The sequence below is a fragment of the Podarcis vaucheri genome, assembly GCF_965113315.1.
Source record: "Podarcis vaucheri genome assembly, chromosome: 1".
In the NCBI taxonomy this organism is placed as follows: Eukaryota; Metazoa; Chordata; class Lepidosauria; order Squamata; family Lacertidae; genus Podarcis; species Podarcis vaucheri.
Genome location: NC_138759.1, coordinates 135,817,549 through 136,105,906, shown reverse-complemented (window position 1 = coordinate 136,105,906; position 288,358 = coordinate 135,817,549). Strand labels below are relative to the sequence as shown.

General features: G+C 43.5%; 6 protein-coding genes and 3 long non-coding RNA genes across 23 annotated transcripts; 4 read left to right on the top strand and 5 right to left on the bottom strand.

Annotated features, from left to right (window-relative positions):
• Positions 1-68,005: 68,005 nt before the first annotated feature.
• On the bottom strand, positions 68,006-85,788 carry ASB1 (ankyrin repeat and SOCS box containing 1). The gene is made up of 5 exons (XM_082202426.1): positions 85,460-85,788; positions 79,820-79,966; positions 78,579-78,881; positions 70,808-71,193; positions 68,006-68,844 (listed from the first exon to the last, which is right to left on the bottom strand). The coding sequence occupies exons 1-5, from the start codon at positions 85,729-85,731 to the stop codon at positions 68,714-68,716; spliced, it is 1,239 nt and encodes a 412-aa protein (XP_082058552.1). The 5' UTR covers positions 85,732-85,788; the 3' UTR covers positions 68,006-68,713.
• Positions 85,789-92,700: 6,912 nt separating this feature from the next.
• Positions 92,701-114,458, bottom strand: TRAF3IP1 (TRAF3 interacting protein 1). Of its 5 annotated transcripts, none has more exons than XM_082238951.1 (17): positions 114,283-114,458; positions 111,918-111,986; positions 111,619-111,780; positions 110,383-110,499; positions 109,791-110,273; positions 108,781-108,858; positions 106,541-106,616; positions 105,082-105,183; positions 104,303-104,377; positions 103,303-103,323; positions 102,825-102,918; positions 100,458-100,541; positions 99,622-99,739; positions 98,945-98,981; positions 98,378-98,451; positions 95,549-95,772; positions 92,701-92,980 (listed from the first exon to the last, which is right to left on the bottom strand). In XM_082238951.1, the coding sequence occupies exons 1-17, from the start codon at positions 114,403-114,405 to the stop codon at positions 92,821-92,823; spliced, it is 2,097 nt and encodes a 698-aa protein (XP_082095077.1). In that variant the 5' UTR covers positions 114,406-114,458; the 3' UTR covers positions 92,701-92,820. The 5 variants fall into 5 exon arrangements, with proteins under 5 accessions (XP_082095077.1, XP_082095081.1, XP_082095078.1 ...); XM_082238955.1 differs by lacking the exon at positions 114,283-114,458 and adding an exon at positions 113,887-114,044; XM_082238952.1 differs by lacking the exon at positions 103,303-103,323.
• A 3,164-nt stretch (positions 114,459-117,622) lies between these two features.
• LOC309525215 lies at positions 117,623-119,144 on the bottom strand. Its single transcript, XR_014216108.1, has 2 exons — positions 119,076-119,144; positions 117,623-117,913 (listed from the first exon to the last, which is right to left on the bottom strand). It is a non-coding gene; the product is annotated as an uncharacterized lncRNA (long non-coding RNA).
• On the top strand, positions 119,114-132,247 carry LOC309525504. The gene is made up of 3 exons (XR_014216359.1): positions 119,114-119,128; positions 121,828-122,118; positions 132,070-132,247. It is a non-coding gene; the product is annotated as an uncharacterized lncRNA (long non-coding RNA).
• A 5,698-nt stretch (positions 132,248-137,945) lies between these two features.
• USP40 (ubiquitin specific peptidase 40) lies at positions 137,946-182,874 on the bottom strand. Of its 5 annotated transcripts, none has more exons than XM_082225170.1 (32): positions 182,762-182,874; positions 180,281-180,496; positions 179,343-179,410; positions 176,989-177,102; positions 175,585-175,749; positions 174,750-174,896; positions 173,764-173,907; positions 172,694-172,822; positions 171,969-172,070; positions 171,324-171,431; positions 169,348-169,654; positions 168,818-168,899; positions 168,035-168,206; positions 167,668-167,752; positions 164,957-165,027; positions 163,275-163,594; positions 160,430-160,556; positions 159,228-159,285; positions 157,784-157,837; positions 155,690-155,778; positions 153,924-154,010; positions 151,719-151,755; positions 150,840-150,904; positions 149,032-149,106; positions 148,529-148,655; positions 148,035-148,129; positions 146,241-146,359; positions 145,658-145,723; positions 145,245-145,455; positions 142,688-142,783; positions 141,885-141,976; positions 137,946-140,640 (listed from the first exon to the last, which is right to left on the bottom strand). In XM_082225170.1, exons 2-32 carry the CDS (start codon positions 180,474-180,476, stop codon positions 140,532-140,534), a joined length of 3,717 nt encoding a protein of 1,238 aa, XP_082081296.1. In that variant the 5' UTR covers positions 180,477-180,496; positions 182,762-182,874; the 3' UTR covers positions 137,946-140,531. The 5 variants fall into 5 exon arrangements, with proteins under 5 accessions (XP_082081296.1, XP_082081298.1, XP_082081297.1 ...); XM_082225172.1 differs by having other exon boundaries at positions 137,946-140,637; XM_082225171.1 differs by having other exon boundaries at positions 171,969-172,067.
• Positions 182,875-189,855: 6,981 nt separating this feature from the next.
• LOC309524611 (UDP-glucuronosyltransferase 1A6-like) lies at positions 189,856-193,404 on the top strand. Of its 3 annotated transcripts, none has more exons than XM_082209360.1 (2): positions 189,856-191,641; positions 193,151-193,308. In XM_082209360.1, exons 1-2 carry the CDS (start codon positions 190,784-190,786, stop codon positions 193,166-193,168), a joined length of 876 nt encoding a protein of 291 aa, XP_082065486.1. In that variant the 5' UTR covers positions 189,856-190,783; the 3' UTR covers positions 193,169-193,308. The 3 variants fall into 3 exon arrangements, with proteins under 3 accessions (XP_082065486.1, XP_082065487.1, XP_082065485.1); XM_082209361.1 differs by having other exon boundaries at positions 189,857-191,641; positions 193,145-193,308; XM_082209359.1 differs by having other exon boundaries at positions 189,858-191,641; positions 193,169-193,404.
• Positions 193,405-195,806: 2,402 nt separating this feature from the next.
• Positions 195,807-232,164, top strand: LOC309515507 (UDP-glucuronosyltransferase 1A6-like). Of its 5 annotated transcripts, none has more exons than XM_082193448.1 (5): positions 195,807-196,679; positions 222,037-222,168; positions 226,163-226,250; positions 227,804-228,023; positions 229,560-232,164. In XM_082193448.1, exons 1-5 carry the CDS (start codon positions 195,822-195,824, stop codon positions 229,855-229,857), a joined length of 1,596 nt encoding a protein of 531 aa, XP_082049574.1. In that variant the 5' UTR covers positions 195,807-195,821; the 3' UTR covers positions 229,858-232,164. The 5 variants fall into 5 exon arrangements, with proteins under 5 accessions (XP_082049574.1, XP_082049571.1, XP_082049573.1 ...); XM_082193445.1 differs by lacking the exon at positions 195,807-196,679 and adding an exon at positions 202,190-203,096; XM_082193447.1 differs by lacking the exon at positions 195,807-196,679 and adding an exon at positions 212,262-213,153.
• A 3,999-nt stretch (positions 232,165-236,163) lies between these two features.
• Positions 236,164-240,087, top strand: LOC309525337. Its single transcript, XR_014216156.1, has 2 exons — positions 236,164-236,305; positions 237,355-240,087. It is a non-coding gene; the product is annotated as an uncharacterized lncRNA (long non-coding RNA).
• Positions 240,088-252,035: 11,948 nt separating this feature from the next.
• Positions 252,036-287,219, bottom strand: SH3BP4 (SH3 domain binding protein 4). Its single transcript, XM_082231010.1, has 5 exons — positions 286,975-287,219; positions 265,307-265,574; positions 258,595-260,948; positions 254,442-254,630; positions 252,036-252,997 (listed from the first exon to the last, which is right to left on the bottom strand). Exons 2-5 carry the CDS (start codon positions 265,422-265,424, stop codon positions 252,773-252,775), a joined length of 2,886 nt encoding a protein of 961 aa, XP_082087136.1. The 5' UTR covers positions 265,425-265,574; positions 286,975-287,219; the 3' UTR covers positions 252,036-252,772.
• Positions 287,220-288,358: the final 1,139 nt, after the last annotated feature.

Sequence of the window (288,358 nt, the reverse complement as noted above, 5' to 3'; positions counted from 1 at the left end):
TTTATTAAAAATGAGAAGTACAAGGTTTGGCAGATGTCCATGACATGAGCACTGCTGTTAACAAACTTCAGCCCCCATCCACTTCCCGGGAAAGTGAGTGCCAATGCTCACAATTACCTCAGCATTGGACAAAAGAACAGAGCAACTCTGTGGACAAGGGACTCAACATTAGCTTGGTCTTAACTGATGTATATTCAGAGTAATGAAGTAGTAGATCACACTCTGCACTGATTGCAATCTTTGCCCTGCAGCTCTTTGTGCATGTATCAAATGCAGAAAACAAAGAATTGGAAAGCTGGAAAACAGTGAAAACACACACACTTGGCAGCTCTGCTCTCCAGATGTTTGTTTCTTTGCCTTCTCCCCTTTTTCTGCCCCCAGCTGAAGAACAGCGGATTTGGGGTCTCATGGACCTCTTCAGAATCAATGCAACATCATGCCTGAAACTAAGCGAGAGGCGTCAGCATAAGGACGAAGAACATCTGGAGAAAGGGGAAATCTTGATTTTTACCAGGATCTTTAAAAACCTTCTTTTAAAATTCTTGCACTTCTCAGAGGTGTTCTTTCCCTCCCAGTTTCTTCTTTATCCTGAAGCCAGGGAATGCTGGTCAGCTGAAGCCTTGGGTATTACATTTACAGCATTCCTCCTGCACAGTTATGTTTATGATTTCTAAGAACAGAGTAGCAAAACATTTTCAAAATGACTTTTCAAGAAAAGAACAGGACAATATGAATATGATTTGCTCACTCTAAATGTTCAAGGTGTAAGGATTACAAGACTAGATCTTTTCCCCAGCATGTGTCTGTTTCAATTTCTAACATAAGAGACGGCTATTGGAAATCCTTCCAAAATACACTTTGCAATGAATGTTCAAAGCCGTAACATTTCCTGGCAACAGAAAAGCAAGACATTATGCATTAGTCAGCACTAGTAACTGCCTGTTTGTATAGACTAATCAATGTTTTCCTGAAAAATTCTGGAGAAATGTGAAAGCCATGCCAATAGGTTCTTCTGACATCCTCCATGCCATTTTCACTCCCAGATTAGCTTCTCCTAGGGTGAGATCTAGTGAAAGATAAGGGCATTATTCTGTATGCATAAGGGTGGCATGACACATGCAGCAGCACATCCCTTCTCTGCATTGTTATTGTTGGCATCCATCTGTCTTGAGAGACAACGGAGTGTGCCTCTGGAATTGAAGTCAAACCGCTGTGTTAGCAGTAGTGAGCTCCTTGGGTCGCAAGCCTGGGCAGTGTGTGTCCTGGGCTGCCTCACTAATGGGGTCCAAAAGAAAGCAGAGCAATAGGTTTGGCACCAACCTGGCTTCAGGACTTGCCGGAAAGAGGAGTACAAGGTGCCATGCAACTGTCTTAGGGACTCTGCTCCAGATTTGTGTAGTTTACTCCTTAGCCTTCTCTTCTCCCAAAGATATCCTGCGAGGCAGCAGAGATACAAGATCAGAGTTTTCCTTCCCCTGGGTGGGTTACCTTCCCAGGTTGACAAGCCCCATCTGCCCCTTATTTCCACCTACAGCATGAGCAGAAACCACCTTCTTGACCATTGGACACACTGTTGGTTTTGTCCACTTAATCTGCCAGAGCCTGTCTTCACATGCAGGGGAAGTCTCTAACTCACCAAGGCTTTGAAACCCGTCAGCTACCATCACCTGGTTTGGCCAGAGAGTTGAGGCCGTTCCCAGGGTGTGGCTACTGACAGCTTCTAGGAGCCACAGGTGAGAGCTGAGCACATGGTGGGGACTAAAGGTGGACAAAATATGGTACCCCAGAAGGAGCATGATGTGGCCTCCACCAGAGCTGCTCCCCCCCCCCAAACATCCCATATACTCCTTCTCTACATACAGCTAATCTAACCAAATATAGGTAGAAAAAGGAGAAAAAAGAACTACAATGTGGCAGTCAAGTGTTCATAGAAGCATAGGGTTATAGAGATGGAAGGGACCCAAGGGTCATCTAGTCCACCCCCTGCAATGCAGGAATCCATGACAAATGGCCATCCAACCTCTGCTTAGAAACCTCCAGTGAAGGAGAGTCCACCACCTTCCAAGGTGCCTGCCTGCAGCTCCACTCTCAGTTCTGTGGCTGCATTTCAGCTGATGCAGCTGTTAGGATTAATATTTCTAAAGTCACCTTACAGATTTGATTCTCATTTTTTCAAAAAACAAAAATCTATCACATTTATTTACATTGTACTGTACACACAATTGGCTGTGAACACTGAACATAAGATAAGATGCATAGTTTAGTGAATGCATTAAAAACTCTTTAACTTTGTGTTTATTTTAGAGGGTTAGAGGGGCCTTCTCTAGTTGTTGTTTAGTCGTTTAGTCATGTCCGACTCTTCGTGACCCCATATCCAGAGCACGCCAGGCACTTCTGTCTTCCACTGCCTCCTGCAGTTTGGTCAAACTCATGCTAGTAGCTTCAAGAACACCATCCAACCATCTCATTCTCTGTCTTCCCCTTCTCCTTGTGCCCTCCATCTTTCCCAACATCAGGGTCTTTTCCAGGGAGTCTTCTCTTCTCATGAGGTGGCCAAAGTATTGGAGCCTCAGCTTCAGGATCTGTCCTTCCAGTGAGCACTCAGGGCTGAGTTCCTTAAGAATGGATAGGTTTGATCTTCTTGTAGTCCATGGGACTCTCAAGAGTCTCCTCCAGCACCAGAATTCACTAGAGGGACCAGGAAAACAGCACTCAAGAGGAGAGGGTGAAATGGAGTACAGCTATCAACACTGGGAGCACTGCAGAACACCAGAGAGCTTTATGAACTGAACTGAGGGAAAAAGAAAAATTAAAACAATCTTGCTTTTCTCATACTGCTCAGTTCTATTAAGTGTTTGGATACAACCCAATGTCATTCTCTTGTTTTTACCTAAAACAGGCAAAACAACCCGTCTCCTCAGAAGTGTATCCCATTAACTTCACTGAAACTTACTCTTGGGTAAGTCTATGTGTAGAACTGCAGGCTAAAGAACTATAACAGACACCACTGTTATATGGTGCACTACAAAGCTCAGTTAATGGGAATGTGAGACAGGGCTTTTTCTGTGGTAGCCTCAGGTATGGAATTATTTCCCAAAGGACCAACCACATCCCTAATGGTCTTTAGGGAAGCAGTGAAAACATTTCTATTCTTCATAGCTTTTTATGGGTTTTTTTAAAAATTGATTTTTGATTTCAAGTAATGAAACATACCCATAGAAGGAAAACAGAGCTTAACAGAAAAGGAAGAAAAACAGCGGCTGGTGGTTGCCGTTTTAGATGTTCCAAGAAAGGCAATCAAATGAAAGTGTCTCTCCAGTTTGGTCTCTCCAGTTTCTAATGCAGAAAAAAAGCCTTCTGACACGTCACGAATAGGAACTTTGATTTATTTTAGCCTGTCATGATCATGGCCCACATTGCTGTGCATGTGTTCTGCACATGGCCATGGTTTGTAATGACATACATGGGTGGGCTGGATTGTTGCCACTTGGCTCGTGTGCACTCATGTGTGTTCCACAAAATCTCTGCTCTTTTCCACACAGTTGCCTGTGGGGGTTGAGGCTTCTGCCATTCTCCCCCCCCCCCCGACACACTTTCCATGCCAGGTAACTTGGTTCTGTGCCTTCCCTTTGGATGCATAATATGCTGCCCTGAAGACAACCAGCTACCATATCAAATCAATGGGATCGATTGAGACATAAAACATACATGCATAGATATATATGGGAATAAAATCATAATGTTAACATTTGTAAACTATCCACTGTTTCTATGAAAGTCAGTGTAAAGGTTTTGAATTTGCACAATGTTCCTTACTGAATCTATTCCGAAGACTACCAGTTCGCAAACTCGAAGCTGTGTCTCTGAAGGCTTCCTCATGGCAGTAAAAAAACATGAAATGTTGCCTGGAAAAAAGGAATGTAGAAAGATAATTTCTCCCTGCTTGTCGGTCTCTTTCAATAGCTTTCTCTCAGATCAGAGGAACAGAGTTTCCTGCTCTTGGGATAGCAGAGATTGTTCCAATTTTCTAAAAATACTCTACAGATACCACAACAATAGGAGAAAATGATGGGCCTACAAGGTTGAAAAACTAAGCGAAAGCACACTGCTTGCACTGCAGCAAAACACTTCCAGATGCCACTTCTGCGTTTATAAATAAATCAGTTCAAAAGCAATTGAAATTGGAAAATTTCCTTTATTTTGTAGGATGGTTATGGCTCTTCAGCAGCAGTTGGCTCACGCCTTAATCTCCACTTCTTAATGTCTTCTTTTGTTCTTTTCCATCTACTCTCTTTGTGGCCATCACTCCTGGTGCTTCCATGGCGCTCTTTGTTAAAAGCAAAATTGCTACTCTGTTTCTAACAGAAATCATTATTGTACTGTATTGCCTATAAGCATTTTGTGATTTAGCTAGTTTTGCCTAACTAAATGGAAAAATGTCTTCGTTTGATTCAGGAGGGTCCCTGCTGTCACAGTTGCTTCTCTACTGGGAGAAAAGTTGTGTGACCCTGGTTTCTCTCCCTATGCGCTCTTCCTTGCAGACGACAGCATCGCCTGGAGCCAGGCAGTCAGGTTGCGCATCTGTAGAAGTCACCAGAGGAGGAATGACCGCTGGGAGGAGCGCAGGAAGAAAGAAAAAACATGGCGTATCTGCATCAGCATAACCAGAAACTTCTTTGCAAGGTCCTGTTCCTCTTCACAAAAAAGAATACCTCTTTTGCCAGGAGTGAAAATGTTCAAGGCAAAAAACAAAAGCAGAATTTGGTACTCTTACCAGTGGTTAAAGACCTGCCAGTCTGTTTCAGAGCACAATGCAATGTGTTGGCCCTTACCTTTAAAGCCCTAAATGGCTCAGGATCCAGTTATCTAAAGAACCTCAACTAGTCTTTCCAAATGCTAAGATTGTCATCAGCGGTCCTCCTTCAAGCCTTCAGGGAAGCTCACCTGAAGCCAAATCTTATGTCCTTCTGATGCCAAGCTGAAGACCTTCTAGCAGCAAGTCATCTCTGCTGCTGTTGATTATTCCACCACCACATGTGCAAATGCAAACAATTTTTTAAAATGACGAAGGAAAAGGTTGGACCATCCATGCCCATAATCTATAATCCATTAAAAGCCAAAAACAATCAAAAGTCAATAGCTGGCTATAACTGAAAGGGTGTGTGTAGGAAAATCAAACTGTAAAAAAGATTTCTATTCACCAGATCTGTACTACAGAGGAAACAGAAGTGACTGTGTGTATCAGTCCAGTGCACAGTTCTTCATTTGCTAGGTATGTTCATGCCATATTGAGGGAGGAAACAGAAGTAGCAAAACAGTTTCAGTTATATTCTGCAGGAAGCAGGAGATAGGTGCATTCCTCTCTTCTCATACATTCATAGATAGTACAGTGGGCTTGGGAGTGATGCCACAGAGCAATAATAGCCTATGGGATACAATGGGAGGCAGACAAGGAAGACCCAGGCTAAGAGTTGCTGGATAAGAAGGGACTCGAGAGTACGAGAGAGTCAAAGGCAACCCCTGGATCAAAGGGTGCAAACACAGGTTTTCAAATAAAGCCTTTCCTACTCCCAGGAGGGAAGGGATTGTGAGCGGGAGACGATTCCTGCGTCATGCAGGGGGCGCTCTGCCCCCTGCTTCAACTCCAGGGCTGGCGCCACGCCCCTCCCCAGATGGGCACCCAACAGGGAAGCTCGGCGGGGGCGGGGCTTGCTGCTCAAACGCAGCCGCGCCAGCCTTCCCCACCATTGCACACACATTTTCTTCGAGTCACCCACCCTCCACTCCCTTTAGATTAGCTGTTCCTGAGACTTTGCTATGGACCTCTGGCTGGTCGCCCTGTTTAACCAGGGGGCCTGGTAGGAGTTTTTTCCAATTGGCTAAATTGGCCCGGCCTCTTGGTTTTTTTCGCCTACCTCGTAGCAACCGTCACAACTTTCGTGGTATTTGGTGGTTAGGCATTGGAATGTGTTGTTGGTGTTTCGGGGGGCAAGGTGTGGCCATCGCCTTCCCCGACAAAGGAATCCGGCGGTCGTGGATCCTGTCCGATGCCCGTGTGGCGGGGGGGCATGGCACGACCCTCGGTGACATCAGGAAGAGAGCCTACAGTTGGATTAGCATCAACAGGCTCCCCCTACTGGTGGTTAACCCCTCCTCAGACTCACCCCTCTACGAGTGGGTGGAGTCTAATGTTCCGTGGTCCAATGCCTAAGCCAATACCTTCTCACATGCAGTAATCAATAAAGTTGTGGCCTTTACCTTACCCATTAACCTTACATTCTGTGTCCACGTGTCTTTATTCCCCAAGTGGGGATCGGGTCCTCGAATCACAAATGGGTGATTATGTGAACAGCTAAGGAGGGGATTAGAACTGGAGGTGATAATAAGAAGCAGATGGAAGGGAGGCCATAAAGTGTAAGGCGTTTTTTAAAAAAGGAAGAGAAAGAAGTTGACAGAAAGTGCCTGGAGGAATTAAAAAGAAAGTGTAAAGAAGTGCTCCAAGCGGGAATTTCTTGAATTGTCCAGCTTGCTTGGGTTAACCTCATTCAGGACCCAGGAGTTTTGCCATTTCTCCCGTGGAGGCTGAGCTTCTTGGGTACTTACAGCTTATGCATATATAAAGACACAGCTAAATTTAGTGTTGGAGCTGCCAGCAAAATCCACAACTTTCTAGTGATGGTTGTGAAAAGAGGAGGTTGTGCAAAGATCTCCTCTTTGGCACAGCTTTGACATAGGTGGCAGGCAGAGAGCAGGTGGGAACATACCCTCCAACATTTCTCCAATGAAAATAGGGACAACCTGTTCAATAATAATAATATTTATACCCTGCCGATCTGACTTTGTTGCCCCAGCCACTATGGGCAGTTTCCAACATGTATAAAAACATAATAAAACATGAAACATTTTAAAACTTCCCTATACAGAGCTGCCTCCAGATGTCTTCTAAAGGTTGTGTAGTTGCTTATCTCTTTGGCTAGTGGGTCGCATAACTCCACACCCTCCAACATTTCTCCATGAAAATAGGGACATCCTAAGGGAAAGCAGGACATTATGGGATCAAATTAGAAACCAATTTGGCTTCTGTAAATCCGGGCTTGTCCCTGGAAAATAGGACACATGGAGATTCTGTGGGAAGTGGGCTGGTCTTCCATGGTGAACACCCACGCCAGACACGTAGGGCCACTTGGCCTTAGGAAACCTGGGCTTAACTCTGAATGGACTACAGCTGCCATTCCAAATTCGGCTTCAAGCTGACATGGAGTAAAAGCAGGGCCAGGACACACATGAGGTGAAGAGCCAGTGTGGTGTAGTCGTTAAGAGCGGTAGTCTCGTAATCTGGGGAACCGGGTTCGTGTCTCCGCTCCTCCACCTGCAGCTGCTGGGTGACCTTGGGCCAGTCACACTTTTCTGAAGTCTCTCAGCCCCACTCACCTCACAGAGTGTTTGTTGTGGGGGAGGAAGGGAAAGGAGAATGTTAGCCGCTTTGAGACTCCTGAAGGGGAGTGAAAGGCGGGATATCAAATCCAAACTCCTCTTCTTCTTCTTCCTCTGCCACCAGGGTTGCACGGCTGCAACTGCTTCCAAGGAGATCTTGGGAGAGTTAGGCACAATCTCACTGGAAGCTGCCACGTGACCCTGCTAAGTGAGACTGTGGCAGTGGGCAGCAGAACGGGCAGGCATGGGTAAAATGCATGAAAGTACAGGCTGCTTCTTGATTGCCAGTACATCATGTGAACACAGATTAAAAAAAAACAGTGGTGGGAGCACAGTTGAGCCAGAATAAAAAGTAACGTGTGTACAGCCTTCTGCAAAATGTTTGATGGTTTTGGAAACATAGCACAATTTTTTAAGCCGCTCTCTCTCTCCCCGCCCCCCACCCCCCGAGGACATGAATCTGTTAACAGCCACCACCCTAGAAATCTTGTCATTTAGCTTAAAGGATTGAACCCGGGATTTCTACATCCAGAGCTCCCATATTTATGTCTCAAATGACAAATCCTCTAAAAACTTGTAGCATGCTCACATCTGTTTTCCAGAAAAATAGCTTCACAAAAAGAACTGTAGCAGTTCTTGTAGGAAATTCAAATAAAGCCAACTCTTTAGCATTTCCTTTTGTCCATTAGACACCCATCAATCCATTAGTCAGGATTAGGGTCAGTCCCTGGCAGGGTTGGGCAAATGCGAATGCCTATGACCTTTAAGGAGCCCACCAAGGTGGATGTCAGGATTTTTTAAATTTGTTTTTGTTTCTTTATTTGTTTCTTTTTTGATCTTCATAGCAAAGGAATAAATAGTAGTTTTTAGCTGGGCAATAGCTTTTCAGAGGTGGGGTGTAAATATACTAAATATGTAAAGAAATTTGTGGGGTGATTCTGTGTATTTCACTTGGCACCAAAATTGTGAGCTGTGCTCCCTGGAGGAAAGTGGGCAGAGTATTGGGGAAGTTGGATGGGGGACAGGAAGAAGCTTCAGAGACAGAGGAGAAAAATCAGCAATTATTAGTAAACAGACTAAATATTTGTGTTAATATGTATTATTTTTTTTTACATTTCACTTCTGAGTGACATGCAACATTTTTTAGTTTGTGCATCTGAAAGAAACCCCTGATGCAATAAGCCATATGGGGGAAATACAAAGAGAAATGAAGGGACGGCTCATTCCAGGCAGCAGTGAAGTTAATGCTGGATTTTTCACTAATATGTTCCTTCCATATGGTTCCAGTTTGATTCACTGGTGGATCTGTCTGTTTTCTCATTTTGCAGCACCAGCTTTACAACAACCCCTGAAGGAAGGTCAAGCAAGTTATAAAATGGATGAAAGTAGACCTATCCTTGATTTGAATAAGATGGAAAATTCAGTTTGGAGATCTTGAAAGATTGTTGGAACAGGGAGCTCCCAGTTATATTGGATTTGTAGAGTCAATGAAATATACAGCACCTGATGGCTCATCACCCAATTAGCTTTTTTGCTTATTTATTTGAAGCATTCCCTGCCCCCTCTGCTCTTCAGCCAAACGGTCCCTCGAGCTTTGAATTGTGTGCAGCCCACTTGAAGCCTCAGGGATGCTCTGGGCCAGTTCAGGCAGGGGAAGGGCTGAATTCCCTCCACATGATTGTCCTTGAACCTGGCGTAAACTTGGCAATTCCGTGTAGGTATCTCCAGTCATTAGACTGCAAGTTTATCTGGTGCTTAGTGGATCTTCAGGTGCTGAATAAATAAGAAATATTACTGTTACTTCCAACTACGACTACCCCATATGGTCACAAGCACACATGAACAATCTTGTAGTGAGTACCTGTGGCTGCACGTGCAAACCAGCCTCACGTCCACATTTCTAAATATGAGTATTCAAATCATATTCTAAATATCTCTTTGTAAACAATTCACTTCAAAATTTCTTGGATGGGTTATTGATGAAACTAGTCCGCATGGACAACCATTTCCCTTGTAGGTTCTTGCCTGCTTGAGAAAGTTGAGCAAGATTCTGCACCTGCACCTCGTCAACAGGCATCCAAGACGATGGGTGGAAAAGGAGAACACAGCAGAAATAGAGGGGCCTGTTTCATGCATTCCTAATACAAATGGACAATAAGTGACTGCAGTTGCCAACTGGTCAGATCCTGAATTTATGCTCTAGTGTAGCATCTCAGTAAAGCTGTGATAATGCTGTGGCCGGTGATGATCCGATAAATATTAGACCAGTCTTTCCCAACCCAGTTTACTCCAGATGCTGTAGGACTCCAGCTTCAGTCCAGCCAATGTGGCTGGTGGTCAGGAATGATAGGAATTGTAGTCCAGCAACATCTCAAGGAAAACACATTTGGGAAGGCCATAGTAGTAAGAAGAAGAAGAAGAAGAGTTTGGATTTGATATCCCGCCTTTCACTCCCCTTCAGGAGTCTCAAAGCGGCTAACAATCTCCTTTCCCTTCCTCCCCCACAACAAACACTCTGTGAGGTGAGTGGGGCTGAGAGACTTCAAAGAAGTGTGACTGGCCCAAGGTCACCCAGCAGCTGCATGTGGAGGAGCGGAGACATGAACCCGGTTCCCCAGGTTACGTGACTACCACTCTTAACCACTACACCACACTGGCTCTCATATCCTACATATGTACATATCCTACTCCTTTATTCATCAGCACAGAATAAAAAAGGAAACCCTGTTGGCATAATTCATAGATGAAGATGTATTTGACGAAGAGCCTGGTACCCCATTCTGCAACTTGAATATATCCTTTGTCACCCAGTCAACTGTGTGTGGTACGTGCCACATTTCCGCTGGCAAAGGCAAGAAGCAACAAGGCTACATTTTTGGAGAGATCCCTGCAGGGACTGGAGCTCAGGCTTGTGGTTCTAGACATCATTATAGCAAGCAGACGCTAACAAGACAGGGAGGTACTTTCCACATCTAAAGTCCTGTCAAAAATGTTAATTAATCCAGTTGAAATTACCCAGGTGGTATCACAGAAATAAACCAAAGCATAAAAGTAAGAAATGTTCCGACTTCAAGAGTGACGGAAATGGAGTCTTACTGTGATGGGCTGCATTTAATTATTTCTTTCCTATAAACCACAGCTGAAAACGGTTTAAAGCATAAAGCATAACCACAGAGCACAGGAAGCATTTGGGGTAACTCCTTAGCTAGCGAGTGTCAAAATGACTGCAATGAAATAAATGTTGATTTACATCAACAAAAAACCATAGCCCTGTGTTTTTCAGACATGCCTTTTAAAGCATTTTCCTGTGTCCCCGCACAGTACAAAGAACGGCCCTTTTGAAATATTTCCCCCATGATCTCATTCACAAAAGCCCTGGGGCAGGAGAATGACATGTAAACGGTCTTATTCTCCTCTCCTTTTTTCCTTGAGTTCCTTATAAAAGAAGGATAGCAAGCTGACAGGGAATGTACTGTGGTCAAGGCGGCTGCCTGGCAGGTCAGGGGTGGAGCCTGATAGGGCAGGGGTGGAGCTTAGTGGATGTGATTAGGGCACAGGGGTTAACCCTTGTCTATTTGGAGTGTCAGAGTGCCTCAGGGCAGAGTAAATGGCAAATTTCTCATCAAACCTTTTCCTGGAGACAGGTTTCCATGTGTCCTACATCAAAGAAGACAGCCCTCTATATGAAGAGCTTTCAGAGGACAGTTCTCTATTTCAACAAGTACAGTGGTGCCTCGCAAGACGAAATTAATTCGTTCCGCAAGTTTTTTCTTCTTGCGAGTTTTTCGTCTTGCGACGCACGGTTTCCCATAGGAATGCATTGAAAATCAATTAATGCGTTCCTAGGGAAACCGCCTTCAGACCAGGTCCGGGGACAGTCTGTCCCCCGACCTCTTCTGAAGGCTGGGGGGGGGGGAAACAAGGGCTTTTCTTCCCACTGCCAGCCTTCAGAAGGCTGTTCTGAAGGCTGGCGGTGGGAAGAAAAGCCCTTCTTCCCACCTCCCGCCCCGCAAGCTCCGGGGACAGGAGGGCTTTGCTGCCGACCGCCAGCATTTTAAAAGCCCCTGCTGTCCCGGGGCGATGTTAAAATGCTGGCGGACTTTTGCCCCCCGCCGGCCTTCAGAAGAGGTCCAGGACCTCTTCTGAAGGCCGGCTGTGGGCGAAAGTCTTTGCTCCCGACCGCCAGCAATTTAAAACAGGTCCCCGGAGATTTCCCTATGGGCTTTCGTCTTGCGAAGCAAGTCCATAGGGAAATTCGTCTTGCGAAGCGCCTCCAAAACAGAAAACCCTTTCGTCTTGCGGGTTTTCCGTCTTGCGAGGCATTCGTCTTGCAGGGTACCACTGTATTTGCAGAAACCTCTGGTCCATATCTGGTGCTAAGATAAAGAACTGGAAGATGGGAGAGCAGCAGTGTGGTGTAGTGGTTAAGAGCGGTGGACTTGTCAAGAATGTATAACTTGCTGTTGAAATGGAATACTCAGGATGAAACAGTCAAATCTGCTATGATTAAATGGGCACAAGACGTTGGACATAACATTATGTTTGCTGACTGGGAACAGTTGTGTACCACAGGTATGAAATTTACGGCATGTAATGCCCTAAGAGAGAATATTATGAAAATGATATACAGGTGGCACATGACCCCAATCAAGCTTGCAAAAATCTATCATTTGCCCGACAATAAATGTTGGAAATGCAAAGAAACTGAAGGTACATTCTTTCACCTCTGGTGGACATGCCCAAGGATTAAGGCTTTCTGGGAAATGATATATAATGAAATGAAAAAGGTATTTAAGTATACCTTCTTGAAGAAACCAGAGGCCTTTCTCCTGGGCATAGTCGGCCAATTGATGCCAAAGAAGGATAGAACTTTTTTTATGTATGCTACAACAGCTGCAAGAATTATCATTGCAAAGTATTGGAAGACACAAGATCTACCCACTTTGGAAGAATGGCAGATGAAGGTGATAGACTATATGGAATTGGCTGAAATGACTGGCAGAATCCGGGACCAGGAAGAAGAGTCGGTGGAAGAAGATTGGAAGAAATTTAAAGATTACTTACAGAAATATTGTAAAATTAATGAATGTTAGAATGATGTTGGATAGAAATCAAGTGGTTTCTAGCTGTAATGCTTTAAGAGAATATGAAAAAAGGATTATAAATGGGTAAAAGCTTAATGGTAAGGATTTGCTGAACGAATAAATTTAAGTGGAATACAAAAAAGGGAGGTATGAGGAGGTCTGGGGAAATAAGCTTAAAGAAAATAAGAAACTGAAAATTAATGTGTTTTTAACTGTTTTTATTTTGCATTAATCTTTTTATTTTTCCATTTTTATTGTGATATGTTAAAAAATCTTAATAAATATATTATTTTTTAAAAAAAGAGCGGTGGACTCATAATCTGGTGAACCGGGTTTGATTCCCGGCTCCTCCACATGCAGCGGCTGGGTGACCTTGGGCCAGTCACACTTCTGTGAAGTCTCTCAGCCCCACTCACCTCATAGAGTGTTTGTTGTGGGGGAGGAAGGGAAATGAGATTGTTAGCCCCTTTGAGACTTCTTGGGATAATGATAAAGCGGGATATCAAATCCAAATCCAAGCCGGGATCTTGAAGTTGCCCAACAGCGACTAATTGGTAGCCACTGCAGTTTGACCAAGTGTAATATGCTCAAACTGTCTTGCTCTGGTGAGTAGCCTGGCCGCTGAATTCTGCACTATCAGAACTAGATGAAATAGTTCAGCCTGCTTTTCACAGCAGATCAACCTGATCCTGAATTTGTTTGTGGATTGGAATGTGTCATGCATGGAGAGTCCTCCCCTCCCTTTGGTAACTTCACAGATAAGAATTAACGAGCAGTTGATAGATTTATAGTCCTTCTCTTACAGCATCATGCTGCAAGCACAAATACACAGCTCTACGCAAGGAGGGCAGTTGGCTAGTCTAATCCTCCTTCAAGCTTCCGCAGCATTTTGGGCGCCAACAGGAAGAGATGTCTCAACTAGCTGCTCCCTCCTTTCTGGTTCTGTTGTCATTATCTTGAAACTGGGTAACTCCTCCCTAAGCTGTTCGGCTTCTCTCTCTCTCTCTCTCTCTCTCTCTCTCTCTCTCTCTCTCTCTCTCTCCTTCTGAAGACGCTGTGGACAAGGGGGGCGACTCTCCCCCCTCCAGCTCTCCATCGGAGAAAAGCTGGTCTGCCATAGAACGCATTCCCAGTCCTTGTCTTCAGACCAATCCCTGACAGAATGCAACTCCTAGTCAGCTTACACAGTTATCCAGATTTGGGAATTTGAGTTTCAGTGCACACAAAAATAGTATTGTACATAAGAATGCATACAAAACACCTATTTTACAGTTTTATTGGGTCAGTTACCATATGGTCTTCCTGTCTATTTTATGGGGAAATGCATTGAAAAACACTGGAAAAAATCCTATTTTACATGTAAAGTTTTTCTTTTGTGTAAAATGTGAGTACAAAATTACAATTTAAATGTAACCTTTTCCTGAGTTATTTCGAAACAATTTTTTTAAAAAACCCAAAACCAGGCAGAATGGACCTACGACTGAACACCTGAAATACTGGAATGGAATTAGGCTACTCACTCTGTCCCAACTGGCTGTCTTTACACATAGGTAAAGTGGACAGAGATGCGAAATAGTATGGGAGTCAATCGCAAAGGCAGAGCCAATCCCCTTGGTATTATGAGATTCCTGTGGGGCATCTGAAGTCTGGAGGAAGAAAATAAAATTGTGCTAACTCATGAGGAATGTTTGCAATAAAAAGGAACTGTGTGGCTGCATCATGTCCTAAGTAAGTCAGGCAGCAGATGTCTCTGATCATGGGGCCAGCCATATTCTTCTATTTCCCTCCCTCCCGCCCCTTCTCTTTCTTTATAGCAGTTGCACCTGACTGACTAAGAAAGGGCAGAGGGGAAATGGCTGAAAATCTCAAAGCCTTTGAAGTGTCAGCTCAGGAGAGGAATAGCAGTGCCATCAGGGGAGGCTTTCAAAAATAGTGTGCAATAGCTACAGAGAAGATTTTTCAAGATATATCAGTCACAGTCAACTCTCAAGTAGGGGATGACCTCTCCATATACTTTTACCCAGTCTGAAAGTCCCAGCTCTGTCAGTCACCATATCACTTGCACCTCATTTTAGTCACTTGGGGTAGGAGTGCCAGCTGTCAATATTCAAATGTAAGAGTTGAGACACTATTTTCAGGATCTTGGCCTAAATAATTATGGAGCATTTAAAAAGGGATGACATCTTGACTGTGTGACCTTTGAGTGTTATGTTCCCGTATTCCATTAACGAGGCAAGTGATAATGTCAGCCACTACCTGCTGGACTGTTGAATTCCATGGGCATGCCTTTCATTTCCTGTCACTTTATAAGATTGACAAAATACTTTCTTTTATATGGTGTTAAAATTCTTGTAACATTACAGCTGACCCCAGCAGCTCAGCCATTTCTTGAGAGATGACAGTGCCCAGATTTGTGAAAAGAGAACATTTATTGTCCAACGGGGACAAAAGGATTCAAATAGCCCAGCAGCTGTAGTTGTTGGAGATGGCTCTGTCTCCTCCACACAAAAACCAGCATGCCAAAGAAAAGCTTAGGCTAACCTTTCTCTCTGTGGCAACTAGATGAGGGCTTCTTTTTGGCGGGGTATGTGAAGAACGTTTTACCCTGCGCTGCCCCACCTGCCCTCTGAAGGCCTAAACCCTCAGCCTTCGGATCTTGCCCATTTCCTGTACTCTTTCCCTCAGGCCCACTACCACCTTCCTCTTGGTCCTTCCATGGTCCCAAGAACAGAACCCTTGTTTTGGTTAAGGTAAGGTTGCTACCTCGTAACAGTCATCACAACTTGGGTGGTGTAGGCATTGGGTAACCTTAGTTTTGGATGGAGAGGGGGTTGTACCCTCGCCTTTCCCTCCAGATATAGGGTATTCAGTTAAAGGGATCCTGGGAGGAGTTGCTTCTGTCCATATGCCCAGATGGGGGCTTGGGCCTCAGTGCTCCTCTAGGGGGCGATCCCTGCGGGGATCCCCCCATTTGATGTAAGTGCTAGGAATCCCTGCTGCTGGCTTGACCCTTGATGATATTTCTGGCAGGTGGGCCTATGCCAATCTGTACTCAATAAAGTTGTGGCCTGATTTGATCCCATTTGGATGGTGTGGTGTCTTTTATTGGTAACTCGTCTGAAGAGAGGAGAAGGGAGTGTGCAGCCCAGGTGTGCAAGCTCTCCCTCGAGGAGCAGGAGGAGGGTTTGATGTGGACCTTAATCCATTTGTGTGCCAAGACCCTGTGACCCCCACAGTTCCCTAGGGAAATAAATAACCACACAGGACAACAGCATTTTGGATTTGAGTTTGAATAAGGCCACAACTTTGTTGGTTACAGTAGAGAATGGGTTGGTGTAGGCATTGGGTCAAGCCATTGCTATTCCACTCCAGCCCCTCTGTGAAGGTCAACCACAACCATGGGGGATGCCCTGTGACTTACCATATTTTCCAAGGGGGAGGGGATGTTTCCTTGTTTAAGACAATGTTATTAGAAGGCAGGGGTTGCTACACCAGTGCCAGTGCTTTGAATATTTAATAAAATATCAAAGTTGTTCTGTTTGATGTTTAAAATATTGATTTCTTAATTTTTGGTTAAAAAAAATAGGGGTTGTCTTATACATTTGGGCATCATATACATGAAAAAACATGGTACATCAAATAAGGGTACCCCCGTGGGGTTCCTGTTGGAGGAGTGGTCTGGCCTTAGCTCCTGCCTGGGTGTCAGACAGAAGCCACTCCTCCCAGATCCTTCTAGCAGGATACCCTTTTCCCAAGGAGGGGCAGGCGGAGGCTACAACCTCCCCTCCAGCTAAGATCTAGGCTCACCCAATGCCTAACCACCTTACAGAGTTGTGCCAATTGCTACAAGGTAGGCAAAAACCAAATGGCTAGTGCCTATTTGCCAAATGGAAAAAATCCTGCCTGGTCCCGAATATGGTGGCCAGCTTGGTCTATAGCCAGGTCATAGCACAAGAAAGCAACAGGTAAAGGAAGGGAGGGCAGAAGATCTGGCCAAAAGCACGATGGAGCGCTGGCCAGGCTGCGATTTAGTGACCCCTGGGAGCAAGCCCAAGCATCCCGACTGGCTGGTTGGGCCCGCTCCAGGGGAATGCCCGACCCACGTCTGCTGGCAAAGGCCAGTTAGGCAGCAGCTGGTTGATCCAGCCTGCCACCTGCCAGATCACCCATGTGGCCTAGGGCCTGGCTGCAACAGTGCCCACTGAGGGAGGGGAGTGGACTTAGGCTGCAACAGGTTAAAAAGTTAACAACAAACATTTTAACTTCAGATGAGGGATGATCTTTCAATAGCTGTAACTCTACTGGATTTTAACTTTTAAGGGTCTCTCATTCAGAGAGTGTAGAAATAACAGAGTGCCTCTGGAACTTCTCTTTAATGGACCCAAAAGAAGTTTGATTGCCGATTTACATCAATTGCAATGAACAATTTTCGTTTTGTTCCGTTTGTAGTTCACTGTCTGTTTAAGGTGCTTCTGGAGGGTTGTATCTGTGGGGCCTGCATTTCTGAAACTCGGTGGATTAATGGGTAACCCATATTTTGGTCATATTTTGCTTTTCCTTTCAGAGACCGAGGAAAAGGAGATGAGGTAACTCTGTGCCCAAAGTGAGAATTTCCTGTCACCATCCCCACTGCTAGGTACATTAGGGACAAGAATGGTAATTACAGAATAAAGTTCCAACATTCCAGTCATGGCATCCTACCATGCTAGGGGCCAGATCCAGTAGTACCGCCCCCCCCAAAAAAAACCCAGCAGTAAAGTTGAATGTAGGTCACAAACTTATAAAAGATGACACAATAATAGTTGCCAAGAATTGTTTATGCTTTTAAAATGCAGAACAGTTACACAATTCAAAGTTAGGTTGTTAACTAAAAGCAGAGAATCTCCCGGCTTCCAAATAGCCACATGTGACGTGAGGAGCCTAGAGGCAATTTTCAACATCTTATGATGCATAGCATGATGAAAGTTGCCTCTAGGCTCTTTGTATCACACTCAGCTTTGTTTTCAGTTTCCATTATTTCCCTTGAGCCTCCTAGCTGAGGGAGCAGATGGTATTTAGATGATGCTTTTACCAGCTGAGCAGAAGTGGGTTGCCATCGTCTTCACCAACGAGAACGAGATCACTGCTGAAATCAATCCTTACTGCAATATTTGTAGCACAGAACCACCTATTCACCCGAATAACCTAGAGGCTGATTGATTTCTCTTCCAAAAGCATCCTCAATATGATCCACAAAGTCTGTGTTCTCTTTTAAGGGTATTCACCAAAACCATGAGCCAATGGAACCAAGGAGGGGAATTCATGATCATTTTCATTTTTACAGATGGGATGTGGTCAATGTAAGGTGCCTTTTTTGGCAGAGGGGTTCAAGGCAGGAGGAGAAGGGAGAGACTGGATTTAGTCCTCCTTTCCCTGCCAATTAGCCCTTTCAAAGCTAACTGCCTTTCTCCTGTTTGGCTGATCACCCATTTGGCTGGCATGCATAGAGATCCAGTCTCACATAGATCATTGTGAACGCAGACTTGGGTGCTGGGGGCAGGATCTTTTAGCCCATTTTGCATGCCTGTGACCAAACAAAACTTAGAATCTACAAACCCAGAGCAGCATATCACAAACTTAAAGCAATATGCATTTTGTAATCATCACACCAACACTGCAAGGTACATAGGCTAAAAGATGTTGAGTGGTCATCAAGATTTCCTCAGTGAAGTTCTGTTCAAGCAAAACACCTTATTTGGGCTCTTAACCGTGTGCTAGGTCCCTTCCAAGGCAGTACAGTAAGCTCCCAACTTAGATGTGGGTTATGTCCTGGAGATTGCGCCTAAAGCCAAAACCACATATAGTCAAAAAATACTGGGTGCAAGGACAGGTGGGATTGCCAAAGTCTTTTCCCCCAGATGACCACCCACTTTCTGTCCCCTTTTTATTTTTCATTTTTTGCCACGTGCATAAAGTTGAATGTGCACAAATTAAATGTGCTTAAGTTGTGGGCTTACTGAATAGAAGAATTCCTACCCAGTACAAATATTTAGTCAATAAAATGGGAGCCAGAAATAGGGACGATACCACAGTATGTGAAAAGTTGTGGGGAAAGACACACAGGTTCTATTTGAATATTATCACAAGCGAAAACTGTTTTAAAACAGTGACGAGGTAGTGTATAACACCAAAGGTAATCTATAAAATAAAAAGTATCTGTCAGGGGATGATTAGCTGCTTGTGCTTAAAATAGTGCCCCTTCAGAGTTTGTGCGGCCCCACAAACCTCTGTGTGTGACAGAGCTCCTCAGACATGTCTGCTCTAGTCACTAGTAGAGTCTGACAGTGGCTGCCTGCGGAAGCGCTTCCAGCAAAGAAGTTCCTTAACGGAAACGCGTCTCCTGGACTCACGACGTGGCAGCTTCCGGCGAAGTAAGGGTCTCCCTGCAGTTGCTTCTGACACCTCCCCGCTATTTTCGCTGGAAGTATCTCTCACCCCTTTCTCTCCCCTGCTGTTTCCTGCCTGTGCTGCTGCGTCTCTCTCAGCATTACTGAGATCCTCCTCCAGAGACCCCTCGCTCCCCCTCCTTGTCCCTGCTTTAGCTGCTGACTCTCTCCCAGTCTTTGGGAGCCCTACCACCTCCCTTTCCTCTGATGTCAGTTCCCTGACATCCACCTCCCCTCCAGGGCCCCCTTCTCCCCCGCCCCTACTCTCTCCTCTGGGCGGTGAGGAGCTGAAACCCCGAAAAGAATCCTCTTCATCTTCAGACGTCTCGAACATTTCCCTCCATCGGTCTTCGTTCCGACTCGCTGAATCCTCCTCCACCTCGGAATCAGAGAACCCCTCCAACTCTTCTTCTTCGTCGGTGGTGGCGAAGTATTCCCTCCGGAACCTCGCCACTGGCTGGGGTTTACGAGGGAATCTCTGATGAAAAGCTTCAATCAAAACCTCGTCATCTACATCCTCTGCCCTGACCCAGGTGTTTTCCGACTCCGGCTCCCCTTCCCACATTACCAAATACTCTACTTGCTCTCCCTTCCACCTGGAATCGAGAATCTCCGCTACATGGTAGCTGTGTTCTTTTTCCTCCATAGCTGGTCCCCTATTGACCCTCCCCTCTCTGTCCCCTATATACGGTGACAGCAACGACCTGTGGAACACTGGGTGCAACTTCATGTGGTTCGGTAACCGGAGTCTGAAAGCCACTGGGTTGACCTGTTGCGTGACTTCAAATGGGCCCAGTCTTTTGGGTCTTAACTTCTTACAACCTCCTTTAAATGGTAACCCTTGGGTGGACAGCCACACCTGGTCCCCCACCCTAATGCTTTCCCCTTCCCTTCTGGTTTTGTCTGCCTGCCTCTTATACTCCTCCTTCGCCCTGTTTAAATTAAGTTGGAGCTGGCGATGGATCGCTTCCATTTCTTCAACGAACTGTTCTGCGGCTGGAACGCTCCAGTTCTCCCCTTCCCCCCCTGGGAAGGCTCGGGGATGACACCCGTGATTAGCCAAAAAAGGGCTCATCCCCGTGGACACGTTCTCTGCATTGTTGTAGGCAAATTCTGCCAACGCCAGCTTCTCCACCCAATCATTCTCTCTGTCATTCACATAACACCTCAAATATTGCTGGAGGACACCATTAGCTCTTTCCGCCTGCCCGTTGGTTTCTGGATGACGGGCAGTAGAGAAATTCACCTCTACATGCAATAAGCTCATGAGCTTCCTCCAGAACCTGGAAGTAAATTGTTTCCCTCGGTCAGAAACCACCCTCAAGGGGGCGCCATGCAGCCTAAACACATTTTCCACAAACAATTTAGCGGTTTCTTCCGCTGTGACCGCATGTGAGCAGGCTATAAAGTGGGCCATCTTGGTTAACAGGTCTACCACAACCATGATGGCTGTTTTCCCTTTGGACCTGGGCAGATCAGTCATGAAATCTATTGCCACTGCCTCCCATGGCCTTTCCGGCGTGGGTAGTGGTTCTAATAAACCTGCCGGTGCCCGCCTCTCCCCCTTGGCTCGTTGGCATCGGTCACACCCTCTCACATATTCCCGCACATCTTCCCTGACCTTGGGCCACCAGAATTCCCTGGTAACCAGCCACATGGTTTTGTGTTGCCCAAAATGCCCTGCTGTGGGGCTATCGTGCAGTTGCTTGAGTACCTTTTCCCTCAATTCCCCTTCAGGTATGTATAACGCTCCCTTGTAGTACAACGCCCCATCTCTCTCCTCAAAACCCCCGGGTTTGTCTCCCTCCCTCCTGAGACCCCTGAGTTTGTCCTGGGCGTATTCATCCTGCACCGTTCCCTCTACCAGTTCCCTTTGCCCCACCAATGCCGCCCCACACACCCAGCGGTCCTCGGGAATGACATGGGTCTCTTCGGGTGCACCCTCTCCCTCCAAATATTCAGGTTTGCGTGAGAGAGCGTCCGCCCTAACGTTCTCCGGGCCTGGTACGTAACAAATCTCAAAGTTAAATTTGGAGAACTCCTGGGCCCATCTCAACTGCCGTTGGTTGAGCACTCGCGCAGTTCTCCAATACTCTAGATTCTTATGGTCCGTGCACACTTGCACCTTCTGTTGTGCACCAATTAGCAGGTGCCTCCATCTCCGGAAGGCCTCATGAATCGCAAGAAGTTCCCGGTCGTACACCGTGTAGTTCCTCTCAGATTTGTTCAGCTTTCGCGAAAAGAAGGCACACGGTCGCCACTCTGACCCCTCCTTCCCTGGCTGCAGAAGAAGCACCGCCCCTATGGCTCTGTCAGAAGCGTCTGTTTCGACCCTCAGCTTTTTTTGTAAATCCACATGTAGAAGTTGTTCATCCGAGGCGAAGGCCCTTTTCAGTTCCTCAAACGCTCGCTCCGCCTCCCCCGTCCAAACAAACTTCTTTTTACTGCTGAGACAGTCCGTGATGGGCGCCGTCAGGTGGGCGAAGTTTCGGATGAACTTACGATAAAAGTTTCCAAACCCTAGGAACCTCTGCACATCCTTCTTGGTCTTGGGTGTTTTCCATTCCAGCACCGCTTGAACCTTGCCGGGGTCCATGGCCAACCCCTTGTCTGACAAGCGGTACCCCAGGAATTCCACCTCCTTGGTATGAAACTGACACTTCTCCAGTTTCACCCACAGTCTGTTGGCTTGCAGCCTGCTCAACACTTCTCTGACGTCTCTCACATGTTGCTCCTCATTCTCCGAATACACCAACACGTCATCTAAGAAGGCCACGCAATTCTTGTAGAGCAAAGGCCCCAGTACGTGGTTCATGAAGGCTTGAAAACACGCGGAGCCTGTTTGTAATCCAAAAGGCATAACGAGGTATTCAAATGCCCCCAAAGGGGTGAACATGGTGGTCTTCCATTCATCCCCTTTCCTTATACGTATCAGGTTGTACGCCCCCCTTAGGTCCAGCTTTGTAAAAATCTTTCCTTTTCGCACCCTGATCAAAATATCATCAATCCTGGGCATAGGAAAAGCCGCCGGCTCTGTCACTGCATTTAGGCGCCGAAAGTCACATACCAGCCTCGGCTTGTCCGTGTTTTTTTTATCCACAAAAAACACTGGGCTACCCCCCGCTGCCTTGGACTCTCTGATGAAGCCTCTCTTCAGGTTCTTGTCAATGAACGCTCGCAACTCCTGCATTTCCCTGTCTGACATGGCATACAACTTGCCTACAGGAAGCTGTGCTCCAGGGAGTAAATTGATCTGGCAATCAAAGGGCCTATGCGGGGGTAGTTGGTCAGCTTCCTTCTCGCTGAACACGTCGCTGAGATCCGCATACTGTGGTGGCACCTTCCCCTTCTCCATTACTTCAGTCCCTGCTAGGGTGGCTTGGGCCCCTGCTGACCCCTTTTCCCCCCTGCAGTGTTCTAAGCAATGTGCTGAACCGAAGGAAACCACTCTTTGATGCCAGCCCACCAGCGGATCATGTAAGGCTAGCCAGCTCATTCCCAAAATAATGGGAGCGCCTCCCAAGGTGGCCACATTAAACGCTATCAGTTCTGTGTGCCTTGCCACCCTCATTATCATTGGGACGGTCTGCAAGCTGACTCCTCCTCCCAACAGTTCCCTGCCATCGATCGTGGTCACCTGCAGGGGGTTGCTTAAAGGGATAGTCTGTATCTGATGTTCAGCTGCAAACTCCTTGCTCATAAAATTGCAGGAGCTGCCTGAGTCCAACAGCGCCTTTATTTTTAGGGGGTGTCCATTTTGCAGCTCTAGCGACACTTCAATCACTAGAGCAGGTCGAGGAGCTTCTGGCACGGGCACTTTCACTGCTCTTTGGCCTGGCTGCAGTGCCCTGACTCTGGCAACCAGGCGTTGGCTTTTACCTGCTCCGTTTCTCCCTGCTCTTCCCCCTCAACTGCTCCCACCATCCCTTGCCATTCCTTCCTCTGGGGGCAGACTCTGGCAAAGTGCCCTGGCTGTTGGCAGAGATAGCATTTCCGGGCTCCCTTTCCCTCCTTCTTCGCCCCCTCACTGGGCTTTGAAACTGCGCGCGCGCGGGCTGTTCCGATTTCCATCGGCTCTGCCGGCGGGAAAGCTGGCTCAGGAATGTCTGGAATGCGTAACTCCTTCCAACGTTCCCCTCTCCCTTCCCGCCTCTCCAAGGCTCTTGCCTCCTGGCGCGCTCCAATGGTCAGCGCAGATTTGGTCAGCTGATCCATAGACACCGCCCTGGGGCTCCTGGCCAGCTCGTCCTTCACAGCTGAAGAAAGACCTTCTTCAAATAGCATCTGAATTGGTGCTGCCGCTAAATCCCACCCCAATCTGTGAATCAGCATGGTAAATTCAGTCCAGTACTCACGGACAGATCTGCTTCCCTGCTTGCAAGCCATTAGCTGTCTGCGCACCACCCCTTCCTCAATATCGCTGGAAAACATGATATCCATTGCACGAAAGAATTTCATAGTGTCCTTTAGGATATCGTTGTGCGTTGCCATCAGGGGTCGAACCCAGTCCCGCGCCCCCTTCTCAAGATGCCCAATTACGAAAGCAACTCGCGATTCCTCATCAGGGAACTCATCAAACTGCACATTCAGGGCATATTGCATCTCAGTCCTAAAGGCATGGTAATCCTTGGGGTCCCCCCCAAACTTCTGCACCAATCCTGGTACCTTTCTGGGGAACTGAGTGGTTCTCCCCTTTTTGTCAGCATCCTGAGCCCTTCTCTCCTCGAGCCTCGCCGTCTGCAGCGCAAGTTGGACCTCCAACGCTCGGTATCTTTCTTCCAAGCTTGGACCAGCTCCACCCCCTGCTCCTCCGGCTCCGTCTCCGGCTGGGTCGCTCATGATGCTTTCTCCTGCACAGGCAGCGTACAGAGACTGTCAGACTGCTGTCAGGGGATGATTAGCTGCTTGTGCTTAAAATAGTGCCCCTTCAGAGTTTGTGCGGCCCCACAAACCTCTGTGTGTGACAGAGCTCCTCAGACATGTCTGCTCTAGTCACTAGTAGAGTCTGACAGTGGCTGCCTGCGGAAGCGCTTCCAGCAAAGAAGTTCCTTAACGGAAACGCGTCTCCTGGACTCACGACGTGGCAGCTTCCGGCGAAGTAAGGGTCTCCCTGCAGTTGCTTCTGACACCTCCCCGCTATTTTCGCTGGAAGTATCTCTCACCCCTTTCTCTCCCCTGCTGTTTCCTGCCTGTGCTGCTGCGTCTCTCTCAGCATTACTGAGATCCTCCTCCAGAGACCCCTCGCTCCCCCTCCTTGTCCCTGCTTTAGCTGCTGACTCTCTCCCAGTCTTTGGGAGCCCTACCACCTCCCTTTCCTCTGATGTCAGTTCCCTGACAGTATCCAATTACAGGAATGAAAGGCCAAAAATTGCAAATAAATATTGGGGGCGGGAAGCAAAATTTCAATAGTAAAAATTGTGAGGGAATAGAATAAAATAAACTTCTTAATTAATTATTTAGACAGTTCAGTGAAAAAAGAGCATTTTTTTGGTATACATTGAAAGCAGCATGTATATTATATACAAGGAAATGGGGATTACAGGTAAATTAATGAACTGATAAAATCAGTCAATTTGAGTTAACAGCAAAAGTAACACATTATGCAAGGGAAAAAGGAAGGAAGACAATGGAAGGATGTTTTTTGGGGAGGAAAGAGGAGTCCATTTAACTGAATACTGTAAATAAAACTTTCAATAACTACAATTTAAAGTGTATTTTATACTGCAGCAAGTTAATTTATATAACAAGCAATGCAATGATATTTATATACTGGCTTCTCCCAATTTACACGGGGGTTACGTTCTGAGGCACCGTGTGCGCTAGTGGGCAACACCATCAAAGAAGCCTGTAAACACCCTCTAAACCTCAGGAAACCCTTGGGAAACCCTTTTAAAAGCCAGCAGCAATTTCCCAGGCAGGTATGAATGGTGGCAATGGTGGCTCTCAGTCTTCCTCATCGCTGGAGGATGATGTGGAAAGAATGACAAGGTGGGTAGACCAAGACCCTGATGTGCTTGGCTGTGGGTCAGATGCTCTTGCTGCTGGTGGTGGTGATTTGCGGAGGAACTTGGTGGTGGGCGGCTGGCGCATTTGCCTCTTCATCTGGTCAAACATCTCTCCGTCCAGCTGCACCCTGCCGGCAAGTGCACACTGGCTCTTCAGCCTGCCTTCCACGCAGGGGTCATGCTGGGAAATGATTTCCTTCTTGTGCTTCAGTGCGCCAAAAAGGTGGGTTGCTCATCCTGCTCACCATCCTCCTCCTCTTCCCCACTTTCAGAGCTGGAACCTGACCTCACTGGTGCTGCCAGTTCTTCTGGTCTGTTGCCCCTCAATCAATTCCTCATCCTCAATGAGGTTGTGATGGACAGCAGAGCCAGGCTAGGGACTCAGCTACATTAATAAAGAAACAGCCATTTGAGTGCGCTATAAACATGCAACACCAGATGGCGCCAGAGAGCAGGAAATTTTAAAATGTGGTTTTCCATAGGGATTTCTTTCTTTTGTTATAACAATCTAATTTCTGACTTAAAGTGGTGCCTCGCAAGACGAACGCCTCGCAAAATGAAAAACTCGCAAGACAAAAGAGTTTTCCGTTTTTGAGTCATACCGCAAGATGAATTTCCCTATGGGCTTGCTTCGCAAGAAGAAAGCCCATAGGGAAATCTCCGGGGACCTCTTTTAAAATGCTGGCGGTTGGGAGCAAAGACTTTCACCCACCGCCGGCCTTCAGAAGACGTCCTGGACCTCTTCTGAAGGCCGGCGGGGGGCAAAAGTCTTTGCTCCCCCCCCGCCTGCCTTCCCGGGACAGTGGAGACTTCTCCGCTGTCCCGGGCAATCTTAAAATGCTGGCGGGCGGCAGCGAAGCCTTTGCTGCCGCCCGCCAGCATTTTAAAATCACCCCGTGACAGCGGAGGCTTCGCTGCCGCCCGCCAGCATTTTAAAATCGCCCCGGGACAGCGGGGGCTTTTAAAATGCTGGCGGTCGGCAGCAAAGCGCTCCTGTCCCCGGAGCTTGCGGGGCGGGAGGTGGGGAGAAGGGCTTTTCTTCCCACCCCCAGCCTTCAGAACAGCCTTTCCCCGGACCTGTCCCCGGACCTGGTCTGAAGGCGGTTTCCATAGGAACGCATTGATTGATTTTCAATGCATTCCTATGGGAAACCGTGCTTCGCAAGACGAAAAACTCGCAAGAAGAAAAAACTTGCGGAACGAATTAATTTCGTCTTGCGAGGCACCACTGTATTTATAGCAGGTTTTCCCTGTTTTCCCTGGTGATGCAGTCCCTCAGAATCCCACCAGAGGGCTAGACCCTCTCTCTGATTGGCCACCAAGACAGCCAGCCAGAGGGGGCGGAGCCAGCATTTGGGGAGGGAGAATAAAAGGAGCCATTTCTGAGAGAGCAAGACAGTTTGAGGAGGAGAGGGAGGGAATTTGTTCTGATCTTTGTGTAACAGGCTGAGGAAAATATATATAGCTAGAGAAAGGAGTTGACTGGAGGACTGAATTTGAGCCAGGAGAAGTAGAAGCTGTGAGGGAAAAGTCTCATTGGGTCTCATTTCAGGCAGGGGAGGAGAGATCTGCTAGAAAAAGAAGACTTTCTAGAAACCAGGCAAAAGGGGTGCGTGGGGAACCCCTGAATCCGCTCTGCTGCTTGAAGCACCTCAAGAGTGTGATTGATAGAATGTTGGGAAACTGACAGAAAGCAGCACTGGGTTTAAGAAACAAAATATTAAGCTGCAACACCTATGCAATTAAGCTAAAGAAAGGAAGTGAAATAACTGGAAATACGAGGAGCATTTACCATCTTGCCTAGAAACTTGCAGCATCTAACTGAAGGATAATATCTGAATATAGGCAACTAAAGTTAAAAAGAAGCTGTATCTTCACAACTGTAGGGACCCACAGCTACCTTGTTTAGAAGCCTGTAGCATCCACTACATTTAGTATAATTATTCATAAGTTAACTGTTTCCTGGAAGAACTTTATCTCCTGACACATCTTTTGTTTTGCCAACTTGTTCTATACAATAAATCTTTCTTGTTTGTTCAACTTTTGCCTGAGTCTCTAAGTATCTAAGTCTACACAAAAACCAAAAGATAACCCGTGGCGGTTCTCAAGTATATGGTTCTCAAGTATATGGCTGCCGTGTCCTCTGGGGACAGTTCAGTCCCACATGGACTCTGAAGCTCCAGGATGTGATGGCTTATATACCATCAATGCACTTTGAGGATATGAATCCATATCTTATTGGATGTTTCAAAAATCAGAAATGAGTCAATTGAAATAAGGCAAGAGCAATGCTTCTGTCACTAAATAATAATTTTAAAAGCTCTGGTGGACTAGAATGCATGAGCCTAGATTGCATGTCATCTTTTGAAGAATACTGTTGAGCTACAAAGCTCCCCTTTTGGATTTGAGCAATGGAAAACAACTTCCTGTCAAGAAATGAACAAAAGCTTGGACAAATCTTCAAAGTGATGAGTTACACCGAAAATATGCTTCAGAGCACTTTGAATGTTCCTGTAAACTGAAAGGAAATGATTGTTCAGAGCATTTTGGCATCTAAAGAGTTTTTGTAAATAATCTGAGCAGGTCTGCGTATTTTTAGCTATGTTGAATGTACAACTGGGGGGAAAATGACTCCAATAAGAAAATGCCCTGGAAAATGAAACAGATTATACCAAATTTGCAATGTTCCCTCTTAAACATTTGAGCATCTAAGCAAAACGTGTTCTCCAAAGTATTCAGCAAATATAAACACAACCCCATTATTTACTGGAAATAAAATCCAAACAAATATGCACTAAAGTTATGTACATGCCTGCAGGCTAGGCCTTGTTTATATTTTAGCTGCAGGAAAGCACTTAGTATACAATCGGGGGCATATCAATATTTCTTATTTATTTTATTATTTGTTGCATTTATATCCCACCTTCTCCTCCAAGGAGCTCAAGGTGGCATACGTAGTTCTCCCCCTCCTCAATTAATCCCCACAACCACCCTGTGAGGCAGGTTGGGCTGAGAGCCCAAGGTCACCCAGCGAGCTTCGTGGCTGAGGGGGTTCAAACCTGGCCTCCCAGCTCCTAGTCCAACACTTCAACCCCTGGACCACATTGGCTCTCAGTCTGAGATGATTCTGCAAAGGGTTCCTGCTATGAAGTTTCTTGCTCCTTTCCCGTATGGCCACAACTGCAGCAGGGATAGGCAGGTACAGCCACTCCTCTCAGCTATATTCCATTGTGCTGATATATCAGACGTATTGTTCAAGAATTGACGTCACCAGGCTCTGCTGCTATTAAGATACCACCTCCACTTCGCTCTGGTGGCTTTGTGTGTGGTCTAATAATTAAGGCAGAGCAGAAGAAATCTAAAATGTTAGTGAGATAGTATGTGGCTGTGAAAAGCTTTAGGGAAATAAAACAAGTTGCCCAAATGAAGTGTGAAATCATTTAATATCTGGAGAGTGGATGATGAGAAAAGATAGCTTCAGTCCTGGGCAGTCCTGCTTTTGTAGGCAGAGGGAATAGATGACCAATGATTCTCTTTTAAATCCGGTGGCCCTGATCCAGCTACAATTGCCACTGTTTCCCACTGAAACCAATGGAGCAAGTTTGTCACAATCAACTTGTCCCATGTCTTAAATGTAACTAACATGACCAGGGTTGAGGCCTATGATGCCATCGTTGCTGGTGCTATAGTAAGCACAAAGGTCAGCATGACTTTATACCACCATTTTTGCAAAGGGGAAGAAAATATCCTTTGCATTGGTTTCAGAAAGCGAAAACACATGCAGGACATTTGGCTAGATGTGGTTCTTCTTATTTTAATGAGAAATTCCATAATTAGAGGGGAGATATAAAATAAAAATGAAGCTGCACTACAAATAAAACGCGCGCGCACACACACACACACACACCCCACTCAGTACATGAGAGACACATCAAAGACAGTGTTTCCACCCAATGCAGTTTTTGCCACGCTGCGATGTTCCTTAATCTTTTTACTTAGGATAATTTAAATATACTCACATAAAATGACAGCATTCTTACATATCCAGGCTTTGATTTAAATTGCAAAATGAGCCCTCCATCTGTATTTCATTTGTCAGCATCATTACAACATTAACAGCCAATGTAAATGTGGGAAATCCCTGCTTTGTACGCCTATAAAATATAGTACATCAGACTGGATTTTATGATGCACTGCCCAATCAGAAGGGGGAAAAACAATTCTATAAACTTTTACAATTCTCTGCATTCTTTTGATTATAGTAAAAAATTATTTGAAGTTCTTCTGAGAGATAAAATAGAGTTTTATTAAAAGCATACAAGCCCACTACTTTAAATGAAAAAGGAGAGCAAAGAAATATTTCATGAACTTTCCATTATTTGATTCTGTTTAGTCAAATAGTAATTATGGAATTTTCAGATGCAGATTTTTTGTATTTCCTAAGATAATAGTCATAATATCCTGTTTGGTTCTTACCACATCACTCAAAGAATATAAAAATGTATACAGGTGGCAACCATTGTAAGTGTGTCCAACTGATGCGCAATCTCTGACGTGTGGGTCCTTTTGGACCCAGAAGAGGGCAGAACAGGGGTGCAATGGGGAGGGGAGGGGGCGCTTATGCACATTCCACTGACAGGTGCAGGCACCAAAAAAGGAACTGCCACACAAAATGGCCACTGCCTGTATGCACAAGAAATGTATGTTATGTGCTTTATTCTCTATAAATGCACGGACTGAACTACTAAGAAAATTAATGTATTTGCAGATGAAGACATAAAAGTGTAATTACAGTACACGATGTAATTTGTTTTTAAAATTTTACGCTTTGGTTGTATAGTTTTTAACATTTTAATGTTGTAAACTGCTTTGATATGTTTTGTGATTTAGCAGTACAGTGGTACCTTGGTTTGCATACGTTTTGGATTACAAACACATCAAACCTGGAAGTGCATGTCCCAGTTTGCAACCTTTTTTTTGGATTACAACCCTTTTTTTGGGGGGGGGGGTTACGAACAAAAAAATTTTGGGAGGCCCCACTGGCGAAAGCGCGCCTTGGGTTACAACCTGTTTTGTTTTACAAATGGACCTCCGGAACGGATTGTGGTTGTAAACCAAGGTACCACTGTATATAAAAAACTTTTAAAATATGTAATTGGGTATGTATATTTATATTTCTATTACAAATAAAGGCAGGTTAGGCTAAGAGACAGTCCCTGGCCTAAGGTAACCCAGTGAGCGTCATAGTTGAGTAGGGATTTGGAGTTTAGTCTCCCAGGTCCAGCACCCTAACCCTAATGGTGTGTGCCAATCTGAACTTTTTATATGGTTTATTCCTGTAAATCATGACATGAGTCAAGATGGCATAAAAGGTAAAGGTACCCCTGCCCGTCAGGGCCAGTCGTGTCCGACTCTAGGGTTGCGCGCTCATCTCGCTCAAGAGGTCGGGAGCTGGCGCCGTCCGAAGACACTTCCGGGTCACATGGCCAGCGTGACGAAGCTGCAGCTGGCGAGCCAGCACCAGTGCAGCACACGGAAACGCTGTTTACCTTCCCGCTAGAAAGCGGTCCCTATTTATCTACTTGCACTTAAGGGTGCTTTCGAACTGCTAGGTGGGCAGGAGCTGGGACCGAACGACGGGAGCTCACCCCCGCCGCGGGGATTCGAACCGCCGACCTTACGATTAGCAAGTCCTAGGCACTGAGGTTTTACCCACAGTGCCACCCGCGTCCATAATTTGATATAAAATATAACTCTCAAAGAACTATGTTGATGCTGGTACTACCACTTATCTTAAAATGTGACCTGACATCCTAGTAATTAATGATCAGCACACTAATGTTGGGATGCCAGAAAACTTTAATTATCATCTCTGGTAGGAAAGAATGGAGTTTTCTACATACTATGGAATCTTCCTTCAAAGTAAGGTCATCATTCAGGAAATATACAAGATAACCAGTTAGTCATTTCTCACAAGGGTCATGTCCTTTCAACTACAAACTGGGCAAAGTAAACAAAATAGCAAATAGACAGTAACTTATAGGATATAAAAAATTGTGCAAAGGAATAAATACCTGTTTCCCAACATCTGGTCTCCAGCTGTTTTCAGACTACAATTCCCATCATCCATGGCCACTGGTCTTGCTACCTAGGCAGTGGCGTAGCGTGGGGGGGTGCAGGGGGGCCGGCCGCACCGGGCGCAACATCTGGGGGTTAGGGGGCGCAAATCTACGGGTTAGGGGGCGCAAATCCACGGGTTAGGGGGCGCAAATCCACGGGTTAGGGGGCGCAAATTACTTGCCTTGCCCCGGGTGCTGACAACCCACGCTATGCCACTGTACCTAGGGATGATGGGAGTTGTAGTCCAAAAACAGCTGGAGACCCAAGGTTGGGAAACACTGCCCTAAGGACACCTCAGTTGGTTAGATTGTGATGCTGATAATGGCCAGGTTGCAAGTTTGATCCCCGTATGGGACAGCTGGATATTTAAGTTGGACTAGATGATCCTCAGGGTCCCTTCCAACTCTATGATTCTGTGTTATAACACTCATTCATCCTAAAAACCCCTCCCTTTCTCCTAAGGATACTAGACTGCATACTTGAACTCTGAAGGGATGTGACCAAGGCCTTCTTTGGGTAAGCCGGCAGTTTGCATGGCCAGCCTAACTGTGCAAGAGCTTTGTGAGAAATGTTATGAATGCAAATGCAGTGTAAAGAATCGCCGAAGAATTTATGCTTTTGAATTATGGTGCTGGAGGAGACTCTTGAGAGTCCCATGGACTGCAAGAAGATCAAACCTCTCCACTGGAAGGACAGATTGTGAAGCTGAGACTCCAATACTTTGGCCACCTCATGAGAAGAGAAGACTCCCTGGAAAAGACCCTGATGCTGGGAAAGATGGAGGGCACAAGGAGAAGGGGACGACAGAGGATGAGATGGTTGGGACAGTGTTCTCGAAGCTACCAGCATGAGTTTGACCAAACTGCGGGAGGCAGTGGAAGACAGGAGGACCTGGCGTGCTCTGGTCCAGGTGGCCACGAAGAGTCGGACATGACTAAACGACTGAACAACAAAGAAGAGGGCCGCCTGGTAGTGTTTGTTTCACTCCCTCCTCCTTCCCGCCTTTTCATTCTTTCTTTCTGTTCCTTTTGCTTTTGTGTGTGTTGCATCTATGTGAGTGAGAGTATGATTGTAGCAATGCTTCACAACAAGATGCAAAATCAGAGAGGAACTGGCATGGATGTTTAAGAAAAATTAAGTCAGTGTTCAAGGGAAGGTTGGAGGATTAAACTGGTGATTAAAAGCATTCATATAATAGTGTTTGTTATGTACTGAGAACAATAGGATCCAAATTGCAGCAGTCTGATTAGTCCTAGAACAATAGGATTCAGAATGCAGCAGTCTGATTGGTCCTAGAACAATGCAGCAGTATGATTGGTTGGCAGGAACCACCCAATCCTGCTCCAGATTGAAGTGAATCCACAACCTGATTGGCTTACAGTAGAATTCCGGAATTAGCCAGTCATGTGCAGCCCATTGTGTAAATAATGTATATAAAGCAGATACTGTGAGGGGACTTTCATTCATTCCTCCTCACCACTATGAGCTGAATAAAGAGCATGAAATCACTTTGCGACTCTGAGTATATTTCAGTGTTTCAAGCAGCTTTTTATTGATTGACATGTTTGAATTAAGATTTTTAAAAAATATTGATAATAAAAAAATATTGATAATATAAAAATAAAATATTTAAAGAGCCAGCCTCCCCTGCCATTTGTCTGGCTTTCTAAAAAGAGACTCAAATTAGAACCCAAGCCTTCTACTCCTCAGCAAGCAGTGAGATGCGACTTTGTAATGTTTTGATAACAGCCATGTGGAAGAGTCGTTTCATTTTTTAAAAAACCCCTCCATATGTAGTTGTCTTCTGGTCGTAATTGCCAGGTATATCTTGTGATTCCACCCCATCCAGAAAGATAAATATAGGTGCCTGGAAACCTATTCTTTCATGTCACTGTTGGAGGAAATTAAACACCTGCACATTTTTTCTGTGACATACCGGATTCCCTCTTTCCTTCACCTCCCCCCCCCCCCCAAATTGAGCACTGGGGAATGTCGAAGCTTGCTCACTGTTTTGTGACTTTTTACACTGGTCCTGATAAAGGTATTGCCCGACTGTTACTTTTGGATCCCCCCCCCCATGAATTAAGGTGACTGCCTCAATCAGTCCCCATACAGAATCCACTGAAGTTGAAAAGTGTCCCCAGATTCATTCAAAAAAATCTGGTAACCTTATCCTGGGGACTCAGCCCCCTTCCAAAGAAATATCTGAGAGGGCGTTCCCCCTCCCAAGCTGATGGGCATTGCTATTCAAATGGTGTTCGTTTGCTGTTCTGTGTGATCAATTATGCCAATATTTTACCTTGCCAATATTTTATTCAAGTTTGCACCCCTGTTCAGCTGTGATTCAAAATATGCACATGCAAATGTTGACATTCACTAAATTTCCAGCATTCATTGTAACTAACAAACTGCCTTGTATTAGAAGTAGGTTATTACTAAGGATATTTTTAGAAAAGGGGCAGAGGGCAGGGGGGAGTTGGAAGCGACCTGTATATATTTGAGGGAATCTGCATTTTTGTAGTCAGTTTTTCTTGCAACTATCGCCAATGTATTTTCTTTGATTCAACAGCAATGTTGTTAATATTAAACAATTATTAATTACTGTGGCATTAGTACATTTGGAATAAACATTTGTTTTCCAGCCACATTTTTCAGATTATGAAATCATTCTAAGATTTTTTTTCTTGCTTCAGCCAAGAACTGTCCCAGATTTTTTAAGCACGCAAGTTTTCTTTTTTAGCAGGCACTTTTGAAGAATAAATGGATTGCCTCTTCGTAACACTGAATCTGAGAAAATAATACACGGAATGAGAGATGGTATCTTTAATGCAGAAAGCACCAACAGTCGGACGAATTGGAGGCCTGTTTTGGCTCTCATCATAGTCTCAGATGAAGCTAGATTCATACAGTGTAAACTATATTTGTAAAATGTAACTTACAAGGTTATTGCACACATTATATCCCATTTTTTTCTAGCCTCTCCCGCACAATTTTAGTGCCACACAATTAAAATATCCAGTTAAAATCACATTAAACCAACAAACCCCAGTAGTTTACCCATCCCCATTTACCAGGCCTCAGTCACCAAAGCTCAGGCCCAATTTTTTTTTAGACGGGAGCCCCTCTGGAAGATGCTCTACATCACTTTTGATGAATGTCCGAGAGATTAGCTCTCTAATACCTGGCCAAGCAAAATGACTCTGCCCCACAAGGTTAAAAAAATATCCAGAGCACTTTGGGTCTACATGGCAGATCAAAATGGGAAATAAAGAAGAAGGCAGTCTCTTGGTATGTTCCAAGTTTAAATATTGGGCTATACTGTTTTGAGATGTGTATGGCTGAAGCTGATTCAACATGTAACTGGTCAGTTGTGTTTACCCCGAAAATAACTCAAGTGTGTGCAGTAGAATCTGCACTGACTCCATAGAAGCAGCAGAGTCTTGTGGAACCTTAAAAACTAATAAACATATGCTGGCATGAGCTTTGCTGTGACGGGTACACCTTGCCTGTGGGCTTCAGAAGCCTATGAAAACTTATGCCACACAGTGAGGAACATCCAACTAAGTCATACTCAAAGCGGCCTCATTGGGTTAAGGGCCTTGACTACTGTAACAAATGTTTAGCATATCTTCTGAGGTCCTCCTTCATGCGCTTCCTCCTCGAGAGGTCCGGAGGGTGGCAACACGAGAATGGGTCTTTTCTGTAGTGGTTCCCTGTTTGTGGAACACTCTCCCCAGGGAAGTTTGCCTGGCGCCTTCATTATACACCTTTAGGCACCAGGCAAAAATGTTCCCTTTTAACCAAGTCTTTGGTTGTTCTTACTGACATCCAACACCCTTTTAGAATGTGGCTTTGGGTGGGTGGGTGGGTTGGGTTACTGCTTTCGGATTGATTTTATATGTTGTGATCTTGTTGTGAACCGCCCTGAGACCTCTGGGTGTATAAGTTGAATGAATGAATGAATAAATAAATAAATAAATAAATAATAACTTTAATAGATAAAAAACAAACAAACCAGCAGCTGCGCAATTCTGCAACAAAAATGATTTCAGATGCCTTCGGTTGGGAAAAGTTACTTTTAATATTTTTTATGCATTTTGGTATGTTTATAACCGGCTTTAAAAAACTGAATGGGGATCACAAGTTCCTCCTCTCCCAGTTTGCAAAATTCTCTAAATAATATACTTCTGGGGGGGGGGGGAAACCTATCTATCTAATAAAGTGGAACCTGACAATCTGAGTCCAACTGAGGTGGGTGGTTCTGTTAGCATTCCTGCTAAAATGCAGGAGGACCCCTGGCCCCTGGGCAAGAGAGCTACCCAATCTTTCCTGAAACAATTTGCTGGCACCATATAGTTGTTAAGACCATAATCAAAATGCAGATACGTGACAATATAACTGCAGGTCTTCAAATAAGAAACAGAAATTGACCCAGAAACTCTGGAGCAGCATTTCTTCCCCACCCTTAGCTAAAACACAAATATTGCTAATCCAGATTATGAGAGTCTGGCTATTTTCCAGATCAGAGTAATGAATCTGCGGAGCTGAACTCAGCTTGGTTCATAGCCAACATGTCGTTCTGGGAAGGTTGCTTAAAGCCTGGCTCAGAGTCAGCAGCAATAGAACAGTCTCTTACCAAGCCTTTGGTAAACCTGAGCCAAACTGGCCAAATTGAAGGAAAACACACACACCCCACCTCTCTTTGAGGTTTTATTATGCAAAGGTCACATTATTTTAGTAGGAACTTCTTGCCACTACAATGAGATCAATGCTCTTTTGTGAGTCACTGGGGAAACGCGTGTTTCTGTTGCTTGTTTGACCTCTCCATTACACTGTGCATTTTAAAAAATGTCTCTCTTTTGAAAAGAACAACACACCATTGCATCTATTTCGTTTTCTATAATGCACAGAATCAATCAATTTTACTGTTTCTCTTTTACTTCGTATGACCTGCTTGCTGCACTTTCTTTCTCCAGCAAAGCAGCGGACAGGACAGGGGGCAGCAACTATTGGCTGTGCAAGGAAAATCTTCTGAGATGATCCTCAACACCATGACCCATCACTGCCACAGATTTATGAAACTAAAATACCTGCTGAATGGTGAAAGGTTACAATAAAAGATTCTAGATCTAGATTCCCTGAACATCCTTGATTTCCCCCACTTTGATGTTGGGCCAGTTGCTTTGGGGTGATGGTGATTTGGGAATGGCATATGACTGCCTGACTGCCTACTTGGTTGCTACCTGCTCAACCCATATTGTTCTAAATAAACATTACCCCAAAAATGCCATCAGTTTCCATAGGCCCCCATCCCTGCCTGGGTGTATGGACTCCTGGGTCCCTTTAGCGGGATAACCTACCTCTGGAGAGGCAGGCAGGGACTGCAACCTCCTCTCCATCCAAGATGGTCCAAGATGGTCCTCTTAAATACCCTGGGAGCAGACCTGAGGGAAGTCTACCTGCTCCGTCATGCCCACCCCCAATCAGGGCCCAGCCTCCAAGCCTGCCTGCCATTGGTCGATCTTGCAGGCAGGCTTGGATCAATTTTCCCAGCCAGAGAGGAGAGCAAAAAGCCCCCTCACCAGCCAGGCAGACCCTGGCAACTGCAGTGGAAGGAGATGTTACCAGCCTGCAACGCCACTGTACCAAGAAGGGTAAGTGGACATATGGTAATAAGGTCTCAGTTCATGGGCTGCATAGACACCATACATTCAAAGCACATTCCCAGCCCTGAAGAATCCTGGGGACCACAGGTCCCCTTCACAGAGCTAAAATTTCCAGCACCCTTAACAAACTACTGTTCCAATAATTCTTTAGGAGGGAAACAAGGGTTAAAATGTATGCTTCTGCATGCAGCCACAATTTCAAGGTGCAGTGTGTATCATTATATATATATATATATATATATATATATATATATATATATATATACTGCTTGCATGTGATAAGTGGTTTACAAAAATAATAAAACATTAAAATTACCAATGACATACAATTAAAAACAGGTATTAGAAACATTCCAAATATAATTAAAAAGAGCAGTAAGCTAAAAAGACACGTGAACTACCTTCATCTTTAAATTGGTTTGCCTTACGAAAAGTTTTTAAGCTGGTGCCAAAAGGAGTAGAATGCAAATTTTTTTACAACTGCAGAACAACTAAAGTGCAAAAGTGCCAGTTCTACCCATTGAGTGCTTGATTCCTCAAATAAGCTGGTCCCAAGACATTAAGAACCATATGCCTCCCAGGATGATCCCTTGGCGGAGTCGCGTATAAAGCATCGGCACACATCCGTAAGACATGTGCACATCCGTATAAGACGTGTCAGCAGAATAAGCAAAAGCAAAATTGTGTAGGAATTGTGGCATCAAGCATTTTATTATTTACAGCAAAGAAAACAAAAGAAACACAGCATGCTGTGTGAGCGACTCCTCACACATCCTCTCTATGTGGAGAGAGAACAAAGAGCAGAAGTTTGTCAACCTGACCTCTGCGCGCACACACACAGTGATAAGAAATGGAATCATCCGATCACATGACCCTCCGCAATAGTGGCAGTGAAAATACTGACAGTGCCAATTGTAAGACCATGAATTTGGCCCTGCAGGAGATTGGCAGGCAGCGCAGATCTCTGAGCAGAGGCTCTACATGGTGACTGTGCAATCATCAGCCTCATAAAAGCAACGTGCTTAAGTCTAATTGATGCATGGAGGGGTTAATGACATAGAGTAAGCTGTCCTATGAAGCTTAGCTTGGTCACTTCCCCTCATTTGGGGAGGATGGTAATCAAGGCTTTTGCTGTACCAACCTGCAACGCCACTGTACCAAGAAGGGTAAGTGGACTTACGGTCTACCAGAGAAGCTCAGCTTGTCAAGAGGTGAGAGATGGCTGCTCCAAGCTCAGACCACAGGGCTCTAACAAGCCCACCCCCCATTTCAGTTTTCCAGTTTTCATTTTTTTATAAAGTTTTATTAAGACTTTTCACAATACAATAAAGAGCAAACTATTTCTAAACAGAAAATAATAAAAAAAGACAGAAAGAAGGGGAGAAAAGAAAAAGAGCTGGAAGAATAAAAGAATAAAAAAGAGGTTCTTCAATTATTATTAAATATAAAATTCAGCCTTGAACTTCCCCCAATCCAGCCTCACAACTTTCTCATGAATTTCTTTGCTGTGTTTATATAATAGGACAATATCCATTGTTAATTACACGTTATGTAGACACTCTATGCTTCCTGTTACCTTGACCTTCCATCCTTGTCAATTAGAAAGCTTAATCTTCCACTTTCTGAATTTGCATTCTCTTTTCAACGGTATTATGGGGGGGGGGCGTGGCCATTTCTTCTGAGATGATTTCAGATTGTACACAGAGTCCCCATTCCATTAATTCCATCTCCTTCCTCAACATCTTGGCTCTAAACATCCTGGCTCCATCATTACATTGATTGTCTCCCTCCAGCATTCCTGCTACTGCGGGAAGCTTAGTCGCTTTTTCTTCTAAAATAATTCCAGATTGAACTGCCAGTGGCACTGAGCCATCCTCTAGGCATGGCTGTGACTCTTCAGAGAACCCTGTGAGACCTTCTTCCTGGTCTAATAAATCATCTCCAATATTTGTTTGTCAGGGGCTGCTCTTCTTCACCAGCCTTCCCTTTATTCAGAGATTTGCTCATTATTATCTTCTGCATTTTATTTATGATTGTTTTCTCTGCCCATCAAGTACTTTTTGCAAATCTGCCACAGTTCACATGCTTGTAATTCTGGGTGCTATTAGATTAACTCACTCAAAGTCAACACATTCCCCACATTCAATCTGCCCCCAGCGAGTGCAGCCGCCATTAATTCTCTTTATCATCAACATAGTTGCCCTTGAGATGGAGGATCAAAAACAGCAAAACAGCAATGTAAGTACTTATCAGAAAATACTTATTCCTGCATTGCAGAGGTTGGACTAGATGACCCTTGGAGTCCCTTCCAACTCTACAGTTCTATGAGTCTATGAAAATATCAAATAATCCCTCCTTCCCTTTGGCTCTAACAAGACTCTCTTGAGTTCCTATCCAAATAATTTAGGAACTTTCACCATTGTAATTAAGCCAAGTTTTGCTGCCTACACAACTTTTTCTGAATGCTGTATGGAAAAGCACCTGAATCTGACATTGGGAGAGTTTGTAAATAAACCATATTTAATTTACCAAACATGTGGTCTTTTTCTACACCAGGGGAAGTGGGAAGCTTTGGAAGAAAATTGGAAGATTGTATTTTAAAGGTCTAACAGCCTATATTTCCATGCTTTGCTTTGCTACTTATTTTGTGATTTTAAACACTCCTAAAGACCACTCCAGCAGCTTCATATGGATACTAAATAACATTGAGGATTTTAAAAAGTGCCCTGTGTTACTGCCAGGGGGCTGAAAATCTCTCTCCCAGTGCTACTCAGTCCTGCAGGTGGGACTGGAACCACTGTAACACGGGGCCCCCACTGCCATTCCATGGGGCTGGTCCAAGAGGATTCTGTGGTCAAGTGGTATCAAAAGCTGCAGAAAGATTGAGAAGCAGGAGCAAGACTGCATCCCCCTGTCTGGCTCTCCAGAAAAGCCATCCATCAGGATGACCAAGGGTGACTCCGTCCCATGGTCAGGCATCAATATGGAGCAGACTTGAAAAAGTGAATCTTGTGAAACGTCCTGGATTGGACTTCTGAAACCACTATTTCCATTATGAGGGTCAAAGACCAAGAAACCGGGTACACTTTGATGTGGCTATACTGTAGAGTTCTGAATCCAATGAAACAAGTTATGTTAGCTGGACAATGTTATGGCATCTAAAAATATGTCCAATGATGCAACAAGACACTCGGCTAACACATAAAAATGGAAGAATTTTACATTTGTCAGCACTGATTCCATATTATAAAAGGAAAATTGGGGATCAAATCTGAATAACTTTAAGGACGCTGCCCTCCTGGTCTTGACTGCTGCCACCACACAAGAGCAGCATCAGCATCATCAGCAGCATCACCAACAATAACAACAACAACACTTTGCCCTGAGGCATCCCATGTTGCCTGTTCATCTCATTAGGGGAACTGGGCCATTGTGCAATTATCATAGGATTTTTTTAAAAAAGTCACAAAGACTTTGTGTAATGGTGGTAATAATTGTTTTATGATTCATTTAAATCTGTTTGCTAGATGGAAGCAAATGTTTGTGTTGCCATGCCATTGTAATTTACCAGAAAAGAAAGGAAACTAGGGAAACCAGGTTGCAGGCTCAAACTTTGGTGAGTTCAGATGGGTTGCATTCATGTTTGTACTCTGAGCCCATTTTAAATGAGTTCAACATGTCTTTTGTGTGCACAAAAAGAGGCTCAGTTAGGAACTCAGCGGCTGGTTTGGGGAGGCAGGAGAGAAGATTGAAAGTTGAAGTAAAGGCACTTTGACCTCATGTGCCGCCACTTACAGGGAACTGAAGAGGCGGCCAGGCAGCTCCTTGGGATACTTCTCTGAAACAGCTCACACCTTACAAAGTGCTCCTCTACAATGTCGTTGTGCGTATTTATTTCAGGGCCAAACTAAACATTTTCGCAATTAATGTGCATGATTTTTGTTTTGGAAACAGTAGGCATGAGAAAGATGGGAAATCTTTCTTTCTTTCTTTCTTTCTTTCTTTCTTTCTTTCTTTCTTTCTTTCTTTCTTTCTTTCTCTCTCTCTCTCTCTCTCTCTCTCTCTCTCTCTCTCTCTCTTTCTCTCTCTCTCTCTCTCTCTCTTCCACTGTGCCTAAAATAATCTCTCCACTTGCTCTCCCAAGGAAGCCACTATTGCTGCCAAGTGTGGCTTCCCTTTAAATGTGAACAGCAGCTTCAGGGAGCTGCAACTTTTTTGCCAGAGCATGGCAGAAAGAGAGAGAGTTATACTTCTCATCGCCACCCCAGCAGTCCAGACTCCCCACAGCTGTTATTTACACAACAAGTGTGTGTACAGTAAGGATATTCATGCAATTCTTGTCCATCTAGTTTGGCCCCTTCTTGTGGGCATCTGCCTGAACAGAAAATCACCGTAATGAAATGAAATAGACTCCAAGGTGAGCACGACTTTGCCCACCCCTCCGCTTTTGTCATGACATGGAAGCAAATGGCCTCAGATAGTTGACAGAAGAAAATTAGTACTAATAGGTATTGGCACGGTTTTTTTCAGGGGGAACTCACAAGAACTCTGTTCCTGTACCTCTCAGGTGGGTTCCGGCCCCGCTCAGGTGGGCGCCATTGCCATTCTAAGAGAATGAGGGAGGCCTTCATGGTGAGTTCCAGCACCTCTTTTCTAGAAAAATAGTCCTGGTTAGATAAGAAATCCTCAAGCCAGGGGGCAAGCCCCAGACTTACCTGTAGAGTGGGTGGGCTTGCCCAGTTTTGTGGGCCATAAGGGAAAGACTGGCAAGTGCAGTGGAGGTTTCCCACTCTTGCCATGGGGCTCATCCACACTTCCACTTGTCACATTGCTTTCTCCCAAATGGAAAACGACTTGGACCCATGCCAGGAAAGCAGTGGGCGAGTGGAAAACCTCTCAGACCCACAGTTTCTGGGCACAGGACAAGCGAAATTGTATGAGCTCACAGATGTTTTTGTCATCTCCAAATTATCATGTCCCTAACTACTGTATCTGTTTAATTGTATACAGATGGCATCCAAGACAAAAGTGGATTTGAGAACATTGCGCGGGGAATTTTGTAAAAATAAATAAATCACCTTATGGTGAATTATAGCCAGGTAATGCTATTCTCTAAATGATGCAAAATGATGTTTGGGTAAACAGCTCATTGGATAAGTAAGAGTTTTAAAATATTTGGGTATCACTTTTCAATAGTCTAAAAGAGTGGCTTTCAACCAGTCTGCCGTGGCACCTGGGGTGCCTTGAATGATAGTCAGGGGTGCCACGGGCAACACTGGCCTCTGCCCCTTTTCCCTTCCCTCCCTCCTCTGATGCCCTTTTGCGTTTCTGCCTCCCAAAGGCTTCTGTTTGCGTCTGTTTGTTGCAGCAGCCCTGGCTACAAGCTCCCCAGGCGAATGGTGCCTCTGGCGCTGGCCCGAGGGTGCTTGGAGTAAGCAAGCAAGCAGGTCAAGGAACCCAGCCAGCCAGCCTGCCAGCCCTCGCTGTTGGGAAGTGGGAGGCCAGGCAGGGGCCACACGGGCCTTTCTTGTGCTTGCTGTGTGCAGTGCCTGTGCCTGTGCAGAGTGTCTGGTGCCGAAGGGTGGCCTTTCCGCCAGGCTGTCCCGGGGGTGCCCGCTGCTGCCACTGCTGCTTTGCAAGGTGAGTAAGGTGCTGCCAAGGAGATAGGAGAGGAGGCTGAGGGAACGCTCCCCCAGGGAGGGTGTTTGTAAAGGGGTGAGGGGCTGCCAGCTGTGTTGGCAAGCTGGTAAAATGCGGTCTTGACTATGCTACCACTCAGTGGATTTGTAACTGGCTGACTGACCGAACCCAAAGGGTGCTCATCAATGGTTCCTCTTCATCCTGGAGAAGAGTGACTAGTGGGGTGCCACAGGGTTCTGTCTTGGGCCCGGTCTTATTCAACATCTTTATCAACGACTTGGATGATGGACTCAAGGGCATCCTGATCAAATTTGCAGATGACACCAAACTGGGAGGGGTGGCTAACACCCCAGAGGACAGGATCACACTTCAAAATGACCTTGACAGATTAGAGAACTGGGCAAAAACAAACAAGATGAATTTTAACAGGGAGAAATGTAAAGTATTGCACTTGGGCAAAAAAAATGAGAGGCACTAATACAAGATGGGTGACACCTGGCTTGAGAGCAGTACATGTGAAAAGGATCTAGGAGTCTTGGTTGACCACAAACTTGACATGAGCCAACAGTGTGATGCGGCAGCTAAAAAAGCCAATGCAATTCTGGGCTGCATCAATAGGAGTATAGCATCTAGATCAAGGGAAGTAATAGTGCCACTGTATTCTGCTCTGGTCAGACCTCACCTGGAGTACTGTGTCCAGTTCTGGGCACCACAATTCAAGAAGGACACTGACAAACTGGAACGTGTCCAGAGGAGGGCAACCAAAATGGTCAAAGGCCTGGAAACGATGCCTTATGAGGAACGGCTAAGGGAGCTGGGCATGTTTAGCCTGGAGAAGAGGAGGTTAAGGGGTGATATGATAGCCATGTTCAAATATATAAAAGGATGTCACATAGAGGAGGGAGAAAGGTTGTTTTCTGCTGCTCCAGAGAAGCGGACACGGAGCAATGGATCCAAACTACAAGAAAGAAGATTCCACCTAAACATTAGGAAGAACTTCCTGACAGTAAGAGCTGTTTGACAGTGGAATTTGCTGCCAAGGAGTGTGGTGGAGTCTCCTACTTTGGAGGTCTTTAAGCAGAGGCTTGACAACCATATGTCAGGAGTGCTCTGATGGTGTTTCCTGCTTGGCAGGGGGTTGGACTCGATGGCCCTTGTGGTCTCTTCCAACTCTAGGATTCTATGATTCTATGATTCTATGACATAACTGGGCTTCTGAGGCTCAGGGGAGCCGTGAAAGAATGTCGTTAGTCAAAAGGTTGACTCTGGTCTAGAACATGATCAGCTTAAAAAGAATACGTGCTAGAAAGAGTTGTGCAAATTATGAAACTCAAAGCATGTTTCTTCATAAATTTTATACCTGCTGTGTGTGAAAATGGCCTTAGCTTAATTGTTTTATGAAATTCAAAATTGGGCTGATGCCAATTTAAGCCCACTAAAGATTGTGCAATCTTAAATCCCTTAGACATTTTTTTCTCTGCACTAGAATGTGTTTCTAATGCTGCCTTATGATTCAGAGTCAGTCTCCCCTCCATTTTTACACATGTCTGGGTCAGGACATTTAACGGTTTGCCTCAATTCAATTTACAGTGGTGCCCCGCAAGACGAATGCCTCGCAAGACGGAAAACTCGCTAGACGAAAGAGTTTTCCGTTTTGGAGGTGCTTCGCAAAATGAATTTCCTATGCGCTTGCTTCGCAAGACGACAATGTCTTGCGAATTCCTGCGTTCCCCCCCTTTCCTCCCCCTTTTTCTAAGCCGCTAAGCCGCTTATCAGCTGATCCGATCAGCAGATAAGCCGCTAAAAGCCGCTAATAGTGCTAATAGCGCTAATCCGCTAATCTGTCAATGGGCTTGCTTCGCAAGACGAAAAAACCGCTAGATGAAGAGAATCGCAGAACGGATTCTTTTCGTCTTGCGAGGCACCACTGTAGTTCCTACTGGCTTGGTTGCCTTAGTTCTGCTTAATTTGTATGAAAACAGTTGGATGAAAGCCATTCGTTTAAGATTATGCTTTCTTGGCTTGTCACCACAGCAGTTACTATGTTTAGGCCTCAATAAAGCAAAAGTCCTGTGGAGGAAATACCTGTTTGATTTTGAACATCAGAACAATTTTCCTGTAAAACACCCCACAGTATTTCATAAGAAATGATAGTATGGGTACATGGATTGTGGTTCACATCATGTGCACATCACAAACTAGTAGTGGAAGCACACTGGGTGCTGAGTAAATGGAAGTGTACACACAGCCATTGCTTCTGATTATTATTATTTTGTTTCTCCTTTCCAATCAAGTTAAGCTGGTGGCAGCCAAGACCACAAAATGTCTAGCAGGGTACCACTGAGATAAAGGTGATGATCCTCTCTGAGTTTTACATAGCATGAATTTTAATTTGATTTGGTAATATTAATTACATTTGCACTTTGTCTACACAGTGTAAAGGCTGGTAGCTGATGCAAATAAATATATTTCTACCTTTGTTCAGAATTTACTTGGTCTGATTATTTCAGTGCAGCATCCAAGTTGGCTTCAAGAGATTAGCCTTGTTCCAGGTTCCATGAGACGTTTCTTTTTATGGCAACCTGTTACTCCATGAGACTTTTGTTCCCTACCAATATAACGAAGACAATGACATTTCCCCCATGTCTGAACATGCTTGAGTTCGAACTGTGGAACTGCAAAGTTGGAGCCAAAATGCAGTACTGCCAAACAAGGAACAAGAAGGCTAATAGACATTTGATGCCCAGACAGAGAATTCCCCTAATAGGCAGTTTACCTATGGATACTTCCATATAGTGGAGACAGCTGTTCAGGCCAATAATTCTGAAGAAGGCTATGTTATATTTGAAGGTATGGCTACTCTAAACACATTCTTCAGCCACACTGCAAACTCTCATGTCCCCCAAGAAACCTTAGGAACTGTAATTCTGTGAGGACTAATGATCTCTGAGATCCAGGCTACATGTTACACTCCCTGCGGAGCGTGGCAGGCTTGCCACCTAGGAACTCTACTTGTTAGACTCCTTAAGGCTCCCCTACCAAGAAGTAGAAGAAATTGGGTGGGAAAAATGAATCTGCCTCCCCTCTCTCCCTCTCATATAAACAGCCTTCATGTGATTTCTTCATCCACACTAATGGTACCACTACATATAATAGTGCAAGCATCTCAGCAACTGAACATAATATTAACAGGTAGTGCCAGGGTGGGTGGAAATCATGCATTTCGTTCTCAAAGAGCAGACAGATCCCCCTCCTTGATCTTTAAGTCTTTTTCTCCAATCTACTGATAATTCTAATCTATAGTAATACTAGCAGAGAGAGCCCAGCCCTGCCCTAGTATTTTTAGAAACCAAAAGCTATTGTGATTTTTAAATTTGTGAGTTTGGATCTAGGTGAAGTCAGTCCAAAGTGACATTTTGTTCCACCTTCTTGATTCAAAACGAAGTCCAGAATTCAAACGTCAATGAAAACTGCTGCTCCCACCTTGGGAACTCTTGTGCCAAGTTTGACAATGATATATTGAGAGTTGGCTAAATCTATGCCAAAAAATGGGCAAAGTCACGCCACAGTCATGGTTTGGTCTGCCATCTTGAATCAAAATGGCTCCCCACCCCAGGAATCATCATGTTGAGTTTTGCAACATACTGAGAAGTGGTTGGATCCATGCCAAAAGAGCAAGTGAAGTCATGCTGCCGATGTCAGGTTTTGGCCCACTGTCTTGATTCAAAGTGACACCTGGCACCCAAATGTCAACACAGACCCTCAACCCCAACTTGGGAACCCTCATACTGAGTTTGGCAATGATATCTCAAGAGGGGGACAATCCTTCGCCCAAAATCGACATAATTCCACCAAAGTGATGTTTCAGTCAACCCTCTTGTTTCAAACATCAACAAAGACCGCCTCTCTCAAAATGGGAACCCAAGTTTTGTGATGGAGATCTCTCAAGAGGTGACTAAACCTATAGAAAATAAACAGACAAACCATTTCCCCAAATAGGCAATAGACGCTAATTAAGCCATTCATCACGGTAGTGGTAAAAACCATAAACCGATGAAACAATGGGATGGTTGGCAGGTGGGCAGAGATAGCTGGGACAGGCTGGCAAGCTAGACTGAGGGATGTGGCAGGGCAGAGGTCCTCTGCTGCTTCCTCAAGCAGTGCCTGAGCAGTTGGGGTTAAAACGTATCCAAGTATATTCTGTGACTGATCTCCTTCCCAGATGGAACTGTCTTTCAGGACCAACATAAATAAATCTCATGATTAACTCAATAATTCTGTTGACATAAATGCTGGCAGCTTTTCCTAACAGTAAAATAAACTTAAGTAAGTTCTTCAAATAAACCAGTATAACCAGTACATATGAAGGGGACCCTCTCATAATTTGGTCCCCCCCCCCCTTACATAGATCTCATACCACTGTTGAAATGAAAGTGAAGACCAATTACTATTCAGGTTAAAAGGAAGGACATTTCCCTGCTCAGTGCACCTCAAAGATGGAGATGTTCAGGGCTGCCAACAGGCTTTTCTGGACAGTGTACCATCCACACTGTATGTGGATTGTGCCCCCCACCTACTCCACTCGCAAGAGAGGGCACATATTTGCATAGAATTTGCATAAGCATTGTACCAGTGCTTTTTTTCCTAAACGAATATTTAGTGGCACTCTCATTTTCCTACTCATATTGAAATACTGCCCCTCAGTGAGGCCAAACTTAGATTCACAAAATGTTTAAGGGTATGTGTACCCCTGCGCACCCCCAGGAAAAAAGCATTGCATTATACTGTACACATTTGTGGCCTCTATTGTAGGAGGCTAAAATAAATTCAGTGGCCACACATAAGTAATAAGTAATAATAAATAATAATAATTTTTTATTTATACCCCACCCTCCCCAGCTAGGGCTGGGCTCAGGGCAACTAACACCAAATATAAATTACAATAAAACATAATGGGGGGGACACACAGTTAATTTAAATACAGCTTAAAATGCAGCCTCATTTTAGTAGTAGCCCATAAATCAAGACCATAATGGGAGGAAACATCAGATATTCACCCAAGCCAGCTATCCATGCTGGTTCTACATGGGCCAGCAAAAAGGCCAAGGGAAAATTTATATACCAAATCCCATATAAGGGGTCAGAGTGAGTCCAAACCGAAGGCCAGGTGGAACAGGTCCGTCTTGCAGGCCCTGCGGAAAGATGTCAAATCCCGCTCACCCTCTTTTGGGGCGGCAGATGCTCCCCCAAGGCCCCAGGGAGGGAATGGCAGCATCGGCTTCCTATCTTGATATGGGGCATGAGCCCCCGCTGCCAACAGGAGCAGGATCCTAGCCTGCACCCAGGATTGACAAATGGGTTGCAGGCTCAGACATGGGCTGGGCGAGGAAGCCAAGTCAACAGAATGAGGAGGCTTCCATGGGGTCTTCTCCCAGGCCCTTTCAACAGCCCACACCTGGGGGCCACCTGCGTCTCCTTTGTGGGGTTCCCCACCCCCACCCTTGGTTCACGCTGCTGGTCGTGCCTTGGCTGGAGGGGAGGAAGCGCTGGGGTATCCTGTTAATGGGATCAGGGGGGAGTCACCATGTCCTCACACCCAGCTGGGGGCCAGGGCCAATGACACTCCCCCAGACGGCGGTCCCTGTGGGGGTCACCCTAGTTGATGTAAGTCTTAGGACCCCCTGCCCAGATTTACCTATGCATCACTTCCGGCAGTTGGGCTGGAAGTGTTTAATTGCCCCTGCCCAAGCCAAACCTCTTTCATCTGTATTCAATAAAGTTGTGGCCTGCTTTGATCCAAACCAATCTCAGTGGTCTTTTAATTCTCTGGGGTTGGGGACTGGGGAGCACGATGTCTGGACCTGCAAGTCTGAATGACAGAAAGCTTTCCCCATAAATGTATTTTCATATTAGAAAAGGCTTAACCTGTTGAATTTATGGCTCCTGCACAGCTGTAAAAGGCACGATTGCCAACCCTAAACCATGCAAAAAACCTCAAGTTTCATGAGTTGTAAACCAGTTAGGTTACTGTAGGCATTTTATCTATTGATCTGAGACTAGTAATACTACATTCAGTGCAAGATCAAGTGTGCTGTCAGATTAAAATAAAAATTCAAGATTTACAGCAGCCTTGCTCAGATGTTCATGTCAAAAAGCATGCAGTGTGTTTATTTATTGTAGATATTTATTAATTTTTCATCACAGGTCAAACCATCACCTTTTTTTGACATGAGAGAAGAAAAGCCTTCTCTGGCACAAGGAATAAATTTGTATACACACTTTGATCCCTTTCTGCATTCTTTTTTAAAAGTTTGTTTTAGCCACATCCTTTTCACTGAACCACTTGGCTAAAGATGCTTTAAATTATGGAGCGCTTGGTGTGCTCTGCCTTCCTCCCTTCCGCTCCCCTCTCACCTGCCTGCAAGGCCTCAAGCTAGTCAGATTGCTTTATTTTGAAAACAGAAGAATGGCACAAATGAAAAGATTTTTAATTTGATTTATTCAGATATACTGTAAAGCTTCTAACATGTCTTACAAAAAACAGCAAGATAAGCAAATGTATGTCACACAACATTTTAGAAGCAATACTCAGCATGTCTCACTGGTCAAATTTTCAAACAATGGGCCAATTTTCCAAAAATTTATAAAAAGTGACCATTTCTTCCCCAGGAGCTAAAAAAATTATGCTCCCCAAATGTATTTTGCAAATAAAAAATTGTAGTATTTGGAGCAAAGCTTCACTTTACACAAACATGGGACTTAATAGTGTTGCTTTCTGACATACTGAAATCTTGTTGTAATCCTTAAAAGCAGCCCTAAAAGGTAGGCCAGTATTCCTCTGTTGGGCAATCCCTAAGGAGAAAGGAGAATTTTAATATGTTCATAATAAAAACCCCAGAACAAAACAAGTACAGTGGTACCTCGGTTTACGAACTTAATCCATTCCTGAAGTCCGTTCTTAAATCAAATCCGTTCTTAAACCAAGGCGCGCTTTCCCTAATGAGGCCTCTCGCTGCCGGTGCCCTTCCACCGTTCGGCTTCCATTCATAGAGAGGTAAAGTTCGCAAACCAGAACACTACTTTTTTGTGTGTGTGTGGAGTTTGTAAACCGAATAGTTCGTTAACAGGGTCCGAGGTACCACTGTAATGCATATTCTGTCCAAGTGAAGGCAGTGATATCCATGCAGACAGGAGGGTGATTGTCATAGTAGATATTATATCTTGTTAAACCTTGTAGATCTTAATGCAATCAATATCTGGTCCTGTTTACTTTGCTCTCTTTGACATGATAAAATGAGACTCTGAATAGGTGTTATCTTTTCTGAACAGGAGATCCCAAAGGGCCACCATGGATTGCTGCCTGCCACTTGTGGCACAGTTTGTGACTGAGAGATTGGGGAGATGGGACAAAGAGGCCTTGCTCAAGTTTGGGTCCCGTCCCCCCTGCGCCCCAGCAGGTACCCTCTAGGTCATACTTTGAGAACTCTGGTTCCATGGAATCCAACTTGCAGCCCTGTTCTGTTTCTACATGCTTTCTAAAGTTATCATTTATGCAAAGAAGCAAAGATAGAGGACAGACCAGTGCCACGCAGCAGGACACGGTGTTGTTGTTGTTTTTTAGCAGACTAGGCAGCCGTTTCCAGCTTCCTTCTCTGGACTGCTTAGAGCTCCTTCTGGCTTCCAGATGTACAATACCAGCCCCCTCCCTTCTTTCTACTATTTTCAACACAGGCTTTGATCTTCCTCATCTGTGACAGTAGCTGTGGGGGGTGAGGCAACAAAATGCCTCCTAGGTGCTGTGAAGTAAAGTGGCTGGTTTTCAGCCATGCATAACCAGAGCCCAACTTCATCTGCAATGAATCCAGAAGCCCCAGCTTACAAAGGTTGTTGTTTTTTCTCACCTTTTCAATATTTGCAGCAGTTGCTAAGGACCTTCCAGACAATCACATCATAGTCATCGTCATCATTTGCATCATGATCCTATAATTGCGCAGATTTGTTACATGGAAATCAGATGTCTGCTTGTTAAACTATTCTTCCAATGTGAATTCATTGCATTTTGCCAGCATTCAACTTGCACTCCTTTTGGCTCCCGGAAATATGCACTGTTGTTTTTTTCAGCTAGTGGTTTGGTTCAACATAGACAGCATCTTAAAAAGCAGAGACATCACCTTGCCAATAAAGGTCCGTATAGTTAAAGCTATGGTTTTCCCAGTAGTGATGTATGGAAGTGAGAACTGGACCATAAAGAAGGCTGATTGCCAAAGAATTGATGCTTTTGAATTATGGTGCTGGAGGAGACTCTTGAGAGTCCCGTGGACTGCAAGAAGATCAAACCTATCCATTCTGAAGGAAATCAGCCCTGAGTGCTCACTGGAAGGACAGATCGTGAAGCTGAGGCTCCAATACTTTGACCACCTCATGAGAAGAAAAGATTCCTTGGAAAAGACCCTGATGTTGGGAAAGATGGAGGGCACAAGGAGAAGGGGACGACAGAGGACGAGATGGTTGGACAGTGTTCTTGAAGCTACAAACATGAGTCTGACCAAACTGCGGGAGGCAGTGGAAGACAGGAATGCCTGGCGTGCTCTGGTCCATGGGGTCACGAAGAGTTGGACACGACTAAACGACGAAACAACAACAACATAGTTAAATGGCCTATGGTTTGCTAGGAATGAGCTAGTGCACAGCACTGCTCACATTGCACTTGCCCCCTCCTCCCTGCACCAGGAGGAAACAAACCAGATGCTGGCTTAGCCTGAAGTGAGATTTCTCTTCAAACAAACCAGGAGGACAAGCCAAGCATAAAACAGGGTGTTTGTAGTATTTTATTTCTGAGCTCTGGTCAAGCAGAAAACTCACCCAGCCCTCTAACTATCCTCATCTCTACTGCCTGCTCTCTGTTGGGCACTTTCCTAGGCACAGGCACCAGCTCTATGGGGCCCTGGTCCCTTCGCCCCCTAATAAAATATTTAGGGAGGCCGGGGCTCCACAATATTTTCTGCAAGTTGTTACTGCCCTTCCTCCCTTGGGCAGCCAACACATGCCCCCCCTCCAGGAAGGGTGGGGTGGGGGATGGAAGGGGAGACCTGTGCCCAGTAGTGGGTAGTGGAGGAAGGCGCATACTGCAGAAGTGCGGGAAAGAGAGAGAGAATTGGTATTCAATATGACCTTAACAGAACTGGGCCCAAACTAACAAAATGTATTTCTATAGGGACAAATGTAAGGTTCTGCGCTTAGGCAGGAAGAAGCAGATGCACCGATATAGGATAGAGGATTGTGAAAAGGATCTGAGGGACCAGACTATTTTTTTTTTGGGGGGGGGAATGAACGAATTCCTATGCCCCACAAATAACCCAGAGATGCATTTTAAATAAAAGGGCACATTCTACTCATAGAAAAACACACTGATTCCCGGACCATCCGCGGGCTGGATTGAGAAGGTGATTGGGCCAGATCTGGCCCCCGGGCCTTAGTTTGCCTACCCATGATCTAGGGGTCTTAGTAGACCACAAGCTTAACATGAGACAACAGACTTCCAGTGCTTCCTGCCTTAATGGGTGCAGCTCCCACATTAGTGGAGATCGTTAGTGAAGATAAACAAGTATGATTTGAGGGTAGTTCTCTTTGCAAGTTCCCCCTAGGGCCCGGGGGAGTAAGCTTCATCCACAGATCATCTTGATACCTGGAATGCGCAAGGCAGGAAGACACTGGGTGCCAAAGCACTTTGCCTATCGGTAACCCCCCCCAACACAGCCATTAAGATGCAGAGGCTCTTCTGTTTATTAGGATGAAACTGGTTCTAATTTACAGACATGTGCAGGGTGGATGGGACAAGATTATAAACTGCCAAGTGAATCAGCTACTGAGTTGCAACGTTTCGACCTGGAAAGATGATTTCCTTCATAGAAAAATATGGTATGTGAGCAGGGAGGGGAACCTTTACCCTTTCTTTATATATCCCATGTTTGCTACTTAAATGATTCGGCAAACCTCCCCCTGAATGCCAACAAACTGCTAAAAAGCAAGAGGAGAAAAAGAGAACAAGATTATATTTATGAATTAATATGAAAATAGAACTGTGTGAGAACATTGAAATGATTTAAAGCACTGAACTTCCACTTATTGCAATTTGGACTATGGGATTAGAAGATTGGCCATAGCTCTGGCAGGACACTAGATCGTTAGTGATTTAAAGGTTGGAGGAGAAGGAGAAACTGGAGAATCGCCCGGAGCTATGGCGGGGAGACCAGATTACTTCTTATCTATACTCAAACAACCAAGATGGCGTGTGACACAGCTGAAATTAAATGGAAACAGAGGAAGAGAAAGAGTGAAAAAGCAGGAGTAGAGAAGCTGCATAGGACATGATCAGAACAGGAAAACTGAAGAAACAAATGGGGACAGGACTTCTCACACACAGGGAATTTACAGGATATAGAACTCCTTCTGTGGAAATAAAATTTATTAAATGTGTTAATACGAATGGAAGTCAAGAACTCTGCAGCTATTGATAAGAGACTAAGATCAGGACTGAATGTAATTGGATTAATCAAGATTTTGGAAGCAGAAAGAAATAAGAACTTTGTACCCCAAAACCCAGCACACGGGAAATCACACAAATTGTATAATTGGCTTTATAACTGATATATATTTGGGTATGAATTATAATTTGATACTAATAAAATATGGCTGTTACTGGATTTTAGCAATTGAAATTAATAAAATTTATTTAAAAATAAAAATAACATGAGACAACAGCAGCAGCAAAAAAAGCTAATGCTATTTTCAGCTGCATTGACAGAAGTATAGAGTCCCAATCAAGGAAAGTAATAGCACCGCTCTATTCTGCCTTGGTCAGACCACACCTGAAATACTGTGACCAATTCTGGGCACTACGATTTAAGAAGGTTGTTGACAAGCTGGAACATGTGCAGAGGAGGGCAACCGAGATGATCAAGTGTTTGGGAAACGGTTGAGGTATCTGGGTATGTTTGGCCTGGAAAAGAGGAGGCTGAGGGAAGATACAATAGCCATCTCCAAATAGATGGTAAGATGATGCAAGCTTATTTTTTCCTGCACAGGAGAAAAGGAACTGAACCAATGGATTCAAGTTAAAAGAAAGGAGATTCCAACTAAACTTCAGGAATAACGTGCTGACAGTAAGTGTTGTTTGACAGTGGAAAAGACTCCCTTAGGAAGTTGTGGACTCAGCTTCATTGGAAGTTTTTAAGCAAGGGTTGGATGGCCCTCTGTCTAGGACGCATCAGCTGAGATTCCTGCACTGCAGGGGGTTGGACTTGATGACTCTTGGAGTCCCTCCCAACTCTACAACTCTGTGTAGCAGTTTATGCGTATTCTTTTAGTTTTGAAGTGCACTTTGCTTGATCATGAAGATGGCTGTTGTCTTCAGATGCCTTGATATTGTTGTGGTTCAGGCTTCATGAGAGGGAGCTGTGTCGCGTAGAAACAATGGCCTGAGAATGAATGCATGAATATTAATAAAATTAATATGGGAAAGAAACACTGTGAGGACAAACTTGCAATAAAAACAAACTAACCCTGAGCCAATGTTTGCATTGTTCCACCTTCTCCCCTTGGGGGCAGGGAGGCTGTCCCCCCATGTGCTGCCAAGAAACAGAGCAGCCATAAAATTGCTGATATTCTTTTCAGTTCCCCTTTCAAATAGGCAGCGTTCGCCCCTGCTTCCCTCTCACAAAGCAGGAAATGTTTCAGGTTAAATTAGCGTGGAAGCCTGAAAGCCTGGAATAGGAATCATTCTCTTTGCTGGGCTGTGAAGGGAGAGAGGAGGGGGAATTCTTCAGGCAGGATTTGGGAAGGACATCCCTTGCCAGCCCTTTCCACAAAGACAGGCACATTTTCCCATCCCATATTCTGCTTTAGTGCTTATGAGATTTATCCACAGCCTTGCTATGCCAATTCAGGAGAAGCAAACTAACTGGTTTAGTTGTATGTGAGTACAACATGACGTTTTTCAGATGTCCCCCGTGATACTCCTGTGAGGAAGCTGGTAAAATGTGGGTTTGTCAAGGTTGACTGACTGAAACCAAATAGTACGCCCTAATGCCAAGTGTGGTGCTGCAATGGTCTTTCCTGGGCCCGTTGTTCTTCAACATTTTCATAAACAACTTAGATGAAGGAATTGAGGGGATGCTCATCAGGTTTGCAGAGGACACCAAACTGGGAGGGGTAGCTAATGCTGCAGAAGACAGAATTGGAATTCAAAATGACCTTAACAGATTGTAGAATTGGGTGCAAGCTAACAAAATGAATTTCAATTACAAATGTAACCTTACAAATGTAAGGTTCTACACTTAGGCAGGAAGAACCAGATACACAAATATAGGATGGGGGACAATGGCACCTGGCTTACTAGCAGTACATGTGAAAAGGATCTAGGGAGTCTTAGTGGTCAACAGCGTGATGCAGCAGCAAAATAAGCTAAGGTAATACTATTCTAGGGACACAGGTGGTGGTGTGGGTTAAACCAGTGTGCCACTTGGGCTTGCCGATCAAAAGGTTGGCGGTTTGAATTCCCATGACGGGGTGAGCTCCCATTGTACGGTCCCTGCTCCTGCCAACCTAGCAGTTCGAAAGCACACAATGCAAGATAAACAGGTACCTCTCTGGCAGGAAGGTAAATGGCGTTTCTGTACACTGCTCTGATTTCGCCAGAAGCGGCTTAGTCATGCTGGCCACATGACCCTGAAAAACTGTCTGTGGAAGTGGACAAACGCCGGCTCCCTCAGCCTGTAAAGCGAGATGAGCGCTGCAACCCCAGAGACATTTGTGACTGGACTTAATTGTCAGGGGTCCCTTTACCTTTTAATACTATTCTAGGCTGCATGAACAGAAATATAGTGTTCAGATTAGGGGAAGTAATAGTCCCACTCTATTCTGCCTTGGTCAGACCACATCTAGAATACTGTACCCAATTCTGGGCACCGCAATTTAAGAAGAATGTTGACAAGCTGAAACGTGTGCAGAGGAAGGTTACCAAAGTGATCAAGGGTCTGGAAACCAAGCTTTATGAGGAATGGTTTTCTTTACACAGAGGAGTTGCCATATTGGGCAAAATTTCATTTTGCTTAAAGGAGTAGAGCAAAGGGGGAGGTGTGTGGATTGAGGGAAGGGCCAGGAGATCAACTGATGGTCTTTGCCCAAGGACCCCCAGAAAGCTGGAGCAAGCCCTATGTGGGATAATAGCAGCCGGGGTAGTGGTGGTTAAGACTGGGGAAGTGGTGTGGAGATGAAAGAGTTAAGCCACCCTTTTCTCAGCATTGCTCCCCTGCTCTGATTTCAGGGTCCCACAGCTGCTTTTATGTTAAATCTAAAACAACAGGAGGTTTGTTGAGTGGCCTCCTGCGTCTTCTTGCTTCCTTTGGCCATCAGAGCCATATAGTATTTAGAAAACAAATCTAAAGTCTATTCTACCCTGTCAACATTTTGTCCACGTGCTGCATTTAAATGTTCCATTCAGCAACCAAGCTGAGCACCAAACCTGTTTAGTTTTTTTGTTCTTTTAGCTGAGATGACTGGACAGGTGGGTAAGTACACACTCTCTTAAGCAAAGGGCAGCTGGGGAACAGTTACCGCAACCTGGGATAAGCAAATGCATTATAAAACACCCAATTCTCTAGTTAGTATAAAGGCCTATAAAACTCCAGCCCTGCTGCTGCACATGATATGGAGAGAGACCAGTGCTATTAAAAAAGGAAAACACCTCTCCTCTCAGGCGGTTCAATTTGGCCCCCTTATCAGCACCATTTGAACTTTCCAAGACCTAACACCTCTATAAAAGAACAATTACAGTTGCATTAAACAGATTAATTCTTTGAAAAGGAAAGAACAGAGCTTTCCAAATTTTTCGTGTTGGGACACACTTTTTAGATGTGCATTCTTTCATGATACAGTAATTCAGTTTTACTAGCAAACCGGCAGAGGACGAGATGGTGGGGCAGTGTTCTTGAAGCTACCAGCATGAGTTTGACCAAACTGCTGGAGGCAGTGGAAGACAGGAGTGCCTGGTGTGCTCTGGTCCAGGGGGTCACGAAGAGTCAGACACGACTAAACGACTAAACAACAACAAAGCAAACCGGAGGTTAAACTAACTCCTTTCAAGCCCTGAGAGGAGTGTTTCTGTGACACACCTGCACACTGCAGCCGACACAACATACATAGCTCTGGGAAATAACAGAATCCAAAAGATCTGCACCCAAAAGAAGGGGAAGCTGTAGTGTCTTGGCATGGGCCAGGGAAGGCAAGAGGAGAGAGAGGGCACCAGGGCAGAAGCAGCTAGAGACATGTACGTTCTGGTAAGATATTAATTTTAACAATTACCTTTTTATAGGGAGTTTTTTTAAATAGCAAATTTCCCAACTGCCCAAATTCTCCATCAGACACTCCACACTAAGAAGCAAACCAAATGAACACAAAGCATGCTTTGCTCCAGTGTGGTGTAGTGGTTAAGAGCGGTAGTCATGTAATCTGGGGAACCGGGTTCGTGTCTCCGCTCCCCCACATGCAGCTGCTGGGTGACCTTGGGCCAGTCACACTTCTGTGAGGTCTCTCAGCCCCACTCACCTCACAGAGTGTTTGTTGTGGGGGAGGAAGGGAAAGGAGAATGTTAGCCGCTTTGAGACTCCTGAAGGGGGGTGAAAGGCGGGATATCAAATCCAAACTCTTCTCTTCTTCTATTGTCCTGTATCAGTGGCCGTTTTCTCCACAGGGGCCAGTTGTTCTCATCTATTATACAAAAACTGGCAGGACACTCCCATGGCCCTCGCACCAGTGTAAATGTCAATTCAGTAACACTTGCACCAGTGTGAGGACCCCAATGCATCTGAAAGTTTTTTTCCTCTTCCTGCTGCCTCATCCAACTTATGCTGCCTAACCTGGTACCTCTCAAATCAGGGGGCTTCTACAGTTTTCGCCAAGATGAGATGGGCTTCCAAGCACAGCTCCGCTAGCCTTTCACTGCACGCCACAATCCACAGGGTCTGCAGTCCAGACTTCCAATGCTGACTGGTGTTAGCCGACAGAGGAAGCAGAACAACTCAGGACACCAGGTGGTACTTTTATTTAGGTGTTTGTGGGCTCAGGGGTGAGAGGCATACATATGGCAAAAAAATGAAAGAAAGCAGGATAACCCCTCCCCAACCCCTGTTCCTGACTCAAAGCATCCTTGCACAGTGTCAGACGCAGACCTTGACTTGTGCTTCTTCTAACCAGCAAGGAACTCAAAAAACAAAAACAAACTATATCTAGCAGCTAAAACAGTTCTCATCTGCCCTTGTCTTCCTTGGTCAGCCCTTCAGCAGAATTTAGCCTTGGTTGGCTCAGCTGAGTAATTCAGTGCTAGCAAGGCTGAATTATCTCTCTCGTGTAAAATTTATTTAAACAAATAAATAAACTGGGTGTATTTCTGTTTTCCTCAGGGTGGGGAGCTTCACTGCAAGGTGGAAGCCAGGCCCCTTTTCGCCTTGCCTTCAGGAGCTGCCTAAAAGGCCAGGTCCTATGGCAGGAAGACCAACCCAGACACAGAGGACTAAGCAGGGCAAGGAGTCTCTTCCACTAGCAGAGGGAGATCCTATGGTTGTTCCAAACAGTTCAGAAGCCTTTCTTGTCCCATTTTATCCAAATCTGCATTGGGGCTGCTGTACACAGGTGGTGACAAGAAAGGGCCTTGGCAAAGGTGGCCCCATGTCAGCACGGAGTCCCATCAGCACATCTACTTCCAACATGCATGATAACATCCTGTCTCTGACAGGAGGCACTTCAGCATTATAGATCTCTCTTAGCTGTTGATGGTGAAAACTGTCTCCATAAGGTGGATTCAGGAGAGGAGATGATGTGGAAACGGCCAAAACTGATGAAGAAAAAATAGAAAACAGAGTTTTAGTAATGCATAAAGAGGAGTGTAGTATTGAAGCAAATGGACAGAATAGAGAGCAAGCCCTGCTTCAAATGACATTTGAAATGATAGAATCTTGCATATTATGCATATACAAATAATGAGGCAAAATTCACTTTCAGAAATTAAAACATTTTTTAAAATCATTGCACGTAATTGCTGGAAACAAGTGAAATCAAAAGCCTTAACAGTGCAATTAAATTTACTCTCTCACTGAAAAATCAGTGAGAAATTAAAAGATGTGAAACTTTCAGGAGATAAATTGAACTAACAGAAGTAAAACCTCAATAATAGCAGTACATGTGAAAAGGATCTAGGAGTCTTGGTTGACCACAAACTTGACATGAGCCAACAGTGTGACGCGGCAGCTAAAAAAGCCAATGCAATTCTGGGCTGCATCAATAGGAGTATAGCATCTAGATCAAGGGAAATAATAATGCCACTGTATTCTGCTCTGGTCAGACCTCACCTGGAGTACTGTGTCCAGTTCTGGGCACCACAGTTCAAGAAGGACACTGACAAACTGGAATGTGTCCAGAGGAGGGCAACCAAAATGGTCCAAGGCCTGGAAACAATGCCTTATGAGGAACGGCTAAGGGAGCTGGAGAAGAGGAGGTTAAGGGGTGATATGATAGCCATGTTCAAATGTATAAAAGGATGTCATATAGAGGAGGGAGAAAGGTTGTTTTCTGCTGCTCCAGAGAAGTGGACACAGAGCAATGGATCCAAACTACAAGAAAGAAGATTCCACCTAAACATTAGGAAGAACTTCCTGACAGTAAGAGCTGTTTGACAGTGGAATTTGCTGCCAAGGAGTGTGGTGGAGTCTCCTACTTTGGAGGTCTTTAAGCAGAGGCTTGACAACCATATGTCTGGAGTGCTCTGATGGTGTTTCCTGCTTGGCAGGGGGTTGGACTCAATGGCCCTTGTGGTCTCTTCCAACTCTATGATTCTATTCTATGATTCTAACTGTGAAACCTTTGAAGACTTTGCCTCCTTGTCTTCCTCACTGTCCAGTCATGTGCATGAAACATCACATGAACGATGGACGGACCGAAAGAGAGGCTTCATGAAGCTATCTGGATTTCCAGGTAGAATGAGGCTGAGTTCTCCAAACACCAGTGGAAGTTGCTAGAAGGGTTGAGAACCCCAAGCGCTTCTCATGCTCCTCTTATATCTCAGTCTTCTGAGATATCCCCACTACCAGAAGCCTGTGCTGTGACTCAAGCTAAAATGAGGAGGGGTCAGCTGGATCCCTCAGACCACTAGTACTGGAGGCAGAGGGAGAAGCCTCAGGATTGGACCATGCCTGACCCACAAATTGAGCCCATCAGATCAGGATCTCTTGAGACAGAACCTCCTGATTTGGGACTTCCGGCATCTGTACTCTCAAAGCCTCATTATCCTGCTGAATAACTACAGTGGTGCCTCGCAAGACGAAAAGAATTCGTTCCGCGAGTCTTTTCGTCTTGCGATGTTTTTCGTCTTGCGAAGCATGGTCCGTCGCAACTGCGCCTCTTCAAGCGGCTTTAAAAAAAAAGCGCACGACGTTTTCATCTTGCGAAGCAAGCCCATAGGGAAATTCGTCTAGCGAAACACCTCCAAAACGGAAAACCCTTTCATCTAGCGAGTTTTTCGTCTTGCGAGGCATTCGTCTTGCAGGGCACCACTGTACTTCCCTCCGTGCCAGGCTGGGCTTTTTTTCAGTTGGAACCCACCAGAACTCAGTTTCAGCCCCTCTCAGGTGGGCACCCTTGCCATTCTAAGAGAATGAGTTCCTGCACCCCTGGCACACCACCCCAACTGGCCCACCAAGTTCTTGCTTCCAAGGAAGAGGTTGTGTCACAGTTAAAAACATCTTGTATACTAATAAGTATTGGCACCTGGGCCAATTTGTGTTCGGCAGTCTAGTAAGTTAATGTTTGCTGGTGGCATTTATGCTTATGGTATATTCATACAGTGGGATTATTATTATTATTATTATTATTATTATTATTATTATTATTAAGTTTATTTTATTTATACTCCTGGTTTCCCCAGCCATTCTGGGCAGCTCCCAACAGAATATTAAAAACACAATACAGCATTAAACATTAAAAACTTCCCTAAACAGGGCTGCCTTCAGATGTTTTCTAAAAGTCAGATAGTTGTTTATTCCCTTGACATTTGATGGGAGGGCGTTCCACAGGACAGGCGCCACTACTGAGAAGACCCTCTGCCTGCTTCCCTGTAACCTCACTTCTCGCAATGAGGGAACCGCCAGAAGGCCCTCGGAGCTGGACCTCAGTGTCCAGGCTGAACGATGGGGGTGAAGACGCTCCTTCGGGTATACTGGGCCTTTGAGGGCTTTAGAGGTCAGCACCAACACTTTGAAGTGTGCTTGGAAACTTACTAGGAGGTGGCGGGCTCTCCTTCCACGGAGGTTTTTAAGCAGAGGTTGGGTGGCCATCTGTCATGGCTGCTTGCGTTCAGATTCCTGCATTGCAGGGGGTGGACTAGATGACTCTTGGGGTCCCTTCCATCTCTACAGTTCTATGACTCCATGTTGCAAGCCGCCTTAAGCATGGTTTGAACTGTGGAAAGGCGGCTTACAAATAAAATGATGCATGTAAAAAGAGACTGAGATGTGGGTGGAGCATAGGTTGCGACGACACGCCCACTCTGGCAACTTTTGCTCAGGGTTCAGATTAACTTTTTCATGCACACAAATGTGAGTCAGTAACTGTATATTACAACGTAAAATAATTGTTTCTTTTTGGAATACTTGCAATTAGATATAGATTACTCATTCAATTTATTTGAGTTTTATTTTTATGTGGTGGTAATCTGGCAACAAATACCACAAAAAAAGATTGCCCGTTCTTTTCCCGTGAACTGGAAAAATGGCAACTTAGCTGACATTACCCAACTCATACAAGTAGGCTGTTGGTATGAGAAGGGTTCCCTCCCCGTCATTTATTTGAGCACATTGACCATCAGTGTTTTGTCAGAACTGATCCTCAGTGAGAAAATAATTTAGGAGTGCATTGAAGTTGTACTGAAATGGTTAGCTAGTTGTGGGAATGTGGCCATTGTTGCTTCAGGAAAATCTTTATTTGATGCGCATGAAATTGAGCATCAGTGCTAGGAGAGGCTTTCAGAAGGCTTCCAATTTACTCCATCTGATGAAGAAGAGCTGTCAGTAACGTCTCAGGGCAGCACTCACAAGACTTCCACTAATTGCCTTTGAAATGTAGCCTTACCTTTCACCTGGAATTCTAATTTATGGTCTGTATGGCCGTTAACAAAGAAAATAAAAGATTTCCACCCTGGAAAAGGTGACAATTGACTGTCTGCTTCTGGGGGCTTTTCTCCGCTAAAATAATTCCTCATTCTGTTGTAATGCAATAGTAACTTGCCAGACCTTCTAATGACTAGTGCTGTTTATTCCAAAAACAGTATGGCTTTTCCATTTATAATTCAAAAACCAGAGGGCACAACTTTCCTACAGTGCAATCACACTGCTTGATGTTGAGCCAGGTTCACAGGATGAAAATAAAAGCAACTGGGTCCCAAAGGAAACCAGTGGGGGGAGGGGGGAGGCTCTGCAAGCCGGCCAAAACCCATGAAAAGTTAAGTGGTGATGGTCAAGGAGCAATAAGCTCCACTGCTCCAAGAATCTCAAACTGAAATAAGTTTCTGGCCCTCATGGCTCCCAAGATCTCTGGTAAAATGCTGTGGCAAACAATTTTTGATGGTTGGAAACAAAAAGAGGCACATGCAGAAAATCCTAGGTCCAGCAAAAACAAGGCCTGGATTACATGCATAGTCAAAATGCTGAAGTAAGAATAGAGCTCAGCATTGAGACACCGCTTGATAATGAATAAAGGGCATGTTATAACCTTCCTATTCTTTCAACAACCCTTTAGAATAAGCCAGTATTGTGGGGGGGGGGTGCAAAGTTTATTATTATTATTTCATTTTATAATGTACAGAGATAACAATTTCATGAACAAGTTGCCTCCCCTCACCCATAACTTCCACCCAAGCAATACACAGGACAACATAGCTATTGGGTCAAATCAGGCCACAACTTTATTGATGACAGATGTAATGGTCTTTGGAAAGGCATTGGGTACAGCCACATGACCTCCAGCCTGCCTGTTAGAGGTCAACCTGAGGAGCACTATGGCCCCCGCTTGGGATTCTGGACAGAAGCAACTACTTCTGGATCCCCTTAGGACTGGAGAGGCAGAGGCTGCAGTCTCCCCTCCACCAAAGATCAACAGTGAGATCCCACAAGCAACCAAGGGAGGAGCTGGGCGCCAGCAGTGTTCCTGAGGTGGACTGGAGTGGGGGATGAGTGTCCAGTCCAAGCTGCCCCAGGGATGGAGCCAGCGGAGAGGCTTGCCTGCCATTGGCCAGTCAGCCAGCAGCCTTTGATCCACTTCCCAGACCAGCACAAAGCCCAGTTGGGCTGGGCCTGGGGGGAATCCCCATCCCTTGCCAGCTCAGGGTGGGGGGAGAGGCCCTGCCATGCAATGCTGCCTGACCAGGAAAGGTAAGCATAATGATAAAGACAAAAATGGAAACCAAAACTATAAAATAGGCATGCAGAATGAATGGTTGTACATGACTTAAAGTCCAAGTAAAGACTATCAGATCATCAAGTATAATTCCAGATTTGCCAGGCTTTTGAAAATGAAGGTTTTGCTGTATATGTCATAAAGTAATGCCAAATCATATTAAAACTGTCTGGAGGTTCTAGTCCTTGCTGAAATCTCAAATTATACATTATTTTCTCCATTACAGCTATATTCCAGAGTGAGTGGTACCAAGCGTTCAGTGTAAGATTTTGGGCTGTTTTGCATTGAGTTGCACTTCCAGTTTGTGCTGCCTATATCATATAGAAGACCAATTCTATTGGTATCATAAAAAATGTCCAGTAACATTAATTTTGGACAACAAACAATAGTTTCCTTAGTAGTATTTCACTCCCTTCAAGTGTCCCAGTTTTCTAGGGACAGTCCTGGAATTACAGAAGTCATCCCGGTTTCTGAATTGATCCTGGAATGTCCTGCTTTTCCCTTTTCCTCGCCTCCATGTCTCAGAGAACAATTAAAAGTGGGCGTAGTAGCTGCAAAAAACAGAGTCCTGTTTATACTGAAAATAAGATTGTTGCACGAAGTGAAGGAAAAGGTGAAGCTAGCAAGCAAAGCCCTTCCTATAATTTTGAAGGAAAAGTACACCAATCCACTTTAAATTCTTTAATTGCAATGCTTTCACAATCGCCATTTTTAGGAAACGCAGGGAGCCTTGATTTCTTTATTGTAAGTTGAGCCTTCCACTGTCTACTCACAAGTAAGTCCCGCTATATTCAATGGCGCTGAAACCCAGGTACCTGGGTCAAGACTGAGCAGCCTCACACTGCAATCCAAAGCGTGTCTACTCAGAACTAAGTCCCACTGAGTTCAATAGGATTTACTGTCTGGTGTGTTCCTGATCATTCTCATGGTTACTACTGTTACTACTACTACTACTATTACTACTAACAACAACAACAACCATTTCCCACCTTTTTCCCTGTCAGGGACTCAAGGCTGCTTACAGCTACAGGTTTATTTCACTGTTGTACACGATCCCTTTCCTCGCACATTTTTTCTTTGAAACGATTCTGCAAGGTAGGTTCAGTGAAGAGGCTGTAATTGGCTCCAAGTGACCCATGTAGATGTGTCTATGACGTCTATGTGTGCGGGAGATCAAACACGGGAGAAGCTTCCTGGTATAGAAAAAGATAGCCCTATTTTCATCAAAGAAATGTTGGTAGGTATGATATTTATCATCTTTGTCAAAATTAAATTCCAAAAATCTCGCACCAACTAACATTCCTACCATAAAAGATAATACGTACCAAGTTTATTGTAACCCCTCCAACAATTAGATGATATAGAATTTTTTTTTGACACGTGCAAAGGGGTGCGTTACCATCTCTGCAATAATTTCCCCATTTTTAAAAGGGGTTTCATAGATCCATAAGTTACATTGAGCAATATAGAGTACAATTTAGAATCTAATCCTTTTGCCCCTCTGCATTTAATAAATGTTCTAAATGTGTTAAGGGTTTCAGAGCTTGTGTTTTTACATGTTGTTTTAAAATAGATTCAGTTACTGTTAAGATTTGACAAAAGTATTTTTATTTGGTTAATAGATATAGGTTGATTATTGCTATACAAATCTCATTATGTATATAATCCTATGGATTCCCAATGCTCAAATTGCTTATCTCTCCCTTTGCTGGGTGGTGTGATATTGGGATTAATGAAATAATAGGTGTAAGTTTAGGTTGCCAGATTTTCTATACCCTAATAGTACAATTAGTAAATGGATTTGCTACAGTGTTCAATAGATTTGTTTTAAGATTCTTAAATGAATGAGCTCATAGAAAGTTTGGAAAGTTTGATTTCAATGCTGAATGGGAGTGAAAGGAGAGAGAAGAACCCTCCGCCACTGCAGTTTGGAGTTTTAATTATACCAGGTTTAATATTGTCAAGAATGATCCTGAATAATACATTATTACTATTATTATTATTATTATTATTATTATTATTATTATTAATGCCCCGCCCATCTGGCTGGGTTACCCTCTGGGTGGCTTCCAACAAAATATTAATATTAGCTCTGATGAGGCACAGACACGGAAGATAAAGACAATAGCCTGAAAACAGTTGGAGATTGTGAAGAATGGGATGTGTGGGTAAAATGTCCTGGGATTCCCTTATAGTGGTTTTTAGAAAGCACTGATTCACAACAGCAGCGCACTGAATCAGCAAACTCTGAAGCCCCAGGCAGACGGCCATCCAGTGTACAGGACTGCATTCATCAGCCCACATTCAAGACCTCATTTGCATAGGGGCCTATACCCAGTGCACAGCCCATGTAGGATTCTCACAGGCAACTTTGGCTCTGCAAGAAGGGAGGGTACAGGTCCTGCATAGAAAACCTATTTATGCAGCCCCTTCTGCAAGCATGATCCAAGTCCGGCCCACACATATTTATTTGTATGTACAATTTCTGTTTACACACTGGGTTTGCGATATCTCTGACTATATAAGCAAAACAATGATTTCTACCCTCCCTGTGAGCCTTCACTTTTCTCTTTGTGCAATGGCAGTGATCAATGCAGCTGATCAGACTCAAGTCCTGTTAACTGAGAAAAAGTCTGGTGGTAGATTGTAAACCTGTGGCCATGGACTATGGTTGCACCGGTGGAAGCGCCTTCTGTATGCACAACAAGACTCTCCCTTCCAGCCATCTTCAAATATCTCAAGGGCTATCACATGAAAGACAGAGCCAGCTTGTTTTCTCCTGCTCTGGAGGGCAGGACTCGAACCCATGGCTTCAAGTTACAAGAAAGAAGTCAGACTAAACATCAAGAACAACTTTCCAACGGAAAGAGCTGTTCAGCGGTGGAATAGACTCCCTCGGGCGGAACCGCCTTCCTTGGAGGTTTTTAAGCAAATGTTGGGTGGCATCTGTCACGGATGCTTTGGCTGAGATTCCTTCCAACTCTTCTATGATTCCTGCACCCTGTGCGTCCACTCTGTGCATCCTCAAAATCTGCTCCAAAGGCTTGGAGTCCTGCTGTAGGAGGAACTCTACTTGCACTACATTGGATACAACTAAGAATGGCAAATGCAACTAATAGACTATATGGAGATGGTGGAAATGACTGGCAGAATCCGAGACCAGGGAGAAGAGCTTGTGGAAGAAGATTGGAGGAAATTTAAAATTTATTTACAGAAACATTGTAAAATTTCTGAATGCTGATGACGTTGAAATGAACTGACGGGGTTCTAGCAACAAGGTAAAATGTAAGATGGGATCGATAATAGATAAGACAAATTGGATATGAATTTGCTGAACCAATTTTTAAAAGGGATACAAAAAAGGGAGGCGTGAGGAAGTCAGGAAAATAAGTTAACTAAAGATGAGAAATCAAAAAAAGAGGGAGTTTTGTTTTCATTTATATGTGTTTTTTCTTTTTCTTTTTTGTGTTTAATGTTTGTATCTTTGTATTTTGTATTTTTCTGTTTTTGTATTTTTCTGAACTTTTCTATTGATAAAACTTAATAAAATATTATTTTTTAAAAAATACATTGGATACAACCAATATTTTAAATATTTTTACAGCACATAGAAAAATGCAGGTGCTTTGTGAATAATAAATACGAATAGCATTAGGAGCCAAAGGTACATATTTTGGACATCAGAAAATGCTGCATTCGCCTTACCTTGAAGATTTTTATTTTTTTTATAATAATTTTTATTGCATTTTTTTCCCAAATTACAGATAAAACAGAAAAAAGAAAGAACATAGAAAGTAGAAAGAAAGAAAAAACAGAAAATCACAACCATTTCAACAACTTATTTCAGATTTCTATCGGACTTCCCCGCATCTCCCACATAATGCATTCTTGACAATAAAGTTATCAGCAAATTATGACCTTGTTTCATGTGTTTCTTTGTACTTTCAATTGCAGTTTAAGTTTAAATCTCTTGTTTTCCATTTACTCTAAAAATATAACATATTGTCATTTTTACCCATTTAAACTTTGATTTTTTCATAAATATTATCCAATTTCATATATAATCCACTTTCGTTGCTGGGGCTAACATTCCAAGTCATACGGCATCTTAAGATTCATATAACTTATAATACTTTTGCAAATAGTCCTTAAATTTTTTCCAATCCTCCTCCATTGCTTCTTCTCCCAAATCTCGGATCCTTGCAGTCATCTCGGCTAGTTCCATGTAGTTCATCAATTGCGTCTGCCAGTCCTCCAGTGTGGGCAAATCTTGAGTCTTCCAATGCTTAGCAATAAGAATTCTTGCTGCTGTAGTAGCATACATGAAAAAAGTTGTATCCTTCTTTAACACCTTCTGGCCGACAATGCCCAGAAGGAAGGCCTCCGGTTTCTTGGGGAAGGTGTACTTAAACACCTTTTTTAACTCGTTATAAATCATTTCCCAGAAGGCCTTCAATCTTGGACAAGTCCACCAAAGGTGAAAGAATGTCCCCTCAGCTTCCTTACACTTCCAACATTTATTATCGGACAAATGGTATATCTTAGCCAGCTTGACCGGGGTCATGTACCACCTGTATACCATTTTCATAATATTTTCTTTCAGAGCATTGCATGCAGTAAACTTCATACCGGTGGTCCATAACCTCTCCCAGTCTTCAGACATGATATTATAACCAATGTCCTGAGCCCATTTTATCATAGCTGATTTAACTGTCTCATCCTGAGTGTTCCATTTAAGCAGCAAGTTATACATTCTCGATAATAACTTGGTCTTTGGTTCTAACAACTCTGTCTCAAGTTTCGATTTTTCCACCTGGAATCCTGTTTTTTTGTCTAGCTTAAAGACCTCATTAATTTGGGCATAATGTAACCAATTTTGCACCTTACCTTTTAGTTTTTCAAAGCTCTGCAACCTCCAATTACCTCCAATGTTTTCTATTATTTCCCAATATTTCGGCCAGCAGGCCCTTACCTTGAAGATTTTTTGAAGCCAACATGATTTCTTAAGCACATACACACAAGATAAAATGCTTCAGAACTGTGGTTACCTCATGCTACTGATGGACAAGATTTTTAGTATACTTTACACTGTGCTGAAAAGAAACTGGAATAAATTCCACAACAGCTAACCATCAAGACAGCAACAATAATTTACTGGTGATTATTTGAATAGCATGAAAAAATCAGATGAGTGCATTTCAAAACATATATGTAATTTGTATTGGGAAGGCACGACTGGGAATATGTAGGTTGTTGGAGTTGGCAGTATGGCGAGGGATGAGGTAAGTCTTGGAACCAAAACCATGTAGATTGCGACCCTGAACTACTTTCTGCTGCCTATGACTGCAGAACTCATCCTGAGCCCTCAGAAGAGCAGCACTGCTCACCTGGCCTCCCTCTGGCTGAGATGCTGCCTCATCCCAGGATGGAGAAGGGTGAGGTGTCTGTGGCAGCCCGGAGGCACAGCCTTGCCACAATGGCTGCTAAATAAATACCTTGAAATAACAGCACATGCTTTAAATAAACACATCCACACCACTAAAGACAAATACTGTCTGCACTAAAGCTATAGGACCATGTCCTATCTTTTTCATGATACGTGAAGCACTGTAACACATCAGATCAAATTCACCAGGAAGCAGCTTTGCTAAAACCCAAATTATAGAGAATAATTAACAGAAATAATATCATGAAAATAATTTTATAGCATTAAACAAACACAAACAGCTCTTCCTGTTTTCAATTGCTCACTCTTAAAAAAGCAAAATCCTCATTAAAGGGGGGGAGGAGGAAAGAATGAAGGAAGGGAATTGTCCTCTAAAACATCCAAGGAGACCTTACTACTGTCTATGGAGTAAAAAATTTATGATTTGGTCTGGCACTGGAAGAGCATGGATCAGGTGCAGACGACGTTTCCCGAGTGTCCTTCGTACTGCCACCCGGCACAAAGACATCAGACTCCTAGGGCAGCCTGTAATGCAATACACGAGAGAGAGGCAAGGAGAGAAAAAGAAACAACTGAATACCACAGCAGACCCACAACTCCTAGTCCCACAAACACCTATGCCTAGTTAATACCTTCAGGCTGCATGCAGAAGTGAGAGGTGAAACCAGCTCTAAGCAGAACTTAGGGCTCATCGCTTTCACCCAGGGAAAACCCACTCTGCAGGGCTGAACTGGAGAGAATGTCAATCGGGCTTCCCGCAAATTGGTGTTTGCTCCGATTCAGCACTAAAGAGTGGGTTTTCCCGGAAAGTGGAGTAGCAAACGCTCAGTCCCCTGCTTTCTAGGCACGAGACAAGTGGAAGTGTGGAAAAGCCATAAGCAGGGAGAGTAAGAACTAAGCAGCGACTCTGCAGGAAGGAGTTGGTTGGATATCACTGCTGCTCACAAATCTGCACTAGCTGCCAATTTGTTACCAGGCCATATTCAAGGTGGTATTATTAGTATATAAAAAGTCCTCAGTAGCTTAGGCTCAAGTTTACTTGAAGGATTGCCTTACTTTGTATGTGCCTACACAACTGCTTTGATCTGAAGAACTGGCACTTTTACACATACTTCATAAGGTTTGTTCTTGACTTGCAAGGAATTGATCATTCAGTGGAGCAGTACCTACAGCTGGAACTCCCTACCCATTGATATTAGGCAGGTACCCTAAAGGAGCAGGTAGCGCTGTGGTCTAAACCACCGAGCCTCTTGGGCTTGCCGATCAGAAGGTTGGCAGTTTGATTCCACACAATGGGGTGAGCTCCTGTTGCTCTGTCCCAGCTCCTGCCAACCTAGCAGCTCAAAAGCACACCAGTGCAAGTAGATAAATAGGTATCGCTGTGGTGGGAAGGTAAACAGTGTTTCCGTGCGCTCTGGTCTCTGTCACGGTGTCCCATTGCACCAGAAGCGGTTTAGTCCTGCTGGCCACATGACACAGAAAGCTGTCTGTTCCCAGGCCCAACTCAAAGGGCTGGTTCTTACTTGTAAAGACTAAAACAGGTTTTATTGTAGTTGTATCTGTACTTCCTATCAAATTTAATATTATATGGTTTTATTGTTATGTGGTATTCTGCACTCTTCTACTTTTAGTAGAAGAGCAGGGTATAAATAGATGATTTATGATTATTATTTAATCCTTATTATCTCAGGGAACATTGCCTCCTGCATGACTTCCATGCGCAGAGCTTTTTTTCAGCTGGAACTCACCAGAGCTCAGTTCTGGCCCCTCTCAGCTGGGCGCCATGGCCATTCTAAGAGAGTGAGGGAGGTGTTCAGGGTGAGTTCCGGCACTTCTTTTAATAGAAAAATAGCACTGTCCCTGCCACACCCACCTCTGCAGCACTGATGAACTCCTCCTCTGAATTCCATCTTATGAGGAATTTGTGGATTTGTTTGTTTGTTTACAGTAAACAAACTTTATACACCAATTGACCATAGTAAAACCTCTAAAACCTTGTTTATAAGGAGTAGGGCTTCCTTGTAGGGACACCAGTACTGTGGGCCACAACAAGATTCCTACAGCTTCCCCCCTGCTAACTTACTGAAAATAGGCAAAAAGATTTCTGTCTGTTGGCCTTTGAAAAGGAATTCATTAATTGTTCTGGCTCTAATGTGGATTGTAGCTGTGTTTCTTTTTTGTTTTTACTGTTTTAGTTAAATTATTTTATTTTATGGGTGTTTTATTAGCTTTTTGTTTGTGTGCTGCTTTTGAAATTCATATGGAAAATTCTATATAAATTACTGTAATTATTTAAATGAAAATCATATTCAGATACTATTAAATTTCCATGTCATGTATTAAAAACATTTCCCCATTTTCATCAGTTAAAAAAATCCCCAATGAAAATTTAAACCAGCTGACAACCCTAATAGAGGTACTTTCAGTTCACTACACACTCCTTTTGCAGGGATAGAATATGAATGCCAAAATAACTTTTCCCACTCACTCCTGGCTTCTTTGAACACCTGCAAGGCTTCTGGGTTCACTTTGATCCTTCCTGGAGCTCCTTCTCCCAGAGTCTCCCATTTCACCAGATTCAAGTTGGCACCGAAGTCAATCAAGAGGTTGACAAAAGCCACGTCACACCCATGTCTCAAGACCGCATCCATGACACACACCGCCGAGCCCCTGGAGAAGCCCTGGATGTTGACGGGGCCACAGGAGTTGAAATCTGGGTTGGCTCCCGCTTGCAGAATCAGCCGGAAGCAGGGCAGGTTGTGATAGGCTGCGCTAATGTACAACGGGCAGACCACCAGGGAGGTGAGCGGCCGGGAAGATGGGCTGGGGGTCCCCGAGATCCAATGGTGATTGACATCCACATCAGCGCCATACCTGAGGAAAGAAAATGAAATGCATTGGGAAAGACTATGGCAACCCTGCCTTCATCAAGCTCTTTTGTGGCAGCGAGATGGTGGCTAGGCAAGCTGCAAAATCCTGCCCTGTTGGACTTTATGTGCCTTGGACCAAGCGGGATAGGAATAAAACCTTGTGAAGTTGAGCAGGAGATGGTCGTCCTCCACCAGATTATGTACCTCTAGCATTAGGTGAGAGCCAGTGGGGTGCAGTGATTTCAATGTCAGCCTTGGTCCTGGGGAGTCAAGGTTCAAATCCCAAAAAAAGAAAAGCAGGAGGCACTAAAGGAACTGGTGTGGCTGCATAAGGAGCTTGGAGAAGAAATGGAAGAAAGGGGAAATCACAAAGGAGGAGTATTATACACAAGTAGCGCAGTTGCCCAGGGAAGGTCAGGTGGGTCAAAGCTCAAAACGAGCTCAGGCTTGCAAGAGAGGTTAAAAATAATAATAAAAGTTTCTTTGGCTATGTCCGAAGTAGGAGATGAGAGTCAAGCAAGTAGTAAGTCCTCTGCATGGAGAAGATGGAGAAATGCTACTGGGTGGCAGAGTGAAGGCCTACTTTGCCTCTGTCTTCACCCAAAGGAAAGCGATGCACAGCCTGGTGATAACAGAACAAATGATGTAAGGAGGGAGCTGCAGCCCAGGATAGGAAAAGAGGTAGTAAGAGAACACCCAGCTACTTTAAATCAACTTAAATCTCCAGGGCCTGAGGAGCTTCACTGAAGGGTACTAAAGAAGTTTGAGGATGTAATCTCAGAGCTTCTGTCTATAATCTTTGAGAATTCTTGGAGAACAGGTGAGGTCCCTGCAGACTGCAGGTGGGCACATGCTGTCCCCATCTTCTAAAGGGAGGGGAAGAGAAGATCCAGGTAGCTACCAACCAATGAGCTTGACATCAATACCTGGAAAGATCCTAGAAAATATAATTAAACATTTAGTATGTTAGCACTCAGAAATGCATGCTGTGGTTACAAAGACCCAGCGTGGGTTTCTCAAAAATAAGTTATGCCATACAAATCTTTTTTTAGAAGCTTGGTAGGTCAGGGGAATGCTGTGGACATAGTGCGTCTTGATTTCAGTAAGGCTTTTGACAAAGTTCTTCATGATATTCTTGCGAAGAAGCTGGTAAAATGTGGGTTGAATAAGGTAACTGTTAGGTGAATTTGTAACTGGTTGACTGACTGATCCCAAGGAGCGCTCCTTAAAGGTTCCTCAGGGTTCTGTCCTGGGCCTGTTGTTGTTCAACGTCTTTATAAACGACTTGGATGAAGGAATTGTGGGGGTGTTCATCAAATTTGCAGATCACACCAAACTGGGAGGGGTAGCTAATTCAGTAGAAGACAGAATCAGAATTCAAAGTGACCTTAACAGATTGGATAACTGGACCCAAGCTTAAAAAATGAATTTCAATAGGGGCAAACAACAAGTTCTACGCTTAGAACCAGCTGTACCAATATACGATGGGGGACGCCCAGTCAGTAGTACATGTGAAAAGGAGGTCTTAGCAGAACACAAGCTTAATATGAGTTAGTGTGATGCAGCAACAACAACAACAACAAAAAGAAAAAGCTAATGTTATTTTAGGTTACATCAACAATAGCATAGATACTGATCAAGGGAAGTAATAGTCTTATTTTACTCTGCCTTGGTCAGAACACACAGAATCATAGAATCATAGAATCCTAGAATCATAGAGTTGGAAGAGACCACATGGGCCATCGAGTCCAACCCCCTGCCAAGCAGGAAACACCATCAGAGCACTCCTGACATATGGTTGTCAAGCCTCTGCTTAAAGACCTCCAAAGTAGGAGACTCCACCACACTCCTTGGCAGCAAATTCCACTGTCAAACAGCTCTTACTGTCAGGAAGTTCTTCCTAATGTTTAGGTGGAATCTTCTTTCTTGTAGTTTGGATCCATTGCTCCGTGTCCGCTTCTCTGGAGCAGCAGAAAACAACCTTTCTCCCTCCTCTATGTGACATCCTTTTATATATTTATATATTTTTTATATATTCCACACCTGGAATACTATATCCAGTTCTGGTTACCCCAATTTAAGGAGAATATTGACCAGCTGGAACATGTGCAGAGGAGGGTGACCAAGGTGATCAAGGCTCTGCCAACCAAATCTGATGAGGAACTGTTGAAGGAGCTGGGTATGTCTGGCCTGCAAAAAAGGAGACTGAGGAGATATGCTAGCCGTCTTCAAATATCTCAAGGTCTGTCACATGGAGGATGAGCAAGCTTATTTTCTTCTGCACAGGAGAGTAGGAACTGAACCAGTGGATTGAAGTTACTGAAACATCAGGAAGAACTTTCAGACAGTAAGAGCTCTTTGGCAATGGAATGCACTGCCACGAGAGGTGGTGGACTCTCCTTCCTTGGAGATCTCCTTCCTTCCTCTCCTTCCTTGGAGCTTTTTAAGCAGAGGTTGGATGGCCATCTGTCAGGGATGCTTTAGCTGAGAATCCTGCACTGCGGGGAGTGGACTAGAGGACCCTTGGAGTCCCTTCCTACTCTACAGTTCTACCATTCTCTGACTATAACTGCATCATCAAATGTTGCTCTCGGTTGCTATACTGGCTCCCTGTTCAGGCTGGGTTTTTCTTTAGCCGTCTGGCCACCTTGCCCTCTTTGCCTCTCACTGCACTGACGATTCCTGTCTCTCCCTCTTCAGTTTCAGAAGCTACAAATTCACATGAGCATCAGGGTGAGGCAAAGAGGCTTTGTTAAATCCCTCTCTAAAGGTAGTGCCAATTAAATCTGCTTTTCACCGCATGTGGTTACAGACAAGAATATATATCTGCCAAGTGGCCAGCTTGCTAGTTGCTAGGATAGCTTTCACATGGCAAGATGGAAACAGAGAGTGTTTAGCAATATTCAGAATGTAAACTATGAAAGCCAAGACTCCAGAGATGTGCTGGTGCGAAAGAATTGTGCCGCCCTCTGTGGGTAAACTGGGGGAAAGCCCGGATTGAGCTCGCCCCGACTAAAATGAAAAATCACATATGCTATCCTGACTGTTTTGGGAAGCAAAGGTTGTCTAAAATGTGGCCCAATAGAGGAGAGGGATGAGGGGACACAGATTCCTTAAAAGAGCCAGTCCTGTTGGACTGCAGAAGCACAGAACCAGAAGTTACTACAGGTATTCCAGCCGATCTCCTGCCTCAGTTAAGTACAGTTCTCCCCATGAATGGATCACCCCCCTCAGTGCAGGCCACAGTATGCCATATCCATAACTTAAGGGAGATTTCGGAAGAATTTAGGTTAAGTGTTGACAAAATCCTCCAGCATTTATTACTGATAAGATCATGAGGTTTGTGATTCTGCCCTGTAATGTACAGTGGTACCTCACGTTAAGAACTTAATTCGTTCCAGAGGTCCATTCTTAACCTGAAACTGTTCTTAACCTGAAGCACCACTTTAGCTAATGGGGCCTCCCGCTGCCGCTGCGCCGCCGCTGCATGATTTCTGTTCTCATCCTGAAGCAAAGTTCTTAACCCAGGGTACTATTTCTGGGTTAGCGGTGTCTGTAACCTGAAGTGTCTGTAACCTGAGGTACCACTGTATTTTGAATCCTTCCTGGGCAACCCAGTCAGATGGGCAGGATATAAATTATAAAATCATTATTATTATTCCTCCCCACTCCCCAAAATAGGTGGGCCAGGGGCCAACCTAAAACAAATTCACAGTCATGCAGTGTCTCAGTATTCAAGAAAGAGGCTGTGTTAAAAGCCATATTACACCTTTCCTGGCCTTGTTGGAAATGAGTGCAGTGGTCAAGCTGATGCTGTTTTGAAATGGAAAACTGGTGGCTGCAATGTAGACACTAACTTTACCTTCTGATATGTGAATATTGACCACAACCATAGAATTCCCACAAGGGAGTCATTGCTAAGTCAATAAAAAGGCAAAGCACATGAGCAGCTCAGCTTTCAGCAGCGGGAGCTGCAATAGGCCTTGGCTAGATTCTCTGGGCTGGACTCACACGTCTTCCCTAACTAGAAGTAAGCAATGGCTAAGAGACTGGGCTGTGAGACGACTGGTGCAATTCTTACTACAGCCATGAACTCACAAGACGGTTTTAGGTAAGCCTCTGCCTTTTGCCTTCAGTCCCCCTACCTGCTATATGCAAATAATAATAACAACACTAGAGGACTGTTTTAGATCATGCATATTAAGTACTTTGAATATTAGAAGTACTCTATTAATATGAAGTAGTAGTATTACTGTGCTGATCTTCCTCCTCTATCCCATATCAACTCAAGGGGGAGAGAGGGGGGGAATTGGGGGTGCCACTGGGGTAGCTCCACTTTTGGTTGCTTCCCACTTGTCCTGCCTCTTTGGCCCTTTAATGTGACTGTTCCAGTGCTGTCAGCTCACACAAACACCAACAGCATTTCCGAACTTGTTGCCTTCTAGAGATCTCCTCCTATGACTTTCACTATTGACAGACACAAAGATGCACACACTTTCAGGAAACCAACCTTTTGTGATAATAACGGCTGGCAGAGTAGAAAAGCATGGACAGCAGCAGCAAACAGGGAAGGCGGGAAATGGCAGCTCGTCAAATAAATGGCCACGTATTCGTTTTCTGTTTATTGCCAGATAGATCTCAAAGAGTTGAGCAGGATTTCAAAGCTATCACTGAGAGCAACATGTTTGTTTGAAATGTAAATCCTGCAGACTAGTTGCGCTTGCCAAGGCAAAAGTCACCAGAAGCAGAGCGGTTGTGTTTGGCTCTGCTGTAACCAGGAAGGGGATTCCACTCTAAGCAGAGTCTCCAAATGTCCCTACGGAGTAATTATATGACTTTGGAATAACTTTCCCTTCCCATCCAAACAGTCTAAGAATGAGGTTCTGCTTTCCTAATTATATATTTTCATTCTACCTCCACTCCCTGGTTAATAAGGAAAGGGTGATATTATTCTGTGCCAGGTTTGTGGGGGAAAGTCCTGGCTATGTCTGTATGTAGAACTTACTAGTCATTGCGAAGCTGGAAAATACCACTTTGAAGAACGCAGACAATTCCCTGTGAAGTCAGTCAGCACTATCTGCAAGCTCAGAGACTAGTCAGGCTACATAAAATCATGGGGTGGCACATGGTCTGAATACAGTTTTTGTTTTCTGATTTGGCCTTTCAGGAGAGGGAATTCTCTAGAACCCTTTCACATGATGAGGAAAGTGCCTCCTACTCATGAAAAGGCTGCTCTACCTGATAGAATCCTAGAACCGTGGAGTTGGAAGGGACCCCAGTCATCAAGTCCAAACCCATGCAATGCTGGAATCTTAGCTAAAGCATCCATGGCCTCTCATGCCAGAGTGTTGCCCATGAAAAGGCTGACAAGTGAAACTAAATCTGTAAGATGTTTTCTGATCCTGTAAGAGTGTTTGAAAGGATAAGAACTGCTGTAGAGCTTATCAGTTTGAGCAACACTTGCCCAAGTAATTGCAAAACAGTGGCAGTGGCTATTAGCTTTCTGCTCATCCTGGTTTTTCAGCTCCAACTGTTTTTGTTTTGCAATTTAATTTTGAAAATATCTAAGAATGGCCTACTGAATCTTGCTGTGAACCTTATTTCTCAGCACCCCAAATAAAAAAATGGTGTCCCTGCTTCTGAATGGCTGTCAGGAGACGAATCTGACATGCACCTGGAAAGTTGTATTGCAATCCGCACAGACACATGAAAAGCCATCTCAGATAAACCACATACTCTGTGAATTGGAAATGGGGACACAGGTGTGCTTTCAGTGTAGCTGCATGCATTGCTAAACTAGGGCATGTGTCAGATGGATGATTTATCACGTAACCAGGTCAAAAATGTATTTGAGAGATGTTCTAACATAGGACAGTCCCTTCCCCCCCCAAAAAAAGTATATTTGCTTAGGTCATAATTCTTAGGGTCAAGCTAGACTGGATGTGGAATTTTGTTTGCTTGCTTTAGCAGCTGGGCATATGTATGTATCTGAATTTTACTGGACGAGTGCATTTTCTGTAGTATGAGTGGCATAACTGATATTTTAAGCTTTCCACAAAGCAATTTAAACTGATTAATAGCTGTATTTCAACTTGACAATCTGGTATTAGCATAGTCATCATGATAGAGAAATTATTTAATGAGAAGATATTGGCCAGGGTCAGTTAATTTTAAACTTGAAAACTTTCCAAAGTCTACATTTAATATTGCTGGCCAAGAGTCCTTGCAGCAGAAGTATAAATCTGCACACCATCACCTTACACCAAAGGGGCTGTTGATCCATAGATTATGGAGATGCAAGAAACCTTGGATGTGGTTCTGACATGTGGGTCTGCCACCATCACATGTGGTTTGGCTCACAGAACTGAAAGGCTCAGCTGCCTCCACTGCAACATGACACTTCAAACACCAGCTTTTCAGGTCTGTATACAGAAAATTTTATGTGTACACCTAACTAAGTAAAGTGGTCTTTAATTAATGGGTGTTTAAGAATGTGTATCTATCTTATCTATTGTAGGCATTTATCTCCCACCCTTCAACAAGTTTATTGGAAAGCACACCTATTAGAGGCTTGGGAGTGGTGGTGTGAGTGGCTCTTGAGTACACACTAGGTGGCAATCCCAGGGGTTATTTGTTTGTTTGTTTGGCTCTGGACGTATTTGCCCTAGAATGCCAACTCTTTATCTGCCTTCAGACCCCAGGTTAAGGCAATGTGTTATTGGTGAAGGCTGTAATCTGTCTGGTTCTCATACCAGGGATTGTTTCTGGCTTTGTTGCTTCTCTCTTTGAATTCTGCTGGCTACAATTTCACTGTAGTGGTGAGACATATTTTTAACCATTTTTTATGTTTTTATGACTTGTTCATTACCAGCTGCCTTGAGGGTGGAGAGGTGGGGTCAAAATGGGACTTTAAATGTTTAACTTTGGCAAGACAGAAGATGGAAAGCCAGACCTTCGAGAGGGGACATGAAGGTCTTTGACCTGCAATCCCTGTTCCACATGCCAGCCATCAGCATGGGATGTTGCAGCTGCTGTGTGAATAACTCATATATGTTCTTATTCTCAGAATGGTCAGGAAGGGAAGAATAAAAGTGTGCCGTCTTGAGCACGTTTTTGTCAGAATGGTAACACATTAAATTTTGCAGAGAAGAAAAAGAAGAAGTGTAGATATTTGAAAGAATTCTGAATTTCTCCAACCCTAAAAATGGAATTCCCAAGTCTTTCCATTTTCTGAGGACTCTCCCCCAACTCTGCCTATCTTCTCTCACTGACAACTGCTGCCTGTTGGAATTGGACAACTGAGAATCCTTTCCGTAGCAAACGTACCCTCTTTGGCTGACCGGCAATTGGCTCCTGGGCAAAGATGAAGCAAAATCACTCTGTACTTACCTGATCAGCTCTCTCAGGATGTCAGTGCTGCCTACCCGGGCAGCATGATACACGGGGGTGCTGCGGTGGTGACGGCTCCCATTGGGGTCAGCTCCGGCTTGCAGAAGGATCTGTGCGCATTCCAGATGCCCATTCACAACAGCTACGTACAGGGCAGTTTGCCCTTTCACGTCCACAAGATCAATCTCTGCCCCTTTCTGAATCAGGAAATCCACACAGTTTCCATGTCCTGCCGTGGCAGCAATCCGCAGCGGCGTACAAGGCAGCCAACCACAACACCACACGGATTTCTCATTGATGCGGCTGAAGAAAGCAAAAGCAGCACAACTAAGTAATCCATGAGCGTGCCTGGATCTTGCCTTGCTTCCCCCTGTGAGCATGCCCTGTTCTCAGCAAGTGTGGGGCAAAAATTAAGAACAAACACCAACTTTTATCTCTCTGGATTCTTTCCCTGGATGTCCTATGTTATCCATAACGACAATTTTCTGACAGCGTGGGAATAAAATCACGTCTAAATAGATATATAAGGCACAATCACATGCAGCCTTTGCTAGCTAACCTGCCACTCTCTTCAGTTGTTTTGGACAACGATTCCAATCAGCCCCATCCAGTATCCATTTGATGCAAACAGTCTGTCACTGACTGCACACATGCACACCCAAACCTACCGTATTTTTTGCTCTATAAGACTCACTTTTTCCCTCCTAAAAAGTATGGGGAAATGTGTGTGCGTCTTATGGAGCGAATGCAGGCCGCACAGCTATCCCAGAAGCCAGAACAGCAAGAGGGATCGCTGCTTTCGCTGCGCAGCGATCCCTCTTGTTGTTCTGGCTTCTGAGATTCAGAATATTTCTTTTCTTGTTTTCCTCCTCCAAAAACTAGGTGCGTCTTATGGTCTGGTGCATCTTATAGAGCAAAAATACGGTATATGCAACCCCAGCTTACATACATACACCCAGAATTACGTACGCCTGAATAATTCATAAGGAAGGCTACCCATAATCTGAACTCTACAAAAATGGACAGTACAGATCTGATAGATGGAATAAATGTGCAGATGGAACCTGGAACATACAGAGCCCAGGAGGAGGATCAGCAGGAGATCCCTATCTTCATACATCCCTTTGAACCCTCAGTGCTCCTCAGTGACAATTTGCATGAGGCTAAAATGTACTCAGGGCTAAAGTGTTTGATTTATCACCTGAGAATCCATGCTCCATTTCAGTAAAATTGAGAGCTACCTTTGGAAGCTCTCTTCCTCCAACAGGTTTTTAATGGTTTGCAAGTCTCCCACATAAGCGGCATCATGCAGTCGTGTGTCCTCACAGTGCTCGATGGGGTGGTCACAGAATTGTTCCTTCAGCCACTCCTTCAGATTGCGACCTGTGCTGGAGAGATTGTTGCTGCTTTAGGTCATAAAACTCAGCAGGAGCTCAGCCCTGACCAGGAGGTTCTGCTATGGTCACTGAGTAACCCACTGCGGATGAGAAAGAAGCAGGGCCACAAGAGAGGCCTTAACCACATTTACCTTCTGCTCAGGTCTGTGCTTTAAAGCTCCATATCCAACAGCTCTTTCTTTTGCCCCAAAACATTCTCTGTAAAAACCCACTCTTTAAAGCTGAAGCGCAACCAATGGCAATTCAGGTTTTCTGTGAATTGCTGTTTGCTCTGATTCAGCAGTAAAGACACAGAGCTTTAAAGCACAGACCATGCCTGGAAAGCACAGAGGAGAGGTAAGTGTGGAGAAGCCTTGCATCAGAGAGGGTCAGGTGGGGCCTGAGATATTTTCAACCTCTTTGAGACCCTGTACAGACTGATTGTTGCTTTTTCCAGATAATTGAAGGTCATGTGGCAGGACTATTTTGCCCTCAAGTATAAGATGTTCTTTCATAGGTTTTATAGGTTGGGAAGAAAATAGCTAAAACGTCAGCAAAACCTATTTGACAAGAGACCATTGTGGGACATAGCACTATCCTACTGTCTCCAAACATCCAAATAATTATTGTTTACAATCATCCAATATGTCCTGAAAACAAATGCCTTTGCATGCAGCGAACAGGTGTTCGAGCCACTTACCATCACATTTAAAAATATCAAAGATTTCGGAGAAAGCTTTTGACAACATTTCTTGGAGTTTTATGAAGAAGAATCTACATGGGATGGGGGTAGGCCAAGGCTTCGAGAATGGTATAGGTGCAATATACTCTGAGCAAAAGGCTAAGCTAATTGTAAATAATGTGGTTACGGAAGAATTTAAAATAGAAAAAGGGACACGACAGGGGTGTCCAATCTCCCCATTGCTTTTTATATCGGTCCTGGAGGTTTTGCTGAGCATGATTAGAAGGGACCAGCTGGTTAAAGGTGTACAGGTCAGAGTAAAACAGTACAAATTGAGAGCATTTGCAGATGATTTGGTACTTACATTACAAGAGCCAGACTCTAGTACTAAAAGAGTTTTAGAATTAATTCAAGAGTTTGGTCAAGTCGCAGGATTTAAATTGAATAAACTAAAAACGAAGGTATTAGAGAAAAATTTAACAGCTATTGAAAGGGAGAGGTTCCAGAATGAAACACGTTTAACTGTGGTCAAGAAAGTGAAATACTTGGGGATTAACATGACAGCTAAAAATGTGAGTTTATTTAAAGATAATTATGAGAAATGCTGGGCAGAAGTAAAAAAAGACTTAGAAATATGGTCAAACTTGAAACTTTCATTGTTAGGCCGTATTGCTGTGATTAAAATGAATGTATTGCCTAGAATGTTGTTTTTATTTCAAACATTGCAAATTGTGGACAAGATGTTTTGTTTCAAGAAGTGGCAGAGAGACATTTCTAGATTTGTCTGGCAGGGCAAGAAACCTAGAATAAAATTTAAGATATTAACTGATGCAAAGGAAAGAGGTGGATTTGCCCTGCCAGACTTAAAACTTTACTATGAATCAGCAGCTTTCTGCTGGTTGAAAGAGTGGCTACTTCTTGAAAATACAGACATTTTGGATTTAAAAGGTTTTAACAATGTATTTGGATGGCATGCATATTTATGGTATGATAAGGTCAGAGCACATAAAGCATTTAAAAACCATATTGTAAGGAAAGCATTGTTTAATGTTTGGATAAAATATATTTATTGGAAAATAAAACCCCAAGGTGGTTATCACCGATGGAAGCGAAAGCTTTGAAAAGGCTCAATATGGAGGCCAAATGGCCGAAATATTGGGAAATTCTGGAACAAGAAGGAGACAAATTGAAATTGCAGAGTTTCGAAAAATTGAAAGACAAAGTGAGAGACTGGCTTCATTATTATCAGATAATGGAGGTTTATAAATTGGACAGGAAAATTGGCTTCCAGGTGGACAAGTCAAAATTAGAAACAGAGTTGTTGGAATCCAAAACTAAGAATTTGTCAAAGATGTACAACTTGCTGTTGAAATGGAATACGCAGGGTGAAATAGTCAAATCAGCTATGATTAAGTGGGCGCAAGATATTGGTCATAACATTATGTTTGCTGACTGGGAACAGTTGTGGACCACCGGTATGAAATTTACGGCATGTAATGCCTTAAAAGAAAATATTATGAAAATGATTTATAGGTGGTACATGACCCCAGTCAAGCTTGCAAAAATCTACCACTTGCCTGATAACAAATGTTGGAAATGTAAAGAGATTGAAGGTACCTTCTTTCACCTTTGGTGGACGTGCTCAAAGATTAAGGCTTTCTGGGAAATGATATACCGTATTTTTCGCCCTATAGGACGCACCGTCCCATAAGACGCACCTAGTTTTTTGGGGGGGAAATAAAGGGGAAAAAATTATCCGCGAAGCCTGGACACGCTGAGATCAGCGCGCGCAGGCTTCGGGATGCCAGCAACTCTCCCCAAGCAGCGGGAACGTTCCCGCTGCTTGCGGAGAGGTCCGCGAAGCCTGGACGCGCTGAGATCAGCGTGCGCAGGCTTCGGGATGCCGGCAACTCTCCCCAAGCAGCGGGAACGTTCCCGCTGCTTGAGGAGAGGTCCGCGAAGCCTGGAGAGCGAGATGGGTCGGTGCGCACCTACCGCTCTCGCTCTCCAGGCTTCAGCGAAAGCCTGCATTCGCCCCATAAGACGCACCCACATTTCCCCTTCATTTTTGGAGGGGAAAAAGTGTGTCTTATAGGGCGAAAAATACGGTATAATGAATTGAAAAAGGTATTTAAATATACCTTTCTTAAGAAACCAGGGGCCTTTCTCCTGGGCATGGCCGGCCAATTGGTGTCAAAGAAAGACAGAACATTTTTTATGTATGCTACAACAGCAGCAAGGATACTCATCGCGAAGTATTGGAAGACACAAGATCTACCCACCTTGGAAGAATGGCAGATGAAGGTGATAGACTATATGGGACTGGCTGAAATGACTGGCAGAATCCAAGACCAGGGAAAAGAGACGGCGGAAGAAGATTGGAAGAAATTTAAGAACTATCTTAAGAAATATTGCAAAATTAATGAATGTTAGAATGATGCTGGTTTAGAAATTAAGTGGATTACAGCTGTAAGGATTAAGTTAAAAGAAAAGAAAGGTTAAAAATTAGATAAATTTAAGGGTGAGGATTTGCTGAATTAAAATTGAAATTGGAATGCAGAAAGGGGAGGTATGAGGAGGTTGGAGAAGTAAGTTATAAGAAAATAAGGGTTTGAAATTATACTTGTTCTTTTTGTGTGTGTGTTTGTTTGTTTGTATTGTTGTGTTTGTCTGTATAATTTGCGAAACTTCAATAAATATCTTATAAAAAATATATATCAAAGATTTGTAAAGTTGCCTAACATGTTTCATAATATGGCTCCTCCATTATACCCAGCCAAATAGGCATGAAGCAAAATGTCCCTAGATATATTCTGAGCAGTCTCCTTTGCTCAAGGACTCCTTGAGATGTGACCTAGCACAATGCAGACAAAAGACACTTGTAACATACAAAGTGCTTTGTGATGTTTAGAGTTGTTACCTAGCTTGGAGCTTCAGAACAAAAGTAAATGAACACAATCATCTGGCACTCCTTCCCTACAGAATCAAGATACAAATAAACAGGTTCAACAAAACCAATTTTCAGTTGAATTATATTAGCAACTACCTAGAGAAAACAGGGAAACTAACATAATTAGACATCAGCAATCGAGTCCTAATTCTCTCACTGAGATTGTAAACCTATGTTTGGAGTGTTTTCCTCCAGGTTGGGGCTTCAAACTCATACAGACTGCAATACAAAGACTTATCTATCACCACATCATCTAGAAAACAACATGAAAAATTAGTTTAGTAGCTATGTATAAGAAGCTGTGATGAAATCTGTTATTAACATTTTCTGGGAATCCCAGGAAGTAAAGCAAACATGAATTAAGAATAATTGCTTGCTGCATTAAAAGCCACAAACTTCAAACCCATTTGCTAGAATGACTGAGAACAACTGTGCGGCCTGGGAATCCATTAGCAGACAATTACATTTCTTCCCCAAACAAGTCACTGTGATCTGATTAGGTGAAATTAAATTATAATTGCATGTGTAAGATTCAGAGATATTTGCCTGTTAAATATTCTGAAGGTATTCTGTAACATGTCCTACTAATAATACAATGTGTGTTCTTCTCTCTCTCTCTCTCTCTCTCTCTCTCTCTCGTGTGTGTGTGTGTGTGTGTGTGTGTGTGCTGGTGTTATAGAGAGTGGCTGATGCCTTTTTCAAAAAAGGAAAATATCTGTAGATGTTCAAGACAGTAAAGTGCTTTAAATTTGCTCATGAAAGTTCATCTCAGCAAAGCCCCAGATATACACAGAAAAGCCTGCTTGAAGCATTTCCACACACAAACGCTCATCAGACATTCCTTGCTTCCTGTATTTGGGTGACTGCGTGAGGAAGCAGATTCTGTACCCACACTACTATGTCTCCCAATTTACCCTTTGAATATTAGAGTAAAGAACTGTGCTTAGTTAATTTATTAAATTTGTATCTTTTCTTTCCACCACACAATTGCAATGAGAGTAAAACCCAAGAAGGAGTGGCAAGGGCTTCTGTATTGCTGGTATATGCATTCAGCACTCAGTGTTTGTAGAAAATCAAAGCACCACCAATGGGCGTAGCCAGGATTCTTGTTAGCGGGGAACAGAACCTTGGATTTATATTGATTTTTATTCATTTTGATTGATTGGGGCGGGGAGTCTGCCCTCCTGGCTACGCCCATGGCACCACCATTATCCCTATTTTACCGAAACAAATAGCAGGGGACACGGAGCAACATCCCCCCCCCATTCATCTGGCAGCTGAGCTAAGAATACTTGATGTCCAAGCCCCCAAAACTGACCACAGTCCCCAGCAGAGTGCTTCAAAAAACAAAAAAGCACTGGCTTTTGCATACAACCTGCTTACTTTTATCAAACGCAGTCCAGTAGATCATGGTGAGGATAAAAAAGCTAACTAGTTATATTAGAGAGGCTATTTTCCACGATCAGTGAATAACTGCGAAAAACCACGCGCAAACAATCCCTCCCTCGCTGAGCCTCAAAAGAGAAGCGCGAGGGATCAGAAGCAACAGGTTGTAAATGGGAGCAAGATGCGCACTGGGCGCGTCTCGAAGGCGCAGGGAGCCGCTTAAGTGCCTTGAGGATCCTGGTCAATTTAAGCAGAAACCTGTTTGGTTTAGTTTGTTCAGCCTTTTCCAAGTCCAGGTGCCTGAGAGATACTCGGGTGGAAAATTCAATGTTGGAATAAATATGCACCACTTACTGGAAAGAATCCTGAATGTCAGCAGCTGACACGAATGAACACATTCACACATTCACACAGACACGCGTTTGATTCTTTTTCGCGTGTCAGGTCCCCCTGAAAGGAAGACGGGTCCCCGGCGCCCGCACGTTACCTGCCTGGCCCCGCGCGGCCCCCGGAGGAGCCCCTGGGGCTTCGGGGCTTCCCTCGGCCTCGCCCGCCGGCCTCGCCTCGGCCATCAGCCCCGCAGGGAGCGCGGCCTGGCCGGCCTCTCCGGCTGCCTCTCCCGGCGCCGCCTTCGCCCGCGCCCCATTGGCGGAGAGGCCGCCACGCCAGGGCTTCCCGCTGCGGCTTAAGGTGGTTCGCGGGAGTTAAGGTGGTTCGCGGAAGTCTTTCCCCTCTGGGTTTCGCCTGGGGCCGGAGCATGAAAGGCAAAGGCTAAAGCGTTTGGGGGCTCGATAGGTTTCCGTTTTCAAAAGATGCCCGAGAGGAGACAGATAGAGGCCGGTCAAGTTGCAAGAACTCTGCCTTTTGGCGGGGCTGCGCCTGCCCTGCGGAACTCCCTGCCTCGTGACACCAGGCAGATGTCCTCGCTGCGCTCTTTCCAGAGGCGCCTGCTTAAAAACACATTCCTGTTTAGACAGGCTTGCCCAGATGATTAGAAAGCTGGTGTGAATGTCAATCTATTTTAGCTCCTGTGTTTGCTTGTAAATTTCTGACAATTTTATTGTTTTACCTTTGGGGGGGGGACCGCTTTGAATTTTTCTTTTGTTTTACAATCAAGCAGTGTATAACTTACAATGAAGCAGTGTATAACTTTTATGAAACAAACATTAATAACGTGAATACAGAATCGTTTCTCTATCAGAACACTAGAAAGCCAGTGAGATTGATGGGCAGTAGATTCAGGACAGAGGTGCCAGCTGCCAGGAACCCTGGGGCCCCAAGCACCCACAAATTTGCCCATGAAGGGGCTGGGCACCCACAGATTTTGGTGCCAGGGCCACTCACGTGTCATGGCACCCACAGTCACAGGGCAAAGTTGGCACTCCTGATTCAGGACAGGTAAAAAGAAACTACTTCTTCCACACAGTCCATATGCATGGAGTTCGCTCGCGCCTGATGTGGTGATGACTACACAGTTAAATGGTTCTAAAGGGGATTTGACAAATTTGTGAAGGTGAAGCCGATTGAAGGCAATTGGTTGCAGTAGCTAAATGGAACATTCATGTTCAGAAGCAGCACACCTCTGGCAGAAGGCCAGTTGCGCTCTGTGTGTGTGTGTGTGTGTGTCTGTCTGTCTCTGTTAAACAACAGGGTTAACAAACCTGACAGCCCTTTAAGGTACCGTATTTTTTGCTCTAGAAGACTCACCTTTCCCCTCCTAAAAAGTAAGGGGAAATGTGTGTGCGTCTTATGGAGCGAATGCAGGCTGCGCAGCTATCACGGAAGCCAGAACAGCAAGAGGGATTGCTGCTTTCACTGCGTAGCGATCCCTCTTGCTGTTCTGGCTTCTGAGATTCAGAATTTTTTTTTCTTGTTTTCCTCCTCCAAAAACTAGGTGCGTCTTGTGGTCTGGTGCGTCTTATAGAGCGAAAATACAGTATTTGAAGGTGGCGGATCCCAGACTCTGGAACTCCTACCCTGGAGAAGTAAGACTGGCTGCCCCCCTCTTTGCTGTCCTTCTGCCAGCAGATGAATATATTGTTTTTACTGTATTGTATTTTTATTATCAGACACTGCTGTGTAATCTGATGGAAGAAAAGGAGTCTATAATTTTTAAGAAAAAAAGTGGGAACTTTGGTTATACTTTCCTGCACTTTCAAAATATAATAAATGTGTTGTAAGTTGTTTGGAGAGCTCTGTGTAATAAATAATAAATTATGATAAACTTCCAACAACTAAAATGCTGTGTTAAAAAATAAACCAGACAAATGGAAGATAAATCTGCATGTTTTTGTAGCACTGCAACATTTATATTAGATTTTTTAAAAAAATAGACTAACAATTCTATAAGCGTGTCTTAAGTTTTTGTTACCTGTTGTTTTGTACAAAATACACAGAACTTTAGAGAAAGTAAACACAGCATTATCCACAGCTTCTTGTCAATGTTTGCTTTCACTGTGGTTGCTGGTCCATTCCACAAGCCCATCAACAACATCTGGAAAATCTAGAGGGCTGTTTTAGACAGGGAACAGGCATTGTTCAGGTGTGGCAGACGGCCTGCTTGCTTTTTTCTGTCTCTGTGTGTTTGTGTAGGAGAATGCTTGCTTTGCTTTTACTTTTCTCTTCTCTTCAGAACAGCTGTTCAGCTTTTGTGTGAAAGAAAAGTTGGGCATAAAAAGTGGTGGGATGATTCCATTTCAAATTTAGACCAGGCTCAGTTATGCCCCCTGAAAAACCAACCAGTTTGAACAAAAAGAAAGAGCAGAGATGGATTCAACATAGAAGCTCACACCAAAAGGCTAACACAACAGAGTGTTTCCCAAACTTCCTTCTCACTAGATACAAAGCTTGTTTTAAACTGCCACTTTCCTCCTCTCAACGTCACCTCATTCATTCTAGCGGTCAAACTGCTTCTGGTTTAAAATGGTAATTCCCCCTTCAGTTGTTTAAAACCTGCTGCGTCGATTGTGATGCGACATTACAGATCCTCCAGTGAGGGCTGTGCGATGACCACCTCAAGTTTTTCCATAAACAGGAATAAATATATCCCAGCTTTCTTCCAAGGAGCTCAAAGTGGCACATATGGTTCTCCTCTTTCTGTTTTCTCCTGCAAGGTATATGGTAGGTTGAGAGACAGTGACTGCCCCAGGTCACGTAATGAACTTCATGGCTCAGCGGGGATTTGAACCCGGGTCTATCAGGTCTCAGGCCAACATTCTGACCACTACACCACACTTGCCATGTGCGCTTGGTTGCAGCACATGAGGTGCTCATGAGTTTATTTGGCTTGTAAATGTGTCATTGGCCCAAATAGCTTGGTAATGCCTGGTTGTGTAGCACCCTGCTTGTGGTTAACGCTTAGCTGGAATGAAATATTCAACACAGCAATAGAGAAATTAATAATTTATTTGTCAGACAAATAAATGAGAGGCACAGTGGTATATGGTTACCAAAGCTCTGCCCTTCCAGCCCTGATGGCCAGCACTTATATTCCCTCAACCCAGGCCCCTTGCTCCTCCTTTGGCTGCCTCTGACCAATCAGCCTGGTTGAAATTCCTATTGGCTGTTTGCTAGAACCAATCATAAAAGATACACCCATTTCCTATTACCTTTTATGGGAGACAAAGAGCTATATTTCCTTCTATCTATAAATGGCAGACAAGTAGCCATGTATCTTACATTTGTCTCGACCAGGCACCTTAATTACCAGATAACCTTTGGCCCCTGCTGCCCTATTACCCTATTCACTCCAAAACAGATGGCTAAAACAGATGGTGCATGGTTTTTAATTTTTATCTTAAACAGAGATCTTGGGTTCACCTTCTCACACACCATCAATGAAATAAGAATCTAACATAAGAATTTAACATTTCTTACTTTCTAAATCCTTTGCATAATTACATTTAAGCCAATATATTTCATACATAACATAGATTTTTAGAAGGAAAGGCCTTTTCAAAGAGAAGTCTCTTCAGTTTCCCCAGCCAGCCGCTGTTCCAATTTGCCCTTTAACCTTATGAAAATATGACTCGAGTCTTCTGTTAAACAATAAAACTTACTATTTACCAACTCTTAATTTGGGTTTTTGCAGCTTGATTGTATTCTGTAATTTGTATGGTCAGTGTGACCTTTTGCTCCCAGCCTGTAATTTCCTTTTACAACCCTGAGGCGCTCGTCTCCTGCTTATAGATCAGTGGGGCCCTGTTTAGGAAGATAAACATCTGCCAAAGCACCCAGATGGTTTCTGCCTGGCATGAGAGATACAAAACATTTACAAATATATTTTTTAAGCTCATTTTAAAATGCAGGTCTTGATCAGGTGCCTCAGTTGGAGGTGTGAGCGATGTTGAGAAGACCTCACACCATTCACACAGAGAGTGAGAGAGGGTAGGATTATGCCCCCTGGACACCCCCCCCCCCAAAAAAAACCCGCCGCATGTGTGTGGTGTCATTGAAGCCCACATTTCTAAATGCAGGAAGCTGACTGGCCAGCATTCGGTTTAGATGGAGGAGTGCCCCCAGGAGCTGGAGTCTGGGCCTTGCCCTCCAGGCCAGGTGGAAAAGACCTTGCAGCAGGGAGCAAGTGCCCCAGCAGTCACCATGGACTGTTTATATAACATGCAACAAAACGACACCACCACAAACTGGCTTATAAGTATAAAACCAAATTTACTAGAATAACCAGAATAGAGATAGACTTGTAACCATTCAAGGGTTGCACGCTTCATCAGTCCGAAAAGCCAGTCATACAAAACTGGCTCAGGATAAAGAAAGTATTCACAGCGTGTAGCGAAACCTGTAATATATCCTGAGAACAGGTCTCCTTTTGCCCACTTGCTTTGTGTTTCCAACTCAAGACCTATTGAAGAACATCTCATCCAGTTCAATCTTTGAAAAACTTTTTCATATTCTCCAGTGTGCTACTCTTGCCATTGTGGCAGCACGGGGTTGGACTTATGCTACTTGTTGAACAGTTCATTTATCCAGTCTGTACAGTGGTACCTCGGGTTACATATGCTTCAGGTTACATACGCTTCAGGTTACAGACTCCACTAACCCAGAAATAGCACCTTGGGTTAAGAACTTTGCTTCAGGATGAGAACAGAAATCGTGCTCTGGCGGCGCGGCAGCAGCAGGAGGCCCCATTAGCTAAAGTGGTGCTTCAGGTTAAGAACAGTTTCAGGTTAAGAACAGACCTCCAGAACAAATTAAGTTCTTAACCCGAGGTACCACTGTATAACATTTATTGCACATGTAACTTGTTACGATACAGTTGTACATTTATCCACTCCATGTTTACAGTATCTCCAGGCTTTTTTTGCACATGGCAAAAGAAGTATGTTTGTTGCTTGAACGGTTACTAGTCTATCTCTATTCTAGTTATTATTCTAGTAAATTTGGTTTTATACTTATAAGCCAGTTCGTGGTGTTGTTGTTTTGTTGCATTATTAATATTGTCACCACATTTGATACTTTGTGTATATACTTTGTTTCTATAAACAGTCTTCTTTCTCATTTTATTGGCTTTCAAAAATAACTACAATCCAAACACCACTATTCATAGAAAAAATATGTCATTTAATTATTATATATAAAAAGAAAATAAATTTATAATACAAATTATATTTTAGGCTGTACATTTTTACTCACATACAGAAAATGCTGGATTCTTCTAACACAAACAGTTTTAACCATATATACAGATCCACACTTAAATGTGATGGGATTTTTTCAATGCTGAATTCAGTCCTATATACAATTACATGCATTTTGAAAAGACTGCAGCTGAAAACAGTTCAGCACTTCTGCTGATGCTTTTTAAGACATTTCCCCCAAATTAACTTCTAATATCCCTTTCCAAATATGACAATCATACCATATACTAAGGCTCTGTAGTTACTTTGAAATATATGCAAAAACATTTGTTGTAGTAATTTTGGGATGGCTTCTTTATAAAGGCAGCGGGAACCATTCAGTCAAAAACTCTACTAGACAGCAAACAAATCATATACACTCCTCTGTAAGGGCTTAGACTGTTATCCTAAGCTGTGTTATTTATTAGAAGTAAATGTCATTACTTCCAAATGTTTTGATCAGGGTGTCAGACTGATAAAGTGCACACAATTTATTAAATAGCTTGCTAAACTATTGCAACACAGCATTTTTCTCCAAGCCTTAAACATTTCTGAGACTTCTCAGTCAATAAGCGCAAGGTTTCAAACCATATCCCACATTACCTTTCACCTGTGCAACATCCAGTAAGCCATACTTAACCCATAAGAAATATAATTTTATGAGAAAATGGAGAGATGGTAGATATGCAAACGAAGAGACCATGAGATTTCTCAAATCCAATCCACCGGGGGTGGGGGGGTGGGGAATGGAAACTTGAATCACATTCACTTAAATAATGGTGTAGCTTCAAAAGATTCAGATTATATGTAGTCTGTGTTTATATGACACAGGGACATCAATAAGCAAGTCCACAAGCACACACAGCATGCTGTGTCCTTACCCGCTTTTGCCAAGCATGACAAGTCTCAGGTGTCCTTCCAAGCTTGAAGTAAAGTGGGATGGGAAATTCATGCAGTTGTGCTGTTTCTAAGGCACTCTAAGCACTCTGCAAGTGCAATGCAACGTGAACAAGTCCCAACCCTTGAAGCTGGGAAATCATTACCATGAAGGAGCTGGGCTACACTTCAGAAAGACTCAAATGTTCCAGAAGATCTGCACAAACACACTATCCCTTTCCTGAACTAAGAAATCAGGAGGAGGGATAGGCTTATATGTATTGTGTTTGCTTCCAAGGTGCTTGGCACACCCCAGAAGCAGAGCACAGCAGCAGGGATTCTTTTGTCCCAAGTGTTGGGAGAAGAGCTGGGATTTGTTGCTTCAATATGCCTTGAAGGAGTTCCTAGCACCCTGGAAATGAAATGCAATAGTTAAATTTCAGGCCTATTCCAGAGCTGCATTCTTTTTGACTTTGCAATGAGAGGCACTTAAGAACATCTCCACAACTCAGTATGACATCAGGCAGTACTCCGTTAGGCAAGGCGAGAAGCCACAAATATGGCTGATTACCAAGACCATCCAAGATTTATGGGGTCTCCAAGTGCAAGTATTGCAGGTACTCTTAAAAAAAAAATTGGAACCCCCCCCCAAATAAACCCTCCATGCAAAAATGCATACACCCCCTGCTCAAATTCTCTCAGAATGATTTAAAGTAAAAACATACATGACTGGCCATTTAGTTGGAGGAAAAGTACTTAACTACATAAATAAAGGCAAGTATAATTAACATGTTCAGATAAACTTATTTTGTTATCTTTCTTATTTGTATGACTTAAGGAAAGACAGATAAACCCAATTTTGCTTCTTGATCTGCATGAATTTTTAAATAATTATTCTTAAAGGGTTTGCCAACAAAAGGTCATATTTCAAGCTACTCCAACAGTAAATTCAAGCTACACCCAAAATTTCATACAATATATTTATATATTGGTCAAAATGCCACACATATACCAGACATGAAGGGTACAAAACCTGATCAGAGTATATTGTTATTAAATAATCCAGGAAAGTGAGCTCTGCTGACAATAGAAAACCTATCACAATATAGGTTAAATATAGCGAATGTTTTGCATTGACTGTTTTTTAAAGCTTTTTACAAACATTGAATAAATGGCAAATTTCACCTACACAATATAAATCTCCTGAGGCCATACACCATCACGTGAATAAGTTTATTTGAAACTGTATTTGCTGCTGTATGCAACAGATTTCTTTCAACACAAAGATTTATTTCTTCTATTTAGAAGAAAATCCATTCCAGCTTGCGTGTTCCATTGTTCACCTCCTTGAGTTGATGTTATGAACCATCTTCTGAATTTTTTCATCATTCTTTAAAACATTGGCCATTTTAGCACAAATCTTATCTTGTTCGTCTTTGATCAACTGATCCAGCTCTGCAAGTTCTACTTTCAATGGTTCCACAACACTGTCTGTAATACTGTTGAGACAAAACACGGAACTTACACAAAAATTCTTGTGAAATCCATTACGGTTAGACAAACACATCTGAAGCAAAGAGAGCAAATGTAAGGGGAGAAACTAAAAGTACATACTACAAACAAACAAACACTCTAATGTTTGCCTATACAGTGGTACCTCGGGTTACATACACTTCAGGTTACAGACTCCGCTAACCCAGAAATAGCGCTTCAGGTTAAGAACTTTGCTTCAGGGCGAGAACAGAAATTGTGCTCCGGCGGCGCTGCAGCAGCAGGAGGCCCCATTAGCTAAAGTGGTGCTTCAGGTTAAGAACAGTTTCAGGTTAAGAACGGACCTCTGGAACGAATTAAGTACTTAACCCGAGGTACCACTGTAGTGGGTAGGGGAAGAGGAAGTCAAGCAGGAGGTTGGAATGAGCTCTGAGAGTTCTACACTCAAATCCCAGTTCAGAGGGGGGAAACCCTCAATTGCTTTTAGGCAAGCATCTTACTCTGTTTACTATTCGGTAAAACAAGAACAGTTGGGATCTGCCTGACAAAGTTGATATGAGTAGGAATGATAGCTATCTTAAGCCTTATCTTACACCTCATCATAGGCAGATACTAATCATAAGGATAGTGTTTTTATATAACTTAGCAGGGGTGAGAAACAGCCACATAACTTTCTTTGTACTATCCACTGTCATTAATACCAGTGGGAAGAGTCAGTGTTGCATTGCGAAAAGGGTGGGGGGGGGAGAGTAGTACTGGAGGCTTTAATACTCTTGCTATGAATAGCATTTAGTTAAGTCACAATCTCTAATTAAAGGACTGTCCTGCAGATAAAACAAGATCATCCACATATGCTAACACCCTGAATTCCTTTGAAGGGCTGGGTATTCCCATGGAATGCAGAGTCAAGGACCCCCATCTTGGAGATATTCAGATCACCTCAGAATCTAAGACTGCCTTAGATATCAAACAGTCCAAGGTGATAACTGTCTCTGAGGCTTTGGAACTGTTTTGTAGCCTCAGGAGGGCTTCCAAAGTTTGTTGGTCAGAGTTTTGTTAAGAATGTAATAAAGGGAACATGCTAGGCAGAGAGGAGGCGGGAGGCAGAGAAAGAGAAGTACAGTTTGGTGACTGACAGAGCTACCTTTCCTCTGTTCTATTTGGGTAGTTCTCTAGCTACAAATGCTAGATTAGGAAGATTGGTAAGCATTTTCAGTCTTAGCCCCCCAAATCCTGACAGGTTTCTGCTCACCCACCTATGCCTAGGGCTAACTCACTTTATGGCCCACCTACTGGAATTTATTTATATATAAAGTTTCCAGTCCATCTTTCAGCAGTAATGTTCCATTTGGACAACTGCAATGTACTGTTCATAGGGTTGCCAACAACAACAGCTTAGAAACTCTAGCTAGTGGAGAATGTGGTGATAAGATTGCTAACTGGGACAAGTGTTTTGAGTGTATTACATCCTTTCCTTCTTCCAGTGACTTCCAATTTATTTCCATGACCAATTCAAAGTGCTGGCTTTACCTTCTAAACCTCCACACCACTTGGGTCCCCAGCATCTAATGGAACACCTTTTCCCATGTGAACCTACCCAAGCTCCAATAGGATCTATAGAGGCTCTCCTATGAATGTCATCTCATACTAAAGCAGGGAAGGTGGCAAAGAGAGGGCCTTCTTGGTGGTGGCCCCTTCCCTGTATTTGGAAACCTCTCATTAAAGAGATGTGCCTAACATCTGTTTTAATGTCTTTTCAGCACCAGGCAGTGGCCTTCTTATGCTCCCAGGCCTGTTAACAATTTAATGTTATTTCAGCATCTCCAATTTTAGTTTCTAATCTGCTGGAAATAAGTTTTAGGGGTTTTCATTTTTATATGATTGTGCCAGAGCAGATAACTTGTCCTTTATTGTTGATTGAGTGCAATCACCCAATTCTGAATTTGTTTGCATTTTGTATGTTCCAATGTTTATATTGTATGTTACTTAGAGGATCACTGCGTGAGATGACTTGGCAAATATATATAATCAAACAAATGTCCTCTTCGTGCACAGGACAGGTGGAAGGAACTTCCTCACAATTCCCAGTGGAGGCAGCAGCTAGGAAGCTCCTTGGCTCACAACTTTCAGGGGAGGTTGGTTTGAGCAGAGGGCAGGCAGTGCTGCTGTACTCCTTAAACCTCCCTGCCCAACCTCCTTGGAGCTAGAGCTTGGCTGACTGCTCAGCTGGGTGCCAGTCAACACGTAAGTGGTGGGAAGCCTTGTGTTAGGCTGCTGAGTTGCTCACTTTAGCTTAATACAGTGACATGACCCCAGAGGCAACAGCACCTGCGCATTTGCTTCTACTACCATGACAATAGACTTAGCTCACATCGTTTAAGTTTGTGGGATTGTTCTAACTCCGCCCATTATATTTTACTGCAGTAGAAGCCTTCACTGCTGGGATACACCTTTCTTGCCCCACCTTCTCCCTCAGCTTGGCCCTCCCAGACCTGATTAGCATCACAAAACTCTATGCATGTTGTTTTGGATTAACCAACTGCGCTGCAACCGTGCAATTTCTCAAATAATCTCACCTTTGTTCTTTCTGTAGGGCCTCTTCAAGTTGTTTATTTTCATTCTGCCACATCTGGAGTTCATTCTTCATGGCATCCACATCTTCCTGAATATAGTCCATGATTTTCCCAAGGGGGAGAGCGCTCCGACAAAGGGCCTGAATGGATCCACGGAACTTCTCTATTTCCTTTGCTACTAGATCTTTCTCTTTTCTCCTTGCTGCTTCTGACAAAAGTGGTTTTTCCTAATTGTTAAAAACACACACACAAAAATAGACAAATAGTGAAGGAACGGGATTGTTGTTTAAGGGGTGAATTAAATATATGGGATAGATTTGAAAACCAAAACATAAAAATAGAAAATAGGTGTGTTCTGAGGCACATCAATGAAACCAATACTAATTAATAATTAAAGATCACTCACCTTAGCCCAATTCTGCCATTGGAAAATAGTGCAATGGTCAAGAATGATCTCAAAGATAGCACACTTTCTGTTAAAGCAGAGAGATGCAAAAGGACACACAGCCAAAACCACATTATTTGCATTACTCTATGCCCATTAACATTCAAGGCCAATTTAAGATTCTGCTTCTGACTTGTTTGGCTTAGGATGTTCACTGCCTCTCTTAGTATATGACTAAACACCTTACATGCGATCTCCACCAACTAAGTTCTCCAAGCAGAGAACTTCCTGCTCTGGACATGACAAAACTGTAAGAGGGGTGCAACAGGTTTTTCCTCAGTAGCACTAGCTACTACTACCATTACAGGAAATCATTATGATCTGCCAGGACCATATTAACACCGGTCTCAAAGGATCTACACTGGCTCCCAGTAAGTTTCTGAGTGCAATTAAAAGTGTTGGTGCTGACCTTTCAAGCCCTAAACGGCCTCGGCCCAGTATACCTGAAGGAGCGTCTCCACTCCCATCATTCAGCCCAGACACTGAGGTCCAGCTCAGAGGGCCTTCTGGCGGTTCCCCCACTGTGAGAAGCGAAGCTACAGGGAAACAGGTAGAGGGCCTTCTCAGCAGTGGTGCCCGTCCTGTGAAATGCCCTCCCATCAGCTGTTAAGAAAATTAAAATCTATCTGACTTTTAGAAGATATCTGAAGGCAGCCCTGTACAGGGAAGCTTTTAAGGATTGAGGTTTTTTGTGTTTGACTATTTTGTTGGAAGCTACACAGTGGCTGTGGCAACCCAGTCAGATGGATGGCATATACATATAATAATAATAATAATAATAATAATAATAATAATAATAGATTCTTATGCCATTCTTTCTTCAAGGAGGTAGCCGTGTTGGTCTGCCATAGTCAAAATAAAAAAATTCCTTCCAGTAGCACCTTAAAGACCAACTAAGTTAGTTCTTGGTATGAGCTTTCGTGTGCATGCACACTTCTTCAGATACCTGAAGGTATTTCTTCAAGGAGTTAAGGACGGCATAAACTACTCCTCTCATCCATCCATCCATCCAGGTCAAAATCCTGGGGAAAATCTATCCAAAATCTATCCACACCAGCACACAAGGAGATTCAGTGATGCAACAATGAAGTACAGTCGTACCTTGGTTGTCGAACGGAATCCGTTCCGGAGGTCCGTTCAACTTCCAAAAACGTTCGACAACCAAGGCGCGGCTTCTGATTGGCTGCAGGAGCTCCCTGCACGCAATCGGAAGCCGCAGAAGCTGCGTCGGACCTTTGGCTTCCAAAGAACGTTAGCAAACCAGAACACTCACTTCCGGGTGTGCGGCATTCGGGAGCCAAAACGTTCAGGTCGCAAGGCGTTTGGGATCCAAGGTACGACTGTGCTTATGTACACATTTCAACAAATAATAAAGATATAATGAATGTGGGTAAAAAGTAACAGATTGTGGGCCATAAGTACGATGCAGCCTGCAACAGAAGGTATATGTCTGCAGACAGGATGCGTATGGAGTGAAGATGGAGCTGTGCTTTTGAGGCTAGTTCTCTTGGACCTGCCTGAGGAAAGGATTGTGTCCAAAAGAACCATGATTGGTTCTCTCCCAGTATGACTTGCTGTGTTTGGGACCTGCCTTGTGGGTTAGGATGGATTCATTTGGGTCAATATGAAAGTTTGTAACTTGAGGCCACAGAATGTTCGACAGCAGAGTTATGAATAACCAAAACTCAACCAAGAATATTGAAGTCACTTTGTCACTTGATGACAGCAATGGTTGTTTGGCTATCAAACAGTAGCAACCAACAGGAGCTGCTGATCAGGCTTCTCAACGCTGTACACTGATGCCAGTTACCGGGAGGGAGGGACAAGGCAGTAGGGAGCTTAGCAGTGGCACAGAAACAGAGCCAATCTGACACCCCTGCTGCTGTGCCGAGTTCTCTGCGGCCTCGTCTCTCCCCTTCTCTGCAACACAGCAGCAACATGCGATGCTGGGAAAAGAGATCAGCAGTGGAGCCCAGCCCACACTGCCATTAACCCAACACCACTGATGGGGTTTCTTATGATCTTCTTATCGCAGGATCAACAAGTCTGTTGTTAGGAAGCACAGGATAACGGGCAGATTCTTCCAAGAGCATCGCAGATGCACACATGACTTGTGCTAGAGGTTTGCTGGAGTGATGAGGGAAGTAAAGTGCTCCTGGTTTTATTGAACCAGACAGCCTTTAACATACGTGCTTCATAAAACGTGACGGTGTCTGCTAGGTGTTTTTATTTTATAAGAGGTTACTAAAAATGTTCCTTCTTTGGAAACATTAGTTTAACTTTGTAGGATACAGAGCAATGCAACGTTGAAAAAGAGGTTGGAATGAAAACACTGACGAATAAGCAACTAAGAACACTCAATTCTTTGAGGTTTATTGCATGATTACCTTCTCAGCAGATTTTGGCAACTGGGACAATTCATAATCTTTCTTTGTTTCCAATATTCTTTTGACAAGCCCACCTGTTGAAGATAAAAATTATAGTTCTTAACTGCAAAAGACCTCTCTAAAAAGGCCCCCCCAAAAAAGTGCTTATAGTGGCTCAGTTTTGGTTCATACACCCAACTAGTTTCTTCTGTATAGAACATTGAAATGAAACATTCTTTCTGAAACTCCTATAATGTACATACAGCCACTAAGGTATAATAAAAGTCAGCAAGAGAAGGCATCATATTTTTAATTGGATTACAAACATTGGATCTATGAAAGACCTGACAAGTGTCAAAATCATTGTACTTGTGCCAAATTTCATTAAGAACAAGGAACAAAAAGGATGGAAAGGGATTTTGAAGTTATCTCAAGTCAAAGCAAGTAGTTGACAAGAAAGCATGAATTGGACCGCATACGTATTGAATCTTGAAAGGAAGACCAAGGATATAGGAAGTGACAAGTTATGAGGGACTTAATCACAAACAAGCAAGTAAAGAAAAACCTTAAGAAAATAAAAAGACTTGCCATGCTTCTCATCTTCTTCCAACTCTACTGTTGCCTCCTGAACAATAGAAATCAAAGGGAAGTTAATAAATTAAAACTAGACAAGTAAGGAGACAATAATACTTGAGAGCTGACCGTTCATTTTCTCTCTGTTCTAAGAATAGCGACTGCCTCCCCGCCACCTTACCACCAAAAAACACCCACTGATCTGCCAACTTGAGAACTGCATTTTACAATTCTATCATCCGTCCCTGTAAAATAAAAAGGGAGCTCAATTGTACAACTTGGAGCATGGACCAATCAAGATGACATGTGGTTTGACTATCAATGGGATTTGCGCCAGATCCTCGTAGTATAAAATACAGAGGGGGAGGGGTTCCACAGCAGCCATTCTAAGGTAATCAGGGGCACCTCATACTCTGGCAAAATTATGAAATGGAAGCAAGGGCTTTAGGCTTCTAGGCTGCCTGTAACTGTTAATTCACTGTTCCTCTCCTTAATCATACACTATGACAACACAAACTTCCTAATGGGGTTGGAGGGTGCTTCCAGCTTAGACTCACTTCCATTCATCGTGCTTCAATATCAAGCATAAAGCATACCACTGGAACTCTATTCAGAAAGAGACAAAAGGAAGCAGCAGACAACACAAAGTTAATGCTTGGTTCACATCTGTATGAGAAAATGTATTAACCGACCGTTGCCATTTCTGCCATTTCAGGCAGATGCAGTGCTGACTCCACAACAAACTGATCGTCATCTTCTTCCTCCTCTTTGTCTATAATGACATTTGTCACTATTTTGGCACTGCCATTTCTAAAAGAAAGGAAGAACAGGACTATACTTCAGGCATGGTGTTACAAGTGATCATTCAAGATAGAAAATACTGTAGAATCCTTTCTTTAAAAGAAAAAGGTGTATTCTAAAGGTGTCTAAAGATAAAAAGGTTTTGGGAATTTTCAAGCTATTTACCCCCATAAAGATGGCAAGTTGGGTTTAGTATTACAATTTTTAAAGTTCCACTGATTTATGAGCAGAGCAGTTGTGTGTGGTTGTAAAATAATCTGTGGCACAAGAACTGCAAAACCCAAAGCCCTGCTCATCTGATGCTAGTCAGCGCAGAAAGCTGGGGAAGGTGGGAGACAGACAGAGAAAAGTCTACATTATCTTATGGCCACTTCCCAAAAAATGTGGAAAAATATGAAAATGAAAACTATTGACAATATTGTAAACAAAATAAAGGTTTTCTTCTCTGAGCTTAGAAACACTTATGTTTCTCAACATTCTAATGCAGAAACAGGAGAGACTCAAGAGTATGCCATCATCATGGATGCTGTAGGACTGCAGTCTAATTTGCTGTAACTATCACATTTCTGCATTTATGAATATACCACATCAATAGGAAAAATTGTGTCGAGGACAATTTTCTAGTCTTCTAAAGGCCTAGAAAGTTTAACACACACTTGACTTCACATTTGATAATAAAACAAACTATAGAACAATACTTCAGCAGAAATATAAAATATTTCCTGACCTCTCTGGTGCTAAAACCTCTGCACTTTCTTGGCGTTTTATCCGGGGCGGAGCTGGCCTTGCACTGCTGGGTCGTGGAAGTCTTCTGTAAAGGGAGGTAACGAGCATTTCCTTTCTTAACACAAATTAGTGTGTGAAACCACTTATTTTGAGCAATTTGCAAAAATCTTATCAAGCACTGGCGTGCCTTCATTAATAAAGAATATACAATGCAATTAAAGAATTGTTCAATTCTTAATTCATTGTATTCTAATCAGAACACAAGGAGATTCCAAGCCAGACCCCCCCCTTCCCCCAAAAATCCAGCCAAAGTACAGTACAGTACCCTGATTTCAATGCCAAACAGTAAAACACATATTTCACTTCTACTGAAATCAACGGAATTGAAATATATTTCATTTTGATTGAACAATGCTGATTGGCTGTACAATGCTGTACATAGATGACTGAAGGGATATAACAAATTAACCTGAGGCTGATCTTTTCCTGCTGAATGCAACTTGCATAATTTAATAAGCTTAATATTAATAATGCAAATCAACATTTTCCCCAAGTAGTAGTGATGGCCATGAAATTGGATGGCTTCTAAAGAGGATGAAACAGACTTAGGGAGGATAAAGCAATCAATGGAGAAATCAATGGCTACAAGGTCCAATGGGTATGTTCTAGGCCCAAATGCAGAGAAGGAAGAGTAAGTCTCTGAAGGACAGTTGCCCTTGTGCCCTGATTTGGACGCAGGCTCTCCCGTTCACTACAACAAAGGACGCCATGCCAGAAGGTACTGTTATATTGGGGAAGACGACCTTTTAAATTGGATTACATCTAAAGAGGTAAGAGCTCAAATGTTTCTAATCTGAAATTTATGTACAGTGGCGCCTCGCAAGACAAAAAGAATCCGTTCCGCGAGTCTCTTCGTCTTGCGGTTTTTTCGTCTTGCGAAGCAAGCCCATTAGCGGCTTAGCGCTATTAGCGGCTTAGCGGATCAGCTGATAAGCGGCTTAGCGGATCAGCTGATAAGTGGCTTAGCGGATCAGCTGTTAAGCGGCTTAGCGGCTTAGGATCAGCTGATAAGCGGCTTAGCGGCTTGGGAAAAAGGGGGGGAGGAAAAAACCCCCGCAGGAACTCACAAGATATTTTCGTCTTGCGAAGCAAGCCCATAGGAAATTCGTTTTGCGAAGCACCTCCAAAACAGAAAACCCTTTCGTCTAGCGGGTTTTCCGTCTTGCGAGGCATTCGTCTTGCGGGGCACCACTGCATTACAGTTAATTTTACTCTTTGTTGTTTCTATTCAGGCATAATAATGCATATTAGAATACGTGCCACAAACTTTAAAGATGAAACAGTAGAAAGCAACACTTAGGAGTAAGTCGTATTTCAGCAACATTGTGGTCCTGTGCAGGTGTTACATTGATTCCTTGAAAACCATTGTTTGTAAATTAGGAGTTTTGGAGACATACATTCCCACTCCAGAGCAAATTTCCATTGTTGTGTGCTATTGGTCCTATTGACACTTTATAAACATATACACATGACACTAACCACAGTTTACTCCTAAATTGGTTTTCTTGTAACTACAATCTAAAATTCGGAAGAATTCAAACCATGGGTTCAAATTGTGGTTTATGATTAACAACAACCAAGGTTAGCAACGCTAAAGGGCTCTTGGGATCCCTTCCAACTCTACAGTTCTATTATTCTCAGGCTAGCATTTGTGCACTTGCAATTCTAAACCATGTTTAGTGCCAACAAGGGCAGGGGGGAAATTATTCTGGGGGAAGGGGGGAAAGGAAGCCGGGAACTCTTAGCTACCTCTTAATTAGCAAACCACAGTTTACTGAGTAATACAGTCATACCTCGAGTTGAATGTGCTTCGGGTTGAGCGCGTTCGAGTTGTGCTCCACGGCAACCCGGAAGTAACGGAGCGCGTTACTTCCGAGTTTCGCTGCTCACGCATGCGCTCAAAATGACATCACGCACATGCACAGAAGCGGTGAAATACGACCCGCTCGTGCGCAGATGCGCCTTGCGTTCCATTCGGGATGCAAACAGGACTACGGAACGGATCCCATTCGCATCCCGAGGTACCACTGTATTACAGTTTGATCAGAGCTTTTACAATTTCATAGGCTTTGATGAATTTCCTGATTACGGTCAATTTACTATCTAATGTGTCATCAAGCCATTGTCAGTTTAAATTCATGGGGTTACAATCCAAACCATAAGCAAGTTTACACACCACTGACTTAAATTAATGAATTAATAATGTTCAAATCTTTCTAACTGAAATAAGTAGCATTTAAGTGCATAACTTAAACTGGATTGTACCCCAAATTTTTAGTCTTTAATAAAAGGGAAGATACAGACATACCTTTGGGTGACTTGAGGAGGAAGCTCATTAGTAATTTCACTATTTTCAGAAACAACAATTTTTTCAGGGGCAGCAGTGTTCAAAACATCTCCTTCTATGAAACAAAACAGTCAGTCATTTTGAAAACTGTATAAATACCAAATGCTGGTAACATATATAAATTTAATAAATAATAATTTCTTTTCTAATACTGAAATAAGCAGAACTTCCCCTCCCAGCACACACAGATGCCATGATTATGCTGCAGAGATAAATTCAGTATTGCATATGAAACAAAGGCCAATTGGCAATCTATTTCTCCTTTACTGCTTATGTGGCATTTATTGTATTCCAATGTAAAAACAAATTAACATTAGATTAATAGCCATATACCAATATGAAAAAGCTGTCTCTTTCCAAGCTCTACTTCACCATAGTTAAAATTCTCTTAATTTTTTTAAAAAAATGATTATGTGTTAAAATTCAGCATAATTTTTACCTGCATCACTGGATGAGTCACCTGCAACATAAATACATACTAATTATTCCTCATGCTTGCTGCCTCAACGCCTAGGGCTTGCCGATCGAAAGGTCGGCGGTTCGAATCCCCGCGGCGGGGTGCGCTCCCGCTGCTCGGTCCCAGCGCCTGCCCACCTAGCAGTTCGAAAGCACCCCCGGGGGCAAGTAGATAAATAGGTACCGCTTACCAGCGGGAAGGTAAACGGCGTTCCGTGTGCGGCTCTGGCTCGCCAGAGCAGCGATGTCACGCTGGCCACGTGACCCGGAAGTGTCCCCGGACAGCGCTGGCCCCCGGCCAATAGATGTGAGATGGGCGCACAAACCCCACAGTCTGTCAAGACTGGCCCGTTCGGGCAGGGGTACCTTTACCTTACCTTATTCCTCATGCTTAGGAACAATTAAAAATTGGATCAGACACTCCACTGTTTGTATGCAGGACAGCAACACAAAACACTCTTCTTGATTACTGGATTGTTGCCGTACATGTACTAGAAAGGTAAGCTCACATTCTGTGAGGTCAGGGTGTGCGATTCAGGGAGTGGAGCAGGAAAATGCAAACACACATCAAACACAACATGTTTCCCTCAGTTTGTCCTGGGATGCCATATTTTCACCCTAGGGGAAAAACAGCAAAATTGCTCCAGGCAGCAAGCTATTAATTAGTAATAGCTGCTTTCGACCTTATCAGTCTCTATTTCTTCTTCAGAGAAAAAAACTATGTTGAAAAGAGTCTATTCTTTACAACAAATATGGCAGGGGAATAAAAAATTCCAAATCTATTGTGATAATTATGTCTGGTAAGCTAATACTTTAACTATCAGTCTCTTCAAGTTACACCCTGGAAGGCGTTGACATGGAAGAATTTTTTTTAAAAAAAGAGGTTAAAACAAAACATGAAGCTCTACGGTGCAAAGAAGCAATGGCTCTGAAAAGATAACCTTCCAAAGAGAGCACAGAAAAGTGCCTACTGTTTTGCTTACCTCTCTGTTTTACTGCAATTTCTGGCTCAGCTTTTCCATGTAAAACAGTTGCCGGTTTTTCCTCTGCAAGTGTAGCTGCAATGATATTAGTTCCCATTAATATTCCTAGCATAAAAGTTTGTGGTAGGAAGCCATGAGACAATACAGGTTTTCACCCTCCATCCTCTAAAAACTCTCCTAAACACATTTGCCAAAAGTTCTGGAAACCCAAAATTACAGTTCCAGTTTCTAGGCTGATAGTTCGGGACAGAATACCCTTCCCAATTCCCTCTCATCAGAGGCAGGAGAAGAAAATTTACTGGGATATTCAGGAAAGGAGCTGGCAAATTTTCCATTTAGCAATCATGTCTCTGCTACGGAAGGCAGTAGCATTTGGGGAGTCCCCAGTGATTTGCCACTTACAAGGTTGGCGAACTCCTGCCCTAAACGTATTAGCAATTCTTGCCATTAAAGATTGGTAATAATACTTATCATGTAGCACTTTCCAACATTGCAGGGCACGTCAGTAATATCATCCTATACTGAAGATAAGTGACTGAATCTGAATGAGACTCACCCAGTGAGATCTAAATAGACACATGGTTTGCAATAGGGACTTTTTGATTTGTAGCAGTGTCTTAGTGACTAAAGTACATCAGCTCTCTTGGATGCAAAAGCACTTCTTCAACACACTGTATGTTGATACGTGGTAAAACAAAAGCTGTAATTATAGCACTTATAAAAAACTGACATCTAGTTAGTGCTCAAAGACGAAGCAAGAGAGCTTTGCCTTTTCTTACCTGGCTCTTGTGCTGTAATAACTGGCTCAATTTTCTGTTTTAACATGTTAGCTGCTCTTTCAATTGCACCACTAGATACACTTTTACTAGTTTCCTTTCGCCCTGACATGAGAGAATTCACAGAGAAATGTGTGCTATATGCTATTAGGATCATTTAGACATGTTTAGATTTGGCAGAGTTATGCAGACACTTCATCAAGATCTTCACCACAATGTTACCCAGCCGATTTATCAAATGGCTGTGCTACTACTTCTTCAAACTATCAAACCTGTACACTGACAGATATCTCCTGCTACAACATCAGCAGCTCGTACTATAACCTTAGAAACACTAAAATATGCAGAGACCTGATAAAGACACGGGGGGAAACCATAGTTTCCTGCTATGTGAATGAGTCGGCTCCCTACTCCCCTACCCTTCTCTTTCACATACCAGAAAAAAGATTGCAAATTTCCACTTCTTACTTTAAAGTACATGTCCCTGTGATGCATGTCCCTTCTGTTCATGTAGATTTCCCTTGCAATTAAGAACCTTGATCTTCCAGGGTCATAAATCACATGGCAAGCCTCCCATGTAGCAGTTCCTTGCTGTGGAGGTTACAGCTGAACTCAAAGAACAGCTGTCAAGAGCAGCTGGGATGGGGCTAAGAGAAAGGGCTTGCATCTCCTTTGCACTCATGTTGTCCATGCAACATGTGAAAATGAAATTGTACGCAGGCTGCTTAAGTAGTGTGGGCCATGGCTGCAAGTTCTGTGAAGTTTATTGTTGCTGTGGATCATTAACTCCTCGTAATTATTAGACTGTTATGTTTATGCAATTGTTCTAATTACGTTATATACATGTTAACTGAACAGTTTTGTGTTTTAAAATATCTCACACCCCTTTCTTATATGTTTAAGTACTTTACCTCACGGGGTCCTACTGACCCCAAATGACTTCTCTGTAATGTAAAGGTACTTTACTTTTATAGCTTTTTATTTTATAGTACTTTATAATTCCAGCTTTCTTAGGGTACACTTGATCCCAAAACCAGACTGATACAGTTACAGTCGTACCTTGGAATTCGAACAGCTTAGTTGCCAAACGTTTTGGTTCCCAAATGATCAAAAACCGGAAGTGATTGTTCCAGTTTTCAAACGTTCTTTTGGAAGCTGAACTTCCTGCAGCCAATAGGAAGCCATGCCTTGGAAGTTGAACATTTTGGAAGTCAAACAGACTTCCGGAACAGGATTCTGTTCAACTTCCAAGGTACATCTGTATTCATGTTACGAAGAATTGTAGTTAGTTAAAAACTAAAAGCGGAAGCTTCCAGCTCCTCTGGCACACAAAAGAGAAGCACTTGTTCATGTAGTGAGAACAAGTGGCTTCCTTTGTGCCTTATGTGGACCGTAGATTATGAAGTGCTACAAATTCAAGAATTCTCAGGAAAGAATTAAACAAAAGACTTGTTTTGGCTACCTTCACCAACAGGTTTGGCTCGTTGTCTTGGTCCCTTTGTTGAATGTTGCCTTGATAATCTTGCTGCGTTTTCACTCTTGAAAAGATATACAAAGCACGCAATTTAAAAAGGCACAACTCACAATTTTTCAGTCTACTGAAGTTTTCCACACTTTCAGAGTAAGCAAGATTCACCCCTAGTGCTGAAGGAGCCTGGTGCCTTTATCTTTTGTGGCAATCCATTTTGCTACTATTTTTGGGAGGAAGTGGGGTTGGGGTGTGTGGATTCCATAAATTTCCCATCCCCATTAATTTGAGCACTGGTGTAAACACTGTGGTCAGAGCAGCTGCTCCTCCCTATTGGTAAGGAAGGAGGTGATGATAAAGAGATGGCATATTTTATATTTATACACACACACTTTTCTTAAAGAAGAAGAAGATAAATAGGAGAAGCTCCCAGAAGGAGTGATATAGCGGGAAAGGAGCACAAGGCATCTGTATTTGTAACAGTTCTGTTTTGGCAGATACCGCTTGTTATTTGGCACTGAAATTTCCTCTCTTACGTAACTATTAAAACTTTTGTCTTTACTTCTGGTCACCTCAGTAAAAGTGTAAGTACAGTGGTGCCTCGCAAGACGAAATTAATTCATTCCGCAAGTCTCTTCGTCTTGCGGTTTTTTCGTCTTGCGATGCACGGTTTCCCATAGGAATGCATTGAAAATCAATTAATGCGTTCCTAGGGAAACCGCCTTCAGACCAGGTCCGGAAACAGTCTGTCCCCGGACTTCTTCTGAAGGCTGGGGGGGGGGGACAAGGGCTTTTCTTCCCACCCCCAGCATTTTAAAAAAACCCGGGACAGCGGAGGACTTCTCCGCTGTCCGGGCGATCTTAAAATGCTGGCGAGCGGCATTTTAAAATCACCCCGGACAGCGGAGGACTTCCCGCCCCCCCACCCCGCTTCGGAGCACCGTTCTGAAGCGGGGCGGTGGGGGAAGGTGTTCCCGCCCCGCTTCGGAGCACCGGGAGATCGCTTCTCCCCACCGCCCCTTGCTTCAAAAGTGGTCTGGGGGCAGCGGGAAGCGCTTCCCGCTGCCCCCGGACCTCTTTTGAAGCAAGGGGCGGTGGGGAGAAGCGATCTCCCTGCCGCCCCTTGCTTCAAAAGAGAAGACCCGCTGTCCCCGGGGCAGGCTTCGTTTTGCGAAGCAAGCCCATAGGGAAATTCGTCTTGCGAGGCAACTCGAAAATGAAAAAACCTTTCGTTTTGTGAGTTTTTCGTCTCGCGAGGCGTTCGTCTTGCGGGGTACCACTGTATGGGAATTTCTCTAGAACCCATTTCCTACCCATCTCTTCTACTATGCACCAAACAATGAACTGGAGTTGAATCCCTTGTGACATTTCATCTCCACTACAAATTTCATTCAAGCCCAGAAGCCCATAAACTTGAGGAGAAGATGCATCACACAATTTTGGAATATGAAAAAACATTGAGAGCATTTTTCAGAAGTAAAATGCTAACATTTAACAAAAAAATGGAACAGGCACCAGATTTACTTAACCAATAACGCAATTCTAAAAAGGTTACGTTGTGATTTCTTTGTAATGTGTTTTTCTCTGACCACAGCATGAATCATTAAAACCAGGAAGACTATTAGAAATAGGAATAGTTAAATAAGCAAGCTCCCTTTTCGCTTGAGTGGAGATCTCACCCCCATCAAGGGTCTCTGACTGTAAAGCATCTTCCTTTGGATTCATTCACATGCCAAACCATCAACTGTGTCACCCAGCAGTAGCCACTGCATCAGGCTGCAGCAGAGGGGAGAGGGCAAGCAGGACCCCTTCGTTCACTCTGGCCAGAGACCAGTTTCTCTTCACTCTCTCTCTCACTGAACAGGTCCCATCTCAGCTGAACGTTCTAAGAACTCTGTAAATAAGAACTGGTGCCCGAGTTTGGTTTTTCCCCTTCTTCTCCCTTTGGTACTGTGCCATTTAGTTGCAGGTCTCAGAGCAGGGATGGTCTTTTTTTACTGATCAGTAGTTTGCTTTGGGAGCCTTTTTGACAGAGGAGTGGGGTATAAATGCTGTATACAGATAAATCACCCAGAAGGTTTGTTCATGCAATGTCAAACCAAATATGTTAATAAAATAAGTAAGTTTTTAAATGGCTTTAATATTTTGAAATCACAAGCTGATTTTCACTTGTACTGAGTACAGAATGGAAACATTTTAACTGCTTTGCAAAATGCGTATACTTGATTACTTACTTCTTTCTCTGGCTCAGCTTTATCTTTTACAGATCGTTCCAACAGTTTTTTAGTTACATTCTCCTCTGATCCTGTAAGCTACAGAAAAATATTTATACTGAACTTTTGCAATGGTTAGTAGGAGCTGGTTTGCAAATTATGCTAAGCCAAATGAGAACATGAGGATTGTTAGGAGACTGGGTGTGCTACTCTCCTCCCTTGGTCCTCCTGCTGCTGCGAGCTAGACCATGGTTTGGCTTTAGAGGTGGGGAACCTTTCTTCAGTCTGAAGGCCACATTCTCCCATGAGCAACCTTTGGGGCTACATGCCACTGGTGGGTGGGGCCAGGTGCAAAAGTGGGTGGAGCTTCTAAGATGGGTTCAGGACTGTTTCACACATTACTTCACTGGACATAGGTATTAGGCTATTATTGTAAAAAGCATTTGGGAACACGGATTTCATTCCTCAGACACAGTTAACACACTATTCCCATATACATTTTACACACTTTTTCCACAATCAGGGTGGGCACCCTATTAACCAAGAGACTATATACTGTAATACTCCCTTAATCAGTTCAGCAACTGAAGCATGCCTCTAGATTTTCCTGTGGTTTATTTCTGAAAATCCATCTCTAGCTTTGCTAATATGAAGGCAACCACGCTTTTCCTGAGCTCTGTCTTACAAGGCAGCCACACGTTCTGATTAGTGCTACAGACAAACTTATATAAATAGCTTTCGCGTTTTCAAAGAGAAAGCAGCCACAGCTTATTTTTCTCTCAGTAGCCTTTTGGTTTAACTAGCCACCCTCAAACCAGGTTACATTTGTATTCCTTTGCTCTTCCCAGTGCAGGATTTTGATACCCACCCTGCCCCCAAGGGATTCATAACAAGCAGGCCTGATTCCACACAGAAGTCTCATGTGCAAAACCGAAAGAAAAACACAAAGAGATTCTTCAACAGATCTGCTAATTATAGTTCTCATCAACGGCTACTTTATGCCTTTTTTAAATAAAAAAAAATCCGTTTACCTTTTTATCTGCCTTGTCCTTTCCTTGTTCACGTGACTGCTCTGTCTCTTTCACTCGTTCCCTTCGTTTATCTTTTTCTCGATCTTTTCCCCTTTCTCTGATCTTCTCATGTTCCTTGTCCTTGGCCCTCTCTTTGTCTTTTTCTCTTAATCTGTCTTTTTCTCTTCCACCCTCGTGTTGTTTCCTTTCTCTGTCCCTTTCTTTATCGTGCTCCTCTTTTTCTTCTTCCCCATCGCCTTTTTCTTTGTCTCTGATTTTCTCTGATTCTCTTCCCTGTTTGCTTGACCTATTCTTATTTCTCTCTCTTTCATGTTTCTCACCTTCTTTAAAATTGTCTTTATCAAGATTTTTGTGCCGGTTCTCATAATCCTTATGTTTGTCACTTTCTCTTTCTTTTCGCCTGCTCCCTTCCTCTTTTATCTCTTCTTTGGGTTTTTGGTCTTGAATTGAGTTTCGGTCTTTTATTTCTGAGTCACCTCTTCCCTATATAATAAAATGTAAAATTATTAAATTGTAACACAGTCTTCTCTCTAGTTGCTCAGGCAACAAGAATTATTTATACTCCCCTTAACCCAAAAGTTGTTCACAGCACCTCTTTATGGGATCTTTGATCTTCTGTTCTGTTTTGGGTTTTAGAAGATGATATCCCTCCTTTCATATCAGCTTTCTCCCCTGCAAGGACTCTTTGAACAGCTTCATCACTGGATAGCTACAAAGAGATAACCTGTTAAACTGAGCATAATCTTGGCAATGGTCATTTCTATCCTATACACAATGCTGATTTCTTTCTGTCTTAAAAGAAAAATATGTATACAATCTTAGTTATCATTCCTTTCAATTTTGAACAATTCCTTTTAGGGAAACAACCCTAATTATGCTTATTAAGGAGCATGTTCCACTGAATTCAGTGCAGTTAGGTGGACATCCAGCTTCTAAGTTTTGCCAGTGGAGAGGCTCTTAAACCAGAGTCTAAACCCGTACCCATTTACCTGGAAGTAAACCCCATTAAGCACTAGAGCTGGGCGACACGTGGCTTTCAACATTGTGATATATCAGCAGCTAAATGTCTCTCAGCTGCTTCTTTCTCCCCACTTTAGAGGAAGAAGTAGCCAGAATACATTGCCCAGCCCTACTAAGCTCCAACATCGCACTGGCTCACACGAGCTGGAGGGGCATCAGAGCTTCATTGAACTGCTCAACTTGGGGAGGGGGGAGCCTCCTGCCCACCAGCTAAGCTAGCCCCTGATACCCTGGCCGGCAGCTGGGCTGCGGAGGGAGGGACAGAGTGGGCGAGCATCAGGCCTGACTGAAGTGTGCAATACTGGCTGCCAACAGGGCAAGCAGGGATTCGCAATAGATTGCCTGATGGGAAATTCTTAAATTGCTCTCGCGATTTTCACTTTAAACCAGTTTCAGGCAATGTATCAATACCTATTAAGCACAAGAGACTTCCTTTTGAGTAGAAGTGCATGCCATTGTACTGTAAGTTAACTATACAGTGAATTCTTAATGAGTGCCTGATCTTCAGTAACAGGAGACTCGTTATGAGACCTGTTACTAGCCAACTCTTGTATACAAATGCCTGGTTGCTATGTACCTACAGTACTGCAAAGGGCACTGGGAGGAAAGCACTTCAAGAGGGAAGCACTGAGTTGGTGGTGGTGGTGAGAGAGGCATGTCGCTTTTCCACGGCATCTATCCCCAAGGTGCCTTTCCCTTGTGACTCCCCAAACTCGCTTTCCCCCCAGCTCAAGTTCAGTCTGGTGCTTGCAGGGAAACTTTGTGTAAGATTTAAGTCCAGGGATAAAGCTCCATGTAGAGACCCTACCTTATTAAGACAGCATTTGGCAATTGCCTGGAGTAGTTCATTGGTTCTTTCAGGTTCATGCCCAGCAACAATACGTGCAGGCTTCACTGCCAAGGGTTCCCCCGTCACCATGATGACAACATCAATTGCTTTCTGAAGGAAGCCGATTTTTGCATCTTTATCCTGGTAGGGCAACACAGTTACATAAAATTATCCAGATTTCAGCATAAACTGTGATCTTCCTGGCATATAATCAGATTAGTGTGCATGTGTATTATACTCTCATTTTAAAAGTTGAAACAATTAAAGGCTTTGCATACCTTAACATTATCAGATTTCATCTCTGCTTCTGTGTACAGTCCTTTCATGAAACCAGTTGATCTAATTACCTTTATAAAAGAAAAGAATGTGTTTGGATTCTGGATTTGGCAGGCAGTTTGATCTTCACATATATTAGAATTCTATCAGGAGTGGGGAGTTGTGCCAAAGCATACACAATTGTTAGAGCACAGATAATGGTAGAGATGATCATGACAATCCATGACAGCCTCTGGAGAAATCCTGCTCTATGGTATTCTTACATTTAGTTTATAACAAAACAACTCTTCGGTTACAACTGTTATCTGTACAGAGATTAAGCATTCTTTTAGCAACTAATATTATAAGTACATGGATACATATCTGTGCAGGTGGGATGGGTAGGTGAAAGGAACTTGGATTCTTGTGAGTCTCTGGATGGGCTTGAATTTTCAGTTCAGATAATATTATGATTGATAACTTCCAAAACAATGACTAACTTTTCAGTGCTAATTAGTTTTGAAGACAGTTCTCTTCATTACCATTTCAAATGCAACTTGCAGTTAAGGCACTGACAGAGTAAATTGGATGAGTAAAACAAAAGCATGAGTAAACCAGTTTTTAATAAGCTACAAGACCAGGAAGGTATTGCTCAAATGTCAGGGCAGAAGCCACCAGTAGATCATGGGATTCTTATGGGTCAGTTGCTATGTTATCGTTGGCTGGTAATACGTAAGAGCTCCAAAATTCTCTGTGTGATACGTCATATGACTCTATGGCAACGAAGGACAGGTGCTGCTTCTACCTGCATGGTGTTTCTAGAGATGCCATTTTTGAAGCCTTCCTCAATAGAGAATTATAGAACAGTCTCAAATAAGTTGTCAGCATTTACAGTCTTAGGAAACTATTTGAGAACCACCACCAAGGGTAGGGAGATCTAACACAGAAAAATTACGTCTGAATTTGGTAACTAACAAAGGCCAGGCAGTAATAAAAATAAAATGTGAAAGTACATAAAAGCCAACAGAAAAATAAGACTAATTAACCAGCAAACTGGACTCTTTCTCTTTCAGTAAATGCTTAAAACTACTTAGATGTCTTTCTGAAGATCTTCAGTATGGGAACAAGCCAAAGTGAAGAATTTAACATCTAATTTATTTTGCGGAGAAAACTATGATACAATGAATCTGGTAGTTTTTTCAGTGTTAAAAGACTACAGTGGTACCTTGGGTTACGAACTTAATTTGTTCTGGAGGTCCATTCTTAACCCGAAACCGTTCTTAACCTGAGGCACACTTTTGCTAATGGGGCCTCCTGCTGTTGGCGTGCCACCGCCACGCGATTTCTGTTCCCATCCTGGGGCAAAGTTCTCAACCCAAGGTACTACTTCCAGGTTAGCGGAGTTTGTAACCCGAAGCGTTTGTAACCCGAGGTACCACTGTACCTACAACGAAGGGCTGGCAGGGTGGGTGCCATTCTTTCACCACCTTCAATGCCCCTAGGGTCTCTCCCCTATCTCCCTCCCTAATGGCCTAGGCAACTTTAACTGCAAGCTGACCTACAAAAAATCATAGGTAAAGCTTTTTCATGGCATGTGGAAATCAAAAGAACAGCATTCCACCTACTATGCTAGCCTGCTAGACCTGGGATAACCCTGGCTGCTACTATCAGATTTTTATTTTTATTTAAAAAGCCTAACACCTGAAAGGGTGGCTTCATATGCCTGCGTATATGGGAGGGCTTTTCATCCGGGTGATGGTTAAGTTTTTAAAAAAGATCAAAGGCTATACAATTTTGAAGGTTTTATAATACTGCGCCTCTTTTTATTGGCTTGGAACCTGTGGTCTGCTAAAAGGGGCAGCTGCACAGAAACTAGACAGGGAGTGGGCGACCTTGCAGAATTCTACAACTGGGAAGGGTGATGGGGGCCGGGGGCGCGTGGCTGGGGGATGGTGAACTGATGGGCTTCTGAGGGACTTGGGAGCAGTTCACCTACGAAGCTGCTTTACCCGGCACGTGCCCACTGGGACCCCTCCCCTGCTGCAGGCGCCGCATGGATACCCGCCCGGCAGAGCCTGCCTCTGGAACTCCCTGCCTCATGAGACAGCCTGGGCTGCGCTCTTTCCGCCCCCTGCCAAGAACATTCTCGCCTAGACAAGGCCGCGCGCCCAAGGGATGCCCAGGACCGCCGAGGCGAATTCTTCTTATCTGTCAACCTTCGAGAATTCCTCTTTTGTAAACCGCTTGGAGGTGGCGCGGGGGGAGGGGAAGCCCCATCCCTTCCCTCCCCGCCCGTTGCCTGGCAACCGGGGAGCGCAAGCCGCGCGGCGCGTCCTTTCGGCGGGTCCCCCCTCCCGTTCCGCGCGCCCCCTCGAAGCCCGGGCTGACCTCCCCGATCACGTCGTGCAGGTATCGGAAGGGGGGCTTGCTGAGAAGGCGCTCCGTGAGGGGCGGCTTCCGGATCACGCGCCCCAGCAGCTCCTGCGTGCGGCGGACCATGGAGCCCTGCATGGCCCCCGCAGCCCCGGCCCGGCGCCCAGCGAGGAGGCCCCGGCACGCCGCTCCCGGCCCACCCGCGCTGGCTCGCTGGCTCCTTCCGCGGGGCGCGCGCCCTCCGGCCTCTCCTCGCCGTTGCTACCCGACTCCGCGGCCCTAGCAACAGAAGGCCGCTCCGGGGCGGGGCCTGCTTGCCCCGCCCCTCCGCATCCGGCGCCTGCATTGGGCGACGCGGGAAGGTGACGTCGGGAGGCTCCGGGAGCCCGGCCGGAAGGCGGAGGAATCTTTTTGCCGCCGGACCGCTTCCCCCGGAGGCCCTGAGCCGCTGACTTTGAGTTCCTGCCAAGGAAAAGGGCGGCAGATAAAAATATAAAACAAAACATGGAATGTATTTTTTGCTAGTGTCGTTTTTATTGTAATTATTTATGTATGTTATTACTATTTATTATATACAGCTCTTCTTCTGGGGGCCTCGGGGCGGTTTGCAGCCTATAAAGTCTATCCATACTCAATTCTTATTCTTTTAAAAATTGTTTTCTTCCTGTGTTTTGAGCTTGTTTTTCTCTGTAAGCTCCCTCGAGCTCGTCAGGGAAGGCCGCTTGCCCCCTCACTGCGCAGGCGCCGCTGTCACCTGGCCCCGCTCCCCGGAGGGCGATCTCCCTTCCTCCAAGATGGGCTGCTGGCTGGTTCTTGGCCTGGCCGTGGACGTTGTCCTTGCGGCCAGGAGTTTTTCTGCTTGGCAAAATTCGCTCTGGCTGAGAGTGTATGTCAATGGCGACTCCAGTAGGCCGCTTCCCCTTTTCCTGTTCCCACTGGAGCCTTCTTTTGCTTGCCACGCCTGCTTGCTCTCTTCCGGCCAACGCTGCCAATGACTGATCTTAAAAACTTGGGGTCGGTGAGATTCGGCAATCGCGGCACCTTGCGCCTGCTGGACCTCCTGAGCGGAGCGGGTTGTGCCTTGCTCCTCGTAAAGTAGGGCGAAATGTGAGGAGTGCTGCAAGCCGGTGCAGAGGCAGAAGGTCTGGCCGAGGTGCTAGAGCACGGCTTCTCTGTCTGGGGCTTCTTCCTAATCCAGTAGAAGACCATTATCATACGCCTCTTAGATGGGCTGGACATGCTGAAGATGGTGCTGGAGGCCCAAAGACCAGGATGACTTCACAGCGGAGGACGCAGCAGGCAGTTCCCTATCAACAGTGCCAAATCCAAGCAAATGTTAGCTCTAGTCCTGTTATATCGATCCAGCAATTCTGCACGTTAAATAAGGGATTAATTCCTCAGGCAGTACGAAAAGACTTCCTGTGGCTTTTTAATAGCAGGGAGCTCCCAACTACTGCCACTGTTGACAGCCTGTTGCCCCTTATATCTGCTTGAATGGGTTATGTCACAATGGTTCCTTCATCAGGTGTTTGTGAGCACGAAAATGCTGTTGGGAGTTGCAGCAATGAAGGCTCAGGCATAACACACTGTTTGAAAGTCTGAACATTTCCTCTTTTTTATTTAACAAAATTTATATACCACTTTTATAATTTATATACAAATTATTAGGAGAGTAAGATAAAAATACACTGTAGTTTATTCACTTCTGGGCTAGTTTACATACTTTATTCCTTCTTACACTTTTATCCCACCTTTCCTCCACAGAGCATACACACTTCAGCCTCCACCTTCTCCATTTTATCCGGACAGCAATATTGTGAGCTGGGGCCATAGCTCAGTGGTAGAACAGCTGTTTAGCATGCAGAAGGCATCAGGTTCAGTCCCCAGCATCTCCTGGTGGGACTGGGAGAGATCGTGCCTGAAATCTTGGAGGGCTGCTGCCAATCAGCGCAAACCAAGTATCTTCAGCCTTTGAAGACCCAGGACCTACTTTTAATCATACATGCATTTGGGGACCCATTTCTTAATCTTTCCCCATATATTGGCAGGGTGGTAGCTCTCTGGTTGCAACCAACCTTGCATCGGGCTGCAGCATGTTAGTGGGTGCCCTTATTTGCATTACTATCTACAGTATCTCCCTGCTGGCCCAGGGTGAGAACTTCAGTACATAACACCTCTCCCCACCAAGATAAGGTGTTAGTTACAATCGTAATGGTTTCCTTATATACAGCACTGCGCGTAATGGTTCAGTTAGGCACAAAAGCATATCGGTTACGTTTCACCTACTTCCATTAGACCAACAGTGTTACATGTCCAACAACATAGTCCTTTAAATAAGTTGGGTGCTTGGAAACTCTGCCAGAGCGCTGGGGACCGGTACCCAAGTCCAGGGGGCCGCCCAATTTTTGCTGAGGCTGTGGCACGACCCTAGGTGGCGTTGAAACCAAGTCCCCTGGATCCGCTGCTTTGGGTGGATACCTCCGCAAATGGAGTTGGTGGAATGTCAGGAAAGAAAGGACAGAATATCCAATATGTGCTCTCACAAGCCCACATTCCCAGCATGTTCACACATCTACACGGGCTTGATCATGTCCACAACATGGAAGACGGCAGGATCCCCAAGGATCTGCTCTTTGGGGAGCTGGCTTCAGGCACCAGACCCGTTGGCAGACCAACTCTCTTACAACCATGTCTGCAAACGTAACATGAAGGCTAGGAACATAAACCCTGCCATGTGGAAATCCCTTGTAGACAGTCAGGTCATGTATCCACAGCAGTGACTAGAGGAAGAATGACTGCTGGGAGGCCTGGAGAGAGAGAAAACCATGGTGCTTTTCAGCTTTCATCTGCCCCAGCTGTCTCTTCCGTAGCAGTCTCTAGAGACACAGCCGACGCTGTAAATCTCAGTTTGATTTCATCCCCAAAAGTGCACTCTTCCAGTTTCCCAAGACAGATGGATTCCAACCAAAGGAAGGAATCCCAATTCCAAACAGAACCCACCATGGCTATTACCGTATTTTTTTGCTCTATAAGATTCACTTTTTTCCCTCCTAAAAAGTAAGGGGAAATGTGTGTGCATCTTATGGAGCGAATGCAGGCTGCGCAGCTATCCCAGAAGCACACCTCCACTAGCCCAAAGATGGAAAATGAGTGACATCCCTAGTAAGGAAGACTGGCAACTTAAGATGATAGTGGAGGTGTGCAGCGAAAGAATGACATAGAATAAGAGGGCAAGAAGAATCTTTATTCAAAGAGGAGTGGAAAAATTTTACTGAATATTTAGAAAGCAATTGTGTACAATTGAAAACGCTGGTAGTGTTTAGATAAATTCAACAGTATGGTAAATATTTGAAGGATTGTAATTATTTATGTATGTTATTACTTTTATTATATACAGCTCTTCTTCTGGAGGCCTCGGGGCGGTTCGCATTCTATAAAGTCTATATTCAATACTTATTCTTTTAAAAATTGTTTTCTTCTTGTGTTTTGAGCTTGTTTTTCTCTGTAAGCTCCCTCGAGCTCATCAGGGAAGGGCGCTTGCCCCCTCACTGCGCAGGCGCCGCTGTCACCTGGCCCCGCTCCTGCACAGGCCCTCCCGGAGGGCGATCTTCCTTCCTCCAAGATGGGCTGCTGGCTGGTTCTTGGCCTGGCCGTGGACGTTGTCCTTGCCCTGTTCGGGGCTGGCCAGGAGTTTTTCTGCTTGGCAAACTGGCTCGGGCTGAGAGTGTATGTCAATGGCGACTCCAGCAGGCCGCTTCCCCTTTTCCTGTTCCCACTGGAGCCTTCTTTTGCTTGCCACGCCTGCGCGCTCTCTTCCGGCCAACGCTGCCAATGACCGATCTTAAAAACTTGGGGTCGGTGAGATTCGGCAATCGCGGCACCTTGCGCCTGCTGGACCTCCTGAGCGGAGCGGGTTGTGCCTTGCTCCTCGTAAAGTAGGGCGAAATGTGAGGAGTGCTGCGAGCCGGTGCAGAGGCAGAAGGTCTGGGTGAGGTGGTAGATCTTGGCTTCTCTGTCTGGGGCTTCTTCCTAACCCAATAGAACACCATTATCATACGCCTCTTAGATGTGTTGGACATGCTGAAGACGGTGCTGGAGGCCCAAAGACCAGGATGACTTCAAAGCGGAGGACGCAGCAGGCAGTTCCCTATCAATGGTGCCAAATCCAAGGAAATGTTAGTTCAAGTCCTGTTCAATCGATCCAGCAATTCTGAACGTTAAATAAGGGATTAATTCCTCAGGCAGTACAAAAAGACTTCCTGTGGCTTTTTAATAGCTGGGAGCTCCCAACTACTGCCACTGTTGACAGCCTGTTGCCCCTTTTAACTCTGCTTGAATGGGTTATGTCACAATGGTTCCTTCATCAGGTGTTTGTGAGCACGAAAATGCTGTTGGGAGTTTCAGCAATGAAGGCTCAGGCATAACATACTGTTTTCAGTGTGAAAATTTTCAGTTTTCAGAATGAAATTTAAAATGTGGTACGCCAGCCTAGTTAACTGGGGGGGGGGGTTCTGGTCATTGTGCCAAGTGGGGCCCAGGGACACTTGCCCCAGATTCCTGCCCTGATGGCTCCACTGCCTGAGAGGACCGTCAGATCCTGGAGCTGGCCTGGCCCCACAAGAACCCTTAAAGTTCCCTGGAGCTCATCAGGGAAGCCCGCTCGCCCCCTCACTGCGCAGGCGCCGCTGTGACCTGGCCCCGCTCCCCACCCCGTCCCAATCCCGGAGTGGGCTGCAGCCCCCGTGCAAGGCGGGCTCCTGCGCAGGCCTCTCCCTTCTTCCAAGATGGGCTGCTGGCTGGTTCATGGCCTGGCCGTGGACGTTGTCCTTGCCGGCCAGGAGTCTTTCTGCTTGGCAAACTGGTAAGGCGGTTGGGCATTGGGTCAGCCTTAGTCTTTAAATGGAGGGCAGCTTGTAGCCTCCGCCTGCCCCTCCTTGGTTAAGGGGATCCCATTCAAGGGATCTGTGAGCAGTTGCTTCTTTGGGGCCTAGAGCCATAGCACACCTAAAACAGGGACGCTTTGGCAGGAGGGGATACCTCTATTTGATGTGGGTCATAGGACCCTCCCCCCCCCCTGGGTTCACCCAAGAATTCACATCCAGCAGTCGGACTGGAATTCAAATGTTATGCCCAACGACCTAAGGCAAAACCTTCACTTCTGTAATCAATAAAGTTGTGGCCTATTTGGCCCACTCTTCACTTACACTCCTTGTCCTGCCTGGTTGTTCCCCTCTATTGGGGGTGAGGGGGTCACAGAGCCCTGGCATGCAAGGGCGTATTAAAAAATAACAATAGCACTGCTGCCCCATGAGAATTAGCGGTGTGTGTGTGGAGAGAGACATACCATACTTTTCCGTGTAGAAGACTAGCTTTTTAACTGGAAAACAGTGTTCAAAATTGAGGCTTGTCTTATACTCAGATAGTGCAGAAGGGAGATGGGTGATATCAGTCTCTAGAGACACAGCCGACGCTGTAAATCTCAAAGTTGGAAGGAATCCCAATTCCAGCCAGAGCCCACCATGGCTATTACCGTATTTTTTGCTCTACTCACTTTTTCCCTCCTAAAAAGTAAGGGGAAATGTGTGTGCGTCTTATGGAACGAATGCAGGCTGCGCAGCTATCCCAGAAGCCAGAACAGCAAGAGGGATTGCTGCTTTCCCTGCGTAGCGATTCCTCTTGCTGTTCTGGCTTCTGAGATTCAGAATATTTTTTTCTTGTTTTCCTCCTCCAAAAACTAGGTGCGTCTTATGGTCTGGTGCGTCTTATAGAGCGAAAAATATGGTATATTCTCCTAACAAGCAGAAAGCTTAATTCTTCAAAACTATAGAAGAGAAACTGTTTGATATTTGATGGCAAATTAATAATGATGGGTGACTTTAATGGTGTGGTGTCCCTAGATTTAGACTGATCTATAAAAAAACCAGACTCTAAAGAAGGGAAACTACCTAATGCTTTCTTCAACATGGTGGCCAACATGGATCTAACTGATCTTTGGTGTCTCAGACACCCAATGGTCCGGGAATCCACTTTTTTTTCTCAAAGGCAACAATTCTTCAAGTAGAAAAGACTTCTTATGGGCTTTGAAAGACCTGACAACCAGAGTAAAAAAGGTTGATATATAACCAAGGACGTTATGAGATCACAATGGTATTCTTATGACCATGGCAGGCTAAATGATGCGATACTACATCATATAGAAATTGTTAATAAGGGAATATGTTCCCTACAAGAATTTTTCAACCTCAACCTTAATAAAGGAACAGATCTAAATATGGTTTGGGATGCCAGTAAGGCAGTGATGAGAGGTTTTTTAATCAAACAAAGTGCATGCATATACACCCACCTCCACACTAGCCCAAAGATGGAAAAGGAGCGAGATCCCTAGTAAGGAAGACTGGCAACTTAAGATGATAGAATTTGCAGAATAATAATAATAATAATAATAATAATAATAATAATAATTTTTTATTTATACCCCGCCCTCCCCAGCCAAGGCCGGGCTCAGAGCGGCTTACAAGCAATAATAAAAACAAGATGAATGATTACAACTTAAAAACAAAAATAAAATACAACGTTAAAATAATGAAACATTAAAATATTAAAATGCAGCCTCATCGCAGGAGGAGAAAGGTAAAAGAAAAGAGAAAGAGGAGGAGCGATTCAAATTGGCTCCAAGCCAAAGGCCAGGCGGAACAACTCTGTCTTACAGGCCCAGCGGAAAGAAATCAGATCCTGCAGGGCCCTGGTCTCATGAGGCAGAGTGTCCCACCAGGCCGGAGCCAGTGCTGAGAAGGCCCTGGCTCTGGTTGAGGCTAATCTAACTTCCTTAGGGCCCGGGACCACTAGGGTGTTGCTATTTATGGACCTTAAGGTGGGGCATACCGGGAGAGGTGGTCCCGCAGGTACGAGGGTCCTAGGCCGTGAAGGGCTTTAAAGGTCAAAACCAGCACCTTAAACCTGACCCTGTACTCCACCGGGAGCCAGTGCAGCTGGAAAAGCACTGGGTGAATATGCTCCCATGGCAGAGACCCCGTGAGGAGCCTCGCTGCAGCATTCTGCACCCGCTGGAGTTTCTGGGACAGCTTCAAGGGCAGCAGGTTTAACATAGAATAAGAGGGCAAGAAGAATCTTTATTCAAAGAGGAGTGGAAAAATGTTACTGAATATTTAGGAAACAATTGTGTACAATTGAAAACGCTGGAAGTGTTTAGATAAATTCAACAGTATGGTAAATATTTGAAGGATGTCAAATGGAGAAATGATTAGATTTGCTATAGTAAAATATGCAGGAATGTTGATAAGTAGAATGAACCATGAAAGGGGAAGGAGGGAAGTCAGTTGTTACATCATATTATGTAAAATGTTTATTTTGAGATGTATAAACTGAAAAATTAATAAATTGTGTTTTTTTTTAATGCTAAATAATTTTATTTCATTTTTAACAGGGATGGGGAAGGAATTTATGTAGGAAGACACTCTCGGGAGATTTATGCCTTTACAAAATGAAAAACGTGCATTTGTGGGAGTTTTTTTTAACAAACCAATTCAACATATTCCACAGGTGAGAGCAGTGCCAACTTGGCAGGAGTGTCCACTTCTTCTGCCCTGCATGCCGCTGGCACCCGAAGCTCATCAGGGGTCCATCTCCTCGTCCCACTTGGCGGCGTCAGGCAGCTTCATGTTTTGCCACATGAAATCGAGGAACATGGAGGCCTGCAGTAACCGGCCCAGCCTCTGGAAGTGCCGCGTATGGTAGGAGAGACTCCACAGCTGCTTTGATCCCTTCGTATTGCAAGAGGCTCTCTGGCGTCTCATGCTTGAGGAGGGTTTCCACCACTGCCTGAGCCTCGAGGTAGTTCCACGAGTTTGTGTTCCACGTGATGGAAATCTTCAGCACAGCCTCTGGAAGAAGGGGTTTGGGGAAGACATGTCAGGAAGGAGTGCAAGTTGCAGGCTGCGTGGCCACCTTGAACCAACACCCCTCTCTTGCGAAGCGTGGCCAGGTCTGGGCACACATCTGACCTGCGCCTTTCTTCAAGGCAGGGGAGAAGTTGAAACACCCCTCCCCACCCTAGTAGAAAAGCAGCCTGCGGTGTTGGTGGGAGGTTTTGAATCAGAAAAATGCCAGGAGGGCGCAGGGTCAAGCAACCTCTCCTCTCACCCGTCTTTCTTCTTAAACTCGCAACTTTACCATGGCTGTTGTTCCAAAGAACAAAGAAAGACTATGCGAAAGGGCACCTGCTGGGTAATTAAGTTCAGTACACACACACACACACCTTTAGAGGTCGTCCCTGCAGCATACCAACTCACCTTTCCTGTCTTTCCGAAGCTTCAGGAGGTTCTTTTCCAAGTCGTTATTAGTTATTATTAATGAACTCCATTTGCATGTGGGAACTCCTATGACTACAATTAATGATGGGAGAGGTGACTGAGTTTATTCCAGACTACATGGCTTGCAGGAATGCGTTTTATAATATTTATAAAATTACAACAACAATATGCATTATAATCTTTGCTCTAGTATTACAGAGCTGGCGTAGCTAATTTTTCAGAACAAAATTTAAAATGTGGTATGCCAGCCTATTTAACTTGGGGGGGGGGCGTGTTCTGGTCATTGTGCCAAGTGGGGCCCAGGGACACTTGCCCCAGATTCCTGCCCTGATGGCTCCACTGCCTGAGAGGACCGTCAGATCCTGGAGCTGGCCTGGCCCCACCAGAACCCTTAAAGGCAGGGCGTTGGTGGAGCCAAGTCAGCATCTAACCCTTCCCAGATAGACCTATTTCGTGAGCAGATCCCACTGTGGCTAACTTGCTCTCTTTGCCCAGCCAAGAATTCTTCAAATTTTGCTCACCGTTTGTACCACTTCCTGAGGCTCTGTCCGTTCATCAGTCCCCCACCCCACCCCAATGTGTTGCAACAACATGCTTCAACCCCTTAAGAATTAACAGCACTTGTCCATCAGCCTTGTCCTCTGGCCATCTCAAGGAAATAATACTGACTTTGCAATACTTACCTGTTTCTTTGGGGGAATTTCTTTAATTTCAGTGTTTCCTTGTCAAAGTCAGAGACATGACAAGGGTACTTTGCGCAATGCATTACTTGGTGAGGGAGAAGAGAAAAGACCTATTAGAAAATAGACTACCAGACATAGAAGAAGAATATGCAAATTGAAATTCAAATATTGAACTTGAAGAGATTAAAAAAGTGATTAAAAATATGAAGGATGGGAAATCGCCGGGACCAGACGGAATCTCAGTAACATCCTATAAAAAACTAGAGGAAATAATAACACCCAAATTACAATCAGTCATGAATGAAATTCTAGATAAAGGAGAAATACCCAATTTGTGGCAAGAAGCATTAATAACTCTTATCCCAAAGCAAGGCACAGATCTGAGATTTATAAAAACCTACAGGCCAATATCTTTATTAAATATAGACTATAAAACATTTACACGATGGGGTGGGTGTTTGGTGGCTGTGGCAATGGCTGGTTTGGATTGGCTGCTGCGGCAGCAATTGGGTTGTTGATTTTTGGATGCATCAAGGGCTGCTGTTGATTGGCTTCCGCTGCGTCAATTGTGCGTGCGCTTGCCGGCTAGTGGTGGTGATCGGGCCGTCGGTTTGCTGCTTTTGTGACGCGTGCGATAGGCAGCGTTTATCATTATGGTGGGTGATTTTGGGCATTCCCTCCTCCCAAAACGCTCAACAACTCTGGGCCATCTCCCCCCATTGTCTGAAATAGGAGTCCCCCAAAATAGGGGCGTCTTATACATGGGGGCATCTCATACACGGGAAAATACGGTAAATAGAATAAAAGAAAGAATGGGTAGGATTTTCCACCCGTTTCTACATAACTCTCAGCTACTGTTCTCTGCTCCTGGATGCTTCGGCTTTGTAACTTGTCTTCTTCCACCTTCCCTTTCTTGTCATCCTCTGACCTGCTTCTATGTGAGAAAATTGTACCATAGATGTAGAGAGCTTCAAAATGGAACATCATCTTAATGAGCAGAGTAAAGAAAACAAAAGGAGGGCTGTCACTCAAATCTTCATTGAATGGTTAGAAGTTTTAAATCTGCATACATTTCCATAAGGGCTGCAATGAAAAAGGCATACTCTGTTTGCTCTTAATATGCATGCATTTTAGGAGGACATGCCTTGTAAAAATAGTAGTTTGGGAGTCGTGGGCAACTTACACCCCCAGGAGCAACGCCCCCATGACTTCCACATGTGCTGCATCAGGAACTTTTGGGGTACCACATGGTAGGACAGAATATCCAATATGTGCTCTCACAAGCCCACATTCCCAGCATGTTCACACATCTACACGGGCTTGATCATGTCCACAACATGGAAGACGGCAGGATCCCCAAGGATCTGCTCTTTGGGGAGCTGGCTTCAGGCACCAGACCCGTTGGCAGACCAACTCTCTTACAACCATGTCTGCAAACGTAACATGAAGGCTAGCAACATAAACCCTGCCATGTGGAAATCCCTTGCAGACAGATAGTCAGGTCATGTATCCACAGGAAGAATGACTGCTGGGAGGCCTGGAGAGAGAGAAAACCATGGCGCATTTTCAGCTTTCGTCTGCCCCAGCTGTCTCTTCCATAGCAGTCTCTAGAGACACAGCCAACGCTGTAAATCTCAAACAGTTTGATTTCAGCCTCTCCTTGCCGTTGCTACCCGACTCCGCGGCCCTAGCAACAGAAGGCCGCTCCGGGGCGGGGCCTGCTTGCCCCGCCCCTCCGCATCCGGCGCCCGCATTGGGCGACGCGGGAAGGTGACGTCGGGAGCCCCCGGGAGCCCGGCCGGAAGGCGGAGGAATCTTTTTGCCGCCGGACCGCTTCCCCCGGAGGCCCTGAGCCGCTGACTTTGAGTTCCTGTCAAGGAAAAGGGCGGCAGATAAAAATATAAAACAAAACATGGAATGTATTTTTTGCTAGTGTCGTTTTTATTGTAATTATTTATGTATGTTATTACTATTTATTATATACAGCTCTTCTTCTGGGGGCCTCGGGGCGGTTTGCAGCCTATAAAGTCTATCCATACTCAATTCTTATTCTTTTAAAAATTGTTTTCTTCCTGTGTTTTGAGCTTGTTTTTCTCTGTAAGCTCCCTCAAGCTCGTCAGGGAAGGCCGCTTGCCCCCTCACTGCGCAGGCGCCGCTGTCACCTGGCCCCGCTCCCCGGAGGGCGATCTCCCTTCCTCCAAGATGGGCTGCTGGCTGGTTCGTGGCCTGGCTGTGGACGTTGTCCTTGGCGGCCAGGAGTTTTTCTGGTTGGCAAAATTCGCTCTGGCTGAGAGTGTATGTCAATGGCGACTCCAGTAGGTCGCTTCCCCTTTTCCTGTTCCCGCTACAGCCTTCTTTGTCTTGCCACGCCTGTGGGCTCTCTTCCGGCCAACGCTGCCAATGACCGATCTTAAAAACTTGGGGTCGGTGAGATTCGGCAATCGCGGCACCTTGCGCCTGCTAGACCTCCTGAGCGGAGCGGGTTGTGTCTTGCTCCTCGTGAAGTAGGGCGAAATGTGAGGAGTGTTGCAAGCCGGTGCAGAGGCAGAAGGTCTGGCCGATGTGGTAGAGCACGGCTTCTCTGTCTGGGGCTTCTTCCTAATCCAGTGGAACACCATTATCATGCGCCTCTTAGATGTGTTGGACATGCTGAAGACGGTGCTGGAGGCCCAAAGACCAGGGTGACTTCAAAGCGGAGGACGCAGCAGGCAGTTCCCTATCAACAGGGCCAAATCCAAGCAAATGTTAGCTCTAGTCCTGTTATATTGATCCAGCAATTCTGAACGTTAAATAAGGGATTAATTCCTCAGGCAGTACGAAAAGACTTCCTGTGGCTTTTTAATAGCAGGGAACTCCCAACTACTGCCACTGTTGACAGCCTGTTGCCCCTTTTAACTCTGCTTGAATAGGTTATGTCACAATGGTTCCTTCATCAGGTGTTTGTGAGCAGGAAAATGCTGTTGGGAGTTGCAGCAATGAAGGCTCAGGCATAACACAGTGTTTGAAAGTCTGAACATTTCCTCTTTTTATTTAACAAAATTTATATACCAGTTTTATAATTTATATACAAATTATTAGGAGAGTAAGATAAAAATACACTGTAGTTGATTCACTTCTAGGCTAGTTTACATACTTTATTCCTTCTTACACTTTTATCCCACCTTTCCTCCACAGAGCATACACACTTCAGCCTCCACCTTCTCCATTTTATCCAGACAGCAATATTGTGAGCTAGGGCCAGAGCTCAGTGGTAGAACAGCTGCTTAGCATGCAGAAGGCATCAGGTTCAGTCCCCAGCATCTCCTGGTGGGACTGGGAGAGATCCTGCCTGAAATCTTGGAGGGCTGCTGCCAATCAGCGCAAACCAAGTATCTTCAGCCTTTGAAGACCCAGGACCTACTTTGAATCATACATGCATTTGGGGACCCATTTCTTAATCTTCCCCCATATATTGGCAGGGTGGTAGCTCTCTGGTTGCAACCAACCTTGCATCGGGCTGCAGCATGTTAGTGGGTGCCCTTATTTGCATTACTATCTACAGTATCTCCCTGCTGGCCCAGGGTGAGAACTTCAGTACATAACACCCCTCCCCACCGAGATAAGGTGTTAGTTACAATCGTAATGGTTTCCTTATATACAGCACTGCGCGTAATGGTTCAGTTAGGCACAAAAACATATCGGTTACATTTCACCTACTTCCATTAGACCAACAGTGTTACATGTCCAACAACATAGTCCTTTAAATAAGTTGGGTGCTTGGAAACTCTGCCAGAGCGCTGGGGACCGGTACCCAAGTCCAGGGGGCCGCCCAATTTTTGCTGAGGCTGTGGCACGACCCTAGGTGGCGTTGAAACCAAGTCCCCTGGATCCGCTGCTTTGGGTGGATACCTCCGCAAATGGAGTTGGTGGAATGTCAGGAAAGAAAGGACAGAATATCCAATATGTGCTCTCACAAGCCCACATTCCCAGCATGTTCACACATCTACACGGGCTTGATCATGTCCACAACATGGAAGACGGCAGGATACCCAAGGATCTGCTCTTTGGGGAGCTGGCTTCAGGCACCAGACCCGTTGGCAGACCAACTCTCTTACAACCATGTCTGCAAACGTAACATGAAGGCTAGCAACATAAACCCTGCCATGTGGAAATCCCATGTAGACAGATAGTCAGGTCATGTATCCACAGGAAGAATGACTGCTGGGAGGCCTGGAGAGAGAAAAAACCATGGTGCTTTTCAGCTTTCATCTGCCCCAGCTGTCTCTTCTGTAGCAGTCTCTAGACACACAGCCGACGCTGTAAATCTCAGTTTGATTTCATCCCCAAAAGTGCACTCTTCCAGTTTCCCAAGACAGATGGATTCCAACCAAAGGAAGGAATCCCAATTCCAAACAGAACCCACCATGGCTATTACCGTAATTTTTTGCTCTATAAGATTCACTTTTTCCCTCCTAAAAAGTAAGGGGAAATGTGTGTGCATCTTATGGAGCGAATGCAGGCTGCGCAGCTATTCCAGAAGCCCACCTCCACTAGCCCAAAGATGGAAAATGAGTGACATCCCTAGTAAGGAAGACTGGCAACTTAAGATGATAGTGGAGGTGTGCAGCGAAAGAATAACATAGAATAAGAGGGCAAGAAGAATCTTTATTCAAAGAGGAGTGGAAAAATTTTACTGAATATTTAGAAAGCAATTGTGTACAATTGAAAACGCTGGTAGTCTTTAGATAAATTCAACAGTATGGTAAATATTTGAAGGATTGTAATTATTTATTTATGTATGTTATTACTAATTATTATATACAGCTCTTTCTCTGGAAGCCTCGGGGCGGTTTGCAGCCTATAAAGTCTATCCATATTCAATTCTTATTCTTTTAAAAATTGTTTTCTTCTTGTGTTTTGAGCTTGTTTTTCTCTGTAAGCTCCCTCAAGCTCGTCAGGGAAGGCCGCTTGCCCCCTCACTGCGCAGGCGCCGCTGTCACCAGGCCCCGCTCCCCGGAGGGCAATCTCCCTTCCTCCAAGATGGGCTGCTGGCTGGTTCTTGGCCTGGCCGTGGACGTTGTCCTTGCCCTGTTTGGGGCTGGCCAGGAGTTTTTCTGCTTGGCAAACTGGCTCTGGCCCTGCGGCTTTCGTCTGCCCGTAGCAATTGTCAGAACTTGGTAAGGCGGTTGGGCATTGGGTCAGCCTTAGTCTTTAAATGGAGAGCAGGTTGTAGCCTCCACCTGCCCCTCCTTGGTTAAGGGTAGCCCTCACCCTTTTCCGGTTCCCGCTACAGCCTTCTTTGGCTTGCCACGCCTGCGGGCTCTCTTCCGGCCAACGCTGCCAATGACCGATCTTAAAAACTTGGGGTCGGTGAGATTCGGCAATCGCGGCACCTTGCGCCTGCTGGACCTCCTGAGCGGAGCGGGTTGTGCCTTGCTCCTCGTGAAGTAGGGCGAAATGTGAGGAGTGTTGCAAGCCGGCGCAGAGGCAGAAGGTCTGGCCGAGGTGCTAGAGCACGGCTTCTCTGTCAGGGGCGTCTTCCTAATCCAGTGGAACACCATTATCATACGCCTCTTAGATGGGTTGGACATGCTGAAGACGGTGCTGGAGGCCCAAAGACCAGGGTGACTTCAAAGCGGAGGACGCAGCAGGCAGTTCCCTATCAACAGGGCCAAATCCAAGCAAATGTTAGCTCCAGTCCTGTTCAATCGATCCAGCAATTCTGAACGTTAAATAAGGGATTAATTCCTCAGGCAGTACGAAATGACTTCCTGTGGCTTTTTAATAGCTGGGAACTCCCAACTACTGCCACTGTTGACAGCCTGTTGCCCCTTATATCTGCTTGAATGGGTTATGTCACAATGGTTCTTTCATCAGGTGTTTGTGAGCACGAAAATGCTGTTGGGAGTTTCAGCAATGAAGGCTCAGGCATAACACACTGTTTTCAGTGTGAAAATTTTCAGTTTTCAGAATGAAATTTAAAATGTGGTACGCCAGCCTAGTTAACTTTGGGGGGGGGTTCTGGTCATTGTGCCAAGTGGGGCCCAGGGACACTTGCCCCAGATTCCTGCCCTGATGGCTCCTCTGCCTGAGGGGACCGTCAGATCCTGGAGCTGGCCTGGCCCCACAAGAACCCTTAAAGTTCTCTGGAGCTCATCAGGGAAGCCCGCTCGCCCCCTCACTGCGCAGGCGCCGCTGTGACCTGGCCCCGCTCCCCACCCCTTCCCAATCCCGGAGTGGGCTGCAGCCCCCGTGCAAGGCGGGCTCCTGCGCAGGCCTCTCCCTTCTTCCAAGATGGGCTGCTGGCTGGTTCATGTCCTGGCCGTGGACGTTGTCCTTGCCGGCCAGGAGTTTTTCTGCTTGGCAAACTGGTAAGGCGGTTGGGCATTGGGTCAGCCTTAGTCTTTAAATGGAGGGCATCTTGTAGCCTCCGCCTGCCCCTCCTTGGTTAAGGGGATCCCATTCAAGGGATCTGTGAGCTTCTTTGGGAGCCCAGGCGGGGCCTAGAGCCATAGCACACCTCAAACAGGGACGCTTTGGGAGTAGTGACCCACCTCTATTTGATGTGGGTCATAGGACCCCCCCCCCCGTTGGGTTTACCCAAGAATACGCATCCAGCAGTCGGACTGGAATTCAAATGTTATGCCCAACGACCTAAGGCAAAACCTTCACTTCTGTAATCAATAGAGTTGTGGCCTATTTGGCCCACTCTTCACTTACACTCCTTGTCCTGCCTGGTTGTTCCCCTCTATTGGGGGTGAGGGGGTCACAGAGCCCTGGCATGCAAGGGCGTATTAAAAAATAACAGTAGCACTGCTGCCCCATGAGAATTAGCCAACAGGTTAAATGGATCACACGGGTTTTGACCATATTGTGCATGGACCTGGACCTGCAATTCAGTGAAGTTTAGATTGCCTGAGAATCCTCAATTTCTAGCCCCAAGAGGAGCGCGGGGAGCATTTGCACAGCATACCTACACACCGCGGCTGACACATGAATGTGTTGTGACACACAGTTTGAAAAGCGCTGGTTTAATGGAAATGCGCTGCCTGCTGAAGATTCAGCAAATGAGGGGTCAATGAGCTGGAGTGCTGGAATTAGATGAGCAATTTAGGAGGCCACTTGCTTTGTTTCTTGGTCTGGCCTACAGTTGTGAGGGTCAAGGGAATGGGGTGTGTGTGTGTGGAGAGAGACATACCATACTTTTCCATGTAGAAGACTAGCTTTTTAACTGGAAAACAGTGTTCAGAATTGGGGCTTGTCTTATACTCAGATAGCGCAGAAGGGAGATGGGTGATATCAGTCTCTAGAGACACAGCCGGCGCTGTAAATCTCAAAGTTTGATTTCATCCCGAAAAGTGCACTCTTCTGGTTTCCCAAGACAGATGGATTCCAACCAAAGGAAGGAATCCCAATCCCAACCAGAGCTCAACATGGCTATTACCGTATTTTTTGCTCTACTCACCTTTTCCCTCCTAAAAAGTAAGGGGAAATGTGTGTGCGTCTTACGGAGTGAATGCAGGCTGCGCAGCTATCCCAGAAGCCAGAACAGCAAGAGGGATCGCTGCTTTCGCTGCGCAGGGATCCCTCTTGCTGTTCTGGCTGCTGGGATTCAGAATATTTTTTTTCTTGTTTTCCTCCTCCAAAAACTAGGTGCGTCTTATGGTCTGGTGCGTCTTATAGAGCAAAAAATATGGTATATTCTCCTAACAAGCAGAAAGCTTAATTCTTCAAAACTATAGAAGAGAAACTGTTTGATATTTGATGGCAAATTAATAATGATGGGTGACTTTAATGGTGTGGTGTCCCTAGATTTAGACTGATCTATAAAAAAATCAGACTCTAAAGAAGGGAAACTACCTAATGCTTTCTTCAACATGGTGGCTAACATGGATCTAACTGATCTTTGGTGTCTCAGACACCCAATGGTCCGGGAATCCACTTTTTTTTCTCAAAGGCAACAATTCTTCAAGTAGAAAAGACTTCTTATGGGCTTTGAAAGACCTGACAACCAGAGTAAAAAATGTTGAGATATAACCAAGGACGTTATGAGATCACAATGGTATTCTTATGACCATGGCAGGCTAAATGATGCGATACTACATCATATAGAAATTGTTAATAAGGGAATATATTCCCTACAAGAATTTTTCAACCTCAACCTTAATAAAGGAACAGATCTAAATATGGTTTGGGATGCCAGTAAGGCAGTGATGAGAGGTTTTTTAATCAAACAAAGTGCATGCATATACCCCCACCTCCACACTAGCCCAAAGATGGAAAAGGAGCGAGATCCCTAGTAAGGAAGACTGGCAACTTAAGATGATAGAATTTGCAGAAGCAGCAGGTTTAACATAGAATAAGAGGGCAAGAAGAATCTTTATTCAAAGAGGAGTGGAAAAATGTTACTGAATATTTAGAAAGCAATTGTGTACAATTGACAACGCTGGTAGTGTTTAGATAAATTCAACAGTATGGTAAATATTTGAAGGATGTCAAATGGAGAAATGATTAGATTTGCTATAGTAAAATATGCAGGAATGTTGATAAGTAGAATGAACCATGAAAGGGGAAGGAGGGAAGTCAATTGTTACATCATATTATGTAAAATTTTTATTTTGAGATGTATAAACTGAATAATTAATAAAAATTGGTTTTTTTTAAATGCTAAAGAATTTTATTTCATTTTTAACAGGGATGGGGAAGGGATTTATGTAGGAAGACACTCTCGGGAGATTTATGCCTTTACAAAATGAAAAACGTGCATTTGTGGGAGTTTTTTTAACAAACCAATTCAACATATTCCACAGGTGAGAGCAGTGCCAACTTGGCAGGAGTGTCCAGCTCTTCTGCCCCGCATGCCGCTGGCACCCGAAGCTCATCAGGTGTCCATCTCCTCGTCCCACTTGGCGGCGTCAGGCAGCTTCATGTTTTGCCACATGAAATCGAGGAACATGGAGGCCTGCAGTAGATGGAGAACATGGAGGCCCAGCCTCTGGAAGTGCCGTGTATGGTAGGAGAGACTCCACAGCTGCTTTGATCCCTTCGTATTGCAAGAGGCTCTCTGCCGTCTCATGCTTGAGGAGGGTTTCCACCACTGCCTGAGCCTCGAGGTAGTTCCACAAGTTTGTGTTCCACATGATGGAAATCTTCAGCACAGCCTCTGGAAGAAGGGGTTTGGGGAAGACATGTCAGGAAGGAGTGCAAGTTGCAGGCCGCGTGGCCACCTTGAACCAACACACCTCTCTTGCGAAGCGTGGCCAGGTCTGCAAACTTTACAGACCCTTTACAAACTGTAGTTCCCAGTACTTCTTTGGGAGAAATGTGCTTTCTAATTCCTGTTTTTGCTGCAGCAGGCATGCTCAGCTATCCGTCTGGAAGCTCAATCCCACAGAAAGCTGTGACGGCCACCAACTTGGATGGTTTTATGCAGGAGAAAGCTATCAATGGCCACTAGGCACAATGGCTCTGCTCTACCTCCACAGTCAGCGGCAGTGATGTTTGTGAATAGTAGTTGATGGAAAGTATAGGAATACAGAACGCTCTTGTTTCCACAGGCCTCTGGTTGGCCACTGTGAGAACAGGATGCTGGACTAGACAGGCCAATGTGGCCTCATCCAGCAAGCACTTCTTATGTCCTTACGTGGTTCAAGGGTAGAGATTGTGAGAAGGCATCTTCCAAAGCCATCCCACCCCGCAAATAGCTTTGGAGCCTTCTTGCCTCTAGCCTAGCCCTCACCCCTTTTCCTGTTCCCGTTGGAGTCTTCTTTTGTTTTGTTTTTATAATACTTTTTATTGAATTTTCCCACAAACAAAATAAAACAGTCTTTACAATCATTTTTAATATCATCTTATTTACATTGCGTAAAATCACGCCTCGACTTCCTTCCCAGTTGCGGTTTTCTTAATATACATCTTAATATACATCTTCTCTTCATTTCTATACATTTCTAGAGACAGCACAGCGTGGGGGTGGGGGTGCTTTCCCTTTCGCGCCTGCCACTCCGTCCCGCTCTCGGGCCTTTAAAAAAAACCCCGAGAAAACAGGGGAGCAGCTGTGGCGCCGCTGGGTGCCCCTGTCCCCCAAAGATGATCCCCTTGAGGTTTGGAGGTGCACAGTGCCCTTGCGCCACCCCCAGAGCCCCCGCGCCGCTTGGAAAGCCTCAGAGACGTTTTTCCGCGCTTCTACAATGTCCGTGGTTAAACCAGAAGTCTCGGAGCCTTCTTTGTCTTGCCACGCCTGCGGGCTCTCTTCCGGCCAACGCTGCCAGTGACCGATCTTAAAAACTTGGGGTCAGTGAGATTTGGCAATCGCGGCACCTTGCGCCTGCTGGACCTCCTGAGCGGAGCGGGTTGTGCCTTGCTCCTCGTGAAGTAGGGCGAAATGTGAGGAGTGTTGCAAGCCGGCGCAGAGGCAGAAGGTCTGGCCGAGGTGCTAGAGCACGGCTTCTCTGTCTGGGGCTTCTTCTTAATCCAGTAGAACACCATTATCATACGCCTCTTAGATGGGTTGGACATGCTGAAGAAGGTGCTGGAGGCCAGGGTGACTTCAAGGCGGAGGACGCAGCAGGCAGTTCCCTATCAATGGGGCCAAATCCAAGCAAATGTTAACTTTAGTCCTGTTCAATCGACCCAGCAATTCTGCACGTTAAATAAGGGATTAATTCCTCAGGCAGTACGAAAAGACTTCCTGTGGCTTTTTAATAGCAGGGAGCTCCCAACTACTGCCACTGTTGACAGCCTGTTGCCCCTTATATCTGCTTGAATGGGTTATGTCACAATGGTTCCTTCATCAGGTGTTTGTGAGCACGAAAATGCTGTTGGGAGTTTCAGCAATGAAGGCTCAGGCATAACACACTGTTTGAAAGTCTGAACATTTCCTCTTTTTTATTTAACAAAATTTATATACCACTTTTATAACTTATATACAAATTATTCGGAGAGTAAGTTAAAAATACACTGTAGTTTATTCACTTCTGGGCTAGTTTACATACTTTATTCCTTCTTACACTTTTATCCCACCTTTCCTCCACAGAGCATACACACTTCAGCCTCCACCTTCTCCATTTTATCCAATATTGTGAGCTAGGGCCATAGCTCAGTGGTAGAACAACTGTTTAGCATGCAGAAGGCATCAGGTTCAGTCCCCAGCATCTCCTGGTGGGACTGGGAGAGATCCTCTGGGCTGTTGGGTGGGTGGCCAGGTGCCTTCCCAGCAAAATTAAGGTCATGGGGGGGTGTTTTGGCTCCTCTGATAGACGGACCAGGCACCCCCGATTCCTCTCTGCTGGCGGTGCTGGCGGCAGCAGTCCTGGGAGCCTGGGAGTCAGCCAGACAGAGCCGTTTACTCTGGCTGGCTTCAGGAGCTGTTTTGTGCCGTTGCAGCCACCATGATGCCTCCATAAAAAATGTTTTTTTAAAACAACAACAGCACCACAATATCTGGTGGAAAGTATTGTGCAGGACACCATTTGCCAGTAAAACAGACATAAAATAGACTAGTGAAGAATAATTGTGAATTCTGCTGAACATTTTAAACCATATCTGTTAAGAAATATATATCGGTTAAAAGGTAAAGGGTAAAGGGACCCCTGACCATTAGGTCCAGTCATGGCCAACTCTGGGGTTGCGGCACTCATCTCACTTTATTGGCCGAAGGAGCCAGCGTACAGCTTCCGGGTCATGTGGCCAGCATGACTAAGCCGCTTCTGGCAAACCAGAGCAGCGCACAGATACGCCATTTACCATTTATCAAGTTAGCGAAATTTTTCGAGATAAATGGGAAACAAAATACAGATATAAATATGGTTTGGGATGCAAGTAAAGCGTACATGAGGGGTCTTGGAATACAACAAATGGCTAGGCTGAAGAAGATAAAAGACAATAATATCCAAGAGCTAACTAAACAGATAAGAATTAATGAAAAAGAGTTGATCAAAAATCCAAAAAGTCATGAAATAGTACAAAAAATAAAGATATTGCAATCCCATATCTCTAGTATATTAAATAAGGAAGTAGAAAATAAAATTAAATGGGCAAAACAAAGGTATTTTGAGTCCGCCAATAAGCCCGGTAAGTTGTTAGTATGGATGATAAAGGAAAAGCAAAAAAATAAAAAAAATATATAAATAAAATTTTGGACCAAGGGGAGGAAATAACCAACCCAGTAAAAATAAAAATAAAATTTATAAAGATTTGTACAAACAAGAACAATTAGATGTTAATAAAATGGAAGAGTATTTACAACAGAATAAATTACCAAGAATTGAAAAAGAAGAAGTTGAGGCCCTAAACTACAATATAGAAATAGATGAAATAACACAAGTAATAAAAAAAAATGAAAGGTGGCAAATCACCAGGTCTTGACAGAATCACATTAATGTACTATAAGAACCTGGAAGAAGTAATCCTCCCTATATGAGAGCCAGTGTAGTGGTGCTGGTAAGAGCGGTAGTCTTGTAACCTGGTGAACCGGGTTTGCGTCTCCGCTCCTCCACATGCAGCTGCTGGGTGACCTTGGGCCAGTCACACTTCTGTGAAGTCTCTCAGCCCCACTCACCTCACAGAGGGTTTCTTGTGGGGGAGGAAGGGAAAGGAGATTGTTAGCCGCTTTCAGACTCCTGAAGAGGAGTGAAAGGCGGGATATCAAATCCAAACTCTTCTTCTTATTATTACAAAGAATAATGAATAATATACTGGGAGGGAAAGATATACCACAATCATGGAAAGAAGCACTGATCACTCAAATCCCGAAACAGGGAGTGGAGTTGACAGACATGAAAAATTATAGACCAATGTCCCTGTTGAATACAGACTATAAAATCTATTCTGGAGTGATGGCTAATAGATTTAAAAAGATTCTAAACAAAATAATCAGCAGAGACCAGGCGGGCTTCTTACCGGATGGACATATAAAAGAATATAAAAGTCATCTGCAAGAATAATTGACCTTTTGGAGTATGTGGAAGTAAAACCAAGTAAAAAGATGGCCCTGTTATTGGTTGATGCAGAAAGAGCTTGGTTGTCGAACGCCTTGGTACTCGTACGTTTCGGCTCCCAAACGATCGAAACCTGGAAGTTTTCCAGTTTTCGGAAAAAAATTTGGTAGCTGAATGTCCAATGCAGCTTCCGCTATTGTTTCTGGTGCGCCTGCACCTTGGTTTCTGAACGTTTCAAAAGTCGGAACGGACTTCCAGAATGCACTCTGTTCAAAAATCAAGGTATGACTGTACTAATCTGTTGCCAATGTGCGTGCACTCAATTTTTTAGGTTCAGTACAAAAACTGTACATCATAGAATGGTAAAGTTGGAAGTGCTCAAGGGCTGATCTAGTCCAGCTCTCTGCAATGCAGGAACCAGTTATTCTAAACATTTCTACAGAAGCCCAAGATAGATGCAATAACGTTGACTTAACATGGCTGCTCTTGGTTATATGAGGGTCTTCACTAACTTAACTGGAATGTTTTCCTTTTCTTTGAACATGCTTTCATTACCTTTGAGCATACCCATGTGCCATATCAAGCTGCTTTTAAAACCCCCTTCCATTCCACAAAGCAGTTTATCATGCAATGTTGGGTTAGAACAGTGTCTGAAGCTACTCTTCACGAGTCACTGGCTCCGAGGAGATGCTGGGATACTGTTTACCACAACGTAATATTAACATTGTGCATTTGCACTTTCTTCAAAATTGGATTTTGCCAACCTTTCATGGTTTCTTTTGCACATACTTCACTATCAAATAAATTGTTTCAAACTAAAAAGGCAGTTTCCTGCCAACCTAGCAGTTCGAAAGCACATCAAAGTGCAAGTAGATAAATACAGCTTCTATGATTCTAAATAGATACCGCTCTGGCGGGAAGGTAAATGGCATTTCTGTGCGCTGCTCTGGTTCGCCAGAAGCGGCTTAGTCATGCTGGCCACATGACCCGGAAGCTGTACGCCGGCACCCTCGGCTTATAGAGCAAGATGAGCGCTGCAACCCCAGAGTCGATCACGACTGGACCTAATGGTCAGGGGTCCCTTTACCTTTACCTAAAAAGGCAGTTATTAATCTATTATTGAAACAAAGCACCTGGCTCATAAAAAGTGGCTTGGGCAGGGTTGGGCAAAGGGCTCTGTGGGGTGGTGAATCCTTCCGTCTGTGAGGTAGTTTTTTCTGACCCGCTTAAAGAAGCAGTTATCAAACTGCTTCTTAAAAAACCCTCTTTGGACCCGGCCACTATGGCCGACTATCGACCAGTCTCAAATCTTCCATTCCTGGGCAAGGCGATTATGTGATTACTGATCAACTCCAGGCAAGCCTAGAGGATGTGAACCATTTAGATCCCTTCCAATTCGGATTCAGTTCCCTTGCTGCGAGAAGTGAGGTTACAGGGAATCGATGTCAAGGAGATAAATAAGTATGTCTGATGTTTTAATATGTTTAGTATGTTTTCATATGTACTGGAAGCTGCCCAGAGTGGCTGGCTGGGGAATGATGATGATAAAAATAAAATAAAAAATACCGGCTTAAGGATGTAAAGCTGTGGTAGAGGGAAGTCACGTGGGTGAAATATTAGTTGCGGTAAATGTATGTCGGGGGGTTTTGTCTATGTTTGTTTTTGATATTTATTTGTGTTTATTGTTTGTAGTGTTTGATTTGACATAACAATTTAAAAATATAAAAAATAAAATACCTTATTATAAATACAGTACAAACAAAACATTTAAGCTCTTTATTTCTTTTGCAAGTACAAGAAAAATCAGACTTATTAAAAATTAACTATAAAAAATTACTTGCATTGTAATACAACCAGAACTGCGGAATCCTGGACATTCCATTATAAAGGTATCACTTTTCACAAAATGTTCGATTGTGGAACGTCCCGTAATTTTATAACAAAATAATCAAGCCAACCTCACAAGCAACTTGGTATTGGCTTCCTGCAGCCATTACTGCATTACAGTTTATTAAAGGCACATAGTTCCTTTTTGTATATAAACGTGTCTGAGTCTCATGTTCATTAAATAATTTCATAATTTTTTTAAAAAAATCTCCCATGGGATTGCTTTATGAGGCAGTATTCCCAGATTCCTCAACTAGCAGAATTTTTCTACATCTTGGGTGCCTCTTTGTTCCATAGCAGGTGGACAGATGCTGCACATTCGACATTTGCTCAAATCCCAAGTGATCACTCCATGAAGGATTAAGGAGGATCCTCCCCACCCCCAGGTGTGATTGTACAAGCTTTATTACACTTATTTATACCCTCTGATACAGCATGCTATGACTTGTGTTTCCGCCTTGCGACACACTAGATCTTTTACTATGTCAGTTAAGATACTTGGTTCTGGAGAATCCTATGTCAGTACAGTGTCTGGATAGGTGATAAATTTAAATCTATACTTCAGTTAAGAATGCAAACAGCAAAATGGTCTTCAAAATGTGAAAACCCAATGGACAGGGATAACTTGCTAATAGTTCTATCAGTCAGTAAACTGAAACCATGACAACAAAGTTTGCTTATACAAACAGCTGCCTCTTCCTGCCCAATCCCAGTTACCTCTATCTCAATTTCAATTTACACTCTCAGTGGCCTTTCTTTCCCAGGCCTGTTCTCCAAAATATGTATTCAAATACCAATTTTTAAGGTTAGACCATTGTTTGCTAGAGTTCATACTGGGGTGAAAATGTACAGTGTGCATTGGGACAAATACCTTGTGGAAACAAGTTATGAAGGACTATTGACAAAAACATTTTTTGGAACAGTTAGCTTTTTCCTAAATCATTTAAAAAATGATTCTGGGGGACGCTTGGAGAAATGTTTCTATAATGTTAAACATGCTATGCACCTATATCCTGGTGGATTCTGTTCATTCACAATATATGGTTCCCAACAGGCATTTCAGCAATTATATGAACAAAAGACATACATTGACATGAGAAATACAGGGTGCCTCTTAGGAAATGACATACAAAAAAGGTCAGCAAACATCCTGATATTTACTTGTACCCTTTCCCCATTTATTTAAATCTCTGTTTACTTCAGTAGTACATCACATTTCTGAACTCCGTATTATTTATATAGGATTGCACAGAATATTGGCAGAAAAATCTATTTCCACAAAGGCCTGGTTTAGAGCATATTTTCCTCCATTCTCTCTCTCATACGTGGAGAAGAGCAAGAGTATATTGTCCTCACAGTCCACCCAACACACCGATTCCACCCTTTAGGATAGCAGCTGTCGATATATGTGGGCAATGTTTCAGGAAGGTATATGAAAGAAGAAGAACGTCCCAGATTATGCCATGTTACACTGTATGCATTTAAGCCATAGGCAAACATTTCTCCCACGTGTGGTTATCAGGTGGGGGAGGAATTCCTTCTGAGTTGGGTTAAAAAGACATAATCTCACTTCACCCAATGTGCATAGAGAGACGTTTGGCCTGGTGTATTTTGAACCAGGCCAAAATATATGGTAAACAAGAACAAAGGGGCAGGGGGATATGCAATACACATATGTGCACACATGCATGCATGCAAGCAAGCGCACGCACACACACACATGGGTCTTCCACTTGAACAGTGGGAACTTTGGATCCAAGCCATAGGCTACACCTATTTCTTTTTGCGTGTTATATTGTTTTTTAGACTAACCCTGTAAATTTTGGCATCCCCCCCCCCAATAAACTTGGATCTAGTTACTTGGTAGCTAATCAAGTTTGGAGTTAATGTCCCAATTACAGCACAGAAAAGTGTGTGTTGAAATTTTAAATTTAGCATTTCTCTAAGCCCGTAATTGTTTTGCCATAGGCTGCTTTGCAGCTCAGAGGTTTTCCAGCCATAATGTGTGAAAAGGGGGGGGGGGGTGCATTAAATTCAACTAATAGTTCTCACATTTTGTCTGAAGAGTCACTCCCATGGGTGACAAAAGTTTCCTTCTGAATTCACTGCGCATGTTAACTTTTCAGGCTACATTTTCATAAATATTTTCATGTACATAAATCCATGAGGGGGAAAGCAATCACTGCAGTGATAATACTGCATATGGTCAGATTAAAGCACATGGTTATTACAACCAACCACTGAAAGATTAAGATATTTGTATATGTTCTCATTATTAAAGTGCAGATACCCACCCTGATAGTAAGTGCTTGAACTATAATAGAATTAAAGCACTTTTCCACAATAGGATAGAGTGCTTGTCTCAAGGAAGACTGTTCCTTGGCTAGCCAAACCGAGGCAACTCCATTCTATTCAGTAAGATACAAGGTTTGTTCAGACCCAGGGAGTCAGCTGAAAACCCCTACACTGATGGAGAGTGCTGCTTCAGGTTTACGATTCTTAGCCACCTTTTTTTCAGAGTAATGACCATTCTGCACACAGTCAGGCTTCTGGCTACTGGAAAACAAAAAGCAGATACACTATTAAAGTTAGTCAATCAAGTATTAGAAATATATGCAAGGCAGACCTGAGTCTGGAACACAAAGCTCCTTGAAGCAGGGGTGAGTAGCAGGATCTGGCTGGCAGGCCACAGCTTGAGCTCTCCCAGCAATTGCAGGCTATTTTGATGGGCATTTCTACCGAGCAGAAATGTGGAATGATGAACTGCTCTGGGAGGTGAATCATAGAAATCCACTGCAAATAAATTCTTTCTGCAGGATTTTTCTTTATTGCACATTTATAATATGCAAACCCTGAAGTGTATATAATTAGTATCCTAAATGTGCTGTAAAACACCTAAACTTGAATCCTGTATTAGAAAATTGGGCAGAATCCCAGCATATCATAGTGGATAAATGAGTTCATTTCCAAAAAGGCAAGGTCCCTACAGATCAATGGGTTGGATAAAAACAGCCTGTTCTGCTCTTCAGTTGATGCCATAGAATCATTCCTTCAAACCCAGAGTTCAAACAAAAACAGACCAGCATATTCATGTGGTGTTAGTTAATGCTGGCTATGATTAACTTTAACTAGATCATATCCTATAATATGGTGGTTTAAAATTTCATTTTTCAATTATTCACATTCTTTCAAAATCAATTTTATTACCTTGCAGCAGACCAAACGTGCAAACAAGTACAACTGAATAGCCCTTGAATTTATGGCATTAAAATCTAAATCATAATTCATCCTACTAACTTTTGAGATAATACTTTGTTGTAATTAAATCTTTAATTTGACTCATTGAACATCATATGGAAATGCAGCTGAGTGGTTTTCTAGCCCTGCATATTCCCTGATGCCAAACTGGTCACTGCCCAACAATGCAAGCAAGTAGATGCGTTACAATAATCCTTTGTAACCCTGACATCTTTTCCAGACCATGCTGTTGTCTTGAATAATACATATTTTGGAAAGAGTGAGACAACAACCAAAGTTACATTGTTCTAGAACAGATGTATGTGCAGAGGCCAGTCAACAGAAATGCGAAACATTTCTATATAACAAGGACTTCTTCATTTTGTTAACAGGCCTCTTTTCCAATTGCCTATTCAAATTCCAAATCTACATAAAATAATCCAATCACCACATTTGAGGACACAACTGGATTCATTTTACTGCTTTCTATGTTTAGACAATTTATGTGGGCTTCTTGCTGAGAGAAAGGCATGGTATAAATTCTATAAAAAACTAAGATATACCTTGTTTTTTCCATAGCAAGTTGCTTCTGCATTTGTTTTCCAGTGTCATCTTTTATGGTACTGAAGTCTTTACTGTCATCAAGTAGGAGATTCTGTTGTGCAAATTAATGAAATAATTGTGAAAACAATTCCTAATAGTACTCTCCTTATAAAGGCAGATACGTTTTTACAAGTGGTATTTTTTACTAATGACATTAAACTGCTATTCTTTTTTCTTTTGTTTGTAGAAATACATGACCTTCATGCAAAATAAAATTCTTGCGAAAGCGCTTTCCTCAGTTGGAAAGGAGGACAAAGCTTATTTATAAAACTTCTATCCTGCTTTATCAGATCAAAACCCCTTAACACAGCTAGAGGTTATAAGCAGAATAGGAATGCCCCTGACAGAAATGGGGAGTGATAGAAAACCAGATCTCCCAAAAGAAAAATCTCAAATCGTAAGTAAAACAAAAGATAGGCTACCATAAATGAACTGGCCTCATTATCTACGGCTGCAAGATACACCAAAACACAATTTAAAAGCACATAATTTAGGACCTCAAAAGCATTGTACACTTCTGCATGTATTCACCTAGATTTTGTAATTTACAGCTTATTAAATCTGGGTTGTATGGAGATTTAACATTGTGGAATCTTTTCCAACTTTGCCTGCAGCAACTTGTACTCCCTGAGAAGCCTATTTCAGTGGTTCATGAAAACCTGCTAAAACTTGTGGGCTCTGTTATCTGGGGATGCAGTGGTGGTGGAGGAGAAATCACTTGGAATTAAGCAGAGGAATTTTGTTGATAAATCAGTTAATTTACCTTCACACCAATAATATCTCCATCCTTCAAGTTGTAGGGGCTTAATTGTAAACTGTCACCTTTCTTCTTCTTTTTTCGCTTTGAAACTTGCTGTGTCTGAATGCAAATGAGAACATGTAAAAAGCATCATAAACTAACAGAGGTTACTTGTGATTTTGGTGCAGAGAGTGAGAATATTTTATATTCCCAATATTTCCAGGTAAAAAATAAAACATGTTTTTACGACTGAAAGGTAATTTAAAATTTTAAAAACAAAAACTGATTAGGGATAGATATATGGATTTGCTAAAAAAAAGAAAAAGTCCTCAATAAACTTATGAGGATAAATATTAATATTTATTGCTAAGTGCAAATGCTTCCCTGCTTAGGAGCACTAGAAATAGATTACGTTCTCCATCTTGAGATTTTGCAAAACAAAAATCCTTGTGCAATGGGATTTTGTTTCTCTATTCCACACCTCCAGCCCACTGGGCACCCCAAAATCTGCTTCAGAGGGGTGCCCAACCCTCCAGAACAGGTTCGGGGATGTGGGGTGAAGCAGAGGAGAGGAGATGAAGCTCAAGTCTCACTTCATGAGCAGAAATCCACTCACACCACATTGGATCTCATCCACTGTCATTTTCCATGTCTCAAATATTAAGCACACACAAGCTTGTGTGTGTGTGTGAGAGAGAGGGGGGGGGAGAGAGGTAATTTTAACACATACAAATGGGGGAGGAGAGATACATTTTTGCCCCCATGTAAAATGTGCCACTTCCCATTTTAGTGGGGTTTTTCCCATTTGGCTTGTAATCTTAGCACATACACAAATATGATTGGCTGCATGAGGATGATGATGACAGCATCACATTAAAAGCCAGTGTAGTGTAGAAGTTAGACTGTTAAGACTAGGACTGATGAGACTCAGGCAGATACCATTTAGCCTTGAGGCTCACAGGCTGACCTTGGGCCAGTCACTGTCTTTATCCTGCCGCACAGTTTTGTTTTGAGAAGAAAACACGTTCTCTGCCTCAAGCTCCTTGGGAAAGGGGCAGAACATAAATGTAATAAAAGGTAAGGTAAAAGGTAAACGACCCCTGGACAATTAAGTCCAGTCAAAGGGGACTATGGGGTGTGGCACTCATCTCACTTTTCAGTCCACAGACAGCTTTCCCGGTCATGTGGCCAGCAGGACTAAACCAGTTCTGGTGCAACGGGACACCGTGATGGAAACCAGAGCGCATGAAAATGCCGGCTGCCTTCCCTCCGCAGCGGTACCTATTTATCTACAGTGGTACCTTGGGTTACAGACGCTTCAGGTTACAGACTCTGCTAAACCAAAAATAGTACCTTGGGTAAAGAACTTTGCTTCAGGATGAGAACAGAAATCCTGTGGTGGCGGCGCGGCAGCAGCAGGAGGCCCCATTAGCTAAAGTGGTACCTCAGGTTAAGAACAGTTTCAGGTTAAGAACAGACCTCCAGAACGAATCAAGTTCTTAACCCAAGGTACCACTGTACTTGCACTTTGACGTGCTTTCGAACTGCTAGGTTGGCAGGAGCTGGGACAGAGCAACAGGAGCTCACCCCGTCACGGGGATTCGAACCGCCAACCTTCTGATCGGCAAGCCCAAGAGACTCAGTGGTTTAGACCACAGCGCCACCCACTTATCACTGACAGGATGAGATTACCTCAAGAATAAAGCTGGGATTTTTTTGGTTTGTTTTTTAAAAAAAGAAGTGGTGCCAAAGCTGTAAACCAGGGAAAGAGAAAAGGCAGTGAATTACCATATTTACTTGAATGTAAGGCGCCCTTTTTTTGCCAAATTACGTTATGAAAATTAGGGTGCGCATTAGATTCAATGGCACATTACATTCGAATAAATACAGTATGTTAATTTTCCTTGACTGTTCCCATCACCTAATCTTAACTTTTTACCCCTACATTGTGAATCTTTTCTCTCTCTTTTTTGGTGCATTATTGCTTTCTTAAAAAAAGGAAACAAACCCTATACTACTACTAATTACCATGATGAGGATGACACTACAATTCAAAGAGGAGCTGGCTGTGTCTGCCAGTGTGTGTGCCTAGAGTGCCTTGCTTGCCCTGTTTCCTGGTGCTCTGCTCCCTGACCCCAGTAGTGGCAGTCCTTACACACTGCACTACTCTGCTCTCTTCCTTCTTCTCTCCCCCTTCATCTCTCCCTCTCCAGCCCAGATCGCAGCTGCTCTCCTTCTTCCTTTCCTTCCTTCTTTTCCCTTCCCAACCAGAGAGAAGGGAAGAGGGATCAGATGGAAGAAAGAATAGAATGTGCACCTGTTTTTGACAAATTACGTTGCGAAATTTAGGGTGCACATTAAATTCGATGGCACATTACATTTAAGTAAGTACAGTAGTGTCAGTCAGCACAAAGAACAGGTAAGAACAATATTAAAAGAACTTATCCTGTTTCTCTCTCTTTCAACCCTTCCTGTGTTAAATGTCATTGTTACACAGGATCTTTTATTTAGATAATGTGAAATGTCAATTCAAAGAATTGTTGACAATATTGCTCCATGTCTCTCGCATCTCTTAGCTTACCCAACTACATATTGGTATCCATTCAAACTTCTCAGGAAAATATTTAGCAATTTCAATTTGCTCCGCTGGTAATGAGTAGTATGAAGCAATTATTTGTCTCAACGCACATGCTGTACACTCTTTGGAGATATCCCATACCAAATCCACAGGATGGTAATAATCTCTTTCCCCTGGTATGCCCATCTGCACTCGCAGAAGCAAATCCTTTGGTCTGTAATAAGAAACATACACAATGCAATTAACATTCTCAAAATATATGTCTACATTAATGTCAATCACAGAGAATCCGTAGATTCCCTACTCTTTTAAAAAAAGTACTATAGAAGAAAAATTCAGAATAATTGGGATTTGAAAGAAATATTTTACAAGGTTTTCTAAAACCTGTTTTGATGAATTGTGGCTGAATATCTTACCCAAGATTCTCTTCCTTGTGTAAAGGCTCTATACAAATTTCCACTCTGTTTCCTAGTTTGAATTTACTGAAAAAGAAACATAGTAAATATTTTAAATTCAGAATAGGAAAGGCAGGATATAAATAATTTTTTAAAAATACAAGTTCCACATTTAGAAGTTGGATTTTGAAATATCATAGACTGTCAATTTAACTGTTGCCAGAACAATTATACACAGGGTAGTTAGAAATCCTCTGCCTAATTTATACAGACAGAACAGATTACCTTCCTGAAAAGAATTAATCAAAAAGAGGTCTAGGCCACAATCAATGATGCTTAGTGTGTTTTAATTGCTTACGATAGTAAAGAACAACTGAATGAATGCTTGCAGGACAGCAATTTGCCTACTGAAAAGTAAAACCCACTGAAAACTTGCTTTTAGGAAACTGGATTTCAGCCTCAAAGTATGTGAATCATAATCCCACCAAATTCAAAGCGACTTACTCTTAGTTAAGTGTGTAGGATTGCAGTGATACTTAAAAATAATGGTAAAAATATATTGCATTAACATTTATTTAACTGAATGTTATACATAGAAACCTACTGGAGTTGCTGCTTATTGTTTCGTAAAAGCCTGCAAGGGCACTTATTTTCCATTGTCCAAACTCGGAGAAACTCAGGTAGTGAAATACTAAACTCTTCAGAGAATGGCAAAGTCATCACCTGAAAAGAAAAGTACTTTGCTAGCAATTTTAGAATAAATGTTAGTTTAAGCTCAGAAAACTAGTCATTTTCTAACTTGCAGGACTACAAATGTAAGCATAATTTTTAACCACCACATCACATTTCTTTTAATAACTTTACTATTTCCCCCAATATTATTGAAATGCAATGTTGCAGAGGGTCCTAGGAATTTTTAATTTTCTGTTAAAATCTACATCACATAAAATCTTCAAAAGATAATTCCCCACACTGCAACCTCTATATGCAGTGCTACTGGGAGCAGATCTCAGACTTATACCCACTCTATTTTTATGCATAAAGCTTAACACCAGAATCAGGTGGAACAATGCTTATTTGAGCATGGAAACTTCGGTACACAACTGGCTTTCATGTTACATTCTAGTTACAAGGAAAGACAGAGGAAGGTGTAATAGTCCCAAACCCTCCCCCAATCATCTGTGTCTACACAGGCTCATAGAGGCTCCTTTACTAATCCACACTAGTCTCACCAAACAACCGTTGCCTCTGGGATGTAACACAGGGCTGGTTCACCCGTCACATAACATGATACTGTAGTTTAATGTAAATGAGTAGCAGGCCATTGCAGGCTGCTTAAAAGTTTCTAGAGCATTTCTCCCCTGCTCCTGCTACACGGCAGAAAAAGAAACCGGAGTCTTGACTTGTTGTGTTGCCTAAAACTGGCTCATGGCTTGTTTCATCTGAACATGGCTTTGTTTGTTTGGACGAAACTAATCACAAACTGGGGTTTGGGCAACGCCCCTCCTGCCATGCCACAAGCCAAAATCTGTTGTCCAAACGGGGCTTAAGGTTTCTGTTCTCCAAACAATTTATAGTGATAAGCCAAGATCAGAACTTTTTAACATTTATGATTCGATTGGAGAAAAACTCATTCATATTAAAACATAGTTTGTATTAAACCATGTCTTAACTGGGCTACAGCCAATTTTCCTTGTCAATGCAGTGAAATCTCAATGAAAGTTGTATGTCTTGGTTTTTCCCCCTTTAAGAATTCGATTACTGTTCAGGAACTTAGTGGTAGAGCCCGCAAAAGACCTTGGGAAGGTGTCCAGGATTAAACCTATTAAAAAGGGTTTCAGATAGCAAAATTGAGGAAAAGCACTGTCTGAGATCTTAGAAAGCTGCTGTCAGTTGCAGAAGGCAGATCTGGACTAGATGGAGCAATAGCCTGATTCATTATGAAGCAACTGCTTATGCTCATGTTTCACCTCACCTAAAAGTTTCCCGTTAGTTAAAACTGACAGTTTCACAAATATTACCACCAACCTCTTACACCCCACACACGAAGGACACATACACAAAAAACATTAATAAAGGAACTCGGGTCAAAATGCAGAGTGGTTGTGGTTCCTGCGATACTGCATCTTCTGCATTCACATACAGAAATTGCAATTCTGATGAACGTGTCACATGAGTCTTGCAGCTGAGGACACATGAAACAGATGACAAACTGCTAGAAGTGGATATTAGGAAGTATCTCAAAAGTCCCTGGTTGTACTTACCACTGAAAATGGCATCTAAGCAAATGCCATATCAGAACATACTGGAGACAGAGGAAAGGAAATAAAAAATATATATTAATAGATCTTACTTAATGAGTAGATTTGTCTTCGCTTAACAAAATGTAATATCTAACCTGCATCTTCAGGTCTTCCAGGAAAGCGTCTCCTGAGATCTCTATATCACCCACATAACATAGGTCAACTTCACTTTGTAGAAATGTTGGTGTATCTTTAAAGAACATCAAGAGTCAGAGTTTAATGAAATTTAGAGTTCTCCAGTTACACAATTAGTAAAACGTGAATTGTGTTATCAATACTAAACTAAAATGGAGCTCCAAGCTCTGTGCTCTCCCTCACCTAATTAAAAGAGAAATATAAATAGCACTATCTCAGTGCCTTACAAGGGCTTCCCCTTTCTTTTTAAGCAAGTGTCTGGTCCAAGAAATTATTTACACTGAACTTCAAAAAATAATAATAAATAATAATAATAATAATAATTCAAATACAAACTCTTGCTGACATGGTGATACGGGGATGGCTAAATAGCTACTTTCCAGGGCTGAAAATATATTTAGTTTTTGTTTTTGTTTGTTTGTTTCTGTGTATTGCTTGGGGACTTATAACTTACCTCCAGACGTGGACAGTTCCAGAGCTTCCATTTTTTTGCAGACAGAGCTTCCTTGGTCTTGCCTGTTCCTTTTGTGCCTTGACTGAGAGAAGGCTTTGTACCACCAGACAGACACTTTCAGGAACCCCTTTGGGAATTAATGAAAAACATTCTATAATTTACTGCCACAAAGAAACAAAAAGTGTGGGCTTTAGAACGGATACTAATTGTAATACTTCTGAATAAAGGATTAAACAAAAACAATGCAGAATGCTCAGTAGTCTATGATTTGCAGATAAATCCCAATGCCCTGCCCCAGGCTGATGGATGGAGCGTTAGGATGGCACACAGTCGTCTCTCCCCCAGCCTTTATTGAAAATAAGCATTTTTTTCAGATTTGACTACCAGGTTTTCTCTGGGAAAACTGATTACATTACTTCAGCATGCTCTTGTCACTGCTATGCTGAAACTGAAAGGCCAGCTTCCTAAATACTACACTTTAATACAAAAAAATGTTATTTCACCTTTGGCGGAAGCTTCCCCTCAGCAACATTCAGTATATCCCCACTGCAGATATTCAGTTCCTTTAGTGTGGCAGCCTGAGGAATCAAAAGTAAACATGTAAGAGAATACAGAAAACGCAAAATATAGCAATGTTTTATCCATAAGGGGGAAAACCCTCCAAAGTTTGTTTCAGCAATGGGAAACCCTCTGCCCCAAGCCTGCCCCCCCACCCCCCAACGACTCAGGTGTACCAACATGGCTGCAAAGGAATAACTGGGAACCTTAAAATGTGTTCCTGATTGTTCCTTGGGAAGTGGGGCGCGCATTTATAGTGCTTCTTGGGGTGTCTGGTATCTTCTCTCTCTTACAAAATAGATGTTGGCTTATATTACAGGTGTAAGTTCTGTATTATTTTATTAATACTATCGCTACAAGTCTTTGGTTAGAACAATACACCTATGAGAAAAAAGGGCACCAAATGCAAACCCCTCTGGGATTAGTTCCACTCAGGAAATTCCAGTCCAAGATCCTGAGTGGAGCTGATTCTTGTCAAAAGTGAGGTTTCAAAGTCAGTGCCAATCAGCTGATTATCAGGGACTTCAAGTCCTGCTTGGATTGGCTAGGATTTCTCTTTACAGAGTGGCTACAACTCAAGCTGCATTGCAAAGGTAGACTGGGCCACCTGACTCAGGGTGGTGACTGGTATCTTAACAGGTGGGCCTGCTGGAGGTAAGAAAGCTGAGCATCCAGGTCACTGCCAGGTTCTGTTCCCCACCCACTGACTAGATGCTGTTGCTGCGAGGTCAACATGTACTCAGTTCCATGATGGAAATTGCAGGCTAGGTCCCACACAGCCGTCCTATGGTTCGGGAAGAAACCCTTTCCCATGGTCTGAGAAAACACAGTCTGACTTGTATTCCAGATCTGACCCACATCTTAAAGAAAATACAGAGATTCCTGGGTAAGAAGATTGCAGAAGTAATGAGAAACATTGTAGCCTTTATCTTGGGAAAGCCAGGGATTGATTTTGGATGCTGTATTACAGGCTTCCTCAACCTCGGCCCTCCAGATGTTGTGAGACTACAATTCCCATCATCCCTGACCACTGGTCCTGCTAGCTAGGGATCATGGGAGTTGTAGGCCAAAAACATCTGGAGGGCTGAGGTTGAGGAAGCCTGCTGTATTAGGTAAAATAGTCAATTGAAGTCATATATGGTAGTATTACTTAATGGTTAATACTACTCATTACTTTTGAGAGGGGCTAACTTAACCTGCAATTTCCATCTTCGAACCAAGTCTAATTGCTGATTTCATGGTTACAAGATATAACTTACATTTCCTACTTTTCTTTTCATTTCAGTTTTCCTTCTTGCATTACATCCTGCTCTATGTAATATTTTGCCTGACAAAAGAGTTCTAGAAAGCCTGAAAGTTTGCCACATTTTTGGTGACCCTTTGGTTGTCCCAGTAACGGTATTACCCACCTGTGTACAAAAGAAAGGAGTGCACCTAACCAAAGCTCACACAAGAAAAAATAAAGAAAAAGAAGGGAGGGGAATGTAAGCAGTATACCCTATCTGCCTAGAGCAGAATCTCGATGCCATTTTTAAATAACTGATTTCCAATTTGTAAAGGGCACTAAAAGTATTGAAGTAGTAATGGGTTAAATAATGGGGCTACAGTGGCAAATGTATTTTGGACTAACAAGTATGTTCACAGGCGCTATAACCTTTATACAGTATTTACAAAGTCCTAGAGAAGTAATATCAAAAGGAACACTTATGTAAATGAATGTAAAAAATGAATGTAAAAAAATTAGCTTTTTTACTTCCTCACTTAACGCATCCCCAGTTTCATAGCACCAGTCAATCTTTCTCAAGTGCCAGTTGTCCCCTGCAAAAGAAACCAGGAAATCATCAAAGTGAAACATAAAAAATAACAAGAGTCACATCACAAATATTGTTCCTGCATATTTATCATTTTATTAAATACAGCGGGCCACATACAATGGGCAGAGCAATCCAAACCCTCCTTGTGCTGAGCTGGGGGGCACTGAGATTGAGCAGACGTCCTTTCACTCTGTTCGGCTGGCATCTTGCAGGCTGCCACCAGCAGAGTAGCTCCAGAGTCATGTGCAGAGCTTCCCCTTCTGCCCACTGAATAAAAACAGTGTTCCAGAGGCAGGGAAGGTCTGAGCTGCCATCTGCAGACCTCATCACTATTCCAGCTTGGATAATCCTGCCCCCCCTCTCTCATCCCTGGTTGCTGTACAGAGCAGGGCTGCAGGTGGAGGGGTGGCTTGCATTGCCTCATAAGCCACACTCAGAGAGCATCTGTGGATAATCAACACTTAAGGTACTTAAGTCTATTGAATGTAATTGATCTACTCAGAGTATGACTAACGTGGGGTTATCACTCAATATAGAGGTCTGAGGTGGTGTGGCAAGAGAGATGCCATTTTGAGAATATTGTATTTCAATTATACCAACTTAGCAAATAATTAGATGTGGGGGATTTTTCCTTAGACTAGGTGACTTTTAGATTCCTGCCAAAGCGCACCAAAATCACGAACAATATTTTGCCACTGTAAAGACCGCTTTATGGCGCAATTCTTGTTGCTGGCTTCAAAATTTTCACAACAGTAATATTTAATAACAATAAAGAGCTAAAATAAAGATAATAACATTTATAATAAATTTATACTAACCAGCTAAGCCAGACTTCTTCAGCATTAAATTTAAACACTGAAAGAAAAATACACCATAACCAAAGTTAGTAAAATTTAAATACTGATGAACAGCACTCACTGTGGTACATCATGACCATTTATTTTATTTATAAAAATATTTCTAAACTAAGTATTTCCCCAGCCACTCTCGGCAGCTCCCAACTATTAAAAACCCCTGATAAAACATCAAACATTAAAAACTTCCCTAAACAGGGGTGCCTTCAGATTTAGAAGACATCTGAAGGCAGCCCTGTTTAGGGAAGTTTGTAATGTTTGACGTCAGAGAGTTGTCTATTTCCTTGACATCTGATGGGAGGATGTTCCACAGGGCAGGTCCCACTACCGAGAAGGCCCTCTGCCTGGTTCCCTGTAACCTTACTTCTCACAGTGAGGGAACTGCCAGAAGGCCCTCAGAGCTGGCCCTCAGTGTCTGGGCAGAACGATGGAGGTGGAGACGCTCCTTCAGGTATACTGGGCTGAGGCCGTTTAGGGTGTTTAAAGGCCAGCACCAACACTTTGAATTGTGCTCGGAAACGTACTGGGAGCCAATGTAGGTCTTTCAGGACCAGTGTTAAATGGTCTCAGCGGCCACTCCCAGTCACCAGTCTAGTTGCCGCATTCTGCATTAATTGTAGTTTCCGGGTCACCTTCAAAGGTAGCCCCACGTAGAGCGCATTGCAGTAGTCCAAGCAAGACAATCCGTGGGCAGGTAGGGTCTCAGCCTATGTACTAGATGGAGAGGGTAGACAGCTACCCTGGACAAAGAATTGACCTGTGCCACCATGGACAGCTGTGAGTCCAAAATGACTCTCAGGCTGCATACCTGGCACATCAGGGGCAGTTACCCCATTTAGGACCAGGGAGTCCTCCACACTTGCCCGCCCCATCACCCAAAAACAGTACTTGTCTTGTCAGGATTCAACCTCAATCTGTTAGACGTCATCCATCCTCCAACCGCCTCCAGACACTCACACAGGACATTCACTACCTTCACTGGTTCTCATTTAAAAGAGAGGTAGAGCTGGGTGTCATCTGCATACTGATGAACACCCAGCCCAAACCCCCTGATGATTTCTCCCAGAGGCTTCATATAGATATTAAAAAGCATGGGGGAGAGGACGGAACCCTGAGGCACCCCACAAGTGAGAGCCCAGAGGTCTGAACACTCATCCCTCAACACCACTTTCTGGACACGGCCCAGGAGGAAGAAGCGGAACAATTGTATAACAGTGCCCCCAGCTCCCAGCCCCTTTAGACAGTCCAGAAGGATGTCAGGGTCAATGGTGTCAAAGGCCACTGAGAGATCCAGCAGAACTAGGAAACAGAACATAGAACCATACAAAAACACACACACATAAAATGTTAAAACCAGGAATTAGGTCAGTATTGTGGGAAGATGTATTCTTAATTGTCTGCATAAGTCTAACAGCAAACATACAATTTAAATTAAAAACTACCACTTCAACCTTAAAAAGGCCATGTTTAAGATTTTGTTTTTCATTCCCTATTACACTACACAGAACAAAATAGATATGTCATTTGCTCATAGCCTCATTTTATTTATTTATTTATTATTATTGTTTGCTAATCTTTGATTAGACTGATCAAATTATGTAAACCTAAAGAGCCAATTCATTTTTGCATTTTAAGATTGGTTTCTCCAGAGGAACATTCAATTCTGAGCCACTGTCTACAACAGCACTACAGTGCTATAGTGGTAGTAAAGGTAAAGGTAAAGGTACCCCTGCCCAAACGGGCCAGTCTTGACAGACTCTGGGGTTTGTGCGCCCATCTCACATCTATTGGCCGGGGGCCAGCGCTGTCCGAAGACACTTCCGGGTCACGTGGCCAGCGTGACAACGCTGCTCTGGCGAGCCAGAGCCGCACACGGAACGCCGTTTACCTTCCCGCTGGTAAGCGGTACCTATTTATCTACTTGCCCCCGGGGGTGCTTTCGAACTGCTAGGTGGGCAGGCGCTGGGACCGAGCAGCGGGAGCGCACCCCGCCGCAGGGATTCGAACTGCCGACCTTTCGATCGGCAAGCCCTAGGCGCTGAGGCTTTAGCCCACAGCGCCACCCGCGTCCCTATAGTGGTAGTACTAGAGTACAAAGTGGCCAAGCCAGAATTTTGAAATATCTTTGCAGCAATGTGTTTACACAGAATTTATAGCTCCTGTATTTACCTCTCTTACAGTTGTAGTCTCCTCCACCACTATCTCCATCTCTGGACTAGACTGAAGCTCATGGCCCACAATATAATACAGAAAAAGCTAGAAGAAAGATGATTAATCAGGTTTCTTACTCCATATACAGTTAAGCTTAGCATACTTCACATTTTAAGATTAAGGCATTTTATGGACACATAATCCAATACGGAATATGGCAGCCATGAAAATAAGTCATCAAATCAGTTTGTAATTTTTGTAAAGTTTGGCATTTAGTGACATATCAATGACCTAAAACGGTAACAAAACAGTCTTTCAATTAACAAAAGCTCCCCTGTTTAATCCTCTGGGGAAGAATGTTGCTTATCATAGGTGATTGGGGGGAGGGGAAATATTTCTATGTCTGAAATATGAATATTTGAATGTATGCATCCATAATGTGTTTTGAATTTAAAATGAAAGTATGTGGCTGAAAACAAGTGTAAGTGCACAATCCTACGTTCTTTGGGATGGCGTTCCAAGGGCTACAGAATTTAGTGGATCTCTCTCTCTCCACAGGTGGTGGAGGAGGGGAGGAGATCCACCTCCAGACTGGATGATCTGCCCTTGTAAGCCCCCTCTCGGACAGTATGGGGGGACGGACCACCATCTGTATTTCCCTGCCATTAATGCTCCAATAGCACAGAGGGCACGATGGAGGCATTCCCAAGGGTTAGATCAAATCCACTAGATCCAAAGCTCTCACATACGCCAAACACACTGCTGGAAGAAAGTACATTTATTTTCACTCCCACTGGACCAAAAAGAAAATATGCCTTCCCCTTACCTTCCACCCTGCCAGCCTGAGCCCACAAAAGCTTAGTGTATGACTGCTCATCCACCACTGATCCTCCCTCTCCCCAACTCAATAGGATTGCTCTGTAAATTCCTTTTTTCAACTGTATTTTTAGTTTGGGAGGGGCATAAGTTAATGGCAGAGCACATATACAAGATTTAAGGTTCATTCTCTGGTATCTTCAGTCAAAGGATCTAAAGCAGAAGGTTAAGAGTTACTTTCCACCTCCAGACACTATTGGGAACTGATGCTAGTCATTCAGACTACTATTTTGAACCCTGACAGTGTAAGTTTCATTTAGTTCTATGTTCAATAACTAGGGAGCAATGGTTGAATACATTACTGTTACCCCTTATAAGATCACAGTTTTTCTGAACCTAAACAAACCAAAGGTTCTGTTGATTGCTAAGAAAAGATTGACCCAGCACTGGGATTTAAGGAAACAATTTATAAACAAGACACTGTTATGTGGAATTTCAAAGGAAACTACTAATATTCAGTACACTAGCTGTGAACAATGCAGTGACATGCCTTAAACACACTGTGGGTGGAATCTAACACTACCATTCTGCTTGCATGACTGCTTTTCATCCAACAGAAGCTTCTGCTTATGTAAGAGGAAGATAGGCGATTTTCTCCCTACCCACTGCAGCCCTCTGCAAAACTGCTCCCGAGAGCTGGAGACCCTCTACAACAGCATGGAAGGTGGTAGAGAAACTGAATCTGGGAGGGGGAAATGAAAGAAAATTGCCTCCACTCAGCTTATTTTAGTGGAGGAATCCATGGGAACACACCATTGGATTAAACTTCAGCAAGGCGTGGGCTTCACCCAAAGGTACACTTATCTCATTCTGCCACTAACAGTGCCAACAACAAAATGACAAGAATAAAAATAGTGACAAATGTTTGCAAAAGCCCTTGTAAAACCTTCTTATACAGTTTGCCTTACCTCAGTGGCTGTTGGAGCTTTCCCAGAGCACAGTCCTAGAAGGCTTCCCATTTTCAGCTCTGCTTCTTTAACAGTATAATCCTCAGGCACTTAAGGAACACAGAATAATGCTTTGTTTTTTAAAGCAGTAATGTAAAAATTAATCAGGAAACTCCAAAATGCATTGCACCTCATACAAATTAGAAAGTCTGGGTTTAGACTTCTGTTTCTGGCCACAAACGTGGAAGTAGTTCCCCTGAGGCTCTCCAAAGCCTGAGGGAGGGAGGGGGGCTAGAGGAGGCTTATCCGGTCCCCCTCCTAAACCCCCCCCCCCCGAATTTGGAGGGGAGGGACGATGTGAGCCCGTGGATGCCTTCTGCAGCCAGCTTCTGCAGTCAATGGAGGTGGAAAACTTCACCGGAGGCAGGGGTGCAGGGCGCTGAGTTTAGCACGACCCTACCCAATGGACCAAACTGTAGTCTAAACCTCCCTTTAAATCCATCTCAGCCAAAAGAAGGGAACTCACCTTGAAACTTATCTATAGATCAGGAGGGGCCAACTACCAAGAGACTGTGATCTACTCACAGAGTTAAAAACTGGCAGTCAAAGTTGTTGAGCTTTTTTTAAGGAAGGTCCATGGGGGAGGGGTTGAGTTTTTTCAGGGAGGAGGTAAAATGTTGAGCTGTTTTTAGGGGAGTCACAATTGTTCAGCTTCTTTGGGGGGAGCCAATGATCTACCAGTGACCTATTGCAGATGTCCAGTGATCTACCAGTAGATCACGATCTATTTGTTGGACATGCCTGCTATTGATGATACCTAATAACACCATGAAAGTTGGCACTGATACGCCCAGGAACCTCTGCTTCCCAGTCCTTTACTCGAAATAGTTTAACATTTTATCATTAATTATTTTTTCTTTTCCATTGGCTGTTCATATTTCAGTTAGTGCTTGTACTGTTACTTAACTATAAGGTATTTTTGATAAATCCAATATAACTACTCTTCACTTTGCCAACCTACATAGATGTTAGTTTAAAATAATTATTCTTTCAAAGAACTTAATCCCCTGGTAACATGCAAATGCAAAGTTCCAATTGTTTTATTGTTGTTGGCAAATCCTTTGATCCTTTTCTCCAGATTTAATTCATTTCCTCTTTCTGTGAAAGCAATTCACAACAGTTCAAAGATTCCCTTTAGGCTGATCCTCCAGCTAAAACATTCTGCAATTCTTGCTTCTCTCTCCCCCCCCCCCCCCAGCTTCTGTTCTCATGCTTAGCCTCCTGGCTTCAGTAAAAAACAACACTAATCTCCTCTTTCTTACCCAGTGCCATGTGGGGGTGGGTTGTCTTTATTCCCTTGCAAATGTTAAAAGTTTAAAAATCAAAACACCCTTTCCCCTATTTACCAACAAGAATAAACTAATGTCTATGTAGCTGGGCAAAGGGAAGTGAAAGGGGTTGGCCTAGATGGCCCCTGGAGTCCCTTCCAACTTTACATTTCTATGATATAATATGCAATGCAACCATAAGGTGTAATCTACACACATATAAACCGTTCTGAAAATGCTTTTTTTACAGCATTTTAAAAAATACATTGAATTTTCCATAAGGCTCACCACCATCATCTAGTGTCACACTGTATATTGCACCCAAAACACACTTTAAACCATGGGTAGGCAAACTAAGGCCTGGAGGCCGGATCCGGCCCAATCACCTTCTAAATCCGGCCCGCGGATAGTCTGGGAATCAGCATGTTTTTACATGAGTAGAATGTGTCCTTTTATTTAAAATGCATCTCTGGGTTATTTGTGGGGCATAGGAATTCGTTCATTATTTTTTTTCAAAATATAGTCTGCCCGTCCCCCCCCCCCCAAGGTCTGAAGGACAGTGGACCGGCCCCCGGATGAAAAAGTTTGCTGGCCCCTGCTTTAAACTTTTTATCTGCTGCTGTATAGCTGAATCTGATGTCTAATTAAAAAAAGCTGCAAATAACATAGACAAAACAAATGGTTGCCTGATCATAAACCCTACTTCTTCTGTTTAAAAAAACGATAGCACAACCATAAACATACAGCTGCATTAAGCTGTATTTGGAGGGCTGATATGTGAGCTTACCTGGACAAAGAAGTTTTCCATTTTTGCTAATGGGCCTGAGACAGCTATTGTTAACTGCAGCATGAAAAAAGAGAATAAAGATGGAATCAATACAAATCTATGAAGTTTCATTTGCCTGAATTTTTCTTCACCTCATTAATAGAAAGACAATTTAACTGAATGGCCAATTGCTCCTCCAGGTTGGAATGCAGAACAAAATGTTGTTGTTGTTGTTGTTTAGTCGTGTCAGCCTCTTCGTGACCCCCTGGACCAGAGCACGCCAGGCACTCCTGTCTTCCACTGCCTCCCGCAGTTTGGTCAAACTCATGCTGGTAGCTTTGAGAACACTGTCCAACCATCTCGTCCTCTGTTGTCCCCTTCTCCTTGTGCCCTCATCTTTCCCAACATCAGGGTCTTAGTATCACAGAATTGTAGAGTTGGAAAGGACCACAAGGGTTATCTAGTCCAACTACTTGCAATGTAGGAATTTTTTTGCCCAGTGTGGGGCTCAAACCCACAACCTACAGATTAAGAATCTCATGCTCTACTGACTGAGCTATCCCTTCCAAGCCAGAGTATATGTGTTTCAAAATAGAGAAACAAATTTCAAACAATGAAATTAAATTAATTTGAGATTAGAAACATTTACAAAAATAGATACATGTGATGTTCAAGGGCATGTGTAAACATTTCCAGAAAATGAACTGTGTGGTTGGGGCAAATTGTCTTATTTTTAGAACGATTATAATGTTCAGTCTTTGAAACACAGTAAGCTCACAACTTATGTGCATTTAACTCGTGCACATTCAGCTTTATGTTTGTGGCAAAAATATAAATGGAAAGGGAGCAGGGTTCTGGGAAAGATGACTTTGGCCATCCCACCTGCCACTGAATCTAATGAGTTTTGTCTCTATGTGATTTTGGCTTTAGGTGTGATCTTCAGAATGTAACCCCTGTGTATGTCGTAGACTTACTGTAGTAGAAGGTGCTTGATCCCTCTGCCTTAATCACACAGGTGCTCTCATGCCTGTATAATAATATGCAATTACCATTTCTTCTGTCCATACCAAACATCTTCCCTTGATAGCTTTTGTATGTACACAAATACATTTTGTTAGCAGTTTCTGTTAGAACTGATAGAAACCCACATGCCTATTTTTTTATCTACGATTTAAACAAAAGAATAAATGGGTTGGATTAACATGTCCCATGCATATAATTCTGCTCCCAAGGTTGCTCCTGCTGGAGGAAATGCAGTTCAGGGTGAATGGAGGCTGTTTTCACCTACTCATCCTTCCTCCTGCAGCCGCCTATAGCCTCTTAAAAGCTGCCACAGAGGTAAGGAAGAAATGGAGGAAAATTCCTCCAGTAGCAGCTTTTGTTGGATCTGATACCACTTGATATCTTCAACACCTACTCTGAAATAACCAACTGAACAAAATTAAATTTTGCAAAACTGTTTTACCTAGCTCCTTGTCCAACTGCATTTCTTCTATTGCTTTAATCCTGATGTCTGCCATCACCTAAAATAAAAACCATTAATTAAATGCAAATGTGATTCAGCAAAGGAATGCAGATTTCATAAATATTTATGTTTTAGTACTTAACCCCCTTAACAGCTGATGGCTGAAACATTTTTATTAGCAGCCAAAAAATTCATTTTACTGCATTTCTTTTACTCCTATAAAACCTGGTATATTTTCAGATGAATAAGCTGAACAGGAAAAACCTTATATAGAAAAGTCAATCAGGTATGTTGACTATGAATATAGACTTTAATGTATTATTGAGCCAAAAAATGCAGCTATTTGCATTTTAAAAGAATCTCCCCAACTTGCATCAATTATGTTTCTCCATAACCTAATGAGCTATTACTAAAACATTTTTAACTTCCTTGACACAAAAAGTGTGTAATATGGAACTTGTTTACGTATTTTAATTGCATTTCAGTCCTTTTTTGTAACAGACTACATCACACTTCCCAACTTGTGTTCTTAAGATGCATGCAGGTAAAGGACAAGATGTCCAGTAACACATGTATTGGAATTATGCAAGGAGTCAGCTGCAAATACCAAACATATGTGCCCAAGTACAAACAGTAAATATATAAATACATCAGGTTGTATGAAACTAAACAGCACAAAGTGCTAGCACAATGTGGTTTCCCCCTCCTTCCCTTGCGTGTGCCCCTGCATCACCCCCTGAACTGCTCCAGAGGGTGGAGGAAACCCCACAGCAGATTTAGGGAGAAGAGGGGGTGACTGCTCTGCCGTGCAAGGAGAAATTCTTGTGCTGATGTACTATCTGTTTAACACTGTACCAAGTACAACCCATTTATTGAAGACAAGCAAAGCTATTTAAATGTATATCTGCCATATGTGTTTAGCACTTTAAACGTGTGTTTCTGTGCCCTAGTTTAAAAAGCAATGTGTGAATCAGTCCTCACATTCACAGCTGACACTAGGGGTGTTACAAATATATGCACATCTTCCTACTTTCCTATAAGCATCTAAAACACAAGCAGGCAAAAGTAACAAGGTAAACAGCTTTCTGGACTTGGACAATTTGGAAAGCAAAACAAAGTAGATGAGCTGAATTGAATGGAAGGAAATGAATCAGTGGAGATGAAATCTCTCAGAGCCGTGCAATCACAGTTGCTTTACTTACTGTTTCAATAGTTGCAGTAATTTTAACTTGTATCTCTTCAGCCTCCAATCTACAGAAATTTTTTACTTGTAACCAGCTGATATCATGCGTAAAAGCAGTCAAATTGCCGCCTGCCACATTCACCATGCTGCAAACAACACATGCTTAGAATGCATAATTGTGCACCACATGTAAGACAAAATGCAGGGAAATGAATTCTAAACAATGGTACTAATCTAAGCAACTAAATGACCCGTCAAGGTAGGGTCTCATTCTTATGTAATAAATTAATATTGCAAATATCAGTCACAGCACAACCCCAATCTCCCATTGTCATTAAGGAGACACTGTGGTGGGCAGTACTAGACATGCAAGTGTCAGAAGTCACAACACCAGGTGGTAAATTTGATTTTAGTCAGTATCATGTGCCTACTAGATTTCTTGTTCTTTATCCTTCTCCTCTTTTGGTTATTTATTAATTACTCAAACACTGCAATGAATATGTATGGCACACTTCTAAGTTAAGTAATCTTAGTGCCTTAATGTCTGCTCCAAGCAGATTTCAACCTAGATTTTAGTCCAAAGGAAAAAGATAACCAGCTGCATATCAAGATGAATGCAGTTGCACATACATATATTTAGTGCAAATCCGTTCAAACCTTTCAACCCATGGGCTACAGATCCCTTAGAATTCTAGGTCCAAAGGGTTTGGGGGCTTCTGACTGCTTGAAAAGTGTGGTGCAGAGCAATCATCTTTTGAAATCAGTGAGACTTTCAAGAGCAGTTTTTGATATGGCATAGCGTCCTTGAGGGAACCTGCAGAAGCTTTGGAACCCATCCATGGTAGCTATGATTTAAATCTGCTGGTGGCGATTTTTAGCCATATTTGCTGCTGATTGAGCCAACTGCGTTACTAACAACACTAGTTTTGGATAATCTGATGGACCGCTATACCTCAGGATGCAATGCTGGCATTTTTATGGCCAGCTCAGACCACAGCTGATAAAACACTTCAACGTCTATATGTTAATTTCCTGTACTGGAACATCCACCCATATATTTCTTAAAGTATGTCCTATGAATCCTATTCCCACAGAAACCCTTCAGGTGCCTTAAAATTCCAGTTTGACTGCACATAATCCTGGACCTAGATCCAGTCAAAGCCTGCTGACATCATGTATATGGGTACTAATGTGATGGGGCCAGCACAGAATCTCTAACAAAGTACACTGGAAATATGCATTCCCACATCAACAGAAATGAAACTATACAAAATGATACAAGAACTCTCAATATTGGTGGGTTTAGGTAATAAATGTGGGAATGAAACTAATTAAATTTAGGTTCTCTCACAGAAGTGGATCTATGGAAAGAGACAGAAAAGGCGGCAGTGTAATTTAGGCATCTTGAAAAAGAGCTCCAGCACAAAAGGATTAGAAGGAAATGTTGAAAAGGAAAGCAGATTCTGAAATACACATCCCAGTCACATTCAGAATTATTTACTGTAATAAATCCTTTTCATATAAAACTTCTCAGCTGGCATGACTTTTAGCAAATACTCTTAAATAGAGAACAAATCTCTTGCCTACATGTTCTTTGCCCTAAATCATGTAAGAGAGGAGGGAAAGAAAAGGGGCTCCACTGGGCTTTACGCCAGGCTGCAGCTACAGACTGATGGACCTTGCGCAATATATTTATGCTTCTGGTTGCAAAAACACTGTTACCAGCTGTGAGTCCTTGAGATAGTGGAAAGAGGTGGTGGTAGAAGGAGGACAACAGAATCCCACTTGAATTATATCAAAGATGTTTATAAAGTGGTGGCATGTGCAAAAAAAAAAAAAAAAAAAAAAAGCATTACTGTCACAGCCACTAGTAGGAGAATTCCTGTTCATGGTCCCAGGTAACCTGGAATAGGTGCCTTGCAGCACTCTTCAGGGCACACAGGGGGAGGGGGAGGTGAGAAAAAACTGGGAGCGGGAGGAGAAAGGGTTGAAATATTTCATTTCTCACTCTTCTGAAACAACCTGTCACTGTCAGCTTGAACCTGAAAGCCTTAGCAGGATGGAGCAAGACATTTCTAGAGAACAAGAAAGGAAAAAAGTGTCCTCTCCCACTGCAGGGTACAATGCAAGGCACAGCCCCCAACCCTAATAGCCTCTTCAGGGTTAAACGGGATTACGTAAGGCTCCTCCACCCCTTGTGGGCCACTTTGACAGGTGGGTGGAGTGCCTACCTGTCAATCACCTGGTGCCACCATGGCTTCAGGTGGCCAATCTTCAAAGGAACGACACTTTAAGTGCGCTCTAATTTTTTCCTTTCTTCCTTTGCAGTCTGGCTTAAACTCCAGACAGGCTGCAATCCCCTATCAAAATAGGGATTGCAGGTATCACCAACAAATCCCTACAAACCTTCCTTCTGGCAGGGATTGGCTGCACTTGGGAATTCTGATCAGGAGCTCCCAAGTGGAACCAGTCCCAGTACGGCTTGCATTTGGTGCCAAATTTAAAACGCACCAATAACAAACCCAGTTCGTCAGGAAGTTTCTTTGCCGTCACATCAACACCTGTCCCACACTTAATGTTACATATTAGGTAAAATATAGGGAAAACTGCCTCACGGGAAAATTAGGACCTCTGCTGAGTCTCCCTTGGATCACAGTCAAGAGCCACCTGTGTGAGTGGGCACTGAGACGACAATTTCCCATTCTTTCCTCATAAACTGCCCTCAATATTGCACGGGTCCTAGAGGGGTTTTTTTAAATCACCAAACACGTAACTGGCTTGTCAAATAGCTTTCCACCACTGAATTACACAATGAAACATCAAAGGAGAATAAATACTTAATCAATTCAATTCACAAGATTTACCTTTGGTCATGGCTGTCTAAAACTAGGATTGAGCTTCCATTCCTGAGCCCAATATTTCTGAGCGTCTGTTTCATATCTTCTTCAGGAATGACTTTCCAGTTTTCAGAGTCTTTCTCAGACCCTGAATGGTTCTTTAAGACAATCCCTTCGGGTGACATTAAAGCATCACAAATAGCTCTCAGGTTCGAACTACATGGAAATACATGCTGGGATTCCATAAATTGCTGTCCCACTCGTCCTTCGTTATGTCCAGCTAAACGAAGAACGTTTATAAGAACAGGTTCATGGTCAATGCCAGTCAGAACTTCCACTCCATCAACCTATAGAAACCAAGTAGAATTATCTGAGCGCAGATAATGAGCTGAGAGAACATTTAGTTAATGCTTCAAGTGCAGGTTTCTGTAAAACCATGGTCTTCCTTGTATGCCACAAGCAGTATACTATGAGCAATATCCTGAATTAATATTCAAAAATTTGTTAAGGTATAATAAAATGTGAAGGCTTTAATCAGGGAGTTGGCAAGCCTCTGTGTTGAAATATTTGATTGATTTCAAAGGCAGGTAATTTTACTGTATTCTTATTAAATCACTAAATGTTCATAAACATAAAGGTAAAGGTAAAGGTACCCCTGCCCGAACGGGCCAGTCTTGACAGACTCTGGGGTTTGTGCGCCCATCTCACATCTATAGGCCGGGGGCCAGCGCTGTCCGGAGACACTTCCGGGTCACGTGGCCAGCGTGACAAAGCTGCATCTGGCGAGCCAGCGCAGCACACGGAACACCGTTTACCTTCCCGCTGGTAAGCGGTACCTATTTGTCTACTTGCGCCCGGGGGTGCTTTCGAACTGCTAGGTTGGCAGGCGCTGGGACCGAGCAGCGGGAGCGCACCCCGCCGCGGGGATTCGAACCGCCGACCTTTCGATCGGCAAGCCCTAGGCGCTGAGGCTTTTACCCACAGCGTCAAAGCAGTAAATCATTCAAGTCAGATCTTAGAATCATAAAATTGTAGAGTTGGAAAGGACCCCAAGAGTCATTTAGTCCAACCCCCTGCAAAGCAGGAATCTTAACTAAAGCATTCAAATAGATGTTAGCATCCATTCATATGCAACTATTCAGAAGGGGGTGAAATGCCTCTAGGTAGCTTGCAGGTAAAAACATAATACATTACCACACCACAAATGTTTAAAATGCATAGCATGAACACCCAACAACAAAGTCCATTTTCAACCACAAATCAAAATAAAACACAGAACGCTCATAAAAAATCCATTTAGCCACTAGTTGAGAAAAAATGTGAGCTATACAATAGTAAAATTGGGGTGGGGGGGAGAGAACAACAGGGTTGATAGGGAGATCCAGTTGTGTGTGCTTGAGCCCTTGTGTAGGAAACTATTGTGGCTATCATTTAATTTTTGAGTTTTGTGAAAATTGAAATAATATGCACACAGTTGGCACAGGTAAGCAAACTCCTAACAAGAAAAGCAAATGACACAAGAATGATAGCAGAACAACAAGATACTGCCACAAGGAAATGAAACCAATGTTTCTTCTGGGCATAAACAGACTCTAGCCATTAATTAAGATATGGTATGCAATTCAACAAATAATAAGCTTTAAAGTGAAAACAAACTTTAAAAACAAAAAATTGTGTTTGTCCCATTCACAAGGTAGATAGTTTTGTACCTCTTTTCCATTCCACACGAATATATTGGCTCCATCAGAAAGTCCAATGCCACTCAACGTAGAATCATCCCCTGACAAACAAAATAGTTTTTTAACTCCAAAAAGACACACTGAAAAGTAAAAAAGCCCTTTAAAATTATATAAGCCAATTATGTCTAAAGAATCTCCAACAACATTTGACTTTGTTTCACTGTAAAGTGTAACTTTATTAGCTAAATGCTTTCTCCTTCTGAAACGGAGGAAACCCCCAAACTATGCAGCCCAAAAGCCAATTTACAGCATCAAGTTAATTAATCTGTATTTTTTAGTTAGGCTTGTTCTGATTTACAGTGGTGCCTCGCAAGACGAAATTAATCTGTTACGCGAGTCTCTTCGTCTTGCGGTTTTTTCGTCTTGCGAAGCACGGCTATTAGCGGCTTAGAGGCTTTAAGAAAAAGGAAACAAACTCGCAAGAACTCGCAAGACGTTTTGTCTTGCGAAGCAAGCCCATAGGGAAATTCGTCTTGCGGAACGACAAAAAACGGAAAACTTTTTCGTCTAGCGAGTTTTTTGTCTTGCGAGGCATTCGTCTTGCGGGGCACCACTGTATTTTGAAAGAATTTGGATCTTTTTGCCAATCTAATACTTCTGCCACATAGGAAAGAAATAGTAGGACCATCCAAAATTAGTAAACAAGACAAAGGACAAATCTACGGTATTTTTCATTAGCACCACACAAGAATCTTTGAAAATGTATTTCCTTGATGTGTTTCATGTATGTTTATGTTGTTGTTGACATACATCTGTCTCAGGAGACAGTATGGAGAACTGCGCCTTTGGGGATGAAGTCAAACTGTTGGATGGTTGCAACAGGATCACATATATAAAAAAACCTATTGCTTGCATGCCTTTCCAGCTGCAACTATGTAGCTGATCCTCGTCCAGCCCAACAGATGCAGCAATGGGGTAAGAGAGCTTTGTGGCAACACTTACATCAAGTGTAACCACTTAACCTGCCCAGGAAACATTATGCCCAGAAGTCTTTGCCAATGTGAAGTACAGTGATATAAAAATTATTTAAATTTGCTTCTGAAATGTCTGCGTTAAAATTTATTATTTTACCAGTCTGAATAGTAGGAATGCCACCTTCCTCCCATGGCTCAACAAACTAATAAAAGCTACCACCTCTCTACTAACAGATCTTTGCTCATCAGCTAATTTCCCCTCTCCAGAGACTTCTACTTCATGTGAATATTCTTTAAGTCTGGATGCCCACAGAAATCACTGCAGATAGGAGCCCCAATCTGCCAGGCATAAGAAGTTTGAAGAAACAAATTTGTGAGCATTTATCTACTTGTACCATATAGGTGCAAAGCTACATCACAAGGGTACCCTCACATTGTATCTTTGCACAAACTCGATTGCTAGATGCAGCAGGATGAATTTAGCCTTATGTAGATCACGTGGCTCCATGCAATGAAATGAGTGCATCTCCATTTGTGGGCTCTTTTTCTGTCACTCAGTTCTCCCAACCCCATTCTAAGCAAATTTTAGACTGCCAAGTGAGGGAATCGCATGATTGAATGCTCCTCCAGATTAATAATTGCACATAGAAAAATAGTCAGAGAGAGTAAGTTTAGCTCACCCTCCCTCCCATTATGATACAACGTTTGGAACACAAAAGAATTTTAAAGAAAAACATCCAACCACGTGGTCAGGAACAGCTATTTATGTAAACAAGGCAACAATGCCTATGCCTCAAGCCCAGGGGCCAGATGCAGCCTTTTGTGGAGCATGATGCAACAGGGTAAGGTGGAAGGCAAGGAGGAAGACAGTAGGCTAAGCCAGAGCCAACCACTTCTGGCTTTGTCCCCCTTTTATACCCTGCTGAATTCTATTAAGGCAGCATTGAGACTAAGGAGGAGCCAGTGCCATCCTTTGGGCTGGTTGTAAGTAAGGAGGAAGCATAACTGTCAACTTTTCCCTTTTCTTGCAAGGAATCCTATTTGGAATAAGGGAATTTCCCTTTAAAAAAGGGAAACGTTGACAGCTATGGGAGGAAGGCAAGAGGGGGCTGACTACGGGCAGGCTGAGTTTGGTTGGGTAGTGCCCCATTTGCCCTGATGGACCAGTTGCTATTGCCCTTCAGTTTTCTTTCCAGCCCTTGGGACTCTTCATAGGTCACCCCCTCTCTCCCCAGGGCAGGCCAAACCACTCATCAGCCCTGCTGCTCCATGCCTTCCTCAAGCTGTTTTTCCACAGCTGGAATGCATCCTTGTTCTGCAGATGGGGAACAGAGATTGTGTGTGTGTAGAAACCTTCTGACTTTTGGATGTAATCTACTATTTCAAAGGTAAGTCGTGTCCATTGCACCACCCACTTTTGGCTTCTTGCACAAATACCCACTCCTGCCACCTGGGCTGAAAAAGGTTCCCCACTATTGCTATGCCTCATTGACTCAATGCTGTGTCCCACTGACATGTTTAAAAGAGGAAGGTAATCATGCATATTAAAAATGTGGCATACATAAAATTTTAATTCTATGGTAACTGATATTAGCAAAGATGTCTACCATAGCAATCAAGATGCTTTTTGATGCATACGTATCTTTGAAGAAAGGATTAACTGGTCACTCCAGCATAATCCAATAAATACGTATAATCTCCTTAAAAGTATTTGGAGTGGGGGATTGTTTTTACAATTACATGTATGTAATTTTAAAGATATCTTACCTTCAAGTGTTTGGTATATATGCAGTCCAGCTGGAAGAAGCTTTGCAAGGCTGAGAACTAGGTCTCCTTCCCAAAATTCCAACAACTATTCACAAAAAGTGAATATATTTCAGAAGTGCAGATATGGCTACGTAAATCATGTTGTTTATAAAGGATTCACACAAGTAGCTGTGGCTCTCCTGAAGGATGCCATAGTACTAAATAATTTATAATACATAAGGGTCATCTTATAGTAATCCACTCTACAAGTTACTAAAGTACATATCAAAGTATGTAGGCAAACAATCTTGCTTGTCCTACAAGCCTATTATTACTAAAGAAACTTAAACTCGGTGAAAGTTTGGGGAAATAGAATAACAGCAAATACCTGAAATACCAATTGCTGAAGTTCTCCCAGTGTTTTTCTCTTATCAATCGTCAGATCTAGAACACTTTCCTTCTGAGAAACTGCTGGGTGCAGAGCTCCATTGTAAAATTTATAGTGAGAAAATATATGGAGATGTAAATCAATATTGTTGTTTGCCAAGTCATATTCTGCCCTTTAAGAAGTATTAACAGAAAAGTATGTTCAGTGAAAAATCTGAGCACAATTGAACAAAAAACTTAATTTTCTTACAACTCATACCTTCAGAAACTTCCCACAGTAAAGACAAGTTCTTTAATTTGTATCTTACTTCATAAAATGTCATTCTAAAAGTCTTATTTATTTTTTACTAATTATGCATGTTGCACTGTGCTGGAATTTTATAAGGAATTTAATATTTTCAAAAAGTGTAATTGATTCTCTGATCAGAGAAGGCTCTCTGATCCAGTGAAGACTTCTGTGATTACAATGGAGAAAGGTAATTTGGTTGATTCCCCATTCCTTCTGCACCCCTGCACAGATATCCAATTGCTCAAGAACATTGGCGGAGATTCTGGAACAACATGGAAAGTGGCAAGGGATGTGGGGGGCTTGCAGAAGAAAGCTGTGGGTGGCTTGTTTTTGCAACTATCCCTTCCCCTCCCTTGCCTTCCCGTTCTATTCATAGAAGCCTGCACCGGAACAAAAAGCTTCCAAGACTGCAAGATGATTGTATGATCTTTGCAATCCTGATCAGAAGCCCTGCATGCACTACACACCACACGTTTGTCATCAGAGCTGACTTACCTCTTCTTCTGCAGTTTGATATTAGCGGCATCCATTTCATTCAAGAGATGGATGGGGACCCGGTATCTTGGATTTCCTCGAGCTGTGTCAAAATAAACTGATTAATTGAATAACTGAAAACACATATTAAAAGGGCTAGGAAGTGCTGAAATTCAGATTTTCATGCATATCCTTTTTACATCACTAGGGTACTCTTCCTCTGGCTTACAGTTTATTAAACTACAAACTAAGAGAAAGTCACTCAAAAACTTCCATTCCTCAAAAAAGATGCTGAAGGATCATGGAAATCCCTAAAGCTAACTGCTCAGAACACAACAACTGTTTTGGTAAGACTACATTCCTCACAACACTTAATAACAAGTTTTGCTACTGAAGTCAGTGGAACATTCTGATCTACGTTATTTCAACATTTGTCTCTAAAATTTTGTCTTTTTAAGCCTTATACAAACTGGTACTTCATGACTGTTTAATAAAGAGGAAATAACCAAAAGCAATATGAAGACATAAAGCACACACTATACTTTTTGTACCTTCAGATGGTCTTGTCATTTGGGATTGTCGATAGAACAACATGTAGGCACTCTCATTCCCCTGAAACTGTTTCTCAATCTCTTGCTCTCTGATTGGCTGGACTTTGGAATCATTCAAATCAAACCAATGGGATTCAGATGAATATTCCTGTAAACCTGATGTTGCTTTTTCTGATGACATCTTTACCTCATGGTTCTGAGGGATGCTTTGGGGTGCTGATCCAAAATGGAGTTTATGACGATCATTCAGCTTAACTTTGCTTTCATCAGAACTTAGAAGAAATGTTGGATAATGACTCTGCAAAAACTAAAGGGTAAAAGAGAAAGGGGGTGACAAAAAGGTCTTATTAAAATCCAGTTTAAAATGTTACAACTATCAATTAATTATACTTACTATCAATTAACTTCCTTCAGATATGAACTGTATTTTTCTGAATTTGGCTGCCTGAGCTGCTCCCACCTATTCTCTCACATTGTATCTTCAGAAGTTCACTCTTCTGTTTTCTGCTACTGTATTTGGTGTTACACCCTTAACCATATCTAAAATTAGCTGGAGCTTAAAGTAACTAAAACAAGTCAGTATCATAAGCCAAATTTGAAGCTGGCTTAAAAATAAAAATAAAAATCATAGTTATGCCTAACTAGTTTGTTCATGTTTGGATGTTAATGCTAACTTTTGGTTAGTCAAAACCAAAGGCAAAATTTCCATCTCCCAACAATTCCTAAGATTTATGAGCTGCAAAGAAAAGGGCTGTTCAACATATATTGGCCTTCCCCAACTTTTATTTACCTATCATTACTAATGGAAGATAATGTGTTTAATATATTTTTTCTCTTTATATGTAGGGAAGCATATGTAAGATCCATTGGAAACTTGGAGATTTTCTGCATACTTCATTGTTATATTAGTTTGTACTTAGTCTCTTTTCCATAATCTGAGGAAAGGCTTTGATAGAATCAGTCAATCAAATACTCAATATGGTCAACCAACCATTAAAGAAAAAACAAAATATAAAAATAGATCACAGCTTCACAGGAACAAAGGTAACAAAGTTAAGAGCTAACAATCTTTGTTCAGTGTTGCAGCATATGCTCCTGGTTTGACCACAACGTAAAAATCACACCACCCTATATAAAAATCAAATATTTTAGCTTTGTGTTTAGTTAAATCAATGCTTCTGGCATACCTATTTGTCAGGGGATGGCTAGACAGAGGGGTGGTGGGAAGCACCAGCTGGGGAACCAAGGGAAAGCCCAAAGTACAAAAGCTCAGAGCCAGAGGATTGGTAGTAGGCAGTGGCGTAGCGTGGGTTGTCAGCACCCGGGGCAAGGCAAGTAATTTGAGCCCCCTAACCCGTGGATTTGCGCCCCCTAACCTGTGGATTTGCGCCCCCTAACCCTAACCCCCAGATGTTGCGCCCGGCCCCCCCTGCACCCCCCACGCTACGCCACTGGTAGTAGGACACAGAGAAGAGGTCAGAGGGAGAGGATTGGGAGGAGGGGCTGGATGCTGAAGGAGCAACAGGGTTCAGTGAGCAGGAAGAGCCGGCGACAGGGAGCAGTTCAGACACGGAGGCTGACACCGAGGCTGCGGGGTCAAGAGGCTGCTGAAGAATCCAGGGACTTTCCTGCTGCGACAAACTCCCCTCCCCCCTGATCTTCAAGAACACAGAGAATAATGAGGAGAGCAGAACAGAAACCAGAGGTGTGCAGACACAATTTGAGTCTGCTTGGGAAACATCTGGAACAGGAGGAGCCTGAGAAAGGGTGGAAGGCAGGGATCTTCAGTCCTGGCAACTGCTCCGTAGGAGCAAGACCTGCTGGGAAGTGTAAAACAACAGGATGGCCACTCATGCCACAGGAAAATCACCACTAACTCAGGTAGTATCACTTTCTATGCTGAACTGTGTAAGACATATTGTAAAGTGCAAAAGGATTAAAGCCAACAGAGATAAAACAGAATTATCTTCAAATACCTTCCGTATTGGTCCATGCTGTTTACGGTATTTCTTGTTCCAGGACACACTTTTTTTCTCCAAAAGTTTCTGTGCCAACCGATCCACAGCAATTTCCTTAGACTCTTCCTACAAGATTAGATAACTATTGACTGATCTGCAGACACTAAAATTAATTATTACTCAAAATGGGACAGGCAAGTGCTAGAAGAGGGCCAAACTGCGTCCCAAACATGGTCCCTTCCCCCATTATAATACAGCTCACCTAATCACTCCCAAACACAAACAGATCCTTTAACACACCCTTTGAACTGTGAGCACCAAAGTGGCTTTTTAAAAAGTTCCTCTTTATGTACCAACTACTGACTCCATGACTGTCTTGGTTCATGTATAAGAGTCAGCGGCTGAAGGACATAAGTGGGAAATTGTTTCAAAGACAAATCTTGTGTTTGCTTCTCAGTTTTGCTAACTGAAGATTATTTTTATGTGTCTATTTTAACACACATAAAGTTCCAGCAGATCTTGAACTTCAATATTTAAAAAGAAAAATCTGAAATGTTCAGTCTCAGAGCTGAACTTAAAACAGCAGTGTTGAAATGTACAGTTTAAATACATATCAGCTTAAATATAATTAAGGAGCATGAAAGGTATTCTGGCGTACCCTACCTCCAATAAGATGTTTCTTAAAATTCGTAATGGATTTTCCTTCTCTTTTGCATTTTCAATATCTTTCAAATCCTTATCTTCATCATTCATGTTGCTTTCCTCCTCCAAGAGATCAAAAATAACTTCAAAAAAGAAAAAAGAACTAGAAAGACAGAGCTGTGCATTCTGTTATGCCAAAGGAAGGCTAGCACTTTTAAAAAGTCTATCTGCCTTCCACTGATTATCATGTAGTACTCAACTGTCATTATTTCATGCTTTTTATTAAATGTATTATTAATGTATATCAATACCAATTCTCACTATTGAACCTTCATGTAAAATTGTGCTCTACAATGCAACATATATGAGATTCCTGGCCTCAGAGATGAAGTTTCAGTCCTGAAATCATGTAAAATCTGATACAGAGAACTCAGAAACGTTAAATACTAGAAATCATTTATACTTATCTAAATAATCACATAAGATGCTTTAGGAGGAAAGTAAATAATCAAATCTAAACTTATATGATCTCGTCTCTTTATATAGAGTAACTGAGAAAATAACAAAGGGGAAACTCATCTATACACTGCGACAGGAACTGCATTTAACAGTCTTAGGCATGAAGATACAATGTGGTCATCAGCTCCTTGGAGGAATGATGATTTATGCTTTACTCCAGTGTGTGTTCATATAAAAATGCCTTAATTCTTTATTTGCAAAGTATACACATATAGAAATCAACTTACTAGCACCTGCCAATTTCCTAGTTCATCAATATCTCTGATGTAAACATGATAATGTCCTCCATAACAGCCACCTTTGTGTATTATAACAGAAAAGAGCTCATACATGTATTTGAAATCATCCACTTCAGTCTTAAAAAAAAAAGACAACAATAATCAAAAGCTATTTCCACAACTGAGGTAAAAACAATCAAAGACAGAGCAAGAAAAACAGAATGCATCGAACTGGAAATATCAAAGTACAGGCTATTACATGGATATTCCAATGTGAGAGATACAGCTGAGTGTTTTGGGGCACTTGAACATTTATAATATAATAGCCACCATCAGGAACTCTTCTCATCCATTCCTCCATGGTGTGGACAACCTACTTACTCCAGGTTAGACTCCTGCACGGTTGTGCACAGTCACTGTCTTTTTGCCTAACATATCTCAGACAGGGATGTGGGTGGCACTGTGAGTTAAACCACAGAGCCTAGGGCTTGCCGATCAAAAGGTCAGCGGTTCGAATCCCCGCAACAGGGTGAGCTCCTGTTCCTCGGTCCCTGCTCCTGCCCACCTAGCAGTTCATAAGCACAAAGTGCAAGCAGATAAATAGGTACCACTCTGGTGGGAAGGTAAACGGCGTTTCCGTGCGCTGCTCTGGTTCGCCAGAAGCGGCTTAGTCATGCTGGCCACATGACGCCAGCTCCCTCGGCCAATAAAGCGAGATGAGTGCTGCAACCCCAGAGTCGTCCGCAACTGGACCTAATGGTCAGGGATCCCTTTACCTTTACCTCAGACAGTTGTGGTAGGGATTAAATGCGGAAAACCATGTATGACACCCTGAGCTCCTTAAAGAAAAGAGTGGGGTGTAAGTGCAATAAATAAATGTTTGACCAAGCAGCCCTAAGGGATACTATAGTAAGATATGTACCTCTTCTAACCTTTACAGTAAGAAACTGGACATAGAATTAAGTGAAGATTGTACCAGTAAACAAGAGCACAGCTTCTGCAATTATCCCCAAATCACCCAGCATAAAACATTAATGACTCAAAGTGATGAAAATTTAGACACATAAAAATAGTTCAACCTGCTCACAAAAAGGCTTGAGGTTTATCCGGATTGGAAATGCATAGCTGCTTATTTCCTTGTATCGTTCACACTTCTCGAAATTGAAGTTAAATCTCAAGAGGGAGATTGTGAGAAACGGAGGCAACTTGCGTAGTTTAGCAGACTGTAAAATAAGTAAAACGTTTTTAGGAAAGTGATCATATTTTGGTGACCAAAACTATGTTTTTCTATTTTTTATTTTATTTTATTCCCATTTTAATGCATTTTAAGATATTTGTATCTTATTGCTACTAGTACAATTGGGTGGAAAGGTGGAATGTAAATTTTACAAATATAATGATAGTCCATGAATAAGACAAAATACACGGGGGGCGGAATCCAAAGAGAAGACAGCTTAGCCTAATTTTGAAGGTAAAATTATACAAGCAAAAATATATAAATTAAAACATACAGATTTTGTTCATAATCATTAAAAGTACTTAACAAGAGAATATATTTTAAACATTCTGGAAAAGTTAAAATCATTCTCAGATTTTCACACTCTAGTAATCCATATTCGACAATAAGAACTGAAAGCAGGTCTGCACCAAGTCCCTACATTTGCAGGAAGATCATAGTTCTGCAATATATTTACTTCATGAAGCTCCTTTAAATTTCAAGGGAAGTAGGACTTTCAGAAATGCAATAGAATACTTGCCCTTCCCACGATCTATGTCAGCCTTCCCCAACCTGAAGCCCTCCAAAACATATCCAGGGCACCATTTTGAAGAGGGGGGACTTGAGCATCTTGGAAGAATTACCACAGCTCTGCACATGATTACAAAACATTTCACTGGCCATTTCTCCAGCAAGAATAAGTTTCCATCATCTAGAGTGCAACCATCCAAGCACATGACACAATGAATGGATTTTACATTTAAATGAATTTTGCGCAGAAGATAATTAGCCTTATTTTAGGATGTTATATACTCAACATCTGAGTAAACAATACTTGTAAAATACTACCTTTGTGGCTTCAACTAATTTATTGCATGCTCCACACCGATACAAGTTATCTTTCTCAAAATGTTCTTCTTCCACATACATATTCCACAAGGCTTCCTCCAAGCCAGATACATCTTTGACAGCAACTGTTAGGTCCAAGAAATCCTCCTACAAAGCCGAGCAGAGAGGAAAGCCCTCCTTTAAAAATGTATTTTAAAGACATTATGGACTTACTTGTATAGCTCATAAGAAAACTACAACCCGAGTCCACCAATGCCAGGAAACAATGGTTAACAGGTTCAGAACAAGTCAAGCTAACTTCAAACCTTGATTTACTATCCTGGCCTGTTCTGAATATGGCAACCAGTTTCCTGGTGTCGATAAAATGGGAAACTACTGTTAAATGGAAATTTTCCTGTTTTTCTGCTTGCTAGGGCTGTGTGGGGTGAAAGATTTGTTCATTACCTTGGCTTATTGTACGGTTATTTTGGCTCAAAAGCTGTGTCAATTATGCATAGCAAAAGTTAAAAATATACAATTGCGATTTGCATTGCAATCCCAAAGATCTTTGAAATTTTGGGCAAAGGTTGAGAACTGGACTAGTTTCTAAGATTACATTTGTACCATAATGTTTATTTTAAAAACATTACTAATTCTAATAATCACATTGAGTTCTGAACAACAGATAGCTGTACAGTATTGAGAAATTTTAACTTGACTAAAATTTGATCTGCACATTTCTAACAGGACTGCATTGCTAAATGTGAAGCTGCAGAGGACTCCCGGTTAAAAATTTGTCACTGGAAACACAAGAGAGCGCACAGAATACTGTTCTGAAACTTGCCCATGGAATTACCTGTCTCTCACTGACATTCTTGCACTCTTTACAGACAATGTGATTAACAACAGTCCCATGGTATAACTGGTTTATTAGATTATGACCAGAGGTCCCAACAAGGGAGGTTTCTAAAGCACTGAATAGAATCCGATTTAACTCCTGCACATCATGTTGTCTCATTTCCTGCAAGAGAAGAGATTATTTTTAAAAAAGAATTGACGTTGCTTGAAAAGAGTTTTCCTCTTCATTTCAATTAAGATCCAATTATGCAAATTAACCTAATTTACAACGTCTCTAAAGCTCTTGCCACAGCAGTGCTCAACAGATGTCATGTTAACCCAGCAGTGTCTTTTTGTGGTTGCTTATCTGTCATTTTAGTTTGTTCTTCTGGTGTCAGGGACACCCACTAAATTGGAATCTTTGTGGCCTTTCCAACTGATAGCTATATAACATGAACTCCCATTATGGGATGTCCTCATATCTACTAGAGGAGGGACAGCCAATGTGGTGACTTGCAGGTGTTGCTGGACTACAATTCCCACTGACTTTTGGCCATTAGCCTTGCTGGTTGGGGCTGATGAGAGGTGAAATCTAGTAACATTTGGAGAACATCACATTAGCCATTCCTGTGCTAGAGGATGGTCTGCAATGGAACTGTGGCCTAAAGCACAATTCCCATTTTAACTGTCTGAGCATCTTCCATGCGTTCCAAAGGCGAGATGAAGCTATATTGAAAGCAACATATGAAAGCATTTTAAGAGCGCAAACATGTCATGAACTACCACTAATTGTTGGGAAATTATACAATTTTAATATTTTGCCTTTCATTTCCTATTACAAAAACATACCTGAAACAAAAGAATCTTCAAAAATAATTATGCCCTTAACTTGTATGCCTACCAATTAAAATTAATAAACTACCAATGAAATTAAAGTTTGAAGACCTATGAAATATTAAGCAGGAAGGAGGGAGGAACCACCTCAAAGGGTTGGATCCTTCCCAGTATCTTGCCACCCCGAGCCTCTCCTGAGGGTCAGGAGACTATGATGAATGGGGTGGATTATAGGGGTGTGGGTCGAGAAGCAGAGCTGTGGACCATCCCTACCCTAGGCTAATATATGGCTGACAATATAGGCAGCCAGGCTAGTAAAATACTTCGGAGGGATTTCATACAAATGTTAAAGGTTTTAAAAATTGTCAACATTATTAATAAATTATTTGGCAAATGTAGCGATACCATATAAATATTCATATTCCCTTCCTTTATGAAGGAAACGGATATTTACCTTCAGTGAAGCTCTGAACAAAAGTAGTTTGACAAAATATACCGTTTTTATTTCCTTTTTTTCTGGAAGGAAAAGGAAACACGGGGAAAACCACCTTCAGGGTGAGCGATGCTATCAATGAATACTATATTGTACCTCATTACTATTCCATCCAAAGCTGTCAGTGAGGTCTGTTGTAGATGCAGCATGTTGATCTAGGAGCAGAAGTTGGGCAAACAACCGTTGGAGCTGTAATGGGATTATTCGAACCTAAACAGAAATGATCATAAACTTTAAGAAGCTGACTTTCCATTAACCTTCAAGGAACATATTTATTAAATTTAAAAAATTACATACAGTGGTACCTCTGGTTACGAACTTAATTCATTCCGGAGGTCCGTTCTTAACCTGAGGTACCATTTTGGTTAATGGGGCCTCCCGCTGCCGCCAGTGCGCGATTTTTGTTCTCATCCTGAAGCAAAGTTCTTAACCTGAGGTACAACTTCTGGGTTAGCGGAGTCTGTAACCCGAAGTGTTTGTAACCCAAGGTACCACTGTACTGCCTTTCATTAAATACCAAGTCAGTATACAAAAACACAATTCAATCCAAACAATTCAATGTACAATAAAGAAATCTAATAAAAACAAAACATCACATTTACAGTAGCTAGAAATCTTCCAGCTGTAATCAAAGATGAGGCAAAAATTGAGTAAATGGATATATTTTAAGCAGCCCATTAGAAGTTCACCACAGTAGATACCTGCACTATTTCAGTGGGGAGCTCACTCCACAGCCTGGAAGCCACAACAAAGAATGCCCTCCTCCAAGTTGCTTCAAGATGAACCTCTGCAGGCTACGGTATAACTAACTGTGCTTCCATTAGGGCATGATTCAACCAGATTTCTAACTTACACTGATTTCAGTGGGAAAGAATTAAGTACAGTTCAGTTCTTCCATTTATATCAATTAGGCTGAAGTCTGCTTAGCTTTGGCTGGATCATGCATTTAGCAAACTACTACAGTGGTGCCCCGCAAGACGAATGCCTCGCAAGACGAAAAACTCGCTAGACGAAAGAGTTTTCCGTTTTTTGAGTCGTTCCGCAAGACGAATTTCCCTATGGGCTTGCTTCACAAGACGAAACGTCTTGCGAGTTCGTTTCCTTTTTCTTAAAGCCGCTAAGCCGTTAATAGCCACTAAGAGCCGTGCTTCGCAAGACGAAGAGACTCGCGGAACTGATTAATTTCGTCTAGCGAGGCACCACTGTACATCTGTTTAGTTGAATATTATATAGTAGGGCGAGAAACCTGTAGTCCTCCAGATGTTAGGATTACAACTTCCATCAGTCTGGCCAGTGATCAGGTATGATGGGAGTTGAAGCCTAACATATGGAGCGCCACAGATTCCCCATCTCTATTCAATAGCCGTATGAAAACACTTAGCCCCAAAGTGCTTTTTAAATGTTTTCATTTCAATGAAGAAAAGGTTTGGCTAATCAGTAAAGAACTTGTTATAACCTGTAACAAACATAACTAAACAAATATAAATGAGGTATCCAATTACAAGTCATTACTACAGAATCGTAGAGCTGGAAGGGACCCCAAGAGTCATCTAGTCCACCCCCTGCAATGCAGGAATCTCAACCAAAGCACCCATGACAGACAGTCATCCAACCTCTGCTTTAAAAGGAAGGAGAGTCCTCATGAGGGACTCTGTTCCACTGTTGATCAGCTATTACCACCAGAAAGTTCTTCCTAATGTAACTTCCTTTCTTGTAACTTGAAGCCATTGGTTCAAGTCCTACCCTCCAGAGCAGGAGAAAACAAACTTGCTCTCTCTTCCATGTGAAACAACTATATAAAAATAATTTTGCTTAAACCCAATTTCACCTAATTACTTTTCTTTAGAATATATCAAGGGACAGTCCAGGCTTTCCCCTGTGCATGGTAATGCCGCCTCACAGCTTTTAAGTGCACAGAGCTAAGACAGATTTGATATTATTTATATTGATTAGTCACTCCAACTACAGAGAATACACTTGGTCAGAGAATCTTTTTAGACACTGAACAACTGCTCACTGTTTAACATGCTCAGATATCTAAAGTAGATGTTCATGTAGTGATGTTAGGGTAGAAATTCTTCATGTGCAAATAACTAAAGGTTTGTGTAATGAGTGTTTGCACAACAGGACCTGTGTGTATTCTGAAAGCACTGCACCAGAACCTATGCAGGAAAATCCCTGCTTTGTAGATTATATGAGCACATGAAGTAACGTGTGCATCCCCAGCTTTGCATTATAAATACATTATCCGTCATCTTCATAAATATTTTATTTATTTATTGCATTTATACCCCACCTTTCCTCCAAAGAGATCAAGGTGGCATACAGACTTCTCCCCATTTCATCCTCATGATGATCCTGTGATGTAGTTTAGGCTGCGAATGAGTGGCCCAAGCTAACCTGGTGAACATCATAAACCTTTGAGCTGATTGAAGTATAGAATTGAATACCTTTGATTCAGGCTTACTGTTGTCTTCCAAAGAACCAAGTTCTTCAGGGCCTATAGAAAACAGTGCTTCTACAACAAAAATGAAAAATACCAGTATGAGAACAAATCTCCTACCAACACCACAATTATAAAGAAGTGTGCAAATAGAAATGTTAACTTTCTAAATCAGTCTTTATTTTGCTCCTTTGCCCTCCAAATGGGTTTGTATCACAATTTCCATAGGCACGAGCTAGCATGATCATTTTGCTTTTGTCCATTCCCCATGGGACAAAAGGTTTATTTATTCTGAGGAAGTTGTCAGTGTTGGTCCTTGCACAATTTGGCTTTTTAAAAAAATAGTGAGATTGCAGAGTTTAATGTCTGTTCGAAGAAAGCAGACAAAAAGGACCATTTTAATACAGTGGGAAGCAAGCGAGCCCTGCCCATTCATCCACAGAAAGATGAGATGATCTAATAAGGAAAAGCTAAGTCTGAGGCACACAAACATGAAACAGAAATATTATTCGGATTCAGAATCAGGCATTGTGGTGATGACCAACTTACATTAACACGCAAAACCTCAAATCAATTCTGAATAAAACAAGTCTATGCTACAGCTCTAGATCAACAGTTAGCCAACTAGCCTAATAATTGATGCTGGAAAAATATCAACACTCTTACCCAAATATACTTTTCAGAGTATACATTTGTTAACTTTCATTATGCCACACAAGCCTTTTTTGTTACTTTCAACCTTTGTATCTTTCATTGTGAATTTTACTCAATCCTTAGATACTCTGATCTATAATCCAATACAACATTTAGAAATACATTTTTGAAGTTTTTTTCCCATTCATTCCTAGGTTATATAGTAAGAAAAGAAAACTACTTTGTGTGAAATAACACAAAATCCGGCTTTCAGAAAAAGCTATTTTAAAATGTTAAAATACTGTACAGTACCTCTAAATTCTGGTGTGAATAGTAGAGTCTGAAGAAGTGAATTAAGGTAACATGTTCCACCCTGATTTTTTATTCCACTTAAATTGGTGCTTTCTCTAGGAACAAGCAGCTCAGCATCTTTGTGTTTTGACTTTTGCTTCCCACATTGATTGTTTGACAAAAAGGAGAAGTCTTCATCAAATAAATTTCCAAACATTGTGAAATTATAACACAGACCTTTAAAGAAGAAGAAAAAATAATCTTTTACTACAGAACTTTCTATTTTCATCAATTATGTTATACTGGTGTTATCTGAAAAAATATCCATATTTTAAAGTACAATTAAAACGATGAGAAAGATGCTTAGATAATATTTGTCCTTTGAAAATAGCCAATGATAGCACTGAATGAATGTCTTTGTTGAGGTTTGCTAATGACTGGAGGAAATTATTGCCATTTACATGGCTGGACGTCTTCAGACTCCTATCCTTCTGACATGACTCCATTCACAACATGGGGGGGGGGATAAATTACAACTATGCATAGATTTCAAAGATATAAGTATGGAATGAAAATCAAGAAACAGTGGACAGAATGACTGGTCAAGGAAAGTGGTTAGTCCGTTTACACAACATATCTCTTGTTACATATGATGGGCCCTGTATAGAGCTCCACCCCATATGGAAATAAATGTATTGGTATTTTTACTAAGCAGTAACGTATCAAGGCATATATGGAAATACCTGGTAAACTGATGATCTGTAATATCTTGACATATGGCAAGAGGAAGTTTACTGCTCCACTAACCAACCTATTTTTACCTAAAGTGAAGATTTATCCTAATCCATTTATTTTATTTACTTATTTCATATACTTTTCAGGCAGACCTCAAAAAGTGATTACAATGATAAGCATTGCTTTAAAAAGGTTATAACAGAAATGGCAGGGTGGGATTAACTTGTTTAGAAAAAGCTGTTACTGCATCTTTTTCATTCCCCCTCAGGACACGGTGGCTATTTAGACTTGCCCCCTTGGTGGCAGTTGTGGGGAGGAGAGAGGAACCACTATGGGAGCCTGCTGTGGTTCCTCCAGCATATACCGTATTTTTCGCTCTATAAGACGCACCGGACCACAAGACGCACCTAGTTTTTGGAGGAGGAAAACAAGAAAAAAAATATTCTGAATCTCAGAAGCCAGAACAACAAGAGGGATCGCTGTGCAGTGAAAGCAGTGATCCCTCTTCCTGTTCTGGCTTCTGGGATAGCTGCGCAGCCTGCATTCGCTCCATAAGACGCACACACATTTCCCCTTATTTTTAGGAGGGAAAAAGTGAGTCTTATAGAGCAAAAAATACGGTATATTGTCAGGACATTACATATGCCACTTAGGACAGAGTTATCAAGTACAGTCATACCTCGGGTTACAGACGCTTCAGGTTGCGCGTTTTTGGGTTGCACACCGTGCCGAACCCAGAAGTACCAAAACGGGTTACTTCCGGTGCGCACACATGTGCAGATGTGCTAAATCGTGCTTTGCGCAGAAGCACTGAATTGCGACCCGCGTGTGCACAGACGCGGCGCTGCAGGTTGTGAACACTGTGGGGTGCGAACATGCCTCCCGCCTGGATCACGTTCACAACCCGAGCGTCCACTGCAGTGGCGTAGCATGGGGGTGCAGGGGGGGGCCGGCTGCAACATTGGGGGGGGCGTGCTCGCACTCGCAACTCTCTGCCCCTACCTGGCTCACTCACTCTAGGGGGCGCAAATTACTTGCCTTGCCCCGGGTGCTGACAACCCACGCTACGCCTCTGGTCCACTGTACCTGGAAAGTCCTTTATGCCCACACTGTGAAGCAACTCAAGCAGCTCCAAGTGGGAGAAGACATGTTTTGGAGATTTCCATTAGGAAACAGAAGCAGGGAGAGGCAGCGTAGCCCAAGGGCAACTAGGTAGAAGGAAAGGAGAAGCCAGGGCAGCACCTGCCTGTGGAAACACTCCGCGCCCTCTGCGGCGCGGAGGGGAAAGCAGGTGGGGTACTCACACGGGCAACATGCGCAAGTCAGTTTGGGCCCCCGTGCAAGTATCAGGCCCAGGAAGACTGGGGAAGAAACCTGCCTCTGATCCCCCTCGCGCTCCTGCCCTGCGGGGGCTGCCACCATTCCGCCCTGCGCGTTCCCACGGAGAAACGGTCCAGGAAGGCGGCCTCCTCTCCCCGGGCAGCGCAAGAGGCGACGCGAGGGCCCCGATTCGCGGCTGCCTGTGGGAGCAAACAAGTCCCGTTGTCAAAGGGGCCGGGAAGGATCCGGCCGGGACTCTTCTCCCTGACGCGTTTCCTCTCCGTGCGAATGCTCGGTCACGTGAAAAGCGACAGGCAAACAACACACCGCCCAGGCCCCCGGCGCAAGCACCTCACTGAGGACTAGGCCCGTGACGAGGCCTGCAACGCCAGCCTCCCAAAGGCCCTTTCACTGTTCCCCCCTGCCCGGGGCGCTTCAGTCGCGCACCTCAGCAGCAGCAGCAGCGGCAGCGCCACCGGCCCAGCCCGGCCGCTTCCCTCTCGCCTGCGGAGCCGACGGCGCCTCGAGGAAGAAGCCCGAAAGCCGCCCCAAGGCCGCTGGGCTTCCTCTAACCTGCAGAGGTTGCTGGGAACTGTAGTCTCTCCCCGGCTTCTCGCCCGAGCGCCGCCCAGCCGGCTGGCCGCAGTGGCTTGTGGGAGTTGTAGTTCTTCCAAGTGCTTAGCCGGTTCACGTAATTCCATCTGTTTCTGTATTTTAACTTTTGTGTGTTTCAAAGAATGGCTGTGAATTTTTCTCGACTTCCTTGCTTTGCTTTTTTGCAAGCCGTTTTGAGGGTTTTTATTTTTACAATCAAGCGGTGTATAAATTTCTAGGAGCAAAAAAACCAGTGAGTGTCACGAAGCTGGTTCAGGCTTCTGGTGGGGTAAGAATCCTAGAATCCTAGAGTTGGAAGAGACCCCAAGGGCCATCGAGTCCAACCCCCTGCCAATCAGGAAACACCATCAGAGCACTCCTGACATATGGTTGTCAAGCCTCTGCTTAAAGACCTCCAAAGTAGGAGACTCCACCACACTCCTTGGCAGCAAATTCCACTGTCAAACAGCTCTTACTGTCAGGAAGTTCTTCCTAATGTTTAGGTGGAATCTTCTTTCTTGTAGTTTGGATCCATTGCTCCGTGTCCGCTTCTCTGGAGCAGCAGAAAACAAACTTTCTCCCTCCTCTATGTGACATCCTTTTATATATTTGAACATGGCTATCATATCACCCCTTAACCTCCTCTTCTCCAGGCTAAACATGCCCAGCTCCCTTAGCCATTCCTCATAAAGCATCGTTTCCAGGCCTTTGACCATTTTGGTTCCTTCCAAGAATGCTTCCTTCCCTCACCCCCCCCCCAAGATTCGCTCGTTATTTTTCTTTTCTCCAGCTATTCCAGGTATAGCTAAACATGGTGTGTGTTTGTGTGTAGCGGTGCAAATAAAGTGGGGGGCGGGGGAGAACAAATTTGTAATGGATGTATGATGTTCACCTGACAAAGGATGTTATATTGATACTAGCTGTCTGATATATTATATATCTGTTATATTGATATAGCTGTCTCTGATGTATACTGAACAATTTTGGTTACTGCATTGGTTATCAAGACTTGCATGTTATTGGTTTGCAAAAATTAGTGGATCTAAAAATTAGAGAAACAGCTGGAACAGAGTATCAAAAACAGAACAGAAAAACAAAACAAATATCTAGGTATGTAAAATAAGTACATTTGTCCATGGATTGAGTGTCAGAGTCCAGATTCAGAAAAATGTGTGTGTGTGTGTGTGTGTGTGTATACAAACACACACACACATTATTCTTGAGAATGTTGAGGTTGCTTGTGTAAATAATAAAGAGATGCCATATCATCTTGTTATACAGAGCCCAAATTTCCAAGCCGTGCAAGATTCCAGGCATGCTTACCCAGAGTCCAGGTTTCTTTGGGGGGAATGAAACAGTGGTAAATGTGTTGTCTTCATGATTCATGGTTTATTTACACATATATGCAACCTCAGCCTATGATGGAGAGGTTCACAGCATGAAAACTCCAAGAGGATCTTGATTCTCCTATAGCTGCAACCCTGGGTTCAAACAGAAATCAAACATGCTCCAAAAATAGGACTCTGACCCTCTCTCCAGTTTGTGCCATTTTTTCCCTAGGTCACACCCTGCAAACTCCAATCCTAAACTTAATTCTGCTTCAAACTCTGTTCTTGGTCTTTCAGACTAACTCTGAGTTAGTTCCCATTTGTCAACTGGCCCAGAGTCCCTTCTTTTTGTCTTTCCTAAGGGCTCCTCACCTTCTCTTTGTCTTCTATTTAATGGCCCATCATCTCAGGAGATTTTCTGCACATGGGAAGCTGGTTTGGGCTGTCTTTGAACACTGCTAAATCCAGTGTCTAGCAGCCAGTCTTTAACACTCCAAGCATTGATTAACTTCTAACATTTTTTGGACCCAGGAATTTTGGGGAGTCTAGAACCCACAAACTCATAACATTATAGAAAGAGTTTGGGGTAGTATTTCGACTAAGAAGCAGTATTTAAAATGCTGTTTCTAATTAATGTCTTTTTGCACATGAAAAAATGTACTTTTATTTTGAAAGAGACTCTGACTACCTTGTAATGTAAATACTGCAGGTTGGAGATGGGTCTGGGGCTGACACTTCAATATCCATGAAGAGGCTACCTTGAACTGGCCAGTACAGTGGTGCACTGCAAGACGAATGCCTCGCAAGACGGAAAACCCGCTAGACGAAAGGGTTTTCCGTTTTTGAGCTGCTTCGCAAGACGATTTTCTCTATGGGCTTGCTTTGCAAGACGAAAACGTCTTGCGAGGGTTCCGATGTTTTTCCGCTCCCCCCCTTTTCCTAAGCCGCTAAGCCGCTAGTAGCCTTTTAGCCGCTAATCCGCTAATCCTTTAATAGCCGCTAAGCCTTTAATAGCCGCTAAGCCTTTAATAGCGCTAATCCGCTAAGCCGCTAATAGCGTTGCTTCGCAAGACGAAAAAACCGCTAGACGAAGAGACTCACGGAGCTGATTAATTTCGTCTTGCGAGGCACCACTGTACAAGACTGCATGTTACCTTACTCCACCCCTCACACACGTTTCCCATGAGTGGGTAAATGGAGGACAACTCTGTTGTGGGAAAGTGTAGCTGTGTGTTTGAAGGTACAAAATAACCCTGAAACACATTACAGGGTAGATGAAAACCTCTCCCTCTTAACCTCAGACCACCTTCCACCCGCAGTATTAGTAGTGGATTACATTACAAGGTTGTCATAGTAGGATACGGTTTCTTCCCTTTCAAATTCAAACCACATTTTTCATGTGCAAAAAGACACGGGATAGAACCAGCATTTTACATTCTGCTTGAGTGATGCTTGATATAAAGCTAGATCACAAGTGAAAGACTCCATGTGAAGCTATTCAGACACACACTAGATCATATAGCTGTATCCAGTGCTATTTTTGTTAAGTTGTGGGTGAACATATCAGACGACACAGCGATTCTTCAAACAGCTCTTGTTTATTCACAGGCCAGAACAGAACTGAACTAAAGGGTTCAGCCAGCCTGCTTATATAGAGCTCCACTACAACGCAACAGTACCCACTTTCTGTAACTATTCAATCACTGAACGTCACTTTCAATCCCTTATTTGCATATGTGGACCTGAGTGAAAACTATCTACAGTATCCCCCTGCTGGCCCAGGGTGAGAACTTCAGTACATAAATTTTTTTCTAGAAAAAGAGGTGCCAGAACTCACCATGAACTCACCCTTGTTCTAAATGTAACTTGAAAAAAGAGACATTAGGCATACCTTTGTAAACCCAGAATTCTTTAATATAAAAAAATGTAAAAAGTAATTACTGTAAAGTAATTATAAGGGCAATGGCGCTCAGCTGAGAAGTGCTGGAACTGAGATCTGGCAAGTTATGGCCCCCCCAAAAGCCCTGGCTGTACCCATGCATGCTGCCTTGTTCTGTCACTGCATAAATTTGAAAGGGCCTAGCCCCTTCATTGAAAATATGATGGGGGGCACCCTACTTGGTGCTCTTGGCTGTACTTATTGCATGGCAGTAAAGTCATCCAGGACTTTCAGATCAGAACACATTGTTTCTAGATAGCATTGAGACTTGGACATCTCTTTTTCTATACAGTATATAAAATATTCAGCAACTTTTTTTATTTTTCTCAGAACTCTGGTACAATTTCTTACTGATTAACAATCTCCAGTTGGGGGGGTGTTGTATATAAAAGATAGCTCTGGAGCTAGCTTGTTTACCCAGTTTAGAGGTGAAGGTACTTTAGCACATTTTACAAAAGCTGTTTAAAACAATAAAGAACAGGATGATGAAAGAACAAGTTCTAGTTAATATAGCTTGAGAACAGCCACTATAAAATTGAGTTAACAGATTAACCTAGCATGAATCAACACAATCAGCTTGAATTTTAAATGCATTTCTTCCTATCCATAGGGAGGTAATCAGTTCAAAGTCTGTTGTTTTAACATTTGATCCAATTTCAGGGAGATATCTACTAAAGTCCTGATGCAAGGCAACAATGTGATATCTAACCAATGTTTAATTGCTAGTCAGATATTAGTGCAGTCAGAGGTAAATAGAGGACAGGACTCTTGTACCTTTTATCTATACCGTTCCTTTGAAATATGCTCACCTTAAAAGAACTATAACTTTTGTGCCTATTCTGCAGCATGAATGAACAGAGTGCCATTTTGCCCTTCAATTCAGGCAGCAAAATGTTCCGGACCAGCCATGTGCTCCCATTTGTACGAACGATTGATATTAATTAATCAGATACAGAAACTGCTGGCTTCTTTTGCAAAATAATCACTTCAAGAATTTAGTCTTACCTAATGCACCGTTTGTTTTAAGTTGCTTTATTTTTAAGACATGTCCTCTTCATCATTGCTGGCCAACAGAAGACAGACAGGATTAGAAAGACAACAACAACAATATCCTGCCCAAGAGTGGTTTCCCCACTCTGGGAGGCTTACAGAATGTATAAAACAAAATAAAACATCCAACATTAAAAACTTCCCAACACAGGGCTGCCTTCAGATGTCTTCTGAAAGTTGTATTGTTCTTTATCTCCTTGACAGTATTTAAAACATGGTAGCCCAATCCTGTGCATATTTACTTGGAAAGAAGACATTGGAAAGCAATGACTAGGATTGCATTTATACTGGGAAGTATCACTTGTACTACTTGTGTGCATGGACAGTAAATGCAGAAAAGAGGGAGTAGATGATGGTAATGGGAAAAACAAAATACTGTCCTGTAGTAATTGATGCAGAGGTAAGCTTGAATGCATTAATCCTGTGTTCAGTACCTCTGGACCTATCAGGCAGGTAAGGGCAGAGAGTGGGATCGTAAGAGAGAAAGACACCTGCTAAGCGTACTAGAAATAGCTCAAAAATAACCTGCTTTTGAAATAAAGCCAAAGTGATGAGCCAGCCATCTTGGCTAAGAAATGAAGACCAAAACACCTTTATCATGAAGAGTAGGTAGATGGGGCTTTCAGGCTTTGAAGTGAGGAGGGTTATTTTTAATTTTTATTGTGTACCCTAAAACACTGCATGTTGATGTAGCAGTCACATAACATTGACCACAGGGGGGAAAGTCACTTCCCTTTAAAAATGTTAAAGGCACCTAACCCAGCACAAAAACTTCTATTTATTTCTAATAATTTTGTCAAGAAATAAAAATGTTACAGAAATTAATTGCTTTTTCCCTTTAAGTAACACACAAATGTTAAAGATGCCCTGTACAGCAACAAAAACCCACCTATTAATATGAAATTTGACAGGCTTCATTCTGTCTGAATGGGTACTATGCTCCAAATTTCATCCAATTCTATCAGAAATGTTGTAAGTTTATAAATATTTATTAATTTTCCAATTATAGTCCAGGAGGAAGTAATCAGGAGCTTCAGAAAATGAGGTGACATTTCACCTCAGATGCAAACCGCATAATGTCAAATCATGCTGAGGCAACCTGTCATCTCAGCAACCTGTTATCTGAGCAAACAAAAGTGAGTTCGAAGGTGAATGTCTTTATTTTATTATTTATGCACAGCCCTATTAGCTAGTATAATTGGTAGGTAGTTCCCCTCTAATATCATGCCGAAGATCCACTTTAAGAGCGAAAAGGCAGGAGTCAGAAATCTCTCTACTTTCATGGCACACAAAACACGCTAGACTCCATGAAATTTCATTAACTAACTCAAATTGAAGACTGCTTAACTAAAAGTCTTTTATATAGATCTTTTAAAGCTTTGCTTCCATGTATTTACTACACATGAAAAAAGATACAGCCTCTGAGGTTATGTGCCCTGCTGCCTCCATTGCTCATATAACACATACACATTCAGTGACAAGTTAGCTGTAGGTGCTCCATACTGGCAATCTCATTTATTCTGGGGAGCTACTTCCTTTTACATAAGCACACCAAGCCCAATCAACTACAGTGGTGCCTCGCAAGACGAAATTAATCCATTCGTCTAGCGGTTTTTTTGTCTTGCGAAGCAACCCTATTAGCAGCTTAGCGGATTAGCGCTATTAGCGGTTTAGCGGATTAGCTGCTATTAAAAGCTTAGTGGATTAGCGGCTAAAAGGCTATTAGCGGCTTAGCGGCTTAGAAAAAGGGGGGGAAGCGGAAAAAAATCGGAACACTCGTAAGACGTTTTCGTCATGCAAAGCAAGCCCATAGGGAAATTCGTCTTGCAAAGCAGCTCAAAAACGGAAAACCCTTTCGTCTAGCGGGTTTTCCGTCTTGCGAGGCATTCGTCTTGCGGGGCGCCACTGTACTCTGAAGTGAGGCCTGAGCCCTCAAAATCCAGTTTAGATTACCAGACTTTGAGAATTATAGCTTAGGTTTTACACACACACATCTCATCTCCAGTGTGTCAAATCTCCCATTGTCATGTGTAGTTTGGCCCTTGGGCTGAGCTGATTTCACAGCAGAACTTAGGTTAGTTTAAGCTAACCTCTGAGCATGTCCATAGTTAACAGCTTTTTGTCTGTGCAACACTCCAGTTTCTTAGCACAGAGGCAGACCAACTGACGGAACTAGGGCTTATCAACTCTGATCATAGCTGTCAATCTTCCCCTTTTTTGCGGGAAATTCCCTTATTTCAGCGCCGTTTTCCGCTGCTATCCCGGATTGTTAGAAATCCCGTAGACTGTCTCCGGGACAGGTGAGGCTGCTGATCCCTTATTTTCAAATCTGGAAGTTGACAGCTATGACTCTGATATTTCACCCGACCAAAGTAAGCACAAAACATGGCTTAAACCCGCATTCAAAATCGCAGTTTCTGCTACTGATGATCATAAGCTATGTTTTAATTATTATTTATTAAATTTGTATACCGTCCTTTATCGGAATATCACAGGGCGATTCAGAACATAGAAATACAAAATGAGAGCATAAAATACATAAGAAAAACAAACCAGTAACTCCCATCCCACACTTAAAAGGGCCTAGTTAAGGAGTAGCGTTTTTGCCTAAAGATTCCACAAATCTCATGGAGGGGGCACACAAAAATGGGCCTCAAATGAGGATTTCAGGGTCTGGGTTGGTTCATGTGGGGAGACGGGGTCCTTGAGGAACTGCAGTCCTGAGCTGTTTAAGGCTTTATTGGCCAAAAGCTGCGCTTTGAATTATGCCTGGAAACGAATTGGCAGCCAGTGCAGTCGGACCAGGACTGGCGTAATATGCTCAAGCCATCTTGCCCTGGTGAGCAACCTAGCTGCCAAATTCTGAAGTTTCTGAACCGTCTTCAGAGGCAGCCCTACGTATAACATGTAATAATCTAATGAAGAAGACACTAACTAGAGGACAGACGACAGGCGTTAGGCTGTCTCTGTCCAAATAGGGGCCCAGCTGGGCTCCCAGCTGAAGCTGATGGAAGGCACCCCATCTATAGCAGGCAGCCTCCTGAATCTGTCTGGTTTAGGGAATCACCCACTGACAGTGCCTCAATCTTATCCAGACTGAGCTTCAGGTTGTTGGCTCTCATCCAGACCCCCTTCCTTTACAGACTTATCACAAAACCAGAGTTTATAATCACATTTTGATCTGGTCTCTGAACTGTCATGTCTCTTATCAGCAGCTTCCCCTAGCTGTTACAAAACCTGTTTTTACTACTTTGCACTTCAGATTAGCCTATCACTTCCTTTCCTGGTCCTTCCTAGTCAGGGCCTTTTGTTAGTTCATCAATGAGCTGTAGCATTGCACCATTGCTTATGGTGCTTCATTTCCAGGGCAAACAGGAGGGCTTTCATGGCCATGAACTTTCATCAGATCATGTTGGACTAATGATTAATGCAGACGGGTAGAATATCTGGCTTATAGACTAAAGCAAGATTAGTTTTTTATTCCTGCGCTAAACAAGTACACAATATAGAAATACACAAGGGTTTCCTCTTATTGACAGACTTTTTCTGGATGGAGAGATGGCTTATCTTTTTCATCGGCCTATCCACTTGACTGCATGGCTTCTGATTGCTATCATTAACTTTACTGAAGCTGGGAAGCTGCTGGTGATACCTCAAGATGGAAGCCACTGGCTCAGTATGAATGCCGTTGTCAAGAAGCTCAGTGAAAAGGGTCATGAGGTAACAGTGGTGGCACCAGAAATTAATTTGCTCTTAAAGGAATCGAAGCATTATAAACAGAAAACCTACCCAGTGCCATACAAAAAGGCAGATCTTGATGCTGGATTTCGAAAGTTTGCTTCCAACCTTTTCCGTAAGGTTTCTTTTCCTTACACAATCCTTCAAGAATATCAGAACAACATGTATATAATAAATATGTTTTTCTACAACTGTGACAGCCTTCTGAGGAACAAAGAAATCATCAAGTACCTGGAAGAGACTCAGTTTGATGCGCTTTTCACAGATCCAGCTTTGCCATGTGGAGTCATCCTCGCTGAACATCTTTCCATCCCTTCCGTGTACTTCTTTCGTGGATTCCCATGCAGTTTAGAGCATGCGATTTGTAAATCTCCAAACCCTACTTCCTATATCCCAAGATGCTATACCAGGTACACAGACCAAATGACTTTCATCCAACGTGTGATTAATCTGTTTGTCAATTCTGTAGAAACATCACTTTTTAAAACTCTGTATAATAAGTATGAAGATATAGCTTCAGAATTTCTACAAAGAGATGTTCACTTACCAACACTTTACAGAAATAGCTCTATCTGGCTTTTACGGTACGACTTTGTATTTGAGTATCCCAGACCTGTGATGCCAGGTATGGTCTTCATTGGAGGGATAAATTGTGAAGAAGGCAAAATCCTGCCACAGGTGCGTCCATTACTTTTTATTCACAAATTCTTTAAGGATAAAAATTGCATTTAAGTAAGAAGTGCTTGTGCATGTAATAGTACACGTAAAGGATATGAATAATAAATTGCACATTGTGAATGTCAATCATGAGGGTTACATTTGCGTTATTTCCATAATGAATGGAACATCATCCAGATAACATTGCAAATGAAATCAAACCGTTTAGAATACAACATACAACAAGTGATAGAATTTAAGACATGGCTTCAAAATTAATGTTGCAGTCTTATGCACACCTACTCAAGAGCAAGTTACATTTAATTCAGTGAAACTTACTTCCAGGTAAACACACATAGGATGCTAGGGGTATATTATAAAAGAATGTTCTGATTACACTTTGTGAACTAGGTAAAAGTCTGGTTTATAGTTGCATGGATGACTGGCTGCATAGAAACTATATCAGAGTTGCTAGGGTCTTCTGCGTAATTGCTGGGAGAGGTCAATGGGACTTATTCTGAATAGACATATTGTGCTGTTGGAGTATGTTTTGTTGGATGTGTTGCAGCCGGTTGGACTTGAGCATGTGGACCCAGATGTATGAGTAGATTCAGCCCTGGGTCTGCATACCCAGGTTTCTGTGGTGGCCAGAAATTTGCACAGATAAAATTTGTGCACAGTTTGTGCCCATTCCTGTAGTCTGATATGGCCACAATGACACATCTTAGTTACATCCTGTGTGGATTACTGCGGGGTTGCCTTTGAAATGGAGTCAGAAACTTCAGCTGGCCCTAAGAGGTGCAGACAAACTGTTGACGGGCTGGTAGTAAGGAGCATATGACCCTTGTTACAGCAGCACCACTGGCTACTAGTCTGTTTCTGGCAATGGTAAACATCTGGAATTCCTAATAAACTGCAAGTCTAATGTCCATTAGATATGTCTACAGAGTTCCCATGAAGAAGATACAAATTATAATGACATACAAATTCCACTGCAAACAAGCATTTTAAATGACCAATTTCCTTTGTTACGGACAGAGGATATAATACTTCTTGATCTATCCACTTTGCAGTTACCTCTGGCTCCCTTTCCCCAATTACAGTCAAAGTGCTCAAATATAAATGTCTTAATTAAATTAGGTAATGGGGCTTGAGGCTTTTGTAGATGGAGCACACCTATCCTGATCTCTTGTGATAAGCATGGTAATGCTAAAGGTACCTAAAGCAGTGCCATAGCTAGAAGGGGGGGCAGCAAGGTTAGACAGGTGTTTTGCCCCAGGTGAAGCCTCCAGAGGGGCACCACAGAGGCTCCCAGCCTGTGTGTGTGTGTGTACACAAATGCTTGGGTGGGTGGGGGGGGTGCAAACTGGGTTTTTGGCCCCAGGGGAAATACAGTTTATCTAAACAGCAGTGACATTCTGAACTAATAAACGTGAAATAAATAAATACGATTGACTTAAAAATGCTAAAATGATTCCAGTTGTATGCCCTGTATTCCTTTGTGGTACTTATTCCTTTGTTAAGGTATAGGTTGGATTCCTACTGTAGGTCAGACGTTCAGCAGTTGGACCTGATGACTCGGTGGGCTTCGTTCTCATTCTACATGGATTTCTTATTCTACCTAGGTTGGAGTTGTGGGCACAAAAAAGAAAACCACATACTTCAGCATTTTTAACTGAAGAAGACAACCTTTACAGTGGTACCTCGGGTTAAGTACTTAATTCGTTCCGGAGGTCCGTACTTAACCTGAAACTGTTCTTAACCTGAAGCACTACTTTAGCTAATGGGGCCTCCTGCTGCCGCCACACTGCTGCTGCACAATTTCTGTTCTCATCCTGAAGCAAAGTTCTTAACCTGAAGCACTATTTCTAGGTTAGCGGAGTATGTAATCTGAAGCATATGTAACCTGAAGTGTATGTAACCCGAGGTACCACTGTATTTCACATTCAGGTTAAAAACCAGTGTAATCCATGGTCTGACATCAAAAGATGACTGTTGCATTTGTAAATGCTGTGAACCGTCCTGATTGAGAGCAGTATACAAATTTAATAAATTAAAAAATAATAGAGGATTGTTGGTATATCCCAAGCCAGTTTTGTTGAATTTATAAATAAATTAGGAGTTTATTATTCAGTTTGACCCTGATTGATTCAGCACTTCTGAAATAACCCAATTTGAACTGACCCAATTCAGAAGTTCTGTTGTTCAGCTTGGGTCAGATTCTGATTCTTGATTTGGGAAAACTGAAGCATCACACTTCCCTCTTTACTATGGTCTTCTTCTTTTTTTTAAGGCTATGACTTTTTCCCCAGAATTAGATGAAATCAAGTGGGGGGGGGGGGCGACAAGAAACTGTTTTGAATGGCCAGTTCCTCTGGCAGCTGCTCCTTTGCAAAGGCTCCAAGGTCCTGATGGCAAAATTTCATTCTCACTTTTCTCCCACCCCTGCCCAGTACAGTGAAATGTACAGCCTTAAGGTTAAATTACCTGACAGTTAGAATTCCATAATGGTTTTTGATTTTTGTGCAAAGCAGCCATATATATGCAGCTACTTGGAGTTAAAACATGGCCATACTAACATGCCATTTTCCCAGTCAAAATGACCCACAACTTGCTTCTCACTCCATGGAGAAAAAAGAGATCTCCTGCTTGATGGGTAGAGAGAGCAGCCTTCTGCTCCAGATTTGAAGCTTCCAAGTGCATAATGGAACTAAGTAATGAGGGTTTAGGGCAGCAGTCAGGGAGATAAACGTAAGGGAACAGTTACCAGGAAGTGAGTTAGCAGAAACAGACCGGGGATAGAGAAAGTTGGGGAGTTGAAAGCAAGTTTGTTGGAATAAAGTTGGTTCATATTACTCCTGTTTGATCATTCATGTAACTGACATCATGTGGCATACCGCTTGTCAAATATCACTTGGTAAACAAAGCAAGCTGATGCAAGCATATGTATGAGTAGTGCTGCCTGCAGTTTGACCTCAGGGATTGATTTGGAATAGCAAGCAGATCACGCCACAAACACGTGAAGAAGTGCATCCTGTATGAAGGAGGTCACTTCCAGACAAGAAGCCAGCTATGTCTGGTACATTATTTTAGCACTTTTGGGCACCCATGCTTGTTTTTTTTAAAATAATATTTTATTAAGTTTTATCAATAGAAAAGTTTTTAAAAAATTAGAAAAATACATAGAACAAAAAAAATACAAGTTACAAAATACAAAGATACAGACATTAAACACAAAAATAGAAAGAAAAAAAACACATATACAAAAAAACCAAAGATCCCTCTTTCTTAGTTTCTCATCTTTCATTAACTTATTTTCCTGACTTCCTCACGTCTCCCGTTTTTGTATCCCTTTTAGAAATTGGTTCAGCAAATTCATGTCCTATTAGTTTATCTATTATTAATCCCATCTTACATTTTACCTTGTTGCTAGAACCTCTTCAATTCATTTCAATGTCATCAGCATTCAAAATCTTTACAACATTTCTGCAAATAAGTTTTAAATTTCCTCCAATCTTCTTCCACCAACTCTTCTCCCTGGTCTCAGATTCTGCCAGTCATTTCCGCCATCTCCATATAGTCTATTAGTTGCATCTGCCATTCTTCCAGAGTGGGTAAGTCTTGTGTCTTCCAATGTTTTGCAATGAGAATTCTTGCTGCTGCTGTAGCATACATAAAAAATGTTCTATCCTTCTTTAACACCGATTGGCCAACTATGCCCAGGAGGAAGGCCTCTGGTTTCTTCGGGAAAGTATATTTAAATACCTTTTTCAGTTCATTATATATCATTTCCCAGAAGGCCTTAATCCTTGGGCACGTCCACCAAAGGTGAAATAATGTACCTTCAATTTCTTTACATTTCCAACATTTATTATCGGGCAAGTGATATATTTTTGCAAGCTTGACTGGAGTCATGTACCACCTGTACATCATTTTCATAATATTCTCTCTTAGGGCATTACATGCTTGGGCACCCATGCTTGAAGAGGATTTTGTGCGAGCTGCAAAATCAGGCCAAATTTCTAACTGATCCAGTGCAAGTATTTCACCATTGTCACTGGGGGAAGTGACTCTCATTAATCAGCAACCTTGTGCTTTATACCAATCATTAACAATATGGGCAGGTAAATCCAAGGTTAACGGCACGCTGCTCAGGATTTAAAAGGTAGCGTTACATAACAAATGTTGGCTATCATTGAAGATGGATTCCGCCGTGCCTCGCTTTCATGGCAGTGCTGTCTGTTTTGTCTTTGTTCTCATCTGCTTTGGAGAGGCAAAGAGGCTGCTAGTGATACCTCAGGATGGAAGCCACTGGCTCAGTATGCGTGCTGTAGTGGAGAAGCTCAGTGAAAGAGGGCATGAGATAGTGGTGGTGGCTCCAGAAGTTAATCTGCTCATGAAAGAATCAAAGTATTACACAAGGAAAATATTTGCTGTGCCGTATACAGCAGATGATCTTTCCCAGCGTTTCCGTTCGTTTGGCAACCAACCCTTTGATGAAGTCTCTTTTCCTGCCATGATTTTAGGAGCATATAGGAGCTTAATGCATCTTGTTGAGATGTTTTTCATTAACTGCAAAAGCCTTCTGAGGAACAGAGAAGTCATGAAGTACCTGGAAGAGACTCAGTTTGATGCACTTTTCACAGATCCAGCTTTGCCATGTGGAGTCATCCTCGCTGAACATCTCTCCATCCCTTCTGTGTACTTCTTTCGTGGATTCCCATGCAGTTTAGAGAATGCTATCAGCAAATGTCCTGACCCAGTTTCTTATGTCCCAAGATGCTATAGCAGCCACACTGATCACATGACATTTGCCCAGCGAGTGTTGAACCTGCTCATTAGCTTCTTAGAGACGCCACTTTTTAAGAGACTGTATATTTCTTACCAAGAGCTTGCTTCAGAACTCCTTCAGAGAGACGTTCACTTACCAACACTTTACAGAAATGGCTCTGTCTGGCTTTTACGATATGACTTTGTATTTGAGTATCCCAGACCTGTGATGCCAAATATGGTCTTCATTGGAGGAATTAACTGTGAAGAAGGCAAAATCCTGCCAGAGGTAGGTGCTATGTATCAATGGTTTTGAGCTTAGATCTGTGTTGCTACCATGCTCTTTGCTACGAACACAGCCACACTTGAATGAATTATCATAGTGAGATGTTGATTTCTGTACTCCTGTTTGAAAACAAGTTTGGTAGGGGCATGGGATGGGACATTTGTGGCTGTAGCTCAGCAGTTGTGGAGATAAACCTTTGCTTAAAGAAAACTGCCTGGTCCTGTGATTATTTGATCTGAGAAACATGGCCGTATTGACTTGTTACAGCAGGGGTTTGTCAAAATTGCATTTCTGGGGCTTGTTGATATTGAGGGATAGTGTATAAACTATATCTACTGTTTTCCATTTCATTTGTGACTTTTAACTGTTATTATATTTTTATGTCACAAGTTAGTTGCAACCTCTTTAATAGGTTCCATGCAAGCTACACTGTTATTCAGGATGGATGGTTAAGGGTGTGGGGGGAATGAAAAATGTGTTATTTGAGTATGATACAAACCAACACCCCCACAGAGAACTGGATCAGATTAAAAAGAGCAGTGTAGTAGAAGCTGGGGAGAAGGAGGAGAGAGAAATAGAAGAAATGGGTACGTGTGCAGTTATATTCCTGGCCTTCTTTACAAACTATATGAAAAACATGTCAAAATGGAGGGGGAACAAGAGTGCCTGGGTGAATCTAAAAAGGAAGGCATTCCTTGAGCACAATGTTTTACTGGGCAAGGATCACATGATGAGTAGCTACAGGGATGGGGCTCAAAGCAAGGAGACTCAAGAGCGTCAGCCTGCCTGGGTTTACGCCACTAACTGCTCCCCTAAAATTACACTGGTTTCAGAAGTCTAAGCTCAGTCTTAGAAAGAAAAAACAAACGAACTAAATGCATTTGCAATGAAGTATCAAGGTGCAGAAAAGGAAAGAATTAATGAGATGTCCTTGACAACAGGGAATGCTTGACTCTAGATGGATGCGTACATTTCAAGCACCCCCACCCCCCCACCCCGGAAAAATAAACCTGGAAACTGTGATTGATTAAGTGTGGTGGGAGCTGTAGCTCTGTGATTAACAAACTACAGTTCCCAGGATTCTTTGTGAGGGGAGCTTTAATTGTGTTTGCAGCCTTATTGGGAGGTCACAGAGGTTTCAGTAGCCAACTGATAAGTGATGCAGTGTGGTTTTGATTGAATTATCAAACAGGGAACACATGACTTTAGCTCTTCCAAGTTCAGCTGTCAAGTCAGCAGAAAAGGTCTGGGGCCTTCTCCTCTGCATTTCAGTAGGGGGTGTTGACTGGAACTGAGACATGCACCCTGTCCTAACTTGTTAGCTCTTGCCGGGGATCATTTCCAGATAAAACAGAGAATTGTGAACCAAGGGGATAGTGTGAGAAGGAACAGAAAATGGGGGCAAATTTTTATTTTAGACTTTGGCAGCCTAACTGCAGACCTGCAGACCCCAATATGGACCGGCCAATCATGTTACATCACTCAGGAATCAGGTGGACTCTAACGTGTCACAATACTGGATAAGGAAAGCTCTGGTCTAAAGAGTTGTGGTAGCAAGTACTTAATGCCCTGATAAGGAGTGACAGCCCCACTACCTGCCAGTACATTCCTGCATGTGTTACTATGATGGATGATAGGATATTGTGCAACTTGACACCCAGTCACCGCACACCAGTATACAGTAGGCCTGCAGCTTACACAGGGGTACATTTCAGGGATTGTGCCTAAAGCTAAAACCATGAATAGTCAATATACAATGGCAGGTGGTATTGCCAAAGTACTTTTTCCTGAACACCCCTCCCCTTTCTGCCCCCTATTCATTCATTCATTCATTCATTCATTCATTGCCAAGTGCATAAAGCTGAATGTGCATGTCAGGAAACTGACATCAGAGCAACAGGTGAAGGAGAGGCTCTCCGATTCTGCAGGGGAAGGTACAAGCACTAGGGGGAGATGCAGCTTGATAGAGGGGGAAGGAAATCAGCGTAACACCAAGGATCCAGGAGAACAAATGGGAGAAGAGGTGGAAGGGCTCTGGGATTCTTCCTTGGAAGTCAGTGAGGAGAGCACTGGTCCTCCACTACCCACGCCCTCCCTGCGCAGGAGACTCCCGCGCAATGAGAGGCGGAGACGATTGGGAATCAAACAACTCTTATGCTGGCAACGGTTTAAGAAACGCCCACAGACAGACTCTGCGAGCGACTGAGGCAGCCATGTTGAGATGGGCTGTGCAGTCAAGACAGTTTAACCCAGGCAGCCAAGCTCCAAAAGGGGACAGTTTACGCAGGAGTAACTCCAAACCACTACAGCACACAAGTTAAATGTGTGTAAGTTGTGGGCTTACTATACAGGAGAATCAAATGGGGCTATATCCCTTGGCTTATGCTGTGCATACTTAGAGCTCACAAGGTGGGAGAACATGTGTTTTGAGGGTCATTGAAGGAGCCGTGAAATAGGCAAGTTTGCTGATGATACAAAAAAATCTTCAGTGTGATGAAAACAAAAAGAGATGGCATTCAATGTAAGCAAGTGCAAAGTGAAGCATGAAAGCCAAAGAAGTGTGGGTGGGACATTTTCTCCTAGTCTACTGGCCACGTTTTCTGCAGCTGGGGAGAAAAGCCTTAACTTTCTCCCCATTTGCTGCCATCTCCCCCTAACTGCACCCCACTTGGCAATTAGTCTCAGTACATGGGAACTTCCCCCAAATTGCTGGGCCAGGATGAGGCACAGGATTATGAGACAGTGGCAGCTACCTCCAAAATCACACCCTTTCTGCAGAACAATTAGACTAATGGGGAAATGTGACCTTTTTTTAAAGACTAACTGCAGGGGGAGGAAGGGAAAGAAAAGAGAAATAAACAAAGAAGAAGTGAGGTGGAAGGGAGTTTTAAATTGCTGTGATTGGAAGGGAGGCAGGGAGGATGCTGATGGGTAAAGGTTTTCTGAAAGTAGCATGCATGTGTGGATAAATATGTGTTAATTGGAACTTATTTTGATTTTGGCCTTGCCCACCACTGGCATGAGGCAGTTGCCTGTGAAAGCATTGCGACCTGTGACTTAAAAAATGTTCTCTGCCCATGCTCTAGATTCTGGCAGCAGAGTCTGGCTACAGATCTTGGCAGTGGTTTTGTAAATATATATGGCTTCCCATTGTTCCATTCTTGTGGAGGCATATTTGTGTAGTATCCTCTTTTTGTTAAAGTGGAGCTTTTGCTTGAGAAAAGTCTTCCACTTCAGTGTCAGGGGTCTCTGTGGAACAAATGTTGGTCTTAGCCATTCTCATCCTCCCTCAGAATCTATACATTTATTTACAATATGCCCCATATTTATGTTAACATTGCCAAAGCTCGAAGTTACAGTATTGGCTGTTTGCATTTGCAATTACATGCACATTTCTCTTTGGTGTTTTGTACAATAAGCTTGGTTTCAGATCCTCTTGTCTCATTGGGAGGGGTGGAAAGGCAAAACCTCATCAGGTGAGAACATCACTCACTGCTTGAGGATCTGAACTGGCCGCAAGCCCTTCCTGTGTCCTGGAGACTCCAGTATAGGAGAAGCCTTTTTGCCAGCACCTTTGAAACCCCAGCAGACCACTTTGCCATCCTTGGACTCCAGTCTGGAAGCCCCAGCCGAACAGTGGTCTTCCCAGCACCCACACTCAGCTGCTCCTGAAGTAAGTTAGAGCCAGGGCTGGCCCAAGACATTTTGTCACCTGAGGTGAGCCACAAAATGGCTCCCCCCCCAATCCACCAGTGAAAATCAAGAACAGAGGGGTAATAAAGATCCTCGTAGAGAACAAGGAGGAAGTAAAGATCTACAGCAAGAGCAGGGTGGGGGGCATCAAATCAACCTTACCCAATGGTTGAAGTGGGAATCACTATTTTGGGTTGGGGGGGGCTGTTTTGCATCGAATTGGGTGGGTGCAGAACCCAGGAGACCCCAGAGGGCAACCCTAACCATTTTCTTGCTATGGGTGGGAGACGAGCAGTGCCTCCTTTTTGCAGAGAGGCCTCTGTAGAGGTGGCCTGGGGGTGGGCTGCCAAGGAGGCAGCCTCCAAGTAGCAGCCAGCAACGCATTTCCTGGAGACTGAATCTGCTGCCCCTGTGGATCTTGCCGCTCTCTCCGCCTGAGAGTCACATGGAGCTATCCAAGGTGCTGTCTTTGCTGGTCTGTGGCCGAAATAAAATTGGATGCCAATACTATGTTTTCTTTGAATTTGGCCTTATCTGGCCTCTGTGTTGCCTGACTTTGATTCAACAGAACCTGAATTATTACTTGTTTTCCTTACTAGCACACAAACTCACAACTAACATATCTCCGATGTTTGTGTTACAGCTCCATTTGGCTAAGATAAATGGGTTCTTTAAAAAAGTCCAGCATTCCCTCCCTCAGGGTGGAAGCAGGAGCTCCCACATCCCAGGTGTCAGGCCGCCAGCTGGCCAGGAAAGCAAGCGTGGGGAGTGATAGGCGCAAATGGGGAGAAGAGAGATGTAGCTCAGCATGGCCCGTGATAAGGCTGGCAATGGCGGTGTTGCTGTCATAACTGCATCCCAAACATGCTCCCCTGGCACCACACAATTAAAAGAAATGTATCAGACTTTGTGAGGAGTAGGAAGGGAAATTATGGGTAAATCTGAGGCTATTGGTGATAAAATCTCACATTATCACTGCTCAGATAATGATGAGTCAGCTCAGCAGCTGAAAGACTCCTGCAGAGCACAGTGTTATATTAGGTGGTGATGAAACTGTGCAAGAAGTTTATTTAATATGAACATTTAAATTAAATAACGTGTCACACAAATACAATCCTATAGAGCAATGATGTTTTCAGTTGAAGAATAAATAGGATTCATTATGTAAGAACAAGAACTATCAAGTCCACACTGATAAATTCCTAGCAGGGTTGGAGAAATATCTTGCTTCCACTGGCCTGATCCTTCTCAGGGCTGACTCTGTGGACCAAATCATATGACACCAGGGGCAGGGTGCTTTGTGTCCTGAAGTTGAGACTTAAAAACACCTTGCAGAAGCTGGTAGAACAGGTATTCCCCCTTCATTTTAGCATGGTTTTCAGTGCAACCCCTTCCCGAATCTCTCAGCCGCCCACCAGCTGTACTTGCCCATCAGCTGACATCATTTATGACAATGGCATCTGATGGATGCAAGAATGGGATTAAATAATGCATTGACTCTGTGCCTGTTCTTTAGCTTTAGTGGCTCTAACCACTACTCATTCGCTCAGTTCTTTTATTATAATTACAATGGAAAGTTTTTATTGTTGTCAAACATAACAACTGCAAAAGTATTCTCTGTAACAATGCAAGCAATAACAAGAAAATGAAGAATGGCTAAACATTTTGTGTAATTCCACTAGTACCTTTTATGAGCTTTAGCACCTCCCAAAGTAAATGTTTAACTAGAAGCCTTGGCTTTTAGTTAAATGTTTACTTCAAGAGAGCACACAAGGTCAGACTTTGCACTCCAGTATATAAGGGGCTGGCTTGGAGCACACACCTGATACTTTCTGAGAGAGAAGCAAGCAGACAGACCAAAAAATGGCTCCTATGGCCTGCTCCCAGGTATACGTTTCCATCCTCATGCTGCTTCTATATTCTTCGGGTTTTGTTTCTGGTGGGAAACTCCTGGTGGTACCCATGGATGGAAGCCACTGGCTCAGTATGCAGTCCATCCTGAACCAACTCAAGAAGAATGGGCATGAGATAGTCGTCGTTGCACCTGAAATCAATATGCACATAAAAGCGTCAGATGATGTTTATACTTTGAAAAGTTACCCCGTGCCCTTCACCCAAGAAGAAATGGATATCTCTATTAAAGAATTTGGAAATGACAATTTTCAAGAGCTTCCTTTTTTGGTCAGGTTTTTTAGAGCAATTGAGAGAATGAAACAGACAAATGCTATGTTCTTAGCTGCTTGCACACATTTACTATACAACCAAGAACTGATGAGCTATATCAACGAGAGCAAATTTGATGCTCTCTTTACAGATCCTATGATGCCTTGTGGCCAGATAGTTGCTGACTACTTTGGCATCCCTTCTGTCTTTTTCTTACGAGGAATACCATGTGGTTTTGACTTTGAAGCTGCACAGTGTCCGAGACCTCCTTCTTATGTCCCAAGAGGTATGACAGGAAACTCAGATCATATGACGTTTGCCCAGCGGGTGAAAAATATGCTGTTCCACCTGGCAGAATACTTCCTCTGCAGTTTTGTCTACTCTCCTTATGCAAGTCTTGCTTCAGAGTTTCTGCAGAGAGATCTGAGTCTCACAGAACTTCTAAGCCATGGATCCATTTGGCTGATGAGAATGGACTTTGTGGCTGAATATCCAAGGCCACTAATGCCAAATATGATTATAATTGGAGGGGTAAACTGTGCTTGGAAGAAGCCGTTATCTCAGGTTGGTAATGCTGCTGCTGCTGCTGCTGCTGCTGCTGCTGCTTCTTCTTCTTCTTCTTCTTCTTCTTCTTCTTCTTCTTCTTCTTTTATTTTTGTTGTTGTTAAATTTATTATGACAGGATTCTGAATTCTGTAGAATTTCTTTTATGAGTAGAAGCATGATTTTTAGACTTTCTAGTCAATCACCAGTTTGGTGCAACCAGTGCTATTTTTTCTTTTGTGGTACAGTTTGATATTAATTCCAACCGCCACCATCCCAGCAAAAAACCCCCAAAAAACTCAATAGAAAACATGCAATGAGTTCACTAAATGATCTATAAATAGTCTATAAAATATACAAAATATCTATAAGTGGTAAGAACTCTCCTAATAACACCTCATTAACTGAACTGAAAATGCATGCCTGAATGAGATTTCCCCTGGTGCCTAAAGGAGAACAATGGCACCAGGCAGCGCAAGAGCAAGCCCCCTTTCCCCATCCATGCCTGCAGCGTGCGCTGATGTTGTGTCTAGTTTCTGGGCAGCCACAGCTGAGTCAGAACAGCTCATCCCAGCTCACCCACCCAGGTTTCAGGAACACGAGCAATATCGGTATTCTCATTCTCAATCAAGTCATGAATGGCTCAAAAATTATGTTCCAATTTTCTTCATGAGCCAGATTGCAACAATGATTATCATGAACGATCTCAAGCAACTTTGGCCAAGGAATTTGGGGAAATGGCATAATTGATGCCGAGCTGAAGTCTTGGAAACACCTAAGGCTTAGTTGCCTGGACTGGATTGCAGCAATTAAGACCTCTGTTTTACCAATATTCCCATTTTTGTTTCCAACCCTCCCTGTAACTATCCCCTCAAATATCTTTGTTAAATGGCAACTGTTGCTTAATGGATTTATCGCTTGGGGAAGCGTGGTCATCAACCTTTTATTCAACCGTCAGTCAGAAAAAAAAGTACATTTGTCAATACACAGTTAAAAGCTCCAGGAAGATTTTAGAACTTAGCCAACACTAAAATGGGCTAAACAGATAGCCCCATATCAATACAATCAATGAAAATCTTGCGACGCTTAAAAGCTAAAAAAAGAAATTTGGCCACCAAGGAAGGTATAGCTCTAGTGATGTTATTCAGCAAGTGTAAAACCTGCTTTTCTCTGGATAGGAAGCTAGACTGACATAGGCGTGGGTCTATAAAATTTTGTCTAAGCTCTGCATAAGAAGGGCAAGTCAAGAGAATGTGTTCGGTGGACTCAACCACACCCATGGCACAATGACAGGTTCTCTGGGCGTATGGTACTCCCCTGTACCTTCCCCACAATATCGCAGAGTCAAGGACATTTAATCTAGCCGCTGTAAGAAGTCTACGGTATTCCACATAGTGAATTTCTGCAAGGTAGGGGGCTGGTATGGTCCGATAAATCTGGCCCCCTAGGAACATCCCTGGTTTTACCTGAGCTATGTCCTCTTGTCTGGCAATGTCACCCAGTCTCCGGGAGATCACAGCTCTAGCTTGATTGTACGTCATAGACTCAAAGTAAAGGTGAGACAATCTGCTGGATTGAACCTCGTTAGTGACCTCCCTTTCCCACGATGATTGGAAATCATCCCTCAATATCAAGGGGGCAATACCCACTGGTTTAAAACAAAGCTTGAGCCATAGCCAGAGCTTCGTCTTCAAGGCCACATACCGTAGAGCTTGCCAGCCAACCTCTAATCTCATAACCGCACCCGCTACCGAGGGGGGAATCCTAAGGATGGCTCTAAGGAATCGCGTTTGGATAGAATCCAATTTCAAAAAATCCCTACGGGAGCCTAAAGAGATGCCCACCAAAAGAAGGGGGAGGACTTTCATTTGAAAGAGTCTCAAAGCTATCGTCACTGATTGAGCCTGATTCTTAGCATATAGGGATCTAATCTGGATGGCTGCTTTAGATGCGTTAGTTGTTATATAGTCTCTATGGGCCAGAAAAGACCTATTTGACCGTATTACTTGTCCCAAATATTTAAAGCAGTTAACCTGCTCTAAGGGGATCCCGTTCATCAACCATCGATGGAGTCTCGGTCGGGCAGAGAAGACCATGATCTTGATCTTAGCATAGTTGGGTTGGAGCTCATGCTGATCACAGTATTCATGTAGAGCTTGCAGCATTCTCCTCAGTCCAATAGGGGATCTGGCAAGAAGTGCGGCGTCATCCGCATACAGAAGAACATTCAGAGATCGGCCTGCTAATTTGGGGGGGGGGGAAGCATCATTGGCCATGTGAGTCACCAGTGAGTTAATGTAAAAATTAAACAATGCTGGGGCCAATAAACAACCCTGTCTTACCCCTCTAGTGGTGGTAACGGGGTTGGAGACTAGGCCTTTATTGTCTAGCCTGATTCTCAGAAAGGTGTTTGTATGGAGTCTGATAATCAGATGAAGGAGACGACGATCGATCTTTGTAGCAGCCAGTTTTGTCCATAGCTGCTTTCTAGAGATTCGATCAAATGCCTGCTTAAGATCAATAAAAGCCACATGAAGAACCTTTGGGGCTTTGCCGGCATACTTTTCCGCCAGGTGATTCAAGGTTAATATTTGGTTTGTGGTAGATCTTCCAGGGTGAAAACCCACCTGTTCATCGGCAATGATATTGTCGTCCTCCATCCATTTCGATAGTTTGTTTAGCAGGTACCCCGAGTAAATCTTCCCAATGACATTTAGCAAGCTGATTGGCATAAAGTTGCTCGGCTCTGTACGTGGGCCTTTCTTATGTATTAATACAATCAACGCAGAGCTCCAGCTTGAGGGAAATTTTGCTGTTTTGTTTATATGCGTGTAAAGTGCTGCTAAAAGTGTCACATGTCACAGGAGCAGCCAGTGGCTGGGGCGAATTTATAGATCGCTGTAAGAGAAAATCTTGATACGAGGGGGGTGTTACTAACCGACAAGTCCATAGACTCGTCGTTTGCCGTATGCTCTGTAGTTGCAGGAGTCGTGCCTTGAGGATTGAGGCTTGTTGATGGAAAAGCACTATGTAAGACAGAAGAAAGACATCCTTTTCGATTAGCTTCCAGTAGCTTGTTTAGCCTTGCCACTGCCTCAGTGTTTGTCCAAAGGGCTACTGGATCTCCCAGTGTCTCTTGCATTGTCATAGTATCCGCACAAGGAATGCAGCCATTTTGAGGATTGGAGATCGTTATCGCTGCAGGGGGGTCCACATAGGCTTGTGTCTGCCTATCTTTAGAAGCATCTATAATGGCCAACGCTGGACCCGTCAAAACTCTACCCCTTAAGGCAGTCCCTTCTTGCCGGTGGGATGGTCGGCTAGTAAATCGTGGGGAGGGGTTCATAGGAAGGGTCCGTTGCTGCGAATTCCGGTCATGATCCTCATTCCTCCTTGTAGGCCGGCTAACCAAATTTGCTGAGTTTGGGATTTTCCCAATAATGCCTCTACAGTTGTTAAAGAAGCATCTTTGTGGAAAGATTCCAAACCAGTTGAGACGATTTCGAAGTTTTGCTCAAAAGTGCAGGAAGCCTGGGCGAGTCGAACTTGAGCAACAAGCGCTTAAATTTTGGAGTCTCTGGCAGCCATTCTAATGATAGAAGACCACCCTGGGCCAAGTAGGACCTGGTCAACCTTCGCAATGAGATCACAGCAGCTTTACAATTTCTCCAGGCATAATAGGGGAAGCAGGAGTGAGCGATGTTCAAGCATATATTGTTAGGGGTGAGTTGGAGGTTTACTAGCTGCTGCCCCCTACTTAGGCTCTGTGCCTCATGATTATCAGGTCCCTGATGATTTAATGGCGGATTCAAAATCGAGACAGGGGTTTTGGTGAAGGCATTTAGTTTTCCCTCTAACATATTGATGGAAGCTGATAGCACCTTTATTTCGTCAGCCAAGTGCAGGCAATATTTCTGCAAAGTCCTCAGCTCCGCTGATCGTACTATATCACATAAAGATTTACGATGAGGGTCGGAGTAGGGAGAGAGGCCATCTGGGCTGGAGGTCATATCCAACAGTGATTTGTCTCCTGGCAAGGGAGTATTAGAAGTCGTTGCGGGATCATATGGACAGTCTACCTGCTTGGAGGTGTTTAAAAGGTTGTTTGGAGTCATTGCAGGATCATGTAGGCAATCTAACTGCTTGGAAGTAACAGGTGAAGGAGGCACAAGATTGCAGAAAAACTCCTCCAATGATGTGATAGAAGGCTCTAAGATCTTAGGTGGTGAATCCGGCCCAGTAGGCTTCGGGACCTTAGACATAGGTTCTGAGGCATTAAAGGAACGGTCTTCCACAGAAGAGGTACGGCCATGTTTTAGATTCGTCATGCTAAACCCCTTGAGCGGCTTGGTTACCTAAGAGTCCTTCAAAGGTTAAGCAAGAGCTGGTGGAAGGCCAGGGAAGCGCGGCCGGTGGCTGCCCAAGTTACAGCTAATCAGGTTGTTAGTGAAGCTCATTAAGGAGATTTATGGCGCTGGCTTTGCAAGCTTCCACAGGGTGAATTCCCGGCGTTATCATCAAAACGTTATTGTGCCAACTTCCAGAGAAAAATAGGAGCTGAGTAACTTACAGCAGGAACTTGGAAAGGGGGGGAGCTCTGGCAAGCGCGTCTTACTTCGTAGCCATCTTGGGAGTACTCCCGGATGAGATATTAAATCACTTCATGCCCGGGGAAGTGTGGTCATGTGACCAATAAGACCCTCTATAGACCTTGGATGAAGGAAGGACTGAGAATGCCTGATCTGAAGTACTATCATGAGGCTTTTCATCTAAAGAAGCTAATTAGAATAGTCAAGGAGACCCTATGAATTAATTCCCTCTAGTCCTTCAATATGTGTGCTGCTGTTTCTTAGTATATCTAGACCTATATTAAGGGATGTATCTCATCTTTTTTTGAAGAGAGCATTGATAATGTGGAGGAAGTGTAGAGGTTCTCTGGCCCAGGGCACCTCTCTGCTCTTTCCATATTGGAATCATCCAGCCTTCAAACTGGAAGAGGTATGAGCAATTCCACTTGTGGAAAGATAGGGGTCTATATAGAATCAACATGTTTTTACATGAGTAGAATGTGTGCTTTTATTTAAAATGCATCTCTGGGTTATTTGTGGGGCATAGGAATTCGTTCATTATTTTATTCGTTCATTATAGTCTGGCACACCACATGGTCTGAGGGATGGTGGACCGGCCCACGGCTGATAATGGTTACTGACCCCTGCAATAGACGAATTAAGACCATTTGAGTTGAGTTGTTGCTGGATTGTATTTAGGTGAGCAGCACACAGAAGGTGTGTGGTGATAAAAAGCACCACCTAGACATCACCATGTACATGACGAAAAATTTAGGAGCGAGAAATTTAATAAACTTTAAAGAAAAAAAGAACAAAATATTCATCTTGCTGGAATGTAGTAACCTTTAACATCTTCAACAAGTAGTTATGAACTTTTATGACCTCCGCTTGTTACAAAACCAAAGTGTTTAACCGTGATGAATCATCTTCTATAACTGTAGTAACTTAAGATTTCGTTAATGTAAATAACTCAACTGGAATTCTTATGATTAGATAATGGTCTAATGCTGGTGGCTATAGGTTCAGCAGAGTCAACACGTTAAACATTTACTTGATGAGTTCAGGGCCACTGGCAGAGGAACAGGAGTGCAGAGGGAGCAGACTGCCCCTGGCACCACTATTCCGGTAGGGTGCCATCGCGGCGCCCCCTGGACACGTGCCGTACATCCCCACGTGTGCGCCAGGTGCCACGCCCCCCAGGTGGCGCGTCACACCCCCAGAACATGTGCCACGCCCCTGCGGGCGGTGCACCATGCCCTCGCGGGCGGCAAAACAGACCCCCGGGATGCGCGCCATGCCCCCGGGGGCAACGTGTCATGCCCCCAGGGCACACACCTTGCCTCTGCCTGCTTAGGTGAATTTTACTGTGCAGTAGGTGAGAATGTTTTAAATAATTCTCACTTCTGGAAAAGTTTGTTCAAGTATTTAAAAACATATCTCAGATTATTTCCATGTTTGCTTCTACTTGTATGACAGAGAGCTAGCAGAGCAACTTTGATGCCATATCTTAGGATCCCATGCTCCTTGGGCTGAATATCTTTCCTTGATTATAGTCTACTTCTTGCATAGACTTCCATATGGTTTGAATTCTGAAGCAGCCCAGAATCCAAGCCCCTTGCCTTATATCTCAGGAACTTACACAGCTTATTCTTTTTTATTTATTTTATTTTTTAAAATATTTTTATTGGTTTTTAACATACAAAATTATAAAACATACCACACAATTTATCACAAATACATTCTTATTGGACTTCCATCAGCACCTCTGATAATCCTCTGTCTTAATCACTTCTTATGCATTTCCTAACTTACTATTGTCTTTACATCTCTTAACATATCACGTCTCCTTCTCCATTTTTGCAATATTTTTAATATTATTCCTCACAGAACTTCTTGCAAACCTACAAACGTCATCTGGTCGTCACAAATACTTTTCAAATAATCCGTAAATTTACTCCAGTCCTTGGTAAACTTCTGGTCCCGCCGGTTTCGGATCCTTCCCGTTAGTTTATCAAGGAACTTATACAGCTTATTCAGATCATATGACATTTACTGAGCATGTAAAAAACATTTTAATGATGGTTTTAAATTCTTTATTTTGCACTTTTTTTTTGGTAAAATATGTGTATCTTGCTTCTGAATCTCTGGAGAGGAAGATTACAATCTTGGATTTTTTTTTTAAAGTAAAACATCCCTTTGGTCACTGAGCTATGAATTTGCATTTGATTACCTCAGACATGGTTTTAATTGGAGAGATAAACTCTGAACAGAGAAGACATTATCCAAGGTTTGAAACACTTTCTCATGAAATTACTATATATCTGCAATTTTACAGGACCTCCGTCACCTGCATTATGCTATGATCTGTGCCTTGACTAGTGTTATTAAGGAGATAGCAACTCCACTCAATATGTTGGGATCCTTGACAAACTGATTTGCTTTTGTTTCTGCTCCACTGATGCCAAACATGTTTGTCTGGAGCTAAGCACTATTTTCATGTAAAAAAAGGATATTGGGTGATACCCAGTGCTGAAGCTTCACCAGTGCAATGGACTTTGTGCAGGCAGTGGAACTCTGTCCTTTCCTATTCCCTTCCAGCCCACCCCCGCCCCAAAAAACCCCTCAAAATCAACTCCAGATGGTTGGAAGTCCCTCCGTTGCATATTCTGGAGATGGATGTGGGAAGCAGAGGAAACAGGAGTCCCATTGCACTCATTGCATGAAGCAAACAGAGGGAGAATTGAATACATCTCAATATATATTTAAAATAAAAATATTAAAATGAATGTCTGTTACCATATGCTACACTGGCTTGCTGCCATCTGACTAAGAATTATTTTTTTAAGTAACAAGAGAGGATGATGCAGCAATTGGCAGTGGCTACTCCTGGTGCTGATGCTGGGTCTATCTGCTGCTGCCTCTGCAATCTGCCTCGCTCTGGGTGGTCATGGGGGTGGGCTGTAGAATACCTTTAATTTCTGCCTTTCCTCTCTATGAGGAAACTCACAATAATGAGTTGCTAGCTGTAATGCTTGATATCAGAAATAAGATTTTCCGGCTCCACTTGTCCTCTCTTTTACATAGAAATATGTACAAGAGATTATGTTTTCTTTAATATTGTTACCGGCCACCTCAATTCCTGTTGAGCCGTGCACAGGATTCCAGAGGTCTTGGCCCTAAACCAGGGTCTGTGCTCCTTTGGGGAATTGGAGACACACTGCAGGCTGTCGTAGCTTTAAGAAATATGGTTTATTCACCTATTTACACCTGCCTGGAGGGAGTCCAGATCTTACCATATGGTTGTGTCAAAAGAGGCTTGTTCCCCACAGCAGTGCAGCCCTGGAGTCCAAGGCCTCTCACCTAGCCTCCCTTCAGCCAGCCTGCCCAAATGGTTCTGTCCTTTGTTCTCAGCTATTCCAAGCCTTGTGCCAAACGCCTCAAACTCTTCTGTGACATCACACACAGCACAGGCACCAACTTCTAGGGGCCAAGGCAGTTTCGGCCCCCTGAATTTTGTAAAAAATTTTTGAGGGGCAGCCCCCCTCAATATTCCGATGGTGTTGCACATGGGACATCAGCACATTGCACAATGTCACATTGCCCCCCAATCCTCTGCAGAGGCTGGCTCCTTGGACATCCAGTTACCCTGTCAACCTTCCAACCCCACCTCCCCATATCTGTTCACACCTCAGGGCAGGGGAAAGGACTCTTGCCTTGCCAATGGCCCTGTGTTGTTTTTAATGGCCAGGTTATTTTGCATAAGCTAGCCCAGGAATACTTCTGCAGCTTGTATTTTGCCTTCATCTCCCAAATAATCAGAATTCTACCATTTATTAATTTATCGGGTTTAGGGAAGTCCCCTTTCTAGCACCAATAAAGTTGATGCTCCATAGGAAGCTCACAAAAAAGAGTACAATATATGACATTATGGTAACTATACTGCCTCACCTCTGCGAGCTACAGGATAAAACTACAAACTTATGCTGAATCATCTGCAGGCAAATATTGCTACTGAAGAGATTTGTTTCGTTAATGTACAACATAAACTCATTTGGCCCTATTCTTATCTATTTAGTAAGTTTGAATGTAGCCCCGGTCATAAGATCAGCGGAGGACATTAATTAAACATTTACCTGATGCTTGGAATCAGTGATGCTGTGGGCTACCCCAATATTATACTCAGCAACATCTGATTTTGTGCATTAGGCATACAGTATATCAAAGTCAGGGCTTCTTGTTACCATGACAGGGACGATGAATTCAAGGTCTCAACGAGCCCCTGGCCTTGCCTTTTTGTTCTGTGTTGCCTGTTCTAGTTAACATTTTAAAATCTGAGGGTTACAGAAGCACACCACATAATTGTGCTAAATCATCTTCAACACCTCTTGCTGCTGAAGAGTTTTCTTTTTTGCTGTTGTTAACGTACGACATGAACTTGGTTGGCCCTGTTCTTATCTGTTCAATATTATTTCATGCACAGCCTTTGGTCCTGATAAAAGTAGCGTCAGTGGAGGGCACACATTAAACATTTACTTGATGCTTAGTATGAGTGAGTCCATTGGCTGCACCAACGTTATACTTGCAACATCTGCTTTCATATATTAGGCACAAAGCGTGTAAGGAAGTCAGGACTCCTTGATACCACGATGGCCAGGCTGAATTCAAGGTCTCAACTGGTTACTGGACTTGCCTTTTGGTTCTCCTTGTGGCATTGTGCCGAAAGTGGGAAGCTGTTGGTGATGCCTCAAGATGGAAGTCACTGGCTGAGCATGCAAGTGGTAGTTGAGATGCTGGCGCAAAAAGGACATGAGGTTGTGGTTGTGATGCCAGAAAACACTTTGGTCATGCAAACGTCTTCTGAGCATTTCACTGTAAGAACACATTCCGTGCCTTACACCCAGGAGCAGTTGGACGAATTTTACAGGGCTATAGGTGAGAATATTTTTAATAATGATCACCTCCTGGAGAAGGTTGTTCAATTCTATAGAAATATATCTCATAGTGTTTCCATGTTTGTTTCTGCTTGTCGGCATCTTTTATACGACAAAGAACTCATCCAGTTCCTCCAGCAGAGCAACTTTGATGCTGTGTTTTCTGATCCTGTGCTGCCTTGCGCTCCAATCCTTGCCGAATATCTTTCCTTGCCTAGAGTCGACTTCTTACGTGGACTTCCATGTCATTTGGACTTCCAAGCTGCTCAGTGCCCAAGCCCCATTTCTTACATCCCACAGGATTTTACAACTTACTCGGATCATATGACATTTACTGAGCGTGTGAAGAATGTTTTAATGACTCAGTTCAATTCTTTAGTTTGCTACTTATTTTATGAAAAATATGAACAGCTTGCTACTGAGTTTCTGCAGAGGAAGATTACAGTCTTGGAACTTTTTAGTAAAACATCCCTTTGGTTGCTAAGGTATGACTTTGCATTTCATTACCCCAGACCTGTGATGCCCAACATGGTCTTTATTGGAGGGATTAATTGTGCCCAGAAGAAGCCATTATCCCAGGTTTGTAACACTTTATCATGACATTTGTAGTTATTTCGTTGGTGTTACGCCCTCTGTCTTTCTGTATGTCAACTACAGCAATTTATTGTAGCTCAGGGGTAGAGCTTTCCATCAGAAGATTCCAGGTCCCCTGGGGCATTTCCAGGTAGGGCAGGGAAAGACCCCTTTCTGAAGCCCAGGAGAGCAGCTTCCAATCCATGCAGAATATACTGAGCTACACAGAACAGAGGTCTGACTCAGTAGATCAAGATTCCTATGCAGTTCTTTTTTTCTAGACAAAACAGTGCTGGGTGGGGGTGGGTCGCACAGAGGGTGAAGATTGCCCACTGCGCCCTCTATTCTTCACCTCCAGGCGAGCACTTGTGGGACACGCAGAGGGGGGCATGACGTGACATCACAAAACACTGGGCCCCCTCCATGTGGGAGGCAAGGGGGCGCTCCTGAAGCCAGGGAGCAGGAGCTCTAGGAGGCTGAATCAGTGGAGGATTAAGCATCCCTTTTGAATACAAAAGGCAAATGTTGCAGGAAACCCACAGAATTGGGCAGGAGTCTCAGGAAGACATGCATTAAAGATTTATTTGAACTCATCAACCAAATATTTTGCTTCAGGACAATTGCTTATAGGTGGATATTTTTGATGGGGAGGATTGCTTCCTTCTCACATAGCTATTCACAAACTTGAACTACAGATCTGAATGCAGAGGGGACTGGTTTAAATCAAAGCAATTAAAAAAAAAAAATCACAGAGAGGACCAGCTTAAACAATTACATCAAATTGACGATCTGAAAATCCAACTTTTTTTTTTTTAACAAACATGCCTACTAAACTGGTTGCTATAACTTTTGAAATTAGTGATAACGTAGTTACCTGGTTCAGAATGCGAATAACAAACTTAGTTGGTCCCTGAGGTGCTACTGGAAGGAATTTTTTTATTTTGCAGTGTGTGTTGTGTGTTTGGGAAAGAAGTGCCCTCCCAGCAGTGGCAGTGCTGCTGCTCAGCGGAATGGAGATGGAACAGAGAGTGGCAGCAGCAAAGTCACAGAGCTCTTGATTTGTGGTGGCCGCAAAACGGGGGTGGGGACAGATGGCTAAACTGGGGGGGGGCAGATAAATACAAAATAGAGGGCAAAATAGAGGCTTGTGGGGTGTTTTTCTTGTCTTTTTGCAGAGACATGGTGTATATTTTTAAACAGAATTAACACTGGCTTCCTGTGCCAGGGCAGGCCTGCACAAGACCTCCGTGCTCTTGTTGTTGTTGTTGTTGAATATTGTTATAGCCTTCAGGTGTGTTCTTGTTGTGCCTTCAGTGTGCAGCAGCATTTTGGTCACTGGAAACGAAATGGCTAGTTTGTAGTCAGCTGAGCAGCATATACAGGTAAGGGGTATGAAAATAAAAGCCCCTCCTACCCAGAGGGGTACATGACAAACTACCTTCCGCAAAAAATAAAGTGCACCAAAGACTCAGCTATACAGCTGCAAATAAAATATTTACGTGTGTTTTAAGTGTAATATACAATGTGACACTAGATGGCAATAGTGAGTCTTATGGAAAATTCAACGTATTTTTAAAAACACTTTTCAAAAAGCATTTTCAGAACAGTTTTTATATGTGTGTAGATTCCATCAAAGAAGCTTCCCTGTCAGCAGTGACTACATTTTTGTACTGGGCCATTTTTCCTCGGTGGATTATCCATGGATTGGGAAAATCTGGATTAAATGTGTAGGAATTTGGGGCTGCCATTTTGTTAAGGATGATGTGTACACATTGAAAAAACTTGCTCACATAACTAAGAGCAAAGGCACAGTAAACGGACATGCGGAGAAGCCCTTTATTTGTCTGGACATGTTCCAACTTGATTGATAGATCATCATTGCTTATTCTAGTTAACATTTTAAAATCTGAGGGTTACAGAAGCACACCACATAATTGTGCTAAATCATCTTCTACAACTCTTGCTGCTGGAGAGTTTTCTTTTTTGCTGTTGTTAACGTACGACATGAACTTGGTTGGCCCTGTTCTTATCTGTTCAATATTATTTGATGCACAGCCTTTGGTCCTGATAAAAGTAGCGTCAGTGGAGGGCACACATTAAACATTTACTTGATGCTTAGTATGAGTGAGTCCATTGGCTGCACCGTTATATACTTGCAACATCTGCTTTCATATATTAGGCACAAAGCGTGTAAGGAAGTCAGGACTCCTTGATACCACGATGGCCAGGCTGAATTCAAGGTCTCAACTGGTTGCTGGACTTGCCTTTTGGTTCTCCTTGTGGCATTGTGCCGAAAGTGGGAAGCTGTTGGTGATGCCTCAAGATGGAAGTCACTGGCTGAGCATGAAAGTGGTAGTTGAGATGCTTGCGCAGAAAGGACATGAGGTTGTGGTTGTGATGCCAGAAAACACTTTGGTCATGCAAACGTCTTCTGAGCATTTCACTGTAAGAACACATTCCGTGCCTTACACCCAAGAGAAGATGAATGAACTTCTGAGTTTGATGACTGAGCATGCTCTTAAGAATCTGAATTTCCTAGAGAACATGGTACAGTTGTATATAAACATATCTCCAGTTACTACCATGTTTGTTTCTGCTTGTCAGCATCTTTTATATGACAGAGAACTCATCCAGTTCCTCCAGCAGAGCGACTTTGATGCTGTGTTTTCTGATCCTGTGCTGCCTTGCGCTCCAATCCTTGCTGAATATCTTTCCTTGCCTACAGTCTACTTCTTGCGTGCACTTCCATGTAGTTTAGACTTCCAAGCTGCTCAGTGCCCAAGCCCCATTTCTTACATCCCAGAGGATTATACAAATAACTCGGATCATATGACATTTACTGAGCGTGTGAAGAATCTTTTAATGTCAATGTTAGCTTCTTTATATTGTTACTCATATTATGGAAAATACGAACATCTGGCAACTGAATTTCTGCAAAGGAAAATTACACTCTTAGAACTTTTTGGTAAGGCATCCATTTGGCTAATTAGACAAGACTTTGCAGTTGATTACCCCAGACCGGTGATGCCCAACATGGTCTTCATTGGAGGGATTAACTGTGCCCAGAAGAAGCCATTATCCAAGGTTTGCAATTCTTTATGGTGAAATTGTTGTTTATTTGCCGCCTTTCGTGACCTTCTGGCAGTTGCCTTATCCTTCATGAATGATATTTCCTATTGTGCATCTACTTAAGTGTTAGGACATAGACATCCTAGTTGCTCCATTGATGGAACAAAGCTTTTTTCTTTTTTTTTTCATTACCACCAACTCTTTAGTGCAAATGAAGTGGTAGATTCCAGAAATAATAATTATAGAGAAGAGCTAAGGCACTTTCCGGTTCGTTCATGCACCAAAAACTCTGTTGTTCCAATTAATTGTTCAGAACTGAAAAGCCTGTTAGCTTTATTGCTTTCTTGAGTGTCTATGTTGCTTCAGACCTGCAGGGGAAGGGAATTCGCCTGAAAGGCCCAAGGAAGAAACTGGTTAGGCTGGTACTTTTACAGGTGAGTTCTACCCCCTAACTGCCATGGACTGAGCCGGAGACATGTTCCCCATCAGGTATCTGTTCTGCCCCTGAGCTATGGTACTGTCCTTTGCTGTACTGATCACCTACCTAACTGCTGAAAATGCCTTTCAGCAAACTGAGGGTTTGTGAAATCTGCTGTGAGAAAAACAGAAAGTGAGTTTGGATAGGAGAAACAGTCCCCCACATAGCTAGAAGGAGTTTTGAGCTGTTGCTTAGATGCAAAGGTAGAAGCAGAAATGCTAGCCTAGCATTGCTTACAGTGATGCAGGTTCTTTCTTTCTTTCTTTCTTTCTTTCTTTCTTTCTTTCTTTCTTTCTTTCTGAAAGTCATAACCCCTGCATAAACTGTGGGCTTACTCTATACAACTGAACAGATAGTGAGGAAGGTCATCCAATCTGCAAGAGGAGAAATATATGTATGGTATCTTTGCTAATCTACCTTCAAGAACCGTAGTCATCATTATTTGAAACCCAAGAATTGTTCAGGTGAGCAGTGATAAGGAAACCACCCATGTGACACCCCCCCCCCAAGTGCAGTAAGGAGCTTCCAAGCCGTCAGCAACTGTGGTTTTGTACTTGGTCATTTTTACTTATCCAATTTGTCAGGGGTTCAGGAGCAGAGACGCAGAGAAGGGAGGAAGCAGAGAGCGAGGGGGAGGAATCCGAAGGGAAAATGAGTGATGATGACGACCCGAGATCTCCAAGCCTAAGCAGTGAGTCAGAGGACTCCCAAAAGGGAGCCCCAGTGAGCAGAGCAAGGGGGGGATCCGGGGGGACACCCCAGGAGGAAGGGAACAGAGGAGATTCAGAGAGCAGCAGCTGGAAGTCGGGACCCACGCTCATAACTGAGGGCGGCAGCAGCTGGAAGTCGGGACCCACGCTCAAGACTGAGAGCAGCAGGGAGGAAGGTAGCCAGGCATCGGGTTCCGGAGGCTGTCAGCAGGAGGGAGGGCACGAGTCAGGGGTGGTCACGCCCTCCTCAGAGAGCGAGGCAACGGTTAAGAGGAAAGTAGAGAGTTGGGCGCGCGCGCCAAGTTCAAATGCAGCGGAAGCTGGAGCAGTAAGCAGCCCGGAGAGTGAGCCAGGTCCTAAAGCCCGCCGCAAGGAGGCAGAAGGATCAGGGGGGTCAGCGTCAGAGGAGAGTAGAAGGGAGGAGGCCCAGGGGGGCAGAAGGACCCAGAGACGTAGGGAGAGGCGAAGGAGGTGGAGCAAGGCTAGGGTATTAAGCTGGTGTGCAAGAGGCGGGGACTCAGACGGGTCTTCGCCGACCTAGGGCAGAAGGTGTAGAGCTGCACGCTGCAGTTCGGAAATGAAACCTGTAACTTAATAAAGACTCTTATAAAGTGAACGCTGGCGGACTTGGTCCTATGTGAGCTGGGACTGGGTGGCAGCTCTGACACAATTATTTAGGAAGTGGGAAATCTAGATTAAATGGAAATTGGGGGGATGGTGCTGGCTTTTTGCTCAGAATGATGTCAAATGGAGATTGCAAAAAACTCTACTAATACACATGACTAACAGAAAATTGACAGTAAACTCCTGTGTGGAGCAGTCCTTTGTTTGAGTATTTCCCAAGTGATCTCTGGATTGTACTGCTTATTCTTAGTATTTTTTTAGTTTGAGTACAGTGGTACCTTGGGTTAAGTATTTAATTCGTTCCAGAGGTCCATTCTTAACCTGAAACTGTTCTTAACCTGAAGCACCACTTTAGCTAATGGGGCCTCCTGCTGCCGCCGCGCCGCCGGAGCACAATTTCTGTTCTCATCCTGAAGCAAAGTTCTTAACCTGAAGCACTATTTAGTGGAGTCTGTATGTAACCTGAAGCGTATGTAACCCAAGGTACCACTGTACTGTATTTAATTTTTAAAAATAATATTTTTATTTGCTGGCTAAAGGGTTTTGGGGGGTTATTTTATTTTATTTTATTTTATTTTATTTATTCAATGTGTATACCACCCTTCTTCTGAAGACTTCATGGGGCTTCACAGCATAAAAATACAGAACAATACCACAAAATACATAACAAAACAAGAACAAAACCCAAACAAACCAATAACCCTGATTCCACAAAAGGACGTAGACTGTTAATTAGCCAAAGTCCTTGTTGATAAAGAATGTTTTTGCCTGGCATCTAAAAATGTATAATGAAGGCACCAGATGACATTCCACAAACAGGGAACCACTACAGAAAAGGCCCGTTCTCATGTTGCCACTCTCCTGGTCTCTCGTGGAGGAGGCACGCAAAGAAGTACCTCAGAGGATGGTTGCAGGATCTGAGTCGGTTCATACTGAGATAGGCGGTCCTTGAGGTACTGTGGTCCTGAGCCATTTAACCATTTAAAACATCAGCTCAGTTGACATTGCTCTTATAATTGGATATACAGTAGTACCTCGGGTTACACACGCTTCAGGTTACAAACTCCACTCACCCAGAAATAGCACTTCAATAGAGGCCCCATTAGCTAAAGTGGTGCTTCAGGTTAAGAACAGTTTCAGGTTAAGAACGGACCTCCGGAACAAATTACCGTATTTTTCACTCTATAACACGCACCAGACCATAACACACACATAGTTTTTAGAGGAGGAAAACAAGAAAAAAAATATTCTAAACGAAATAGTGGATATATGATTTTTGTGGTTCATGCTGGGGCCACAGACATGTGATCTGACAGTGAATTTGGAGTAGCTCAATGCAAAAATCCTGAGGATCCATGTGGATCCATGCTTTGTAACCACGGAGGAGGGAAGGAAGGGGAACCATGGATCCTCTGCTCACGACTGCAGCAGATCCCCTCTGCCACCCGCAGGCATTCGCTCCATAACACGCACAGACATTTCCCCTTACTTTCTAGGAGGAAAAAAGTGAGTGTTATGGTGCAAAAAATACGTAAGTACTTAACCCGAGGTACCACTGTATGGGCTATTTGTCCTGACAAGAGGTTCAGCAGAGGCAACACATTAAACATTTACTTGATGCTTAGAATCTGTGATCCTGTGGGCTGCTCCAGTGTTTTATTCTGCAACATCTGCTTTCATACATTAGGCACACAAAGCGTATAGCGAGTTCAGGGCTCCTTGATTCCATCATAGGAAGGAGGAATTCAAGGTCTCATCCGGCTGCTGCTGGCCTTGCCTTTTGGTTCTGTTTGTGGCGTTGTGCTGGAAGTGGGAAGCTGTTGGTGATGCCACAGGATGGAAGTCACGGGCTGAGTACAGAAGTGGTAGCAGAGACGCTTATGCAACAGGCTAGCCTGCAGACTCCTTATCACCCAATCCAGGTTGGTTTGCAAAACCGACCTTTGACCAAGATTTAGACATTCCACACTGCCTTAATAAATGTGTCACAGAAAATAAATATTTGCAGAAGAAGATAGGGCTAAAGGCTCACAAGAGGCTTTGTTTCCTGTGCTGTTCGCAATGGTTTTTTTACATTCATTTCATTTTGGGTTGGAATTATGCCACAATGCAACCAGCAAGAAGATTTCTATGCGTCAAGGCATTTGTGTTTTGCTTACTCTCTTTTTCTGGAGCCTTACGGATGGAGGAAAGGTGTTGGTAATACCCCATGATGGCAGTCACTGGCTCAGTATCCATCCAGTTATGGAACATCTTCAGCAGAGAGGACACCAAGTAGTTGTCGTTGCTCCTGAGACGAACTTATGGATAAAGTCATCTGTACATTATACATTGAAAACATTTGCCGTGCCCTACTCAAAGGAATACTTGAAGGCAGAATTCCAAAAGCTTGGTCACAGGATTTTTGCACGTCAGCCTTTCCTGGAAAGAATGACTGGGACATTTTCAAGAATAAGAAATATTACAATGCTTCTGTATAATAATTGCAAGCAGCTTCTATACAACAAAGAGCTGATTTCTTACCTTAAAGAAACAAAATTCAACATTGTAGTTATGGATCCAGTGCTTCCATGTGGGCAGATCTTGGCTGAGTATTTATCCCTTCCTTCTATTTACTACTTGCGGGGAATTCCATGTGGTTTAGACTTTGTGGCAACACAGTGTCCAAACCCACATTCTTATGTCCCAAAATTTTTCTCGGGCAATACAGATCACATGAACTTTAAACAGAGAGTGAAGAATTTTTTTATCGGCTCGCTGGAATTCATGATATGCTATTTTCTTTATTCACCCTATGGAACACTGAACAAGGAATTCCTGCACCAAGATATGACAGTAGCAGATCTTTATAGTCAAGCATCAATTTGGCTTCTGCGCTATGACTTTGTTTTTGAATATCCCAGACCTATCATGCCCAACATGGTCTTCATTGGGGGTATAAACTGTGCAAAGGAAAATCCACTAACTCAGGTTGGAATCCACCTCTCCACTCCCCCTTACTGAGACGGTTCAAAACTTCAGTTTAAAAATGGAGGATGAGAAAGGGATTAGGATTGAGATATTTCAGTAGACTGGAAAAGTTAATAGCATGGTGCCATCTCCCTTTTGACATAATATCAGAATGTCTGCGGCCATACTACCCTGAACACGCCCGATCTTGTCTGGTCTCGGAAGCTAAGCAGGGTCAGGCCTGGTTAGTACTTGGAAGGAAGACTTAATACTGTATTGGAATCAAGAGGCACAATGCAATTACCAAGCAGATGATTTAAAATAATATGCACAGAGGCCCTGGGCTTATAAATCCTAATGCCTAATACCTTAGCTGAGCTTAGTTATATCATATTTATGTCAGCCTGCTAACTTGCTTTGCTGATGTGGAAAACTTTATTATTTATTATTTTTATTGGTTGCTGTATTTATTGCATTTGTGTTTTCTGTTGTAACCTGCTCTGTGATGACTTCTGGGATGAAGAGCAATTTAGAAATATCCTAAATGAATGAACGCATATGATATGTTGTTACAGAGATTCCTGAAATTCAATATCCTGACTAATGTCTAAGACTGAATGTGAGGGCAGGTAGACCATTAGGCTGGTCTAGGACAATTCTTCTCAGGGGCAAAAGAAAAATGTAAGCCAGGGCAGGGGAGAGAGGAGGAGGAGGAGGAAGAGGAGAGGCTGCCACTATTACAGTAGTGCAAAACAACAACAGCAAAAGTAAGTGGGGGGAGAGGAAGAGTCCCTGCTGGGGAGGGGCAGAGGAGAGATGGGGGGAACAGGAGGACCTACACAGAAGGATTTGTTCTGGACCCCACGCTGCCCCACCCCAGACGGATCTGGTCCTAGAAATGGTCTAATGTTCACACACACACACACACACACACACACACACACACACACACACTTACCCTGCAAAGGTTACTTTTTCATTTAGCTTTTGGGGAGAGATGAAAATATTCCCACGTGACGCAGAATTCTGACCAAAAGTTTGTTTGTTTGTTTTGCCTAGGAATTTGAAGCCATAGTAAACAGTTCTGGCGAACATGGCATTGTGGTGTTTTCCTTGGGTTCAATGGTTTCTGAAATTCCAATGAAAAAAGCTATGGAAATTGCTGAAGCGTTTGGAACAATACCTCAGACGGTAAGAAGGAAAAATGGTAACCTCTATTCACGTAGGATGTTAAATATTTCGGTTCATTTTGCATGTGTTGCTGTCTGCTTTAAAAGTGTCTCCGAAGCTGAAGTTGACACACAACCCTTTGCCTCAGTCCAACAAGCAATCTTGCAGCTTGACACAGCATGAACTGGGAAGCTGTTCACATACAGCTCTTTAGAAATATTGCCATGGTAATTTAGATGCCAGCTGCTGGCTCAGACCCTCCTCAAAAGCTACAGCTGATATTGCTGCAAGAAGACAACAGGGGAACAAGATGTGAATAGTTCCCTGACAGTTGTCACATTTGGCTGCATTCCAGATAAGGCTGCCAGAGCTGAGCCCTCGGCGGGGTCCCCTAATTGTACAGCAACCGCAAGTGGAACAATGCAAAAACCCTGCTGATCTTCATAACCAACATTATGCAACTAAATTTCAGATCATAGGGACTAGGTCTTGTTTCTTTAAGTTGGGGAGGGTGGGTGTCAGGGGTTCAGAGACAGAGGCACAGGTGAGGGAGGAGACGGAGAGCGACGAGGAAGAATCCCAGGACAGTGAGGAAGAGGATGACAATGACTTGAGATCTTCCATGAGTCTCTCAAGTGAATCGGAGGATTCTCAGGAGGGGGCGCCCCTAGTCAGGACAAGGGGGGTCACAGGGGGGACCTGCCAGGAGCAGGGAAGCAGCAGGGAAACCCCGAGCGGGAGTGGGAGATCGGGGCCAGCTTCCCAGCAGGAACGAAGGGAAGAGAGGGGGGTTCCCAGTGTGACACACGGAGCGGAGCAGGAAAGAGACAGGGGAAGGAGATCTGGGGAGAACGTCCTGCCGGAAGAGGCGGAGAGTAGTACAGGGAGTAGTGTAAGTGTCAAAAGGAAGGTCAGGGGTAGCGAGCGCGCGCCAAGTTCAAATGTGGAGGCGCGCGGAAATGGAGAAAGCCCGGAGGAGGAGCCCAGCCCCAAAGCACGAAGGAGGGGGGAACAGGCATCTCAGGAATCCGCTTCAGGAGAGAGCAGGAGGGAAGGAACCCAGGGGGGCAGGAAGACCCTGCGGAAAAGGAAAGACAGGAAGAGGTGGTCTAGCACAAGCCTCTTAAGTTGGTGCAGGGGTGGGACCGATTCAGAGGGGACTTCAAATGTCTGACGTTAGAGACTCGGGGCTGCGCGCCTCGGTTGTGGAACCAATAATGAACTGCAATAAACATCCTTGTATATAAGAAGAGCTTGGCGTTGGTCTTTTGTGAGCTGAGACCTGAGGCAGCCGCTGACAGTGGGCTAAAAGATTATCCATGCACACCACCTCAAATCCAGAGGCTAGAGACATCTGTTGGAAAAAGTTTTAGTGATGATAGATTGTAGTATAGCCATGTCAGCTAATCAATTACCAGTCCAGAAACTGGTGAAATTTTGCCTCCTCTGCATTTTTTGCTACCATAACATGAGACTTCTTTCCTCATTCCTCTGAGAATACAGCTCCTTCCCTGCTAAGAAGTGAAAGGAGTCAATAGTACGTAAATGGATTTCCCAAACTTGCCTCATCCTTCTTGGAAGTAAGAAATTGCTGCTTTAGCGGCCTCCATCATGTTGCCCTTTCTCAGCCTTCCAGATGCCTTAGACTACAGCTCCCATCTGCCCCAGCCAGCCTGGCCAGTGGTCAGGGAAGATGGGAGCTGTAGTTCAGAACAACGGGAGGGCATCGCGGTGGTGTGGAAGAAACCATGTTGCCGTGGTAATATAAAAATAGGCTCTGTCGGTGCCTGGATTATTATTTATTTATTTATTATTTAATTTTTTCAAAAGAAAAGGAAAGAAATGTTTTACAAAATTCTACAAAATACAGTGTTACCAAACAGGATCTGATGAAAACATACAAATTCTTTATAAAATCATAGATCACTGTTGGACAAAAACGGACATAAAATAAAACCAAAATAAATAAACTACAGGTAAGTGAATGTGTGGGAGGTAGTGACTGGAGCTCTTTATAGCACAGACATAATGGTTAAACAAGAGAAAGTTACAAAACGTAGACCCTATTATATCAAGGGAAAGTGATTAAAGTATTCAAATGCCCTGAGTCACTGAGCCATATTCATTTCTAGGCTGAGGGCGTCCTTAGCCATGTTTCTCTTTGCTTACAACTGAAACGAAGTCATACTAAACAAATACAAAATCTTCCTTCTTTCTTTGGCCCCTAAGGACTCTCAGCTTATTAGTTAGTTTTTCTAGCAGGGCAATATCACACAGTAAGATTGGCCCCATCTATTTTCCCCCAAACTGTGATGGTCATTCTAGCGGCAATAAGCAGCTGTACTATCAGAACTTTGTGCAAATGGTGCAAATTTTGATTACCCTCAAATATAAGCGTAAAAATAAAAGGACTAATTGAGATGTTAGGATAATGTGGCAGCTTAAGATCTTATCCATTTCTCTGAATGCTGTTGCTGAAAATTCTTGCACTCTAACACATAGGTGGATGTATGACCCAATTTATGAACATCCCCTCCAGCACCTTGGGTAAGCTGATGAATTTATATACAAGAGTCTTCTAGTACATTCAGCTGAAATATTATGAAAGGGAGCTTTTTCCCCATGGTAAACCAAGTATATTCAGTTATGTCACATTCTAAATCTGTCTTCCAGGACATTCTTAAACCTGTTTGGCGTCTGGGATCATATTTGAGGAAAGCTTTTAAATATTTGAAAGTATTCCCTTTGAATATTGTGAAGAAATAATTCTTATTATTTTTCAGTGTCTGGATAATCATGACACTAATTTCATATTACTTTATCCTAGCCTGAGATCCCATGCAGACTCAGACCATTGTAGACTTATGGTCATGATTACATGCTATTTTATGAGATAAATTATTGAGTGTCGTTTGTGTTTTGGTTTTTTGTAAGCTTTTACATTTTTTTAAAGTCACAGAGAGTACGCAATATTCTTTGTTTCTGTTTATAATTGCCTAACTTAGGGCGAAGCATTTGCAATGAATTATCTTCCCTCTGTTATCTACTGAAATGTGTTGGATTTAGACACAAGACCTGGATTGAAATCCTAGCTAACTCTTTGGCCTGGTTCACACGTCACGGCAAGGCAAACTACGTGATGGCTCTCGAAGAGGAACTCACACATGCTTTTCTCCTCGTTGGTTTTTTAACCTGAGCTTGGCATGGCAGCTAAGCCAAGGTTTGGCATAGCATGTCATCTGAACTGAGAATTGTAGTTCCTTAACTACATTCTGTAACCAAGGTCTGTCCACATAGTTTCCTGGTTTGGATGAAATAAGGTACCATGGTTAATCTTGGCTTGATTTCTTGTGCTAAGAAGGGAGTAGCAAAGGGGTTGCATGCAGGGGCAAAAGGCTTGTTAGTATCTCAGCCTGTGAAGCTGAGATATGATCATCCAAAGACAGCCACTGGGTGTTAAGTAGACCTGAATTCCCCATCAGTAAATTGGGAATAGTACTGCTCTAAGGACAGTTGATATGTGTTATTCAGCTTTGGATAAAGAATAGGACTATAACCTTTTAAAAATGTATTAATTTTAGTCCATTCTTTTAAAAATATTTATTATTTATTTAATTGAAATCATATTATTCAATAACATGTTTAAAAAGAAATAAATAGGACATAATACAATTGCATAAAAATAAAAATTAAACCCACACAAAATAAAAGGATACAAATATGCATTCACAACCCCTGGGGAAAATAAGAAGTATTGATATTTCATTCTTCAGTTAAACTTATGTATGGGTAAAAACTAGAAGTGCACTTTCATTCTTTTATATACAGGCAGTACCTTATTTAACTGATATTCCACCTTTCCAACTAATGGGGCTCTTTGAAGAGGAGATATGAGATATGAGAGAATCCTTACGTAAGAGATATGAGAGAATGCTTGTTCAAATGCAATTTGAAGTTTTTGTAAGTGAAGTGAAAAGATACATTTCCTAATCTATGTGTTTCCTTCCTCGTGAAGGTGCTATGGAGATATACAGGAGAAACACCCCCAAATCTTGCAAAGAACACAAAGCTTGTGAAGTGGCTACCACAAAATGATCTGCTTGGTATGTCTGGGGCAGGAATTTTGTTGTTGTCTATAACCAGCCCTTAGTGCTGCTTCAATGCCATTAGCCTCTTAGCAATACCATGAGAGAGTGTATCTAAATACTGTTTAGCAAAGTGTAAAGTAATGTGATGTTGGATGGACATGCTCCCACATTGCTCTTGGTCATGTACACTTATAGCAAAGCCCTGTGGCTGCAAAAGCTGGGCTAGGAAAAGAAAACCCTGCCTGGCGCTATATGCTCATAGTGTGCATAAAAAACTAAGGAAATGGTTGAAAGGACAGTGGGCACAGATGCCAAAATGTGAGCCATGAAATAGGGGTGAGGGGAAAATTTCATTCAGTTCGTATTTAAAGGCAAGCTTACTTCATTCGCACTATCCAAAACAATCTGTGAACTGAATCACAGCCGTCCTTCAAAATTCACACGGCTCTGTATTCCGCAATGCAGGTAATGTACAAAATGTATATACTATGGTGAGGCATGCATAAAAATGCCGAAAGTAGTAAAAATAACCTACAGGAATCCATTATATTAGGAGAAATTCACACTAAAACTTTGGCAAGTTTTCGTGGTAACTAATAATAATAATAATAATAATAATAATAATAATAATTGCAAACTGGCATAGAGGTATGGAGAACTGAACATAAGACTGGTAAGATGAGAAACTGGGAGAAACCAAAACTGACTGATTTGCTCATCCTTACCCATAACCACTTGCTGGAGTGAAAATTGCATTCAGTTCTGTGGAAAACAATGACTGACCAAAGTACCATTGGCTTTAATGGAATTCAGCACCAAACTAGACAGGATACTGGAGGCAGCTGATATCCTGCTTTCTACAGGTGCACGCTTGGTCCCAAGAGGACAGGACTCCCTGCAGGACTCCTGGTACAACCCAGGACTTGATGTTCAGTGTCCCACATCTGACATTACATGTGGTATCAAATATGGGGCAGGTGGGTGTCGTTTGAAGAAAACAGCCTCACGGGCCAAATCTGGTGGGTCAATTCTGGCTCTCAGGCCAAAGGGTCTCCACCCTTTGTATTGAATTGAGGGATCAGGGATGGAGAACCCAAGTCTCTTTATCTGGCCTTCAGGACTCAACACCGGCCATGCCCCCAGGCCACATCCTTCACTGGCCCTACTCCGTACCCTACCTGCCTGGACTGGGCCCTTGAACTGTGATAGCACCTCTTCCTTGCCTGGGTGGAGAGTGGCAGGACCCACCACTGGTCTGGAGTCCTAGAAGGCTGTCCATGAAGGAATGTGACCCTTTGGCTGACAGAGGGTCCCCACCCCTGGCCTAGATGGCCTAGAAGGGGGCCACTTCTCTCCTCCCACAGTTCTGTACCATCCTTCCGAAAGACATTTTGCTAGACTGTACATAACTGTCCAAGGAGATCAGCTTAATCATATGGCTGTTTAATTTGAACTTCAATTGGCTGCTTCCATAAAAATGCAATTTTAAAACTTGGCCTAGATATGTTGTCGTTAGCAGAATGATAAGCCTGTTGTTATTTCTCCACCTCCTGCTCTTTCCTCAACAGCTCACCCAAAAGCCAGAGCCTTTATCACTCATGCTGGCTCCCATGGGGTCTATGAGGGAATCTGCAATGCAGTACCAATGGTGCTGATGCCACTTTTTGGAGATCAAATGGACAATGCAAAGCGGATGGAATCTCGAGGAGCAGGAGTGACTCTGAATGTAGTTGACATGACTTCCAAGGATTTATCTGATGCACTGAAGGCTGTTATTTATGATAAAAAGTGAGTAATGAGTGGTACAAAATGAGTGGTACAAAACTCATTTTAGGGTTGGCCCAAAGTACATTTAAAATCAGAATATTCAAGGAAGTATACCATGGAAATTTACTTTCTTCTTTGCTTCAGTGCATTGTTGTCTTTCTCACTGGCAGTTGTTGGTTATTCAGAGGAAATAAAATAATGTCTGGTGACCAGGAGTGTAGCTAGGCAGGGACAGGGGGAGCGTTCTGCACCATGGGGGGGGGGTTTGTAGGATGCCACGGGGGTCTAAAAGGTGGCTGCTGGGGGTGGACTTCCTGGTGGGATGGGAGCTTGAGGGCAGCACGGCGGTTGCTTGGTGATTCGGGCCCTGCAAGGGGGCAGAGCCACTGCTTGAAATCAGCGGGGGTCACTCCACAGCTGCTGGTGACAGGTGAAGAAGAAAGTCTCTTCTAAACAACCCCTCTGTTTTTACTGCTTTGATTCTTTATCAGGACTCTGGGTCCTCTACAGTAGTGGTTTTAAAAATGTATTCTGTCAGACCATGGCATTTTCAGAAGCTAATCAGAGCATCATCAAAGAAAAGTTAAGTAACGGCAACGTTCCGTAAAAGAAAGCTTTCCCTACAATGAGCAGCTGCAAGAGAGTTTGGAGTATCTTCTAATGCGTAGTGCTAGCTCCCCCAAGGGGACAATAAGTGGGGGCAGGGGGGAGGGCCAAGAAGTGCCCTGGAGTATTCTCCAAAATCCTCCATAATGCACAGGAGTTTCCAGGGGTTCCTTCACAGACAGGTTGATCTGGAAAGCATTCCACATTCCACATCCGTCACAAAACACTGTCCTGCACAATATTCCATCTCTGCTCCTTGGCAATGCCATTTCTGCCAAGGGTAGCCAGCAAATCTGCCATTTGCTATTATACCCTCTGCTGATTCATACAATCCTACTTCCAGTAGGGTGGTTTACGCAGTCACTGTGGGGCAACTGAAGGGAATGGAAAAGGACGGCCTTGCAGGAACTGTCAGGAAGCAGCAGTGAAGGCAGGGGGCATCTCCCTCCGCATTGGGAAGTGGCCACGTTCTTGACTACCTACCAGCTCCTGCTTCCCTCAGCCGGCCACATTCTGTGTTTAAGAGACACTGACTGAGATCATCCCTCCTCCAACTGCCACCTGCTGGTGGTCACCAGTATCATCAGTTGCCCCACAGAAGTTCCTGGACACTGCATCATTCTCCATTTTTATCTCCAAGGACCTGTGATTAGCAGCAGCTGTCACGTAGGAGACAGATCAGCTATGTGAAAGATCCACCAGAGAAAAATTAGGGTTCAGCTACTAAAAGCATTGGAACTCTGACCTCAGTCACCCTGTATATGCTGTATAGAGACTATCCCGAAGTGTGTGCACACACAGGAACAGGGGAGGGGTTTGCATCCCATGTCCCCAGTCTCTCAGAACAGTATCAACCCCACTTGGATTTCAAATGCTTTGGAAATCTGCTTCTATGCTGTGTGTTTTATTTCCCTGTAATATCTATTTCCTAAAGAGGTTCTTTTCTCATAGGTATAAAGAGAACATCCAGCGTCTCTCAGCTCTCCACCTGGACAGGCCCATTGAACCTCTTGATCTTGCGGTGCATTGGGTGGAGTTTGTGATGAAGCACAAGGGGGCTCCCCACTTGAGGCCGGCAGCACATGACCTCAACTGGATCCAGTATCACTCTCTTGACGTCATTGCCTTCCTCCTGGCTGTTGTACTCCTTGCCCTATTCATCTCACTGAAGTGCTGCCTGTTTTGCTGCAGAAAGTGTTGCTGTAAAAGTGGAAGGATGAGCAAGAAAAGCAAATCAAAATCACACTGAAATGGGGTGGAGCATGTAAGATGAAGAGGAACAGAAGAAACTGGCTCCTGCTCTTGGGGTTCAGAAGGCAGAGATAGCCAACACGATGTCCTCCAGAGGTTTTGGATTACAACTCCCATCAGACCTAGCTGGCATGGTCAGAGATGACAGGAGCTGTGGTACAAAATATCTGGCAGGCACTGTGTTGTCTACCCCTGTCTTAAAGCATCTTTCCTCAGTCTCATTCCCAATTTGCAGGAGCTCTTAAAAACACAAACATGATGATTTGCAAGGTCACTTCCATGCCTATATATGAATTCAAACTATTTTAGTCAATGAACAAGCAATCTGATAGCCAAGGGACCTGTGAACTTCCATACAGATCCCACAGTTCTGTAGTCAATTGATCTGTTGGGGAATCAATTGCTTGCATAACTTATCTTGAACTGATGGGTCGAGGCCCACAAATGGGGTCAGTGGTGCCACCAGTGTTTTGGAGGGAGGTTTATTTTAGCAGGAAGAGAGAGATGGAAAACACAATGTTCAGATAGCAGAGAAAGAAAGCTGGGCTACCTTTAACAATGGAGTGAGAGAGTGGACTCTGACAAGTGGAGCGCATTGCACAGGGTTGATAAAAGCTGCTTATGGGAATGCCGCCTTCCATAGGACCCCCCTGCCCCCTCATCCTGGAAAGAGAAGAACAAGGTATGGCCTTATAATGCCAATAAATATAAGGAGAAGGAGGACAGGCATATGCAATATATTTAAGGTGGAACCTGCTTTGCTGGGGGACCTGAGAAGGTTGGCTATTAATGGCATACATGAGCCATTCCCGTGTTAGTTGAGTGGGCTACTGGTGTCTAAAGTCAATCCAAGTCCAAGCACTCTCAAAACATAAATGCCTTCACAGATGACCCTCTCCCTTTGGAATGGCAGCGCAGCCGTGTTTGTTGGCTGCAAGTGTTAATTAGAACATTAGAACAAACTCCTGTTTCCCCTCCTACTTCAGAAATGTTGTTGTGACAGCATCTCCTGTAATATTAAGAAGACAGTGAACCTCCTTGTGAGCACCTTACTAATACTGCCAGTTTGGCTGTCTATAAGGGGCCCTTTTCAGAAACCTCCTGCACATAGAAACAGAAGGCCAGTGGTCCGTTTAATCCAGCACCCTGTTCTCATGGTGGTCACTTTGGATACCCGTGGGAAACTGGCAAGCCAGGACCCAAGCCGAAGAGCCCTCTCCCCTCCTGTGGGTTCCAGCAACTGGTATTCAGAATTATTACAGCTTCCACCCATGGAGACAGAGCAGGGCCATTATGGCTCCCATTGGGAGTCTCCTCCTCCTCCTCCATGAACATGTTTGATATGTTTGATCCTCTTCTAAAGCCATCCAGGTTGGTGGCCGCACTGCCTCTTGGGGGAGGGAATTCCATAGTTTAACTATGAGCTGTGTGAACAAATACTTTATCTGCCCTGAATCTTCCAATATTTGGCTTCATTGGGTGTCCATTATGTCTAGTCTTATGAGACAGAGACAGATATTCAGAAACTTGGAACAATAATTTTGTGAGATTCTTGCATTGCAGGAGGTTAGATTAGATTACCCTTGGGGTCCCTTCCAACTCTAAGAATCTGTGATGTTTAGTTGGAATCTCCTTTATTGTGTCCTGAAGCCATTGGTTTGAGCCCTACTCTCTGGATCAGGAGAAAACAAGCTTGCTCCATCTTCCATGTGACAGCTCTTGATATTTGAAGATGGCTCTCATATCTCCTCTCAGTCTCCTCTTTACTAAGCTGAACATGCCCAGATCCTTCAACCGTTTCTCATAAGGCTTGGTTTCCAGACCCTTGATCATCTTGGTTGTCCTCCTCTGCGCATGTTCCAGCTTGTCAATATCCTTCTTAAATTGTGGCACAGGTGTGGTCTGACCAAGGCAGAATAGAGTGGTACTCTTACTTCCCTTGATTTGAACACCATACTTCTGTTGATGCAGCCTTGAATGGCACTAGCTTTTTTCCCTGCTGTATCACACTGTGGACTCATGTTCAGCTTCTGGTCCACTGAGACCCAAAGATCCTTTTCATATATACTACTGGCAAGCCAGGTGAAGCTCTAATTAGGCCAGCAGTTGCACCTTGGCTAGGTCACCTGGAAGAAAAATGACCAAATGCAAGTATTATTCAGATAAATCAGTCTCCTAACTGTATGTATTTAACATACCTTCAAAGTGAGAGTTTCTCCCCCATTTGAAATCACTGTGCCATGCTAATTAATTAAACTCTGCTGATCTCTGTGACTGCTGTTCTGCAAATAAATCTCAAATAATATTGTGTAGTTCTTCTTTCCTTAAGTTGAAGCGTGCATGACAGATCATTCATGTTGAATGCTTGAAATATGGTGACTGGGAACATGTATGGATAGGTAGTGACAGATCTGATATCCAGTCAGAACAAAATAGAAGCACACATTGCCAAAGGAACAGCTTCTATAATGCATGTGTATCTTTTTCAATTGTTGCAGGGAGCACAAATGCTATTACTTCCACTAATTCATCTGTTGCAGGAAAAGAACATTTTTTAAGTTTACCTTTTCCTTTCTTTATTTGGTTATATACTATGCACCCCGATCCAATATTATAGCCCCTTCCCCCAGTATGAACAGTCATTCTCCATTTCCTGCAGTTAACTATTAGTCCCTTGAAAAGGACAAGGTATTGATTGCCCTTCAATTGTAGGAGCTAGACCAGGGGTCAGCAAGGTTTCCTGGCCATGGGCCGGATCACTCCCACGGACCAAGACCGTGTGTGTGTGTGTGAGAGAGAGAGAGAGAGAGATGTGGAAAATGAAAAAGTTGCTCTGGTGGATGCATTTGTCGTTGAAGAATAATGCTACACTATTTACTATGTCCAGTAGGTGGTGGTAGAGGTAATTTTTTTTTTTAAAGCAGCTATGCAGTTGCACACTTCTTTTCCCAGTTGTGCAAAATGTGGCTTTAAAAATAAACAGTGCTTCCTCAAAATACTTAGGTGTAGGGAAAAGCATGAACATACCATGCACCATGCATAATGTGGTATATGTCTGTTCTCTGCCTGTATACAAGCTGTACATGTATATCATGTGTACACACAGCAAAACTGATGTGCCTTGATCATCACAGGTGCTGACCTACATGTGGTTTGCCCACCTTTTCCTGCTTTCCAAGTAGTGAAATTATTTTCATGTTTGACACAGCCCTTAGTTTTCTTTTTGGTTAAAAACAGCTTTGGTAAATTGTGTTTTTACTTTGGGAGTAAGCTCCCTGTAACTCATGGTACTTCGAGACTGTTCCTATTTTGTGGGTGGGATTCAATCACACTGGTAAATTCAGGTTGCACAGTTCAATTGAATTTGGAGCTCTTGAGCTACAAACCACCTTCCAACAAAAGACAAAACAAAACCCCAGACTTTTGTAGCAAGGAAAGTGACAGGAAAATGCACTGTAAAGTTTGAGACAATTGCTTGATGTGTTTGCAGGGAGGTTAGACAACATATCAGGATGAATGCTCAGTCAACAGACTGTCTGAAACTGACCTCAGTGAGGATTGCTGTGGATAAATGTGCTAAAAATTGCGCAGCATGTCACAACTGAGCTGTCTAGGCTAGCTCCCAAACAGAGCACATCAAATCTAGTTATTTATAACTAAAAAAGTATCTATGTGTACATTAGACAAACATGTAAGAACATACTTTCTGATAGGTCTGATAGGTCTGTCAAGAAATTGGATTGTTAAGCATGAGTGAAAGCAAAGTAAACCAACTCTTACATTGCTAATCAATCCACAATTGGTTCAGGTTCAGTATCCCATTTGACTTCCATCTGAAGCAGTGAAACAATGCATTCTGCTATCCTAGGAAAGGTCAAAGAATCTTTTCAATTTCCAGTTCACTCTACAGTGGTTCAGACTACATAGACATAGAAAACTGTTCTGGGATCTCAATCGCAAGAAAGATAACGCAATGGAGTGTTATTGTTGCAAAAGCTTTCCTGGACTCATGCATCAGTTATGAAGGGCACAGAGTTTTGTTACTTGTATGAGTTTCCCCCATCACTCTGCCCCACTCACTCAAAATATTTGTTTGCAATGACTGAGACAGGATCAGGGCCCTTCTCATGTTTGCTTAGAAAATAAAGCCAAAATTCATACCTATGTGAGCCCTTCATAAGCCTAGCATACGACTACATTTTGTAACCAATACACTGCAACTTCACAAGCTGCAGCAATAAATTTCCCTTTCAAGTTAAATATGTGTGAGCCCTATGGAACATATTGCAACACAGTCACCTTCTACACACCACTGCTTTAATGTATTTTTAATCTTTTGTTGGAAGCAGCCCAGAGTTATTATTATTAGTCTCCATGTACCTTATATATATAGGGAACTAAGAAATATAGATGTGCATGTGTGTATGTGTGTGTGTGTGTAATTACATCTTTCTATATACATTTCTATATACATAGAAATGCAAGGTGTCACCATGTTGCAGTTCCCATGGGTGACTATGCAAACTGCAACATGACAATTGCAGGCAGAGCAACTGTGCAAAGCAGGCAGCCTGGCAGCATGAGTAGGCAGAGTGAGCAGCGGCGGATCGTGAGATTAGACGCAGGGGTAGGCAACCTAAGGCCTGTGGTCCGGATACGGCCCAATCGCCTTCCCAATCTGGCCCACAGACGGTCTGGGAATCAGTGTGTTTTTACATGAATCAGACAGTGTTGGGCTTTGGCTTGATACTGATGACCCTCAAGTCTGAGTATCAGTTACTCGGTTTGGTGGGGCTCAGTTTAAATTACTCAGTTGGGGGGGGCTGAAAATTGTGGCGTTTTTGCTGCAAAACTGTTCCCGAACTTTGGCCCTGGTTTGAAGTGATTTGGACGCTGTTGGGTTTTGGGGTGTTAACTACAAACCCTGGTTTGATGGATCAATTTCTGTTTCAGAGGGCTGGAAAATGACTGCAAAACTTTGGCACAGGTTTGGAGGGAATCCCAAATTTTGGCATTCATAGCATCCAGGGACTTTCAGGAATGCAGGTTCATCCACAGGTCAGGAAAAGAAGTCACGGATGGCAATCGGCTTTTGTTCACAATACTAAAAACACAATTGAGTTCATCTAGGCGGCGGGTGTCGAACACAAGGCCCGCGGGCCGAATCTGGCCCGCCAGACCTCATCATGTAGCCCATGTAGTCTGGTATATATATATCTGTGAGGGAAGCTTGGGCTACGGCGCGCGCACAGGGCGTCTCGGGTCCCTTCTGCGCAGGTGCAGGCCTCCCCCTCCTCCAGCTATCTAGCCGAGACTTATTTGACACGGCGAGGGCGGGGTTGGATATGGGAGGCCGCTGCTGCTGCTCTCAACTTCTTTTCGGGCTCACAAAAATTTATATATGGGAAAAAAGCTGATAAGGAATTGGTTTATTTTTTAGGGTATTTACACATCATGCAATTTTTTCCTCAATGTTATTACAGGGTCCTGCCATCAGTTGCCGCCCTCCTCAAAGATTTAGGGTAGGTAGCAAAGGGGAAAAAATCCAAACAAATGCTCGATTAAAATTTGGGGAATGAGAAAAATTAAAACCTGCACATCTTGTGTAACTTAAACACCAAGCCAAACAGCAAATAATTTTTATATTCATATACGTATTCAAATGAAATCAAGGTGTAGTGTTCCATGAGCCAGAAGCTCTGCATTACTTAATCCAGCTGTTAAAGGTGTCATGGGCTTTGAAGACACTCAAACTCGAACCGGCCCTTTGAGGGTGACCAAACTGCTGATGCGGCCCCCGATGAATTTGAGTTTGACACCCCTGATCTAGGCCATGGGTAGGCATACTAAGGCCCAGGGCCGGATCTGGCCCAATTGCCTTCTCAATCTGGCCCACGGACGGTCCAGGAATCAGCGTGTTTTTACATGAGTCGAATGTGTCCTTTTATTTAAAATGCATCTCTGGGTTATTTGTGGGGCTTAGGAATTCGTTCATATTTTTTCCCCAAAATATAGTCCAGCCCACCACATGGTCTGAGGGACGCTGGACCAACCCACGGCTGAAAAAGGCTGCTGATCCCTGGATTAGAGCAAGCTGAGGGGGGATGGGGAGAGGGGAGTTTGGGACAAACTCTGAGAGGATGGGAATTGGGGATGGGATGGGAGTGGCAGATCGGCTGGGATGGCTGGGGTTGGAAGGAGTTGGGGGAGGAGAGTGTTTGTCAAGGGGGGTGGAGAGTGGGTGTGGTGAGCAATGTGAGCCGGGGCAGCAGCTGCAGAGAGGGGGCACTGTGACCTGCAGTGGAAAGAGCAGCGGGGCTGTTGAGCAGTCAGCTGGCTCAAGCTAGGAGGAGGGATCCAAAGGGTGGAGATGGAGGGCCATGAGAGACAAGGAGAGAAGAGAGCCAGAGGATGGAGATGGGCAGGTCAACAAGTGGGTGGCCCAGGTGAGGCAAGGAGGGGGGAAGCTGAGGAGGGAGCAGTGGCGTAGCGTGGGGGGTGCGGGGGGGGGCCGTCGCACCGGGCGCAACATCTGGGGGTTAGGGTTAGGGGGTGCAAATCCACGGGTTAGGAGGCGCAAATTACTTGCCTTGCCCCGGGTGCTGACAACCCACGCTACGCCACTGGGAGGGAGGTGTGGACAGGTTAGTAGGCAAGCAGTCCAAGCAAACTGCAGAGGTAGGCAAAGTCTTGGGTGTTGGGGGTGTGAAGAAGTGCGAAGTGTAAAGGGAGGTGCAAGGGGGTTGGTAAGATGGGGGTTGGTGGGTAAATGAGCTTGACAAGTGAAGTGACCAGGATCACAACCACTACTAAGTCCATCTTAAGGAGGTTTCTTTGTATGTTACTCTTTTCTTTTCTTTTCTTTTCTTTTAATTTGGCTTTAACTTATCTTACCTCTTTGTACTTTACTTTATTATTAAGTTGCTTTGAGGAATTTCTTTTTGTATAAACAGTTGTGCCCATTGAAAAGATGCCTAATATGTTGCTGTTAGAGACATGGGAATTCTGTCAGTGGGAGGTGGGGAGTTGGCCACCCTACCAATAATAATAATAATAATAATAATAATAATAATAATAATAATAATACTTTATTTATTTATTTATACCCCGCTCATCTGGCTAGGTTTCCCCAGCCACTCTGAGCGGCTCCCAACAGAATATTAAAAACACGATGCTATGTGGCACATAGCCTAGGGTTGCCAACTTTTAACCCAGCTCCTATAATTCTCACTTTTAACCTGCCAGTTGCTGCTGCTAGCTAATTGGTCATCCTAGAAGTATATCTACAGTATAAGAAGAGTTAATAACAGCAGTCACACCCCTACTTTCTTCTTACCTGAAACAGATCCTGCCTCACTTTGCCCGGGCTTTTGTTTGGTTTTGGTTTTTTGCAGAGAACATTCCAGTTTCCTTAAAGCAAACAGTTGTCACTTGATTTCTTTTCTCTCTCATCCCTGCCAAACTCTCTGGTCAACATTTTGTTTCCTGGTAACAGCTGAGACACAGATAAACATCTGACACATTGCTGGCATTGCAGCAGCAGCAGCTTCTAGTTCCACAACAACAGAAGTCCCTGATATCCGGTCTTGAGAAGAATATGAAGAAGAAAAAAGATAAATATTCCTGTCTTCCCACCCGCAGATTTCATCTAAAAGTGATATAATAGCAACCTTCAACTCAGGTGCAATTCATAGATCTTATCTGCTTGATTTGAAGTATTTGTCAGGAAGGTCTCTGCAACCTAGCAATGAATTTGCAAATGTTATACTCAACTGAAAATACAAAAATTGTGAGTGGGAAAGATACATTTGCTCCAAACATTAATTACAACTGTATTCAGCCAATATCATAGATGCACATTATATAAATTGGAGGGGAGTGAGTAAAGATAATTGGTCCTAATAAATTAATATTGGCATTTCATTTGAAGTCTTTCCCTAAGAATTATAGCTTGCATTTTTCACACCCGCCCTCTGTCTCAGTGACATCTGTGTTGTGCAGTGCTGGTTGGTGAGTCAGCAGAGGTATTTAAAGATCACTTTTCTCTTTTTCTAGGTCACAGTGCTCCTTCTGAGATGTAAACCAGACCTGCCACAGATGTCAGTCGGTTTCTGCATGGTAGCTTTTATCTTTGTGAAGGCAAGAAGCTCTCTGGTTCTCGTGTGCTGGTCAGGGCCTGTGGACTTTGTCAAAATATTGATACGCTACATCTTTCCCTAGAGCACAGCGCTTGTGACAGAAGGGGTAGAAAACCAGTTAAGAGCAAGTTGGAAATAGTTATAAGTTTTGGATTTGGGAACTGGCAAAACAACCTTGGGCACCTCTGGAGATATTTTGTACTCAGATCAAAGCATATTCTATGTACAACTCTTGACTTCCATCCAGCACCAGCATTCCTCAGGAGATAGGAACATTTCTGGCATTCTTTGGAAACCGGCAAGGAGTAGGCCAATCTTCATGTCCCCTTAGCAGAATTTACTCTTTATGGAGGTAGAAAATAGAGAGTTGCACATAGCCTTAACCTCTCATAAAGATAGGAAAATTGGCTGTTTTTCTGTGTGCGCAAAGTAGCACCTTTCTACATGTTGATATCACCAGGGCTGGCCCCCCCAGGAGGCAGACTGAAGCAGCCCCCTGGAGGGGCAGAATCCCACGGTCAGCCTGCCTGGCCACCACTGAGCGGCATGGTGGTTTCTGCCAAGATCTTGTGAGCTCTGTGGAAGCCACGGCAGTGGTGCAACCACAATAAGCAAGGTTTGGGCAGGTGTGTGTGATGGCGAACCAGAATGGGCCACCCCTGGGTATCATTTGATGGTGAATACCTTAGATACATTTTATCTGTGTTGGGACCATACATCCTTGATTCTTCCTTTATCAGTTTTTTATTAATACTCCTGAAGGCTGACATTCAGTCCCCAAACTTACCTGACAAGAATTGGCAGTGGAACATGAGTGGTAATAGCAAATAATAATGTGCCCCTTTAGACATGTGTGAACTCAGGACATCTCCTTCTCCATGGCGTAATCAGGGTGTACTCTTAGAGAACACCTAGGATTGGGATGACTTGCCTTGATCCAGCACCACTGAACCTCCCCACAAAATAATAATAATAATAATAATAATAATAATAATAATAATAATAATAATAATAATAATAATAATATGTTTATATGCTGCCCATTTAACTGGGCTATCCCAGCCACACAAAAATAATCTAGCCTCCCTGCAAACAAATCAGGATGGATACTCAATAAACAGGTTGTCTGGAAATGCCCTAGGTTGAAAGAGTGGTTGGGATAATCAATAATGCCAACTTTCTCCAGATTCCCACCATATTTTATGCTTACAGATCTGAAATGCAACACAGAAAGCCCCAACCTTCTTAGGTGAGATGTTTGAATTGGGGAGCAGAAGGATACAAGAGGGTCTCTTCCAATGGTTTCCTTCTGTGTCTACCTGCAAACCTAATTTTCTCTATTCTAGCACATGCTAGAATAGCCTCAGCAGGGTGAGAATGATGTGTGTTGGCATAGCTCTGCCTGCACTGGGAGGCCCATAGTCACTATTCCTGGACCCAGCAGGCAGCAGAACTGAGCTGGCTAAGTGGGAACTTCAGGAGCTGCCAGGTGGGATGTCACTGAAGAGGCTTTCACTATCTGAACGTGCAGACTGGTGGCTCTTGGTGATACCAAATCAGCTGTTGCTCTAAACTGCATCTGGCACTGCAGTTGACCTTCCACATATTCCATATTCTGTCCACACTGGTGATTGTGGCATATCACTCTTGTTAAGTTGGAAGGAAATACCCAATTCTGAACATGCCAATTAAAAAATCCATTTTTTATCAATTTTTAAAAGCTCACTAATTTAATTTGTGCTAAAGCATTTTTAGGCACTCTTGTGTAAAAACTTAAAACTGTGCTTAAAACTGTTTTGGTTTTGTTACTAACTAAAAGGTTGACTGGAAAGATGGCTTAAAAAGCAACAGTCTTGCACTGAAACCCCTTTTCAATTGCAGAAACTCACACACACTTTAGTGCAAATTAAAGACTGATTATAAAAAACCATGCTGCTAAAATGGCACAAACAAAAAAATGTAATAGTGTATGTGTACAAAAATAAATACATAGCCACAGGTAAATTATTTCATCATGTAGATAGCAGCCTGTAAAAAAAATATGAAGAAAGTGTTGGTAATCCAGAATAAACAGCAAGTTTGTGAAAGGATTCTGCATGCTGAGATTTTTCAGATTCTTTTGCTACCCTTCCTAGAATCTCTTGCTTATCTTCTACCAACCCCCTCAGTGGCAGAGGAAGCTCCCCCCCCCCACCTGTGATAAGATTACAAAGCAGGGAGAGAATTTTGCTCAGAAAATCTGCCCCCTTGACCTGCTGTTTTAGCACGGGTCTCCTCACCCGTCACTAAAGAAGAGAGGAGTAAAGGAATTTTTCTCAGCCCTGGCCGGAGAGGTCAAGGCTTGAAACTTGAACCTTTTGTACGTAAAGCAGAGGTGCCACCACAGAGTGGCAGACCCTTCCCCATAAGTCCCCAGATTCACCAATCTGTCCCCGGACAATATCTGTCCCTGGATTTTAATTAATGTCCCCAGATTTATGCCTGGGGACTTCTGGCGAGGCAACATGGTGGGCGCCATGGCAGAGAGCAGCACCGCAGGTCCCAGCCATGTCAAAGTTCCAGCCAACCAACCCACTGGTGGGGGGGGGCTATTTAAACCGAGGCGTGAGCCAGGGAGCTTCCTTCTGGCTCACCCTGAACTTCTGCTGCGGGCTCTGCGGGCCTGAGTTGGGGGAGGGCGAGCGAGGCTCTGAGGCGGTGAAGAAGAGGAGGGGGAGAAGCATAGAGATGAGCTGCAGCGCCCCATGTCCCCGGTGGTGCTGCGCTGCCTTCCCGCTGGGAGTGGGGCACCAGCAGCCCCTCTTGGGGGGAGGTGTTATGTACTGAGTTGAATAGGATCCAAATGCAGCAGTCTGATTGGCCCTAGAACAATAGGATACAGAATGCAGCAGTCTGATTGGTCCACAGGAGCCACCCAATCCAGCTCCAGGTGGAAGTGAATCCGCAACCTGATTGGCCTACAGGAGAATCCCGGAATTAGCCAATCATGTGGGGCCCATTGTGTAAATAATGTATATAAAGTAGACGTTCTGGGGGAACTTCCATTCCTCCTCACCACTATGAGCTGAATAAAGAGCATGAAATCCACTCTCGACTCCGAGTATATTTCAGGAGGGCTGTGTGCGAGTCCGCTGTTTGTCCACCTCTGGTAATGAGACACCACCACCACCAGTTAAATCTCCATAGAGACTGCACTCGCCCTCCAGTACGGGAGCCTTGTATGTGTGTTTTCATGCGCAATTTCCCAAGACCAGCGAGGGCCTTTACTCAACCTCGCTCCCCACCACCAACAACCTCTTTTTGTGTTTGTGTGTTTGTAGATGGCCTTGTGTCGAGGTGCGTGCCCAACAACTTTGGGGGCCCGCCCCTAAAAAAGGTCAAGAACTCTGAGCAAGCCTTTCCTAAAATAATAAAGCATGAAATTAAAAGGGGGGAAGAGTGTCCCCAGAATCCTTGAAAAAAATCTGGTAATTGGGCAGAGGGCCTCATTTGCAGCAGGGAGATGGTCTTTTGTTTCCTTCTAGCTTTCTGGGATTGAAGTGGGTGGCTGTGAAAAAGGTCCTGCAAATGACAACGTATCCTTCATGGAGGGTGGGGGAAAGAAAGGAACGCCAGGGTGGTCATGCAAAAGGTCTGGGATGGGCTAGACCAAGCCTGTGGCCTGCATGGTGGTTTTCCTCCCACATTTCCCTCGGTGCCAGAGACTGAGCACGCAGAAACCTACTGACATCCACTGGTTCAGCCTGAGGTTCTGTTGCCTAGCAACCTTCTGTGGCTCATTTATTTTGCCCAGAGACTCAGCTGGTATGCAGGGACGGTCAGGACAAGATTACAGGAAATGCATAATTAACTATCAGCAAAGAGATACTGAATGTGGGGTACGATTCCTAGGCCAATTAAATGCTAAAGACTGTGGAAGATTGTGAAGCTGCTTTCTGCTTGAGCAAACCTGCCTGTCTTGCAACTGATCCCTGGTTAGAGCAGCTGCCCGTCAGGCGGTTCTTTGGCACACCTTGGAGCAATTGGGGAGGAAAAGAGAGCTGGTCCTTGACTCCTCCATCCCTGCTCAGGAGGTCCCAGGAAGCCACCTCCCTCTGCCCTCCGCTGTCCCATGGGGGTGACAAAAGAAGGTGGGAGCCGACTAGTTTCTCACAAAGGAATGAGAAGAATGGCACCTCATATCTCAGGTTCTAGAAATGCTAGAAATACTCCTAAAAATAATTAAAATTAAATCTGGGGATCAGGAGATTATGGTTTATCCACAGGGATTGGGCAGCTGCCCGTGGCTCCTGCTCTAGACTTCTGTCCTGGTTCCTGAATATTTTCAAGAGTTAACATGGCAGAAACCTGTGAGACTCCTGCTTCTAAAAGGTGAATCTTCTTCTTGGAAAGTGATTGAACATGATGCAATGTTTTGTGTGTTTATGTGCCTTGTTTATGCCCTTCCCTATTTATCCTCTCTTTTCATTCTTTCTTAACCTTGCCCACCCTAGGCATCAGAAACTGTTTTAGCTGAGCAAATCACTTGTGCCCCTCCTTCCACTCTAAGGGACCTACTTAATATTTCCACTTAGTGGGGTAATGATAACCACATTATTACCAGGTTATGCAAGTAGGCTGAGGTGTGAGTTGACAATACAGTGGTACCTTGGTTCCCGAACAACTTGGCTCCCGAACAAATTGGCTCCTGAATGCCACAAACCTGGAAGTAAGTGTTCCGGTTTGTGAACGATTTTTGGAAGCCGAACGTCCGTTTCGGCTGTCGGCATTGTTTCCAGGGCCAATGAGCCAATCAGAAGCTGCGCCTTGGTTTGCAAACGTTTTGGAAGTCAAACGGACTTCCAGAACAGATTGAGTTCGAGAACCAAGATACTAGATGTTCTTATGAACTAAGGAGCACTGGCGGAGGAAGAGGAGTGTGGGAGTAGCACACCGCCCCCAGCATGGGCGCCACGCCATGCTGGGCGCCACGCCACTGAAGGTGGCATGCCCTGCACCAGGACGCACACCACACCCCTGCAGGCAGCATGCCACACCCCCAGGACGCACACCACGCCCCAGAACACACACCACGCCCCTGCAAGTGGCGCGCCAGCCCAGCCCACACCTGTTCTCCACCACCACCACCCCTGGTGCTGGAGCATGAAACTCCACCACTGCTAAGGAGAAGGGCTTATGACTGATGACTGGAGCAGCTATCAGGTTGCGTATTGCCCCTCCAAGTTACTGTAAATATCATGTTGGAGTTTGAAAAGTGGGGTTCAAATGGCACTCAACCACAGATTCCCTCGATGTTCTGAAAGAGCAAGTCTATCTTCGTGTTTATGCTGGATGGGCAAAATAGGGTCACCTCTGCCAACTTCCCATGTGCCAGTGGAGGAACGAAACAATACACCAACACAATGAATCTGCAGCAGCATAACAATACCATTGTGCTGGAAGCCACAGAGAACAGAATCTACAAAAGCAGTATTTGCCTGAAATCACCTCATTGGGTAGATAAATGAATTTTACTATCCCAGATGAAAGTCTTCAGACTCTAACCACCTGCACACCATAGTGGTTCTCATAAACTCCAGGATCTTATCAAGAAAGCAAGAAACACAGATGAAACTGCAGACAGAAGGTAAAGAGCAATCATTAAGCCTGTTTCTGTACCTTCCAAATCCTTCTCAAACCCCTTATCAGACTTTTAAGCAACCTTGATAAGGTCCTGACATCTGGTATGCAAAAAGAATTTGCTTCAATTTCCTTGCTTGCCTTGGTTCATTGACTTTATCTGGCCTCAGAAATCCAGGTCAAATGCTTCCTTTGTGAAAACATCCAAAGTTAATTTGCTCCGTCAGCACCTATAACATCCAATGGATTTTAAAAGCTTGCTCCTAATATTCCAATTCTAGCATCAGTTGATTCCTTGAATCATGGAAATGCACTGCAAGAGTTCTGAAGCAGAATTGGTCCCAAAATGCCCTCAAAGAAGGCCTTTTGGATTGTAAATAATTGAGTGCAGCACAATAGAAATCAGTTATATGAATTTAGTCCCCAAGTGATAGCATTGAACCTCTTGAAGGCAATTCATTGTAATTCAATTGATTCTTTGTTCAATGAAAGCAACCTTAAGGTTCATTAGAGATTGTCCCGGAAGGTGAAATGTTCCCTTACTGGCTTTTCTACATTGTCATTTCTAATACCAGACTGGTAAATCCAAAGCCCTTTTAAAATGTGTCGAGGGGTGTTATTGAGTTGTTTTTGTTTTCATTGTGTATTTTGTGTTTTTATCTTGTGATTTTATCCTGTGAGCTGCCCTGAGACTGGCAGGTACAGGGTGGTATACAAAATTAATTAATTAATTAATTGATAAGGGTGATTTCAGCGCGATATAGGAGGGAAGTCCTGAGCTCAATGCTCATCATCTGCTTTTCTGGTGGGGGAAGAAACATTTAACGAGATGCAGTTTTTTTCAGTAAAAAAGGTAATTAGAAGTATTACAGTACAAGAACACTTTAGTTTCAAAATACAGGAGGAAAGTGAGGATATGTACTTCCAAGGTGAACTTAACTGCAGCATTTTCCCTTCAGTTACTGCTCTGAATATACAATAAAATCAAATGGCTTTAAATGGTCCTTGAAGTTTGGCTGAAATACGTATGATGATTCATTGGAAAGAATAGCATTTTTAAAGACCACGGAAGGTACACTGTATGCCAGCAAAGGGCAAAACATAATAATCAGCCAGGCATGAAAGTGCAGAGAAAAGGTTTACAGTCCCATTGGCTACACAGTGAGAGCACATTAAAACTCAAGAGCATAAAAAGCATGTTTTTCAGTTTGTCATGCTCATTTGATTTCTCTTTGTTAACAGAATCCATGAATATAGAAACTTCTATTCCATCATCCTTTTCAGTGTGTTTCTCAGTGTGTACATGCATAACTATTTACATCCCCTTGCTGCACCCTTCCAGTACATTTGCCACCCTCCTTGTAGACAGCAGGGGCAAGTGGAATGCTCCATTATATGCAAACTCAGCCTCTCTTAAGTCTTCTGGCATGTCAGATTAAAAATGTGGGTGCTCCCATGGAACACCACATGGTTTCATGCCAAGGACAAACGCCCAGCCCTCATCAAACCAAGGAATACTCTTGCATGCTCATTTCATTTATGCTACAACTACGTGTACTGGCTGGACTTAAAAGCAAATAAGGAGTCGATTATTTTGGTTAAAGAAAATGTGATGAACCCATGATTTGCAATCAGCAAGGCCAGGCCCTCAGAGCTGCAGGCAGCTAAAGAAACGAGCATTGAGGGAAGGCTTCAAACAGAGCTGTGAAGTTTTACCCGTTTTAGTTAGAAGGTGACAGCCGCGCAAGAGTAGCTGCATTTCCGTTCCTCCCCACCCAGAGTGAGGGCAGTGCAATGCAGGAACTGGCTACCCTTGCCATGTCAAGTCAGATTGGGTACTTGCCACTGTGACACGGTCACATTCACAACTCCTCCCCCTCCTGCCGCCTCCAGAAAGCAGCAGCTCAAGTCCATGTAGAGCGAGAGAAAAAGCCATAGTGACTATACCAGCAAAAAAGGGTAATAATATAATTCTTTCAGCATAAAAGCCCCAAGAGCAAATCTTTAGAGCAATACGGATAATGTGGCTTAATTTTGATTCGTGGTTTATGTCCAACATATCCAATTGTTAATTTTAATTATGGATTAAAGGATTGCAATGCAATACAATGCATTACAAAAGAAGCTTATGGATTCTTGTTGTAATCCAGGATTCAGTTCCTAACCCTAATTAATCATTTTTCATAAGTAAGCTATCCGCATACAGAAAATAAGCCACAAAGCCCTGACAGCTTTCACACACATCTCCAGCACGTACACTAACAAACAGCTCAGAATACAAAGGTCTACACATATGATAATGTGGGCTGGATAGCCCCATAACTATCCTTGAGATTTCCTGGGAACTAAAATATGGTGGGTGGTACCCAATGTAGCACAATGTAGCACCCTTCATTGCAAGGATTTTCATTTGCACAACAGGACTTCCTCCCTCTCATCCCACAGTTTCCCCAAAGTCCCCTCTAAACTCTGGAGTGGTTTTGGAGGGGCACAGGGCACAGATGGGGCACAGAGAGCATCCTTGCAATGACCGGACACAGTAGTTTAATACTACCCCCTGAAGCATTGTCCAGGTCTTATATTCTAACAAGAAAAGGCAGGCGTTAAAAAAAAGATCATGACTGTAGAATGTTATTTTCTGCTTACAGAAGTTGCATGTACCTGCTATCTTGCAGTCAGGACTGCTCCCTTGTTGGGAAACAGAAGCAGAGGTGGTGTTAGTTGTAAGCAAAATGCTGAACCCAAGACAAAGACAGGTACAGGTTGCTAGGATATTGATGTTCCGTTTCACCTAAACAGATGTGTGGAGCTGTTGTATGTCACATGTCTCTTTACATTCCAGCACAGCTTGCTGGGAACTTCCGTTTGTGTATAGCTTTTGCCTTATGCTTCTTGCTCTTCGACGTGAAGGAGAGTGGCCATGTTTTCTTTGTCTTGATCTATGCTGAATAAACTGCTTGTAAATACATATGCCTCTGTCAGCCCTTCCGTCGGGAAGAGATTGTTATCTCTGCTCACTTGCACACTCAGCTTCTGAAAGGCTTGTGAAGCTCTGAGTCGCAGTTTTGATGCAGAACCAAGGACTGGAGTTCAGCCAGCAACCGGCCGGTGGGCTGGAACCAGGTGGGCCTGCCAATTGCCCCCGTTCCCTTGAGCGCATCGCAACACAGGTACCCACCTGTGGAACTGCATTATGAACATGTCAAAGGTGTGCTCTGTGGCTGGGCTATGGATGCCAGCATTCAAGACCATCTATAGGACAGACACACCAGCTTTATTGAACTGTGTGAGTCCGCTAGGGAATGGGAAGTTTTGTGCCTCCCTATGTTGTTGGCTACAGTTTTTATCATCGCTGACTGCTGGTCATGCGGGCTGCGCTAAAGGGATTTGGGAGCCCCACTACAGCTGAAGGGCCACAGATTGCCCATCCTCCTTGCAAGTGGCAGGTAGGTTGTAGCAGAGAGCCATCTGGTGCACTACAGATGACAACTGCTTTCAATTAATTTTCTACTTCTGCAGATTCCGACCAGTGTGCCCTTTGCCCACTTTATCCTCAAAACAAGCTTGTGGGAGGAGATAGAGTGACTCATCAAAGATCACCAACAACCTTCATGGCTAAGTGGGTATTTGAATCCAGGTCTCTTTGCTCCTAGAGTGAACCACAGGGCACCAAGGGCACCCAGGCCACCAACAGCCATCTAGTACAGCCTCCTGAAATTCAGGGATCTCAACTAAAGCATCCATGACAGAGTTAGTCAACCTCTGCTTAAAAGCCTCCAACCACCTCCCAAGGGTGATCGTTCCACTGTCCATCAGCTCTCTCTGTCAGAAAGTTCTTCCTGATATTTAGTCTGACTCTCCTTTCTTGTAACTTGAAGCCATGGGTTCGAGTCCTACCCTCCAGAGGAGGTGAAAACAAGCATGCGACAGCCCTTAAGATATTTAAAGATGGCTATCATATCTCCTCTCAGTCCCCTTTTCCAGGCTAAATTTACCCAGCTCCCTCATTCCTCATAAGACTTGGTTTCCAGATCCTTGATCGTCTTGATCACCTTCCTCTGCACATGCTCCAGCTTGTCAATATCCTCCTTAAACTGAGGCACCCAGAACTGGATACAGTACTCCAGGTGTGATCTGACAAAGGCAGAAAAGAGTGGTACTATTATTTCCCTTGATTTGGATGCTAGACTTCTGTTGATGCAGCCTAGAATAGCATTAGCCTTTTTTTGCTGCTGCATCACACGGTTGACTCATGTTCATTTTGTGGTCCACTAAGACTTTTCATATGTAGCACTAGTAAGCCAGGTGTCCCTCATCTTATATTTGTGCAGCTGGTTTTTCCTGCCTTACATTTATCCATATTGAAATTCATTTTGTTAGATTTGACCCCGTTCTCTAATCTCTCATGGTCATCTTGAATTCAGATTCTGTCTTCAGCGGCATTGGCTACCCCTCCCAGTTTGGTGTCATCTGCAGATGGAATGAGCCTCCTCTCAAGACCTTCATCAGAGTCATTTATAAAGCCGTTGAACAAAAAGGGGCCCAGGACAGAACCTGCGACACCCCACTTGTCATTTTCCCAGGATGTGGGTTGTCACTCTTTGGGTGGTCAGTCAACCAGCTACAATCCACCTAACCATTATCTCGTCCAGTCCACATCTTACCAGCTTCTCTGCAAGAATATCATACAGGACTTTGTCAAAAGCCTTACCGAAATCAAGAGAACTACGCCCACAGCATTCCCCCACACCCACCAAGCTTGTAATTCTTATCAAAAAAGGAAATGAAGAAGAAGAAGAAGAAGAGGAGTTTGGATTTGATATCCCGCCTTTCACTCCCCTTCAGGAGTCTCAAAGCGGCTAACATTCTCCTTTCCCTTCCTCCCCCACAACAAACACTCTGTGAGGTGAGTGGGGCTGAGAGACCTCACAGAAGTGTGACTGGCCCAAGGTCACCCAGCAGCTGCATGTGGAGGAGCGAAGACGCGAACCCGGTTCCCCAGATTACGAGTCCACCGCTCTTAACCACTACACTACACTGGCTCTCTGAGATTCGTCTGGCATGCCTTGTTTTTGGAAATGAGCTCAAAGTTGTAAGCAGTGGCATTGAACTGCTGAGCCTGACACAGAGGAAGTTACCTGTTCAATGAATGTTTGTTCCTATTGATTTAAGTCATACTTCTTGGGTATATTTCTTGATGCTAAGGGAAGAAAGCTTTCAGGTGGGAACTGGAACATCTGAGCCCATTCAGTTCTGGTGAGAACCTGACACCACCCCAGAAAGGGTCTCTGCAATAGTTTTCATTCCAGCCTTCACAATGACTAAAATCTACATCTGATGTGAAAGTTCAATGAGAATATGCAGAGTGATCAGTGCTTCAAAGCACAAACACACAAAAGTCTGAGTCAAGCTCCCCCAAAATGAATCACACTGAAACAAAGCAGTGTTCAAATATCTGCTTTAATTGTAGGTTTGACAAGTTTTTTTTATTTTAAAAAATGTACAACAAACTACTTGTACAGTGTATTAATGTAAAATCCAAAGCAAGCTTACAATGTAAGGACATACTTTGAGTGAAAGGCATTTGGCTGAACATACAAACCACTCCAACTATGTGCTAGGACCTGACTTTTTTTTTAGTCAAAACAGAAAATCAGTCATGCAGCAATTGCATCAAACTAATCTAGAAAAGCTGCTGTTGTGATTTGATAGTTCTCCATAGTATAGGTGTTGGTGGTGTGTAGTAATCATCCAGGGGAGCTTTTAGACTTTAAGTCAAAACATGAAAAAGTGTGTAAGACCTGAGGTAGTTTGATAAAAATGGCAGAAAAAGGCAAAACAGACCATTTCCCTGCCTCCCCCCCCAAAAAAATATCTCATGGAATATTTCATCCAATTTATGGAAATGAACTCTCCCCCAATAGCCAGCTTTAAACTCCCACTGTTAAAATTGATTAAAATCTCATTGCTGTGGCTCAATTCTGCTCTTACAAGACACAGAAGTACAAACTAACTCTGTGACTGAATCTGTAGAGTCCACAATCACTGTAACCAAGTTTCACGGATGAAAGTTTCACGTCTGGCACAGAGGCAGGTGCAGAATAAGGCTACCTTGAACACATTATCATTAGCTCAGTGATTGTGCACATACAGTGAGAACATTTATACACAGGAGCAGACCTGCATTCTCACATCCCCATTCATCTGTGGGGAGCCTAGACTATCATGTGCAATAATATTCCCCTCAGGTTTCCGTGTATCTAGAGAAAGACTAACCATTCCATGGACTTGTTTTATTTCTGAAAAATATCACAATGAAAGAGAAGCTCCACCCCCCAGGCCAATTAAAAATATTTTACTCTTAACTGCTCTGGCTTGCCATCTTGCATCATATTTTTGTATGGGCTACAATACAAGGGGGATTGTTTTTCCTTCCCTACACTCAAACATGCTACTCTGGATCATGTGCAGATTCTGGTTTTGTCAAGAGAGAAAAACAGGCATGCTTTGGAAAAATGACTTTCATGAGCACGGGATAATACCACTAGCCTAACCAACTTCAAACATGTGATGTGAACACTTGCATAGGAATCTGCTTCAATCTCTTGCAACAAAACCCCAAGTTTAAGGTGCTTTTCATTAGACAGAGTAGGAAAGTACATAGGGAGGCCATTTAAAAGGAGCCGGCTAAGAAAGCAAATAAATGACAAGCACTTTCCTCACTAATTAAACATGTACGCAAACAATAGGAACACCTTTCCAACAAGCTTGGATCATGCTTTCTTCAAATTCTGGAACTGTTGATAGGAAAGTTGTGTTGTATAACCCAAGTTGCTTAAAAGGTCAGCTTGTTCCGAAGAACAAAGCTGTGACATGTTTCTAAAATGGGAAAACAGGTTTAAAACATTACTAATAGTGATCACGTTCCCTTTAATATTCAACAGTGCCTTGGGAAATTTAGTAAATGTGCTATGAAAATCTCTTTTGCAAAAAACCAATTCACACACTAGAAAAAATGAAAACACTTCCCACATGAAGTATTTTGGAATTAAGAGGTAGACTTAAAGGGCTTCACAAAAACCTTCATTTGAAAGTTGTACAACTAGACTTCTTTCTATAGCTTTATATAGTACATGACATCATCAGCTCTTGAATGCTCATACAGCACATAAGGTGAATCCCAGTGACCTAAGGGCTAATAAATGAACAGAATACCCTTGGGAACACAATGAGAGAGGGCTGTCAAGTCAAGCGTTTCTGAGTGACCAACTAGGCACCTGATCAGAGGTAGGTCTAATTCTTACTTAAGGTGGAATACGTGTCTAAGCTGAAAATACTTCAGACTGCAAGCAGGGCCTCACATGGCAAGTTGCTCTTCACAACTTGTGGTCCTCCAGATGTTTGAGGCTAGACTGCCACCATCCCTATGCGCACTGAGGCTGATGGAGCTCAAGAACCTTTGGAGGTTGCAGACGGCTGCTCTGTGTGTTTTGGGGAGGGGGAGCGGATTATAGCCTTCCCTTTGAGGAGACAGTTTTCTGCATCCAGAGAATGTGTGGAATAGAGACACATTCGGTCATGTGAGCTTCAAGCGGTGCAGCCTCAACACAGGGCCATGACCCTCGAAAGAACTAATCCCAAAACTTCAGCTTAAACAATGGCACACTTAAGAACCACTATCAAATACTTGTTTCTGCATTTAAAATAATACAATGTAAACTTCTGGTGAGAGTCACCTGCGAGCAGAGATGGTCAAGACACCACTGTTAGAGCAGTGTTTCCCAACCGGTGTTCCGCGGCACACGAGTGTGCCGTGAGACGTTGCCTCGTGTGCCGCGAGATGCCTGGAGGGAGGCGGGCGAGTCGGGCGGCGAGAGGCGGGGCGGCGGCGGCGAGGAGAGGCCGCGCCTCCTGCTGCTGCCTGGCGCTCCTCCTCGCAGCCGGCAGCGCTGCCTGGGCGCCTCCGCGCGACTCTGCCTCGCTGGGTTTGGTTTCCCAGCAGAGACAGGTCACACGCGCACCTCCCTCCCTCCCTCAGCCTGCGCGGAGGGAGAGCCAGAGAGAGGCATCGCTCCTGCGCGGCGGGAGAGGGAGCAGCCGGAGCGATGCCCCAAACGAAGGCATGGGACCGGAGGGGAAATCCTCTCTGAGGAGGATTGAGCGCAGCTGAGAGAAGCCTTTCGAGGAGCTGCCGTGTCCCCTGGAAACCCCCTTCCCAGCTCTGCCTGCCTGCCTGCCCAAAGCTTGGAGGTTCCCCGGCAAGGGGGAGGGAAAAAACTTTCACTTTTGTGTGTCCCTCCCGGCGTGACGCTGCGCGCTGACGTCACGGGGCGGGGCTTTAATGGTGGTGTGCCGCAAGATTTTTTTTCAGTAAACAGGTGTGCCGTTGCCCAAAAACGTTTGGGAAACACTGTGTTAGAGGATGAACCTGTGAAATGCTATTTGACCATAAATGGGATCCATTACAATTTTCTAAAACGTGAAAGGGGATGAATCAGTCCTATAATCTGAAATTGTTTCTAGTTATTTCTAATCATAGATCTGAAGCAGCTTGGGCACTAGCACACAGTCCTAAATTTTAGGTAACAAAATCACTTCAGTGGGGGTGGGGGAGGAAGTGTGCTTTTTCTTCCTTACAAAAAGGTGTACATAAAAGCGAACCATTGAGAGTCGTTATAAGACTGATAGGATCACTGGATGCGGGGGGTGGGGTGGGCGTGTTAGCACACTAATGTATAAACTGTTTTCAGAGCGGCACATTAGAAATTGCAAATGCTTGCAAGATGCCTGACTGTGCTTCACTTTAATGCATATCAATGACTCATTGAGGAATGATAGTTTTAAAGGGGACAAAAATGTGTTTCATGTTACACAGAAATGGTAGCTCTCCAAAGTAATTTCAACTTTCAAGGCTGATATCTGCAAATGCCTAAAAAAGTTCCATTTTAAATGTTACAAATTAAGAAAAGCTGTCAACCACAGAGCATAGAAAACAAGTATTGAGTGTCTTCTGCACCAGGGAGAGGCAACAGTAAGAAGTTTGCAGTCTGAGCACAGAAACTATTGCTCAAAACTTTGGCTTTGCAGAAGTGTCTTCCCACTGTGTTTTAGTTAAAAACATACAAATAAGAAGCACCGAGAAGTTCGGGCTCCCCTTCATATAGCATAATCATCATGGTCTTGTGGGCTGAAGGCAGACGCCCTCAAAATCTCCAGGGAGTTGACTAAAATTAGTGTTCCAGTGAGATGCTTCCAGCGTTTTGTGATGGGATTTTTCATCTTGTCAAGGCCAATGTGCAGCTCTTGTGTCACATCGCGATAACTGTCTCCCATCTGATTGCTCCATGTGAGCATAAAGTCATACGCTGGTTTCCACATTGCCTGCCAAAGACAAGAAACCAGCATTAACACAGTATACAAGACCACTCTGCCATGAGGATTTATGTCAGCCAAACCAAACCATCTTGTGTACACCGTCTCTGCAGTCTCTTGTAGACCCAAGAGCAAGGGCTGTCTCATTCTTATAACTGGACCACATGTGGGATAAAAATCCTGAAATATATACCGTATTTTTCGCTCTATTGGACGCACCAGACCACAGGATGCACCTAGTTTTTAGAGGAGGAAATCAAGGAAAAACATATTTGGATCGCGCTCGCTGCCCAGGCTTCCTCTTTAGCCTTGCGTAACCTCCTGCGGCTGGAGAGGCGCGCACAGCTAAAGAGGAAGCCCGGGCAGCGAGCGGGATGGATCGCGCTCGCTGCCCGGGCTTCCTCTTTAGCCTTGCGCAGCCTCCCACGACTGGATTTCTAGAGGAGGGAGAAGGGACTGACTGGCCGCGTCAGTCCCTTCTCCCTCCTGGGGAAAAGCCCGCAAGAGCCGCGCGAAGCTTGTGTGTGGCTCTTGGGGGCTTTTCCTGCTTGCCTCCCCCCCTGCATTCGCTCCATAGGATGCACAGACTTTTCCCCTTAAGTTTTTAAGATGGAAAAACTGCGTCCTATGGTGCGAAAAATACGGTACCTAAGATATTCATCCATGTGAATCAACACATACAGGCTGAAGTGGCACAGCCTTGACACCAGCTGCGACTTCAATGAGAACTAGACCAAAAGAAAGGCAGGAATTTCAGTCCTAGAATAAACCATATCAGAACAAATTTATGAGAAATACTGCAGTAGGCTAAGCTACATTTCTTTTTATTAAAGGGTTTCCCGCAGAACCAAACGCTAGAGGACAGAATAAGGAAAAGGTCTCAGACACTGCACACTAAGTCCAGAAACACTGCTGTCAAATTAGATGCTCAGTGTGCTGCAAATTTGGGTCTAACTCAATTTTTCAGCTGACAAATGGCTCGGTATTCTTGTAAGTACTGAGGGGTTTTCAATAACTCTTTCAACATTACAAATAGTGGCAATAGTTAGCTGGACGGAAAGAAACACCCAGTTCTGTGTGTGCCAACTTTCCCTGTTCTGTTGAACCACTCCAGCTAAATGTGAACATGGAAAACAGATTAAATCTGAGGGTGGCCGGCATTCAGATTGTAAGTACTAGGAAGAGTGAGCCATTTCACTTTGATACCTTTTTGCGATAAATACGACACCTGCAAGACCATGGAAGAGGAATAACACTCAAGGCGGAATGCATTTCCTCCTGTGTGGCCACTTTTTTTACCACAGCAAACATACAACAAAAAGTGCTGTGCACTTTTGTCATCATTCAAGATCAAAAAGGGAGCTGTACATAATAGCAAACTGTTTTTCCAACCTATAGTGCCGAGTGAGCCATCCAGCAAAACCCAGAATGCATTACATGACAGCTTTCTTACCTCACTATCCACAGCTCCGTTCTTGTCTCGATGGGGGGCTTCATAAGCATCCATCTGTTGCTTGGAGACCTTGGCCAGTTTCTCAGCAAGCTCTCTCCAGCGCTGGGCCACTTCCACAGCCGTAGTCAGAAGCACAAAATCCTGAATTAGCCTCACAACCAAGCCCTGGCAGTCCATTTTCAGCAAGGCCTGAAGGAATGCAGAACAAGTCAGGTTAGCCATGGACACCCAACCTCACTGGAGCATCAGGCCATTTCTGTAGGAGATCAGAAGCTAGAGAAAAACCACTACTGTTTTATATTTATATTCCCCTCTCTGTCTGGTTATACAGATACTCCAAACAGGAGTACGTTCAGGTAATGCTTAGTTCTTAAGCCAAGCAAAATAGAAGTGTGTAACTAATTTGTCCAAGATGTGCAAAGGTCTGGAAACCAAGCCTTATGAGGAACAGTTGAGGGAGTTGAGTGTGTTTAGCCTGGAAAACAGGAGACTGAGAGAAGACAGAATCATAGAATCGTGGAGTTGGCAAGCCCCAAGCATTGTCTAGTCCATCTCAACTAAACATCCACGACAGATGGTATCCAACCTCTGCTTAAAAAGCTCCAATGAATAAGAGTCCATCACCACTTGAGGGAGTCTGTTCCACTGTCAAACAGATATGATAGCCATCTTCAAATGGCTGTCACATGGAAAACGGAGCAAGCTTGTTTTCTTCTGCTCCAGATGGTAGAACCTGAACCAATGGCTTCAAGTTACAAGAAAGGCGATTCCAACTGAACCGCTGATGGTAAGAGCTTATGCACAGTGGAACAGACTCTCCTTCACTGGAGGTTTTCAGGCAGAGGCTGGATGGTCATCTGTCATGGATGGTTTAACTGAGATTCCTGCATTCCAGGGGTTGGACTAGATGACCCTCGGAGTCCCTTTCAACTCTACAATTCTGATATTCTATTCTAGGACCTTGCTATTCCATTAAATTAAATGTAAATATCCTATTTTAATTACGTGTGTGCAAAGGCACTGCAAAACTAGCTTATGCATTAGGATATGCAGCACAGACAGGAGGATCCCTGTGGTCTGGCCTTCAATAATGTGCATTAATTACATTATAGCCCACATGCTCTTAAAAGTGATTACTACACTCCTGCTGGGATTAGCAAATTTGACAACAGGAGTTTTAATTCCTCCTAATTGTACTATTTCAATTTCTGGGGGGAAAGAGGCGGTGGATCTCTTCTGTGTGCTCTAAAGTTACCACTTGCCTGGCACTTGGCTGTTACTTCACAGTAGTAGCAATGCTCTTCCTTAGCATTTACTGAAGTTCCTGCTTTACACCAAAGCAGCAGGCAGCATACCAAAGAAGAATACCTTAAATTCAAAAGCCACACTTCAAAAGAAGTGCCGGAAGAATGTAATTCAAATGTATGTACTCTTCAATATTTAGATAATGCCTCAAAAGTGGGCAAACTTTCATTTCCAAATAGCTGATTGGATATTAAGCAGCTTATAGGTAGTGGAGTGATAACATGTTTCTGCACCAAGGAACTCTTTTTTTCTTTTTTTCTTTTCTTTTTTTTTTTTTTGGTATGGACATATTAGGCATGGTAGGACCATTGCAAGGGCCCTCAATTCTTAAACAAAGCGGATTCTCTCCCCACTAAGTATTTCCCCCCAAGCCATTAAAAGCTGAGTGATAGTCAGGGCACCACACACTTATGTCTCAGTATGAAATGATGGGAGCTGGAAGTTAATCTTATTAAGGCAGACCTGCTGCCTTCTACATGTTCCCCCAAACTCCAAAACCAAGCCTGAAATGAGCCCTATTTCCGGGGGGGGGGGGGTCCCTTAACGCCATTGAAAGAGTTTGAAAAGTCTGGCTTCTTGCCCTGCTCTTGCTCTGCTTCACAGGCCTACAGGCCATGGGCAACCAACTCATCTTCTGACTTTCTAGAGCATTTCCTCCCCCATGAACTCCAACAGTTGATTTCCCAGCAGGCAGAAGTAGTACAGTGGTACCTCGGGTTACATACGCTTCAGGTAACAGACTCCACTAACCCAAAAATAGTACCTCGGGTTAAGAACTTTGCTTCAGGATAAGAACAGAAATTGTGCTCCAGCGGCACAGCTAAAGTGGTGCTTCAGGTTAAGAACGGATCTCCAGAACAAATTAAGAACTTAACCTGAGGTACCACTGTATCTTCCAGTTTACAACCCCTATTTGTACACTTCTTAACATCCTGCCAAATCAAGGAGAATATCCAGGTAATCTGATAATTCATTTGCGTTGATGGCACTACACAACCATCAGGCCTTTGAGAACTTTTGCGCTACTCCCATTGGCAAAACAGAGCTCCCTCCTGTCCTTTGCTCACACTCCTTACTGAACACCCACTTCCTTCCTTCCTCATCATTCTGTATCACAGCAGCTTAACCTAAGGATTCCCCTTCAGGCAACCATCACTTTATACTCTCCTAAAGGGACCCCTGACCATTAGGTCCAGTTGCGGCCAACTCCGGGGTTGCGGCGCTCATCTCGCTTTACTGGCTGAGGGAGCCGGCGTACAGCTTCCAGGTCATGTGGCCAGCATGACTAAGCCGCTTCTGGCAAACCAGAGTAGCGCACGGAAACGCCGTTTACCTTCCCGCTGGAGTGGTACCTATTTATCTACTTGAACTTTGGGCATGCTTTCGAACTGCTAGGTTGGCAGGAGCTGGGACCAAGCAACGGGAGCTCACCCCGTCATGGGGATTTGAACCGCCAACCTTCTGATCGGCAAGCCCTAGGCTCTGTGGTTTAACCCACAGTGCCACCCGCGTCCCTGCACTTTATAGCATCTTCTAAAAGAGCTTTCATCATTAAGGTAGAATTCTTGTAGGAATTAAACCAATCAACATGTATTGTGTATAGGACATGTGTTGTGCATCATGGTTTTAGACACTGGGTGTTCAGTTTCCTTTAAACATTCTTTTTTACAAAGGGAGCAGCTTGATTGCAGCTTTAAATGGGGGTTAACTACTGTATAACACTTCCCTGAGCACACAGAGTTTTCTATACTCTTGAGGAAGAAGTAAAATAATTATATAGCTGGTTCCACAAGATGGATTTCTGGAAGGTCATTTTTACTTAATGAAAAAAGTAGCGCTTTTATTAAGAAGGCCCAAATCCCGAGAGACCTGGCTTTCAATTTGTCAGTTGCAGTGCACTTCCTTGCTCACTGAAGCAAAGTTTTAATGAGCAATTTCGGAGGGGGATACAACCCAAAGATGAAATTTACCTGCAGTTACTTAATCCTAAAAATGCACCTCTGAGCTGGGGAAGGGATCCAGTCAAAGATTTTTCTGTGATTGTCTCTTGATTTAATCACCTGAGATACGTTTATAAAAATGGCAAGGAAATGCATATTGTACAATGCCATGTATTTGCACTTCAGTCATTGAAAGCAGAATGGATAGCAGCCCAATCCTAATCATGATTACTCCCAAGTAAGCCCCCCTGCATCTTAATGGTAGCTACTTCCAACTTTAGGTCTGCAGCCTTACACAATCAAGGCTGCAATCCTAAACTTATTTACCTGGAAGTAAGTTTTGTTGAATTCATCATAACTTACTTCTAAGTAGACATTGTTTGGATTGTGCTATTAGTAATGTACAAGGGGATGCTCAGCCATTACCTCAGGCACCCTGGTTTCTTGAGAAGCACCTGGGTGGTACTTAAATACCGTATTTTTTCCTCTATAAGACTCACTTTTTCCCTCGTAAAAAGGGGAAATGTGTGTGCGTCTTATGGAGTGAATGCAGGCTGCGCAGCTATCCCAGAAGCCAGAACAGCAAGAGGGATTGCTGCTTTCACTGCACAGAGCTCCCTTTTGCTGTTCTGGCTTCTGAGATTCAGAATATTTTTTTTCTTGTTTTCCTCCTCCAAAAACTAGGTGTGTCTTGTGGTCTGGTGCGTCTTATAGAGCGAAAAATACGGTATATGGCAACAGTGAAGAAGAGCTGGTTTGGGTGCTCAGTTGTGCTAGAAACAAGCAGCAGCTTTCATGGCCTTAGTTATTTTCCCCTCAGCCTGTTCAGGGGAGCCCTTAACACAACAGAATGCTGGAAACCAGGTGACCATTCCTGATTTAACACTTCCAAAAACCAGAATACTTACTGACATCAGTTCCTTCTGGAAAGATTTCCTATCCTTACTGTCGGAATTATTGCAGTCTTCTTTCAATTTCTCCAGCACAGAAGCCACACATTCTGGCTCACTGTCCAACTCTGCTCGACAGAAGAAAACAAGTGGCAAGTTGCTGTATCCCAGAGCATCTGCAAACGCACGCCAGCTGCTAATGTTTTCCATGAGCAAAGTCCTTACTGAAGCATAGATATAGGTGAGAAACTTACAAGGCCGCAGGATTTGCTCCAGCAACATACTGGTGGTGAGCTCGGGCCCAGAGAAATAATTCGGCTTGGCTTTCCCAACAACTAAAACATTTTTGGTATGGACAAGACCAATTTTACCCTGATAGTAACCAATGTACCATTCCTTTGTCCAGAGCTGACCTTTCAACTTGATTTTCTCCTCACTTAGCAAGGCTATGGCATCCCCTTTCTTATATTCCAAGAGATAATGGTTTTTGTTTTGCCGCACTACAGTTTTCAGTAGTTTCCCATATTTTAAGCTTGCCACTATCCGATCCTGGAAGACAGGGTATTTGCTGGTGGTTGCAAGAGGAGACAGGATTATTTTCCCCACTTCATTTTTTTTCAGGAACCTTCGCTGCCCAGTTGACCTGATAGCACTTTTGGGAGGAGGCTGTGGTGTTTGGACACAGAACTGAGTCAATATGGCATCCTTAGCATCCTTGACTTGTATTCTCAGGGTGAAGTCATACAGTTCGTTGGGATCATGTGACATGATGGGGAATATGAGGCGGCTGACTTTGCCCAGTTTCATCTGGAAGCCCCTCACAATCTTTGCCTGCTCGCTGGCTCTTACCTCATAGTTAGTCATGTTTGAAAACATGCACAGCTTTAGGTCTTGCGGCCTCGCTAAGGTGAACTGGTGCTTCCCCCACAACTGCAGCGCCACTGCCGATGTACAATGTGCATGACGTGTAACTTCATTCACCAACAGTGTCTTGGGGGCACAATCATGTCCAAAGATGGCCACCACAGTTTTAAAAGAAGGGTGTATGTGCTTTGGCCCATAGACTCCAACTGTGATTTTTTTACTAATGTAATCCCAGACAGTGTAAGGATATAGAATGTTCTGTCCCTGGGCCACAGTTGCTATGTACATGCAAGGCTCCAGGTTTTCCAGTTGAACCTGGATGGTGTCTCCACAGCAACAGCCAAGTCGCACCGGTGTGTATGGACCGTCCTTCATGTCGCTGCGCAGGCACTGCACTCCCACCAAACTCTTGCTCACTGGGTCATTCTTCACTTCCGCTGAAATTTTCATCTCCAGCAGGATGGGGGTTCTGGTTTCCATGTTGCTCAGCTTAATCTCCAGCACAGGGCTGATGGTGCTGCACTTGTCGCTGTTGAGCTCAAGAGGGGGGTCCAAGAGAGCCTTCATGGAGATTTGTTGTGTGTCGCCAGCACCCACATGCCCTTCAGGAAGACGCATGTTAATATTTGTATCTGGAAGCTGAACTGCTCCCCCAGAACTATCCAGCTTGCAAACTATGTTGGTCTCCACAGGTTGCGTCTGACCCCAACCAGGGTTCTGGCCCAACAGATCCAGGTCGTGGCAAGACCTTGCTAATTTTCGATGGTTCAGCCATGCAGCTCTGAAGTCTTCTCTGCTCTGGAATTCCTCTGGGGTGGGAGATTTCAACCCTGTGAAGAAGCCTGAGGATTCTGGGTTTTCTGACTTTGCCTGGAGCACGGAGAGCTCCGATAAACTGTAGGAGCGCTTGCTTCTGAAAAAAGGATTGTCCCGCCTGCTTGGCTGCTCAAACTCAAATCCATTCATTGATGGACCCTCATCAAGATGGTTACCTAGACTGCTGTCAGTTGCAGAACTTGACCCTGTAAAGGTGGGCACCCCTGTGTCAAACAGCAACAAATCCACAGTGGTTTGGTGGGAGCAATCCTTGTTCCTATCAGGCATTATCTGCAAATTCCCATTCAGAAAAGGGTTAGTCTGCATGTTATTCATAAAAGGGTTGTTTTTGGCTAAGCTCAGGTTTAAATCTGTCCAGTCTCCAAGCAGGTCAAGCTCTTTGGCTCCCTCATCGGAGCTTTCAAGCAGATGGTCTATCATTCCACTGTCCGTTAATGAAGAGTTCCGGTAGTTTACAGGCTGAACGTAGGAGGCTGGGATGTAGCCCATCTCTGTGGTATTGTGAGCATACCACCACTCACCTCCTGAGGTATCTAAGACATAAAGGTGGTCCCCCTTGGAGAACTTCAAGGTGGTGAAATTGTTGGGGCAGTAGTCTTTAATTGCTACAACTTCCTTTGCATTTCCAAATGACGTAGGATTGTCTATCATCAAGGCACTAGGAGAAGGCACTGCAAATCAAAAAGCAGAACGTAGTGAGCAACTGCAGGTAAGAACAACCATCTACCAGCATTGCACAATTATACTGTAGCTCTTTTGCTTGTACTCTGAATCAGGATATTTGCATGCATAAACACACACATGCGAGCGCGCGCACACATTATTTTTCAAGAGATTAACGGATTCTGCATTATTAGAGACTAAGGCTGCAATCTTATACCAAGTTTACCTAGGAGTAAGCCTTGTTGAACTCAGTAGGGCTCATTTCTGAGTAGACATGAATAGATGTGCATACATTGCACTGTAAATCTCTATTGGGGAAAGGGTGTGATATGGTTGAGTTAACTACTTGCAGATTTGGAGATTAATGTGTGGGCAAATTCATCACTAGATCCACAAGGAGACGCTGTGCTAAATGTGGGCAGTGGCACACAACAATGGAAAAAGAAGTAGATTGAGGATGACATTGGCCACGAACTGATTCGGCTTTGTTATACAAGGCTTTAACGAGTATTTGTTGTACAAGCATTTGCAAGTATCAGGTTACTCCTGTATCAGATAGTTATTTTTTTAAACAACTGCCTCATTAACTTACAAATCCAATTCCAGGCTAGCAAGAGCCAAATCTAAACAAACAGCTGCATAGGTGAAGGTCTGGCAGAAACCTGAGGGACCCATCCACTTTCACATTCTTTCACATTCTCCAGTACTGAAATGCAGGTTGCTCCAGGTTGGAAAGAGTTAACAGAGTCTTAATGGTAGTGCAAATTTTATCCAAGTCATGGAAGATAATTTAAGTGGAATTAAATCTTACAGCAAAGAGGCAAAGTGTTATATCATTGCCGAAGAAGGCTCAGAACACCACGTACAAAGGGAGGAAGCTGCTGCATGATAAGAACGTTAATGCTTCAAGGTAACTTAGACAAGGGGGAAAGCCACACTTAAGGAATGCTTTGCATCCATTATTCTTAAGGAAGATAACTGCTGAGCAGGGCAAACCAAAGCAGAGCTGATGTAAATGAGTAGGGAGAAATGAAGATACTAATCTGCGGCTGAGAAGCTTAGAGGTCTTAATGCACACAAATCTGGGTTACTAGATAATCACCGTCTGAGCATATTAAAGGAGACAGCGCATTAATCTTAGGGCCTAAAGGAACCCTAAAGTCACCCAGTCCAAATGTCCACATCTGTTTATATATTAAATGTCTATCCCAACTTTCCACCAGATAACATTCAAGGTGGCCAACCACAACAATACAGACACAATGCAATAAATCAGCAAGGAAACACTCTCATATGTGGCTGAATGTAGGGTCCAGTTTCAAAGAAAACCAGAACTTAAGGCCAATTCACACATCACATCCTATACAGAAGGCTCCTCATGGTAGAATTAAAAGTATTGCTGGCTTAAAGAGCATTGTGTGTGATGACCCTGTACATATGTCAATCCTTGCATGCCCATGCAGTGTGCTGGCTTCGGGAAGCCACATAAATAGCATCCTAATGCTCACTTATGCACATGTGTAGGATCACACACACCCTCCGCTCCAGGCATGGAAGGATAAATGTTCAACATCTATTATGCAATGCTTTGAAGACCTTAATGCCCTTGCTGGAATTGAACAAACTTCATATAAACACCAACTTTGTTTGGATACCCACTCAGACATTTGGGGGGCATATATGGGGGGGCACTGTCTTTTCTGTTTGTTACTATGTTATGCATTTTTATACTTTTATATTGTAAACTGCCTGGCGATCCTCAGGTGGTATAAAGGTAAAGGTAAAGGGACCCCTGACCATTAGGTCCAGTCGTGGACGACTCTGGGGTTGCGGCGCTCATCTCGCTTTATTGGCCGAGGGAGCCAGCGTACAGCTTCCAGGTCATGTGGCCAGCAAGACTAAGCCACTTCTGGCAAACCAGAGCAGCGCACGGAAACGCCGTTTACCTTCCCACCGGAGCGGGACCTATTTATCTACTTGCACTTTGACATGCTTTCGAACTGCAAGGTTCGCAGGAGCAGGGACGGAGCAACGGGAGCTCACCCCATCGTGGGGATTCGAACCGCCGACCTTCTGATCGGCAAGCCCTATGCTCTGTGGTTTAACCCACAGCATCACCCGCATCCCTCAGATGGTATAGAAGGTGGTAATAATAATAATAATAATAATAATAATAATAATAATAATAATAATAATAATTTTAAAAAAACCAAAGCTTGCAGGGCACCAGTTAAGAGGCCTGCACTCTGTTTAAATAAAAATGCCCATCTGTAGTCAGCAGAACATTATCAGAGAAGGAGCTAGCCAGGCTTCTCTGGGTAAGGGGTTCCAGAGTTTGGAGCAGCCACTGACCCTCTTTTGCATTCCTACCAAATGTGCTTCAGGCGTTGGTAGATGAAAAGGAAATGCCTCTTCCTAAGGCAAAAATCTTAGCATATTACTACTTCCTGTAGGTTAATAATCACTGACAGTATAGACAAAACAGCTGTTTACCACCCCATCCCCATCAGAAAAACCTGGCTGGTGAAAAAGGTGAACAACTACACTGATTGCCAGTATTTTCTCAGGCATAATGCAAAAGATTGTGCTCATAAATCTCTAATGGTTTGTGACCCGGATGAGTGACGGCTCACCTTTCCCATATTATGAGACCAGGCTGTCTTCTCCAGCCCCCCTGGCCCTGAAGCCAGGCAGATAGCAACCAACCAAAGAGTTTTACTGCAGTCTTTGAAACTGATCTCTCAAAGAGATGCCCGTCTGCTGCTTCTTCAGGTCCTTTTTGTACAGCAGAATATTCAGTCATCACAAAAGCCCTGCCCTGTACTCTAAAATGGCGCAGCCTCAGCGAGAATTAGGTCTTGGGGACTGCACATACGCGAAGCAGCAGGTTTTGCAGATGGAGCCTTATCACTAATGGGGCAAATGCAGGGGGGGCTAAAAAAGTGTATTTTGTGCTGGAGACATTTAAAGTACACAGCAAGTGCTTCATGCTGCGTGACGGAGGATGCCAGGATGATCTCTTCTCCTGGTAATGTGAAGTTGTTCATCCTCTTTCCACTCTTCTGGATAGAGGGGAAGACAAGTGAACACAGTAGCAGAGTCCACCTCTGCCCACCCCAGGGACAGGTGGCTAAGGAAAGCCGCTTCACTAAACCAAAGTTTTCCATCTCTGGATCAAGGTTGTTTTCGGTAACCATTAAGTCAATCTCAATCTTGTATCCACTGACTGAATTCCAAAGCAGAATCATGCAGCAAATATAGCTGCTGAAACAATACACAATACTTTCATCTGCCCGCCATAGCATTTCCTATGAGGAATTTAAAAATTCTGCTAAATGTGCTGATGCTCCTGAAATTTCTCCTTCAAGCCATGCCACACTTACTTATTCTAAACATAAGGTATTAACTCTCGGAAAACTTTTTAGAAGAGCATTTATGCAGAAATCTTTTCATTCCAAAACAATATTTTGAAGTATTATGTAGGTAGCATGATCAAGAAATAGAAACATGTGACACTTTAAGGCACAATTCAGACAATGCATCAAATCACAGTTAAGGAAGCGTAACTATGGCTTGGTGTGGTGTGTGATTGACAAACTATTACTTCCAATAGTCTGGCAAATCAGAGTCAGAAACCATGAGTTAGCTTATGCTAAATGGCTTGTAGTGACCAGAACAGGGCTTTTTCACTTATCCCACCCACCATGCTTTGCCTGCTGCACATCTGGAAGACAAAGCTACAAGAGCAAAAAGCATGAGCTACGGCAGGGGTCACCAACCCCGCTGAATATTTCCACTGCTGCTCCTTGGGAAGGGTCCCAAACTCTTAAGCTTTCGTTTTTTAAAAAGAAAAAAGAAGTGTCTAGTCCTTCCAGAAAGTTATGGGGCAAAATGCACAGAAACCTACTAAGCAATTTCTATGAAATGAGAGTCAATATGGTGTGGCTGCCTTGCATGTTTTTCCAGGTACTGTGGAATGCTCCCTGTTGCCGTTACACAGCATTGGTGGGTGTGCATGCGCAAAATCAACACTGTCTGATCTCCGCAATCAGGACCAGCAGAATGTAGCTGACTTCCCATGGTAGGCAGAAGGTCGTCAGGACTGTCTGTCTTTCTGATTTGGTGTTATGTCATGCTCTCCATGGTAGCCATTTTTTATTATACCATGCTCCCTGCCCCATAGCTGCTAGTTTGTGACTGGTGCTGCCAGTGCTCTCTCACAATTTGAAATATGCCCACTGGTCTGAAAAGACTGGTGACTACTGAGCTAGTTTGGTGACTTTACTGTGATGGTGCTTCCAGACTCCCTTCTCTTGTAGGCACTTCAGTTTTGGTGCTCCAACTTACGTACAAAAAACCCTCTCACCTTTGACGGAACTGAAGCTGGTTTCAGAAAATTCTTCACTCAGGTCAATCAGCGTCCCCTCAGATCTGCACCGGGGGAGCCCGCTGGCATTGGCAGCACGAATCCTCTGGGCCGCCATCTTGAGATTTGTGCCCTTCCCTGAGAATCTAGTGGGCCATCTTCTCTACAAGAGTTGTGCCATTTTTCTTCAGAAGCTTTAAGCTACCAGTGCGTTTAGGGTGCTCTTTGTTTTTTGGGGGGTGTTTTTTTTTTACAACTTGAGACAAATCTGAAAAGAAAAAGAGTGGAAGAGTTACAACATGGTTTCTCTTAAGCATTTCCAACTCTGACATGAGAGTCTGTTGTAGAAAACTTCTCCAATTTCACTCTAAAGTTTATAGTCTGAAAAACACATCTGAGTGTATTATTTTACTACAACAAATGGTGGGGGAAACTCAAATAATCTACTTTTGGCTATTCATGCAGCCATCAGGCAAAAGCTGGGAGGGGGCTATAGGATCCTGTTTCCCCTCTGCAAAGTACCATATTACTTACTTTAAAATATGTTGAAGGAGGGGTAAGTTTCTTTACAACACCTGCTCAAGTCACTCTAGTATAGAAGGTTTTCTGTCCCGTATATATCCAGTATGACCAGAGGCAGACTTCAGTTTTGACCAGTAAACCTTTCCAAAGCAACATAATGGTTCCTATTCAATCTGTTTTCTTTTCGCCAGGGTAGAACAATCAATAAACCTGTAGCCCTCCAGAACTTGCTGGCCTTCCACACCTCTCATCCTTGACCACTGATCATGCTGGTGCTCAACATGGCCAGGACTGCACTGAACTACCGTCTAAGCAGAGTAAGTTTGGGCTACAAGAATCTAAGTTACGTTGACACAGAGATCTCCTCCTTAGAGAGGACCTTCTCCGTACTCTACCTAGTTCAAAATAAGCAGCCCACCAATGGGATATATTTCTTTGGGGTGTTCCGCAAGATTCTCATGAATGCACATACTTTTCACACTACTGAATCAGTCTTTCCAGCAATTTGGCTTGGACCACTGCTCAGATTTAGCATAGATAAAATCCAAAGGAGAAATGCAATTCATCAGGTGAAAACACAAGGAAATATAGATGGTCACATTTTCCAGCAACTTGTCCAGGGTGTGAACAGTTAACCAGCTATGTAGCCAAGTGGACAGCCACTCCCAAAGTAGTTATTCTACCAGTGCTTCTCAGCCAGAGTGCTTGACTGCTCTCCATAAATGTTTCCCACATTTAGTATCCTAGTACCAACAGATGCATAAAATGTAGCGACAATTACTTTTATGCCTAGTAACTGCTGTGATGATGCCCCTGGTCAAAACCTTTAACCACTACCAGCAATCTTAACAAAAATTATTCCACTTAAGTCCTTGTTTATGAATAGGAACATTCAACTCCTGTTTCAGTTAAGTAACAATGACATTAAAGGTAAAGGGACCCCTGACCATTAGGTCCAGTCGTGGTCGACTCTGGGGTTGCGGCACTCATCTCGCTTTATTGGCCGAGGGAGCTGGCGTACAGCTTCTGGGTCATGTGGCCAGCATGACTAAGCCACTTCTGGTGAACCAGAGCAGCGCACGGAAACGCTGTTTACCTTCCTGCCAGAGCAGTACCTATTTATCTACTTGCACTTTGACGTACTTTCGAACTGCTAGGTGGGCAGGAGCAGGGGCCGACCAACGGGAGCTCACCCTGTCGTGGGGATTCGAACAGCCGACCTTCTGATCGGCAAGCCCTAGGCTCTGTGGTTTAGACCACAGCACCACCCGCGTCCCTCAACAATGACATTAGATGCGTATTAATGACTAAAGGTAACAAGTTGGATCCAAAGAATTGCAAGCAGAAGTGAAGAAGCACTGGTCAGTGCTATTAAAGGCATGCTGGCACCGTTAAACTATTGCTATTGGGCAGGGAAATTCCACAGCAGTCGTCCTCCTGCCTTTGCGTGCAGAAGCTTCTGCGTAAACTGGGGCACATCTTTGGGTTCAGGTTGGAGTTCCTTACACTATCATGAGAGTGAAGATGCCTCCCACACGCACAGGGTCTCCCTCGGTTCCAAGACCAGGGGTTTGTTTTGTTAATAGTTTGCTGATGTTTCCAGTTTATTTTGAAAAGTGCCAACTAGGGCTGGGTGATATCTGGTTTTCAACACCGCAATATATCACCAGCTAAACATCGCGATATACCAATATATCACGATGTCTGAAATAAGAATGGGAGAGATGGCTTCCTTTAAATGTTTTTTTAAAAAAACTTTATTTTTTAATACGTAGGAAAGCATCATCTCCTGAAATGGCTAATCAAACAAAAATGAAATTAAAAGGAATCCTCAAAGATACAGAAAAACAAACAAACCCCAAAACATTTTAAATGGGAACCAGAACGTCTTGGTTGATCTTATGGAAATACAGCCTTTTAATGATCCTTTGCCTAAATAAATCCAAGTCAAAACCCAACCTCAGATAGACAATTGCTGTACAAGGAAGCTCTACTTTTGACAAACAATTTACTTTTATTGGAAGGGATGGTCATTTTCTCTTTGGTCATACAGTCATAAGAGTTCTTAGGATTCCTCAAATGAGCTATTACTCTCTGAGGAGATCTACACTCTCTCTCTCTCTCTCTCTCACACACACACACACTTTTTTATTATTTGGAGATACTAACTTTTCCCCAGCCTCTTTCAAACAACAAACATTAGCACACCCTTTTTCCCCTCCTTTCTCAGAATTGGCCGTGTTATAGGCTGCGGAGGTCAGGATGTTACTTTTAAAGACAAGTTAAATATGGGGAAACTTCTAAGCTTCAAAATTTATGGCAAAAGTTTTTCTTAATATTTCTAAACCTTAGAGTGCAAATCTTGAGTTCAACTGAAGCCTCTGGAAGCTGCCCATGCCATAACAGACACAACGTCAAACAATATATTGCCTACTTTTTATGCAATATGCACCTTTAAGAACAAATGTGTTGAGGGGTGGGTGTGTCCGCACAGGTGTGTGTCAGGGTGAAAGAAAGCCCAGTTTCACCCCTGCAAAAATACAAAGCTGATAATGAATGAACTGCAGCTAAAATCTCACATTTATTTTTCACATGGCCTAGTCCTCATCTGCAGACTGCAATAAATTGGCAGGCATAGATGCAAACACAGTGCTTGCATGAATATGGGGGAAGGAAGAAATGGAGTTGACGTCAGAAGAAAACAAAAAGGACAGAAAATAATAATTATGTAAAAGCAAGTTACAGCAATGATTAACAAGGCTGTGTTGGTGTTAAGACACACATCCTGGCATTGGTAAGCTAATTAACACATGAAGGGTAATAAAAAATCTTGTCATTTGAAGTTGCAGGTGCTAGAATTGAGTTTCTGTTCAAAAGGCAATTCAGCAGTTTCATGCTGGAGTCTCCCTTCAAAGCTCCTTTTTTCAGAGTGGCCTGGCAGGCTGAAATGTTTTCCTGCTGGTTTCTGGACATTGCCATTTCAGATGTGAGTTTTCCGCCTGTTTATTTCATCTGAATTGACAAGCTGCGTTCAAAAGAAGCAAACTTGAAACCATTTTAAGCCACTACTCTAATAAAATACATAAATCACTCATTCTAAAAGACCAAGTACCACATAAAGAGGTTCTGGTTTTGTATTTTCCCCAAATTTCCAGTTTTTCGATTTAGAAAAAACTTTCCCCACCCAAAATTTTCCAGTTTTCCTCGGTGTTCTCCTCTCAGTACAGGTGTGTATTAAAAAAATATATTAAGATTTGGCAGCCCATCCCACAAGTTTCAGGCTGATCATATGTGCAACAATTTAGAGCCAGTAGCTTTGACTTCCACATTAAATATTCAACGTACTGATAATCATTCAATTTTTATGTTAAAAAACTAAGAGAGATTTATATCTGCTAAATGTCAGGGACTTCTCCATTCCTTTCAGAGTTACAGTGGTACCTCAGGTTACAGACGCTTCAGGTTACAGACTCCACTAACCCAGAAACAGTACCTGAGGTTAAGAACTTTGCTACAGGATGAGAACAGAAATCGTGTGGTGGAAGCAGGTGGCCCCATTAGCTAAAGTGGTGCTTCAGGTTCAGAACAGTTTCAGGTTAAGAATGGAGCTCCGGAACGAATTAAGTACTTAACCCGAGGTGCCACTGTACTCTGCTTGAGACAGGCAAGAAGTCCAGGGCAGAGGAAGCACGTCAACAATAACCCTCCACCAAGAGGCCTTCAAAGGAACCTGGTTGTTACCAAAACAGTAGAAGAGAATCAAGATTTCAGAGCTAAACAGTAGCGCTAAGCTACAACCTATCAACCTGAAGAGCATTTCTAAAAGTGAGCAAGGCTTCATTTATAGCATGAGATGGGTTGGGACTTTTGCTCTGGAAGCAGAGACCCCTTCAACCCCATAGCTGCCTAGAAACTGTTTCATGATTCCTCAAGGACAGTTTAAAACTGTCATTTTGAACTGCTTCCTCTCCCCCCCCCCCCAATCCTGTTCAGCAAATAACTCAGAAGGGGGAGGAAGTAAAACCCATGTGCGGGGTGTGTGTGTGGCTGGTTTGGAAAAACATACCCTTATCTCATTGCACCCTGTAGGTCAGTTTTGACAGGTGGGTGGGACAACACATTTGTCAATCATGTGGTGTCAATGATGTCGGGTGACTGACACCTGTCAAAGTTCATTGCATGGTGCTTCCCAAACACCCAAATGGAAGCTGACTCTACACGTTTCACAAATTCACTCACATGGCAGAGATGCCTGTTACTGTGGCAGCACCAGAGAAACAAGAGTGTGGCCCTTGGCCCCCCATCTCTTAACTGTGGGTAGCAGGGAGCCAGAGCCAGCTCTTTGCCTCTGCACTGGCACAGTTTCGCTGCAAAGAGCAGTCCAAGTCTCATCTATACAGAGAAAGCTAAGCCAGAACAAACCAAAACACGGATTACTCCAATTAATGACACAGCTGACTGCGGTGGATATGAAATGAGAATGGATTAGTCTTTGTAAAGAGCTATTTACTAAAGGGTAAAAGGTAAGGTTCGAATCTGTGCGACGGGGTGAGCTCCCATCGCTGTGTCCCTGCTTCTGCCAACCTAGCAGTTCGAAAGCATGCCAGTGCAAGTCAATAAATAGGTACTGCTGTAGCGGGAAGGAAAACGGCATTCTTTCAGCTCTAATTGCATAACTAGCTCCCCCCACAGCAGTTGATATATATTGAAACAACACAGAATTTGCACCACTTGTACACATTTTGCTCTTGGCCATGGCCTGATATGAACTAGTACAGGGATCACAGAGCACAGGGTGAAGAAAAATAGATCAGCGTTTAAGTCAGGTACTGTTCTTAATCAGCTGCATTAATTAAATTACAGTTATTAAATCTTGCCTGGGATATTATTAAATGTGCAAATAAGATTCAGACACGTAAGGTGTCAGATTGAAAGCCACTTGGCACCTGCTGAGTTTGTGGCTAGAGGGGAGATCTGAGCCGGAGACATAGTTAATAATCCATTATACTACAACAGATTATCCTTAATGGTGAATGTCAATAACTATAATACTCTGAGGGGGCAGGGGTTAGAGTTCTCATCTTAAATTGGGTGACTGTCCTCAGAAACAACATTCTGTTGAGAAAGATAGATGGGTTGTCATGCATTGCAGGGGGTTGGACTAGATGACCCTCAGGTCCCTTCCAACTCTACAATTCTATGACTCTATGTAAGGGGTGATATTATAGCCATGTTCAAATATATAAAAGGATGTCACATAGAGGAGGGAGAAAGGTTGTTTTCTGCTGCTCCAGAGAAGCGGACACGGAGCAATCGATCCAAACTACAAGAAAGTGCTCTGATGGTGTTTCCTGCTTGGCAGGGGGTTGGACTCGATGGCCCTTGTGGTCCCTTCCAACTCTATGATTCTATGATTCTATGATTCTATTTTAAGACAGGACAACATAATGCAACAAACTCTCCTGCGCCCATGCATCCCAGACCAATGCCTTTTGTTGAGATAGTTGCCAGTCATATTAGAATCCTTTCCTTACATTTCGGCAGAACATCAAGCAAACTGATCAGACAACAGCATCAAACAGGATAGTGTGGTCTGAAGCCTAACAGGTCATATTGATGTGGCATACAAGAAACAGAGAGAGCTGGGTGCAGAAAAATCCAAAAGCCCATCATTTGGAAATTCCACTATTAGGATCAGCCAAAGAATCCTAAAAGAAAGTTTATTTAGAAGAACATTTACATCAAATAAATATCAAAAGGAGTCCATCTTTTTAAACAAATGTTGGAGGTAATGAGCTTGAGAAGAAAATATTTACTTTCCGGCACTGCTGACATAAAATGTGTGTCATCACAAGACAAAGATAAGACTCTTGCAAGGAAGCACTCAGAAGCAACCCTTACTCAGAACACCACAGAATTTAAAGAAAAAAGAGAAATGGTTCATCATGGTGTCATAAAGTGGCCACTACTCTTGTGTAGAGCTTGCAGTTATCAATTGTCAGATGACAACCTGGTCCTATAAAGAAGAGGAGACTCCTTTTCCCTTCCAGAAATGCACAAGAGCTTCATTCAGTGCAAAAGTAGAGGCTTCTGTTTAGGAAGCAGACTTAGGACTGGCCCATCTAAACAAGGACATCTCTCCGACTGGCCCTGGCCCACCAAAATCTCAGGCAGTGTTTGAGAACTTTCTAACTGGGGGTGACAAGTATTGAACCGCAAACCTTGCACATTACCATTATCATTTATTAAACTTCTATACACTGAAGATCACAGGGTGATTTTCAATGTAAAAACACAAAATGCATGCCATAATAGCAAACAAAAACAATACCTCCACCGTTTTCAAGGCCATAGACCGTTTAATTAGTCGAAGGTCTAGGACTCCAGCAATGTAGGAATGCTTTACAGTCCTGCAGGTCTCTCAGGTGCAGTTAATCAGAGCAACAGTAAAGTTTCCCAAGGAAATTTGTGAGTCTTTGGGAAGTTTCCTGACTGAAAGAGTGTTCCAGACAAGCTGAGGCAGCAAGCCAGGTCACAAGACTGGGAACTTTGGATACAGATTTCAACACTTTTAAGCAATGGTTGAAAAGGCCATTACATATTATCTCAAATTCTTGCAGTAACAAATGGTTTTCCTTTAACTAGCAAAACATTGCCAGGAAAAAGCTGAGTCAATTCTGATTGCAGCTTGTGCAATGTGAATTGGGTCTCTTTGGTATGATGCAGTATTTCAGAGAAGATGCAGATTCGTGTGTCCTCCACATCCCGGGCTCCTTTAGGAGCAGGAGCAGGGTACAAATTGAATAAATGATAGAATGATGCTGATTGTGTTAGTTTTCTTCATGAGGAGTATACTCCAACAAGAAAACTAACTCATCCCGCCCCCCCCCCTTCTGCTTCAGTCTAGTCCCTTTACAACTGCATTTCATAGAATCAGAGTTGGAAGGGACCCTGAGGGTCATCTAGTTGGACCCCCTGCGATGCAGGAATATGCAGGTGGCCTGTATCAGCACCCTGTTCTAACCCTTTAAAACTGCTTTTCCTCTGAAATTTAACCGTGTTGAACTGGTTTGAAATCCTGCTTGTTCAGATCCTGGTGGAACAGGCACACATACACAAAAATTGCTACCAAGGAAGACCATAGGATAGAGAGCATATTGCTCATTCATCCCAGTGACAAGTAGGAAAATGAGCTGCAGTACACAGCACACAGGCTTTTAAGAATTACAGTAAACACATGGGGAGTGCAACAGTAAACAGGACTATGCAACACAGTAAAGGGGTCATCAGTGTCTTGTCATTAATGGTGTTCCTCTGCCTTCACATCTGCTACTTCAATCATCCCTGCAACATGGCGAGACAAGCTACTGCAGCTACCAAATGTTTTATTGCCACTTTGACTCAAGACTTAACAGTTCTGTATAACTCCATGTGTAGTTGCCACACGGAAACTGTTGAAATGATGCTACAGGCGTTCAAGTTCTGTGGCGGGATCAGTCAAGTAGCCTGGAGAAGATGAGGTTAAGGGGTGATATGATAGCCATGTTCAAATATATAAAAGGATGTCACATAGAGGAGGGAGAAAGGTTGTTTTCTGCTGCTCCAGAGAAGCGGACACGGAGCAATGGATCCAAACTACAAGAAAGAAGATTCCACCTAAACATTAGGAAGAACTTCCTGACAGTAAGAGCTGTTTGACAGTGGAATTTGCTGCCAAGGAGTGTGGTGGAGTCTCCTACTTTGGAGGTCTTTAAGCAGAGGCTTGACAACCATATGTCAGGAGTGCTCTGATGGTGTTTCCTGCTTGGCAGGGGGTTGGACTCGATGGCCCTTGTGGTCTCTTCCAACTCTATGATTCTAAGTACTAAGGCCTACTAGTAACCACCAATGCTGCTGATGCTGCCAGGCTAAAAACTGACCTTTAATTTTATAGAGATTCTGTGCTAATTTGTTCGTTGCCAAAATACTCTGAAGGATTACACTCACTTTTTACCACAAATTTAGGGAATGTTCACAGGCTCCCAGAAATAAGAGATGTTACATCTTTGGCTAGCCCCATTTTACTCTCAGTGGAGAACAAAATTCCAGACCAAGCAGTTTTCTATTGAGTAAAATACTTTTTCTATTCTCCTTTACTGCCCTGGATTTCTTAGTCTGTCATTCATTTCTTCCACAGATAGATGGGAGAAAATGGAGAAGCACTCTCATTGGACCCAATATCATCTGGAAGCTCTTTCACAAGCTTCTCAGCACTGCTTATGCAACTGTACTCTGTTCAACTGTGCAGCTGGCTCCATGCACAAAGTGCCATTGTAAGATTGCTAGGGAGCACTGCTTGGGGAAGGAGAGTCATGGGCAATGCAGAGTTGCAATGCCAATGTCTCAATCGACAGAAAAAATAGCAGCAATGAAGTGGTAAAAACACAAAAACTTGCTCTGCTGAAAAATTTTAACCTCCCAGAATGTCTTTGCTCAACTACAACCTTCCTTTAGCAGGCTACAAATCTGTTACATACTGTACTGGATTTGACACAAGACACATCTAGACAAGATAGCTCATTAGTGATCTGCGTTTACCATAGATAGGATCCTGTGGGAAAGATAACTCTCCTCTTCACTTACAAAACTTCTCAAGCCAGTCAGAATGAGGAGGGGGAGTTACTGTATTTTTTGCCCTATAGGATGCACTTTTTCCCCTCCAAAAATGAAGGAGAAATGTGTGTGCGTCCTATGGAGCGAATGCAGGCTTTCGCTGAAGCCTGGAGACCGAGAGGGGTTGGTGCGCGCCGACCCCTCTCGCTCTCCAGGCTTCAGGAAGCTACCTGCAAGCCTTGGGAGCCTGGCGGGAGTTCCCAAGGTTTGTGGACAGCAGCCTGCAACCCAAAACCCGGGGAGCGCAGCGGGGGGCGCCCCAGGCTTCGGGCAGATATCTGCAAGCCTGGAGAGCCCGGCGGGAGTTCCTGCCAGGCTCCCAAGGCTTCGGATAGCAGCCTGTTCTGGGGGCTGGGGAAGCTTGGGCTTCTCCCGCCCCCAGCCCGGCAAGCTCCGGGAGCGATGGCGAGGTTGCGCAACCTCACCTTCACTCCCGGACCCCCAGCCCCGAGGCTAAAAACGATGCCTGGACAGTGAGCGGGATCCATCTTGCGCGTTGTCATGGCTTCTTTGCTCTTTGGGGCTCGGAGGGGGAACATTTTTTTCTTTATTCCCCCCCCCAAATAAATAAGTGCGCCCTATGGGCCGGTGCGCCCTATAGGGCGAAAAATATGGTAGCTATATCTCAGGGACTGAAAGCCATGCAGGGTGTAAAGCTAGGGCCGTAGAAGCTTGTTTTATGGCTTCAGATTCTTCAAGAGAAACCTCTGGCCCAAGGCTGGCATAGCTTCATCAAAGCTCTTTTGCCATTCCTGATTCACTGTATTCTGCTAGTTGACACAGGTCAGAGAACGTCAATGAAGAAAAGAAGGGGGGTGGGGGATGAGAGTATTGTTTACAACCTAGCAGTTCATGGAATAAATGCTGCATATCCACAATCTGTGCAAGCCAATCATACTCGTAGCTCTTGTTTCTGATAGAGCCATTGAAGCAGAGCAACAAAATCCATTTATCAATGTTGAAAGTTTAATTGTTGGTAGTATTTGCTTATGCACTCATCTAGCAGAATCATACAGTCAATAAAAGGCCTGGATCCACCAAGTCCCTTTGTGCAATTATGAGGATGCATGTTTGCATGACCATAATTATAAAACACACACACACACACACACACACACACACACAGCATGAAATCTGCCAGGTTTGTGTTGATTTGACCATGCTATTTCCTGCAGAATTAATGTGCTGGCTACATGACAAGCTCTTCCAGTCCTCAAATAATAATAATAATAATAATAATAATGATGATGATGATGATGATGATGATGATGTATCATTTATACCCAGCTTATACCCCAGCCACTCTGGGCGGCTTCCAAAAGAATATTAAAATACTATAATACATCAAACATTAAAAGCTTCCCGAAACAGGGCTGCCTTCAGATGTCTTCTAAAAGTCTGGTAGTTGTTGTTCTCTTTGACATCTGGTGGGATGGCGTTCCACAGGGAGGGCGCCACTACCAAGAAGGCCCTCTGCCTGGTTCCCTGTAACTTGGCTTCTCGCAGTGAGGGAACCACCAGAAGGCCCTCGGTGCTGGACCTCAGTGTCCGGGTAGAACGATGGGGGTGGAGACGCTCCTTCAGGTATACTGGACCAAGGCCGTTTAGGGCTTTAAAGGTCAGCACCAACACTTTGAATTGTGCTCGGAAACGTACTGGGAGCCAATGTAGGTCTTTCAAGACCGGTGTTATGTGGTCTCTGCAGCCGCTCCCAGTCACCAGTCTAGCTGCCGCATTCTGGATTAGTTGTAGTTTCCGGGTCACCTTCAAAGGTAGCCCCACGTAGAGCGCATTGCAGTAATCCAAGCGGATTCCACAAAATTGGAAGAGATGGCCAACAGCGTAGAGAGGCTGGACCTGGAAGTTGCTGCTTTGGCTCCTCCAACTAGTAGATGGGTATTTCTGTCTAAGTAGAGAAGTGACACACTACATAGAGCCTTGAACAGTTTCAGCAGAAGGTTCTTCCTACCAAGCCACTGTTACACCAGAAGCAAAGTCTGCAGCCTGCCATGAGATGAGCACAACTTCCAGTGCTCCCATCACCTCTTCCTAGTTCTGCTTTCCCACTCACAACTGGTCACATTTAATCTGACCACATGAGCAAGCTGTTGTTTAAATCCTATTGGATGCCCTTGTGATGTATTGCTCAGTTTTGAGTTGCATTACTGGCAAGCTCAATTTCTTTGTTCTGTCTTAGACCAACAGACAGAAAAGATGTTTTACCAAGAAATAGAATGCCACTAGTTCAAACCTCACTATAACCGTACATCTACTAGGTGACATACCTCTCTCTATCTATCAGACCCAGACCTTATTTATAACATGGGGTGATAATATTGCAAAGAGGATTGCACACAAAGCTAAACTGTGCCCGAACAAAGTGCCATTGGACTATCGTGCTCCACCTTCCTCCTCCACCAGTGGCTAAAAGAACAACTTTTGCAGTTAGCTTCACTTTTCAAGATTCTCCCTGGCTACTTAATGTTAACATTGGGAAAGTGTTGCGCCTAGAAGTGGGACATATTGCAGGGACTTTTCCTGAACACATGGTCGAGTTTGGGCTCTTGCTTAGCTGAAAAATAAACTTGTCAGCTTAGAAAAGCACAAAACAGGCTATTTCCATTATTTGGTATCCTTTTATTCCATTCATTGAAACAGAGGCAGCAACCACTGGCCACACATGGAGAGACAAGTCTGGACACTGATTTACATCCCAAATGAATTTATGATGTAATGTGCTCATTCCCAGCAATGTTTTTACACTGCCAAGTACCTGTAAATTTTTTTTGTTCTTGTTTGAAAGCAACAAAGTGTGTGTGTGTGAATATTAACATATGAACTCAAGATCCTGGTTTAAAACAAACCCTGGCAAGTTTCATAAGAAGCTAACTTCAACCCCTGATTTCAATCCGTGGGAGCTAAAAATGGTTCCACTTTTGTCTGTATCATGCTGCCAAATGCAACACTCATTTTCTTGCATACTCTGTGTACAGTCATTTGCGTTTATGTTTTACTTCTTAGAAATTTTGGGAATTATGGCGAATATTTTAAAAAGCATTGCTGCTCAGATGCGGCTGGGCTGCTTATCATCTTCCAAGACTGACTTTAACAGAACAAAACAGAATGTTTGGCAGGATTTGTACTATTGTGAAGTCAAGCAATCCCAAAACAGCACAGTCACACAATGAAGAGGAAGAGCTATAAACGGCATATTTAAAAGGTGGGCCTAATCAAAGAATCATAAAGTTGGAAGGGTCCCTGGGCCATCTAGTCCACCCCCTGGGATGAAGAAATATGCACCCATATGCGGATGAAACCCATGACCTTGGCGTTATCAGCACCATGCTCTAACCAACTGAGCTGTGGCTGGTTCGACAGCTGCAGCCATTCCTGGATCACAGTAGTTCATTGCAGTTGGATTACTGCAATGTGCTCTATGTAGGGCTTCCCGTGTGCTTGATCTGGAAGCTGCAGTTAGCGCAGAATGCTGCGGCACAATTGCGGACAGGAGTGAGGCTCAGAGGTCTGAACTGGTTGTTTATTTGCTACTGGGCCGGGTTCAAAGTGTTACTCTTAGTATATAGAGCCCCTAACAAGGTCGCCTTACCCTACACATGCCCACATGACCACTTCAACAGAATTGGCACTACTGCAAGTGCCACAAAATACCCGTTCTGCTCGGCTGTTTAGTGTGGCAGCACCTGCACTTTGGAACTCCATGGCTACTGAAATCAAGCAGGGGCCTTCACTGCACTCCTTTTGGTACCCACTAAAATATTCCTGTTTAGACAAGCCTACCCAGATGCTTAGGAACTGAATGTGAGCGTCTCCAGAAGGAGCGTCTCCATCCCCATAGTTCAGCCCGGACACTGAGATCCAGCGCCGAGGGCCTTCTGGCGGTTCCCTCAATGCGAGAAGTAAGGTTACAGGGAACCAGGCAGAGGGCCTTCTTGGTAGTGGCGCCTGCCCTGTGGAACGCCCTCCCACCAGATGTCAAAGCAATAAACAACTATTTTACTTTTAAAAGTCATCTGAAGGCAGCCCTCTTTAGGGAAGTTTTTAATGTTTGATGCTGTACTGTTTTTAATATTCAGTTGGAAGCCGCCCAGAGTGGCTGGGGAAACCCAGCCAGATGGGCGGGGTATAAATAATAAATTATTATTATTATTATTATTATTATTATTATTATTATTATTATTATTATTATTATTATGTAATTTAAATCTGTTTTAGCATTTTCACTTTTGTATGTTTTAAAGTGAGGTTATAATTTTTTTCTTGATTTGACTGATTTATCTTTTGAAAACCACTTTGAAAGGTTTTTTTCCCCCAATCAAGTGGTTATGAATTTTATGAAATAAATAAATAATAGGCACCGTATGTCAAATACACTTTGAATTAAAGGAAGGCTTAAGAGAAGCCTCTTGTACTGACAGAGCTAAGACAAACTGTTAGTAAGAGCAGCTAACCCTTTCTTCCCAACTCCCACACCTCAGTTGATGATTGACAGTTGTAGTTCACAACAGTGCAAAGAGTTTGGAAGCTACAAAAAGCAAATAGAGATGAAAAGAGGATCAAAAGGGGAAATTTGTATCAATCCAAAGTCAGTAGAAATGTATATTCTTTGAAAACTGTTGTTGAGGGGAAAGATCTCAACCATATATATTTATTGTGATATCCACAGGCTTTCCCTCCTCACCCAGATGCTTGACAATATACCTTTGAAATAAAAAACAACAACCAAAAATAGGTTGTTTGGCTTACAGTATCCTGCAGAGATCTTTAATTCTGCAGGATACCACTGTATATAAATTCTTTTCCCTTTCATCGCTAAAGAATGGCACGGCGAAGAGCGTTACGTAACAGAAAACTAAGAATAGTCCCCAAGGGGATAGTGACAAAACATGAGAAGAATGATCTGGTTCTTTGCCAAGCCAGCTTTCCTTTATGCTGCTATGGAAAAAGCACTTCTGAAAATGAGCAGCTTGCTTGGTCGGCGGTCACTGAGGGCCAACCACACTCATGGGGCAGAAGGGAACACTGCTGCTTCTTGAATCTTGCTAAGGCTTGGACACAAAGGTCCCCCCTGCAAACTTAGGCTGTCCTCACACACTCTCAAGCCTAGAGCTGCTGCTGTTTTCCTAACACTGTCCAAGAAACACACACTGATTGAAACATAGAAATGTCCTCTAATGCTTATCCATTTATTTTAGTTGTCTCAAAGACCATCTACCAAAGGAACAATACAGTAGAACCTCGGTTGTCGAACGCTTCGGAAGTTGAATGGTCTTCCGGAACGGATCATGTTCAACAACCGAGGTTCCACTGTACCAGCCTTAACACACTGTGCAAGGACACCAGAGCCACACTCAGATGTGATGGCACAGCTATAGCTTGTTCTATACACACTGTTGAACAGGACACAATCTGTCTTGCAGATTAGCAAAGAAACCATGGTTTGCTTCACCCAATGTTGGTTTGATGCCCCACCATCTCCTCTGTGAACACCTGGCTGACTGCAGTCAGTCACTGTAAGAAAGAAGACCCTGGATTAGACAGAGCTTTGCTCTGATCCCACAGGGATGAATTGTTATCCTGGTTGTCTTTGCAAGGGTGGAGGGTTGCTACAGCCTCACTGCATCACCATTTTCCCTACCCATAGCAGGCTACAGAAACAGGGTGACCACTCTCAGCATACCCCCAGGCCAACCACAGTCCTCAAGCCTCCCTGCCTTCCTAAACTTGCTTGCTGTCACTGTTCCTTAACCCAGAGTTTCCCAGCCCTGGGTCTCCAGCTGTTTTTACACTACGATTCCCATCATCCCTGACCACTGGTCCTGCTAGCTAGGGATAATGGGAGTTGTAGTCCAAGAACAGCTGGAGACCCAAGTTTGGGAAACCGGCCTTAACCCTTCGTCTCAAGACATTGCCTACCTGGGCAGCCCCTCGGACTTCTAATGAAATCTGCTAGCAGCCCAAAATTTGTGAAAATAAAAATCAAGTGCAAGCAGAACTTGGTCAACAAGGGAGAATTGAGAGCATGTCCTACTACCACAAAGATTGGAGGGGGAAGGGCAGCAATAGCCATTTTAAAAAAGAAAGAACAGAGGGCGACGGCCTTGAAATTTTTTTTGAACAAATGCTCAAAATATCAGGCCCCCACCCAGCAAATTTTACCCATGATTAAACCCCACTGGAGCAGCGTTATTTGATTGACTTGTGACCACGTAACTCTCGCTGCTACCAGTGGATCGTGGTCATGACTAACTTTGGCTGGTTTATGTCCTTATCTTTTTGGAAATGGTTCTCTCTCCTCAGGGCAGATTTGGAAAGCAGTGAAGAAATCCTGTTTCCCCTCCTACTTGCAGAAGAAGAGATTACACTGCACTAGAGGGCAGCTCTGCTAACTAGATTACACAGGATTTAGTTACAAATCCCTATCCTAGAGTATTTCACCTGCAAAATGGCTTAGGTGTCTAGCACACGGTAGAACACTGTGATGATTTCCACAGATGGCAATGTACTTCACAAAGTGCAGGAAGCGGCCCAGGACAGAAAATACAACTCTAATGGTGTGACATTTTTAAGAACTATAACAAATAAAATAAGTTAGAAGCAATAAATGGATTCTTTCATCACCTCAGTAGTATACATATTGTGTTTCCCTACAGTTCTGTTAAGGTAGCTGAAGCAGATAAGGCAGCCTGCAATGCTGGATTCACACCCCCCCCCCAAACTGCCACCATTCTAGAAGCCTGAAGAAGCTACTTTAAAACGTTCTGCTTCTGGCACTTCCCTGCTCATTTTATTTGGCAAAGAGGTGTGCTCTCGGAGGCTCCGGTGCTGCAGTTACTATTCCAAACATGGTTGGTAACCCTTAAATATACACTAACTTCCAATCAATGTTCTAATCCTGTGCAAAACACATTGCTGGAGTATTTGAACACATTCAATTCAGCTGCACGGATTTAATCTAGGCGGGGAAATCAATCCATATATGAATTAGCGGTTTCTAATTTCTGTGGCATTATTACGGAGGGCTGATCTCAGAGACAGACTGGTTCCAACTCCACCACCACTGCCTTTAATCTCCCAACACTGCTATAGATGGGTAGTCAGACTAAAGTTTCACAGTGTAGCAGCAGCTAGACCATATAAGCCACACACTCAAATACTGGTGTCACCCCAAGAGCAGGGTTGCCATATTTTGAAGAGAGAAAAAGAGGACACATTTGTCAGCGCTGGGGGGGGTGCAGGAGGGGGCACATTCTACAATGCCCCTTCAAAATATACAAACACAAGGACCTTTCTGGCATCGTGCAAGACTCACACAGCATGTATATGTTTTGCACTTGGTTCTTTAATACTGCATAGACAACATAAAGAGTAGCCCACTCCCGGACATTTTAGAAAATTCAAAAAATCCAACCATACAGAAATTTTACCCCTGAGAAAGAGGACACGTCCTGGAAAAAAAGAGGACATATGGCAGCCAAGAGAGAGAAAAGGGGAAGGGAAAAATTGATTCTAATGTGACAAAAAGACCAAAATGCAGAACTTGTCTATCGGTGAAACCTGATTAAATTATGCATAATAATTCTGTGCTGCAGAAAATTAAGATCCTGCAAAAGACTCCAGTGTTTGGAGAAAGAATGGAATCAAGCAATATATTTTTATTCAGGGATTGAAACTTTATGCCCAACAAAATGAGCTACACTTACACTGCGATTGCCAGCAGAATGGACAGCTATCTTTTCCTTTCAGCATGATGACTTACTGTAGTACTATTTGCTGTTGTAGTTGCATACTTGACTTTATCTTATAAGACTTGACATAGATGATCACTTAAGGCTATGGAAAGCCACTTAAAAATGAGGATCCGAGTCCAGAGGATGGGGAACTTGTGGCTCTAAGCCAGTGTTTCCCAAACTTTTTTGGGCAACGGCACACCTGTTTACTGAAAAAAAATCTCGCGGCACACCACCATTAAAGCCCCGCCCCGTGACGTCAGCGCGCAGCGTCACGCCGGGAGGGACGCACGAAACTGAAAGTTTTTTCCCTCCCCCTTGCCGGGGAACCTCCAAGCTTTGGGGGTGGGAGGAGGCAGCAGAGCGAGGGACTGAGGGACGGCGGCAACTGAGGCGGCGGCGGCTGTTGTGGTGGTGGCGGCGATAGCGGGCGGAGGAGGGGGCGGCGGCGGGGCTTGAGGAGCCGTCGCCGGGAGTTGCTGCTGCTGTTGTTGCTGCTGCTGCCCGGACATGCCGGCCTCCTCCTCCTCCGCTGTCTCGCGCTCCTCCCTTTTGCACGCGCTGCCCCGCCGCTCGGCACCACCACCGCGGAGCCGCCCCCGGCTCGACGCGGATCCTCGCCGCCGCCGCCGCCTCTCACCGCCCGACTCGCCCGCCTCCCTCCCACGGCACACCAGCCAATGTCTCACGGCACAGTAGTGTGCCGCGGAACACCGGTTGGGAAACACTGCTCTAAGCCTCCCTTCCCCCTCCCCACCCCCTCCACCCTCCCAATTGATCAGTCTCGGAAAGCTAAGCCAAGATCCAAGAGCTACAGTGGTGCCTCGCAAGACGAAAATAATCCGTTCCGCGAGTCTCTTCGTCTAGCGGTTTTTTCGTCTTGCAAAGCAACCCTATTAGCAGATTAGCGGTTTAGCGGCTTAGAAAAGGGGGGGGGGGCAGAAAAAAATCGGAACACTTGCAAGACGTTTTCATCTTGCGAAGCAAGCCCATAGGGAAATTCATCTTGCGAAGCAGCTCAAAAACGGAAAACCCTTTCATCTAGCGGGTTTTCCGTCTTGCGAGGCATTCGTCTTGCGGGGCACCACTGTATTCTGAAACTTCGTTCTAGTTGCTTTCGGATTTAGGGCATAACACAAAAAACCAAATGGAATCATTAACTTCAGGTCACCATTTGTGATTGCAGATCTCATGTCTGGATTATACATAATTCCTGCTTCACAAAATGCTGAAGGGATTTTAAAGATAGCATAGGGACACCATTTTGCAACACTGTTGACATTACTACCAGCCTTTCCTGTATTTGAAAGTCAGACATGTGGGATAAATAGGCAGTTTTAACTTCTACCAGTGTTAGCAAATGAGATATATAAGCTAATTGCCAAATGGCACCTTAAATCTTGGTTACGGTTGCCACAATGCAATGTCTAGGTGTCATTTTTTGCAATGAAATTTATTGTTTTGCAAAAAATATTTTTCATTTCATTTCTACACAGCTCTATATTTTAAAGTAATTTCGTTGTCCCCGAAGGGGGCAATGACAATAAAGATATTATTATTATTATTATTATTATTATTATTATTATTATTATTATTGAATAATCTCAAAGCAGTTCATGACACAATCCGGAATAAAACAATTGCAAGCTTCAAGGAAAATATTTCAGATCTTTCTCTAAGTGACCTTTTGCTTTTCCCATATTTATTTATTTACCTACTTAATTTATAGAGCTGCCCTTAGCAGAAGGACTCTAGGGAGCCAGTGTGGTGCTGTGATTGTTAGAGTGTCAGACTAGGACCTGGGAGATCAGGGTTCAAATCCCCACTGGGTCATGGAGCTCACTGAATGACCTTGGGCCAGTCATGGCCTCTTAGTCTACTTTGCCGGGTTGCTGCAGGGATTAACTGAGAAGGTGGGTGATCCATGTATTCCCTGGGGGAAAAGGTGGGACAGAAGAAGAAGAAGAAGAGTTTGGATTTGATATCCCGCCTTTCACTCCCCTTCAGGAGTCTCAAAGCGGCTAACATTCTCCTTTCCCTTCCTCCCCCACAAGAAACACTCTGTGAGGTGAGTGGGGCTGAGAGACTTCACAGAAGTGTGACTGGCCCAAGGTCACCCAGCAGCTGCATGTGGAGGAGCGGAGACGCGAACCCGGTTCCCCAGATTACGAGACTACCGCTCTTAACCACTACACCACACTGGCTCTGCAATAAATGAGCTCTTCTGCTCACCTGCTAAGAAAGCTAGAGGGGGCACTGGGTGGAGATGTCAGTCAGAACTTTTTTAATGTATGCTACAACAGCAGCAAGATTACTTATTGCAAAGTACTGGAAGACACAAGATTTACCCACTCTGGAAGAATGGCAAATGAAGATGATGGATTATATGGAATTGGCAGAAATGACTGGCAGAATCCGAGACCAGGGAGAAGAAATGGTGGAAGAAGACTGGAAGAAATTTAAAGACTATCTGCAGAAATACTGTAAAATTAATGAATGTTAAAATGATGCTGGACTGAAAATAAGTGGTTTTGGTATTAAGGCTAATAAGAATATGTAAATATAGATAGTTATATGAAAGAAAATTTATAGTTGTAATAGGTTAAGAATATAGAGTAAAGATAAATGAAAGAGGGTAAGGATTTGCTGAAAGGATTTAATAAACAGGAATACAAAAAGGGGAGGTGTGAGGAGGTCAAGGAAATAAGCAAATGAACCTAAAGATATTGAAAAATGGATTATTTCTTTTTTTCTACTTTTTTAAATGACTGTTGTTGTTTTTTTGTATTGTTTATCATACTGTTTTTCTTTTGTGTAAAATCTCAATAAACATTTTATTTTTTTAAAAAAGGAGATGTCACTCGCCAACCGAGCATCCAGAGATCTCTACATGGTCGCAATTGAACCAGTGCCAGTCGCAAAATGCGCCTGGCTAACACTGCCTGGAAGATGAGGAGCGTCCACAAGTACAGGAGGCTTCCTGTTTCAGATGGAGCAGCTGAATGTCAGAGCAATAAGATAAAGAGCTGTGCAACGACAGCGCCAGGACTGAAGGACTTGCAGCCCTCATGCTACTTGTGTGTCCTCTTCACGGCAGTCATGGCTGTAAAGGACCAAGATGTCCAAAGAGTCACATTGTTGTATGGGGGCAGGAAAAATAGTTACATGCAATATGATTGATAATCACTTACCCTTTATCCTACAGGGCCATGTTCACAGGTCTATGCCAAACTATGCATTGTCCTTGCAACTCCCCCATTTGAAATCTTGCAGTCCCGCAACAGTGAAACTTTTCAAGCAGCATACTGACCAGGAGCAAAATTTAAGACTATTACCAACCCCACTCCCGGCCTCGCAATACGGATGCATTTTGCCCATTGTACTTTCAGCTTCAGAATAATTATGTAAACAGCAGTCCATCTTTCCAGATGGATTCACTACCTGTGAAGGCAAGGAATTTAACTCTGTGTTTCAGTTTCCATCTACAAATGGAAACTGAAGCAATTACATAGTGAAATTTCATGAGTGCAAAACTAGGGCAGACCTCAGCTCAGACTAAGGAAAAAGTAAGGAAATATAAATGCATCCTAGTTATAGCTGGGAGTCTCCTCCTCTTGAAAGCAGTGGGGAAGCAGGCATATTGACACAGTGCAAGCCAGAGTCGAGAAGTCAGACATGCTGGCTGGATGCTAAAAAGAAAGAAAACAGAGGAGGAGAGAAAGAGTGCTAAGCCCAGGAACAACTTCTGTCATGGCTAGTAAGCTGAACACACCAGGGACTTAAACAGAGAGCTAGGACTGGTAGGCATTAGCATGAATGTGATGAAATGAAAGCATATTAAAATTAGAAAGCACTAAACTGCAGCTAAATCACTGGCTACTACTTGCTGGAATCCAAGTTAAATGTTAATAAGTAAATGTATTCCAATAAATTGTTAGCCTGGGGGCTAAGAGCACCACTGCAGAATAGGCATCACTCAAGAGCTGGTGGAGCCACATGGCGTCTGTATAGCTCAAACATTCCAGGTCACAGATGCATGCTCTTGAGAAATATTCTTGAAAACCACCACATTTGGGCCATAACATTCTTGCACGCAGAAAGAAAACAGCATCATTGTCCTATTGACAAAAACAAAAACAAAAAAACACCTCCCTGGTGCCTGAAAAAATCAAATTTGCAATACTGGGTTTTTTAATGTGCTAGAAAGGGGCAGGATGCAAAAAATGCTCCATAGGCTTCTGGAAATCCTGGAAAAACAGTTTCCACAAATAAAAAGACTAGACTTTTAAGACCCCTGCACAAATAAAAATCAATATTTGTGTGCAGTGATGGCAGACACGCATCTGGAAAAGTTGATTGCTAGATAAAACCTACATCCTTTTGTTCATGTTGTTCTAGCCAGCATGGGTTGGACACACAACAGTCTGTAAGAAAACCCCAACACCTTTTATCTTAAAAAGGGGGCCCTGAGTTGAGATGCCACAGGGGTGTGTATCTGTGACACATACCTGCCTATTCCTCCCACCACCTGCTTTCCCTCTTCTTCAAATTACGGCCCCTTGCAGGTTTCTTTCTCCACAAATATTGCACTAGCAGATAACCACAGCTAACCAGTCTTCTCCCCGGCTCAAAGATACATAGGTTTTTCTTGCCAGGTAATTATAACTTATGAATGACAAAACATAATAATTAATAAATCAAATAAGTAACAAATCAAAAGGATTTCTCCTAAAGTCATTCTCTCACCATATATGGTGGACCCAGGGAGGCCCTCATTTGTGTGCGCCCTCCATGTGGGGTCCAGACAGTGGCAATATGAGAACGGGGCCTTTTCTGCACTGGCTCCCCATCTGTAGAATGCTCTCCCCAGGGAGGTTCATCTAGCACTTTCACAGTATATCTTTAGATGCCAGGAGAAAGCGTTCCTCTTCAACCAGGCCTTTGGGTGATTAATTTTCCACAGCCTTTTAAATGTGTTTGTAGGGTGATGGTCATCATTTTGTTATTTTTATTTTAACTATTTATTTGTGCATTTATCTTGTGAACTGCCCCGAGATCCTTCGATGAAGGGCGGTATATAAATCAAAAAATAAATAAAATAAGAAGAAGACCTAATTACAAACATTAGCTCAATAAACATTAGCTTTCAAAACTGCTGGAACCCAGGACAGATTTTTATATTTAAGCATGCCTATATGCTGAAGACACCTCCTCTGTAACATCTGAAAAAGGAGAGGCCTTGCAAGTCCTGGGCCGATGCCTAGACTCTGTGGTCAGCCAAAAAACTGAATCCTGGCGAGACAGAGGCACTGTGAGTGGGTGGTTCACAACCCTGGATAATTGGTCAATTGCCTGCTTTGGACGGGGCTGTACTTTCCCCAAAGAGCAAGTTCGTAGTGGCTCATGGACTCATCTTTGTTGCTAGAGGCCCACGTGACCTTGGTGGCTAGGTGCGCTTCAACTACCAGCTTCAGCTAGCAGGACAGATGTGGGCGTTTCTGGATTGGTATAGCCTGACAGCTGTCATCCATGCGCTGGTAACATCCAGGCTGGATTACTGCAATGCGCTCTTTGTGGGGCTGCCCTTGAAGTGGGTCCAGAAGCTGCAGCTGGCAGGATATTGCCAACAGGTCACTCCACTGTTGAAAGAATTGCACTGGCTGCCAATCAGCTACTGGGCTAAGGTTAAGGTGTATTGGTGTCCCTTGCTGCCCTGGCCTCCTTTGGCTGGAAGGGCAGGATATCAGTTTAATGAATAAAAATAAATAAATATCTGAGCCCCACCATATAGTTAAAAAAGACCTCAGAGATTCTTAAGCAGCAAAGCAGACTGCATCTAGAAGCAGCTGCAGTGTCATCCAAGGTTTACTTGGGCAGAGTTTGCAGGCTCAGCTGCAATGTCCTGTGTCTGATCCACACAGTCCATGAAAAGGCAGAATTCTCAAAATCACTCCAGGCAGTTTGCTTATCTTGTCACAAACAGAGCCATGACTAAGCCTCACAGTTAGAGGGAATAAAACAAGTGAGCAGAGGGTTTGTTTCTTCCACGCTGTCACCACACATAAATATTAAGGGACCTTCTCTTCAAACGCCATCATTTGCAAGCAAGGGTGCCAACTTGAGTAAAATA

What these genes read in the sequence shown, in the direction of transcription:
- LOC309524611 (XM_082209359.1), top strand. Translation starts at nt 190,784, where the DNA reads ATGGCTTATCTTTTTCATCGGCCTATCCACTTGACTGCATGGCTTCTG. An exon ending in AAGGCAAAATCCTGCCACAG is followed by an intron (nt 191,642 to 193,168) that starts GTGCGTCCATTA and finishes TTCCTACTGTAG; the next exon opens with GTCAGACGTTCAGCAGTTGG.
- LOC309515507 (XM_082193444.1), top strand. Translation starts at nt 220,090, where the DNA reads ATGGTTTTTTTACATTCATTTCATTTTGGGTTGGAATTATGCCACAAT. An exon ending in ACCACAAAATGATCTGCTTG is followed by an intron (nt 226,251 to 227,803) that starts GTATGTCTGGGG and finishes TTTCCTCAACAG; the next exon opens with CTCACCCAAAAGCCAGAGCC. An exon ending in GCTGTTATTTATGATAAAAA is followed by an intron (nt 228,024 to 229,559) that starts GTGAGTAATGAG and finishes CTTTTCTCATAG; the next exon opens with GTATAAAGAGAACATCCAGC.
- ASB1 (XM_082202426.1), bottom strand. Translation starts at nt 85,731, where the DNA reads ATGCTCCGGCCCCAGGCGAAACCCAGAGGGGAAAGACTTCCGCGAACC. An exon ending in GGCCGCGCGGGGCCAGGCAG is followed by an intron (nt 79,967 to 85,459) that starts GTAACGTGCGGG and finishes CAATCTCTCCAG; the next exon opens with CACAGGTCGCAATCTGAAGG. An exon ending in GAGGAAGAGAGCTTCCAAAG is followed by an intron (nt 78,882 to 79,819) that starts GTAGCTCTCAAT and finishes TGCTTTCTTCAG; the next exon opens with CCGCATCAATGAGAAATCCG.
- TRAF3IP1 (XM_082238951.1), bottom strand. Translation starts at nt 114,405, where the DNA reads ATGCAGGGCTCCATGGTCCGCCGCACGCAGGAGCTGCTGGGGCGCGTG. An exon ending in ATCAAAGATCCCATAAAGAG is followed by an intron (nt 110,274 to 110,382) that starts GTGCTGTGAACA and finishes TTTATTATATAG; the next exon opens with GGAAGAGGTGACTCAGAAAT. An exon ending in TGCCAAAATCTGCTGAGAAG is followed by an intron (nt 95,773 to 98,377) that starts GTAATCATGCAA and finishes TTTAACAATTAG; the next exon opens with GAAAAACCACTTTTGTCAGA.
- SH3BP4 (XM_082231010.1), bottom strand. Translation starts at nt 265,424, where the DNA reads ATGGCGGCCCAGAGGATTCGTGCTGCCAATGCCAGCGGGCTCCCCCGG. An exon ending in CAGCTTCAGTTCCGTCAAAG is followed by an intron (nt 260,949 to 265,306) that starts GTGAGAGGGTTT and finishes TTTGATTTGCAG; the next exon opens with TGCCTTCTCCTAGTGCCTTG. An exon ending in TCCAGAAGGAACTGATGTCA is followed by an intron (nt 254,631 to 258,594) that starts GTAAGTATTCTG and finishes GCATTCCTTCAG; the next exon opens with GCCTTGCTGAAAATGGACTG.
- USP40 (XM_082225170.1), bottom strand. Translation starts at nt 180,476, where the DNA reads ATGTTTGGAAATTTATTTGATGAAGACTTCTCCTTTTTGTCAAACAAT. An exon ending in TCAAGCCTTTTTGTGAGCAG is followed by an intron (nt 172,823 to 173,763) that starts GTTGAACTATTT and finishes TTTTTTTTTAAG; the next exon opens with ACTGAAGTGGATGATTTCAA. An exon ending in GGAACTGTCCACGTCTGGAG is followed by an intron (nt 148,130 to 148,528) that starts GTAAGTTATAAG and finishes TGTTCTTTAAAG; the next exon opens with ATACACCAACATTTCTACAA.